General features: G+C 40.6%; 3 protein-coding genes across 12 annotated transcripts; 1 reads left to right on the forward strand and 2 right to left on the reverse strand.

The window, feature by feature from the left end:
* Positions 1–800: 800 nt before the first annotated feature.
* INPP4A (inositol polyphosphate-4-phosphatase type I A) lies at positions 801–128,154 on the reverse strand. Of its 5 annotated transcripts, none has more exons than XM_083362477.1 (27): positions 127,942–128,122; positions 94,645–94,820; positions 88,106–88,174; positions 87,188–87,385; positions 74,568–74,612; positions 73,252–73,370; positions 73,045–73,161; positions 71,916–71,995; positions 71,497–71,608; positions 67,745–67,835; positions 66,284–66,431; positions 55,266–55,396; positions 52,970–53,074; positions 51,500–51,608; positions 48,080–48,097; positions 45,391–45,574; positions 42,062–42,280; positions 39,390–39,654; positions 16,641–16,673; positions 15,777–15,949; positions 14,135–14,258; positions 10,654–10,780; positions 9,556–9,696; positions 8,359–8,456; positions 6,412–6,524; positions 3,583–3,737; positions 801–1,294 (listed from the first exon to the last, which is right to left on the reverse strand). In XM_083362477.1, exons 4-27 carry the CDS (start codon positions 87,291–87,293, stop codon positions 1,114–1,116), a joined length of 2,994 nt encoding a protein of 997 aa, XP_083218603.1. In that variant the 5' UTR covers positions 87,294–87,385; positions 88,106–88,174; positions 94,645–94,820; positions 127,942–128,122; the 3' UTR covers positions 801–1,113. The 5 variants fall into 5 exon arrangements, with proteins under 5 accessions (XP_083218603.1, XP_083218602.1, XP_083218599.1 ...); XM_083362476.1 differs by lacking the exon at positions 801–1,294 and adding an exon at positions 1,363–1,719 and having other exon boundaries at positions 39,516–39,654; XM_083362473.1 differs by lacking the exon at positions 801–1,294 and adding an exon at positions 1,363–1,719.
* A 7,749-nt stretch (positions 128,155–135,903) lies between these two features.
* Positions 135,904–144,387, forward strand: UNC50 (unc-50 inner nuclear membrane RNA binding protein). 3 transcript variants are annotated; one of them, XM_083362001.1, is made up of 7 exons: positions 135,904–136,071; positions 139,688–139,761; positions 140,774–141,057; positions 141,887–142,007; positions 143,122–143,261; positions 143,344–143,445; positions 144,029–144,387. In XM_083362001.1, exons 3-7 carry the CDS (start codon positions 140,778–140,780, stop codon positions 144,163–144,165), a joined length of 780 nt encoding a protein of 259 aa, XP_083218127.1. In that variant the 5' UTR covers positions 135,904–136,071; positions 139,688–139,761; positions 140,774–140,777; the 3' UTR covers positions 144,166–144,387. The 3 variants fall into 3 exon arrangements, with proteins under 3 accessions (XP_083218127.1, XP_083218128.1, XP_083218126.1); XM_083362002.1 differs by having other exon boundaries at positions 135,919–136,076; XM_083362000.1 differs by lacking the exon at positions 135,904–136,071 and having other exon boundaries at positions 139,205–139,761.
* An 8,224-nt stretch (positions 144,388–152,611) lies between these two features.
* Positions 152,612–247,547, reverse strand: MGAT4A (alpha-1,3-mannosyl-glycoprotein 4-beta-N-acetylglucosaminyltransferase A). Of its 4 annotated transcripts, XM_083362479.1 has the most exons (18): positions 247,328–247,500; positions 234,856–235,155; positions 234,671–234,741; positions 230,816–231,118; positions 200,034–200,201; positions 196,653–196,793; positions 191,815–191,948; positions 188,023–188,069; positions 186,822–186,935; positions 185,545–185,620; positions 181,171–181,285; positions 179,747–179,877; positions 176,370–176,477; positions 169,034–169,227; positions 160,276–160,354; positions 158,974–159,040; positions 158,191–158,303; positions 152,612–157,016 (listed from the first exon to the last, which is right to left on the reverse strand). In XM_083362479.1, exons 4-18 carry the CDS (start codon positions 230,907–230,909, stop codon positions 156,981–156,983), a joined length of 1,617 nt encoding a protein of 538 aa, XP_083218605.1. In that variant the 5' UTR covers positions 230,910–231,118; positions 234,671–234,741; positions 234,856–235,155; positions 247,328–247,500; the 3' UTR covers positions 152,612–156,980. The 4 variants fall into 4 exon arrangements, with proteins under 4 accessions (XP_083218605.1, XP_083218606.1, XP_083218607.1 ...); XM_083362480.1 differs by lacking the exon at positions 234,671–234,741; XM_083362481.1 differs by lacking the exons at positions 234,671–234,741; positions 234,856–235,155 and having other exon boundaries at positions 247,328–247,547.
* Between the last annotated feature and the right edge of the window lie 28,210 nt (positions 247,548–275,757).

Below are 275,757 nucleotides of genomic sequence, written 5' to 3' on the forward strand. Positions count from 1 at the left end.
CGGCGTCAACTTCCCTTCGCCCTGTGCGTTCCCACAGAGAGGGACTCCTCAGGGTGCCACCAGTCAGAGAATGTAGATTGGTGGCCCCCAGGGGGAGATCTTTCTCTGTGGGCGCTCCGGAGCTATGGAACCAGTTACCGGTTGAGCTCCGGACGGCGCCGGATCTTCGCTCCTTTCGCCGTGATCTGAAAACATACCTGTTCGAACAAGCTGGCCTGGCCTGAGGGTGGGATTGCTGGGGTTTTTATTATCATTTTATTGGGGGTTTTATTAATGTATTTATTGTTTTTTATGGGCATGTATTTAATAACTTTTTAATTTTTGTAACTTTATGTTTTATTCTTGCCCTGTACACCGCCCTGAGTCCTTCGGGAGAAGGGCGGTATAGAAATATTAATAAATAAATAAATAAATAAATAAATAAATAAATAAATAAAATAAATATACTGACTCTGTATTGTCCGCAGCATACTGCTTTCAAGTTAATTTTTAAAGGGCATCATCTGTTGCTACAGTTTTAACTTATGAGAAAACCAACTCCATGGTTTTAAGTATTTATGACTGTAACACTGTAGAAGTGATGCTTGCAAATCAAAGTAGAAAGATGCCTTAAACAGATGTGTAAATAAATGTTACAAAGCCCCCCCTTTTTCCCTTACCACTTAAAATATGAAAAGCAAGACTGACACTTTTTTAGGATATATAAAACATTAGAATTTTTTTTAAACATAGTTTCTTTTTCTGAATAACAAGAAACATGTGAAACAAAGCTGTATGTAGTTATAAAGAAATGGAGGGGAGGTGGATTTGAATGCCTAACAGAGATGATTACAGAAACTAAACTTTAGATTGATCAAATTACTGAGGTAACAGGCAGCTGTTGGACTTACATTACAAGCACTGGAAGCTCAATGACAGTGTAAACAATACAATTCCTTTTCATAAAAGAATCAGATGTGTATTTTACAAGTTCAGTACAATAGAAACAAAATTGTAAGGCATACTAATCATTATTCTTGGCAACAATGCTATGAGACGTTTTTTGACAAATTGGTACGAGATGGCAATATATATTCTGGCACTTTACTGGATTTTTGCTCGGTTTGTTTTACTTCATTTGCAACGTAATTTAGCCACCAAGTATGCAATGCTCAGAAACAGCCACACAATCAGTAAATTGGGGCTTAGAGCTAATAAAGGAATAGAGTAAAGAAGACTGGGATCTAGCCTGAAATCCCGGATGGGCACCAGGCCACACAAGTTCTTCTGGATGACTACCTCCCGTGTTCCAATACTGTGAAAAGGAAGAGATTTGGGGAGAAAAGAAAAAAAAAAACAGAAAAAAAACACAGACATGCAATATATGTATCAAAAGATAAAAAGAGAATCAAGATGACAAAATAAAAAAGAATAAAATGGGTTGAGGAAGAGGGAAGAAAATAAACTTTGAAGAATTCACAACATAAAGTAGAATGTGTGAGGATAAAGAATAAGGAAATATGCCAATTTTTCAAAATAATAATAAAAGGCACAATTACAGAATAAAGGAGAGAGAAAGAGAATAAAAGAGAGAAAATAAGAAAGAATACTGTAATCTACTGAAAATAAATACATGTATGTCAAACTAGAATGGTTTTCCATGTTCATTTTTCTCATTTGGCTAAGCGATGTTCCATGCGGCTGTGCCATGCTTTCCACATGCTGCAAAGAAAGGGAACTCTGAAAAGCAAACCGAACATGAATAACCATTGTGGTATTTGACCCTTTCAAGAATTCTTCAATGCCAGGTATATTGAATTAATTCAACTATTAATGTAGAGAACCTCTTCCCCCTGAAGTAGAAAGGTAAGTTGTTTCTTAAAATGTATAGCTTTAGCTCAATGGCTTAAGAACTATCATAAACCAGATAGATGTCCTATTTCCCAGCCTAAAATATACTTTAAGAATGGGTGGAGAGCTTACAAGTTTAAAAAAGTAAATCTATCCTCTACTCTGAACCCTGATTCTGACTTTATTCACTTTGTTATTTGAAGTTTTCAGAAATAAAGATGTGTATCAAAAAGGCAGGGGAAAAATTGAAGAATTAGGTCTGTAGAGAAATATCTTAGGCAAGATGAATTACATGAGACATTTATTTTGAGGTTTTCAATGAATGTTTTAGAAAATTAGCATCTGTTTAAATAACAATTTAGTAAAAGATGTTAAATTAACATCCTACAGAAGAAATATTGACTGCTAAACAGCTTCTTTCAGATTCAGATCAACACAAGAGTATTCCCTTGCTTCAATTTTAATTTTTTTATTATCAATGAAATGTCTGTATTGCCAGAAAAAAATGTTTTATTGAAAAATAATGCCAAAATGTAGAACTCCTACTATTAGGTCTACCGTGTGGTTCGCCTCAATTCTATGAAGTTTTATTTCCTAAATTCTCAAAGCACAACAACACAATACATTTTTCTCAGGATGATATGAGTTAAATGTTTGTTGAATGCAACTGGTCCTTGATGTGATCCATATTAGATCACTGTATTAAAATGTAGTGAATGTTATCAGAGGAATAATTAATGAAATGGTAAGAATTAACTTGAAAATAATTTCTCTTATATTAGACATACTATATTCTTATATTGCTGGCTCAATGTGAAACAATGGCAACTGCATTTTGTGGAATTATGTAGTTGCTAGATAGAATTCATGGAATTAGAAAACATTTACTAAAGTAAGATGACATTGCAAGTAGGTTTTAAAAATAATAAACCATTGAAGGTTTAGAAAGGATCAAATAGCAAAAACATATAGAAAGGATAAGAGAATTGAATGTTTGTGAGAACTTGTGAGAAGACACACAGAACATTTACATTCAGCAAAAGTGAATGTTGAAAGCAGAACTCTATACTCATGTTAAACTACAATTAAACAGTAAATCTGGATTTCTTATCCTTTCTTGCTTCATAAAACTGGAGCTTTTCAGCAGTGCTTGAAACAATGTATTGGGTTTTTATTTAAATCTGAAACTGAAATTTGTGAACATGTCAGCTACTTCAGAAAGCAGATTAAACTGATATGACCACGGTGTGTGCCAGCAGGTTGTGATGGAGTTGTTGCTGTACCATGAAACATTCATAATGGAAATTCACTGAAGGGGCAAACTATTGTCTGAGGAGTAAGCATAGGAAACCAATGCAATCTGCAGATGTTTCTCCTTAATTCAGTTGACACTTCTGCATTTTCACTTCTAAGGAAAACAGAAGCCTTGACAATGTTAGTTATGAAGCTTTCACAGCAGTAAAGCAGAAAGATCTACATGCTTAGCAATTTCTTTATATCTCCATTCCAAGGAGACGATTTAAATGATTCCAAAATCTGGATCTCAGAATTTATTTATTTATTTAGCGTATGGCTGGTCACACACAGAATTAAAAGCACTTCATATTTACATGAAGTGGATCTCAGAAGCTCAGCAATGTCAGTTATATTTGTAAAGAAAAAGCTGAATCGTATAGTATTCAATACTCATCTGCAGTTTACAGGGCTCCAGGATTAGAAACAAGTAAGCCCAAGCAATCTAGGTCTTCTTACCTCCTCATGCACTCCAGGGCTTGAGTGAAGACCTGTGGGGCCATTCCATGTTCATGCTGCAGTATGAGACATTGCTCCAGGGTCACCGACATGGCAGTCCTATCCTTGGCACTTTTACAGCTTGTAAACCGAACACCATTTAGTCTGCGACAAACCTGGAAAAAAAATGCTTGATATTAGTTCCACTGTAATGCAGGACAAAAAAAATATACAGAATTACTCTAGAATTACTAGGAGAATCTCATTTCTAACACTGGGATGAGATTAGAATTCAAGAAATGTAGAATTTATAGTCAGTCTTGAATTATTTAGGTATGATTATGTCCATCAAGTTGTTTTTGACTCCTAGCAACCACATCTTTTCTGTGATGAACTATCTCTAGCCTATTCTTTCAAATCTCCCAATAGTGCACTCTTCATTTCTATAACTAAGTCCATCTACCTGTATTCATTCATACATACATTCATATATTCATACTTTCTATTTCTGGAGGGAGAACTTTCCAGATGACATATGTTATAGCAGAAAAGGCATGCCTCCTAGTCCCTGCCAGCTGATATATCTAGGCTGATGTGACCTGTATCATGCCTTGCTGCTGGTTGCCCTGTTCTTCTCTTTGCTTGCATCTTTCCCAGCATTAGAGCCTCTTCCAGAAAGCTGGGTCTTCATAGAAGGTGTTTGAAGTAGAGAATTTGAGCAAGGTGATTTATGTCTCAAGTGAGAACTCTGAGATGATTTGTTCAGTAACCCATTGATTTGTTTTCTTGGCTGCCACAGCATTAGCAGGAATCTTCTCCAAAATCAAAGTTTTAAGGGTAGCAATATTCTACCTATGTTACTTGTTTAAATCCCAACTTTTGCTTTCACAGGGTGACACAGGGAATACCATGGCTTGTATGACTCTGATCGTTGTAGGTATAGGCATATCATGGCATTTGAATATATTTTTAAGCCTTTCAAGACTTCTCTACCAAATCCTAGTCTGTGGCAGATTTCATATCTGCAAAAGCTATTTATCGCTTCAATATCTTCTTCTCCTTCCTCCCTCCTCCTCCTTCTTCCTCATTTTTATCTATTCTCAATAGTTTAGTTAGATACAGATATGCTCTACAGATATTGGAGGACAATTTTCAATAATGTCATAGTTATTGCGGCCGCTCAAACAAAAAAACCGCATCTGTAGAGCCCAGATTACCTACTTCAGCCATGGAATATAGGTTTTCAATGTCAAAATCTACAGAGTGGTGGGTATGCACTATGATGCATGCACCATCCTTTTTCTATATGCATCTATGTCACGCCCAGCTTCTTGTAAATTTTTAACTCCCTTCTGAACCTCACTGGTCAAGCTATAGTATAGCAATTCTCAGTGCCCATCATTGCAATTTCTATGCAGAACAAGGCAACTGGTAACAGCAGCATAGAAATGGGCAGGCTTCTTCTAGGGCAGCCAAGCTGGCAACAGTGTCAATAGTTTAACAGCATTTTCTTTTTAAATTAGGGGCTGCCAATGAAATACTTCTAACAATTCTTGATGGTATCTACAAAAACTACACTATTACAATATAGTATATGGAGAGATATATGGAGAGCCAGTTTGGTTTAGTGGTTAAGGGAGGAGACTGTGAGTTCTAGTTCCGCCATAGCCATGGAAGCCAATTAGGTGACTTTGGGCCAGTCACTCTCTCTCTCAGCCCAACCCACCTCATGGGACTGTTGTTGTGGGGAAAATAGAAGGAGGAAGGTGTGTTAGATATGTTCCCACCTTGAGTTATTTGTAAAAATAATAAAAGTTGAATATAAATAATCAAATAAATAAATGCATTTTTAACATAAAAATTAAGAAGGTAGAAAAGGCCTGGCTTCTGGGATTCTTCCCACTCCTTTATGAACAGTTACCATTGGAGCTTTTGCCTTCATCTCTGTGTAATAAAGTAATGGGTTACATCTGCATATGTATGCATGAGTCTGCCCTTTTCCCCAAAGGTTGTGCATATGCATTTCCTATATACACGAATGTCTAAACATGTTTCTACTTTTCCTATATTTCTTAGCTTGTGTTGTGGTTTGTGTATATGTAATTTGTGTATATGTAGGCAATGCAAAGTACAGAGCAAGCTGCATAAATTCCACAGTGGGTCATATGACCAGGAGGGTCTCAGATGAAGCTGTCATCAGCATTCCAAGGCTTTGCCCAACTGAGTTTCCCATTGGGACAGACTGGGATAATTTTTTCTGCGGGCCCCAACCTTATCTAGTCTATTTTTAGACTTAATCTGTTTTTTACTGGCTTCTTCTTCACATCAAATTTAGTCCTGTTATATTTCCTTTTCAGATAACTCATATATAATCCTGAAGCCCTTTAAATAATCTCCAGAATTCTGATGAGTTGGAAATATTAAAAATGGTCAAAATCTTACAAGATTGTAGCGATTTTTAATTTGATTCTATTTTCTGACGCCCAAACTGAATTTATGTAACAGTACCCAGAACCTAAAATTTTGCTAATCTTGGAAGGAATCATGCCATGACAGAACCAAATTTCAACATTTATTCATTTTTCTGCCTATCTGGTTACTATAAGTTACTGGTTACTTACTACTGCTAAGCTTGTAAGCCGCCCTGAGTCTTCGGAGAAGGGCGGGATATAAATGGAATTAAAATAAAAATAAATAAATAAATAATGCTCTGCATCTTTTTGGTCAAGAAAACAACATGGCACAATGGCAGAGAACATGCAGGTATCTGCAGCTTTCTGCACTGCTGCTTATTCTGAAGACGTAACATTATCATGGGAGATAAGTAACAACATACTAAGTTAATTCTACCTCAGCAGCTTGCCAAAGAATATCAACATTCTTATTTTTTCTTGCATGGACATTCTGTCCAAGGAACCTCAACAGTTCAGGCAGGCACGTTTGACTCCGAGATCGAGGTAGACCTGAAGAAAAAAAAATAAACACAACTTAACAAATACCCAAGAGCATTTTGTTTTCTATACTATCAATCTGCACATATTACCTGGGAATGGATAGGTTAAGGTTAGCAACAGATAGCTATTGTCTTGGCTGCATCTCTCCTATCCAAGCTTCAGTTGACAGCCTGAGATTAACAATTGAGGGGGGGGGGAGAAGAATTGATTGGAAAGATTGGAATATAAAGAGAAAGAAGAGGGGAGAATGGAAGCCCAGCTGAGCTTTGTGAGAAGCTTCAGCCAGCCAAAGTATGCAGAGCTGGGAACAGAGAACCTGTTTCCTAAACAATATGCAAGCACCTAACTGGACATTTACAGATATAGTAAGTGGGGGATGGCTGGGGGTGGGGGTGGAGGAAAATTTACTTTGTATTGTTTCCCTAGGAAAACCTCAGATTTAGCTTTTTCTGCTTCTATAATCACTTAAGCTTCAGTAAAGTATACTCTTGGCAAAAACAAATGGCCAGGAGCCTTTCTTTGCCAAATGACTGAGTGTGATGCTTGAGTTATGTTTTTAGCAAAACCATAGAAATTTAGCAGAACTTAGGAAATCTGAACTAGAATACATAAAATCTATGGATCATACAATATTCTCTACTTAGGAATCCAGAAGCGATTCTTACACGCCACATCAACTGATATGTTGCATCTGATACGGTGAGCTGCATGAAAATTGATGCTTTTTAATAAAATGTGTAGTTGGAAAAAGTACTACTAGATTCCTTCAGATTTCTGGGGACCTTCTATGAGGGTCATGAGCACTATTTTATAATGGTTGCATTCTTTTTTGAGGGAGCAGATAGGAAAAAGAGTTTTGGTAAAAAATAAGCAGCAATAGTGAAAGGGAAGTCTTGTATTCTAAAATGTAAGTTCCTTGCTAAAATCAGAATGAATATCCCTTTTCTTATTCACAACTGCGCATAGAATTGATTTAGTCTCATAAATGTGATGTCACCATCATTGCAGGAAGCAGATTGCCAGCTATTTAAACAAAAACTAGAGTTATACTTCTTATTTCAGTAAGTAGAAAGACTTGAAAAAGATGTTCAAATGCTATGACTGTCAAAGTGACCTACAAAAATCAGAATCATGCAGGCCATGGTATTCTCCATAAAAATGAAAGTTGGACTATGAAAAAGTAGAATAAGAAGAAGTTGATGCTTTTAAAATTTGGTGTTGTTGAAGATTCCTGAGAATATCATGGGCAGCCAAGAAATCAAACTAACAGATCATTGGAAAAAATCAACCCTAGGTTCTCACTCAAGGCATACTTAACTAGGCTCAAATTATCCTACACTAGATATTTTGAGAAGAATTAGAGCTTTCTGAAGAAGGCTCTAACACTGGGAAAGGTGAAGGAAAGAGACAAGAATGACCATCAGCAGTTAGGTAGACACCATTGCTGTGGCAATAAGTGCAGCACTGGACAAATTAAAAGACCAGGTTAGAAAAATAGATTGTGATGGAAAATATCTATGTGGTCACTAAGCAATGAGCTGATGATGCATATCAATCAATCAACTTCAACTGGAATTGTATTTTGGGTACTCTTGGCATCTACATGTGTCTATGGCCACACAAACACTTCAATATCAGGTTGTAAGGACTGTCCCACGGGAAGTTAATACTGTTCCCTTTTACCAAACCCAACTGAATACATTAACTGAGATTAAAGAAACCTCAATGTATTCAAGAGATATAGCTACTGATTTTTCATTGTTTTGTTAGATTCATCATATAAAAGCAGATCTTTGCTTGATTTAAACTGTGTCAAATACAAACATCTGTAATTCACACTTACAGTCTTCAGGCAAAACTTCTTTGAACTGCTCAAAGTAGGAATTCAACCGTACTAAGCTTTCCATGTTAATAATTTCCTGCAAGGAGGTATCGCCAAACCTTTAAAAATTTAAAGGGCCATATTAAAAGAGCTTCCAAAAAAAGATGGGAGAACATCTGCAAGCTTTCAATTTTTATTTTTCATTTCATTTATTAATATTTTAACACTTGCCTTAAACAGAAAACAGACAAGCTAACTCATTTATAGAAGTTTTAAAATAGGTTTTAAAAATTATTGTGATACTAATTTTTAATTACTCTGTTTAGTTATTCTATAGTTTTATGAGAACTTTGCCCTAAAATCCAGTAGTAAAAGTATTTAAGGAGATTAATCAATTTCAAATGCCATAGGCATAGACTCTGCAGGCTTATCAAGAAAAACTTGATTTCTTGTAATAATATAAAGGAACAGGTACTCCATTTAATAGTTTGTTTACTGTTTCCTTAACATAAGGAGCTCAAAATACAGATTCTGATATAATCTTATTAGAGCCATCAAAGCAATACAATGGATTCTTCTATCTTAGGTTTTGCTATAGTTTCTTTGAAGTGGCAAGCACCAGGTATTAAACTCTTCAGTGTTTCTGATTCAAAGGACAAAAGGAGTCTGGACATATATGGGAACACTTTAAAGCATCTGTGACTTTCCTGGAGTTGCATGGTTGCCCTTTACAGCTAAGAAATATTCTTGGCAAAAAGACATCTTATTTGTTCTCCATATAAATAGGCATCCATTTGTTGTTGTTCAGTCACTAAGTCATGCCCGACTCCATGCCATCCCATGGAGTACAGCGCACCAGGCCTCCCTGTCCTCCACTGTCTCTGTGCATGCCCAAATCACATATTGCCTTTTGAATTTGGACTTCTGCATGATCTACTGGATAATATTGTAAATGCCTCAAGGTATCTCACGAGGCCAAGCCTGCAACTAATTTTAAATATAATATCAGCAGACCATAAAGAGTAGAAATCGATGTAACCACTAGAAATATAGCTACTGATTCCAAAAAGGGTTTCATGTCATTCAACTTCTTACTGAGCTACCCTTTAAATAACCACTTGGAAAGTCATTCAGTATATATCTAGGAGGAGGAAACCAATTCATCTGTCTTCTGTTAAACATGGAAAATTAGAAAAGAGAATGTGTAGGTATATGTACTTCTCTGCTAAAGTTTGCTGTTCATTGATTCCCACGTTGAAGAGGACTGGTTGAACTCTCAGCAACATGCCACTCTGGATTTCACGGGGCAAGGCATCGAACAAGGTGCTTGGTAGTGGAATCCTCACATTAAATCCATCCCTTATTTAGACAAGACAGTTGAAGCTAATCAAGCAATAGTAATATTTTCAGAAAGCCCACTTTTAAAAAAATATTTAAGGCATACAGTATGTTGCTATGTCAGAGATTGCTAAAAGTAACTAAAATCAAAACTCTAAGCACTCTAAGCATTTCCATTTTTGGCAGTTTTCAGAAAACAATGAAATACAGTATAATAGGAGATTCTAAAGACCTGGCTTGAATGTCATTATCAGCCCAAGAGTCTTAGCTTAACAAACCATGCTGCACAAGAAAAGCACAATGATATAAACAACCTATTAATTAGCACTTTGCTCATAATGAGTGGATACATTAACTACCACAATATTATAGTTACATGTGCCCAGACAAGGTCAAATCAGGCCAACTTTAAATCTACATGAAAACTCACTTCTATTCCTCCTTTGACTATTATAACATGAATTTCCCAACTCTTTCTGCTTAGTTAGCTAGCTGGCTCAGGAATTCTGGGAGTTGAAGTCCACGAGTCATAAAAGAGCCACAGTTGCCTACCCCTGGGCTAGATCATACTGGCTGGGAAATTCTTGGAGCTGAAGTGTAGATCTCTTAGAATTGCTGAGGTTGAGAAGCGCTGGACTACATATGTTAGTTCTAAAATTTTGTGTGAGAAAATTACATTTCCTCCTCAGGATACTGAAGACACCACATTTGTTCTCTATGTTGTATCTATTACTTCTACAAATCCTTATCTGAGAGCTTAATTCATAATTTAAAAAATGATAATATGGCTTGTATTTTTATCTTACATAAGTAAAACAGATGGTCAATTAGCGTTTACCATGTTGCACAAGAGCAGCACATTAGTATAAACAACCTATTAACTGGCACATGTTCTAAAATGTTTCCTGTTAGGGAATACATTTCCCCAATCTTTCCCTTCCCCAACCTCCCCTCTCCATCCCTACTCCAATTTTTTACCGATTTCCTGTAATGACTGGCAGCATATCAGCAAATGCACTGGAGGTGGCCTGAGTTACTTTAAATGTTACATTTCTCAAGTCCGTTATTCCCACACTCATATCTTCTAGCATAGCCAGTTCTTCTCCTAAATGAAAAAAATGAAGATAATATTAATATGATTACAAAATATACGTTTATATTTATTGCCAAGTATTATAAAATAGTCTTCTTCAAGGCAAGTTGAAGCCCCAGTGATTCTGAAAAAGTTTGTTTAGTTTTCTTGAAAACAGGAGATTTTCTTTTCAATTTCTTAGTTAACTTTTTTTCTCTGGAATTCCCTAAAACAGGAGTCCCCAACACCCAATCTGTGGATTGGCACCGGTCTGCAGCATGCTAGAAAGCGGGTCACGCAAACAAATGAAGCCCCATCCACGGGATGCAGGCAGCACACGGAACCATGCCCCCTCTGGTCCATGAAAAAACCTCTCTTCATGGAACCGGTTCCTGGTGTCCAAAAAGTTGGGGGCCACTTCCCTAAAGTGTCTCTCCAAGCACTAACCTAATTTGAACCGCTTAACTTCTGAACCTGGATAAGGATGAGCTATGGCTGCTGCTCACACTTTAATTGCAATATAACAATCCTACAGTGTAACAGGAACTATCCATGCTTCTGGATCCAAAATCACATCCTCATACTAATATGAACCCTGAGTTGCATCAATAGTGCATCAATATGATAAAGATGTCAGTGCACTGATAGCTAACATGGAGGCATTCCTCTGCAGATCTGCACAGACTTGCAATTTATGCCAACACCATAAGCAGAAATTAAGGCACCTAGAATTGCTCTGGATAGTAAGATCAATGACATATAGCCATGGTGGCAAACCTATGGCACGCATGCCACAGGTGGCATGCAGAGCCATCTCTGTCGGGATGCGCACCATTGCCACAGAAACAGGGACGCAGGGTCAGGCTGCTCCCCTCCTCCTCTCCACACATGAAGAGTCCAGGAACAGCTGTGAGAGCTGGGCGGGATGAGGGAAACCTATAAAAGGAGCAGGTTTTGGCAGGAGAGTGAATGAGCGGCCTTTGGAAGCGACCAGTGGTGGGTTTCAAATCATTTAACAACCTGTGCTGTGCCTCACCTTCCCTCCATCTTGGTCATGCTGGGCTGCTCGGGGGGGGTCAGCTGGGGGGGGCAGGAGGTCCCGGTTGCAGAAATGCTGGAGGTCCCAGCTGGGGTGGCAAAAGGATATGGTAGGGGACTGCAGGAGTCTCGGACTGGGGTGGGTGCAGGAGGGTGGGGGGTCATCAGGTCCTGGCTGGGGGAAGGTGAGGGGGTCTGGCTGGGGGGTGGAGAGCCAGGATACCTCCATGGAGGAAAGCTGCCCCCCCGCCGGCTGAGCCTTTCATCCACACTGCGGTGACATAGGATTGCATAGAAGGGACACCAGGCAGGGGGCTGGGAGGGTGACCAGGAGGGGGGAATCAGAGCCGCCATCTCCCTTCTGCAGTGCAGCCCTATCAGCGTGGGTGCAGACAGCCCCAGGACGGCCGGAAAGGAGCTCTCACCTGGTGTGGGTCCTGTCTACATGGTGGCTCTGACAGGGGGCGGGGGCTGCTGCTGCTTCTCCTGCTGCTCTGAGCCCCTTGGCAGGGCAACCACACAGGGAAGCAGGAGGCGGGGGAGGGGCGATTGGGTGTCTGGAATTGTCTTGGCTGCTCGCTGGCTGCAGCTGGCCCTGCCTCAGCAGCCTGACGAGGCACCGGATCTTGCACACTGGCTGCCCAGCCTCATGGGACAGCGGCGCCTGGGCAACATGTGGGGCTAGGCAGGAAGCGGTGGTGGTGATCCCTGCATCACCAGGCCCGCCTAGCACCAGATCTGAAAGTGAAGCTGTGCCGCCCATACTCACGCTGGTGGGGGAAGATGAGGTGTGGCACACACCCACCCCTCCCTGCTGTCACCCTGCATCATCCAGCATGCACATCCCGGAGGCGCACATGGGACAATGTGAGGCAGCACTGGCAAAGGGTGGGCGCATGCCAGATCCTGCCTTACCCTGCCGCCACCCCCACTAGCGCGAGGATGGACAGCACACTTTCACTTCCGGATCTGCTGCCTGACACCATTGGCCCCTGCACACAGAGGCCAGCGAGCGCATGGGGAGCCATAGCCTGCCGGCTGTCCTGCATCATGACAAACTGGTCACAGAGCCCCATCGGTGTGGGCGGAGACAGCCCCGGGACGGCTGGAAAGAAGCCCTTGCCCGGCTTGGGCCCCATCCGCTTGATGGCTCTGACGGGGGATGTAGCTGCTGCTGCTCTGACCGGTCAACAATGCAGGGAAGAAGGAGGAGGTGGAGGAGCAACCCGTGCGTGAGATCCGCTTCCTTGTCGGGCTGCCAGAGAGCAGTTGAGACGGCTCCAGACCCCCTGCTACCCCTCTACTTCCTCCTGCTTCCCTGCGTGGTTGGCCAGTTGGAGCAGCAGCAGCTGCCACCCCCACCAGAGCCTTCGAGCAGATGGAGCCCAGGCCAGGCAAAGGCTTCCTTCTGGCCATCCTGGGGCTGTCTCCACCCACGCCAATGGGGCTCTGTGGCCAGTTCGCCAGGATGCAGGCACCATCTGCCCCCATGCGCTTGCTGGCCTCTGTGTGCAGGGGCAGATGGTGTCAGGCAGCAGCTGCCCCGGCCCCTGCCTTGCCCCATGGCAATTGGCACCCCCACCCTGCCTTGCCTCGCCTCACCCCGCAGGACGAGCCTCCGGCCCACCACCCCAGGTGCCATAGACCCCCTGGATCTCCCCCAATCCTGCCTAGCCCCCACAGGCATCACTCCCTACAAGCATCATAGAGGTGGCCACGCCCATCACAGCCACGCCCACCCAGTCAGCCATGCTCACCGGGCAATAAATAAGTAGGTTTTAGATTGCAGTTTGGGCACTCGGTCTCTAAAAGATTCGCCATCACTGGTATATAGATTTAATAAATAAATAAATTCAATTTCCAAAATAACTTGCAAGTTTGAACTGACATTTCAACTTTAATGTCTCCATTTTGCCAAGGCTTTCAGGTAGAAAGAGTTGCCATTGTTTGAAATAACAATCCAAATAAAATTAATTTCAACATAGCAAAATATTTAGGTACACTCCAGCAGAATGTTTTACATTCTAAAAAGCAGCCAGTGTTAAAATTTGTTCATCCTGAACAACCCTTCTGAAATTGTTCTTCTGTTGCTTGAGGAACTCAGCAGTACACCTCAAGCTTCTGAATTTGGACCAGGTCCATAATCATCGCATTCATCTTTGATTTTTAGTTGCATTGGATTCTGTTGACCAGTTCAAAATTTAATTACTTCATGGTTTAATTCTAAGCCCACCTAGCACCTTTTTGTACTTGAATAACAAGACCTACATTATCTGCATATACTTAATTAAATGTAACACTTTGAGGAATTAATAACTCTGCATGCTTTCCTCATGCAATGTTCTTTACCGTAAGTACTTAAAAGGCTTTCGAATTGGGCCAGCAGACCAATGGTATACAGCTGCCTCAGGAATCCATTATCGTGCAGGCAATTCCTCAGCTTGATAATGAAACCACAGATCAAGGCTGTAAGCTGCATAAAAGAATATAAAAATAAAATAATTGAAGATACTTGCCAAGATTTCTCAAACTTAGTCAGTACTAAGTGATTCCACTACAATCTGAAGACAGAACTGTAATTGTTTTTCATGCTATCAGTTTTATTGTACTTTTTGTAATGTTCATCCATCAGTGCCTCTTGTAACTGTTGTGGGAGATTCAGAAGTGGGAGATTCAATTCACCTGTGCAACCATTTGAAACTCAGCACAAATCCCTATCCAACCTTTGCAGTTAGCATCATTTTATTAAATTATGTTTTAACGGATGACTGTTAAAAGCTTGTCCATCTAATACTTAATATTACTGAAAATTGTGACTGAATACTATCAACATTTGAACAACTTTGCCAAAATGGTAAATGAATACCAAGAAGTAATAAGGTATTTTATAGGCAGGATGTAACCATTCAGTGCTGAAATCCTAAACTAACAGCTTCCTAAAAGGATGATCCCCCAAGGTAAAGGCTGGGAGGAATTATTAAATTCCAGATGGCTTAGCAACCCTTTAGGTATACAATTCCCAAATGCCCATGCCACCACTTCAAGTTCTGCTTGGAAGCAGATTAGAACTCAGTGCTATTATTTTAAGATTTGTTGGGTAAGCTCTATATATTTGGTGCCAATTAATATGGTGTGTAATCATCTTGCACCAAGGTTTCAGAATAGTTTCAAAAGCAGATCAATATGTGATATCCCTACAGTGATCATATTTTTTGGGAAACAGTAAAGGAGAAATCTGAAAAGGGGGCAAATAGGAAAGAAGTTGGTAAAGATAAAAAATGTTTATGTTTGTAACTTTGCTTTACAAAGGATAATGCAGTAGCAAAAGCAGGAATTTTTTTTTACAAAGATGCGTATTGTAATCTCAAATTAAACACTATATGTAAATTTATTTTTAAAAGATAATTCAATTGCCATATTTTGCACATGAATGTGAAGGACTGTGCATTAAGCGATACCATTTGTACAGTAAAAGTTAAATGAGCAAAATAAGAGATGGCACAGTGGTTAGAATGCAGTATTGCAGGCAAATTCGCCACAGCTTGGACTTTGATCCTAATTGGCTTGAGGTTGACTCAGCCTTCCATCCCTTCTGAGGTAGGTAAAATAAGAACCCAGATTGTTGGGGGCAATGTGCTGAAATTGTAAAATACTCAGAGAGTGCTTGTAAAGTACTATGGAGCAATATATAAGTCTAAGTTATATTGCTACTGCTATAAAGGACAAAACTGAGTTTTTGAAAAACAAATGTAAAGTACAACTTTCTTACTATAAAATTCTGTCCTTTATAATAAATGACACATGGGCACTCTAAATATCCCAAAAGTTTATCCCTGCAGAAGAGAAATCTGTGACTATGTTACCTGGTTCCAAAATTACTAAACTGCCCTAGGTGATGCAATCCCCTTTTGAGCATAATCACTGTTTTCAATGTTAATCCTCCAAGCACAGATCCCAAAGTCCAAAACATACATTCCATGTTCTTGCTTACAGTTTGGCAAAAGACCACATCCCTCCGGTACTGAAGGCTTAAGCAAAGAGCTATGGTGGGAGCACTGTCCTGCATTAAAAGAAAGACCATTGCTTTCTTTGCTTTGTCACTCATCATGGCCACACAGTCTGTGAGTGTTGTTAGCAGAGGATAAAGAGCCTCACTCCATTCACCTACAGGTCAAAAAAGAGAAGAGAGAGCAATGACAAGCAATGCACTTCTGCATGTTTACAGATTTGGTTTTTAAGAAAAAATTAAAACCACTTGAAGGCATCTAAGAATCCCAAGACTGCACATATCTCTGTCACAGGCACAAGACCGAACATGGTCTATCAGCGGCATTCAAACATGATAAACAGACAAACAGACAGATATAATTTAGACTTAAGAGTGATCATGAACTCAAGTTACTATTATCGATAAGTTTATTTTATGAGAAAGAGGGATAGGCCAATTACCCAGTGAGAAGCTGTGGCTGAAACTGGCCCAGAACCTGGCTCTCACCATGTTTGGTTCAACACTTTAACCACCACATCTCTCCCTCTCTCTCTCTCCCTCTCCCTCTCTCCCTTCCTGTCTCTTCTTCCCATCTAAGGGAATCCCATCCCATCTTTATACATTTATAAATGGCTTGTTCAAGGTTCAAATAATCACACAATGATTATTTGTCAAAAGGCTATAATAAGCCATATTCTTTCTTGTTCTCAAAGCAATGTTTAAAATCCCCAAAGACTTTCGTCAATGTAATAGAAAATTTACAATCAGCAAAAAATGTTAGTATTAAATTAAAAGAAACATTCCCCACACCCCACAGGAGTTTTTCAAGTACAAACATGATGAATGGAGGGGGGAAAATAAACATACCTGGATTGGATTCTTCAGGAGTAGGACTGCAATCTGCATAAAAATGGAGGTGTAACATGCATGATTAAGGGGCAGCAACACATTTTAAAGATAAGCAACTGAAATGCTTAGCACAAGCAATCTCAAATATTTGGGAGGGGTATCAATTTAGATAGAAGTGGGCCGTCTATAGTTGTAGGGATGCACAAAAGCCTTCTGCAAAAAAAATCAAGGTAAGAAAAATATATCACAACTGTTCTGTAGGGAAAGACAAAGGAAAAGGAGAAAATTAGCATAGAAAGAAAAAAAAACGGGTTATGAGAAAAACAGCAAATAGGTGACTCAACTCATTGTGCGTCTAGTCTTGTCCACTGTTTGAATAAGCTCACTCATCACTGACATGCAGCCTCCTATAAATTTCTTGCAATTAAAGAAGACACAAGGTTGCTTATTCTGGCTGTAGCCTCTTTCAAGATCCTCTTTTCTGCTTAAAACACACTACACCTGCTGGTAGGAGGACCAAAATGCCTTTGCTACCAATTCACTGAAGCACCTAGAAACTAGGAACAATACAAGTGTATCATATTGGGCCTTATTTAGTAGAGCCTACAGAGTTTGAGCTATCAGCTTCATAGCTTGCATTAGAAACCACTGAATAGAAGAGCAGAATAGCAGAATACCAACTATTTTGGGTGTACCAAATAACCCAAGTCTTAAATAACAGAAGGAAGAAGGGAGGGGGGGAGAGAAACAAAGCTATGTTATTTTATGTCTAATTCCAACCAGTGAATTTTATAATTTTATAGCATCCCTTCAACTAGAACAGAAATAGTGTGGATAAGGCAACATTAAAAACTTAGAAAATGTTTATTATTCAATGAAGGTTTTATAATTCTGCTTCCTTGCTGATTTTTGCAGTTTCATATTATAAACACTTTTTTTAAAAAAAATTCTCCTCTTTGCTGCTCTTTGTATCACACCCTTGTGCAATTTCACATTTAAAAAAAATCATATGGGGTTTAAAACATGATTATGCATTCTCTTCCTAATCTTCTCACTGCCGTGTTTTTAAAATAAATACTGCCTACCATGACTTCGGCTTTTTAAATAATCAAGTTAATAATATCCGGGCTTAGCACATAATGTTACTCTAATATTTTAGTATGTATTTTATTATAGATTAATATACTTATTGGGGGGAAATACTTTCAATCTTTATACACATTAGCATAAATGTGACACTGAATATATCAACCCATTATTTCAATGGTTCTCAGACAGGGCAGTATCAGGAAATATTTGATGTATTTTCAGAAAATGTTTGCTTCATAAAAAAAAAATTCCATGACCCAATACTGTATACATGATATTGCTCCAGTTGGATGGGATTCTTTTCCTAATTACCCATGTGATTCTGATTCTAAGAGATTCTTCTTAGAAATTGCCTTTATTAATCTGATGTCATCAACAGATTATGCCTACATTTTGCACAGCTTCACAATAAAATCAGAATGTGTTTTTAATAGCTATTTGCACATTAATACACTATTTGATAGATAATACATTATTCATTCTTCCACTTTGCTAGTGCTTAATAACATTTTAAAATTTAAAGTAGTAGCTCGAATTCTGAACAAACCATACATGTCCTGTTCTATATTAATAAATTAAAAGAGGCATCTCAGTTATTTCAAATAATAGTGGTATTTTACTATTTTAACTAATAATTTAATGTGAAATCACAAACACAAAAAAACTGTTGTAAGAAAATACAATGAAGAGACAATATAAGACTATAGGGGTTGTAAAAATCATTCTGAAATATCAAGCAAGCACATCGAATACAATACTGTACATTCTCACTCTACATTCTGAAACATTATATATTTATATATATATTACATTTATATATGTTACATGTTATTCTTATTCCAGTATGAACATACCCTGTACTACTTATAGAACATGATCAGCAATTAGGAAAGCAGATTTGCAGATGACCACAGCTTTAGAATAATACTAGTGTTTTTGTAACAAACATATGTGTTATAAGTGGGTGAATCTTTAAATGTGTTTAAAATATGGTTTAATCAGATTTCCTGGATAGATTTGTATGCAAAAGGTTAAATACCTCTGAGCAAACGCTATGTAACAAATATCTAAGTAACAAAAGTTGATATAATTTCTACCAACCTAGTACAAAATTGGAGATGACATATTTCTGCAAATTTAAGTATATAGTGTTTATGTGCATTTGTTTCTCTTTGGATTTTTCCTATTCTCCCCCTTGCAGTACTCTTATAGTTCAGCAATATTCTTAAGTTTCCTTGTATCCATTGTATTTGAAGATCTTCCCATCAATTTTCCAAACATTTTCAAAGTCTGGGGATTCTAGATCAATATCTTGAAACTTTGATCAGGGATCCCTAAACTTTTGAATACAATGATCTGTATATGCATGATACCTATATCTGAAACTGGTATACATACGGTAGTAATGTACTGGCCTAAAATACTTTCCCAAAGAGATGCCCTCTAGTTTTCTTAAATTTCAAGTCCCATAACGCCTTGCAAATAGATCCAAGAGCCATGTTTGATAGGGGAATTACAGAAGTTTCTCTGCACATCCCAAGGAAGCTTCACTTAAAAGAATGAAATTAATTAAAGAAATGCTTAGATGGCAGTTTCTATACTCTGGAACAGGGGTGTCAAACTGCCAGCCCGCACCCACCCCATTGCCAGCAATGGCAAAATAGTCCTGATACGTTGCATGATGTCATGTGACATCGCAAGTTTGACATGTCTGCTCTAGAATGAGTCTTGAGTGAGATTAGAGTCACAACACTCACACACAAATCCAGCCCTGTGGACTGCAAAAATGTTCCTCTTCCAAATGTGAGAAGAAACACACTCATATCCTGTACACCTCCAATGTTTTAAATGTTTTCATGTTATTGTAATTTTTATGATTTGATGGTCAACACATTCTGTGGACAAACTATCTAATGGAACAAAACAATTATTTCATCTTGGTATAGACACAGCCCCTGCATATTTTGAGTTCTATATGGACCTAAAACACATGAGTTGCATGCAGAAGTGTTCTAAGGTAGGGAGAATAAAGAAAGGGAATGCCATTGGTGATAGCAGCAGTAAATAGGAGATAGAAGGAAAAAAAGCATACGGGCTTCCAGTTTTGAGCCCGTAGCACATGACCTCAAGGCTAGTTTCGCCTTGCCAGGACCCCTAGATGGGTCCAAAGTCGGCCCGAAGAGGTGACCATTAAGGAGGGGTGCCCCGTTGATCACAAAGTGGCAGTAATTTCTTCGTTTGATCTGGGGAAAGCCCCCCTAGCCCAACATGCCAGCGTCTAGACCAAGCTACCTGCAGCCAAGAAGTCCAAGAGCACTAAAAAGAACAACGGTGAACAGCATGCTTGGAATTGGTGAGAGTATTTGATCTTCTCTCCCTTATTTTGCAAGTAAATCCCTGGCAAAGATCCTCAAAGCAAAAAACCTCCAGAAGTGAGGGGAGGGGACTACATTCCCATTCCCCCATAGATGGAAGCGGCGAATTAACCTTTAAGGAGGAAAGAAAAATATTGAAATTAAATTTAAAATACTACAATCTGATCAAACTTAGAAACTAAAACAAACTGCTAAGATTATATTCTAAAGTATTTTGATGAAGTTATAAAAAAGAAAAGAAAAATAATAAGAACTTTTTGCCTGAAAGAGTTGGAAAATAAATATTTGCTGACATCTAGTGGACAACTAGAATATAGCACACTAAAGACAATGCCCAGAAACAAAGAAAAATCTGTTCCCATGAACTCTAATAATCTTTAAGAAGATACTTAAAGATTGTATACTGGGCCAGCCATAAGATTGGAAAGTGTTTGAAGGAAAGGAAATATTTTTATGGTGGCATAAACTTATGCATTGTTTAAAAACTTTGATCTATGACTAAGTTTTGAGAGGGAAAATTACAGGAAGCATTTAAAGTGGCTAAATATACTGAATTGCGACTGGTTGACAATTGACAATTGACTCCTGAAAGAAAGATTTTACTGAAACCTTGACAATTGGAAATTACAGTGGATTATAAAAATTATACATAAAGACAAGAACTATATAAAATTGGACTGTTTGGATTTTGAATTTTGACCAGCTTGACAAGGCTAATTACAGAGACTATGGCACTTATGACGGATTAGTCGAAAGGGGGAGACAACATGGATATGACATTTTCATTAAAAATGATGGAAAGCCACACTTAATATCTACTTTTGAAGGATTCAACCGGAAAGATCAAAGACCTTTAGAAGCAACATTTCAAGCAAGACAATTACTTTCCAAGAAGAAATTTATGTAATGCTATGACAGATACAAGTCACAATAGCTCTAAACCATGAGGAGATTAAGCATAACTTTGATAACATAAAGGAATATACTTCTAATTTAAATCTACAATCAAAAAATATTCAAAGAATGATGGTAAAGAATGAACAAACAAATGTTTATGTTTGTTTTATGTTTTATTTAATTTATATACCGCCCTTCTCCCTGGGGACTCAGGGCGGTTCACAGGGCATATAAATAAAAATACCATACTATACAAAAGTTAAAACAAAGATTAAATCAGTGCCCAATTAAAAACAATAATGCAATCTAAAATAACAATTTAAAACCCAGCTCCCCCATCAGGCCAGACCGGCCAATTCAAACAAATGGGTCTTCAGACCACGACGGAAAGTTCGGAGGTCCGATGCCATCCGGAGCTCCACCGGCAGTTGGTTCCACAAAGCCGGGGCACCCACAGAGAAGGCTCTCCCCCTGGGGGCCGCCAGTCGGCATTCCCTGACCGGAGGCACCCTGAGGAGGCCCTCTCTGTGGGAACGCACAGGGCGGAGGGGAGTTGAAGCTGGCAGCAGGTGGTCCCCGAGGTACCCCGGACCCATGCCATGTAGGGACTTAAAGATCATAACTAATACCTTGAACCTCACCCGGAAGACAACTGGTAACCAATGCAGCTCGCGGAGCAAAGGTGTAACATGGGAGTACCGGGAAACTCCCAAGACAACTCTCGCGGCCGCATTCTGTACCAGTTGGAGCCTCCGAGTGCTCTTCAAGGGAAGCCCCATGTAGAGAGCATTACAGTAGTCAAGGCGAGAGGTCACGAGCGCATGAGTGACCGTGCACAGGGCATCCTGGTCCAGATAGGGCCGCAACTGGTGCACCAGGCGAACCTGGGCAAAAGCCCCCCTAGTCACGGCCACTACATGATCTTCTAGGGTAAGCCGTGAATCTAGGAGGACTCCCAAGTTGCGAGCCCTATCCACGGGGGGTAAGAGCTCACCCCCCATAGAAAGAGATGGAACATTTTGAATGTCCCGGGATGCCGGAATGCACAGCCACTCAGTCTTGTCAGGGTTGAGCTGAAGTCTGTTCCTCCCCATCCAGACCCGAACCGCCTCCAGGCAACGGGACATCACAGCGAGGGCATCACTGGGGTGGTTTGGGGTCGAAAAGAAAAGTTGGGTATCATCGGCATATTGATGATACCCAACTCCAAAACCACGAATGATCTCACCCAGCGGTTTCATGTAGATGTTGAACAGGAGAGGCGAGAGAACCGACCCCTGAGGAACTCCACAAACGAGAGACCTCGGGGCCGATCTCTGCCCCCCTGCCAACACCGACTGCGAACGTCCCAGGAGATAGGAGGAGAACCACCGAAGAACCGTGCCTCCCACTCCCAATCCCCTGAGACGCCGCAGCAAGATACCATGGTCGATGGTATCGAAAGCCGCCGAGAGGTCTAATAGGACTAGGACAGAGGAATATCCCCTGTCCCGAGCCCTCCAGAGATCATTCACCAGAGCGACCAATGCCGTCTCCGTGCTGTACCCGTGCCTGAAACCCGATTGGTAGGGGTCCAGATAATCCGCTTCATCCAGGACCAGAGGGAGCTGATGCGCCACCACACTCTCAACAACCTTCGCAAGAAAGCGAAGGTTGGAGACTGGACGAAAGTTGTTCAATACAGCTGGGTCCAAGGCAGGCTTCTTGAGGAGAGGTCTCACCACCGCCTCCTTCAAGACGGTGGGGAAATAACCCTCACTCAAAGAAGCAGATATAACCGCCTGGAGCCAGCCTCGTGTCGTCTCCCTAGCTGCGTAAACCAGCCAGGAAGGGCACGGATCCAACAAACATGTGGAGGAGCTCAGCCTCCCCATAATCCTGTCCACTTCATCAGGGGTCACAGAATCAAACTCTTTCCAGATAACATTGACAAGACCGTCCGTGTCCTGATCGCCTGACTCTGCCCAGCTGGAGTCCAAACCGGTCCGAATCCGAGCGATTTTATCCGACAGATGTTGACTAAATTCCTCGGAACGACCCTGCAAGGGATCCTCCCTCACCTCCTGATTAAGAAGTGAGCGAGTCACCCTAAACAGGGCGGCCGGGCGATTATCTGCGGACGCAATGAGGGTAGAGAAGTAATTACACCTCGCCACCCTCATCGCTGCGAGATAAGACCTAATATAGGTTCTTAACCGCAACCGATCGGGTTCGGATCGGCTCGACCTCCAACAGCTCTCTAGGCCCCGTTTCCGACGCTTCATCTCCCGGAGCTCCGCGGAGAACCATGGAGCTCGCTGGGATCTGCGCCAGGTCAGGGGCCGCAAGGGTACAACCCGGTCAAGTGCCTCAGTGGCTGCCCTTTCCCAGGTTTCCACTAAGGCATCCGCCGAGCTGTGAGCAATGGAGGCAGGTGGGGACCCCAGCGCCGCTTGGAATCTATCAGGATCCATTAAGCGTCTGGGGCGGTACCATCTAATTGGTTCCGTATCCCCACGGCGGGGGGTGGCAAAACGGAAGACCATCCGCAGGAGATGATGATCGGTCCATGACAGGGGCATAATAAATGGAGAGCCCCCACCAAGATCATCCAACCACCGTCTAGATAAAAAATCAGGTCAAGAGTGTGGCCTCCCTCATGAGTTGGTTCAGAAATTACTTGCGTCAGGTCCATGGCCGTCATGGAAGCCATGAACTCCCGAGCTAACTCAGATGAGCCTCCCAGGGATGGTAGATTGAAGTCTCCCAAAACTATAAGTTTGGGAAACTCAACCACCAACCCTGAGAGGATATCAAGCAGCTCGGGCAGGGCTGCCGCTGTACGACTAGGCGAAATGTACGTCAGCAGCAAACCCAACTGCGCCCCAGAACCAAATCTCACAAAGAGAGACTCACACCCGACTATCTGAGAAACGGTGGTCTCCCGCGGACATAAGGTCTCCCTAATAATAACCACCACTCCCCCACCCCTACCTTGAGCTCTTGGCCGGTGCAGCACCCGGAAGCCTGGTGGGCAGAGGTCAACCAAAGGGAGCCCACCCTCTGGGCCCAACCAGGTCTCCGTGATGCAGGCCAGGTCCGCATGCTCACCCTCAACTAAATCCCTAACGAGGGGAGCTTTGTTAACCACGGACCTGGCATTCAGATACACCAGCCGGAGCTCAGGAGGCTGCACATCCTCGCTCCCGGAACCTCGGGGAAGAAGCAGAGGGTCGGAGCGCCTCACCGCTTGCAAGTAGCGGAGATGGCCCTCCCGGTAGCGATACGGCCCCCTGTCTATCCGCCTGCTGCCTTTCCCCGTCGTGGGAATTGGTAATCCCACGACCCGCCCGTGAGCTCCGGAGACAGCGACACCCCGTTCTCCCGCCGCGCGGTCAGACCCAAGTCCGGCCTGAACCATGGTTGATTGGCCACCCCCCAAGGCCAGACAACCCTTATCACCCACCCCCCTCCCTAACCCTATAAAAAATCTAGATAAAAAAATGATCAGAGGCCTTCTGTTAACTTTACATTGACGGCCCCTGCCCCTGCCCGGCCATCTCTCAGGGTCCCAAAACTCGGGCCCGTCATCGAGGTTGAAAGTGTTTAAAGAGGCGGGTCGCACCCAGGAGAGGGGGGCTCCCCTGAGGGCACACAAATCCGTGCTAGTATATTTCCGCATAAGTCTAGCAAGTCCAGGAAAGGCGTCCCATTAGTGGGAGGATCGAAGCATAAAGACAGATATCTTGGTCACCACCCAACTTCACTGCCACTCAGTTGGGTGCCCCCAGAGACAGGCCACCCCCCGCCCTCTCACGACGGGTTGCAACTCTGTTCCTGGAGGTGGGCCAGATATCCTCTGGGTAGGCAACCCCATAGAGCTCTCACCTCCATGGGGTCGCAGATAGAAAAAGTCAAGCCACTCTCCCACTGTGGCCGATACCCAGTTATGTCCCAAAATCCAAGGGGAAAGGTAGGCAGACAAGATGATAAATATATATGTCCATATGTCCGAGACAAAAAGGGCAAGCAGGCCCGGGTAGTGAAGATGGTCCAAATCACAAACATCGCTGCAAAAACAGTCCAAAGGCGGTGGGGGAACCACGTCATCCTAGTACCATTCTGATGATCCGCGGTCATCTTCTCCGCCACTGAATGGACTGAAGACGCCGTCGCCGCCAAGATGACTAGCAGTCGCCCTTTCCACCATCGAAACGGCCCGAGGGCGACAGTGCCGCTAAAGAGCAGCCCAAGGCGAAGTAGGGCAACGTGGAAATCCCATCGCTGGCGAGAGGGCCAAAAGCCGAAAAAGCTCGAAGCCAGCCGCCGGCAAACAGGCACACAGTCCAAGAAACGCTGGTGTAGCCGTAAGCAGTCCAAAAGCAGGCCCCAGAAATGTCTCATCAGCTGTTGGGCCGCTAAAGACGGCCAGAACATACCATCTTCGCCGTCGCCGCCGAACACGTATTGCCGCCGCTGCTGCTGAGCGCAGGCCGCCATCGGCGTCAGGCACGGCCCAGACACCACCGCAACCAGCGCCGGGGACGCCGCCCACGCCATTGCCGCCATTGCCGCCATCACCATCATTGCCGCCATTACCGCCTTCGTCATCGCCCGAAATCGCCGCCGCCCGAGCAAATTCACCGGCGTCCACCCCCACAACCGGGGCCAATCCGGGAACGCCTAGGCGGCCCAAAACGGCCCGAGGGGCAGGAAAAAACGCCGGCGTCAGCCCCGAGCAGCCGCAAACAAACCGGGCAGAAACAGCTGACAAAAAGAAGACAGCCGGCGTCGGCCCAAGCAGCCGCAAATGGTCCGGAAAAGCAGCCGCTGGAAAAGACCGCCGGGAGACAGCAGGAAGCAGGCGACAAACAGCAGGGCCAGCGGGCGGCCCCAAGCAGCCGTAAATAGTCCAAAAAAGGCGGCAGCAGAGAGAACAGCCGGCGGACAACAGGAAGCAGCCGAAAAACAGCAGGGCCAGCAAACGGGCAGCTCAGCAGATGGAGTAAGTCATTGCCAGCTTCGTCGACCTCCTAGTTGTCTCGCTGCCTAATTCCCCAACCCCTCAATCCCCATACTCAAAAAGCCCAAAGGCTCATGAGGGGCTCCCAAGGGACGCCTAACAGCTGGTGCTCGCGGAGCTCAGCCGAGCACGTCCGCCATCTTGGGTGGGGCGGAAGAATCAGATAACAGAATGTGAACTAGAAAAAAATGACTTAATTGGCTAAGTTACAAATGAAGGGAACTATAACTTAATACAAACAAGAAAAACTTCACAAGGTTTGGATACAACAATAAATATGGAAAAGATACTTTATGCATTAGAACGTCAAAATAAACCTGAGAAGAAAGAAGACTTAACAAAATGGACACTGCTAGGAGAATCACTGTTTGGGAGTCAAAAAGCATGCATCTTACATATTATGTATCCTCTACACCTAACAACAACTACAAAAATACAAGAACTGTTTGACAAGTCGAAAATATTAATTTGGAAAACAATTTGGCAAAGGAAGAAAATTAGAAAAGGACTTAAGAGACTTGACTCACCCTACCAGATGGAATATTATACGAATAAACACTTGTTTGAATATGGCTAAATAAACAAATAACTTTGGCTATAAAGGGGCTTTAGAATAAGTGGGATAAGAGATATAATATGGTATTTTTTGATAAGACACAAAATGTAAAAATATTGGGATGATGAACGTGAAGGAAAAGTTTGAACTTTAAAGACAAATTAAGTTTGAAAAGATTTAGGATTAAGGAATGACTGAAATACTTTGGGGAAATTAGGCTTAATAAGAATTTTGAAAAAAGGATATATAGTGATTTAATTAATTTTTACAAATAGAAGTGAAATATAAATTATTAGAAAAGATGTTATAGGTAGATGTTATGATAGATAAGTAGTATAGTATTTCTATAATATATGAAATATGAAAATACTGGGATGATATATTTAAGTGGAAAATTTGGATATTTAGATGTTAATTATTGAGAAAATTATGATTGATAAGAATTGTTTGAATATTATGGAGAAATTGAGTTTAAACAAGATTTATGAAAATAAGACATATGGTGATATATATGTGAATTAATAAGATGACTTTTACAAACATAAGTTGATAAGAAAAAAATGCTATATATGGATGCTATTATTGTTGGTATAAATATAGAAGAAAATGTTTTTATTTAATCATTTATATATGGATAATATTAAATATCAAAAAATATTTTTGTTTAATACTGAAGGAGAATAATACTGGGAGAAGACAGGATAAAGGAAATATATCATCAATTGATATACTAATTGTGGAAATATAAAAATTAATTATTATTGACTGTTATTAACTATTGATTGTAAAAAAAAATCATGAACCAAGACAACATGCTGTACACCAGGCATTAAGGTTGTTATTGTAAAAAAATTAATAAAACTTTTACAAAAAGAAAGAGAGAGAGAGAGAGAGAGAGAGAGAGAGAGAGAGTGAGAGAGAGAGAGAGAGAAAGAAAGAAAGAAAGAAAGAAAGAAAGAAAGAAAGAAAGAAAGAAAGAAAGAAAGAAAGAAAGAAAGAAAGAAAGAAAAGCACAGAAATATGATAGGAAAGGTTGGACAAGTAGATCATTCACAATGTGAGGAAGGGGTTATATAACAAGATGTTGGAAGATGGGAAAGGGCAGTTTGGGTTGTAATGCAGCATGATGATAGTGCTGTGTAGATAGCCATGGGAGACAAGTGAAAAAAAGGTGCAGGAAGATGAGAGGTCAGGGAAAACATAGTCACTTGGGGTCATCTAAAGCAGAAGCCTCCAACCTTTCTGGGTTTGTGGCCCAGAGAGAGCAGCTTCCTGATTGGTGCATGTACGCCTGCGCTAGCAGCCCTGTCCACGCCCATGAGCATGTGCAAATGGGCCGTGGGTGCTAACATGAGTGGGGGGAATGCACCGGCCAGCCATTTCCACAGCTTGCTGGCCAAGAGCCCGTGACCCAGTCCCAGGCCACAACCCATAGGTTGGGGACCCCTGATCTAAAGCATGGTGGGGTTACTGGTGGCACACAGCTAAATGGAGATAGGAAAATGAAGCAGCAATAAGATCACTGGAGGGACAGGTGTCTAGGCCATATGGAAAGGGAAGGGAGAGAGAAGGTGCACCAGCCTTGCCCTACTTGCACTTTAAGACTCTTCTAGAGTCTAGAGTTCTCTCAGCTCAAACCCTGAATCAGCAAGAGGGTCCAGGTTTTTGTTTTGCCATACTACAAAGCTTTGCCCCCAGAATGGTCTAGCTCAATTTCCAAGCCACAATGTATTTGTTCTATGCACAAAAGAAAGATATTATTCCTTTCATGCACGGTTTATATTTCTATGTATATTTTAATGTCTTTTATGTCTTTTACTTCTTTTATGTTGCTTTGGTCATCTTGCTGAAAAGGCATAGCAATACATACATACATACATGTTGTACAGCATGAATACCTCTGGTCTCTGAAACACATTACAGCACTAAAGGTCTTCAACTTAACCAAGTACTTATTAGTTGGCTTGAAACAAGCCATGTTCCCGCATCAGTATCTTACTTCCATCCGCAATAGAGGGAATAAAATACCAGCCTACCTTGTAGATTCTTTGCCCGTAGAAAATATGCCATATAACATCATAATCATATGAAAATATCCTAAAACAGGGCTTTTCAACTGGTGATACGTGTGCCACTGGTGGTACGTCAGCACCCAGCAGGTGGTGTGCGCAGGATGAATTGAAAAGCATTATAAAAAAAGGTATAAAAAGTATAAAAGTGTATCGTGGGGATGTGCTGAAGCAATGATGCACAGGACTGCGGGAGAGCCAGCTGGAGCCACGGTGTTGCCGAAGCTGTGCTGAGCACTCAGGATCCGCACTGGTTCCAGCTGACTGGCACTTCTGGAAGCAGCACGCAACCTGGAGTGCCCATGGAGTGTTTATATTTGGTCCAGAGCTGCCCTGGAGACAGCTAGGGACCAGCCCCTTTCAGCCCACAATCAACGGAAAAACCCAAATCCAACGGGCCAGCCCAGCCACCACACCCCTCCATTTCTTTCTCCATAGCCCCTGGGCACAGACACAGTTGCTGCTCCTCACCATAGCTGGGGCGGAAATTGTAAGTACCTCCATCTGCTTTATCCTGCGAAGTGCTGCTCAACTGGTGCTCCCGCCCGCTGCCATACCAGCAGCCCCAACTAAAGGCTGCATGCTCCAGCCTCATTCTGACAAGGAAGGGGACAGTAGCCAAGGCTACATCAGATCTGCAGCTTGTCAGGGACACTCAAAGGCTACCCAACTTTACTCCAGAATTTCGGGGTTGGAAAGCGGAGGGACAGCGCTGCATTTGTAGGCATGGCAGCACCTGCTGGAAAGCCTCCTGCTCCCACTGCACAGCTACCTCCTTCAGGGCCCGCCAGCATGGCAGTGGGCGGGAGTGCCAGGGAAGCACCGCTTTACAGGACAAAGCGGGCAGACGTACTTAAAAGTCCCACCCCAGCTATGACGAGCAGTGACTGCATCTGGGCCCAGGGGGCGAGAAGGAACTGGAGGGGCATGGTGGCTGGGCTGCCTTCTGGCCCACTGGATTCAGGTTTTCCCTTTGATTGGGGGCGTATGACCTGATCCTCGCCTAAATGCAAATCCCTCTATAAGCAGGGATTGCGAGGTTGAAGGCCTCTATCTTTGTGGCCATGCAGTTCTAAAATTGATGGGCTGCTGCTGGGGAGGAGAATCAAAATAGAGCAAAACAAGTGTAGTCCACCATGGTTTATTGATTGCCAAGTTTTCCTCGGGTTTTCCTATCCCTTCCTGGGCTATTAAAATCACATTGGCAAGGTCTGTACCGAACACCTGGCTGCAAACTAGTCAAAGAAATTTTAGCCTAATCCCTTTTGCAATTCCAGGCCACATTCTGGAGGTAGGATGTCATAACAAGATAGAGCTGCAAAATTCTTTCCTTGGGGAAAGAATTCAGAAGTGCTAGATTTATTTTTCCTGCTAACTACAGTATACCTTGTGGGGGGGGGGTTTACCGCCCCCATCCTTGTGAGAAAAAGATGTGTCTGAAAATTAAAGGATGTATAGATGGAGTTGTGAAACAGGAAAGGGAAGTAAAAAGAAGATCGCAAAGAATGAGCAAAGAATCCAGACAGTTGAAGATAAATCAGCAGAAACCGATCAAAAGATTGAAGAAATAAAAGATGAAAACCAAAGACTGATGCAGACAAATAGAGAACTAGAGGATTCAGTAGCAGTTCTAGAAATGGAAAAGGCATCCTATTTCTTAAGATTCCAGAATATAATGGAAGACGAGGAGGACCTTGCTGACCTGATGATAGAACTGCTGGCTAGTGTGCTGGAAGTGGGGAAGCAGGATATGGAAGGAGAAATAGACCAAATATTTAGACTTAACTCAAGCTATGCAAGAAGAAATAAAGTCCCCAGAGAGATCCATGTCAGATTTGTTAAAAGAACAATAAGATGAAATATTGAGAAGAGTGAGAGATGATCCATTGCAATATAAGGAAAAAGAAATTGTGGTAGTGAAGCAGATACCCAGGAGGATAAGGGATTCACGAAGAGAATATCAATTTTTTACCAAAAAACTAATTAAGAAAGGAGTGACTTTAGATGGCTGATGCCGGAAGGGATACTAATCAATTGAGATACAAAAAGATACAGATTGGATTCTATTTTCAAAGCAAGGGACTTTTTTGACAGATACAGAGCTTTTCTCAAAGAAAGAAACTCAGAACTTCAACCAGAAGGGGAATTTAGAAAACAGGAAGAGACAGCATTAGAAGGAGTGGCCAAACAAAGGGAAGTGGAAGAAACAGAAACCATAAACCAAGAAGAAGGGGCTAAAGGGAAAAAACAGAGACAAACTAGAACAACTAGAGAATAAATCCTAAATATAATTGAAGAAATTGGAAAAGGACAATGGGATACTCTCAATAAATATAAACGGATTAAATTCCCCGTAAAGAGGGAAAAAATCTTTATACAATTACAAATATTTAAAATGGATATAATTTGCCTACAAGAAACACATGTTAAAAGACAATATTATAAATCTCTGGAAACTTTATTTCTCATTACCACAACAAAAGAAAAGAGGAGTAGCTTTATATATCAAAGAAACAATGAATCCTAAACAAATCTACTCGGATGAAGAAAGAAGAATACTAATGGTAGAAATGACCATAAATCAAAAAAAGACATTGATGGTAGCAATTTATGCACCAAATAACAAACAAGAAGAATTCTACCAAAGATTACACAAGAAAACACTGGAAATGGAGTACCAAAATATTTGTTTAGTAGGAGATTTTAATGCAATTGTATATGGAAAGTTAGATTATAGTAGTAGTAAAATAGGGGAAAAAGGAAGGAATGTGTTGCCTAAGGCTTTTTTCAGAATGGCAGAAGAAATGTGTATACAGGATATATGGAAATAAATAAATCCTAAGAAATCCTTATATTTTATTCAGCCACAAATCATGGTCTAGAATTGATATGATATGGATATTCCCTGAATTAAGAAGGGATATACAAGAAATCGAGATAGAAACTAATGTATGGGCGGACCATAATCCGATAAAGATGACCTGGATAGGAACAAAGAAAAAAGTAAGATGGACTTTAAACCAATTCTTATTGAAAGAGAAATAATTTATACAAAAAGCCGTAAAGGAAATGGAATTTTTCTTCAAAGAAAATAAGACACATCTCTCCAAAATGTCTGGGATACAGCTAAAGCATACCGTATATACTTGAGTATAAGCCGACTTGAGTATAAGCCGAGTATAAGTATAAGCTTGGCCCCTTCTTAGCAACATATCTATATTCTGTGCCACGACGAGCCGCTCGTTGACTCTGGCAGCATCCCGGAGCTGGCTCCGCCGCAGTTCGCAGGGTCCGCTCATCAGGCTGCCAGGCTTCCTGGCAGCAATCCCGCAGGGAAGGTCTGCTAGGGAGGCGGCAGTCAAGCGTTGTTTCCCTCCTCGTGTGTGTGTGTGTGTGTGTGTGTGTGTGTGTGTGTGTGAGACCTGCGGGAACGGCTGGTAGAGGTGGCAGCAGTCCGGCGTTTCCCCCCCTCATGCATGCGTGCGTGTGTCAGACCCGTGGGAATGGCTGGTAAGGAAGCGGCGTCCCCCCCTCCTGTGTGTCGGGCCCACGGGGCTTGACACACAGAGAAACGCAAATGCCGGACTGCTGCCACCTTTACTAGCCATTCCTGCGGGTCTCACACACACACACACACACACATGCACGCACGAGGGGGAGAAACAACGCTGGACTGCCGCCACCTCTGCCAGTCCAGCGTTGTTTCTCCCCCTCGTGCGTGCGTGTGTGTGTCAGACCCACGGGAATGGCTGGTAAGGAAGCGGCATTCCGGCATTCCCCCCCTTCCTGTGTGTCAAGCCCACGGGGCTTGACACACAGAAAAACGCAAATGCCGGACTGCCGCCACCTTTACTAGCCATTCCTGCGGGTCTGACACACACACACACACACACACACACGCACGCACGAGGGGGAGAAACAACGCTGGACTGCCGCCACCTCTGCCAGCCCTGCAAGCCTCTGCTTGCAGGGCTGGCAGAGGTGGCGGCAGTCCAGCGTTGTTTCTCCCCCTCGTGCGTGCGTGTGTGTGTCAGACCCACGGGAATGGCTGGTAGGGAAGCGGCATTCCGGCATTCCCCCCCTTCCTGTGTGTCGAGCCCACGGGGCTTGACACACAGAGAAACGCAAATGCCGGACTGCCGCCACCTTTACTAGCCATTCCTGCGGGTCTCACACACACACACACACACACACACACACACACACACACACGAGGGGGAGAAACAACCTCATTTCCATTCAAAGGAATTGGATTTCTGCTGTGCCTTAATTATTTCTGGACTGAAAGCGTGGTGACTTTCATAGTGGGGAGCGCTATCTGTCTCTTCCCCTCCTCATTCCCCCCACTCCTCTGTAGGGCAGCTACAGGTTTCTTTGTTTTCTGTAATTCAGTGACCAAGGCCTTTCGGGGGCAAAAGGCCTCTTTCCGTTGAGGTGGGGGCTGGTTTCTGAAGGAGGCTGCAGCCCCCTGAGAGTTGAAGACCCCCCTCTGCCTGCCTGCCCTCTCTGGGGGCACCCTGGGGGCTTCCCTGGCAAGGAAGCCCGGCTACCCATTCGCGGCCACCCGAGTTGCCCCCCCCAGCTTCGGCAGAGATCAGTCCGGCTGGGGGGGGTGGACGTCGGGCTCGGCTCGTTGCAGCCGGACCGGTGTGTCCCCACGTGGGCCCCGGGCTGCGCCCCCGGCGACTCCGCTCCCTCCCCTCCCCTCCGGGCCGGGCTTCTCTCCGCCTGTCCGCCCGCCGGCGGGCTGGCTGGCTGGGCTGTTGCGCGACTGAGCTCCGCCCGGCGGCGGACTGCAGCGCCGCCGCTGGTCCCGGGCGAGGCAGCGGGCGAGCGAGCGCGCTCCGCAGGGCAGGCTCTCTCTGCCGGGACGCGGGCGGCGGCGGCTGGCTGTGGCTTCGGGGCGGCGCCGCTGGTCCCGGGCGAGGCAGCGGGCGAGCGAGCGCGCTCCGCAGGGCAGGCTCTCTCTGCCGGGACGCGGGCGGCGGCGGCTGGCTGTGGCTTCGGGGCGGCGCCGCTGGTCCCGGGCGAGGCAGCGGGCGAGCGAGCGAGCTCCGCAGGGCAGGCTCTCTCCGCTGGGACGCGGGCAGAGGCGGCTGGCTGTGGCTTCAGGGCGGCGCCGCTGGTCCCGGGCGAGGCAGCGGGCGAGCGAGCGCGCTCCGCAGGGCAGGCTCTCTCCGCCGGGACACGGGCGGCGGCGGCTGGCTGTGGCTTCGGGGCAGCGCTGCTGGTCCCGGGCGAGGCAGCAGGTGAGCGAGCGAGCGCGCTCCGCAGGGCAGGCTCTCTCTGCCGGGACGCGGGTGGCGGCGGCTGGCTGTGGCTTCGGGGCGGCGCTGAGCTGCGCGGCCGCCCTCCCGCCCTGCCTGCCCCCTGGCCGGTGCCTTCGCCCCACAACCCCCCCGACTTGCCCGGAGGAAGCGGAGGCGGCGCCGCGGCGCTGCGGGCCGGGAGGGGGGCGCGGCGGGGGCTGCCCCTCCTGCCGAGGAGCCGAGCCCGGCGGCGTGTGTGTGTGTGTGTCAGACCCGCAAGAATGGCTAGTAAAGGTGGCGGCAGTCCGGCATTTGCGTTTCTCTGTGTGTCAAGCCCCGTGGGCCCGACACACAGGAAGGGGGGAATGCCGGAATGCCGCTTCCCTACCAGCCATTCCCGTGGGTCTGACACACACACGCACGCACGAGGGGGAGAAACAACGCTGGACTGCCGCCACCTCTACCAGCTCTGCAAGCCTTTGCTGCCCCTTCTCTCAGCAGCCTGGCCCGAACGAAGGGACAGTTCTTTTTTTTGTTCACTGGAGTATAAGCCGAAGTGGATTTTTTCAGCCCAAAAAGTGGGCTGAAAAATTCGGCTTATACTCAAGTATATACGGTTTAGAGGAGTAACCATAACCTATATGGCAAAAAAGACTAAAGACAAAAAACAACAATAAATTAAGCTTAAAGAAGAACTTACGAAACTAGAACTAGAACTATAAAGCGACCCACAAAAGAAAACTCTTAAAAAACAAATGGAGATAATAAAACACAAATTAAATCTAATAGAAGCTGAAGAAATGGCTCAACAAATCAAAAGAGAAAAACAAAACTTTTTTGAAAATGACAATAAGCCAGGGAGATGGTTGGCTTATAAACTGAAAAAAGAATGTGAAGAAATTGATAAACAAACTGCAAGATGTGAGAGGCGATCTGCAATGTCAAAATGATGCAATAAAAAAAATAGTTACAGAATTTTATGAAACACTTTATAATACAGAAGAAATTCCTCATGAAAAAATAAGGCAATATTCAGAAAATGCTAAGTTACCAAAAATCTCAGAGAATTTCAAAAATATACTAAATGGGAAAATAAAAGTGATTAAGTAGACAGAAGCTATAAAAAGATAAAAAAAATGAGAAGACACCAGGCCCAGATAGGCTACCAGCAGAATTTTACAAATCTTTACAAGATACATTAATTTTACCAATGCAAGAAGTGTGTAATGAGGTATTACTAAAAGTCAAATTACCAAATACACAGATAGATGTTAATATTACGCTAATACCCAAAGAAGACACAGAGTGACAAACCAATATCTCTAAATGTGGATTATAAAATCTTTACTTCAATAATAGCAGAAAGACTAAAGAGATTCTTGATTGAATTTATACACTCAGACCAAAATGGATTTTTACCAAAGAGACAAATAAAGAACAATTTAAGAATAATTCTAGACCTGGTTATTATATTGGAGGATCCGTTAGAGACAAGTCCTAAATTATTAGCAAAGATTGATGAATTTGGAGAAGTAGCAGGACTGAAAATTAATAGAGAAAAGACTAAAGTTATAGTTAAAAACCTCACAGATTAAAAAAATGAACTATCAGTAAAAACAGACCTTCAAGTAGTTAAGAAAGTTAAATACTTGGGGATATATTTAACAGCAAGATGCACAACAATAAAATAAGATAATTATGTAAAATTATTAAAACAAATAAAACTAGATTTGGAAAAATGGAAAAATCTACAATTATCAATCCTGGGAAGAATAGCGACAGTGAAAATGAACATTTTACCAAAACTAATCTTTTTATTTCAAACAATACCGATAAAAATTGACAAAAAAATTTCAATGAATTAAATACATTGATATTGAAATTTATCTGGCAAGGGAAGAAAGCTAGAATCTGACTGAAAATGTTACAAGAAACAAAAGCAAATGGAGGCTTTGGCCTTCCAGACTGGGTCTTGTACTATCAAGCAGCTGCACTAACATGGTTAAAAGAATGGACAACTCTTAGAAATAAAAAACTATTATACCTAAAAGGGCATGACCTACAACGTGGATGGCATGCTTTCCTATGGTACGGGAAGAACAAAATTCACAAATACTTTCAAAACCACTATGTAAGAAATGCACTGCTTTTGTCATGGGAAAAGGTAAAATTAAGAACTTACATGAAAATACCAGGATAGATTTCGACAATGGAGGCATTTGTACACCCAAACTTTATTATTATTATTATTATTATTATTATTATTATTATTATTATTATTATTATTATTATTATTATTATTATTATTATTATTATTTTATTTGTATACCGCCCTTCTCCCGAAGGACTCAGGGCGGTGAACAGGGCAAACATATAAAAGTACAAAGATACAAAAGTTAAAAAAGAATTAAACACAATGCCCAAGCTAAAACAATAAATAAATATATTAAAAACAACAATAAAATCCCAACCCATCGCCCATCAGGCCAGGCCGGCTTGTTCGAACAAATAAGTCTTGAGATCGCGTCGGAAGGAGCGAAGGTTGGGCGCCACCCGGAGCTCAACCAGCAACCGATTCCATAAATCTGGGGCGCCCACAGAGAAGGACCTCCCCCTGGGGGCCACCAGACGACATTCTCTGACCGGTGGCACCCTGAGGAGGCCCTCTCTGTGGGAACGCACAGGGCGGAGGGAAGTTGATGCCGGCAGCAGGTGATCCCTAAGGTACTCCGGACCCATGCCATGTAGGGCCTTATAATCAATTATAAGAAATTTGTGACTTATAAAGATATTTTGAAAACTGATGGGAAACTACAAACTAAACAAGAATTGGAAGTACAGGGCATTGAGCTATCATGGTGGCCACACCTCCAAATGCGAATGAGATATAAGAAAGATGCAAAAATATATGGTTTTTACAAAGACCAAACAACATTAGACCAGATACTATTGTCATCAGATGACAAATTAAGAAACTGTACAACTTTCTGTTAAATTTAAAGATGGAAGATGAACAAGTTAAAGAAACAATGATAACTTGGGTAAAAAACTTTGGGCACAATGTAGAGCTAGAAAAATGGCAAAACTTATGGGAAAGAAACTACAAAATAACGAGGGCAGCTATTTAGAAAGAAAATATATATAAAATGTTCTATAGATGGCACTTACCACCTGCAAGGTTAGCCAAAATGTTTAAAAATGGGTCTAGCAATTGTTGGAAATGCAGACAAAATCCAGGCATGTTATTATCATCTTTGGTGGACATGCCCTAAAGCAAAGAACTATTGATCAAAAATACATAGGTGGCTAAAAAAAAGATGATAGGAACACATGTAGACTATAAACCAGAATTATTTCTTTTAGGCATATTTCAGAAAATTATGATAAGAAATGTCTATACTTAATACTACAGTATATATATTAAAAGCAGCAAGAGTTATATTTGCTCAATACTGGAAAAATGAAGAAATACCATCTGAAGAAGACATAATTAAGAAAATTTTGGACTGTGTAGAAATGGATAGGCTCACATTGAAAATGAAGGGGAAGCAAGATTCAGAACACTTTCAAACACGGGAAAACTTTTATAAATGGTTAGAAAAATGGAATAAAGGGTAGGAATGGAAATTGTATTACTATTAATGTTAAATACATAAACGCAGATGTGTTGCTTATTAAATACTAAAGACTGTTACTGTAAAAAAAATTAATAACATATATATAAAAAAGGAAAGGGAAGTACATGGACTTATGCACTTCCAGTTGCTGACAGGTGTGCCACTAATATTCTGACTTGACACCTGCATGCTCTCAGGGCTTCATTCTTCATAGGGTGGTATTGTGGATTAACTAAATTTTTCTGGGTTCTGATTTTAAGGTGAGTATCCTGAGCTACGGAGGTCTTTGATCTTCTTAAATACATAATAATAAAATAATGAGAACTAAAAGCTCAAAAGGAAGGCAGATTAGAAAGAACGAGACCTTTGGGGGTCTTCAATTCCCTTCCTGTTAAGTTCCTTAAAAAGGTTTGCTCTTCCTTCCTAACATGAATAAAGGTGGTTTTTCCAGAAAATATGTGAAGAGCTGTAATTAGTGATTTAATATGTTTTCTTTTTTGCTGTGTTTTAACTTACATATAATATATGTTTAATCGAGGATGGCTTGGAAAGGTAAAAGTCACCAATATGGAGGCTGCACCTTGCCCTTCAGATCTCTGTCTCCCCTGCAGATCTCTGGAGAGGAGGAGGAGGCGGCAGGGGAGCTGCATGAGGGAAGGCTGCCCCAACAAGCCAGCATCGTTACCACGCACAATTGGAAATGGGAATTCTCTTTTGAGAAGGGCCAGCCTCCCTTGTGCAGGACCCCGGAGCGCTGCTCCCCTGCCTCGTCCTCTTGCTCTCCAGAGATCTGTCAACACAGAAGTTGGACTTGGAGGAAAGTGCTTCGTGCAAACTTTCTCTTCTACGCTTCCATATGTAGCAGCGTCATCCTCCACCTCCTGCTTTGCTTAAGGGGCACCAGACAGGGAAACACCAACGATGTCTGGGATTGGGAGAAGAACATCTCCTTTAGTGTGCTGTGCTAGTGCACAAACACACACTCTCCAAGCTTGGAGACTTGTATCCACATCTGAGCTAGCAAACTGCCAATCATGCCTAGGCTTGGGGAGAAGGCCCTCTCCTTCCTCTGTGGACAAATGTCCCCAAACGTGGAATGCAGTGGTGCATCTGCACGCGCATGCACTTGGCTGCTAGCAGTTTGGGGAGGTGAGGAGTTTGTGGGACAAGTTGTCTCATCGAGTTAGTCAGTACGACTTGTTCTGTTCTGACCCAGCTGTCTCGAGTCAGCTTTGTCCAGTGAGTGGCATTGAGCAGGCCATGCCCACCTGCTAGGCAATTGGTGGTATTCGAATACTGCCATATCCTAAAAGTGGTACAATCTCTAAAAAGGTTGAAAAGCCCTGTCCTAAAATATCAACCAATTTGAAATCATCACTTGATTTCTTAATTAGGAGGTAAGGTTACTTCTGAAAACATCACTGGGCCTTCCAATTGTTTTTCTATCTTCTGCTGTATGCAGGGCCATCAGACATTTTTATAAATACTGAAACTAGAGTTTGAAATTCTTTATTTTTAAAATTTAAATAAAAACAATTAAATAAGGCATGGAATGGAACTTGGTAGATGAAAAGATAAATGTCTACAAGCATTTTGTTGCCTATTATGTATTTCTGATAAAATAATCTAACTTCTACTCCCAAAGATGCTTTTTCCAAAAAGCAATTGGATTTTCTTTTTTTTCTTTGAAAACATTTCACTTCTCACTTCTGAACTTCTGAACTGAAGAAGCTTCTTGAATGAAAAGCGAAACATTTTTAAAGGGGAAAAAACAAGAAAATCCAATTGCCTTTTAGGTTCCTTGTATACTGAGAAATGCTTACAATACATGGATCAGGATTAACAAAATGTTAAGAAATGCAACAAAGCAGAACAAAATGGCAACAGCAAAAAGCCATGGCTGTCATACGCACTTGTGATTCTGGGAAAATGGCATGCAGAGGATGAAATGGATGAAGATGATGTAGGGGATGATGAAGATGAGATGATTTCATTTAAGGTCTCTGGCTTTATCCAGTATGCACGGGTATCTTGTTTACCTTTCTTGCTAGAGCAGCTGACTTCACACAGGAAAACATCTTCACAGCTATCGCTTTGTAATCGCTCTTTCTGGAGAAGTTTGTCTACCCTCTGGATAATGCATTCAAGACTTTTATCAACATTCACCCAGACTTTTTCCTGGGAAGGAACAAACAGAAAGGGATCTAATGACATATTGGTGTGCCGAATATAATGAAAAAGACTAAAGAAAAAAATATATTGAAATAATATTTGAAAACACTATTTTCACTACTATCAGTAATTCATAGAAAGCACGTACATAGTTTGAAAGGAAATAAAGGTACATACTAACCATTTCCATCTAACTAAGCAACAGGGTAAAATAACATTGTTTTCTTCTGGACAAAACTGCAAAAACTATCGGTTAATTTACTACTTTCCAATTAATAATTGGGCAATAATCATATCTCCAAGACATGTAAGCCGCCTAGAACAACTCCATAGCAAGATAGGCAGCAAATAAACTTAACAATTAAATAAATTTAGCTGCTCCATTTTTACTGGCAACTCAGAAAATAGAAACAGAAGTAGAGAAAAAGAAATGAACACCCAATGTCTGGCATCACAGGTTGCTTTAAGTCACCAGGTCATTTTATTGCAAGAGGTTAATGGCCTCAGCTGCTTTGGTTCCTAGGTTCACTCTATATCAGGCATGTCATGTGACTCTGCAACGTATCATGACTTTTCCCCCATTGCCGGCAATGGGGTGGGCGCAGTTTCGGTGTGACGCATCCAGCCTGCGGGCTGGCAATTTGACATGCCTGCTCTATATGAACCCAGCTACTCTGACTTATTCCACAAACTATACCTAAATCAGATAATGACTTAATGTAATCTGTAGAGATTCTGCTGGAATTAATAAAGGGCCCCAGAGCACCAAAGCACCTTCCAAAAATGATTGCCACAGTTGGGTGCGTAGATTTCTACCATTTTTTTAAACAGGAACATGACGATTGGAACCCAGGCTCTAAAATAGGCTTAACACCATTTATAACTACAGTGATCATAAATCCTTTATTATAAAGGACAGTCCTTTATTTCAGAAAAGGATTTATTTAGATTGATTTACTTTATTTTCTTGGTTTTGTTCTTAAATTTTTCTTTGTAAAGCAAAGCTATAAACATAAATACTGTACTTATTTCTTTTATCCTTGTGAACCTCTTTCAGAGTTCTCTTTCTCAGGTTTTTCCTTCATTTTTTTCCAAGAAAATATGGTCACTGTATTTATAGCACAAAGAAAAAAAAATTGCATAAAATCCATGTTACATTCACTGTGCATCACTGATTAATGCCCACTATGCCTTTTGCTCTTTTAAAACATTTTAAGCATAGTCTCTAACCTAGTGCTTTTCAACCGGTGGTACGGGAGCACGTGGCTGGTGGTACGTGTAGGACCGGTTGAACAGCACTGTAAAAAATTTTTTTAAAAAAGTAAAAAAAAGTGTTTTTTACTAACCTGCTTTCAGCTGCATTCCGTTTCTCCATTCGCTTCTCAGCCTTCAGTGTTTGTGGGACAAAAAAAAAAGTTCCATGAGACTTTCTAACTTCTCGTGAGATCTCGTGAGAAGTTAGAAAGACTCATGGAACTTTTTTTTCTTTTTTACCGATAGTCCCACAAACATGTGGAGAAGGCTGCGAAGGGAATGGAGAAACGGAATGCAGCTGAAAGCAGGTTAGTAAAAAAACGCTTGAGGGAGGCGAGGGCATCTGGGTGGGGGTGGGGGTAGTAACCTTACCCTGCATGGTGGGGAGAGGGTTAACGGGTGGGGGGGCAGGAGGAGATGTGTAAAGCAGGCACCCTGCACAAACAGGCACCCTGCAACCTGAGGGAGGGAGGGAGGGACAATGGAAGGGAAGGAGGGACAATTGAAGGGAGGGAGGGAAGGAGGGTTAAAGAAGGAGGAAAGAAAGGAAGGAAAGAAGGAAGGAAGAGACAATGGGAGAGAGGGAGGAAGGAGGGCACCCACCCCAGTCCCACCCCCCCTCCACCAGAGACCCATGGATTCCCCCCACACAGGCACCCTGCAACCTGAGTGATGAGCTGCCCCGCCCCCCCGGCCATTGACTTCGCTTGTCAAAAAGTTGCAAAAGGTGATCACATGACCCTGGGACACTGTGACCGTCATAAGTATGAATCAGCTGCCAAGCATCCGAATGTAAATCACATGACCCTGGGGATGCTGCAATAGTCATAAGTGTGGAAAATGGTCATGTCACTTTTTTCAGTGCCATAACTTCGAATAGTCACTAAGTGAATTGTTGTAAGTTGAGGACTAGCTGTACTTTATCATTTTTTTCCCTTTTTGGGGGGGGGTGTCAAGTTTTTGACAACTTGCTGGACGACTGGTGGTACTCAGACATTGCCTTATCCTAAAAGTGGTACAATGGGTGAGAAGGTTGAAAAGTCCTGCTCTAACCCACAAAACATGATCAAGTACCTGGCAGTTGTAATTTTACAAAAAGGAATTGTCTGAATTAAGATTCACTGTAGTATAAAAAAGAAATTTTAAGGTAACAGCCTACCCACTCTTCTTCATGCCAGTCCACCTGCAGAGAAGAACGACTATTTCTTCCTGCCCACCTGGCCACCAAAGTATCTTGGTCATTTCTTAGCACCACTTGTTCTCCTTCTGTAGATGTTGGAGATGCCTTTGAAGCTATATAATCTGGTCTTGCAGCATTCAGGGCATGAATTGAATTTGCCAACAGTTTGCAGTCACAGACAGTGACAAGCTGCCGGGTCTAGAAAGGATAAAGATGACACATAATATTTGTAAACAGTGTCTATTTTATAACATCATTATTCTTTGTAACTGTCCAAGCCCAGCATTACTTAAGTACAGTAAACAAACCCAGTAACAATCCAAAATTATGTCATTTTTTAAAAACAATTTAATACAAGGTACACTTTTCTTAACATGTTTATAGAGATTCTCAGTCATCCAGGTTATGGTTGTCCCCAGGTGCTTTTTCAAGAGGCAACTGGACTTTCTTGTTTTTCTTGGAAAATGTTTCGCTTCTCATTCAAGAAGCTTCTTTGGCTCTGATTGGAAGGTGGGGAATGGAAGAATTTATATTCCTTGCAGGCAGCTGGTCATTTGCATTCTTTCAGAGAGTCACTGAGGCCTCATGGAGGTTTATCTGTGTCCTCAAGGTTACCTGAGTGGTGCAAATGGGTGTGGAGCCTTCTTGGAACTGCTGAAAGGACTCTGTTATAGACTGGAAATTGATGGATGTTGCATCCCTCCTGTTCTATTGAGAGAGGACTGCTCAATTTTGGCATAGATGGCCTCTTTGACCCCTCTTTCAAACCAGCGATCCTCTCTGTCCAAAATGTGGACTTTGCTGTCTTCAAAAGAGTGGCCTTTGTCTTTTAAATGCAGATAGACTGCTGCATCTTCTCCTGATGGGTTTGTTCTCCTACGTTGTGCCATGTGTTTATGAAATGGTTGTTTTGTTTCCCCAATGTACAGATCAGCACATGTCTCACTGCATTGTATTGCATATACCACGTTGCTTAGTTTGTGTCTGGGTGTTTTATTCTTGGGGTGGACAAGCTTCTAGCTTAGTGTATTCTTGGATTTAAAGTATGCAGGTATGTTGTGTTGGCCGAAGATCCTCCTGAGCTTTTCAGATATTCCTGCAACGTATGGAATGACAACATTGCTTTGTTTATTGTTCTCTTCTGTTATGGAGCAGCTCCTGCTGAGTCTTTTGGGGGATTTGATGAAGGCCCAGTTGGGATAGTCACATGTTCTGAAGGCTTCCTTGGTGTGTTTTAGTTCTTCTTCTTTCCCATCTTTGCTGGTAAGCAGGTCTTCAGCTCGGTGGTATAGGGTTCTGATAACTCCCATTTTGTGCTCCAGTGGGTGGTAACAATCAAAATGTATATGGGTGTGTGGGTTTTCTGAAAACTTCAGTGTTGTCTTCTGTCTTCCTTAATGTGTACTGCACAGTCCAGGAAGGCTGGACTATTTTCCTTAACATCCTCCCATGTGAATTTGATGTATTTGTCCACCAAGTTGATACATTTGGTGAACATTTCCAATTCCTGTGTTTTGATCTTGACCCAAGTATCATTCACATACCCAGGGGAAGCCACGCCATGCATATATGGACTCTCCAAAATCCACAGAGGGAACACCACTCAGATCAATTGTCAGCATCAACTCTGTCACCTACATTGCAAAACATCTAACCACCTTATTAGCTCGTAACACTACCCATCACATCAACAATTCACAGGACTTTGTCAGAAAGGTTTGAGAACTAAAACTGGATCTGGATGAGACCATGGTTTCCTATGATGTGACTTCCCTCTTCACCTGCATTCCAACAACTGAAGCTGTCATGGTAGTGAAGAAATGATTGCTACAAAACAGCACCTTAGGTAACAGAACCAACATCAGTCCACACCAAATATGTGCCATGCTGGACCTCTGCCTGACCACTTCTATTTTAAATACAATGAAGATTTCTATTGACAGAAATACGGCTGCGCCATGGCTTCACCTGTGTCCCCCATTGTGGCCAATCTCTATATGGAAGAGATAGAAACCAAATCCTTAAACTCCTTCACAGGAATTCCACCCACTCACTGGTATAGGTATGTGGATGATATTTGGGTCAAGATCAAAACACAGGAATTGGAAGCATTCACCAAGCATATCAATTCTGTGGAGAGATACATCACATTCACATGGGAAGGTGTTAAGGAAAATAGTCTAGCCCTCCTGGACTGTGCAATACATACTGTATTAAGGAAGACAGAATCCTTCCATTCCCCACTATCCAGTCAGAGCTGAAGAAGCTTTTTGGATGAGAAGCAAAATGTCTTCAAAGAAAAACAAGAAAGTTCAGCTGACTCTTGAAAAAGCACCTTTGAGACACTTTAACAAATGTGGACATGATTTAACTCTTAAGGCTAAGGACAAAACTTAACAAATAAAAAGGTTATTTTAGGATACTAAAAAACTACTAAGACATTTTTTAAATGTGATTAGTGGTCTAGGTACCATTGATTGAGGCAGACAGGCAATCTTTCCATTAGAGTGCCAATTGAGAGCACAGCTCCCCATAGAATTTATCTTAAAAACATATTCTATGGTGTTTATTTTATAACTATTTCTATAGCATTTCACTGTGAACTTGATTTCAGTTTGCATTCAATGAATTGATTCATACAGCACACTAAGCAATAACTTTTCTTAACTTAGTATGTTGCATAACCTAGACATTGTGGCATATAATCTGCATTTGATAATATGTTGTATGGATCCCACCAATTATGACTTGTTAAAAGAAACTAGATTAAGTGTTATGTGAATGTAGAGAAAGGAAATATAACAGGATTAGCTAATGGTATCCTGAGATGGATACCATTACTTGAAAAAATTATGAGGGCCATAAAGATTTTTTCCCCACAGAGTACTTTAATTAGCAATTTGAAGAATGTTACTAAGTATCACCAAGTTTTATGGTATTAGTTTTTAGATTTTCATAACAGAAATCAAGGTTGGAGAAGGAGAATCTTTTTACTTCAAGTCTAGTGTGCTATAGCAGTAGGATTTAAAGCAGGATGGGATGTCTTAGATCAAGTGTAATAAAATACAATACATATGCTGAGTTCAGAGAGATTTAGGGCTCATTAATGACCATTAAATATAGTCCAACTAAACATAACAAGTTCTTGTATTCCCTTTCAGAATGTTCAGATTTTGGCAGGCCTACTGAGAAGGAAATTCAATAACTGCAACATGTTTTGCTATTCTTACAGTAAAAGAATATTCACTTAATATTAAGTTAAAGAGGGATCTCAGTGGCACATAGGGAAGACTGAACAAATCCCCTACCTTATCTGCCAAAATGGCAAGTGTTCTTTCAAGTCCATTTGCTGATTTATCCTTGGCAGCTCTGGAAAGCCTTTCTGCATAGTAACTAACTTGAGTTTTCAGGGTATTGATCTGTCCAATAATCTCCTTTGCTCGAATAATATCCTGTGGTATGTATACTATAGATTGGGAATTGGTTGCAGTGCTGATGAAAAGGGAAAAAAGAGTAATTTTTAAAAAATAGTGGAAGATATTGGCTTGGGATCTAGTTCTAACTATCAAGCCACCAAGTACAAAGACTGTCAATCTATTATGTTGCAACCATCTTATTCAAACCACCTTGATATGCATATGATGAAACCATTTGAACAAGATGTATATATCAAACATGCCATGTGATTACTCAGAAGCCACACAGGGAAAAGGAAAGTGCCAATCAAACAATGCAGCAATAACACAATTGTTTCTGTTAATCTGTTTTCTTGGCTAAGCATACAGTAATTTATTCATTCAAATGGATAACCAATCCATCTGCCTTCAAAGATTTCCAGATTCAGGTTAGAAATTGCTATTGCTATATTATCCTTTCCACAATCATGTAATTGTTCAAGATGATTAAAGTTTCATATGGCTTTGTTTTTAACCTTCTTGCCAATGTCAGAATCCTGCTTAATAAACCCAGATTTGCACTATTATAGATGGCTAACTAACTCAAATATAACTCAAAATGGATTTATAGTAAAGCAGGGGTCTTTAAACTTGGCCCTTTTAGGACTTGTGGACTTCAACTCCCAGAATTCCTCAGCCAGGCACACCAGGTGAGGAATTCTGGGAATTGAAGTCCACAAGTCATAAAAGGGCCAGGTTTGAAGACCCCTGTAGTAAAGCCTAGCTACTTGACTTCCATTCCATATATCTGGATTTGTTTTTGCAAATCCAGACATATGGTCTACCATCTATTGTTGCTGGAGAGCCATCAGCTTACACACAATGTGCCTGGAAAGGTAAAAATGGAGTTTAATTCCTTTCTCTGGCAGATAGCTCCCTTCCAGGGTCCCACTGCAGATTTCAGGTTGCCAGTTACCTGATTCATTCACAGCAAAACAGATTTATTTAAAATAATTCTTCCATTTGCATAAAACAATGCTTTGGAAACAATGTAAGTTTTCAGAAGCAGCTTCCAATGTAAAATTGAAGCCAAAATACTTTTGATAGTATGGATCTTGTAACAACATCTCTTCCTTTTAACAAACTTTAAAAGTCTATCTTTGAAAGAATCTAGCCAATAGTTTAAAAGCTATTAAGCAAAGCTTTGCACAGCTATCTTGAAAAATACATTTTTAAAGGAAAGGATTTAGACTGTAATAAAAAAGTAAAAAAGAAAAAGTATCTTTTCATTTTAAAAATGACTTTAAAATTTTATAGGAGTTTTTTTTTAATGTGATACAGATTGTTTATTTTAATGACAGATCTAAAAGCTTAGGCTTTTAAATTTTTTATCAACAGTTATAGCAATATGTGCATCTTATTTGAAAAAGAGACATCATGCAGAATCAATCTATGTGCAGTAGCAAACTACATGCAGCATTATTTGTGTTAGACTCATTCTCAAAAGGAGCAAAGCAAATCTTTTGCTGGAATCAAAAGAAATAATTTGATCAGCTTCTCATGACCATTCTCCCAAATGAACAGCTATCATCCTTCACTGACTTTTAACTGGAAAACAAAAATTTATCCATCTCCCCCCAAAGGTAAAAGTTTATTTCTTTTTAAATTTAGGATTAAGTAGATTAAAGCAGTCTAACTTTTGTGATTAAAGACCCAAAGTCATAATCTTACAAACATAACTGTGTAGTTCCATAGATACAAAAGCCATTTATCTAATGTTTGGAAGTATAACTGTCAATTCATGTACATGGATTAAAGTTTTAGTTCACATCTGATCCAAATCTATGTAAACCTCTTGTATAAAAGGTGATCCCTTATCTTAATAGATGCAATAGATCTTTGAAGCCATTTTGTGTGCACAAAATGAACAAATCAGCTTTGGAGAGCATATATTCAGATAAACTGCAATTAGGCTCCTTGCTGCACCCCTAGGACAAATATCGGTAGTAGAAATATCTAATCACCAGAGTCTAAACATATCCTGATACTCAGAGCTTCCTTTAATGTGTAGGCTCATTCGCTAAGGTGGTTAAATGTTTTAGCAACATCACACCACTGAAGGATCTGAAGAATAAGGATAATGGCTTCTAGGCTAGATGAGATAATATGAAGACATTCTGATCCTCAGCACTGCAATTTTTAACAAAATAAGCTTGGTGTCTACTATCTCCTTTTCAAATAAATACTTCTTAAAACTAAGCCCAATCAAATTATTTTCTCTTTTTCCTAAAAAGAAAACTATTCAAACAATATTTGATTATGGTTTTTTAATGATGAGCAGTCATACACTTAATATTTCCAATTCTCTTAAATTGTCTTGTATAATCCAGAGATTGTTTTTAAATGTTAGCTGTTCATTGATAAAACAAATAATGCAGGTGAAAATAACAGATTCATGCCTATGAAATACCTCAATAAACATTTATTTAATGAAGCAAATTAGCAAAGTCAGGATACAAACATAAAACACATTCTGTTGATACACTGTCTGCTTTAGAAAAGGAAGAAAGCTGTGCTACCAACTCAGAAATAGAAAACTCACCAACTTTCCTCAAAACTGCTAAAAAAAAAGAAACCAAAAGAAAATTAGCCTTTAATTTGTTAGCAAATACCAAAAGACAAATGATGTTAGGTGAATGTTAATTGCTTTAAGATTTTGTAATAATGTTGTGTTTGTATCAAGTAGATGAGGAAAACAAAAGTACACAAAATGGTAGATGTCTCCTAGAATGTTATAAGACCCCTCAGAAAAATTTATAGCTGATAGAACACATAGCTATTTTTATGAGACATTCAGCACATACCTTAATGAATTCAAGTCCCTCCCTGACTTGCCTTTTGCCATTCCTTCAGAGATTCTTAATCTCATTCTCCAACCAATAAATGGTAAAGTTACCACCAATGATCTAACTGTGCCTACAGTTTTAAAATCTAATATAAAATGGAGATCCCAGTCCTGTGTTCAATCTATCAAGATGATCTTCCAAAGGTAAAATAGTTTAGTCATCGATATTAAAGGGGTGGTAAGTCCAAGCCAGCTAATTACTACCTAATTACTCTTAAGTATCATCAGTATATCTGAAACATAAAGTGTATCTCTGTTTTATTTGTAATTTTTTTAATAGAAACCTTGATGTTTCAGTAATGCATGGGCAATTTCCAGGACTCAAAAAAAAAGATTATTTTTGTAAGAGATGTCTGTAATATTAAAGCAAAATTTGCACTCTGCAGGAATGTTTCTCATCCCTGGCAGCTTTAAGATGGCTGAACTTCAGCTCCTAGAATTCCTCAGGCTGGCTGGGGAATTCTGGCAGTTGAAGTCCACAGATCTTAAACCTGCCCAAAGGTGAGAAAAACTACTCTGCACCAACGGTGTGTGTTTAGTATTAAAAGCACACACATTCCAATAGTGTATACATTGCAACAAATCAAATAAACAACAGTGTACAATATTACACCTAAATATAATTTCAGAATCCCTATTTCATAAAAATGCATGGTCATTTAAGGGTGATATTTTATATCCCCCTTATTAGCCAAATAACTAGTTTATTTAGTTATATTTTTACGTGTGTGTGTGTGTGTGTGTGTGTGTGTGTGTAAAATACAAGCTTCAGAATAAAAACAACAGAACTAGAATTACACACAAGCCAAAAAAAATGAAAAGAAAAAAAGAACAAATATAAAATTGTCAATATATAAGCTTCACCCTGGTTCAATTCTGATACCTGTATCTCAAACAAATATTCAGAATTATATTTTGTACAATTGCTACAAGCCTATCAATATGATTAAATTTCTTTGGATATAGTCACATTTTACTGTTTGTAAATCCTGCTGTAATGAATCTTACTAATAATTTTGCTATTGTTACTTTGTCTACTTTCATTTTTTAAAAAAACTAATTTTTAGCTTTTTAAATGGAATTCTGGTCATTGACCATAACAAAGAACTAACTGATCTCAGAATAGAATTTCACTGGATATGAAAAATGGTCACACTGCCCACTATGTAACACAGGGATACAAAAATGATATACCGGTATATTACAAGATGTCAAAAAGACAAAATATGCAGACAGATCTGCATAGCTTATCTAAAAAGCTATATTGATTATTTTTAATAGAAGCAATTAATATGGCAACCAAGTTACTTGAAGAATTATCGAATAATAGGTACATTGTGATTTTTCTAAATAAGATCCTTCTAAGGGAAAATTTACCCATTGCCTGGTAGATGACATATTTGTTTCTGTAGCTATTATTAAAAGTGATGCAAGTAACACAGACTAAAAATAAGCAAGTGATTTAAGATATGAAACTAAAATAGTGCAGATAGGAGGTGTCAGCCTAAATTTAATTCTGACTTACTTAGAATATCATTATTTATTGGCCAAGTTTTGTGGGTGGAAAACTATATCTGATTTGGCAGTATTTAAAGCAACAAAACATCAGTCTAGAAGTGTACAACTATTTTGTTCCTGTGAATTCCCTATTTTTAAATTAAGAATATAAAGGCAATATAGCTAAGGCAGGATGACTCTACTCCTGAAAATAATAGAAAATGATATATTCATGATACAATATGGCATTTAAGCCTTTAAGAATCTTCCAGGATATTTTTCTTCAACCTTCTTTAGCAAAGAACTTTAACAGAATCTGCAGGTTATTAATGTTTGACAAGCTTAGTGGTTTCAGTGCTTGCATGTTCTTATAGTTGGTTAAAATCTCTGATATCCAAAAAGATAAAATTAAAAGCTAAATTAATTCCTCTGCTCACTGCAACAGCAGTCCTAGCACTTATTTCAAATCTGTGAAAATATCTAGTATATCCACATGACCTGTTTTGAACCCACTGCTGCATCCTTTAAATTCCTTTACATCTGTAGGAAAATTGCATAAGAGTGTTTTCAAGTTTCAAATAATTTCATATATGAAATTCAGTTATGAAAGCTTCCCAGCTATTAAGGTTATCCACTTGACCTCCTCCTTCTTCTATGGCTTTGACTACTAGAGCCACCACCTCTGGGTAACATCATATGGGAATGCTTTATACAGTACATCTCATAACACCTGGCTACAGGTGTTTTAGACTTCCCTTCGTCTCTTTTCTTATGGACATACACCACTTCAGTTTTATACTATAGTTTCTGTTGAAAGCAGCTCACAGGATTAGAACCATGAAAACAACAGCTTGCACATGGTAACATGAACCTGTTTTTCTTTTTAGTGTTTTTCTTTCTTTTTTAATTGTAAGCCACTCAGAATCATCATCATCATCAAAATTGCAAAAATAAACATGGAATCATCCATCTCAATAGCAAAAAAGGAGAAACGTAAAGCAGGAGAAGGTTTGGTCTGGTCTTGAATAATAGTTTATTTGAAGGCACACAGAAGAAACTATTTAACTTTGCCTTCTTCAAAAATGTTTCTCTTAAAAGAAAAATTCCTAGTCTAGCCTACAGTCTGGTTCTTTCTGGCCAGTCTCTCATTCAAGTACTAAAAAGCCAACCCTCCTTATTTCTAAATTCAGACAAGGTCACCAATGTGCTTCCCCCTCTTGAGGTAGTGTCCCAAAAGATCTTCAAATGGGGTGGTGGTGGTGAAACAACAGAACCAGGAACACAGAGGGACATGGGAGGAAGTACTCTTTCAAAATTTAGCAACTCAGATCAAAGAGTTTTGGACAAAATTTCAAGGGAAGTCCCTAACCCCACCAAGGACCAATGCATAGTTCATAAATTGTTATATGTGATTAAATAGAAAAATCTACTGAAAGCTGAAATACATTGATTAATTTAAAAAGGGAAATCATTCTTCTAAATTCTTCACATAAGGCATCTCTAATTGCTAATTGGTTGAAACTTTCTATGTATGGATAAAAGAGAAAAGAAGGAATGGCATTGGTTTTTTTTTACAAAATTAGAGTCACAAAAAGGGTGTGCTTTCAACATGCCACTTACTGTTTTTTTGCATCTTCAAATTTATGCAGCTTTTTTCGCAGACCTCCAGATTTAAAGCCCTGGCAGTGAGCTGCTGGTGCTCCTATAGTTACAATGTCATAATTCTCATCTAAACATTACAAATGACAGGGAAAAAGATGCAGTGAGAATTCCTGTCATCTTGTCTTAGAATGCAAATATGCAAAGAAACCAACAACCATATTTTAAAGAACCAACAACACTCTATAAAGCTTATAAATTCTTTAGAAATTCTGAGAATTGCACTAAATTATCTTAAATCTAGTACAAAGTGACATTCGTGCATCAGTTATTTCTAGTACAGGAAATCAATTATATCAGGATCCAATAATATATGAACTGTAAGACTGTCCCATTTCTTGCATTTTTGTTATAGGCCACAGGATATCACTGGAAATACACAACCATAAGATGTGAGAACTGATTACTGAGTAGATTCCTAGTCATGTGGACAGTCTCCCTGTGTTTAACAATACCTGCCAAGAATGTAACTATTAGAACATTCTTCATTTGGTCTGAGAATTATGTAAGAGAAATTTATATTATTTCATGAAGACAGTCAACAGCTAAGGATAGACATTCTAAATCAGCCTGTACTTCTCTGTAAGGTGCTCAATGGAGAAGATGACTACGAACATTTCTTTGTAAAGCTGGTCATTTTCTTCCATTGGAAAGTACTTGCAATTTTTAGAGGCCTACTCTGGCAAAAATTTCAATTTTGTTATACTGTAAAAAGATGTGTTAAAATAGCACAGTTTAATCCAGGGATTCTTATCACTTGAATAAGAAGACAATTTATATTTTTCTGGGATATTCCATTTCCCTCCAATGAAAAGCAGAATAATATAATTTGTAAATGGCAGAGGCCACAGAAAGCCACAGTTAGTATCACTGCGGAGGAAAATGCCAAGTAGTATCAATACCTCTCATTTAAAATCCCAAGATTTCCTACCAAGTTCAGGTGCCCATTCCTTGGTGGTTAAAAGTTCGCAACCTTCTTCATTTATCAGTTTACAACACAAGCCACTTGTTCTAACCAGAAAATATCCAACATGCTTCAAACCTCTAAACAAAATATAAAACCTTTTCCAACTCTCTCATTTTCTTTACCCTGCTACCAAGAGAATCAAGAACAAAGGCCACCTAACTTGCATGGGCAAAAGAAGCACAAGACCAGAAAAAAATATGTTTTCTTTTAAAAAAAAGAAACAACAAGTGGGCTCTGCCGCAGCACAAAGCATACTTAGGGATTTAGCCAGTGAAGAACATATTCCATTTCTTGATCCTTCAATTTCAGAAATATACCAGATAGGCTTAATTTTCATTAGGCTCTAAAGACTTTTCTTCCTCTGAAACTTGTATATAGCATGTTGCTAATGAAAAACAAAGATTCACACGTGGAGAACTGAACTTGCTAATATATTTAAAATGTATTAAGAAGCATAACAATACCTGATCCCGCATCATCCTGAACTCTCATTCGCTGTATGTGTAAATTTGTGGGCATGAATTCAAGCTTTTTATCACTCTTCAGACTACTAGCTTTGAATGATGGTCCTGGAGAAATGAATTGGAAAACATCAATTTTTGTATATTCACGTCCCAGAAATATAATTAATGAACAGAAAAGTGACCATAAAGAACAATAATAAAATGATAAATAGATCAGAATTGTAATTCCTTTATTTAATCACAATTCAGAATGAATAGTCATGCTTCCAATTCCGATCCCCACGGGAAACTGTTAGAAGAAGAAGAAGAAGAAGAAGAAGAAGAAGAAGAAGAAGAAGAAGAAGAAGAAGAAGAAGAAGAAGAAGAAGAAGAAGAAGAAGAAGAAGAAGAAGAAGAAGAACTTGGAAGGGACCTTGGAGGTCATCTAGTCCAACCCCCTGCTAAGGCAGGAAACCCTATACCATTTCAGACAAATGGTTGTCCAGTCTTTTCTTAAAAACTTCCAGTGTCGGAGCATTCACCACTTCTGGAGGCAGGTTGTTCCACTGGTTAATTGTTCTAACTGTCAGGAAGTTTCTCCTTAGTTCTAGGTTGCTTCTCTCCTTGACTAGTTTCCATCCGTTGCTTCTTCTCCTGCCTTCAGGTGCTTTGGAGAATAGCTTGGCTCCCTCTTCTTTGTGGCAGCCCCTGAGATATTGGTGGTACTTGTTCAAAACTATTTTTTGTTTAAAAGAAAGTAGACTGGCTTCAGGATGTTGTAGCTAATAACCATTACAGTCTCTCAAATTACATAATTATGTTTCCAATAGAAAAGAAGGTTGAATTATGGAGTCTTTGGTGGTTTCTGAGCTTGGTTGTTTGTTTCATTACCCAAACTAGGTAATATCATTAGTGCTAGTGATTGTGCTTGCAGTCACTGAATTGTTCATTGCAGTCATAGTTCATTCTCTGATGTTTTCCAAGCTTGAAATGCAATAGGAATATGGCCTATGGTTCTTTTCGCATTAAACAAGAGTTTCCAATATACCTTTTTGATGGAAAAATAAATGTAACTGATATGTTCAAAAAAGCAAATAGAGAAAATATACCATTAAGATACTGTTTTAGTGCTGTCTATAGAGCATTTTGGACTACAGACATGCAGAATATTTTTGTAAAACTGATGGTAAAAGCATGAAGATAATTTTAGAATACTTTAAGACTTTTTCAAAAAATATTCAGGACATAATAGCAATGCTACATCTTAAAGGCTTAAATATTTAGAGGATAAATGGAAAGATTTGCCAAATTTCATACTTTCAACTTAGTCCTTTAAAAGAAGTGTGAAAATTTTTGAATGCTGACTAATAAAGGACATACAAAAAAAAAAAACGCTTTTTTGCTGTGAATCCTAATTCTGTAACAGGGCATACCATTTTATTGTCATTTATTTGGAAATGTTAACATTATAAAATGTTGGCTCTGGGATTTTACAGGATTAAAGCTTATGCAAACAAATCATTTCTTTGCCACAATACTCATCCATCCTTGATGTGTTGCTTTTAAGGTTCATTCTGCAAAGCCTTTCCATCTCTTGATTTTCCTTTGTTATTGCTGCTTTACCTTTATTTTAGGATAAATATTTTCATCAACCTGGCAAAAGCTATCAATTTGGAGATGTGCCTTCTCTGCCACAGCCCCTGCCATCTGGAATATTCTCCCTTAAGATAGCAGGATGACCTCAACCCTCTTGGCTTTTTGTAAGGTCATGAATACTTGGTTGTAAGCCCGGGATCTAGGGCCCCGAGTATGGTAAGGTTCTGGCCGTATTTGGCTCTATAGTAATAGTTTTCCTTGGTGCCATATATATTTATTTTGTATTCTTTTAATTCTGTTAAATTGTTTTAAGTCATATGATGCATGTCACCCTATCCTTTAGAGGTAGATAGCTATCAAACTCAAATAAATAAATAAAATTTGAACTAGATCCATTACTATTTTACTTTGTGCTTATATTGCCTTTTATTCATACTGAATGCATAAACTGCCCTTGTATTTATAGAATTATTCTTCTATATCCACTTCCAATCTTCCTGGACAAAGAAAACTAGTATGGATGGCAAGATTCCACATTCCTTCCTATACCCATCCTGCTGAAACCAAATGATATAAGTAAACAGAAAAATTACTATGAATGTATGCAATTGTGTCTGTATGAAGAGTACAGTTAAACAGCAATCTTCTTCTAACAAAAAGGCAACATTATCTACAGCTGGTGATTTTGAAACCATCATAAAAATAGGTCTGAAATATTTACCTTTATACTGATGAAGATTTGTCAAGTTGTCCTGATAGGTCAGAATAATTGTTTGGTACTGAGTGACTATTTGCCGACGAAGACTTTCCCAGCAAGGGGACAGCTCTCCCAGTTCTTCAAGTTCACAAATCCTACCAAAACAGCCAAAGACAAAGAAATACTATTATATCAGTGTTCCGTGCGCCTTTGGAGTCTAGTCATGCCAGCCACATGACCATGGAGACGTCCTCAGACAAGCACTGGCTCTTCGGCTTTGAAACGGAGATGAGCACCAGCCCCTAGAGTCAGAAACGACTAGCACGCATGTGTGGGGGAACCTTTACCTTTACCTTATACTAAATGAAAACCAATATATCTTAATCACCTTTTAAAATTACCTATTCAAGCCTAGCCCTGAATTATTTAAACATTTTATTTTAATTAAATACATTTTGAGCTTTTTTGAAGCATACGTTAAAGCCCCATTATTCTCATAAATATTTTTCATAAATTACTTTGTCCTTACATGGAAAAAGGTCAAATATTAATCACGTTCATATCCTTAACTGTTTGATTATTACATTTTCCAGTATTAAGTGGAACTGATGGATATCAAGTGAAATTTCTGACAAATTCCCATGCCATTAACAGCTTTAGAACAGAATTTAGTCAAGCAAAATTTTCTAAATGTGGAAATACAATGATGGGAGAAGATGCTTCTGCCTTATTTTCATTTCTTGTATAAGGATGGGGGAATTCCTTCTAATATTTGAAAACTGGTTATCTCCATTTGTAAACACTGAATAGCACAAATGCAATAAAACCTTCAGAAGAACTGGCAATATCTCTACCTTCATTAAGGAGATGAAATACATATGTCATGATTCCGATAAATGAGACAGTTCAAACAAAATGCAGGCATTGACAACATAGCTTTTTTTCTAAATATGTGAAGTAGAATTAGGCCTAAAAGCATTTATAGGATTTTCAAATTATGTTTTCACATTTCCAAACATATACTCACAAGCCAAATAAGAAACAATGCAATGTTTTTATAAATGTGTTTAACTTAAAAAGTAGGTAATTTTGTAAGTTTTTTGTAAATGTTGCTTTTTCTGCCAGAGTGTGAATTCCAATGTAAACACAAATAATAGATGCATAGATAATAACATACATATAGTAACATCACAACTATTTAATAGAAAAAGGGTTACACAAAAAATGCAATACATGGTTTCTACTTGTACTTTTATTTATTTATCATATTTATATGGCTGCCATCTCACATATCTCTTTTGTACCATATTGCAAAATTCTGGGGGGAAAAAGGATTTCGATACACGTGTCAAATACAGGTTTGAAAAGCTCAGACTGGGCAGCTTCATATAAAAAGTAAAATCAAATGGATTTTTCCCATCCTTTCTATTCTACAATAGATTAACTATTAAAGTCTCTATAATTCTTATATCCTAATTACATAGTATTCTGTTCGCTTATTTTAAAACACTTCTGTCAAATGTCTATGGAGATTCTCAGTCATCCAGGTCATGGTTGTCCCAAAGGTGCTTTTTCAAGAGGCAACTGGACTTTCTTGTTTTTCTTTGAAGACATTTCATTTCTCATCCAAGAAGCTTCTTCAGCTCTGACTGGATAGTAGGGAATGGAAGGATTTATATTCCTTGCAGACAACTGATCATTTGAATCTTTTAGAGAGTTGTTGAAGCCACTGTGTCTTCAGGGTCACCTGAGTGGTACAAATGGGTGTGGAGCCTTCTTGGAACTGCTGAAAGGACTGTGTTGTAGACTGGAGATAGATGATGTACCCCTCTCCCTCTGTTGAGAGAGGGCTGTTCAATTTGACATAGATGGCTTCTTTGACCCACCTTTTAGAAGTCCATCGGCATTTAAAAGACAAAAGCCACTCTTTTGAAGAAAGCAAAGTCCACATTTTGGAAAGAGACAACCACTGGTTTGAAAAAGGGGTCAATCTATGTCAAAATTAAACAGCCCTCTTTCAACAGAGGGGGAGGCATATGACATCATCTATCTCCAGTCTACAACACAGTCCTTCAGCAGTTGCAAGAAGGCTCCACACCCATTTGCACTAGTCAGGTGACCCTGGGGACCAGATAAATCTCAACAACTCTCTAAAATAATGCAAATGACAAGCTGTCTGCAAGGAATATAAATCCTTCCCTTCCCCACCATCCAGTCAAAGCTGAAGAAGCTTCTTAGATAAGAAGCAAAAAGTCTTCAAAGAAAAACAAGAAAGACCAGTTGCCTCTTGAAAAAGCACCTTTGGAACATTTCTGTCAAATGTATCACCAAATTACTGATACCTCACGTATACATTGCTAGCTATAAGTGTACAGGGCCAAATGGAGAATTGTAGTGCTGACATCATATCACAATTTATAGCTATCTATGGCATAATGTACTAATACAGTCCATTACACCACCAGAAACAAACAATATAATGTTGGATCTATTTCTCAAATTCCTGGCCAGCTTCTTCAAAACACTTTTTTAATTTCCCAGCCCACCTTCCTATTTCTGTTCTTTTACCAGGAAAAATTGGAGGAAACATTAGCAGCCAGCTATGCCTTGTCCCATCCCATCCCCCTGAAACTCCTCTCTCAGAATTAATTCATATACCGCATTTGTACTTCTACCTAGGCAACTTTTTCCCACCAGGCAGGAACAATTAAAAAGAAGACCCCACAGTCATGATTACCATGTCTGGAAGACACTCTAGTGGCAATATGACTTGGGTCAAATAAACACTGGAAATGGTTTGTAAAACCAACAGACTGCTATACAGTATGATTACAATTTCTAAAACTTGGGAATTCAATGGCAATTTTCCTATTGAATTGCTTGCTACTAAGTCTAAATCCAAAGCATTGTGGATTAAAAGTACAAGTTTTGTGTAAACTACTGAAAAATATTACTTTTTACTGAAGTGATTTCAAGTTCAACTATTCTTCTCAACTAATCTCTTCCATTTTCTTTTTGTTTTCTTTCAGAATATATCAATTTGTAAATACCAGATATACCAAATATGGAAGATTTTGCAACATATTTTCCCTACATAATTTTTATTTCCAGAGAAAGCTGTGTTGGTTCACTGCAGTTCCTGGAATTTATATCCATACTTTTAGCATTTGGAAAATTATATCTATACTTCAACTAACTATAGAATAAAAATAAACAGTGCTGAGATTGCTCATATAACATAAACGGGCATGCTTTACCAACAACAGAGGATCAGACTTCCAATTCATTCACAGATCTTATTGGGTGAGCAGAGTTTAGACTTCTCTCAACTCAATCTAATTGAGTCAGTCAATCATTGCTTCCTAGCTCAGTCTAATCAAAGTCCAGGCTGGCTGAGAATTTGGGGAACTGAAGCCACACGTGTCTGAACAAACATTAGATTGGGAAATGCTGAATTAAACAAAATGGCAAGGGTAGAAAAAGTTAAATGAATATACCAAGAAAAATTATTTGTCCAATTTGCAGCAGAAATAATGCACTAAGTATTTGATGGTTAATCACAAATAATAGAAAAATAATGAATGGTATAGCATATGACATCCCAATTTCCTGTAATGCCCACACAGATCCTTCTATGTATGTTCTACGTTGACCTATCTATGTATATCTGCTAATGTTATCCTGAAACTGCTCTATTGGGAAGTTCTAATCTTGGCAAGGCCTAATTTAAAGTCTTCTGATTGAATGCAAATTATTGAACTGAATATTCCCAGACCTCCATTAGAAAGCAAAAGCCTTCTAATGACTACATGAATTACATTGCAATAATGAATGACAGAACCAGATGACATTTACAGACATCACTGTTTGAAATACAAAAAAATAATTTTTCAACTAAGACACATAAGGCCAGGATTCTGAGACAAAAAGGACTTCAGAAAACTGAGTAATTTATCATTAAAAATTTATCTCAAGTCTGAAGTTGCTTTTTATACATGTAGCGGAGTTAGGGTGAGAATGGGGCCAGCTGAGAGGCTTTGCAGGTGCCCTGCCAATTAGGCAGGAAGATGAAGAGCTCCGGCATCTGCCATGGGTCTGGCGGCAGGGCGTGGCTTGGAGGAGGGAAGAAAAAGGAGGAGGAAGCCGATAGAAGGGAGGAAGAGAGAAGGCTTGATGGAGCTTGCCATTCTAAGCCAGCTGATTGGAGAGAGAGTAAAAAGCTGGGGTTTTCACATTTGCTTTTTTTGCTTCGTTACAGGCAAGCCGGACGAAAGGGGGAGGGATAGAAAGAGTGAGAAGTAGTTGTTGGAGCCATTTGCTGGAAGCAGGCCAGGCAGAGAGAGAGAGAGGGTGAGAGTGGCTGGTTGGAGCTGTTTGCTTGAAGCAGGCCAGGCAAAGAGAGAGAGGGGGGGATGGGGAAAGATGAAGTTTTATTGTTTCTTTCTCTTTTGTTGTGGGCAGGCCAGACGAAGCTAGGGAGAGAGGGTAGTTTGGGGAGTTTTAATTCCTTTCCCTTGTTGGAGTAAGTTAGGCAGAGGGAGAGTTAGGGAAGAGTTTGACATACGTCCTTTAGTGGGAGGTAAGGGATTTTTTTCTTCATAGGATCAGCTGGGGGAGATAAAAAGGGATTACATGGAGTGAGGTCAGAGAGGGGCAAGGAGAGCGGACATGGGAGGCCTCTGCCATCACCAGAGATTTGTTGCCATCGTTCTAGGCAAATTGTTGTCATCAAAGATGGATTAACATCGTCCTGGGCAAGTTGCTGTCACCAGAGACTGACTGCCATCGTTCTGGGCAAGTTGTTGCCACCAGAGACTGGCTACCATTGCTTTAGGCAAATTGTTGCCACCAGAGACTGACCGCCATGGTTCTAGGCAAGTTGCCATCACCAGAGGCTGATTAACATTGTTCTGGGCAAGTTGTTGTCATTAGAGATTGATTACCATCTTCCCTGTAAGTTCTTATTGCCTTAGATCAACTATCAACATCCCAAGTGAGCCACTGTCGAGAGAGAGAGCGGCCATCACCGCCCCATGTGTGTGGCTGCTGATCATGACTGAATACCACGTTACATACCCTGTTAGGCAGAGGCTTCCAACGTGAGAGACCTCTTTGGGCTGGTGGCCACTTGGAGGGAAGGTCAGGAGACCCTGGACTTAAGCAGTCCCTACGGAGGTGGCGCTACATGTGGGGGCTCATCCGGGATTTCCTGTCCGGTCTTCCCCTTTGGAGGGGGGGGTCAAGTGGTCTCACGTAGGGTTATGAGGTGAACAAAAGGGACCCAACCACCATTACTAAGTGGTGTGAGGACCAGAATAGTGAGATAAAGTCGAGTATAGTAATTGATGTCCCTGGTGATGTTTGGCCAGAAGAGCAAATTCTACAGACATTGAGGACTCTTGTCGCGGACCAGAGGGTATATGTGGTGGACATAAGGGTGGACCGGGACATTGCCCACTTCTATGTTCTGTTGGAGTGGAAGAAAAATGTTCCGGAGTGCTTTCAGGTTGAGAGCCTTCAATGGACTGAGGATATTAGGGCAGGGGTGACAGTCCCAACTGTTTGGGCCACGTTCTTGTCTAAACCATTGGGCCAGAAAAGGGAGACACGTGCTTCGTTTACTGTAGGGGCACCAGAGGCAGAGTTTGTGCAGGGTAGGGGAAGTCTGATCTCCATACAAAACCTGACTGGCAATTAGTGTGTGGGGGCAGGATATAAGAAACTACGTATTTTCTCAGGGATGCAGCCAGTACCAGAGGGGGAAGAAGAATGTGAAACCTGGATGGAGCAGGCAGTACAAGCAGTTGAAGAATGGGATATACCAGATGCACAAAAAAGCAGAGTGTCAGAGAAAGCTTAAAGGGCCCTGCTGCAGAAGCTATCAGAAGTCTAACATTGAGCTGAGGCATTTTACTATGCGTGACTACCTCTCCCTATTGCATGACAAATTTGGGTCTGCCAAAACAGTTTTCAGCTTACTGTTTCACTTTAATCATATGTATCAAAAGAGAGGTGAAAGGCTGTCTGAGTATATAAGATGATTGAACAAATTATTATATCAGGTTGTGGAAGGTGGGGTGGCTGGATCCAACTGAAGTGGAGCAAGCCTGGATGGAGCAACTTTCCCAGGGTGCTTTAGCCTTGGATCCAGTCTGGAATCAAATAAAGACTGAAGCCAAAGGGAACATTTGGGGGTATCATGAGCTCATAAGGAGAGTTAGGGCGACCGAGGTCGTAGAGGAGGCCAAAGAGATCACAGCTGATTTATCATCAGGATGGTCCCCAGGCACCAGAGTGAGGAAGGGTGGAGAGGATGATGATCGACTGAGAACTACGTATGCAAGCTCAGATATCAAATTTAACTAGGATGATGGCCTCGTGGACAGCAATGGGTTGTCCATCTCCAAATGGAGGTCGGGCCGGGCCAGCCAGTGGGGGGAAGGGCCATTCTACCTCGGCTGATAATTTGGAAAGGTCGGTGATTTGTTACAACTATGGTGGTGTAGGACATTATAGGCGTACTTGTACAAAACTGTATAGAAGTTCAGGATAGTTGGGAAAACTATTGAGGGCCCCAGTGAGGGAGCCAACTGGGTGCCCAGTAATATCAGCTAGCTCCAATGAAAGGGATGACCGAGGGCAGGTTTGGGTGCCAACTCTTGGGAGTGGGCTTCCCCTAAAGTCCCCATTGGTGATAGGGGTGATGGGAGCATCGTCCTTAGCAAGGGACCGCCATATCATAGAACCTTCTGAAGTCAGAGCGACAGGGCCCCAGCAACAGTCTTTGGGGACTCAAGTACGGACTGTTGAACCAGATGCTGTGCTTCTCACTGCCAAAATTCCTAAACAGCTGGTGGGCCGATGGTGTCAGTACAAGTGGAGGGTATTTATACAAGGGCCCTGTCATTAGAAAAATGCCAATTTTATCAACCATCTGTTATATATTTGGGTCATGTTGTTTCTGCAGAAGGGGTATCAACTGACCTTGCTAAGCTTGAGGCTGTTGTTTCCTGGCCTAGGCCTCAAAATGTGGCTGAACTGCAATCGTTTTTGGGGTTCTGCTCATACTATCAGAGGTTTGTTGAAGTGTTCGCAAAGATAGCTCGTCCTCTTAATGATTTGTTAAAGAATGAAGAGGTAGAGGATGCCTCAGGTTGTCTGAATCAGACCATTCAAAATAAGGGACCCAGGAAGTCTCGAGAATCTATTCAGCGGAGTTGACTGAGCAGTGTGAATAAGCCTTTGACCAGCTGAAATGGAGGCTTACAAATGCCCCCATCTTGGCTTATGCAGATCCTAGCCGGCCGTACGAACTGCATGATGCTAGTCGGGATGTTCTTGGGGGGGTACTGTATCAGGAACATGACAGACATCTGAAGCCCATTGCATACGTCAGTAGGGGCCTAACTTTAGCTGAAAAGAACTACCCCACCCATAAGCTGGAATTTTTGGCACTTAAGTTGGCGGTGGTAGATAGATTGAAGGACTATCTATATGGGGCAGAGTTTGAGGTTAAGTCAGACAACAACCCACTTACATATCTGCTCACAACTGCAAAACTCAATGCCACAAGGCATCGGTGGCTAGCTGCCCTTTCCAGATTTAGGTTTAGCCTGAGATACCACCTGGGGGTGAGGAACAAGGATGTAGATGCCCTGTCGAGGAGACCTCACGATCCAGAGGCATATGTTGGAGAATGGGTCCGATTGACCTCTGATGGCATTCAAGTGCTGTATCAGGGGGTTGAGCACCAAGCTCGAGGAGTAATTGGGGTGGAAGCCGTAGGGGTCACTACTGCAGGTGTTCCTAAATTGTACTGTAACCCCATCCAAGTTAGGGTGGAGGGTATGTTTGTTCTGACTAAAAAAGACTTGAAAAGAGACCAGGCAGAAGACCCCCTTTGTGGCCTGTTTGAAAGAGCTTTAAAAAATGGTCAGTGAGAGGTTCTACTCACTGACCCATCAAAGGTAGCTCCGGTGCTGTATAAAGAGTGGGATCGCTTACAGCTTCGGCTATCTCAGTGCATACATTCCAACCAAGGTAGAGACTTTGAAAGCAGTTGAAACAACTGTTGGACATATTGGGCATCCAGAAGTCATGCACCACCCTCTATCACAGGGCTTTTCAACCTTTTCACCGATTGCATCACTTTTAGGATATGGCAATATTCGAGTACCATCTAGCAGGGTGTCAAAAACTTGATGACAAAAAAAAACAATTGCACTGAAATGACTTATGATCATTTTTCACACTTATGGCCACCACCACCGATATTTTCCCTCTTCCATGTATTTATCAAACAAGGAAAAGCCTCCAGAGACAGAAAAGACAAGCTGCTGAGTGAACTAGCTTTAAAAGGTGCATTCCCCTTTAAGAATTAGCTACTGGCTAGAAAGGAAAATTAAGGAGCCAGCAGCCAGCACTTAAGAAAGAAAAAAAAAGTATTAAGTACTGGCTACCGACTAAGGCAGCCTCCCCAAATGGCTCCATTCATAAGTAAAGGAATGCTACAGGCAAAATCCACCCAGGAAAAAAATACTTCAAAATCTCTTGCAGCAAAACGTACAGCTAACAATAGCAGAGCAATAGAATCTAACATGAGACATCAGCCATCAGCCAAATAGAAATTGCCAAACACTCCAACACACTCCCCCCCAAAATTCTTTGGTCCCTCAAAGAGTAAGAAAGATAATTACAGAGAATCTGAGGTATCAGAATTTTGCCTGGCAGTGAGTATTACTTCTTCTGTGCTCTGGCCTAAGCCCTAGGGCATCGTATGTCAGTCTTTTAATTGGGTGTATCACCCTTCTTGGTCTCTGTACTTTGGGCTCGGCGATAATATGAGGGTCATACTCCCATGATTTTCCACCTCCAAGAGTCTCCGGGACTGGAGGCCCATGATCTAACTCTGGCAGTTGTGTAGCAGGTGGAATAACTGGGTCTATCTCTGTAGCCTCCTCTAGCCCTGGGGCCTCTGGAGCTAACAGTACTTCCTCTTGTCCCGACAGCTCCCCAGACTGCTCATCTGCCTCAGATTCTCTAAGGGCTTCCCCCCCATTCCCAAGCTTTAAGTATCGCCTCAGGGGCATTTGGTCTCAGCTGTTCAAGCCTCACCTCAACATCTAATGCAGGGGGGGCTCCAATATCTTCCCATGACCACAACCAGCCCATACAGCTCTCTTCTTCAGAATCCTCCTTTTCTCCTTCCATGGGTGGATCGGGTTGTGCCCAGGTTTCTGGTGTCCTCCCTATTGAGCAAGGTTGAGTTGTTTTTGCAACAACTGGCTGGGGGACTCGTGTTGCCTCATTTAAAGGCAATAAATGGTTTCGATGTCATGCTTTCAATGGCCCTGAGCTCTGGTCAAATCCAATATACTAGCAATCCCTGTAACTTCTTGCTGACAATGTACAGCTGAGAGCCTCATCGATCTGCCAGTTTATGCTTCCCAGGAAGGCCCAGATTCCTCAGTAATAGTTGCTTGCCAGATTGCAAATCCTGAACCCTTCCCTTCCCTCATAGTTCCTTTTATTTCTCTGCTCCTGGACCCCTGCAATGACTGAAGCCTTTTCATATGCCATCTTCAAGTTCTTCCTCAGCCTATCTACATAATTGTGATGTGACCTAAATGAGATCTCATCCATTGAAATGCCAAATGCTATATCTACTGGTAGTCGAGCCTCCCTACCAAACATCAGACTATATGGAGAATACCCAGTGGCATCATTTTTTTGCTGTTATATGCATGTACAGCGGTGGAAATATGCTGTGTCCAATGTTGCTTCTGTTCTGCAGTCAGCATCCCCAGCACGTCAAGAAGGGTACGATTAAACCTCTCAGGCTGTGGGTCTCCTTGTGGATGACAAGAGTACATGGTAGTGCAGTGGTCAGAATGCAGTACTACAAGCTACGTCTGCTGACTGCCAGCTGCCAGCACTTTGATTCTCACCGATAAAGGTTGACTCAGCCTTCCATCCTTTGAGGTCAGTAAAATGAGGAAACAGATTGTTGAGGGCAATATGCTGATTCTGAAAAGCGCTTACAGAGGGCTCTAAAGCACTGTTAAGTGGTATATGAGTCTAAATATTATTGCTATTGCTACTGCTATAAGTGCCAGCCTGTACCTATGCTAACTGAAACAACACATATTTGCCTAAACAACAACAATAGTAGTTGCAGCTGCAAAATCTGGAAGAGTGCAACATACATCCTATTATTTTTTTCATTTATTTCACAATATTTACAACATGCCTATTCCTAGAGGACATTGGTTGGGAGGTGAATAACAAATCAAACATTTTTTAAAGGATATAAAATTCAAATAACAACATTAATGATGACTAGAGAAGCTTTGACTTGGTGAGATTTAATCCAGTCTTGTTTTTCCCATCCACACCCTCACCAACCTCAGGTACCAGTTTTACAACATCTTTGGCTCAGCTTGATGGGTAATATAAAACTGGGTATCAGCTCCATACTGATGACCTGGATCATAACTCTGATCTCTGAATCATAACTGATTTCTCCAGTCAGTCTCATGTATATATTAATTAACGTGGAGAAATAAGAACACTAAAATTCTCAACACTACAGTTTGCAAGGACTCAAAAAGTGATTCCCATGACTATGGATTGTTAGCCACCATTGAGGTAGGAACAAAACAATCACAAAATGGTGCCCTCAGTTTACAACTCTGAAAGCAATCCAAAGGATACCAAGGTCAATGGTATCAATGGTATTAAATACCATTAAAAGATCCAATACTACTCCCAACAAGGTTCCATCAAATGTCATAAACCAGAGCCATCATTGCCTTTTCTATCCTGTAACACTATAGAATAAACAAGTAATTGTGCTTCATTATTTTCTAGCCTACAAATTAATTACAGGCATGGTTAAATATTTATAGACACAATCAGGAAAAGAAATAAAAGAAAGATGTCACCTAATAACTGTAGACATTGTACAAAGCTGAATTGTTTGCCTTAATATTGTATTTCCTTATTAGCACCAACAGTTAAAACTTTATTGCAATGATTTTTACCTTGCAGCATCTTCCTCTAGCAGCAATTTCACAAATTGCCTGGGAATGTGTAAAGAGAGCACACTCTCTCCCATTTGCTCCAAAATCCTCAGATGGTTGCCATCAGTGGTAGGAAAACGATACATCCGACAAATGGCACCTCCAAACACTAAAATATTAAAACACTTAAGTAAGTACTTCATTGCAATTAGGCCATGCAAACTCCATTCCCCTAACACATTAATTTAACAAACTGCTCAGAGAGGCCAGAAACCCTATTAACCTTGAAATGCTAAAACCTACTTAGCACATCCAAGCACATTAAAAACACAGCTTATAAGGTACATCCCTATCAACAAAAAGCAGAAAGGGAAAGTTGAGTTTTGATACAATATGCACACAAGTTGACATTGAAAAGATTATTAAGTACTGTATGACCATACAAATGAATATTTAAACTGCAATATTCAGGTCTTCTCAGTTTTTCAGTTAGCGTAATGCATTTAGTGATGAGACAAAAGGTAGACTTATGAACACTCATTGTTTGAAGAACAGTTCTATTCACTCTGCCATCCATGCACCAGCGTTTGATACCAGAGGCCCAGTATGTTTCAAGTTAAAAAGAAGCCATAACTGAAAGTAAACAGGAAGATTGGACAACTAAAATCAACACCTACGCTGGAGATAGTTGTTACTATGTAAAGAGAACACAGACTTATGTGCATTCACAATATGTGAAAGCCTGTTTAATTACATAATATTTAAGACAGAAACACTGATGATGCTAAGCTTTAAGCACATTAGAGACTACTGATCAGTTTCTTTCAGTTTGCAACTTCTTTTGCACCCTCATGGCCTCCTAAAGTTCAGGGCACTTCTTAGATTCAAAACAGCACAAAGCTTGCAGCCAACCAAAAAACCCCACAGATCTCTTATGCATAGACAGATGTACTGTAGATCAATGCGTATTTTCATCTGGATTGCAATCTAGACCAACAACTTGAACTCTGCTGTCTCCCTCCCCCCTTTTTTTAATCTAAGAGATTTCAGTGAAATCCTGGAAAAATATTATTACTTAGAATAGAAGCCTGCATGCAAACAATGATTTAAATCATTTCTGCATGTAGATGAACTGAATAATCATAATGCAGATGTAGACATATCTAAATGCTTTTATATAGTTAAATTTGTGATGTAGCACACCATTAAAGATTTGAAAATCATAAAATAATGCAGCTTGGAGCTTTTCCTCTTCAGTATTCACTCTGTTTCACTAAGTCAGCTCTGATCAACCCCCCTAACATTGATGATGTTAATATTCACTGATTCTCTTCTTTCCACAAAGCCAAATGGCAGAATCCTTTGTCTGGTCAATCTGAGTACATAAACACTGACATAATATATGGAAGAATAAGCATGACGATGGACTGGAAAAAGCCAAATTAAGATAAAGAATACTCATCCATTCAAGAAGCTATTTACCAGATTTTAATAGTGCATCTCTTCGTAAGGAAGCATATTTGGATCGGATTCCTAAGGACTCTGTCAAACTTTCATCAACTGGTAGCACAGTCTGAAAAAAAAGCAAACAGAAAAATACATGAATTACGAATACAGTGTAATCAAGCACCATCATTTATAAGAGCCCTCGTTAGTGGTTAGAATGAAGTACTGCAGCTACTTCTGTTGACTCCTGACTGCCAGCAGTTTGGCAGTTTGAGTCCCACTGGCTCAAGGTTGACTCAGCCTTCCATCCTTCCGAGGTTGGTAAAATGAGGACCCAGATTGTTGGGGGCAATCTGCTGACTCTGTAAACCACTTAGAGAGGGCTGTAAAGTATTGTGTAGTGGTATATAAGTCTAAGTGCTATTGCTATAAGATTTATATTTAAGTCAGATTCTCAAGCTGAAGATGCAACCTAGTGTAGCAGAAAGTGGAGCTGGGGCAGGGTTGGCGCTGGCTGGGGGATCTTCTGGACCTCTGCTGATTCAGCGTTGAGGTCTGGAGCTCCTGCGGTCTCCACTGGGGCTGGCAACGGGATGCCGCCCGGAAGCAAAAGGGAAGAGGCGGGGAGAAGAGGGGGAGGGATTAAAAAGGAAGAGGTTGGCTGGGGGATTGGGATTTTTTGGTGGGGCAAGCTGGACAGGGGGAGAGTGAGGGAGGAAGTTGGCTGGGTTGATTTTATTCTTTTTGGTTGGGGCAAGCCAGACGGAGGGAGAGCGAGGGAGGAGACTGGCTGGGATTTTTTATTCTTTTCGGTGGGGCAAGCCGGACAGAGAGGAAAGAGGAAAGAGAGAGGCTTCTGTGGGGCAAGCCGGACGGAGAGAGAAGAGGCAAGAGAAAGGTTTCTGTGGGGCAAGCCTGACAGAGAGGGGGGAATAAAGAAGGAGAGGTTTCAGTGGGGAAAGATCAGAGAGAGGAGATAGAATAAGGGTGTCACTGCGTTTTTCTGTTTTCTCAGCAAAGCAAGTTATAGTTTGTACTTTGCAAGCTGTCTTGTTATCATCATTGTAACCATGGTGAGTGTCACATGTTCAGCCAGTTTACTACTGTGTGCGCATGCCTAAAACAAAAGTTACTTTTCTCTTTCCTCTTTTTTGTGCTCTCTGGTGAAATAGACATGTAGCCATGAGTCTTTCTGTGTTTTTACAAGTTTCTTTGTAATTAAAAGGTTAATAGTAGAATATATGTTTCGGGTTTTCTTTGTTTATCATGCATCAAAATGAACCACGGTTCATCGCCCTCTGATAGGGTTTGATTACTCTTCTGAAACGGTAGCAGAGGATGGTTTGTTTATTTTTGATGCTGATAAGAGCGTTTAGTAGTTAGTTCAGCGACTGAAGGAACACTGTGCTCAATTTACTGAAAATGCCGAGACCAACAAAAGACAGAAAGGAGTTTGACGAAGAACAGATTTCATTTGCTTCTGCCACGCGTCTTGGAGAAGATGATTTAAGGTCAGTTACCCCGTCTTCTGATTTGATTAGCTTTCATGCAGCCACCTCAGAAAGTTTTCACACTCAAGAAGCTCATGCTGAATATGAGTGGTTCCGTGCCAGACCAGTGAAACATGGGCAGGATGTAATTTATTATTCTCCTCATACCCCTGAACAAACTCTGCCTGAGAAGGCTGTTCAAAGTTTTTTTGAACGAATTGAGGTTTTTGAACAGAGGCTCTAACAGGCTAAAGCATATTCCTCAATGATTAAGCAGCATGAGAGGGACCCTGCTTTTATTCAAAGCCCAGTCGGCCATATTGCCTTCTTCTTCCAAGCCAAAGCCACACCCACCAGTGGGTGTTATGTTAGACGAAGGGGAACAGAAAGATCAAAGGGCACATAAGGCTACAGTGATGCCTGAATCTAATGCTATAACACCATATGGTGATGAATCTGTTTTACAAGATAGAAATGATTTATTATATGGAATACAGGAGCAATTACAAAAAATGCAATCTGCGTTTACACAGATGTCTATTCATCAATCATTGCTCCAAACTGATGGTGTTAGAATTCCTATTAATACTGCTACTATTCAGGTTCCTGTCCCAGATAGAGCACAGCAGAAGTCAGCCCAAGTGCAGTTACCACTGGGTTCTCAAATACAAAGGCCAGTGCCAACTGCGGGCCAACTTAATGTTGCAGCTCAAGCACCAGCGCCACCTGCTGGCCAGGGCGGAATTGTGGCTCAAATGCAGCCACAGCCAGCACCAGTACCAGTGGCAGTCCCAATGCATCTGCCCCAATTCTTGGCACAGGCGCCACCAGTGCCTCCTGCAGGTCAAGTCCGGATGGCACAACCTGCACAGCCAGGACCTCAAATGCATGTTCCTCAACAGGCATCTTCTATTGTACCACTGGCTGGTGATTCAAAATTGAAGCGATCAGGACAAAATTACAGGGCATGGGTCAGTGAAGTTGGACTTTTAATTCACACAGAAGGTACTCATGGCATGGTATTTAATCCTCCTAACCAGCCATGGACTTCTGATATATGGGACTTGAATAATAAAGCTTGCACAACATTATTGATGTCAATGGACACTGAATTGCAGCTTACGTTTTCACAAGATGCAACTGCTCAACAAATTTGGACTCAATTAGAAGCATGTTATCGGCCTACGTCAATTGAGTCTACATGTTTGCTTTTGTCCGAGTAACATGGCTCTAGATTAAAACCTGGTGAACATATTGGAGAACATTTAACTAAAATGAAAGGAATAAGAAGACAACTGGGTGAAAATGGCTACCCTATTGATGACTTTCAAATGATCAGCATTATTATTAACTCATTGAACTATGAATGGAAAGATGCTATTACCAAGATTAATCAAGTGCCCATTGCTCAACGCACAGTGGATCATGTATGCAGAATTTTAACCGAAGAAGAGGCACTTATGCAAGCCGCGCCACATTTGAGAGGACCACCTGCATCAAGAGCTCCAGCGAGGCGTCCCTTCCATGAAAGAGCCTACGTTCCAAGGATGCCAAGATGTTACATCTGCAATCGTGTGGGACATGCCACCCAGGATTGTCCCCAACGATTTCCAGCGCCCACCACGTACCAGCCCAGAGGAACAGATTCCAGAGGAGGCAGAGGTAGAGGCGGACGACAAGGTCGTGGTCGTGGTCCCAGGCGTGACCCGCAAGCTCCACTTGCCACACTGGCTTTAACCAACAATCCACAACCTCAACCAGAGTATGACAGATGACTTCTTTGGACTTTGGGCAGTGGAGCAGCATTACATGTTACCTATAGAAAAGAGCTTTATACAGAGATGCACAAGCCTGAACCTGAACTTCGTGAGCTTTACTCTTTTTCTAATCATCCTGTTCGGGTGGTGCTACACTAGAAATTCAGAAACTTGACAAATAACAGATTCCTATCACCAGTGTTGCAAAGTGCCCTGCCTAAGATTCCTCAGTTCCTAAGATATATTGTATTTGCCTGAAAGGAAAAAATTTTTAAAAAAATCACCAATAATTTACATCTAACATGAAAAAGTTGTCTTAGATTATTGAAAACACAATAAGGAAAGCAAGTAAGCTTTTTTTCTCATTTTCACTTTTGGAATTGAGATGGTAACCTTACACAAGTTTCTTCCTTTCAGATACATAACACAATATTTTTATCCAACAAAGGGTTGAACTGTTTTAGGAAAAAAATTGACTCTGAGGAATGGGGTGGGAAGAATAAGAAGAGTTAAATACATGGTAGAAAGACAGCCAACTCACCCTTCCATTAATAGTGTCAGGAGACCTGGTCACAGGAGGCCTTTCATCTGTGTTTTCTTCCATCTGCCATCCTATGGCTGTAATGTTCCCGACACGGTCATTTTCAGCAGATCTACAATGTACAAATTACTTGGGATAAATCAATCAGGCTCCATAAGACACAACAGTGCCCCTCTGATTAACAGATACAGTTGTGGAAAATGGTAAAACTGGATTTGCTCTGGGCCTCAAAATTCTGTTGTTTATAAAAACACCATTTCTTGAATGCGATTTTATCCTTGGTTAAAACAAGTCTAATCCAAAACTTCAGACTCATAATTTTGTCAGTGGTAAACCATATTAAAAAGAATATTTAATAGCCTGGCTTTCTTCAATTAGCATACAGATTGTTTTCATATGAAACAAGGCTAAATACTAACCTCAGTGTTAAGTGCAGCCTGTGACATTTCTCCTTAAGTAGATCCTGTACAGTGAATATCACAGAACCCAATAAATACATCTGAAGAAAAAAAAACATTTCAGTAATAAATTATTACCATTTTTAATTTTAGTTTTGAAAGGCTATTTCCTTGGCTTTGATATTTCATGTACAACTGTTAATAATTTGATGGAGGAATCCCTTTCTCTCTCAGTTCTCCCTCAATTCAGAAATCATGCCAAATCATAGAACCTGGTAATAATCATAATTTAGAATCTAAATGATGAGTTCAGGGTCCAAGCATATGACATACCTAATAGGTATGTATTGTTGTATGTAATAGTTATCTATACCAAATAATACTTAACAGGCTTTCATTTTCCATTTTTATAATCAATGCATGACTCCACAATTCAGCTACTTCTTGATTATGTGTTGCTAACCAATGCAAATTATATCAACTCACATTTAACTCACACACACACACACACACACACACACACACATATATATATATATATGATTGAGAGAGGGAAAAACATTTTTTTCTTTTCTTTATGGGGACAACTTATGAAAATGAGAAGAGGAAAGAACCATTAAATGTCCATTACAATTATGTTTCTGAAGTCAGATCCAAAGATTCCCTTCCTTCCTGTCACAGCAAGGAAATCTTTAGTTCCACCTTTAAAAAAGCCCACCAACTACTGTGTATATATACTGTATTTAATTATACAGCATACTACCATTCTTTTTTTTACTCAATAATGATAATAAGCAGGGGCATTTAAGATTCATTAGCAAATTAAGGTTGGAGATATCCTTTCCCACCTGCTAACCCCAAAGAAAATGCCATCCTAGCATTAGAATTAAGAATGAACGTCAACGACAATGCAGCTGGGATGATTTCAATTTAATTCAAATGTATGGTTCTTGATGAAATTTGAATGTATTTTTAAACAAAGGAATAATATATTTAACATAATCTTTAAAACCAGGCTCAGACTATTGTCTTTATAATAGCTAGTAACTATAATAATGCCAGCCTTTAAAGAACCTAGACAGGGCCTCCACAATCAAAAGCATGCATGCTTTGGTTCAAATGTACAGCAACAAGACATTTTTAAACTTACAGTTCCCTGAGATCTATCTTTTACATCATATATGGAAAGTTTAATTTGTGTCATCTGATTAATAAGAGAATCTTGAAAAAAGGCAATGCTGCTTAGAAAGATGGGGTTGTTTGTGCCCTGTAATGGAAACAACAAAAAAATTAGTAAAGTTAAATTGATACCACTTGAATTTAATCAGGTTACTGACAGCAAAACAGTATAACCTACCTCAATAATTTCTGTTTGAGCATGCTTTGTCCAGAATGCCTGAGGTGGTGTAGTTACACTCACTGCTACAAAACAATTTGGCTTCCTATCTAGTGATGGAGTTAACAGTTCACTGCAAGCTGTGGAAAATCAACAGCACTGTTTGTACACACTGAAGGAACTACATTTCACAAATATAATACAAGAAATGAAAATTTTTCACTTGTTAAATACAAAATGAATCATAACTGATCATAATTGATGTCATTGCTATACATGTTATACCACACAACACTAGGCTTTTGCCTGAAATAAAGAGCAAGTGAAAAGAAGACAGAGAAAAATAGAAGATACTGAGTATGAAACAAATAGTGCGAAAAATGCTATTACAATTAAACTTTAATTATAACTTAGAGTTGGGTAACTTTCAAGGATTAATTAGAAAAAGAGAATTGGTGCTGGCTGTATGTTCAGATGCCGTATTTCACACAAAGGTGTAAAAAGGAAGACTGATCAAAAATGGTAGTGTGCAGAAACATATTATTAGGATAACAAGCTACCCAGTTTGCGTTAATTTTGATACATTTATGACATATATTTTACACTGCTCTTGCTAGGTTATTTAATGTTTTAATTTAACAGGCAGTTTTCCTAGAAAGGTGATATATTTATAATATATCACCAAAATTAATCCAAAATGATAAATCACAAAGTGCTAAGGAAGGTGTCATTTGTTGTTGTTGTTAGCTGCGAAGTCGTGTCCGACCCATCGCGACCCCATGGACAACGTTCCTCCAGGCCTTCCTGTCCTCTACCATCTTCTGGAGTCCCTTTAAGCTCAAGCCTACTGCTTCAGTGACTCCATCCAGCCACCTCATTCTCTGTCGTCCCCTTCTTCTATTGCCCTCAATCTTTCCCAGCATTAGGCTCTTCTCCAGTGAGTCCTTCCTTCTCATTAGGTGGCCAAAGTATTTGAGTTTTAGCTTCAGGATCTAGCCTTCTAAAGAGCAGTCAGGGTTGATCTCCTCTAGGACTGACTGGTTTGATCGCCTTGCAGTCCAAGGGACTCGCAGGAGTCTTCTCCAGCACCACAGTTCAAAGGCCTCAATTCTTTGGCCCTCAGCCTTTTTTATAGTCCAACTTTCACTGCCATACATTGCAACTGGGAAGACCATAGCCTTGACTATACGCACTTTTGTTGACAGGGTGATATCTCTGCTTTAAGGTGTCACAGGATCTTATAAAATGTGGTTTGCTATACATAACTATTAAATCTGTACATAAACTAACCCTCATATAAGCAACAAGTATAAAAGTAGTATTTTAAAATTACTTACCTAAACTAAATTCTAAGATTGGCTCATCTGGATCTTGGATGTTTCCTGTAATAAACAAATGTAAGCAAAATTGTATGCTGCTCTTAGCAACCCAAATTCTTATTAGCCCTTATGTTTTTTCAGAAAGACTCAAAATACCAATAGAAGTAAAAGAAATATAATAATAATAATAATAATAATAATAATAATAATAATATAATGATGATGATTTAATTTAATTTAATTTAATTTATTAATATTTCTATACCGCCCTTCTCCCGAAGGACTCAGGGCGGTGAACAGGGCAAGAATAAAAAACCACAGAATTACAAAAGTTAAAAAATGATTAAATACATGCCCACTAAAAACAATTAATACATAGTAAAACCCCAATAAAATACAGTAAAAACCCCACCAATCCCCCATCAGGCCAGGCCGGCTTGTTCGAACAAGTATGTTTTTAGATCGTGGCGAAAGGAGCGAAGATCGGGCGCCGTCCGGAGCTCAACCAGTAACTGATTCCATAGTTCCGGGGCGCCCACAGAGAAGGATCTCCCCCTGGGGGCCACCAATCGACATTCTCTGACCGGTGGCACCCTGAGGAGGCCCTCTCTGTGGGAACGCACAGGGCGGAGGGAAGTTGATGCCGGCAGCAGGTGTTCCCTAAGGTACTCCGGACCCCTGCCATGTAGGGCTTTAAACACCATTACTAGTATGATGATGATGATGATGATGTTGGAAGGGACATTGGAGGTCATCTAGTCCAACCACCTGCTCAGGCAGGAAACCCTATACCATTTCAGACAAATGGCTGTCCAGTCTCTTCTTAAAAACTTCCAGTGTTGGAGCATTCACCACTTCTGGAGGCAGGTTGTTCCACTGGTTAATTGTTCTAACTGTCAGGAAGTCTCCTTAGTTCTAGGTTGCTTATCTCCTTGACTAGTTTCCATCCATTGCTTCTTGTCCTGCTTTCAGGTGCTTTGGAGAATAAATTGATCATGATTCATAATTTATGGAATTAGCTTCTAGAGTCACTTTCAGATTTATCTTATATCTGGTTTTACTATCTTTGTTATTAAATATCCATCAACTAACCCTATTACATTGTATTTGCCATATATTTCAGAATCAGAATAGAGCTGGAAGGGACGTTGGAGGTCTTCTAGTCCAGCCCCCTGGTCAAGCAAGAGACTCTATACCATTTCAGACAAGTGGCTGTCCAGTCTCTTCTTAAAAACCTCCAGTGATGAAGCACCCACAATGTCTAAAGGCAAGCTGTTCCACTGGTTAATTGTCCTTACTGTTAGGAAGTTTTTCCTTAATTCCAAGTTGCTTCTCTCGTTGATTAGTTTCTATCCACTGTTTCTTGTCTTGCCTTCTAGTGCTTTGGAAAATAGACCCCCTCCTCCTTGTGGCAGCCTCTCAAATACTGGAATACTGCTATCAGTATCAGTGCCAACCAGGAACTTGTAAATATACAGCAACAATAAGCCTTGTTTCATAGATAAACTCAAGCAACTACATCGTGCCAAAGAGGAAGCCTATAGGAAAAAAGATAGAATGCTGTACAATCAGGCCACAAATGTATTAACAAGGGAGATCAGAGCAGCAAAAGAAGCTACTCTGAAAAGCTAAGGAATCAGTTCACAACAAATGAACCAGCAAATATGTGGAAAACTCTCAAAAATATCACTGATTACAGCAAACCTCCTCTTCATGCTAAAGGAAATCGACAACTGGCAGACGACCTGAATGTGTTTTACTGTAGGTTTGAGAGGAAACCAGTCACATATCTCCACCATCTTCATCTCAGATACACCAACAACAGCTATACCTCCTACAACTGACCCCATCTCCTTGGATCCACCACCTCTGGTAATAACAAAAAATGATGTGCAAGGTCTATTTCACAGACAAAAGCCTGGAAAAGCACCAGGCCCAGACAAGATAACTCCTTCTTGCTTGAAAGCTTGTGCTGACCAATTGGCCCCCATCTTCACCCGCATCTTTAATGAATCACTAGAGATATGCTATGTTCCTTCTTGCTTCAAATGCTCTACTATCATCCCAGTGCCAAAGAAACCCTCCATCAAAGAACTGAATGACTACAGACTGGTTGCTCTGACATCCATAGTTATGAAAACCTTTGAAAGATTAGTGCTGGCCCACCTGAAAACCATCACGGATCCACTGTTAGACCCCTTGTAATTTGCTTAGCGAGCAAATAGATTGGCAGATAATGCTGTTAATATGGCTCTGCACTACATCCTACAACATCTTGAATCTCCAAAGACCTATGCATTCAATACCATCATTCCAGATAATCTTCTCACTAAACTAAATCAGCTAGCCATTCCTGACCACACCTATAAGTGGATTATACGTTTTTTAACAGATAGGAAGCAGCCAAATGAAGCTAGCAAAATCACACCAGATACCTGTACAATTAGCACAGGGGCTCGCCAGGGCTGTGTGCTCTCTCCACTTCTCTTATCTCTATATACCAATGACTGAATCTCAATTGAAAGCTAGGTGGAAGTTAGATCAAAAGGTTGGCATCACAATTATAGATCAAAATTTAGTAAAACAAATTAGAGACTTAAATTGTGCACATATAAAGAGGATATATAATGCTTTAATTGAATTGGATTCGGAAATGGAATTAGTTAAAGATTGTATGATAAAGTGGGCACAAAATATTCAGGAACCAATTTCGCTGGACACTTGGGAGATAATTTGGGTCAGAAATGTTAAATTTACTCAGGCTCAAAACTTAAGAGAAAATTTTTATAAAATGTTTTATAGATGGCATCTGGATCCCAAGAAGTTGTCTAACATGTATTCTAATTTACAGTCTAAATGTTGGAGATGTGGTAGTTTAGAAGCCACCTATTTTCATATGTAGTGGACTTGTAGAAATATAAAAGCTTTTTGGATTAAAATTTGGTGGAACATTCAAAAGATTTTTAAGAGAAACATAAAGTTTTCTCCGCAATTGTTTTTATTGGGTATTGTTGTAGATTGTGATGTTAAAGAAACCAATTTGATGTTGAATATGATAACAGCAGCACGGTTACTGGTGGGACAATATTGGAAGAAGGATAGTTTGCCTACTATAGAAGAATGGGTGTTTAAAGTTTCGAATCTTGCAGAAATGTCTAAGATTTCTGCTTACTTGAAAGATCATTCACAGGAAAGATATATTTCAGTTTGGAGGAGATGGATAGACTATATTCAGAATAAATATGGGACTAAAAAGTTCCATTTAGCTTATGAGTAGATTTTAGAGGGATATTGTTATTGATCTTAGTGTTGGTGCTTTGTATGTAGTTATGTTAAAGGGGAGTTAAAGCACATTATGAATTTGGTTAATTGTATATTATGCATAATTTTTATTTAGAATATGATTATTATAACTATAATCCTGTATTTAGCTCTGGGAAGTGGGGGGGGAGTGGGAGGGTTTGGGGTGGGGGGGATTTGGGGATATATTGTAAAATCTTGTTTTTGTAAAACTCTTTAAAATATATACCAATGACTGCATCTCAAAAGATCCCTCTGTTGAAGTACTGAATTTTGCAGATGATACAACAGTGATTGGCCTCATTCAAGATGACAAATCAGCATAGAAGCAGGAAGTTGAACAACTAGCCTTGTGGTGCAGCCAGAACAATCTTGAACTGAACACACTCAAAATTGTGAAATGATAGTAGATTAGGAGAAACCCTATAGTTCTAACACCTCTTACAATACTAGACAACACAGTATCAACCTTCAAGTTTCTAGGTTCTATAATATCTCAAGATTTAACATAGACACCTAACATCAAAAATATCATTAAAAAGCACAACAAAGAATGTTCTTCCTGCTCCAACTCAGAAAGCTCAGACTGCCCAAGGAGCTGCTGATACGTTCTACAAGGAATTATTGAGTCTGTCAATTGCACCTTTATAACTGTCTGGTTTAGAACTGGAACCAAACAAGATAGACACAGACTTCAACTGATAGTTAGAACTGCAGGGGAAAAAATTGCTACCAGCCTGCCTTCCATTGAGGACCTGTGTACTGCACGAGCAAGAAATAGGGCTGTGAAAATATCTACAGATCCCTCACATCCTACATAAACTATTTCAACTTCTTCCCTCAAGACGATGCTATAAGGCATTGCACACAAGAACTAGACGTAAGTACAGTTTTTTCCCCCATGCCATCAGTCTGCGTAACAATTAATTCCTACAACACTGTCAAAATACTTAGTAAAGCTGTATTACTATGATACTCATGCTTCCTATTACCTATCCTTATCTGAATATAATTGTTGCTTGTATCTTACAATTTATAGTGTTTTTAGTATCCTAGTATCATTTATGTTGTTTGCTTAGCTAGTACTCTATAATTATCACTAAGTGTTGCATCTTATGACTTATGATGAAGTGTTGCATCTTATGACTTATGATGAATGTATTTTCATGTTGTTTATAATCATGATTATTACTATTACTTGTATGTACACTGAGAGCTTATGCACCAGAGACAAATTCCTTGTGTGTCCAACCACACTTGGCCAATAAAGAACTCTATTCTATTCTATCATGTCCTCCCTAGTCCTTCTTTTCTCTAGACTCACCATACCTAAATTCTGCAATTGTTCTTCATATGTTTTAATCTCCAGGTCTTTAATCATCTTAGTTGCTCTTCTTTGCATTTTTTCCAAAGTCTCAACATCTTGTTGTAATGTGGTGACCAAAACTGGATGAAGTATTCAGGTGTGGCCTTACTAAGCTTTTTACAAAGCTGTAATAATACGTCAGGTGATTTTGATTCTAAGCTTCTGTTTATACAACCAAGGATTGTATTAGCATTTTTGGCTCCTGCCACACACTGCTGGCTCATATTTAGGACTCCAAGGTCCCTCTCACAGTTACTGTTTTTGAGCCAGGTTTTGCCTAATCTGTACTTGTACCTTTTGTTTTTCCTGCCCAGGTGTAAAACCTTCCTTTTTTCCACATTAAATTTCATTTGTTGGATAGGGCCCACTGTTCAAGTCTGTCAAGATCTTTTTGGATCCTGAGCTTGTCTTCTGGGGTGTTGGCTATTCCTGCCAGCTTAGTGTCATCTGTTATTTGGGAAACAAGGCAAAAACTATAAATTCATCATAACTCTCTTATCTCTGCTCTTAATATTCTGAAATTTTGCAGGTTACGTGTCAGAATCCATTTATATCATATTCATAAATGGAATGTTTCAAACATTATCCCATGGATTCTGTCATCTCCCGAAGAGAAGAGGATAGATGTGTATTGAACCGGCAATAGGCATTTCAAAGGAAAGGAGAAGCCTTTTGAACTGGGGAAACAAAAGGGGGAGCTAGCATCTGGTTTTTGTCACGGTAGACAGCAATAAACAAAAGGGTCCTAACTTCCTCTTTCCCAGGAGATGGATGATACGAGAGGAAGGATGGGGGGGACTGACCAAATGGGGATTAAGGGGGGTTAAACCGGGAACTCTTTATAAGGGTTTACATCGTGGAAATATTAAGCCCTGTCTCATTTCCTACAACCGAGCATGTCATAGTAAAGATTTCTTTTGGACTAAAAACCTGACTCCAAGAGTTTTTGTCTTCCTAAGACGTGGTTTGGGGTGGGTCCTGACATTAGACAGGGCTTGCAACGAAAGTCAACCCGGGAAGAAGAACCTTACCGGGGGATTTTGCAAATAAATATGATGTCTGACGATGAAGCAAGAAGGGAAGAAAGCCCCACGGAGAAGGAGCCTTCCCCCCAGCCGAACTCCCAGAAACATTGGGAAACTGAGGCATCATATTCCTCCTGGGAGGAAACGGCGGAGCAGCACGAACAAAAACCCCGGTGGTCGATGGGCGTTGGAAGGAAAAGTGAGTGGGAAAAGGCTTCGAGAGAAGTGACCCTGAGACGGAGCGACCACCAACCGGAATGGAAACAAGAGATGGAGAACTCCCTGCACGCCAGTGAGGAAGAGCGGATTCTGGAAAAAGCTATTGACTTGATGAAAACAACCCTGAGCTCACTAAGGGAGGAGAGAGCTGGAAACCGCAACCGACACAACACCTGGGGTCGCAACTGGAGGGGTAACGGAAGGGATCCAACACCTGAAACCCCAGGGCCGTCCAATGGAACAGGAGCCGCTGACTCAGCGGTACCCACCCCCCCAGACCCACAGATGGGGATCGAGATGAGGAGCGATACACTCTGCGGCGCAGACAACGATCCAGCCAAAGATTCCCACCCCTGGAAGCAAAATTCAAGGGGGAGCCATCACGACTGGGATTTTTCCTAACCCAAGTCCTCAGCTACATGGAAGAGTACGGAAGGGACATCCCCAGTGACAAAACACGCATCCGAATTGTGCAATCTGCCCTGGACGGGACGGCCGCAGACTGGGTGGTGAACCTGCATGACTCCAACGCCCCAGAACTCAACGACTTCAACCGATTCATGTCATCCTTGAGGCGACGATTTGAGGACCCTTTGGCTGACCGGAAGGCCCGGGAGAGAATCAAGACGGTGAGGCAGGGCAGGAGAACAGTGGCCGAATATACCCAAGAATTCCGAGCCATCGCCAGCAAGCTGAACTGGCCAGAAGACATCCTCCTCAGCCATTTCAAAGACGGTCTAAACTACGACCTGTATGACGCTTGCCTGCCTCGGGGAGACCCCTACCATCTCGATGACTGGTATGTCCTGGCAGAGGAAGTGGAAATAGACCTATTGAAAAGACAACGCAGAGGAAAACCATGGGGCCGCCCGCCACTCGAGCAATCACGTGAGGGGGAAAACCCACCGGCCACGGCTAAAAAATCAAAGGGATGTTTCAATTGCGGGAGAGAGGGCCACCGTGCTGCAGAATGTCGTTCGAAAGCCCCTCCACGCAAAACAGAGGCACCATCTTCCAAAAAGCTGGGGAAGTCTCAAGGCAACCCAAAAGAATCTTCCATGAAGGGGACAGAGGCTGTAGAGTCCACAATTTCTGCCAAAACCTGGGATTGGACTCCGGCCTACACTGCAGGGGCGGTGGACACCTCGGAAGACAGCTCAGAGGGAGAACCTTTGGTAAGTGGACCTCTTCCACCCATACTTAAGACAGTAACTATATTAGCTTCCTCTGCACCAAAAGGCAATGAAATAAAAGCTTTGATAGACTCTGGCTGCATCCGCTGCCTCATCAGCCCAACGCTGGTGGAGGAACTGAGCATCCCAGTGAGGAGGCTAAAACAACCAATCTCCTTCAGTCAATTAGACGGGTCTATAGCAGGGGGGGGACCAGCTACCCTAGCCACTCTACCACTCCACATGTCCCTGGGGTCCCATGAGGAAGACATAACATTTATAGTGGCCCCAGGCATGGCATGCCCAATGATTTTAGGACTGGAATGGCTGAAGAAATGGAACCCCGGGATAAACTGGAGGACTGCAGAACTCAACTTCCCAAAAGGGGAACAGGAAAACGTAAAACCCCCAAACACCCCCCCAACCCAGAGGGAGGAAAAAGCAGCAGTGGGGGAAGAGAAGGGGCTAACAGAGATACCGGAGGAATACAGGGACCTGGCTGAGGTTTTCAGTGAGGAAAGAGCAGATGAGCTCCCCCCCCACCGCCCCACAGACTGCACCATAGAATTCAAACCTGGGGCAAAACTCCCAAAACCCAGGATGTATGCCATGAGCCCAAGGGAAATGGCAGAAATGGAAAGATTCATAAAGAAAAACTTAGAAAGAGGATTTATTGAGCCCGCCAAACCCAAAGTAGCCGCCCCGGTTCTGTTCAGGGAGAAGAAGGATGGTTCCTTTCGTTTGGTTGTAGATTACCGGAACCTAAATACAATTAGTGAATGTAATCTATACCCCCTTCCCCTAATGAAGGATATGCTATCCCACCTATCGAAAGGAAAGATTTTTACCAAACTAGACCTGAGGGAAGCATACTACCGTATTAGGATTAAGGAAGGAGACGAATGGAAAACTGCATTCAACTGCCCAATGGGGTGCTATCAATTCAAAGTATTGCCATTTGGACTGCAAGGGGCCCCCGCAGTCTTTATGCAATTAATTAATGACGTACTGAGAGAGCACCTATATAAGGGGGTCCTGGTTTACCTCGATGACATCCTTATCTTCACAGAAACCAAAGAGGAACATATCAAACTAGTCAGAGCAGTCCTGAAGAAATTGCGAGCTGCCCATTTATATGCTAAATTATCGAAGTGTGAATTTCATCAGGAAAAAATCGACTACCTGGGATATCGCATATCCCCAGAGGGCATCGAAATGGACCCAGAGAAGGTCAGGGCAGTACTAGAGTGGGCACCCCCCCGCACACGGAAGCAATTGCAAAGTTTCCTGGGGTTTGCAAATTTCTACCGCCAATTCATCCCTGCATTTGGCCAAATAGCCATGCCCCTCACAAATTTGTTGAAAACGAAGGGGGGGGTCACCCGTGAAACCCAGCCAGCCTCTGAAATGGTCAATGGAATGTCAAGCAGCATTTGAGAGGCTAAAGAGACTCTTTTCTGCGGAACCTGTACTTAAACACCCAGATCCCAACAAACCTTTTGTAATACAGGCAGATGCGAGCGACGTAGCAGTCGGAGCCGTATTACTACAAGAAAATGATGAGGGGGCGTTGCAACCTTGCGCATATACATCCAGGAAACTTACAGAAACTGAACAACGATGGCCAATATGGGAGAAGGAAGCATTCTCATTAAGGTGGTCATTATTAACTTGGCGTCAATTTTTGGAAGGAAATAAAATACCTTTCCAAGTCTGGACTGACCACAAAAATTTAGAAGCACTAAAAACGCCCAGGAAGCTCACTCCTAAGCAAGCCCGCTGGTCCCAACACTTTCACCGATTCAATTTCACACTCAAACACTTACCGGGGGGAAAGAACTTCCTGGCAGATGCATTATCCCGCATGCCCCAATATAACAGCACAAGAGTTACTGACTTTAAACCACTTGTACCGGAACAACAACTGGCAGCACCAGTCACCACCAGGGCACAAGAAAAAATGAAGCCGAAGGTAGATAGCCAAACTGGAATAGAATTCAGGAAATCTTTGGAAAGTGATGAATGGTTCCAGAAAAATAAACATGTGTGCACAATTAAAGATGGACTGCCGTGGGTGGGGGAGAAGCTATATATACCTGCCACACAGAGAATCAATTTCATGCAACTGTGCCATGATACAAAATCAGCAGGACACTTTGGCTTTGTAAAAACCTTACACTTAACTAAAAGGCAATTTTGGTGGCCATCTATGAAAAAGGACATAGAAAGCTATGTGGGTAGCTGTCAAATTTGCGCAATGGCCAAGAGGTTACAAGGGAAATCGCCAGGACTGTTTACAACCAGTGGCGAATCCCTCAGCCCCATGGAAAGAAATAGCCATGGATTTTATTGTGGAACTACCAGAAAGCAACGGAAACACCGTTATCTGGACTGTTACTGATCTGTTCTCTAAGCAAGTCCATTTCATACCTTGCCCAAAAATTCCTACTGCAAAAACATTAGCAAAACTTTTTGTACAACATATTTACAGATTGCATGGAGCACCACAACGCATCATATCTGACAGGGGGGTGCAATTTACCTCAGCATTCTGGAAGGAATTTTTATCTCTGTTAGGAACCACCCAAGGACTGACATCTAGTCATCACCCTCAGGGTAATGGTCAAACGGAAAGGGCTAACTCTGTACTTGAACAATATTTAAGATGTTATGTACATTTTCAGCAGAACAATTGGACAGACCTGCTGCCTTTCGCAGAAGTGGCATATAACAACGCAATTCACTCCAGCACAGGTTACACTCCTTTCCAAGTAGCCACAGGCCAGAGCTTCAACCCCATACCTGATCTAACTCCAAAAGAACCGGTAATTCCAGAACTAAAGGAATGGATTGCTCAGTTACAATACACCTGGCCTATTGTCAGAAAAGCATTAACAGAGGCTAGATTAGCACACAAGACACAGGCAGACAAGAAAAGATCTGATCCCACACCGTTCAAGGTGGGAGAGATGGTATATCTGTCTACAAAATACCTTAAGTCTCTCCAACCCTGTAAAAAACTAGGACCAAAATACATTGGACCTTTTCCAATTAAAAGAATCATAAACCCAGTAACAGTTGAATTAGAACTACCTAAAAATCTTAGACGAATACACCCAATCTTTCACTGCAGTCTAATAAAGAGAGAACAACAATCTCCCTTACGAACAAAAATTCCACCACCACCACCTCCCATCATGGTGGAAGGAGAACAACATTTCGAGGTGAAGGAAATTCTGGATTCCAGGAGACATCATGGAACAACTCAATATCTAGTGGCTTGGAAACACCTCCCCTCCTCAGAAAATGAATGGGTCAGCAAACACCACATTAAAGCACCAAAGCTGCTTAAGAGATTTCATACAGAATATCCAAACAAACCAAGTTAACATTTACACGTTATTTTTTCTTCTCTTTTCTTTTCTCCCCCTACAGATGGACACATCTTTCTTCTAAGGAGAGCGGACTGTCAGAATCCATTTATATCATATTCATAAATGGAATGTTTCAAACATTATCCCATGGATTCTGTCATCTCCCGAAGAGAAGAGGATAGATGTGTATTGAACCGGCAATAGGCATTTCAAAGGAAAGGAGAAGCCTTTTGAACTGGGGAAACAAAAGGGGGAGCTAGCATCTGGTTTTTGTCACGGTAGACAGCAATAAACAAAAGGGTCCTAACTTCCTCTTTCCCAGGAGATGGATGATACGAGAGGAAGGATGGGGGGGACTGACCAAATGGGGATTAAGGGGGGTTAAACCGGGAACTCTTTATAAGGGTTTACATCGTGGAAATATTAAGCCCTGTCTCATTTCCTACAACCGAGCATGTCATAGTAAAGATTTCTTTTGGACTAAAAACCTGACTCCAAGAGTTTTTGTCTTCCTAAGACGTGGTTTGGGGTGGGTCCTGACATTACGTGTCTAGAAATATGTGCCATTTAACAAAAAATAAACCACACAATGGTAAGAAGGAGACACAAACTACTTTTTCATGACCTTTCAATTTTTTTATATCATCATTAATTGGGAAAAAGACCTGTCTATAAGACTTGCATTTAAAAATATTAAAGCAAAATAAAAATAAATTATTCAATTAACTCAATTTTGGGAGGGAGGGGCTGATGTTTTTATTTGCTCTGCAATAACAAAATGGAGAAATAACATAGAACATAGAATAATAGATTTGGAAGGGACATTGGAGGTTTTCTAGATCAACCCCCTGCTCAGGGAGAAAACCCTATACCATTTCAGACAAATGGCTGTCCAGTTTCTTCTTAAAAACTTCCAGTGTTGCAGCATTCACAGCTTCTGGAGGTAGGTTGTTCCACTGATTAATTGTTTTAACTGTCAGGAAATTTCTCCTTAGTTCTAGGTTGCTTCTCTCTTTGGTTAGTTTCCATCCATTGCTTCTTGTCCTGCCTTCATGTGCTTTGGAAAATAACTTGACTCCCTCTTCTTTGTGGCAGTCCCCCCAATACCCCCCAATACTGGAACACTGCTATAATGACACCCCAGTCCTTCTTTTCATTGAACTAGACACACCCAATTCCAGCAACTGTTCTTTATATGTTTTAGCCTCCAGTTCTCTAATAATCTTTGTTGCTCTCTCTGCACTCTTTTTAAAGTTTCAACATCTTTTTTACATTGTGGTGACAAAAACTGGATGCAGTATTCCAAGTGTGGCCTTACCAAGGCATTATACCAAGGTATTAACATTTCATGTGATCTTGATTCTATCCCTCTATTAATACAGTCTAGGACTGTGTTGGCCTTTTGGCAGCTGCAGCACACTGCTGGCTCATAGTTAAATGATTGTCCACTAGGACTCCAAGATCCCTCTCACAGTTGCTACTATTGAGCAAGGTACTATACCTTTGCATTTGGTTTTTCTTGCCTAAATGTAGAACCTTACTTTTTTCACCATTGAATTTCATTGTCAACTTCAGAAACGAACCCGGCAGAAGCCATTTTCTTTTGTTCATAGTTGCCATACAGATGGGGGGAGGGGAATGAGGCTGGATGTATTGCCAGAAACAACATAGAGCGATCCCATGGGAAACAAGGACATTTCCACAGGTGTTGCAGGAAGAAGGGGTGGAGTGACGAGGAGGCTGCCGATTGCCCTAACTGGACAGCGTGATCTATGACATTTGGAAGGAAGGTAATTGTTACAATTAAGTACACTGAATGTAAGAAATATTTAGAGTTGGTTTCACTTTTGAATGTGCTGATATAATATATCCAATACACATGTTCTTTGAGGAAACTTCACGCCCCAGAGTTCTGTTTTGTTTGGGATCATTAGTTGGAACCCTGACATTCATTTTGTTAGATAGGGTCCAATGTTCAAGTCTCTCAAGATCCTTCCGTATCTTAACCTTACCTTCTGGAGCGTTGGCTATTCCTGCCAGCTTGGTGTCGTCTGCATATTTGATGAGTTCCCCTTCTATCCCCTCATCTAAATCATTGATGAAGATATTGAAGAGTATTGGGCCTAAGACAGAATCTTAATAATTAATACTGGAAAAGCAGAGGTGGGGAACAGATAATCACCTGTCAAAGATAAACCTGACATGTCAGAGGCAACATCAACAGTGGAGGCCCGCTGTACAACACGGGATTTTGAACTATGTCGAGGGCTGAGATCTTTCGCTGACATGTTGTCATGAGGAAGCCACTTCTTTAAACTGCTTGAAGCATTCAAAGGGAACAGGGATTTGGTCTTTTTGCAGCCCTTATGATGTTAGCATGCTAAAATTAAAAAAAGAAAAGCCCAGTTGAAATTTGATTTCACACGACAATCATTTTAATACTCATTTTATCAATGAATTAAATAATTAAAGATAACATTAATGCTTTATTGGTGATGTTAACAGTATCCAATTAGTAGCTATTTTTAAGTCAATAAAGAAAGCAAACATGACAAATAAAACATGAACCTCAAAGTTGCTATATCACAAACATAAATACCTTAGTCATATATTGAGCCAACTGAGCTCTGTGACAGGAATCCAAAATAACTTAAAATTGATCTATTTTTGCAACTAAAGGTAAGACTAACCAATCTGAATTTAGGTGCCATGACAAACTGAGACCAATCTAAAATGAAAGTGATCACAGGAGGAAAAAAGGAAAACACACAAAATTATCTTCCTTTCCCAATCATAAGTTGCATTTTATTTTATTGCCAGAACTAAGCTGATTCAAAATTGTGTGTAATGTCTCCATGACTTTGCTTTTCATCTATGAGTCTGTGACAGCTGGAAGAATAACACTTGGAGTAAGATTTCAACTCAAAATGTTAAAGCAAGCAAACAAAATCCTCCACAACAACTGGAGTTCTGAATATTAACGCCTATCAATATTATGTGATTTGATATGGTTCATAAATAAAATTTTCCAGTTTCAGAGCATGCTGTTTCTTATAGTATATGCAACTTTGTACGCCATATTTATGTATGTCATACTTACAGGAGGGCTATTATCCTCTTCGATGTGAGCATAGTATTGCTTTCATTAAAGGCCAATTTATTTTCCCATCTGAAAAAAGTCCATAGTTAGTTATTCAATAAAGCATGCAAAGTGGATATTGATTTTAAAATCCAAATTTCTCTTTGAACTTTTAAAAAATCTTTAACCTATTGGCACCTACTTGCAGGTGTTTTGGTTTCAGATGGATGTGATCAGCAGTCTTATGTTTAGAATTTACCAACTTTACTCTAAATGTATTTTAGAACCGAAAGAAAGCAACTACCGTATATACTTGAGTATAAGCCGAATTTTTCAGCCCACTTTTTGGGCTGAAAAATTCCACTTCGGCTTATACTCCAGTCAACAAAAAAACTTACCGAGGACTTGTGCGCGGCCGAGGCTTTGGTGCTTCCGGGATCGCACGCACCTCTCCCAAGCCACCGCCGTCCGCAGACCTGCCGAAGTTTGGGGAGGTGCGTGCGCACCTCCCCAAACCTCCCCAAACGTCGGCAGGTCTCCGGACCTCCGTGCCCTGCCTGCCTGCTTCTTTCCGCTGCGGAAAGAAGCAGACCTCCGCGCCCTGCCTGCCTGCTTCTTTCCGCTGCGGAAAGAAGCAGACCTCCGCGCCCTGCCTGCCTGCTTCTTTCCGCTGCGGAAAGAAGCAGACCTCCGCGCCCTGCTTGCCTGCTTCTTTCCGCTGCGGAAAGAAGCAGACCTCCGCGCCCTGCTTGCCTGCTTCTTTCTGCTGCGGAAAGAAGCAGACCTCCGTGCCCTGCCTGCCTGCGGCGGAGGCTTGCAGAACGGCGGATCGGCTTATACTCGAGTCAACAACTTTTTTCAGTTTTTGGGGGTGAAATTGGGGGTCTCGGCTTATGCTCGAGTCGGCTTATACTCAAGTATATACGGTAACTACATTATGCAAGTTATGAACTAAAGTTTATGGAAATCATATCCTAACTGAATTAGTTTAAGAGAAAAATATTAATTTTACAAAAGCAATCTGCATAATTGCAATTATGCACTTTTTAGATTGTTGGCAGATGTAGCCAAAATTTAAAAGCTTTAATATTCTGAAAATTCTGAAAAACTTTTTTTAAAATTTCCACATCCAATTTTATTGGAATTAAGGATCTTCACTATAAATGAGAATAGTGAGGGAATATGCCAATGTAAATTTAAGTTCTTTACGCAGACATCCCTTTCAGCCCTCCCGCCTACTTCACTTGGCACCACATTATTACAATTAAGTGACAACCTGCATTTAGGAAACCCAAATCTGTTATAGAAAACTGATTAACTGCAGGCTTCCTCGCCCATTTCAAAGTCTGGATATTATCTATGAAGTTTTATATGTTGTTGCAGTAGGACATATTAGGGACTGCCATGATGAACATGAACTTGTTTATCCTAGCTAGGGAATGAAAGTGGGTGGGAAGGCTGAGAGACCTTCTCTGTAATAGCGCCATCTGTAAGGAACATACTGCATCTGAGGGACATTCGGATCTAACCCTCTTGGCTTTAAGGTACTAAAAACATTTTTGTTTCAGCAGTCTTTGTTCTTTAGTGAGGAATGTGGGCATCATTTTAATTGATGTGGTTATGATTTTGTTGCAAAGGTTTGTGATATTATTTATACAGCCCAGAATCATTTAAATTTGGAAGGTACATAGATATTGTTAAAGAAATTATATACATTAGTTTACAATATATAATGCTGTCCTTTTCAAAAACAACATTTATTCATTGTTGGTAGTGCAAAAATAAACTCTCTTTTCAAATCTATCTTGACTCCTGCTGGTGTCATGGACACAACCATGTAGTTTTCTTGGAAACAATGAGAATTAGTTGCTATTGCCTTCTTGTTTTGACCATCCAGTATAGGACTTCCTAATGGTCCCTTCTATCTCTATCTTAGCTGGATCCAACCTATTTATCTTCTCAAAATTAGCAAAGAGACCAAACAGTATATCTGCAACAGTTGATATGTAGCATTCACTATGAGCACCAACAGATTTAAAACAATGACATCTCTGTTCCACAGGGTCTTCCTTCACTGCCAATTTATGCTATCCACCCATCCTCAAGTTGGATGAAAACTATAGTCATGAAGTTTGCTATTCTAAGGAGCTTGAGGGTTCTGCAAAGTATCTTAGCTGTTCCTAGCACTGCGCTTTTCTGGACAGAAAGCTTCAATGTTGTTCCTGGGATCTATTGGAGCCATTCTCCCATCTTAAGAGTCACAGCTCCAAGTGATCCTACTGCCACTGGGACCACTTTCTCTCTAGTTTCTCTAGGCCCTGATATTTCTGCAGCTTTTTATACTCCTCCTTCCTGATGTTGCTTTCACTTGGCACCACTGCTGTCTCCTGGCCCTTGTCTATTACCATGACGTCTGGCACTGTGTGTGTGTGTGTGTGTGTGTGTGTGTGTGTGTGTGTTGTGTGTTATATATAAAATCATCTATCTAGTTTCAGAAATTAATGCTTGCTTTGGGAATCCATATATATACAATTGATTCTTAAACTCAAGTTAATTTCAGCTATAAAAAGAATCCTTAGGAAAATCAGTACTGCCTGGCCGATTATGTTTTTCTTATTCATCCCTCTTATTCATTCTAGGCGTCAACACATACTGTCTTGGCTACGGCATTTCAAATAAGCTATTGGGGTATTTTTAGATTTTTGGGGAGAGATCGTAGTAAAAAGATACTGTGATTTGAAAACCTTTAATAGAAATAGTCTGGCTTTGTTCATACAAGAAAAATAAACTTCAGAAGTCTGAAGATACTGGTTTATCATTTATTTTCACAAGTCATGTGGTCATATATACAGCCCTTTTGATCCCATTTTATTTTACTTGCTGTGAGAAGAGCTATATGTCTTCTGTTCTAAGTCTGCCTGCTTAGTTTAGATGACAGATTCTATGCGGCTTGGGTAAATTCCATCCAAAGAGATTAGTAAATGCTCTTTATACGATTGTACAGTATTTGTGAACATGACAGAAGAAGTTTGGTTTATAGTTCTTTGTAGATACAGCTACTATGTTCTTTCTCTCTAACACATGATTCTATGGATTTCTTCCAAACTAGAAGATATAAAACGCAACTTAAAATTTGCTTTCATGTTAATTTTTAAGTCTGAATGTAAGATTGGTAACACATGTGTTTTTCATATGTGCTGCATATTTACTGGTGGATTTTTCTGTATTAATTTATTTTTACAACCCTCTTGATAAAGGAACATTATTTCAAAATATTTTTAACTGGCACTTTAGAACCCCTCCCTTCTTTTTTTACCCCAGTTTTAGGGCCAATCTCTCCTTTTTATTCCCCTCTGGGGCACCTTCTGAGCAATGCCAATGAGTGTTGAAATAAACAACATACTCTTTATTCCCAAGCCTATGCTATTTTGGGAACTTTTTAAATATTTGTCTTTTTTTCCTGATCCCCACCATATACCATATATAGGAGTGCTACTGAAGCTTTGCTTAAAACATTGAAAAGCCCTTGTCAAACAAGAATTTTTTCTGACTAATTTGTCCTTTATTTAAAGCTTTACTCAGATAGGGTGCTCCTACATTCATTTTTTAGTGGAAGCAAGCAAGGCTTTTGTGACACACATATTGTCTGACTAGCAAAACTATCTCTTGTATCCACATTATCTCTTGCTCAAATTAGCAAGTTTCACTCACACTTTCTCACATACTCATACACAAACAAAGAAAGATGAAAAAATTCAGTATGTCCCACCCCAAAGCTAAATAATACCCTCAGACGGGGTGGCATATACATATTTCTCCCCTCACCTTTCCACGTCAGTTGTATAATCTTTCAGCTTGTGAAGAGACTCTGTGTCCCAAGCATGCTGGTCTCCTTGGTTAGACAATATATAGCCTTTTAATGCAAGGATATCAATCCCTTACAGTAAAAAGAAACCTTTTCTTCAAAAATACAACTCTCTTCTTTGGAATTATTTTGACTTTTTTGGTTATTTTTCTAGCAAACTAAGATGCCATCCTGGCACACTAATGTTTAGTAATTGGCCCCAAGGGGAATGTTCAGAAAGTAGCATGCATAGGAAGAGCAGAGGTTTCCTTCAGCAAGGACAGAAAAACACTGTCCTGTTTTAAGGGATTCAGCTTGTTAAATCAACCAAGCAACAATTCCCATCATGCCCACCAGCATCAAAATGAGTGGCACAGATTTAGGATAATATTATTCTACATTTCTAAAGATAATCTGAGATATCGAAAAACTCACAGGTTGTAGATAGCTGATTCAAATCTTTTGAAATTTCTAACCTTACTGGGACCACAGTGATAGTTATTTCAAATACTTTTAATTTTTCTGGTAACATTGTGAGTAGACACAAAAGGTCATAGGTGAAATCAAGTTACTCACAATCCTTTCTTCAAGTTAATATAAAACAGACAACAATTTATAAAATAAAACATGAATTTATTCAACATCTGCATGGAAACACTGTTTCGTCAGTTACAGCAAAAGTTGAGTTTCTTTTAAGTCACTGGCTCCTTTGGATTTCATAGCCACATGGACAGTAATGGAAAAAGTGGTTTGCCACTGCCTTCCAGCATGCTCTTTTTGACTTCCTAGTTTAGCCCATAGTCCTGGTCTTTTAAGGTCAATTCCTATCCAAGGACCAAGGACCAATCCTCCTCAGGAGCCAAATCCAGACAAGGTAAATCAACTTAACTAAGCTGAACATGGATCTGAACAGAAGGGGAGGAAAGTGCTGTACAGACTAGGTTTAACTTAGTATTTTAAAAACTGAGTCATAATGTTGAAACTAAAGCAAGTGATATAATTTTAATTGACTGATATAACCTTTTTCTCTAAGTGCTTTTTTATATAAAGAATTAGAATTAAAATATAATTTAGACATGAGGTTTCTATTCTCTTTAATTTTATGTTTTGTTTTGCTTTTTTCCAGGGGAGATGTAATTTTTCTCTTTCTTTTTTCTCCTTGATGGTTTAGTATATGACTGTTTTCCTCTTTTTTCCTCACTATTTATATGTTTGTATATAATACATTAGTTTTCTTCTTTTATAGTCTTTTATGCAATAGTAATATAGTTGTATTTGATTACATAAAGAATGATAAATAATTAATGTTTATAAATAAATATTAGCTGCTAATATTTTTAAAAGTTAAATAAAATTACGCTTTATAAAATGTATCGGACAGATACTTAATAAAAGTACCTAATACAAATTAATATTGCCCATATTACATAATTATATTCACATATCTCTTCATATAATGCTATACTGACTTGTAATATTATCCTGCAGTGACAGATTGTTGTGTTATTAGATCTTTAATTCTTTTAACAATTTTTCTTTTATCTTCCACTAGAGGTCTCCCACTCTGGCTGCAAGTGGGAATTTAACCTTATTTTATTTTTATTTTTTAAATTATATGGCCACCTATTTTAAACAAATAACTGTGCCCAGCAAACAAATAGTACAAATAAAACCCATTTTATATATCAAAATAGAAAACAAAATCATATTAAAATAATCATAATAAAAATTGAAAGGAAGGAGTCAAACTCTTAACAAAGAAGGCATTCAAAATAAATTACAATTGCAACAACATATAATAATATTTTCTTGTTTCATCCTGGTGCTAAAACCCTTCACATAGAAAAATAAATCAGATCCTTGGTCCAAGCTTGATTTAAAATATTCTACTCCTTTCTTCAGTTTATTTCTTGAACCTTTCAGGCAGCATCAATTTTTAACATCCATTTCATTTTGACCACAAGAGGAACAAAACAAACAGGAAAGACTATAGAAAGCTAACAAAGTAGATATTTTAAAATAGGAAGCAATGGATTTTTAAACTTTGCTCTGATGTAAATTCTTTTTTCAGCAACTCTAAACTCTGTTATTCTACCATACAATAGTAGAAAAACATGGAGATCTTTCATATCTCCAACATACATGTAATTTTAAATAAGCATGTTGGGTTTCACCTTGATTCCCTGAATACTTGAAATGATCACTGAAAGGCATATTCACCTATGCTGGCTCAATGCTCATAATTTGCAAATCCCTCAGGAAAACTGATAGGATATAATGGATTTTTTCATTTAGAAACTTTTGATAATCTTCCAAGGATCTTTAGTCTTTCTTTAAAAACTGCTGCAGTAAACAGTACCACTTCAGAGTTTTGACAGCATGATCTTTCATTTTCCAAGGCTTTCAGTACTCTAAAATATTACGTTGCAATAGTTTTTATTAAAACTGCTATATTCTGTACTTAAAAAAATACAGAAACATAACCCACTGCTGTAATAAAAGCTTTCAAAGAGAAAAAAAAACAAAGCCATACAATCTACAAGGCCTTCTTTCTGCTAGAAATGGAAGGGTCAAGAATTTTTTTTGGACATTTGCAACACTAGATTGGAATCCTAGTTTGAATCAAAACCAGTTCAACATGCGTATTATAGATGCTTGGTAGAAAGTGCCTTATCCCTTAGCAATGCCAAGCTATGATAATAAATTAAAAGGTTACCTTTCTGATTTGTCAAGGAAAAGCTGAAAAATCACAGGATAACTAGAGCCAATTTAGCAGAATGAGAATGATAATTGCAGAATGAGAAATGAGCCTTGGTCATGTTGGTTTAATTCATTTTCCACAGATACCACATCAATCTGGCTGTCAATTTTTCTGATGCTTTTACAAAAAATCTGAAATACAAGCAAAGAGACTGTCTGGTCATTGTTTAACTACTTGCAGAATTGGTCTGATCAAAACAAAGTACAAAGCATCTCATTCAATACCTCACTGTTATTATTTAAAAGTATCCCTACTAGTCAATAAATATTTGATCAAATTAATGAATTTTAATGGAAATAAAAAGTTATCTTTAGACCAAGATGGTCTGCAATAGAAAAGGAATTTAAAATTTAATTACAAGTCAGAACTTCTATGTTTCCAAAAATGTTACTTCTGGAAGTCTTAGCAGCAACTTCACTGAACAAGTTTTGTGGCAGGAGTTTTCATAGCCATTCCCTTGGGAGGAACAAGGCATCTTGCAGAACAAGATGGTTATGGCATATGTATTAATTAAAAATATATTGGATAAATAATAATATAAAATTGCTACTGCAATTTTGGGCATATAATCCGTTTCAGTTGCACACTGTATTAGCATCCAGATTTGCCATTTTATTTCTAAAAATTTGGAAGCAAGGAAAGGTGAGAAACCAGGTCTCTCAGAATTTTGAAAAGTTTGGTTCAGTGATTTGCAAGATTTCCATCTCAAATTACATCTAGAAGAGCATACCCAAGGGGAAGTACATACAAAAATATATTGTCCTATTTAAAAAATGTATTTGTGAAGCATACAGATGATGCATGAAAACAAATACACTGGAAAAGAGGGTACAGAAAACTACAGACAAGAGATTTGTGCAAATATTTTCTGCCATATTTGAAAAAAATGGGCCAAATTTGCAGCCCATAATAAAAGAAATTCAGCAGAATCAAATTGATAATAATCAGCAATAAGGCTTTCTAATTCTTCCCCCATTAAAAAAATAATCAAAACTAGCACAGCTGGGAGATTTTCACTACAAAGAAGCAGCTTATTTCCTGTTTGCAAAATATTTGAAACCACACACTTTCAAATGGCAAGGGTATAGACTTAATACAACAGCTGTTTGTAAAATTTATCAACACACACAAAAAAAGATCTTGTGTATGCATGGCCTTAATGATGATTAAAACTACACAAGCACAAAAATCCAATCTAAGTCCGAACTCTCATGAACGTCCCAATTTTATAAACAGGAATATCAGATTTTTATAACTAAAAAGAAATCTGCATTTTGACACATTGTGATTTTTTTATTATATTAAATCAAAATGAAAATTGCCACCTCCAGGGAATTATGTATAAAACAGAGACTTATTTGTTGCACAGAATCAAGATACAATCCTACTGAATATCATTCTTCCCTATCATTTAACTGAAACCTATATTGCTCACAACAAACACAACTTTTTAAACTACAAAGTTTTATCCATCTTCTCTAGAGTATCATGTGGAATATATCTGAACAAATGTCATAGTCTGTTGCCAACACCAAATAGACAGCCAGTTTGATCTAGCAACTTCCTATAGCAACTACTACTGAATTGACTCAATCCTGGATTATAAATTTTTAATCCAGGCTGATTATCTGATTTTAGATAAAATCAGAACTTATTACAGTGGATATAACAACACAGATGATTCTCCCAAAGGCCAAATTCTATGAAACACTGCAGTCACACGTGGTAACTGAAAGTGCTCTGCATTAAAAAAAAAAAAAGCGGAATTGAGTGTGGCTTTTCCCTTCTTAGCCACTTCCTTCTTTCTAAAACTCTCATCAGCTGCATTTCCCTTCTGCAAAGTAACTGAATCCCAAATAAGAGAGGGCCGGGAAAGTGGAGGGATGGCATTTTGCAGGGAAAAGCAGCTATATAAAAAGCACTAAGATTTGTTTTCCTCATTCTTTTCTTTTGTTAAAGCATTGCTCCTAAAAAGTGTTTTGTAATGAAAAAAAAGAAGGCATTGGGTAACAGTATGATATATTTTGTTATTGGAAGATTTCCTGTGCATATTGCTCAAACAAACTGGAGTATAACAAATAAGAAATAAAAAAATATATATTAGCAATACTTTAAATGGTATCAAAACCTGTTTATTCAAATACCTTTTTATTACACTGCAAAATACACAAAAGCAAACATCAATTCAATGTTTATATTGTATTTATGCAACACCTTTCAAATGGCCAAAGTATCACATAGACAATATCTAAATATGATGGCTATAGAAATTGTTATGCTTCTCCATATTTCAGCAGAAAGCTTATTCTATTTTTTCTGAGTCCCTGAGTTGCATGGTGGTCTAACCTTTTGACTTGCCTGGGCTGCATTGGGTGAAGAATAATTGTCTTGAGCCGCATGAAAAATATATATTTAATGTATATAAATAACAAACTTCCTTTATTTTGTATATTTTTATTATCGTGAGGCCGCTTTACTAGCTGTCCAGGCATGGGCCATGGACTGGGCACACTTGCTATAAGATCTGTTTTATATGTCTTTTATATGTCTATTGTTCTACAAAGAAATAATCTTCAATCCATTCCTGCTCAAAACATTCAGATATAGTTGCAATGCTGCAGTATACATTTTCTTTAAAACGGTGCTACTGATAATTATGACAGTATACCTTAGAAAGATTAAATTAATTTCTTAAAATCTTGTATTACTTTAATCGTATAAATTCTGGAGACACTCTTTGTGGATTTTGTTAATGCTGTTTTTGATGAGGTCATTAGCACTTCTTTCATATCTAATGATTATTGATGAAAATAATGTTAAGTACTATTCTATTTTAATATTATTTGATGCCATTACATTTCAACACTTAATTTCAACAACTGGCCACCTAAAAACAGAAATCTATTTATCCCTAATGTTATGAAGAGGAGAAAAAGGAAATCCTTTCATTTTTGCAAGATGAATATGAGCAAATCATTTACTAATCACAAAAAGGAGTCTGAAAGTGCCATAAATTAGGAAATGCAGTTGTAAAAAATCCTCAGCCACAAAACTTGCTCTAACAACAGTATTAATCTACCAAAGAAAAAGTTGGCCCTTGTGGTATTTCAAGCCTTCATACACTTTGGCTGCTTATGTAAAACAATCAACATTTATATACGACTAAACGTTTGTTTATAACCTTCAGTTGGGTGAAATGGTGCATGCTGCCAAAATCAGCCACAGTCACATGATTATCATTTCCAATGCTCCCTGCTAGTTTCCTACATGCAAAGTCAATGGGGAAGATGGCAGGAAGTCAGAAGTCACTGCCACTCCCATTGCGTTTTTGCCCACCCATAGTCATTCCATTAATTAGAGATATTTTTTATTTTTTTTTAAACAGGAAAAATGACCCAAGACCCAGATTGTCCAGTTTGTACTAAAAAAACCAGAAGGGGATTCCCATAAATTTTTGAGCCACCTTCAAGGAACTTTCAGAGCTCAGACTGTAACCCTTTCCTCAGGCTGCAAGTCAAGAACATTCCTAAATTGTAAATACTTGAAGCAAGAGTTTGCATAACTAGGAAGACAAAGCCTAGTTTGTTTTTGTTCTAGTTTTAATCCTGCCTTAGGGATGAAAAATCAGCTGGGTGACTTTGGGCCAGTCACTCCCTTTCAGCCCAACTTACCTCACAGATTTGTTGTTGTGGAGAAAATAAAGGAGGAAGAACTATTGATATGTTTGTCTCCTTGAGTTGTATATAAAAAAGGGTGGAATACAATTCTAAAATTAAAAAAAAATCTATTTTCCAAGTGAAATGGAAAGCTTATCCCTGTTGCACTAGATTTGGAGACACTTAGAAAGCAAACTGTTATCTTGGCACTTCCTGAGCAATTATATTAGGGAGAAGTCCTCTTTTCACCATGGTATCAGGAAAATGAAACCAACTGGTAAGTGCATTTCTGAACCTTCAGATGAGTTATAAATGAGGGTCCCTATTCCTTCAGTATATTCATGCTAGTACAAGGTATAAAAACAGCTATTTTCAAATACTGTAGGTGCCATGTATTTCACAGTATAAACCAATATGATAGCAAAAAGAACATTGGCTTGAAAGAAAAGTTTTAACTTAGAGACCAAGTTTGTGTAGAATAGTGTACCATAATTTGGTTAAACTAGACTATGAGAATGCTTATAGCAGAGTAATCAATATGTTCCAAAAGTGATTGACATTGTTCTTATCAACAGGGAATTTTGTTCATGACCCAACAAAAAGCAACTGAAGTTACTAACCTAGTCTATATACTATTACAAAGTGTTGCATAAAAACATCATGTCAAGGTGATGATTTAAGAGCTGACCAGCTGATGCAATGATGGGAATGAGTCAGCAGGGTCTTTGGCTGTTGTCTCTTTAAGAGCCTGTGTAAAAAAGGGGAGATTCTGCTAGTGTGTTTTCTTTTCTTTTCCCTTTCCTGCTATATTTGTTGTTTGTTGGATTCTGCTCATAGCATAGTGATAATTGTATAGCATTGTAGATAAACCACCAATTGTTACAAACCACTGTTGCTGTGTCTGCCCTTGGTTGTCGCATGCGATAGGACTGTGCACGCTCTGACAGGTTATGGGCCCAGAAAGAAGAGACACCCAATGAGAGCTTGCCCCAGAGCCAGAGGTGTTGTACTTCACAGTTTGTTTGTGGTTAGGAGTTAGAACTGGGAAGGAGCCCGGGATCAGCGTTTCTGAGCGCGGCTTCTAAGTGCGGCTCAGCTGATCGTGGGCTCCTGCCCGGCTCACTTGCATGCAGAAAACAGGCTGCTTGCTAAGTGAAGCCCCAGGATCAGCGGGCTACCTGGCGCTGATCCTGGGGCTTCACTTAGCAAGCAGTATGTTTTCCACAAGCGAGCTGGGCAGGAGCTGTTCACTTGCTAGCTCTTCCCCCTCAAACACACCACTTGCTCGCTCACCCTTCCTCACTCGCCGCTCCACTCACTGTTCCTCTGAACACAGGCCGGTCTGCCCCTTTTATACTTTTTCTTCTCTCCACCCTCCTTTTCTCTTCCGGGTGCACCGGAAGCTCCAATTAGCATGTCGCCACAGATCCTGGGGATTCTGGCAAGCTCTGCAGCTCCAGCTGATCTCCAGGTCTGTGCGGCTCCATTTTGATTCATTCCCTCCCACACTGTAATTAGCTAAGCTGGGCTCGCATACCACCAGCCAGTGGTACGCGTACCACTGGTTGAAAAGCCCTGTATTAGAGAGACTGCAAGCAGCAAGTAATGCTGACAAGGCCCAACTGAGACTGGGAGAGAGCATGTCTATGCATTTGCAGTCCATGAGAAAGACATTCCTAGAGCTAGAAATAAGAGGAATGGCTTTTACTGAAGCACACAAGGTATATGTGGTGCTCAGTCTGTTGGACAAATTCATGGGACATTCTAGTGACTAGTTTAGAGTCTATGCAAGAGAGGGACTTAACCATGAGTTATTTGACTGGCCAGTTGCTGGAGGAGCTAGGTATGCACTAGTTATAGTGGATGATTATACAAGACATGGGTTTTGCTATCTATTAAAAAGCAAGACATGTTCTGAGATAACCTGTCATGTTCAATTGCTAAGGGATGTACATATTGAGATACAAGGAGCTGTACCAGTATTTGAAGACAATGTTGCATGGATAAAAATGGCAATGGGAGAACATATCGAAAGCAAAAGTAAACATGTAGATATAAAGTATTGTAACATCAGGGAGGCTGTAAAGCATTATTCCGCTGACAACAAGGTGATGATTTAAGGTGATGATTTAAGGTGATGATTTAAGAGCTGACCAGCTGATGCAATGATGCATCAGGGTCTTTGGCTGTTGTCTCTTTAAGAGCCTGTGTAAAAAAGGGGAGGCTCTGCTAGTGTGTTTTCTTTTCTTTTCCCTTTCCTGCTGTATTTGCTGTTTGTTGGATTCTGCTTGTAGCATGTGTAAGTATATTGTTCCTAGTGATACTTGTATAGCAGGGGTTCCCACCCCGCAGTCTGTGAAGCGGTACTAGGCCACAGCATGCCAGCAACCAGGCTGCACAATCAAGCAAAACCCCATCCATGGGAGGCAGCTAGTACATAAAACCATGCCTCCTCCGGTCCGTGGAAAAACCTCTCTCCACATAACCAAAAAAGGTTGGGGACCTCTGTTGCATAGCATTGTAGATATTGTAGATAAACCACTATTTATTACAAACTACTGTTTGCTGTGTCTGCTCCTAGGTTGCCACACGCGACAGGACTGTGCGCACTCTGACACATCAACTGACCCAATCCACTATGGGCAGCAATATCAACAGACCAGTTTGGTAATGCTCATACCATGTAGATTCTGACATGGACTATGCGAGCAATAAATGGTAAGAAGCATGAATAAAAACATGAAATGAATAAGAGGATAAATACATTGTGTGTACAGTATATGAATCTAGAAGAAAGGGAAGGACATAATAGGTCTGAGTAAAGTTATGTATATTGATCTTGTGTAGGGGAGATGATAAATACAAGCAAGAAAATTAAGTACATTGAGGCACTTTGGTTATATCAGAGTGAAAGAGAATTGAATTGCAAATCAATATATCAGAAAGAATAAATGGATTGAGCAGAAGGAAAGATCAAGAAATTGTGGTTGGATGGGGGTGATGAAATGCTCAAAACAGGTAAGTGAGAAGCTTAAAAAAATAAAATATATGGCATAATATATAGAAAAGTAAAAGCCACAAAGTCCATAAGGAAAGAACTATATGTAGATGTACAGTGAATTATGTTCAGGTAAACTAGCTTTAGCTGGCTTTTCTCTTTCTCTGATTTTATGTCTTTAATTCTGGTTTAGTATTTCTTATTCCTTTTCTGTACTTTGCATAATGATGTTTATCTCAACTAAGATATATATATGTACATATATAATGCAAATGATATTATTACCCAAGTCTTCATTATATTATTCATTGCATCTCTTTGATTCACTCTTTTAATTAGACTCCAAATCAGTAGCACACTGTAGCCTCAGTTCTGTCTAAATTTCATACATTGCACAAATGCAACTGCAAGATTTTGTTCAAAAATAGAAGATTCAAATAAAACACCTAAGCTCCTGGGATTTCAATGATATGAGTGGTTTTGTAATAGCAATGAAACAGCACATTGATTACCTGAATTCAACATTCCACAGGAAGATTAAAAATCTAATAATACATACAGAACAGATTTTTTTAACAATCTATTCGTCTAGTCATGCCGGCCACCTGACCACGGAGACGTTCTCGGACAAATGCTGGCTCTTCGGCTTTGAAACGGAGATGAGCACCGACCCCTAGAGTTGGAAACGACTAGCACGCATGTGCGGGGGAACCTTTACTTTTACATTTTAATGTTGAAATAGGATTCTTAAATTCTAAATTATTATATTGAGAATTTCTACACATTCTGCATACAATAGACATTAGGATGTGCTTTCATTATTTAATGCAAGTTTCCATTAAACAGCAATGGCCAGGTTACTAGTCCATGTCTTAGGATCCAGAGCTGATTTAAAAAACATTCTTAAAAACCAGACTATTCATCAATAGCTCATCAAAATGAAGAAAGGCATCAAGCAGAATGCCAAAGGACCCAACACTCTTCCACATTTTTATTAATGACTTAGTAACAGAAGAAATTCAATTTGCAGATGACATCAAATTAAGATAGCCAATACAGGTAGTCCTCAACTTACAACCATAATTGAGCCCCAAATTTCTGTTGCTAAGCAAGACCATTGTTAAGGAGTTTTCCCCCATTTTACAACCTTTCTTGCCACAGTTAAATGAATTGTTGCAGTTGATAAGTTAGTAACACATTGTTAAGTGAATCTGGCTTCCCCGTTGAATTTGCTTGTCAGGTCGTCACAAAAGGTGCACTGCAAGCATCATAAATATGAGTCAGTTGCCAAGCGTCCAAATTTTGATCATATGACCATGAGGATCCTGCTATGGCCATAAGTCTGAAAAACAGTCATACATCACTTTTAACTTCAAATGGTCACTAAACGAATTGTTGTAAGTCAAGGACTACCACTACTCTAGAAGACAAAAATAAACAAGTCTAAGTTGAACTGAAAGTAACAGCATAAAATGTATCAACACAAATGCAAAGGCCTTGACTTAAGAAAGTAAATTTTGTACAGGAATAGGGTGGGTGAAAAATGAAAGTAGGAAGCTCTTGGAACAATAACTAATCCCAAATTGAATATGAGTCAGCATGGCTGCTAAAAAGCAAATGCAATTTTAAGCTGCTTCAAGAGAAATCTAATTTACAAGTAATAGGAAGCAACAGATACATTATACACTGCATGGACAGACCTCATTTTTAGTACACTGTTCAGTTCTGGGTATATTTAAAGATAGATTCTGAGAAAACTGGAATAATGCAGAGAAAAACAATCAAGATGTTCAAGGAATTGGAAATTAAGTTTTATGAGAATACATTGAAGAAACTGCGCCTTAGGAAACAAGGAGGAAAATTCTGAAAAAATGAAAGATGATAAAAGCAGATAAAACCTTTTACTGAAGAAGGTAGCATTCTCCATCACTAGACGTATTTAACATAGACTGATTCTTCTACTTAGGATGGCCTGCTTCACTGTCTAGAAAGTTGGATTAGATGGCCTCTTCTGGTTATACAATTCCTCAACTCTGCAATTATTTCTGTCTTTCATATCTTCTACTATTAAAAATTACAGTGATGTTTTTTCTTTCAAGAAAGAAATGGATGAAAAAAGTGTGGTAATATATTATTGATGGTTTAAATGTCACAGAGCAATGATGAAACAATGAATTTCTGTGAATATTAAAACTAATACAATGAAGATATTCAATCTGAGTAATAACTCTGCTTCTCTAAGAATTGGAAAAGACTATATGTTAAAAAAACGCCTACAATAAATACTCAGAAACAATGAAATGATGATTCACAATGATGCATATACATGAGAGGAAACACACACATGGTAGTAGTAGTATATGTTTATATCTGGGATGGGGTGGGGTTTTTTGAGCTTCCAACAGAATTTTCTTCAGTTAATGTCTTAGGATTAGTAAAAAAAATGAATAACTGAATTTACACTGGATATATGGAAAAAGAAGTCTAGAAAGTCAAAGGAAAAGGAGTCAGAAATGGAAAGTGTTGGAAACAAAGGATGATGGAAGAGCAAAAACAAAGCGATTGTATTAGAGGAGTCTGATGGACAATATTATCAAAGGAATAGAAAGAGTGTTTTGGACTTTGGTTGTGGGCTTTTGAGGAGTTGAGACACAGAGAAGACAAAAGTGTAGAAAAGGGAAAATGAGTATTCTAAAGTGTGGAAAGACAAATGCCAGCAAAACTTAACATGAAAATGGAAAGAGAAAAGTCTACTGTTGAAACAATGTGAAGTGTGAAACAACAACTTGAAAAAAATAATAATGGAGAAAAGTAATTTGTTGGAGAAAGGAATATTGGAGCTGCTGATGACATAAGGTACTCAGTTCTTCCATTTGGTCTATCACATTTGCTATTTTGAAATATGATGCCCAGTGATCCAATATTCTGATGCCTGCAATAATATTACTACCACCATTGTCACCAAGGCAGCTTTAACACAATTGTGTGCTTTGTCTGCTATGTTTACCATCTCCAGTAGTGAGTCTTCTACACCACTTGATGGGATGCCATGGTTTCAATACAGTTGTATGCATACAATGGAGCATTGAGTAGACATTGTCATTTGAGCCCAGATTCTCAAAAATGTTTTCCATGTTTCCATGTTCTGGAGCAGAGACATGAAAGAAACCAAAGGGAAGATGTTGCTATCAGTGCAAAAGTTTTCATTTCTCTTTCCAGGCCCCAAAAGCAAGCGATCACAGAAAACTAGCATATGTTTCTCAAACAGAACGAACACATGATGAAGATTTCCAGCCACTGCACTGCCCAGTAACATCCTTATATGAGTTAGCAGAACTGGCCTTGTATTTGATGCTGACAAATCCTTGCTTTTTGGTGCTTGGGGACCTCAACATCAATGTAAAGGCCAGCCTTTGGGGATCAGTTGAAATAGTGCATCTCTGTTATAACTTAAAGTTTTCTGTTATAACTAAAATCTGTTACTGCTCATCAAGCAGGACACACCATAGATTTTTTTAATGTTCTGTGGGAAGAAAACCAGAGATAGTTGTAGAAGAGCAGATGGTGTGGGGGGGCAGAGTTAAATGTGTCATCAGTTTAGAGTCCTTGTGTTGCCACAAGAGATCCAAGTCCAGCCGCCCTTGAATTCTGTTGATTCTTTTCTAGTGCCAATTTAGTGTGTTAGTTGATGTAAGGACCTGCTTCAAAACCTCCTCCCAAAAAAACAGGACTCTTGGAACAATTTCATCCCAAAAGGATCTTTTATTAGAAGTTGACAGCAGGCATAGAAGGCAGGATCTGAGGGGTTAGCAAAAAGCAAATACACCCCAATATTCCATCCAATTAGTTCAAATGGGCCAATCCCCAGGTGTTGAATCTGCTGTGGGAACGGGGTTGATAAGGCGCTGTTCCCAAGGCTGTGAAGTTGTTGTTAGGTCTTCACAGCTAGTCTTCTGCAGAGAGATAAGGCAGATGGCCGGAAGAACACTCCTTTCTCACCCTCAGGTTGTTATCAAGGGGAAACAGTTCAAAGAGCAAGCAGATAGAGGAAGCAGAGAGGATTCATTGTAGTGGCTGAAGCAAAGTGAAGAAAACACCTTGTAGTTCCCATAGTTCCCCCCTCCCCCCAGGAGAATGACAGAACCCACAGGAAAGAATAATGAATAATGAAAGGTTTTTCTGGGTCCAGGTGATTTAGGACTGGCTCTGCTGAAAATAGGGAGTGTGTGAAAGCCCTAATAAGCAGGCATATACATAGAATGAAGGCTACTGCTAAGCTTGTAAGCCGCCCTGAGTCTTCGGAGAAGGGCGGGATATAAATGGAATAAAAAAAAGTGGTTTGACATTCCACAGTCCATTTTAAAGGTTGATTGAGCTGCGGCTTCCCCTCCCCTTTAGTCTTCAACAGATTTGTAATGGGCAGTGTAATTTGAGTGAAAGAGGGGATGAACTGGCAGTAAAAATCTGCAAAGCCAAGGAAGATTTGCAGCTGTCTCTGGGTGCAGGGCAGGGCCCACTCTAACACCCCCTGGACCTTTTCGAGGTCAATCTCTATGCTATTCAAAGAGATATGATGACCCAGGTAATCGTTTCTGTCTTTGTGAAACTCAGTTTGGCATACAAGCAGGCTGCCTGTAACTTATGTACCACTGCTCTGACCAATTTGACATGATCCTCCTTAGTCTCTGTGAATATCAGGATATCATACAAGTAGACAAGCACCCCCTTATAAAGATCTTTCTGGAGCACTTCGTTTATTAGTTGCATGAACACTGTGGGTGCCCCTTGTTGTCCGAATGGCAGAACTCTAAATTGAAAACAGCCTAAGGGACTATTGAACGCTGTTTTCCTCTCATCTCCCTCCTTAATTATGATTTGGTAATAAGCCTCCCTCAAGTCCAGTTTTGAGAAGATCTTTCCTTTGACCAAATGTGCCAACATGTCCTTCATCAAAGGGAGTGGGTAGAGGTTGCTCTCACTCACTGTTGAGGGATCTATAATCCACATGGGGGCTGCAGTTTTTGGTTTTGCTGATTGGATAAACCCCCTCACCAAATTCTTTTCTATGAATTTTTGTAATTCCTCCAACTCCCGAGTGGTCATGGAATACAGTTTTGGTTTAGGTAGTTTCGCCCCTGGCAATATTTCAATAGCACAGTCTGTGGGCCGGGGTGTTTGTGTGAGGGGGGGAATTCGTCTCTTCGCTGAACACTTCAGCTAAATCCCGATACTCTTCTGGCATGCTTTCCAAGTCCCCATCACTCACCGCTGCTCTGCTTTCCGGACCTTTTTCCACCTTTTTCTGAGCTGCTCCCTTTTTGACAAAGTTCCCTTTCGGGAACCTTAACTCTCCAGTCCTCCAATCTACTCTTGGATTTCATTTCATTAGCCACGCCATGCCTAGTATAAGTGAGCATTCCATTTCAGGGGTCACCACGAAGATGAGTCTCTACATGTTTCCCTATAGTGAGCTGGATGGGCTGCATGGCGAGGGTGGCAGGGACCCCCTTCCAATGAACCCATCTGACTGGCCAAACAAAATCAGCTTCTTCAGCCTCCTCATCAGGATTCCTAAATTTCCCACCAGGGTTGGGCTTATGAGGCAGTGAGTGCAGCCGAAGTCTATGAGGGCTCTTAATACGACCTTTTCCAGCATCCCTAAACAGTTCTACAGTTCTGGTGAGGGGCACGATGGGTCCACTTACCAGGGGTTTGTCCTCCAAGCTGTCTTCTGATGACTCTGAGGGCTCCCCGGTCTGGGCTGGAGTTCCTCCTATACACTTTGATGCAGTTAGGACCTTGACAACCTCCACGCTTTTCATGGCCGTTTCCTTCGGCTTGGGTGGGATTTTCCCAGGCTTACCCCCTGCAACTTGGTCAGGTTTCTGCACTGGGGTCTGAGAGACATTCAGCTGCACGGTGTCCTTCCTTTCTGCATTTGAAACAGCCCGATAGTCTCGGAGTGGTGGAAGTTTGCTTTGGTGGCTCCCAGGCTTCCTCCACCGGAGATTGTCCCCAGGGCCTTCCCAGGTGTCGTTGTCTCCAGGCCTGATCAATTTCAGCTTCTTCAGCTAAGTTGTACCAGTCATGGAGCCGGTCAGGATCTCCCCGGGGGATGCAGACATAGTACACATCATCATTTAGTCTGTCTTTAAAATGACCCACAAGGACTTCTTCCAGCCAGTTGAGACGGCTAGCCAGAGCTTGGAATTCCTCCATGTATTCTGCTACAAGACGACGCCCGCCTCACAGTTTTTATACGTTCTCTGGCTTTCCGATCAGCCAAGGAGTCTTCTAATCTCCTCCTATTCACAGCTGCCTCTGGATCTAATGAAATGTCACAGTATGCTTAAGTATGGATTGCTGGGGCGCTAAATATTTCAGTTGAGCCTTTGATAGTAGACTGAAATATTGAACCACCTCAGATCATGGACTACCACATGATCATTGCCCACTCATTGAGCTCACAGATCCTGTTGATCTTTGGCTGCAGAGCACATAGTCAATCTGATTTCTGTGTTGACCGTCTGGTGATGTCCATGTGTAGAGCCGTCTCTTGGGTTGCTGGAAAAGAGTGTTTGCTATGACCATCGTATTCTCTTGACAAAATTTGATCAGACTGTGCCCTCTTCATTTTGTACTCCAAGGCCAAACTTGCCTGTTATTCCAGTTATCTTTTGGTTTCCTACTTTAGCATTCCAACCCCCCATGATGATAAGGACATCAGTTTTGGGTATTAGTTGTATAAGGTGCTGTAGGGCTTCATAGAACCGGTCAATTTCATCCTCTTCAGCACTGGTGGTTGGGGCATAGATTTGAACTACTGTGATATTGAATGGTTTGCGCTGGATTTGAACTGAGATCATTCTGTCATTTTGGGGATTGTATCCCAGTATTGCTTTTCCTACTCTTTTATTGACTATGAAGGCTACTCTATTTCTTCTGAGGGATTCTTGCCCGCAGTAGTATATCTGATGGTCATCTGAATTAAATTCACCCATTCCTGTCCATTTTAGTTCACTGATACCTAAGATGTCGATGTTCAGTCTTGTCATCTCTTGTTTGACCACATCCAGCTTGCCTTGATTCATGGATCTTACATTCCAGGTTCCTATGGAGAAAAATTCTTTTCAGCATCGGACTTTCTTTTCACCACCAGATACATCCACAGCTGAGTGTCCTTTCAGCTTTGGCCCAGTCGCTTCATTCTTTCTGGCGCTACTAGTACTAGCCCTCTGCTCTTCCCCAGTAGCATATTGGACGCCTTCCGACCTGAGGGGCTCATCTTCCAGCGTCATATTGTATTGCCTTTTGGTACTGTCCATAGGGTTTTCATGGCAAAGATACTGGAGTGGGTTGCCATTTCCTTCTCCAGTGGATCACATTTTGTCAGAACTCTCTGCTATGACCTTTCTGTCTTGGGTGGCCCTGCGCGGCATAGCTCATAGCTTCATTGAATTATGCAAGCCCCTTCGCCATGACAAGGCACTAATCTATGAAGGGGAGTGATATGCTAATTACACACTATTGTCTTGTCTTAAAACATAATTCTAAAATCATATATTTTAGAATTATGCATTTGTTCAATGTTCTATTTATTCATGGTTTTGCTGCACTGTTTTCTGTAAAACTAACTTGCATTTCAGTATTAGACTCGTTCATTGGCATGTTGTATAAAATTATATATAAAATGAAGAATCTAAATTCTAAATCCTTGCATGTGAATATATTTATTGTGTAAAATGCTAACCAAGGCACCTTAGTCTTTTTGCAGTGTGAGATGATGTTGTGGGTTCTCATGAAGTATGAGTGCATGGGAACTTGATTTCTTGTAAACTGTTGGCCAATCCATAACAGCAGTGAATTTATCAGAATCTTTCTTATCAGTTCTTCTACTGTAGAACATGATTTAGCTCTTTGGAGATTTCTGATATACATTTTCTACTGAGAATTTCTGTGACATTTAAACCAATGAATGGTATGTTGTACATTTTCACATGCCACTGATGACAGATGGAGACTTTTTCCAGGAAAGCTAAGATTTGGGTTACATACTTTCAAAGATATGCATATCCAGAAAAAAGGACTGAAAATGGCTCATATAATACTCACTAAATCAAACAATTCATACAATGGCTTTACCAAGTCAAATAATTTTCATTACAGAAAGAGAGAGAGGGAGAGAGAGGGGGGGGAGAGAGAGAGAGGGAGAAGCCATACTTTTTCATTATAAAAATGTATTAACTAGGCCCAAACTATGAAAGAATCTTTTACATCAAAACAAAATAACACAAAATAAATGTCTTAACTTAGTATTCATATCTCATTTCATACATAGATTTTGTACACAGTCTGACATAATCTTAACATGTCACTTAAAGATAATTTTCTATAAATATACAATGGGAGTTCTTTTTATTCTATTATTACTCTTTCATCTTATTAAGTCTGTACTTGCAAGTTATCAGATTTTATGTCCAGCATAAGCAATAAACCTTGATTGTGCAGCCATATTTAGGAACCTGGTTGCTGCATAAACTCACTGATGCCCTATGGTCAGATACTTCATTGCAGACAATATAGAAGCTTTACAAATGGAGAAGGCATACCTACTGCAGAACACAGAAATCAAAGCCAGTATTGTAGCTGCTTCACAATTTAAATTCTAGACCAGGTATGTCTAGCATGGCTGACTGGGGAATTCTGGGAGCTGAAGTCCACTAGTCTTAAAACGTTGCCAAAGTTGGATACCCCTACTCTAAGCCCTTTTCTCCCACTTTTCTGAGACCATGGAAACAGGTCTGGCCTAGACTGGGAACACCTGCACAATATTCCCATTCCAATTAAGTCCAACCTGAGAACTGCTGGTTCTCATCAACTTCAGCCCTTAAAAGAGCCTTTTATTCAGAGCTGTTCCTGATAATTAAAAAGAAACTGCAGCTGTCAGAAGCAAGCCAACATTCATGTGCTTTTTCTGCAAAAAATTATTGCAATCTATTTGTGACAAGAGCCAGGCAATCTAGAACAGTTGAACAATAAATTTCAGGACATTCGTTTTACTACAAAGCTTGAAAGGCATATAACAAGAAAAACACCCCTTCAAAAATTCCACAACCTTTTTCTTTTAATGACCATAAGAAACTCTTAATTAATGACATATCTATCATACATCAGGATTTTCTTCTGTGTCTTACAGATGATGACACAAGTACCTACGTATACCCAGGTCTTCCACAACATGTTGCCTAAGGGGGAGTGTTTCATTGCTGTTATTCCTAGCCTGCACTAGCCAACCCAATCTAGGATAATATGATCTATGGATCCTAATCAATAACCTCAGTGACTTAACAGAATGATATCCATGTCTTTATCTTCAAAAGCAGACAGTAGTTTTAAAAGAAAAATATACTGACCTACATTTCTTCAAAAAATAAAAAAAACCAAATTAAATTTGACAATCAAACTTAAATTGACTTTACACCTTTTGGGAGATTTCGCAAAAACTAGGCCAGGTCAAAAGACAAATGCAGCACACCTTACAGAAATGTTACTCTGACTGCAAATGGGATACAGAGTCACTGCATTGCTTCATATATCCAAATTCTACAGATTTTAATAACTATTCAGAAATTCAGCTTAGAATCAGCTGCTTATTTTAACACACAAGAAAGATCACCCTAGCCTGGTAGCTTATTATTTAAATTGCACTAAAAATGAATAATTTTAGAAAATAAAACTATCCAAGAATATACATCTTTAAATGCATACCTATATCCCAGAATTATTAAATCAAAATTTTAAAAGTGTTATACATTGTCCCAAAGTAAAAAAACAAAGCCAAGTAATATGCAAATTCTCACAGAAGCTACCTTTCTGGAGATGAATCCTAAGTGCAAATACTATAGAAGTTACTGGAAAGCTCACAACAAAGGAATAAGAACTATATAGGGTAGAGATTCAATAAAAAATAAAGCATATTCCACTAAAAATGGTTCTCTTTTTATATGTCATTGCTACAAGTTTTAAAACAAAACTATTTATGATTCCGCCTTCTTTTTCAGTCACCTAAACTATTGTCTAGCAACGCATCTTAATATAAAACTATATTTTATGACATTTCTGAGGGGGAGGGGGAATGTTCTGAGCTCTCAACAGGATGAACACAAATGCCTGGGTTTCAAAAGAGAAAATACAGCACATTTTATTTATTTCTGAAATTTTGAGAGCCACATGCTTGCTAGTGTTCTGGGTGGCTTACAAGTGGATTAAAAAAAGTATTTTAAAATCACTCACTAAAAGATTACCTTATCAAGCAAGAAAAATATTATCATTTAAATAGCATAAACATCATCCTTAGTGGAGGTACACCCCAAGGATTGCAGTACTGGGCTTTTCTGATCCTGAGGGAGTGTTGTTCCAAAAACAGGCACCACAATCGATCTTGCCCCCTTTCTTCACATGATATTACATATTTCTGCCTCTAATTTTTTTAGATTTTCTTCAAACTGAAATTAATTAATCGTTATATTTTTGTACTCATTTATATACAGTAAGAAATTGTAGGAATAAAAAGAATCACTATTTGTAGTCTTCCCTCCATAGCATCAATTGTCTCATACTGAATTAATTTAGCCTCAATCCCAAATTTAGGACAAATATTAAAACTAGGTTATACTTATATGGCTCACTAATGACTTAAGCAAATTTCCTCCTTCTCTTTTCATTATTACGGGACAGGTATGAAATAGTAGAATTATGCTTTTCTTGCATAACCTTCATTAAAAAAAATCCAAATTATTTGCTGCAATCAAGAACTATTGTAACAGAAGCCACAAAAGCGCAGAACCTCTCCTTCCCTCAAATTGTTAAGTTTCTACTTGAAGCGTGATGTTGTGGCCTGATTTTAAATGACAAAGACACCTATTTTAGATATAGACAGTTATTGTGCAGTTTATATTTACCTCTCCTTTGTTAACTTAAAATAATGCCATATTTTCTGTTAATAATGCCAGTGTCTATTGTTATTCATATAATCATTATTACAAGTGAATTTCTTCTTGGTGGCACAATCACGTTATTATTATGGTTCATCGCATAGAAAATCAGATGTTTAGACTGAATTTGGCATTTTTATCCACCTAGTGATTCCTTCCCAGGGATCTAAGATAGGCAGGTATTGTTCGTCTGATGGCATTAAAAAGTACTGTTGCAAGATGTAAGCTGTTCCAAGTAAAACTGCTTTTCGCAACTGACTGGTGGTGATTTTGTCAATGTCAATGTTGTTCAGGTTCCAGTTCTTTTTGTTGGTTATATTTAACGCAAACTGTATTCTATTTTTTTTATTGAAAAACAACGAAAATAAAATAAGCCCATGCTGACCACGTGCTGCCACTTTACTATATAGTATACCATCCATACATTTTATTTGTAATTCAGATACTATGAATTCATATATATATATCTAAGATTCCCCCGCACATGCGTGCTAGTCGTTTCCAACTCTAGGGGCCAGTGCTCATCTCCTTTTGAAAGCCGAAGAGCCAGCACTTGTCCGAGGATGTCTCCGTGGTCATGTGGCCGGCATGACTAGATGCCAAAGGCACACGGAACGCTGTTACGTTCCCACCGTAGTGGTCCCTATTTTTCTACTTGCATTTTTTACGTGATTTCGAACTGCTAGGTTGGCAGAAGCTGGGATGAGTAACAGGGGCTCACTCTGTTACGCGGCACTTGGGATTCAACCCGCCAAACTGCTGACCATTTATCGACAAGCTCAGCGTCCTAACCCACTGAGCCACCTTACATATATCTCTAGAGAACATTAATTCTAATTTGTTACCAAAGAAACTTAAAAATATTTGGGCAGAATTTATTTTGAAAGACTTGCAGGGAAAATTATAAGATGCAACTATTTATATTCATTTTTTAAGTCAAATATGCAACATTCAGACACCTGGTGTTTTCAAGAAGTTTTTAATATGCTTAAAGATGGACAAAAATACATCTAGGAGCATAATAAGAAGAAAACCTATGATACAATGAAACCAAAAGCCACCAGCTTTCTAAATTTAGAAGCATGAAGTTTAGTAGTTTTAAAGACACAGGTAGAATTTGTAGAATAGAATAGAATCACATATTCTAGAATAGAATCTTCAGAAGTATTTGCAATTATCTATATAACTGTAACATGGCATCCCAGGTGTTCTTACTCTTACCTTAAGGAAGCTCATCCTATTATTGAGCAATTCCTATGGGTAAGTACTGGGTTTCACATTAAGATTTCACATTAAGAGGAGTAAAGGTGACAAGATGTAGAGACTTAGAAGCCTGGGAACCTATCACAAGTTAATGTAGCCATTACACAGAGGAAAGAAACTAGAAAAGCAATCAGTAGAAGAAAAGGTAACCCAATAAACCAAAACTGTAACAAAAATAGCTTAACTTCTTAAAGACACTCCAAAATAATGTATTTCGTTTTTGGCATTATGTTGAGTAGGTGGTGCCACATAACCTCAAAGCAACAGATGCAGGCTTGCGAACCATGACTACATTCAAAGCAGTGTATCATTCAAATAATGAAAAATTATAATAAAAGGAACAGGAGTATTAGGAAATATAACAAACCAGATTTAGAAGCATACTGTCCAGCAATTTTAATGACATACCTGGAATTTATAGAAGCCATCTTACTTTCTAGAAAGGAGACTTCAGAAGCTTTTGTAACAGGCATTTAAATCATTCTTAGCAGTATATTGCCTATGATCCAAACATCAAGAGAGTCCCAATTTTGTAAACTAGTGCTAATCTGACTTTCTTTGAAATCAATTCAAAAGTGTCTGATAATATTTGACCGGGAGGGAGGGGAAGGGAGGAAGAGAGAGGTTATTTCCAAGCATACAAACTGAGCACAGTCTGTTTTGCAGATCAACATTCAAAAATGCGAAACTCCTCTTACTGATAAAAACCAGCCCTGTCAGCCTTTTATCTCTTTTAACCAAGATCTTTAGCAGAATCTCTTGTCCTGCTAAAACAACAGGACTTTCTGTCCTTGACTTTCATATATATCTGCAAAACTACATTATTTATTTATCTATTCAGATATTTGCTGAACATTGATATTGGCATCCAACAGCTAATTGCTGATCAAGTTAAACTTCTCTAACTAGTTTGATAACTTTAGCTGCCTTTTCTTATAGTCACAAAAATTGGTTGCCAATGATGTAAAGGGCAGGCAGCCATTCATTAATATAGGAGAAGCTAAAGTGCTGTTCCCAAAAAAATCACTAGAGCAGAGGAAAGGATTGAGCCCAATAGCAGACAATGAAGGAAATGAAAGACCAAAGTCACTTTTGCATACAGAACATCCACCAACACTCTTCCTCTATCCAGACAGTATTTCCCTTCACACAACATAGATCAGGAGTGTCAAACTCAATTTCATTGAGGGCCGCATCAACATTATGGTTGCCCTCAAAAGGCCAGATGAGTGTGACTGGGTAGGTGTGGCTGGGTAGTAACAGCCAACTAGGTGGGTGTGGCTGGGTGGGTGTGGCCAGCTCAACGTGGCCGGCTTGACGTCTTTCATGTTGAGGGGCACCTATGTGTGTGGAGGGGGGCAGGCAAGGCAGGGAGGGGGGAATATGGAGGTCTCCAGAGAAGGAAGGCAAGACAAGGGTGAGTGCCAAAAGCTTGTCCACCAGAGGAGCCTCGCCGTCCCTCAGGCCATGTGGAGGACCCCCAGATGGCAGCGCAGGCTGCCCAGAGCCCTGGGCAATGGAGGGCAAGCACCCAGCCTGCCCTTCGAGCTCCCAGGGCACTGAGACCATGCATCCCAACCCTGCTTCCTTGAGGGGATACCCGGCCTCCTCGAGGCTGCTGCTGCTGCTGCTGTGTTTGCTCTCCTTCCCCTCTGGGCTCGCGAGCTTCACAGGCTGAAGAGCTGAGGGACGGAGGGGCTCCTGCTGGATGGGGCTGCTGTCATAGATGTTATATCATCAAATATACACTGAAGGGCAATTTAATTAGGTAAATTGGAAGTTAGCCAGCCATTCATATCTAAACTAAACTTTCTCTTCACTGGTGATCTCTATGTTGGTTGGACCCTAATTCCATAATCCCCATCATCACCATCAATACAGGTTTTTTGGAGCAAGAGCAACTGAAATACTTCTATTCAAGAAAACTAAACTAGAGCACCAAAATAAAGATTAAAGATTTTCAAAAGCTTTCATTGCCCAAAGTCACCTTCATGAGATGGGCAGTAATATACATTTTATAAACAAATGAGGAAGTAGGAGGTACAGTAATGCAAACTGAAAAAAGGGAATAAAAAAAGAGTAGGTTAACAGATATGCATTTCTTACTTACATCCAGATGGGCTTATAGCTGTCTATTCTACTTGCGATTGCATTGAGAGTTGCCAGATACCAGCTGTAAAGCCATCAATGAGTGCTTAGTCAGCACATCATGTTAATTCTTCTGAAATGGCACTAATTGCCAATCTGTTTTCAGATACAATTCCAAATACTAGAAATCATCACTAAAAGCTTTTCATGGATTTAGATCTGGAAGTCAAAGGGATTCAAATTCAACAGAAGTAAAGAGGCATGATGAATAATAGAGAAAATGCTGAGGGTTAGAGATTTACTTATTGTATTTGTATGCTGCATGCTTCCTTGGATTGGTCAATAAAAGCTATGTTTTCTATGCTACTGAGATTTCTCTTTGTGTCTCAACAAGGAAAATAGAATACAAGAAAGTGCCTTGTTTATATGGACCCCTACTTTTTTTTCTTTTCCATTTCACTTTTTTTTTCTGGCAGGTACTTGAACTATTAGATGAAATTTTACTGGTCTAATTTATTGTGTTGTATTATTTATCTGTTCATTTGTGATAATTGCTGTTTTTAAATTTTAAATTCCTAAATTTTGACTCTACAAACTTTAAACTATATTGAATACTGCATACAACTATACATATTTACATATATTTTCTAACAGGTGACTAATGTATGACTCATAGACAGTAGATCCAGAATATTAGGCCAATACTTGCTTCATGTATTATCACTACTGCAGGGATAAAAAGTATGCTGGCAGTTAAGAGTCACCTACAGATGCCTGAAACTCAATGCATCTGCTTCAGGTTGGAAATTTTCTTCTACTTCATGCAGTCTAGCAAACCCACATAATAATGTAAAGGGATGTAGCTAGCAGGAAGCAGAAGAGGAAGAATTCTTGTATAGAGGCTGAATTCCCAATGTAATAAACAGATTTGATCTTGTCACTTACAAGTCATATTTATAAAACGATTGGTATTCTCTTTGGAAACCATTCGTTTTCTCTAAAGATATCTACTCTTTTATAAAGTGGCTATTTTGCAGAGGAGAAAACATGTTTCAAGTTCAAGCAAAGAAGGTGGGTTAAGCATATACCTGAATCAATCTACTACACTCATCTCTTTATCCAAGAATGAAATTATTGTTAATCATTTTCTCCCCAAAGGATATATTTTTCTTCCACTCAAAAAACAAACACCAGCAATGACTCATCTTTTAAAAAATGAAAATGCAAAGTGCCCTTTCATATTACGGTACTATCTCTGTGTATACATGTGGACTTTATTCCCAGGTAGTAATTAGGGAATGTGCATACATGTTATTTGAGTGACTATATGATTGCCTCTTCAAGGCGGGTGTGCACATGTGTTTTATGCTCTCTCCTTGGATTGCATTTTATGTTTGTGGATATGTGGATAGGAGTCATGATGGTGCAGTGGTTAGAATGCAGTACTGTAGGCCAACTCTACATTCCACTGCCAGGAGTTCGAACCTGACCAGCTCAAGGTTGACTCAGCCTTCCATGCTTCTGAGGTTGGTAAAATGAGGACCCAGATTGTTGGGGGCAACATGCTGGCTCTGTAAACCACTTAGAGAGGGCTATAAAGTACTATGAAGCAGTATATAAGTCTAAAAGCTATTTCTATTGCTACGTGTGAATTGGGAAGCACATGATAGGACTGGAGGTATGCGTCCAGGAGGAGATAAGAATGGAGTATTTGCAGCATTCAATACCACACCCAACTACCTCTTCCAGAGAGGATGCATTAGTGGGACTTTTTCCTGGAATGTTTTCCTCTGTAACCTCCTAGACTGATCAAGCCCATTCTCCAACTTGATCTTTCTTTGTCTGACTTCTCCCACTATTCCACATTTTGCTCTGTTTTGTTCAGTTTCCACAAAGTATCTTGCTGACAGCATAATTTAGTTCCAACTTTCTCTTAATGGAAAAATAAAATGGGAAGTAGAAAAGAAAAATATTGTGAATCAGATCAAATGCCATTATAGTTCAGAACTTCAGCATTTGGTATGCATCACCTTACTCTGCTAGTCTTACTGACTACTAGTTCATTTTTAAAAAGCTCAGCAATCACATCAAAATTGGGAAGGCTAATGCAGCAAAACCTGCCACCCTCACAAAAGCCATGGTAGATGGTAGCACTCTTCAAAGGCAATGTCAGATCTTGTCTGTTAGTCATTCAGAGGCTGGCAGGCAAGGTCAAGAGTCAGGCATGATAGGAATGAAGTAACTTGAAAACCAGGTTTTCTTCCATTCCATCTTATTTTGCAGAATACCAAGATAGGGGCATTCTGAGTTTTTCATTTTCAAGTCTCCTCTCAGAGTTGAGTGATCTTTTCACTGAGCTTGCTTGTTCCCTCCTCTCAAGGTGAAGAAATGTAGAGTTGACCTTATCAGAAGTCATCCATTTGAATGAATGGACTAAGAATCCAATCAGTAAGGCAAGTTTTGCTTTTTAGACCTATTTCATTGGATAGTTTAATGACTGTTCATGCATTTCAAGTAATTATATTAATTCATTTCCCCAAAATTGTAGGCAGGGAGTGATATCCTAAGGACTGGTTGGTGAGTTAAGCAAATGAGCTGTTCACAAGATGGAACTGCCAAGAACTTCTGAAACTTTTAAACATTTTAGTAGTTGAGAGGAGGCTTTATATGAAAAAAAAATCTGTTTTCCAGATGTAGCTTAATAGTTATACTGCAGAACTAATTTATGTCACCATGGTAATGTCTCGCAGGAATAGCTCTTCTAGGTTAGTTCATCTTCTGCAAATTCCCCAAGGCCAACATCAAAGCAATTGACCCATCTGATTCATCTCTACTCTTCCAGAACTTGCAGTGAGGACACATACTAAATTTAGGTTTCTGTCATAGCCCTCATTTGTAAAGAAGGTCCAATAGCTATAAAAGCCACCTTTTAAACCATACCTTGAGGCAGCCAGCTCCCTAAATTAAAGGTTCTGTTTTATTCTAACAGTCTTATTAACCACTTCACTTAACAGTCCCAAATTATTCTGGAGAAGTGGGGAATTTATCGAGACCTCATCATTTTATAATTCTCAGCTGTCTCCTTCTCCAGAAGCCCCAAATTCTCTTTCTTCAAGTTCATCTTTCTCCATGAGTTAATAAAGAGACAACCAGAACTACCGTAAGTAGAAAGCTCCTGATACGGCTGAATGCCATATGAAAAAGTACATGAAAACATAATAGGAAATAATAATAGTTATTATTTTCATAACCTTCTAATAACAAAATATATAAACAAGCCAATATATACAGAACTTTCTAATTAGACTGTGCCAATTCAGATGCTAATCAATTATTCTGGAAGTATGGGATTTTTACTTCAGGGCATATCACTTGATACATACAGTAATTATATTTGACATTTAACTACTTGAAGAAATGATTCTCTCTATTATGTTAATTTTATACATTGTTTATTTTAACTTTTGCTTCCTGTTTTAACTAGTTCCTAACTAATCCACAAAAGGACCTAAATTCTTATTTCATGACTCTTAACATTACTCATCAATGACAGAAGGGAAACTATGAAAAGCTTTTAAAAATTACATGTTTATGTAATTTCAAAATCTTTATGAAACAGGTGTTCCTCTGCAGAAACCATTGCTGTTTTTAAGATATTCAATTAAATTCAACATTCCTAAATGCAACACAAGCATCAGAAACTATACAACAAAATTAAAGGCAGAAAAAAATTACAAATCAAGTTCCCATGAGGAAGAAAATGAGTTAAATGGATTTTTAAGGGAAAAAATTAATTAATTCATGGTACAGAGGCCTAGAAAAATCTATTAGTCATATCTACAAAAATTCTGCGAAAACCACCACCACCCCAATTTCAGATTAAATGTAGAATGGAACTTCTTCTACTTCTCTTCTTGAAGAGAAGATTCTTCTACAATCTTGAATCCTTTAAATTTTCCTACAGGGCTAGGGGCAGAAATCCAGCAATATTATGTAAGGTGAAAGAGTAAACCTGGTCCATGTCACATTTGTAAGCTCAGTGAGATGTGTCCGGGAAATGAACTCTTATTTTAGCCAAAAGAATAATTCTCATAATTTCTCAAGCATATGCAACTTATTCAAGAATGACAGAGTTTAAAATAAGCACTAATTCATTTAGTTGATTAATCTTAAAAAGGAAACAATTTATCCAGAATTTTTTGCGTCACACTATGTTTTAAAAATATTTGCTTCAACTTTGGGTTTTTTTATTAATCTAGAAACAAAATAAACTTGGAAGTCACAATGAAATAATTTAAGGACCTTTGTGTCTATATTGCTTAAAATAATGTTTTAGAGACCCCAGAAAAATATTTTTTTGAAATACTATCATCTCCATTACTCCAGACTACTATAATAACCAATGAATATGATTTATTAAATATGCAACAGTACCTTAGCCACCATTCATTTCAAAAACATGGAAGAAATATCTGTGTTTATTAAAAGGAAGTAAAAAATTCATATATTCTACACATGTCAGAAACAACACCTATTAGCTGAGCAAATGTATGTTTTCTGTGCAAGAAGTTCTGAGATTCAAGTCCTGGAATCTCAAAAAAGAACCAGATAATTTTTGCATAAAATAACTGCTTATCTTTGTTGTAATGCAGGCTTTGATGAACTAATGTCTGAGTCAAGAGAAGGAAGTTAGCAAATGCCCTGGCCTAAAGCGTATATTTCACCTCCTACTCAACTCCCATACGCACATACACTTAAGGATGTGGATAACTTGTAGCTGAGAGTCCCCACCCTCTTATGCAAATATTCAGCAGTGGAGGAAGGCTGAGACATACTAAATGATTTGGTTTATTTACTTCCAGTGACATCATGAACATATTTATAAATATTTATAAATATCCTCTGACATGTTGATCAATTTCTGGGCTGAGAACAAACCAAAACTGATGGGAATATTTCCCCCAAAGTATCTTTTTCCCCTCTATTTGAAACCACATTCTAATAAGGGGAAAGTCAAAGGGACATACATGTACATACTTAAAAGAGCTTGACTTGTTATTTTTCCCAAATGACTCACATTTCCAAAGAACAATATATATCATCTCACCAGTGAGTACATTAAATCTGGGGCCTAAATTCATCATACTGTTACTGCTTGCTCTGCTAAAATTGAAAAGATGGTTTGAAGATGGGGTATTATACAATATGAACTTGCCCACCTGATTTTTAAAGATATTTAATAGAGGTGTGGGCACATAAATATGAAATATCTAGGATACTTCAGCAACATCCAAGCTAGAAAACGCCCACTGTTCTTTTCCACTGGAAAGAGTGGGAAGGAAGGAAGGAAGGAGGCATTTACATTTTTGCCTTAACTAAGGGCATTCCAGAAACTATAGAGTCAAATTTATAATCTAGTTATAATTTCTTACAAAACAGCAAATATAATGGCAATAGCAATTAAGTAACAGGCATGGGTATGAAAAGTGGAAGAAGATATCTATGTAGTATTGCAATTCTTGGTTCTGTAACCTTTAACTGAGGGAAATGGTATTATCATAAGCCAAAACTTTTTCAACAAAGGCATCTAAAAATAGCTAACTTACAGAATGCACCCAAAATCTGACCCATGACTCTCGTGGAATTGAAATTTAGCAAATTTTATAAAATATTTTAAGACATGCTGATACAAAATGTCATAAAACATTTCTTGTGATCACCTCTGACGTTTGACTGTGCTATACAGTTCAACATGGACTAGTTTCAAGACAGATACACCTCTGATATCTCTGAATTTTTAAGAACTTTAAACTTTTAAGTACATTAGAAGCTCTGCCACTATTGAAAGCATTGAGGAATCTGGTAAGAAAGTATCTCTGAAATGATGACCCAAAAGGTCACAAGTTGTCTAGCTTGAACTAAAACTGCACAAAAATAAGACAATTATCATAACTTGCTGCAGAATTGCACAATCTTGTTTTCTACTAATCTACCCAGAGAGATCATCACTAAAGTAATAAAAATTTAATGTCTCATAGTTAGACAACATTTACTAAATGCATCAGCCTGATTTCCCAACCAGAAAACAATTTTTCAAAATAATTAGGAAACCACAGAACAGACACTTCATACTTCTGCTGAGATTCAAATAATCTTTTACCTTCTGTTTTGTGAATAGTTCCTGGCCATCAAAATTAACAATTAATTGAAAGTTCATTGTTTAAAACAGGAATAATGTCTTCACTCTACAGTTAGCATTGATTAAACAGACAAGCAGCATCACCAATAGAAGTCAACATCTCTAGAACTATTCAGGGTAATGTGATTGCCCATTCAGACACACAGTGTTCAAACAAACTTCCTTGAAATACACCTTGTTGACTTGTACAAGAATACTAAATTTGGGGGGAGTAATTGCTATGACCCAGTACATACTCATTTGAAAGAAAGGAGTTACAGGTAGTCCTCAATTTACAGCTATTTGTTTAGTGACCATTGAAGTTACAACAACACTGAAAAATGTGACTTATGACCAGTCTTCACACTTAATGAGTAGCAGCATCTCCATGGTCATGTGTTCAAAATTCAGGTGCTTGGAGACCAGCATGTATTTACAATGATTGCCATGTCCTTGGGTCACACAATCACTGTTTCCTCCCAAGAAGCAAAATTAATGGGGGAAATTGAAATTGCTTAATGACTGCGTGATTCACTTAACTGCAGTGATTCATTTAGCAATCATGACAAAAAGGTTGTAAAATCCATCTTGACTATCAACCACCTTGCTTAGCATTCTAGTCCCCGTTTTGGTCAGATGTCAAGGACTACTTGTAAAGAGGTCTAGAATCCAAATCAGAGCATGTTTGTGAACTGAATACCACCATAAATGTTCTCACAAATGTTGCAACAAGTGTTTCACTGCAGAAGTGCCAATGTTACCATAAACAGTGTTTCCAGGATGAACTAGAACATGTGAAAATAAAATATTACTTTAAGAAATAATTTTATCATTTGATTGTTCTTTATTATTAAAACACTTTGTATTATCTTTCACATGACAAATTCTCAATGTAAAATATTATACTTTCCTTGTTTTTAATCTTTTGCTCACAAGAGCAGAAGGAAATGGAAAATAATAGCACTTTGCTATTATAAAGCTACTATATTAGGGAAAAGCAGAGCCAAACTGTTAAACTTCTGGTTAGAAGCTCTTATGCCAAATGTTTTTATCCCACTTCATAACTAAACCAAATTATACATAATTCTTCAGACTCAACAGTTACAACAACAGACACAGTCTGGTTTAATTCAGACAATGAAAAACATATTTCTGTATAGAGAAGCAAATATTCCTTCCCAGTGCTCCAGTTCCCTGTACAAAAAATGGCACAAAACCCTAGTAAGCATCACAACTGTGACATAGTACTAGTTTTCCACATGCATGAATATGTTTGCTTCTGCTCAATGAATGGCAGAAGGCAATAGCAAAGCAAATATATCATGCTCTCTCCTAGAAAGCAATCATATAAATTCATTTACAAAATATATTCTCTGGAAGAGATATTTGCATAGTCTGGGGCAGCAGGTAACATGGCAATACTTCCTCAGTTACTCCAATTAGGATAATTGCCACTTCTTTTGTGCATCATAGGCCTGTCCAGCATAGGCACTAGAATGCATGACTTGGCTGAGGGAAGCTAAGACTTCCTATAAAAACAGACAGGCAAACTTGTATCATGGTAATTGGCATCCTTAAATGCCTTTCACCTATAGTTCTGACAGCTAAAGCACATATATACTACACTTACATATTTCGAGTTATAGGAGTACATTACTGCTAAGTCTACTCAGACCATACAAAAACACACATAAATAAGATATTAAACATATGTTTGTTTTATTTTATTCTGAACGTATATTTGCAATTAGAAGATATTATATTCCTTTTTCCTGATGTATTTCTTTCAGGATCTTCCTCTTCTTTACTTTGTCTTTTACCACTTCGGGTATCAAGGAATCTTTCAGGACCACTACAATTATTTTATAATCCATAAAAAATGGACCTATTTCCATTTTTTTCTAGAAATGGTTTATTTCAAAGAGACCACAGATTATATTCCAGTGCTAATAGTAGCAAAAAGTTAATTTTCTCATCTTTTGGAGTAGTTCTAAATTAATTCAAGACTTTTGTTAGAAATGTTATCTTAATGTTTTCGACATTGATGAGTCAACAGAAAAAACAATGGCAGAGAATTTAACACTTAAGGTAAGAGCAGCAGGCAGGAATTGCTTTATTTGGGATTTCACAAATAGTATTTCTACTGTATAAAGCATCTCCTTGTGAAGCTGATACCAGCTACAAGGGAATAAGATTAATAGTTTTTAAAAGCAGACATATACTACCATGTTTGCATTTTGCACAGAATCCAACTATATTATGTTCACCATAAATAGGAGAAAACACATGATGCATAAATAAACTCTTTACATACTAGGATTAAAGAATGTGAGTAGCAGTCTTGGAACTGGAAAAAAAGACTTTTAGAATAAACACAACTAATTTTATTAGGATTTATTTCTATCAGGGTGAGAGATAAGTAATATAGATTACAATACTTCTGGTTGGGAAAAGACCTGCAATTAAAATGAATATCTTCCTTAGATTGAGACAGCAATTCCAGGAATTATCAAATGACATCCCAGAAAATAATGGTAAAGTACAGTGAAAGAAAAATCATATGTATGTAGGCAAAAAAACATAGCTATTAGTCTGCTATCTATAAGCATAAGGAGCCTATCTGTGCCTAATTTAAAATGGCCTTTTAAAATGGTAGAAAAATGGTGAGCATAATTGTGACTTAAGAAATGTCATGCAGAACTTGCAAAAACACTGTCACTGTTAAATTTAAAGCTAAACTAGGCAAATGATTTAGCACAGACATGTCAAACACAAGGCCCGGGGGCCAGATCCGGCCCACGAAGTGGTTTCATGTGGCCCGCGAAGCCATCCTGGAAACAGTGAGGGAACAGCCCCCACTGCCTTGGCCCTGGCCCAGAGACCCTCCTTCTGCCAGAGACCCTCAGATCTGTCCCGCTCCTGCCCAGGCCCCCATAGGCACCCTTGATGCGAACGATGTAGAGCTGGCCACGCCCACCCAGCAGGCCATATGCACTCTAGCCACGCCCACCCAGTAGGCCACTCCCACCCTGGCCATACCCACCCGGCCCTTTGAGGGCAACCACAATGCTGATGCGGCCCTCAATGAAATTGAGTTTGACACCCCTGATTTAGCAGGTCTCTACTGATTAAGGGGTCTGTATAGTAAAGGACAATCCCAAACAGGGAAGCAGTTACGGTAATTAAAGATCTAAAACAAGCTAATTTTAATGGTTTACATAATAACATGAATAATTTTATTTCTAGCTTCAGGGTCAAATCAGAGGTAAAGAAGATGATGATTACACAGAAACTAATTTTACGATATGATAAAAATGCAAAAGTTTTGGTTTCAAAGATCTATAAGTATACAAATTCCTAGCATTTGTACGACTTTAAAAAAAGATTTGGGAGAATAATATTGGAACCTATTGATGAACTATTTGGAAAAGTTGACTGTATATTTCATCAACACCCGCTAAATCTATATCTTCCAAATTAAGGAATATATCTCAAGATAATTCATAGTTAGTGTTCTCCCTTCTTCTCAGTGAGATTGTTTATTTATTTATTTATTTATTTATTTATTTGTTTTTATATACCGCCCTTCTCCCGAGGGACTCGGGGCAGTGAGATTGTTATAGATCTATAAAAAATATAATTTATGTCTTAGGAAAAACTGTGACAGTTGTTGCTTACTTTCATATATGGTGGCAAAGTTCATTCATTTAAAAAGGATCTATCTATCTATCTATCTATCTATCTATCTATCTATCTATCTATCTGTCTGTCTAGTTTATTCAGAAAGAGATATCCCCTTCCATCATATTGACTCTATTATCACCATATACTGTAATGCTTTGCATATAGAACCATCAAATAAGGAGCTATTATTTCCTGTCAAGCTATACTGTAGCTTATTTATGAAGAATGAAGCAGGATATTTAAACATCCAGAGACTATGGAATATAGCCTTAGCTGAAAATGTAATCAAACAGGAGAGGCTGAGCAGAAATATTAAATATTTTTTCTTCAATACTATCTAGGTTTCTGGTTCATATTAAGCAAGAAGCTGAAAATATCCAACTCTCAGTTTTTTGGATAATCATGAACAAGTGGCATACTGTAGCAGTGAGTAACTTCTTGTATAGTTATGTCATCAATAGTTGTATTATTTTACATAATTACTATTTATGTATGTGTGTTTGTATAGATGTGTCTTTAACAAAATAAAATTTAAAAAGATAAATTGCAAATACCTCAGGAAATCTATCCAAAACTACTGCAGGATGGTTTCATTAAAAGTTTGGCTAACATTGTTTTTAAAGCAATAGTATTTGTATTCTATTTTCCAGCAAAAAAAATAGCATTCTTTTTAATGATACATGGTCAAAGTCCAAGTAAGGCATATTTAGACCCACCAAATCAACTGAAATTGAGCTTTTTATCCCCCACTGATTTCAAGGGGTCTTCTCCATGTATGACAAAAGTTCAGCTGCCTGTTGTTTGCTGCACTATCAATCTGCCCCCATTACTATAACCTCCATCTTGTGGCCAACCCATTGCTAAGGCAGGATAAGTTAAGTGCTTCTGAAGAATGGAAGCATCTTCCTAGCAACTGCAAAGACTTTTCACATGGATAATCTATGGCACTTGGAGGATGGGCCTCCAGCAGTCAGCGAACTGCTGGGTTCCAGATGAACAAGCTGATCTGCTGTAAACCCATCCTCTCCCATCAAACTACTGGGCTCTGTGCCTGCAGTTCCATTTATGCTTGGCTGCCAAAGAAACTAGACACCTCCCTTACACAGCTATTTTCTCTTTTTTCCTTAAATTCAAACACAGCAATATCAATATAATTAAGATCAAATGCAGATCTATTGGGAGATTGATATGTCCATTGACAAACTGAAATACTGCAATCTTAAGAAGCAGAAACATCTGAAACTGATAAATGAAATTAACATCAAGCACCAGACCAAGCAAGATAGGATGAGATATTATAAATCAGCTGGAACTTTGAAGTTACTTAAAGAAAGTCAGATCAAGGGTCAAAAATAAACAATTCAAGAAAGACTTTAGATAACCCCAACCCCCAGCAGACCCCAGTAAGAGAGAAGGAGCTGTTCTGGCAGCAGCGCCTCCTCATTTGAGATTGGCCAGAGGTGAGGACAGCAACACTACGGGTCTTGTTGCTGAGGCATGGTGAAAAGTGTGGGCAATTGTTTTAAATTAGAAACCCAAGCCTAAAATTAAGCCAGTCTTTGTAACAGCTCCTGGGTCACTAGCACTCTACAAGAAACTGAGTAGTTTTAACAAATATATTTTATCATAAAACTTAGGGTTATCTTGGGAAGTTATCAAGCTGATCCCCTTTAAAGATCTCATTATCAATTCACAGGACAAATCAGGAACCTATAATGTAATAATCTAAGTAAAAGGCCGTTCACATGCCAAGAAACCAGATTAATGAAGAAAAAGCCTGGCCCAGGGGCAAGAGCTCCCGGGAGCCCATTCCGCAAAACATAACCCTGGCTGTCCTAGAAAAAAAAACCCCTGAACCTACTAATATACAATCATCTCTTCGTCCTCATTATTTCTGGCCGATGCACGCCCTCCAGTTTGCATCAGACAAATGCAGCGCTCGGATCACACCAACGCCAGAGAAAGACATCAGCATCCCTCCAACCGGTACTACGAGGCAGGCACATCCGTGGTTGTTAAATATGTCCTCCCCACGACGTCGGCGGGCCGAGGCAAAGCATAACCCGTCACGTGCCGGCTTTCCCCCCCCCCCCAGTTGACCAAACAAAACCGAACAATGGAGTAAAAAGCTGCCCCTTCTGAGCACAAGCGGGGCAGCACGGACCCCCCCCCCCTTCCTGTTTATTTGACAGCTCCTCGCCAAAGCAGGCGAGGGAGAGGACGCAGCGCCAAGCCGCCGTTAGCCCTCCTTCCCTCCCTGCCGCTCCCCACCCTCTTTGGCTGGGGCTCTTGCTGCAGAGTTTTCACTCCCCCCCCCCGCCCAGGGAAGCAGCTTTTGCAACCGAGAGCGCGGGAGGCAACCAGTAGCGTTTGCAAGGGCGCCCGTCTTACCTCGCGCCCGCTCGGACTAAGGGAGCCGCAGCTTCCTCAGCAAGCCTTGCGCAACATGCTGGACTGGCTCGTGGCCCTTTGGGTCCGAACAGCTGCGGCTGCAACCTCACCTTCCTATCGGATGTGGCTCTTCTTCGCACCCTAGAGTAGCTTGTGCTACTGCAGCAACCCGGGCTCCCTAACGCGCATATACCCAGGCGACTATGACGCCATAATCCACCCAGGCTCCTCCTCCTCCTCCGTCTCCCGTTCTTCAGCGCTTGCGCCGCCTACCGCTTCTCTGCCCTCAGGGCCGCTCTTCGGCCAGCCCGATCGCTCTCTTGCAATTGGGGGGTCTGACCTTGCGCGCCTCAGCTGCAAAGATCCGGATTTCGTTACTCCTGGTGACCGCCATCTAGTGGTCGCCTGATCTTTTACAGCGCAGCTGCGGTAACGGTCGCCTGTGTGCCTCTCAGCATGTAACATTAAGGCCGATTTGTTTCCCTTTAAGCACATTTTGAATGAATAGTGCGTAAACACAGGAAATGCCTGCTCATATGAATCTGAGCACCGTTACCAAGTTCTTATTTTAGCTGTATATACTGTACTCTTAAAATCAAACTGCCCTTGTTGGAATGGGCTAAAAAGGCAGCATTTCTCGAACTTGGAAAATTTAAGAAATATGGAGTTCAATTCCCAGAATTCAAAAAAGTCCCAGAAATCCTCAGCTAGTAGACATAGTGAGCCAACCAAAACAGAATATTTATTTTCATTACTAATCTCCATAGTTCTCTTCCTCCTCGTCTCCTTCTTTGAAGTCAGAAAATAGTTTTTATTAATCAATTTTCAAACAGACATGCAGTACATGAAACAAAAATAAACAACTCATCAGCAGGCATATACATAGAATGAAGGCTATTGCTAAGCTCATTGATTTGTGCTTTAAATTGTAAGCCGCCCTGAGTCTTCGGAGAAGGGTGGGATATAAATGGGATTTTTAAAAAAAGGAAAAAGCATTGGAAAAGTTTCTCTCTTAACGTGCCTCAGAATAGGCAATAATTATAGCTCTGCTGTGATGAGATTAGGTTCCTTTCACTGAAAAGCTTCAAAATGATTTTACAAATAAACCTGCATTTCAAATTTTGTGAGTCATTCTAGTATTTCCTGTTTCCTTACAAGAGTAAAAATTACTATTCAATGAAAATAAAAATGAAAGAAAAATAAACTTAAAAGACACATGTTGCTACTTTTGTACAATTTATTTTGGATGTAGCTAAATGCAGCCATCTAACAAACATGATGGTTTGTAATCTTCATCTCAGAAATTTCACCCACCCACATATATAGAGTACACAGTGCTTTTCAGAAATTATGTATACAAGTACATAATATACTATCTGACTAGGAAATTGTGCGAGTTGAATTGTGTATCAATTATTTGCTGAAGTAGCAAAATTATGAAAAAAATATATAATTCATATGCTACTTTGGATAAAAACATTTGCAAAAAAGATTCTTAATAACATGCATGAGCACAAAGGAAGCATCCCACCTTAAAATCACTGCATCTTTTTTCAGATTATTAAACTTGTATGATACTCAACTCAATAATATCCATACAGCTACTTCCAAAGCTACTTCCTGATCATCTTTGCACTTACAGTCACTTCAAAATGATTCGTTTTCTGAATAACCTCTTTCAAATGCCTTGCACAAAATTGAAAAAGTCTTAAGATCAGCTTAGTTCCTTTTGGGATATTTTGAAACAGGAAAATAAATCTTTTTTGTTCATATTAATAGCAATCAAGATAATGCATTAAATTGAAAATAATATTCATGCTATCGGTATGCGACAGGAAGTCATAAGTTGTGGTCATGTGATGTCATGATTGAAGACCCAGCTGTTTCACTTTAACAACAGCAGCAGAACAGATGGTATTAAGTCTGGTGTGGTGATGTCATGTTTCAATATACAACTGTGTTGTTTAGCAATTGTGATGACCCAGGGCACACACAGAGGCAATGCAGTCAGCTGGCAATTCAAACCTCCCTTTAATTGCTCCAAATTAAATGTGCTCCCACGTTTCTGGCAAGCCTCAGAACAAAGGAAGACACACACATCTTCAACCACTTCTGGCTGCAAGTAGTTTCACACACAGTCTGATTAGAAATTTACTCAAGGCCATGGAGATAACAAGGAATGACACATACATTCCAAATCTGTCTGTGGAAATACAAGCTTGCCTGAGCAGTTTGAGAAGAGAAGCCAAAATACAATCTGAGGTATTTGAACATCCAAGCAACGTTGTCAGTCAGTCCAATGGTCAGAGTTTCCGGGTTGCCAAGCAGAAATCACAACACAGAACAAAAGATCAGCAACAACTCACAAAAATCCAAGGAATTAGCATTTGTTCCCAAGAAATGCCTCTCCCCACAGCGTCTCCTTAAGTCTCAGTCTTCAGGTGTGCCTTGTGGAAAGGGGCGGGAAGTGCTCTTCCTGAGTAATTGAGCCTGCCTGCATTGTTCCCTCCTTCTCTCCACTCTCCATGCTCTAGGATCACGAGGGGGTGGCCCTTGCTCATCGCCTGAACTCTGTCTCTCCTGCTCATCCATAGTTGGTTGCCTGTAATTTTATAACAGAAATCACATATAAAAAGTGATTAGAGGTTTAGGCAAAAATAACAAAATGGAGTACAGGAAGAATACTCCTGTAGAATATACATTCTACAAAGCAACAATACATTTTGGGGAAAAAATAAAACCAGCTAGTCTTCTCCAGTCTGCTATCCTTAAGATGTGTTGGCACCATACCTTTGGACATTTCCAGCTGAACGCCACAAATGTTAACCATTTTCAAATGAGTTCTAGAGCTTGTTTTCTGAAACTGCAGTGTTTGCAGAAAATGTGTTCCACTTCAATTGCTGGATCAGGATATTCATGAATGTTTGTACATTTACAGTACAAACATGTACAGTAGATACATTTATCTACTTCAGTGGATACCAGCTTATATTATACTGTATGACTTCATACTTGTATATCCTTCCCAGAACTACAGCATATTTCTTAGGAGAATAAGTTGTCTACTTAATTTAACATTTTTGCAGAACACTTGTTAAAACAATAAAAATATATGTACAATAATATTACATATTGAAACATTACTATAGGATGAATCAATCTATACCAGACATGTCAAACACAAGGCCCGGGGGCCGGATCCGGCCCGCGAAGTGGTTTCATGCGGCCCGCGAAGCCATCCTGGAAACAGTGAGGGAACGGCCCCCGCTGCCTTGGCCCTGGCCCAGAGACCCTCCTCCTGCCAGAGACCCTCAGATCTGTCCCACTCCTGCCCAGGCCCCCATAAGCACCCTTGATGCGAACGATGTAGAGCTGGCCACGCCCACCCAGTAGGCCATACACACTCTAGCCATACACACTCATATCAGAAATGGTGTTCAAAATTTATTGAGTTTAATCTTTTTCTTCTTCATCTATGCAGCCTGATAGCCTTCTCAGAAGGGATTACACGTTACCACATTAAGTCAATTGAAAACAAAGGAGGAAGGAGCAGTGTTAGGAAGTAAATATATTATTAGCTGTAAGATGGAAAGGAAAAGCAATGTTTGTATGTCTAACACACAAGAAAACAGCTGTTTCTATTACTGCTAAAACCCTTTCACTCAAAATGTTTCTCTTCTCCTAAATTTTATTTTTATTTTTTTATTTTAATTCCATTTATATCCCGCCCTTCTCCGAAGACTCAGGGCGGCTTACAAGCTTAGCAGTAGCCTTCATTCTATGTATATGCCTGCTTATTAGGGCTTTCATACACCCCCCCAAGCGGCATTATTACAAAGTCAGCTTAATTGCCCCCAACAATCTGGGTCCTCATGAATATTTCACATGAATATCTTAAAATAATTATTTAAAACATTTATACAGCCACCCATCTTCTAATCAACTCTTGACAGCCCACAATCAAAAGTTAAAACACATAAAACCATACTGAAATTATAAAACTAAACACATGAAAAAATAAAATAAACCATAATAGATTATTAAGATTAAGAATCAGTACTTTAAGACTACTTTTCTACTTATACGCTATATTCAAATATAATTTCTGCAAAGTTCAAAGTTTTGCTCAGAATTGTATACATACACTATACTAGGGTATAGATATTGTATTAGAAAAAGGTTGATTCAAATCCAAATTTCTCATTGTTGTCTATAATGTAACAACAATAGCAAATCCGGATTACTAGGAGTCAAATGCTCCCGGAAAGAAACTCCATCTCTGCCATGAAAGCACTTGCTGTCTGATTAAAAAGGCTACTTTTTAATGCCAAAGCCAAAATTTTTATTTTGTGGGATGGTCCTCTAAACTAAAGGAAGCGGGTAGCCTTTCACAGCCAAGTTACCTGTCCAGGATGGCTCGTCTCCTTCGGAAAAGAACACAATATAATGTCTATATGGAGATTCTCAGTCATCCAGATCATGGTTGTCCCAAAGGGTGCTTTTTCAAAAGGCAACTGGACTCTCCAGAAAGCACCTTTGGGACAACGGGATGCAAGAAAGTCTTTTTCTACCCTCTGCCCCATCTCCTCGGCTGCCCCGCCGTCAAGGGGCTTGCTAAGTGAGGCCTCGAGCTCCATCTTCCCGCAGCTTCCACTATCTTGATCACGCAGGGACACTCCAGCAGGCAGGACTTCAGATCCTCGCATATCCCGGAGCACGCCTGTCTATCCTCCTCTTTTCCTTCGTAGTATTTCGGCATCGAGACGAGGCGTTCTGGCTTTTGGCGTTCATCACTCATGGAGTTACCAGGGCTCCACAACTTCTTCAGCTGCAAGAACTGTGCTTCCCGAGAGCTACCATCTTCGCTCACCCTTCACCTATTCCTGGAGTTATAAAAAGTATAGAAAAGGCATCTTGCTTATGTGAGGAATTTCATTTTCAATCGAAAGCTATGCTTAATGTGCTTCTCTTGCTCCCGCAGACAAGACAACCGTCTGTAGACTTTGGTGGAAGAAGTCAGTATTTAGATGTGTTGTTTGATAGGACTTTATTTATACTGTTGAAGGAAAAGTTTTCATCATGGTTCAGTCCAAGTCAGGAATAAACAACATGACGACGGCTTTAGAAAGAAGTTTGCAGTTTATTGAAGAGGAGAGCCAGACAGAAAGATGGCTCTGAAAGAAAAGAGAGAGAGAGAGGGATTTTATACCCTCTGGGGCTCCTGAGGTTGTTTCCTATTCCTGTTTGAAGCTTTGTTTCCTGCGTCATGTATTTTTACCTGAGTCTGAGTGTGCCCCTTTGGTATCTGTAGGTTAATCCTATTATGTCACGGGTCGGCAACCCGCGGCTCTGGAGCTTCATGCGGCTCTTTGAGCCATCTCCTGCGGCTCCCAGCCGCCCGGTGCGAGCGCACCTCTTTGAACGGGCAGTGGTGCGCGCGCACCTCTCCAAATGGAGAGTGGCACCACCCGTTCCGAGAGGTGCACGTGGACCTTTCCGAAGGGCGGAGCTGCACGCGCACCTCTCCAAGCCGCCGCCGTCTTGTCCGGAGACCTGCCGCGTTTACGGCAGCTGCGCAAACGGGATGGCGGCGGTTTGGAGAGTGTGCGCGCACCTGCCCCACCCCTGCGCTCTTCCTTGGCCCACTGCGTCGGGGCTGGGCCATGTCAGCCAGCTGCGCGTTTCCACAGCTGTTCCCCGGCCTGCCGGAAGGCCCCGGTGGCTGCTGGGGCATCGAGAGAGGCGCCGGTGGCTGCTGGGTCGTCCTGGCGGCCGCGCTCTTCCCCGGCTCGCTGGAAGGCCGCAGTAACGTGGGGGCTGCATACAGACGCCGGCAGCTGGTCACAGGGCCCGGTGAGTCCCTCCGTGGCCTCACCGGGTGTCGGGCGTGTCGAGCCCGACACCGGGCAGTCTCCCTGGCAGCGTCGGTCGATCGGAGGATGCAGCCGGTGTGCGGAGGGCAGGCCCCCAAGAGGAGGTGGGCCTGCGCTAGTGGTGTGTGAGGATGGAGGGGGTGGCTCCCGTGGCGAGGAGGGCGCGTCTGTGGAGGGTGAGGGCCTCGCACCGTGGTGCGAAGAGGGGCCCTGCCAAATATCGCGCCCATAGGCCGCAACAGCTGCCGCGGCCCGCCTACAGAGCTGCCGCCTTCGGCAGCCTGCAAACGTGCTGCGGCAGCTCCCCCGAAGAGGAGGAAAGCCGCCGTGGCCCATTTGCAGGCCGCCACCCTCCTCTCTTTGGGAGAGCTGCCGCGGCACGTTTACAGGCTGCCAAAGGCGGCGGCGCCGCTGCCACTGGGAACCGGTTCCATCTCACACACACAGGAAGGTGGCAACCGCGGGCATCCGCGCATGCGCAAGAAAAAACCGTTTTGCGCATGCGCAAGACGTTTTTTGTGCATGCGCGTGCATGGACGCACGCATGCGGCTCCCACTTTTTTGTGTGTGTGATGGAACCGGTTCCCAGTGGCTCTTTTCCTTTATCGGGTTGCCAACCCCTGTATTATGTCCTGTCTTAGAGTTTGGGTGGGGTATCTAGATTTTAGGTCTTCCTAAGGTTATAGCTTCAACCGTCCTGGATGGTTTACATCTGCATTTCTACAAAGCTGGTTTCTGCTTGGGAAAGGGAGACTTGGGGCCATTAAGAAAAACTGGACATGCTTTTCTGCCTCTTATAAGATCCTTTGAGGAAATATATTTTTCTGCCCTTCTAATATTTCCTTCTCTGGGGGCTGACTTCCCACAATACCTTATTATAAGTGTAATGTATTGGGTTTTGTCTTACTAAAGAGTATCACATGGGGTTAATTGCTGGAAGGTTGTTTAAGCAGGGAAGCTGGCTAATGACTCCCAGCTCCTCAGACAACCCGTCTCCAGCACCACCATTGGCTGTTTCTAGGGCAGCAATAGGTTACTTTAAACCTATTGGCCACAACCTAGAGGCCAGGGTATAAATAGCTGCATTCACAACCCTGTTTCTCAGTTTAGTTCCTGTAAGCAAATAAAGACTGATTCTTGCTGAAGTCACTCGCCTTGTCTCATCAATCAAGCAAAGAACCCAGTATCTAAGCTAAAATATAGGGTGTTTGTTATGGTAAATCAGAAATTGTTTATTATAGTGAACACAGTCAACTGTGGTCTATTGTGTAATATATGATTAACTATGGCTTAGTGTGTGGCATAACTATATCTCTACTTTTTTGGTATGAAAAATAGCTCTGTAATTGAAAATCTAGTATCACCCTTACGTTGCATAAATGATATGTCCGCAAAATAGTAAACTAAGCATTGCACGCGTTGACCCTGAATAACAATTACCTTTGAATGGCAAAAAGAGACATAAATAGATGATCAGCAAAGCGATAGGGAGTTGTGTAATTCTTTACCTCCGCAATCTTAATACCCGTTCGATTTTTGCAGCTTGGAACTCTTTACCACCATACAGTAGTACATACTCAGATTACGTTAGATGCTTTCATTATAAAAATGTATGAATAATTATTTCTATCTGTTGCCCAATATTGTTTACTTCAAAACTGAACAGTGAGATGAAGATAAATGCATGTTTTATCTACAAATACAATGGTGAGTCGGTTTAACATTGGAGATTTAAGCATAAAAAACTTATCAGTATCTCTCTATAGCAAGGGTCTTCAAACTCGGCCCTTTTATGACTCATGGACTTCAACTCCCAGAATTCCTCAGCCAGCATGCCTGGCTGGGAAATTCTGGGAGTTGAAGTCCATGAGTCATAAAAGGGCCGAGTTTGAAGACCTCTGCTCTATAGTATTTAGAAATAAATTAAAAATAAACTTGCAACGTAACCCACTATAAAATATTCCTGTTCAATGACTGAACTGAGAGATCCTTCTACACTTTTTAAAAGTCCGTGTACGTCATCAGCCTCCGCTTAAAGACGTATAGTCAGCCTGTTCCTCTTGCGTACGCATGCGCTTTGGCACTTTTAGGCTGGAAGTCACGGAAGTCAGCAACTTAGGAACTGTGAGTGGCGGGTGGCGGCAATCGAGCAGAATTTGCAGGTTGGGGGGGTATTTTCCTCTTGGGAGCGTCTTTAATCCCCCCTCCCGGCGCAGCGACCAGACGAGAAGAGGCGGGGTTGGCAGTCACCGCCCGGGTAAGGTGAAGGCGATTGGAACATTCGGGGGGGGGGTGTTCTGGAACGGTGGGAATCCTAACAGAGCCACGCCCCCTTTTCTCCCTTCTTCGCCCCAAAGCGCCGTCTGCAAGTGGTGCCTCGGCCTTTAGTCCGTGTTTTCCTGCCTTAAAAGGTACCTGCGGCCTTTCCCCACCTTCTCCCTTCTCCCTACTCTTCCTTAGTATAAACCAGGGATAGGCAACCTCGGCTCTTTTATGACTCATGGACTTCAACTCCCAGAATTCCTGAGTCAGCTATGCTGACTCAGGAATTCTGGGAGTTGAAGTCCATGAGTCATAAAAGAGCCGAGGTTGCCTATCCCGGGTATAAACTAAGGAATTTACGATGGCTTGTCAAATAATTTTTATCTAACTGAAATGCCCGAATCCAGGGAATCAAGCAGGCGAATACCATCATATCATAACCTCCAGGGATATTCCGATGGTATTCCCGATTTTGTCCATTGGTTGTTTACTACTTCCTCTGTTCCCTTCAATTTGTCAAGCATCACCACAGACAAAACATTGCTTTAAGAATTCTGGTTTTTTTCCGTTGCAGAATATAGCAGCCTATTTTATTCTATAAGCTTTTCTAAATCTGTCATTGTTTTCCTTTCTAGGATTAATATTCTCTTTATTTCTTCAACAAACTGACCCCTCTTTCTTTATTCTTGAACCCAAAGACACTTGTATCTTTTTTCCTTCGGATATTGAGGAATATTTTTTGCTTCTATTTTCAGAATGCCTCTGTCTCTTCCTATAGGACCTTGGGTTCTCCTTTAATAAGTTAAGTGTAATGTATGTTTTATGTGTTGATTTTATGCTCTGATTGTATCCTGCAGAACAAATATTACTGGTTGGCCTCTGCTCTTTAATTTTCTGAATTTAATCTCTATGTTTTGTAGTTTGTTCCACAGTCTTGCTGGCATTGTCCTGACTGTTGAGATTTACTTAGATTAGCTAATTTTTTTATCTATGTCCATGTAGTTTCCTTGATTTGGGGGTTTCTTTTCTAGGAACTTCTTTCTTTGGCTAATTCCTGTTGTGGATTACTTTTACCTTCATTCTTTCCCTTCAAACTTTAGCAGCAAAGATAATCTTACTTGGAGGAAGATAGTCTTTTTGGAATTTTCTGCTTACATTATTCTGAGGATCAGTGGAACTACTGTGGATTCGTAGGCAACATTCGTGGAAGACACAACCTGCTCTCCTTTATTCCACGTTTAGCCTTCCCTCAGAAAAACAACCTTGTAAACATTCACAGATAGTCCTCGACTTACAACAGTTCATTTAGTGACCATAATTACAACGACACTGAAAAAAAAGAGCTATGACCATTTTTCACATGACTTTGCAGCATCCCCATGATCAAAATTCAAATGGGCAACTGACTCAAATTTATGACAATTGGCGTGTCCCAGGGTCAGGTGATCACCTTTTGTGACCTTCTGACAAGTCAATGGGGAAGCCAGATAAACTTAACAACCATACTTATAATAACTGCAGTGTTTTACTTAACAAATATGGCAAGAAAGGTAGTAAAATGGAGAAATCTCACTTAGCAACAGAAATTTTGACGCTCAAAGTCAAAAATAACAAAAAAACTTCTTTCAACATGTAAAAAACAAGAAAAAAGTTAAGGAAATGATTAGCCCATTAGTGGAGGAAAGTGGCAAGAAGGTGACAAGCAACAGGGAGAAAGCAGAACTACTCAACTCGTTTTTTGCATCCGTATTTACACAAAAGGAAAAAACAGTCCAACCTATCAAAAACAGTGCCGTAAAAAACAGATTAGAAACATAAGTTAAGATAGGCAAGAAAATGGTAAGTAAGCACCTGTCCACCTTAGATGAGTTCAAATCACTAGGACCAGTTGGACTACACCCCAGGGTTCTCAAGGAACTGGCAGGTATGATCTCAGAACCACTGAACTATATCTTTCAAAGATCCTGGAGCACTGGGGAACTACCACAGGACTGGAAAAGATCTGATGTAATTCCCATCTTCAAACAATGAAAAAATGGATCCAGGAAAGTACAGACCTATCAGCTTGACCTCAATACCTGGCAAGATTTTGGAAAAGATAAGCAACGAATCAGCAAACACCTAGAGGCAAACAAAGTCATTACCAAAAGCTAACATTGCTTTGTCAAAAACAGATCATGCCTGACAAATCTCATTGCATTCTTTGACCAGGTGACAAAATTAGTGGACCAGAGGAATGCTGTGGATATAATTTACTTGGACTTCAGTAAGGCATTTGATAAAGTAGACCACAGCCTAATACTTGATAAGATAGAAAAATGTGGGTTAAATAGTATCACCACCAGATGGATTCGTAGCTGGCTGACCGACCGTACTCAGCGTGTGGTCCTCAATGGAACTGCATCTACATGGAGGGAAGTGTGTAGTGGGGTGCCCCAGGGCTCTGTTCTGAGCTCAGTGCTCTTCAACATCTTCATCAACAATTTAGATGAGGGGATAGATGGGGAATTTATCAAATTTGCAGACGACACCAAGCTGGCAGGAATAGCCAACACTCCAGAAGATAGGCTTAAGATACAGAAGGATCTTGACAGACTTGAACATTGGGCACTATCTAACAAAATGAAATTCAATGGTGAAAAAAGTAAGGTTCTACATTTAGGCAAGAAAAACGAAATGCACAGGTATAGTATAGGTGGTACCTTGCTCAATAGTAGCAACTGTGAGACGGATCCTGGAGTCCTTGTGGACAATCACTTAAATATGAGCCAACAGTGTGCCACAGCTGCCAAAAAAGCCAACATCGTTCTAGGCTGCATTAACAGAGGGATAGAATCAAGATCACGTGAAGTGTTAAAACTACTTTACAGTGCCTTGGTAAGGCCATACTTGGAATACTGCATCCAGTTTTGGTCACTATGATGTAAAAAAGATGTTGAGTCTGTAGAACACGGGTGTCAAAGTTGCGACACATGATGTGTCGTGACGTATCACAACTTTTTTCGCATTGCTGGCAATGGGGGCGTGGTTTTGGCGCATCTGGCCTGTGGGCTAGCAGTTTGACACCCCTGCTCTAGAAAGAGTACAGAGAAGAGCAACAAAGATGATCAGAGGACTGGAGGCTAAAACACATAAGGAACGGTTGCTGGAATTGGGTATGTGTAGTTTAATGAAGAGAAGGACAAGTGTTCCAATATCTCAGAGGCTGCCACAAAGAAGAGGGAGTCAAGCTATTCTCCAAAGCACCTGAAGGCAGGACAAGAAGCAACAGATGGAAACTAACCAAAGAGAAAAGCAACTTAACACTAAGGAGAAATTCTCTGACAGAACAATTAATCAGTGGAACAACTGCCTCCAGAAGCTGTGAATGCTCCAACACTGGAAGTTTTTAAGAAGAAATTGGACAGCCATTTGTCTGAAACGGTATAGGATTTCCTGCCTGAGCAGGGGTTTGGACTAGATGACCTCCAAGGTCCCTTCCAATTTTTGTATTATTATTATAATTGTGGTTGTATGTGGATACATACAAATACTACCTGTATTTATTTTCTGCAACTGGCTTTTCATTCCCTTTACAGTATTGATTTACTTTCATTTCTGTTATTCCACAGTTATGTCTGCTGAATGGTTTTCTTGTTCCTAAACCTTCTCTAGCCATTTGAGATTTACTACCTTGGATTGAAAGGTATAAAAGCTCAGTTGTTGCCTGTTTTTGTTAAAAATAGTGTAAGAACATTCGCTTTTTGCTGTCATTTTCTGCAGTCTCCTAGTATACTTCATACATGCAATATAATCCTGCCTAGATCTACTACACAGGAAAGAAAAATAATTTACAGATATATTATTTTTCCATTTGTACAACTCGATGTATCTTATGAATTAATAAAGCTTTGGATCATTTACAGGTGTTTCAAAGACAGTATATATTTTGTTCTAATTTGGCCTGTGTGAGAAGATAATATGTGGTCTGAACTATACAAACCATAAATAGGAGTTTGCAGAAACCTGAGGCTCATGCATGTAGCTGTGGTTTGTTATGGTACCTGAATTAATTTTTGGCTGGTGGGGAGTGGCGATGAGAGGAAAAATCACTACCAGTGATTTACTGTTGCTTTCTCTGCTTGGTCAATATTTTGGAATGGCAAATCCTGCAACGCTTGCTGTATATATCTTGAAATTCTTGCAAATTTCTTGGAAGCAGGCTTTTTTTTTAGCATTATCCCCACCAAAAATTTTAAATAAGCAAAACTTTTTCATACCTATTTATGTACTAAGTCCTTTGTACTGAATCACATTATTGGCAGAGCCAGAGCATCATATAAAACTATGATTTTAGCTAAGGTATTAATATTAACCTCTCTGCTCATTCAAGAATAGTGATGCCAAATGGATGAAGTGGCACATTTCCCCATAATTTTGTGACTTTTTAATTTGGAATCTTGAGAAATATTTTTTCCAATTGTATCTAGTATGTTAACACTTAGAGTATACTTAACGGATAGTGTGAGGATTGACTTTCTACTACTATGTTTAATAACAGGATCTAATACATGCTTATATAAAACAGAGCAAGGATTTACTAGTTTGAAGTGGGAGGAAGTCATTTATAATTTCAACATGGAAGCTGGTGCCTGCTTTGAAGTTTTAGCTCAAATATACCTATTTTCAAAAATTGTGGCTATTTTTTCCCTCTTTAGCAAGATGTTGCCTACCGCATCAATTAATCCCCGAGATCAAGGCAATGGATCTTTAAATACTAGAGCATCAGCAAGACACACAGCTGGGGCAAAGCGCTATAAATATTTGAGGAGACTCCTTCATTTTCGTCACATGGACTTTGAGTTTGCTGTGTGGCAGATGTTGTATCTATTCACTTCACCACAGAAGGTGTACAGAAATTTTCAGTATAGGAAACAAACAAAAGACCAATGGGCCAGAGATGACCCTGCTTTCCTTGTCTTACTGAGTATCTGGCTGTGTGGTGAGTAGCTGAGAATTTATCTACTTGAAATTAGTGTTTCTAGCTTGGTGCTCTTAAGTATTGGTAGCAATGAGACCTCAGTAACAGTAACCAATTTGGTATAGTGGTTAAGGCATCAGACTAAAAGCCAGGAGACAGTCTTAGGCATGAAAGCTGGTTGGGTGATTTTGGGCCAGTCACACACTTTCTGCCCAACTTGCCTCACAGAGTTCTTGTGGGGAAAATAGGAGGAGAAAAGAGTATTGTGTGCGTTTGCAATTTATAAAAATAATAAAGGTGGGATATAAATAAAATAAATATTGGTGTTTTATAGTGCTCAACCAGAGTAAACTATTACAAAATTGATAGCTAGAAGTACCTTGCCTGTACATTCCCAAAGACTTTGAACACCTGCTGATAGAGTCAGATTCATAATATTTGTGAACGAACTTCAAATTTTATTTAAACTCCAGGAACACCAATATTCAGTAATTCTCTGTTGGAAAGCAGCCTAATGCCGAGCTATTTCATCACTAGTCTTAAAAAAACACACTATTATCTATAGCTTATTTCATCAACTTAGAAACATTTAAGTAGAAAAATACTACCAAAGCACTCTAGGTCTGTGTGTCTTAGTTTTCAGACTAGTAGTATTGACAACATAAACACAACATAGAGTATTTGTTTGGAAAGATGATCAATTAATTTTATTGGAGATGGAGGCATATTACTGAATGAGTATTCTCTAAGCAGTATTATGTTTGGGGAGCACATGACTATTCAAAGTTAGAACATCTAGTATACCTTGAATTAATCATATATGTGACCGCTGTTCATCTTCCTTCTTCAGTATCCACTATAGGATTTGGCTTTGTGTTAGGCTTGGGATTTGTTGAAATGATAAAGCTGCTGCTGTGGGTCGTGTTTATAGATTGTGTAGGAGTTGGCCTTCTAATTGCAACTTTAATGTGGTAAGTCTCTTTAAAATAATCTTAAAATTCAGATTTCTGAATTTATATATTGCAAGTTCCAAATAGAATTTAAAATTAATAGCGTACTCACGTATCAGCTCAAGATTTGATTAAAAGGAAAGTGTAGAACATTTTGAACAATGGATCATAAATGATGCTCACATATTGGATTTACTTTCTGGAGAAGATCATACAAAATTAAAATTAATGCTGAGTTCACTTGTTAACATATTACCAGTACTCAGCATTTACGTATGCAGTAGACTTTATGGAAACCATCTGGAGTAGAAAATGACTAGAAAATATGCTTAGGATTTTCTGGCACATAATAGGCACGAGCTGTATTATTGTTTTTTTATTGTTTTAATCCCATTTATATCCCGCCCTTCTCCGAAGACTCAGGGCGGCTTTCAATTTAAAGCACAAATCAATGTGCTTAGCAATAGCCTTCATTCTATGTATATGCCTGCTTATTAGGGCTTTTGCGCCCCCCCCCATGCAGCATTATTACAAAGTCAGCTTATTGCCCCCAACAATCTGGGTCATTTTACCTACCTCGGAAGGATGGAAGGCTGAGTCAACCTTGAGCCTGGTGGGACTCAACCTACACTAATTGCAGGCAGCTGGTGTTACTTAAGGAGGCATTAGCCCACTGCTCCACCAAGGCTGCAGTGATCTCACTCACACCAGCCATCCTCTCAGGATGCCCACCCAGCGCATGAAAGAACACAGGGGAGACCTCTGAAGGAATTATACAGAATAACAGAGTTGGAAGGGACCTTGGAGGTCATCTAGTCCAACCCCCTGCTCAAGCAGGAGACCCTACATCATTTCTGACGAGGAAGGTGGAAAAATAAATTTCCTTATTGAAGTATATATTTGTATTTTTAATCTGCTAAGGAATCAAAATTGTTGCTTTTATAATATTCCTTAAAAGAACTTGCAAGGGTTTTTTTGGATTTCTAGATCAAAAATACATTTGGATTTGAAAGTACTACAAAATACAAAAGTACTACGCACATTGAAAAAGAGTTATTTGAATTATTTCATGCTATATTGAATTAATAATGTATTGCACATTTTAATATATAAGTTTTGAATTTCCCCCCCAAAGGTTTATCTCCAATAAATTTTTGCTAAAGCATCAGAACAGGGACTATGATGTAGAGTGGGGATATGCCTTTGATGTTCATTTGAATGCTTTCTACCCACTTCTTGTCATTCTGCATTTTATCCAGTTGTTTTTCATTCATTGTAAGTATTTTTTTAAATTGAAGCACTTTTATTGTCTTGCTTTCTTTTATGCCATATACTGAGACTGAGTTATCTCTTGCAGATGTAATTTTATCAGCATCATTTCTTGGCTATTTTGTTGGAAATACTTTCTGGCTGGTTGCAATTGGTTATTACATCTATGTGACATTTCTGGGGTACAATGGTAAGTAATGGTAAGGCTTTCAGCAAGAAATTGGTATTGCAGATGAGAAGGAACAGTTTTATTGGCACAAACAAGTGTGCATAAATGTTATATCATGATTTGTCAAACAGCCTTTATTACAGGCCAGTTGCTAAGTGCCCAACATGCAGTTATGTAACTGCCAGGGAGGAAGTGGTCTTCAGAACTGGGTTAGAAGTACCTTGGGGGGGGGGGGCATTGTAACTTTGAATGCTCATTAAGCAACCAGTCATAAGTTAAGGACTATCTGTAATCACAGAGAAACTCCAAAGTCTTTACTTTTGCTCCTTAGCATAAAACCTACATAGTTGTCTTGTAATACTCTCCCCTTGAGTATAATAAATTACTTATGTGAGCCCTCGGAGTGTAAACTCTGCCATTTCCTTCAGTGGTTTTGTTTCAAGAAGATTCATATTTCTAAGAATTAGCAGTTGCTCTGGGGATGTGTTTTTAGCGAAAGTGCACTAGCTTTCTCGCACACAAGAGGGAGTGCTTCCTGCTCTTTCTTATCATTGAGACAAAGATTCACAGTCTTGGTTTCTACTGACGCTCTGCTCCCTTTCAGCACTGCCATTCCTGAAGAACACGGTGGTCCTTCTGTATCCATTTGCACTTCTCATTTTGCTGTACACGGTCTCCTTAGCCATTGGATGGAACTTTACAAAAGCACTTTGCGTTTTCTACACATATAGAGTGAAATAAAGTGGTCTCCAATAAATGACACCTTGTACAATTGTCAAACCTGGTGAAATGAAGATACTTGTGTATATTCCTGTAAATAACTTATTCCCCACTGTAGATCAGTGTATAGAAAATGTTTGGTTTTTTTAAAGTACTGACAGCCTTCTGACAATAAGCCTTCTATATCCCTCCTTTGTGGAAGAGTTGTATATCTCTGTAATAAAGAAGATTTTAATAAATCAAGCTTGCTTTAAAGTAGATTTTTTTCATACACTTTTATAATTATTAATTTAAGTCATTCAATAAGATATTACAAAATTCAAGTTTGGAGAAGTTTCAGTATAGGAACTGGTTTTATTTTATTTTATTTATAAATACCTAGTGTGTTTTAAAGACAGTATTTCTCTGTAGTCAGCTTACTCCAGGAAAGTCAAGAAAAAAACCATCTCATAAATGCATGAGAACTGGAGAAAGATGCACCCCAATTCAGGAGGCAAGATAAAAAATAGGATGGTGGTTTTAAAAAAAATTTCTAAAATATTCTTTGTAAGAAAGAAGTATTAGCAAGACTAAAATTTTTATTCCAGACTCATGGGTGTTTGGTGCTGGTTTAAGGTGCTGGCCTAGAAATTAGGAGAATGAGTTCTAGGTTCCGTAGGGCATGAAAGCCAGCTGGGTGACTTTGGGCCAGTCCTTCTCCCTCAACCCACTCACCACACAGGGTGCTTGTTGTGGGGAAAATAGGAAGCAGCAGTATTAGGTATGTTTGCCACCCATATAAAAAAGTGGGTAAAAACAGTAATGTTTCGTGTGAATCTGTTGCCTTCAAAGAAGCTGTGCTCTATTGCTACCCATTTCAAATAATGGTTCGTTAGCATTAGGTAGTAGCTATAATTTAAGGTGGGAAACAACCAACCCACTTTGTGGTTATGTACTCTGGAAAATACAGGTGAAACTCAAAAAATTAGAATATCGTGCAAAAGTTCATTTATTTCAGTAATGCAACTTAAAAGAGGAAAGTAATATATGATAGACTCATTACATGCAAAGCAAGATAGTTCAAGCCGTGATTTGTCATAATTGTGATGATTATGGTGTACAGCTCATGAAAACCCCAAATCCACAATCTCAGAAAATTAGAATATTGTGAAAAGGTGCAATATTCTAGGCTCAAAGTGTCCCACTCTAATCAGCTAATTAAGCCATAAAAACCTGCAAAGGGTTCCTGAGCCTTTAAATTGTCTCAGTCTGGTTCAGTAGGAATCTCAATCATGGGGAAGACTGCTGACCTGACAGTTGTGCAGAAAACCATCACTGACACCCTCCATAAGGAGGGAAAGCCTCAAAAGGTAATTGCAAACGAAGTTGGATGTTCCCAAAGTGCTGTATCAAAGCACATTAATAGAAAGTTATGTGGAAGGGAAAAGTGTGGAAGAAAAAGGTGCACAAGCAGCAGGGATGACCGCAGCCTGGAGAGGATTGTCAGGAAAAAGCCATTCAAAAGTGTTGGGGACTTTCACAAGGAGTGGAGTGAGGCTGGAGTCAGTGCATCAAGAGCCACCACACAGACGGATCCTGGACATGGGCTTGAAATGTCGTATTCCTCTTGTCAAGCCGCTCCTGAACAACAAACGTCAGAAGCGTCTTACCTGAGCTAAAGAAAAACAGACCTGGTCTGTTGCTCAGTGGTCCAAAGTCCTCTTTTCTGATGAGAGCAACTTTTGCATCTCATTTGGAAACCAAGGACCCAGAGTGTGGAGGAAGAATGGAGAGGCACACACTGCAAGATGCTTGAAGTCCAGTGTGAAGTTTCCAGTCTGTATTGATTTGGGGAGCCATGTCATCTGCTGTGTTGGTCCACTGTGCTTCATTAAATCCAGGGTCAACGCAGCCATCTACCAGGAGATTTTGGAGCACTTCATGCTTCCTTCCGCAGACAAGCTTTATGGGGATGCTGACTTCATTTTCCAGCAGGACCTGGCACCTGCCCACACTGCCAAAAGCACCAAAACCTGGTTCAATGACCGTGGGATTACTGTGCTTGATTGGCCAGCAAACTGGCCTGACCTGAACCCCATAGACAATCTATGGGGCATCGCCAAGAGAAAGATGAGAGACATGAGACCGAACAATGCAGAAGAGCTGAAGGCTGCTATTGAAGCATCCTGGTCTTCCATAACACCTCAGCAGTGCCACAGGCTGATAGCTTCCATGCCACGCCGCATTGAGGCAGTAATTGCTGCAAAAGGGGCCCAAACCAAGTACTGAGTACATATGCATGCTTATACTTTTCAGAGGTCCGATATTGTTGTATGTACACTCCTTGTTTTATTGATTGCATGTAACATTCTAATTTACTGCGATTGTGGATTTGGGGTTTTCATGAGCTGTACGCCATAATCATCGTAATTATGACAAATCACGGCTTGAACTATCTTGCTTTCCATGTAATGAGTCTATCTCATATATTAGTTTCCCCTTTTAAGTTGCATTACTGAAATAAATGAACTTTTGCACAATATTCTAATTTTTTGAGTTTCACATATGTGTGTGTGTGTGTGTGTGTGTGTGTGTGTAGATCTTTGGTCATTCGGGTTTTTCCCCACGTAGAATTGGAGGTATCAGGGCAACATTTCGACGAAATCTCATCCGTCACCCTCAGGCTGGTGGCTTCAGCTTCGTTCTTCTGGGAGAAGTGTGTGGTAGTGGCTGTTTTTTCTTCTTTTTTAAACTGCCAGAGGGGGTGTGGTCTGTGGGTGGAGGTGTGCTCTGATTGGGTGGGGGGTTAGCTGTGTTCTGATTGGGTGGGAGTGTGTTTTGAATGGGGGCTGTGTTCTGATTGGGTGGGGATGTGTTTTATTTTATTAGATTTATATACTGCCCTTTCCCGAAGGACTCAGGGCGGTTCACAGGGTATATAAAACCAAACCAGTACAAAAGTTAAAAACAATTTAAAAAGATTAAATCATCCCTAAAAATAAAAACCCCAGTTAAAAATTCTCAGCCTGGGCCGGAGAGCTCAAAGAGCCAGGTCTTCAGATCCCGGTGAAATGAACGAAGGTCAGGGGCAGTCCTAAGCTCCACGGGCAGCTGGTTCCAGGGGGCAGGTGCACCCACAGAGAAGGCCCTTCCCCTGGGTGTTATCCGCCAGCAGTCTTTTACCGGCGGCACCCTGAGAAGACCCTCCCTGTGTGAGCACAGTGGATGAAGGGAACTTGATGCTGGCAGCAGGTGTTCCCGCAGTTTTGAGTGGATGGGCTGGTCTCAGCTGCCAGCCCCAGACCTGAGCTGGTGAGTTGTGCTGCTTTTGTTTGGCTTCGTGTTTGTGGTAGTGCCATGTTTTTATAGTGGGTGTCAGTTTGCTTATTGTGTGGTTTGGAGGGGTTTAAAGTGGCTGAAGTTGCAGCTGTAGTTAGGTTTCTGTTTTGTGGTTGTGCCTCGTTATTATTGTGGGTTCGGATTTGCTTTTTGAATGGTTGTGTGGTGGTGATGTCATGTGATGTTATCATGAGTTTGGGTCTGGTATCATTCTTGGTGGTTGGGCCTCGTCTGTCAATCAAGGCGGGTTTCCAAATGGCTGGCAGGCGAGAGGTATCATCTCATTTGTTCATGCTGTGGGGGCGTTTTTCTATCTCAATGGCTTCTCTGATTATTCTGTTGTTAAAATGTTCAATTTTGGCGATAGTTTTGGTTTTTTTTAAATCAATTTCATGTCCTGTGGCTTCAAAGTGTTGGACCAGGGATGAAGTTTGTTCTCCCTTTCTGAGTTTTTGTGCTCTTCAATGCGTGCACTTATTCTTCTGTTGGTCTGTCCGATGTATGTGGTGGGGCAGGTGGTGCATGGGATTTCGTATACTCCTTGGTTTTCTAACCCAATTATGTCCTTGGGGTTTCTTAGGATGGTGGATATTTTTCTGTCTGTGTAGAATGCTGTTTTGATGTTGTGTTTTTGGAGGACCTTGCTGATTCTGTCTGTGGTCCCTTTTAAGTATGGGAGGAGGGCTTTGCCATTTTCTTGTTCTCTGTCTTGGGTTTTTGTGGGTGTCTCTCTTTGGATTAAGTTGGTAATCGTGTTTCTTTGGAATCCATTGGCTGTTAGTACATTAGTGAGAGTGTGTAGTTCGGTTTTTAGGTGTTGTTCGTCAGCTAGGTGTTTTGTTCTGGAGATGAGTGTCTTGGCTACGGAGTTGATCTGTGCTGGGTGGTGGTGTGAGAATGCGTTCAGATAGCGGTTTGTGTGTGTTTTTTTATGGTAGATAGTGTGAGACCACAGGGACCACAGACAGAATCAGCAAGGTTGATTTTAACAACAGAATAATCAGAGAAGCCATTGAGATAGAAAAACGCCCGCACAGCATGAACAAACGAGATGATACCTCTCGCCTACCAGCCATTTGGAAACCCGCCTTGATTGACAGACGAGGCCCAACCACCAAGAATGATACCAGACCCAAACTCATGATAACATCACATGACATCACCACCACACAACCATTCAAAAAGCAAATCCGAACCCACAATGATAACGAGGCACAACCACAAAACAGAAACCTAACTACAGCTGCAACATCAGCCACTTTAAACCCCTCCAAACCACACAATAAGCAAACTGACACCCACTATAAAAACATGGCACCACCACAAACACGAAGCCAAACAAAAGCAGCACAACTCACCAGCTCAGGTCTGGGGCTGGCAGCTGAGACCAGCCCATCCACTCAGAACACACCCCCAGCCAATCAGAACACACCCACCATTCAAAACACACTCCCACCCAATCAGAACACACTTGGTCCCCCACCCAAATAGAGCACACCTCCACCCACAGAATACACCCCCTCTGGCAGTTTAAAAAAGAGGAACAAACAGCCACATGCTTCTCCCAGAAGAAGGAAGCTAAAGCCACCAGCCTGATGATGACGGATGGGATTCCGTCGAAACGTTGCGCCTACACCTTTAGTTCTACACGGGGGAAAAACCCGAATAACCAAAGATCCATATATATATATATATATATATATATATATATATATATATATATATATATATATATATATATATATATATATATATATATATATATATATATATATATATATATAACATATAAAAAGCATTTTTGTAGGTTTTATGTACACAAGTGTTTCCAGCGGTATTTATCTAATACAAATACTTCCAGTCCTTCTGCAAAACTTTCCAATTGTTTTTCTAGTTAAAACTCCAGAATGCAGTTTTTAAAAATATTTATTTCAAATAGTACATGGGCAGCTTGTGGCACATAGCGCACTGATGAAAGGCACAATTAACATGACTCAGTTAGATTTTCAAATGTAGCAGCAAAATTAACAATACCGAAATCTAGCTCTAAAAAAAGTTTTACAAGGAATTAACCACATCATGGAGAATGCCAAGGAACCTGGCTGTAGGATGAAGCATTCACAAGCATAAGAACAGAGAGACAACTAGAAAGCTGACAGAGTCAAACAAAGGGCAACTCTAAATGTTTTAAACCAGTACATTGGTTTCTACTGACAGTCAAAATAGCATCTTCAAAACACCATAATTCAAGTAATATACAAGTTGTTCCTTTCCCCAGAAGGAGGAAGTAGACTGAATTTGAGACCTAATAGACAAGAAGGGGCATTAAATAATATTTGTACTTTTGCAGGAAGAATTTCAAGTTTCTTTAGAAAAAAACATTCAAAAGCTCCTTTAAAAACTGGATTTTTTGAGCACCAGAAATATCCAGACACCTTCTATTAATATTTTAAAAATAAAGGTAAAGGTTCCCCAGCACATGCGTGCTAGTTGTTTCTGACTCTAGGGGCCGGTGCTCATCTCCGTTTCAAAGCCAAAGAGCCAGCGCTTGTCCGAGGACGTCTCCGTGGTCATGTGGCCAGCATGACTAGACGCCAAAGGCGCACAGAACGCTGTTACCTTCCCACCGTTATTTTAAAAATAACTATACTTAATTATCAACTGCTAAGATTTAGTATTTCAGTAAAATAAAGAATGCTAGCAACTTGAACATTTAGTTCAGCTGCATTTATATTAAGAAAATACGAATGTCAGTAGAAAATATAAGAAAAGTTATATCAGGAGTTTGCAACTGCTTTGGGATGCTGGGTATATTTAGAAAGCCGAGAATGTATTACAACCCGAGCACAATGGAATCTGGGAATAGCTCTGGCCTACTCACAGCTCGGCAGATGCCTTAGTGGAAGCCTGGAAAAGGACGGCCACTGAGGCTCTTGACCGAGTTGTACCCCTGCGGCCCCTTACCCGGTGCAGATCCCGTCGAGCTCCATGGTTCTCTGCGGAGCTCCGGGAGATGAAGCGTCGGAGACGGGGCCTAGAGAGCGGTTGGAGGTCCAGCCGATCCGAATCCGACCGATTGCGACTAAGAGCCCACATTAGGTCTTATCTCGCTGCGATAAGGGAGGCGAGGTCTAACCACTTCGCCACCCTTATCGCGTCCGCAGATAATCGCCTGGCCGCCCTGTTCAGGGTGAGTCGCTCCCTCCTAAATCAGGAGGTGAGGGAGGATCCCTTGCAGGGTCGTGCCGAGGAGTTTAACCAGCATCTGTCGGACAAAATCACTCGGATTCGGACCGGTCTGGACTCTGACTGGGCAGAGTCTGGCGATCAGGACACGGGCAGTCTTGTCGATACCACCTGGGATGAGTTTGATTCTGTGACTCCGGAGGAAGTGGACAGGATCATGGGGAGGCTGAGTACCACCACATGTTTATTGGACCCGTGCCCTTCCTGGCTGGTCTATGCAGCCCGGGAGAGGACACGCAGCTGGTTCCAGGCAGTTATATCGGCTTCTCTGAGTGAGGGTAGCTTCCCCGCCGTCTTGAAAGAGGCGGTGGTGAGGCCTCTCCTCAAGAAGCCTGCCTTGGACCCAGCTGTATTGAACAACTTTCGTCCTGTCTCCAACCTTCGCTTTCTTGCGAAGGTTGTTGAGAGTGTGGTGGCGCATCAGCTCCCTCTGGTCCTGGATGAAGCGGATTATCTAGACCCGTACCAATCGGGTTTCAGGCCCGGGCACAGCACAGAGACGGCATTGGTCGTGCTGGTGAATGATCTCTGGAGGGCTCGGGACAGGGGATATTCCTCTGTTCTAGTCCTATTAGACCTCTTGGCGGCTTTCGATACCATCGACCATGGTATCTTGCTGCGGCGTCTCAGGGGACTGGGAGTGGGAGGCACAGTCTTACAGTGGTTCTCCTCCTATCTCCAGGGACGTTCGCAGTCGGTGTTGGCAGGAGGGCAGAGGTCGACCGCGAGGTCTCTCATTTGTGGAGTTCCTCAGGGGTCGGTCCTCTCGCCTCTCCTGTTCAACATCTACATGAAACCGCTGGGTGAGATCATTCGTGGTTTTGGAGTTGGGTATCATCAGTACGCTGATGATACCCAACCTTTCCTTTCGACCCCAAACCAGCCCAGTGATGCCCTCAACGTGATGTGCCGTTGCCTGGAGGCAGTTCGGGTCTGGATGGGGAGGAACAGACTTCAACTCAACCCCGACAAGACTGAGTGGCTTTGCATACCTTCATCCCGGGTTTATTCGGACATTCCACCTCTTGCTATGGGGGGTGAACTATTACCCCCCGTAGATAGGGCTCGCAACTTGGGAGTCCTCCTAGATTCACGGCTCACTTTGGAAGACCATATAGGAGCTGTGACTAGGGGGGCTTTCGCCCAGGTTCGCCTGGTGCGCCAGTTGCGGCCCTATCTTAGCCGGGATGATCTATGCACGGTCACTCATGCGCTCGTGGCCTCTCGTCTGGACTACTGCAACCCTCTCTACATGGGGCTGCCCTTGAGGACCACCCAGAAGCTCCAACTGGTACAGAATGCAGCCGCGAGAGTTGTGTTGGGAGTCTCCCGATACTCCCACGTTACACCTCTGCTCCGTGAGCTGCATTGGTTACCAGTTGTCTTCCGGGTGAGATTCAAGGTACTGGTAATGGTGTTCAAAGCCCTCCATGGCATGGGGCCGGAGTACCTCAGGGAACATCTGCTGCCGGCATCAAGCTCCCTGCGCCCTGTGCGTTCCCACAGAGAGGGCCTCCTCAGGGTGCCACCGATCAGAGAATGTCGATTGGTGGCCCCCAGGGGGAGATCCTTCTCTGTGGGCGCTCCGGAGCTGTGGAATCAGCTACCGGTAGAGCTCCGGATGGCGCCTGATCTTCGCTCCTTTCGTCGCGATCTCAAGACGTTTTTGTTTGTACAAGCCGGCCTAGCCTGATGGGGATTGGTGGGGTTTTTTATTTTTTGGATTTTTAATTTTATCTTGGGGTTTTATAATTGTATACCAATTGTTTTAACTTGGGCAATCATTTAATCTCTTTTTAATGTTTGTATTTAGTATTTTACTTTGTCCTGTGAACCGCACTGAGTCCTCAGGGAGAAGGGCGGTATAGAAATATTATTAAATTAAATTAAATTAAATTACTCTCAAAATGGCTAATATGAGGGGGGGAAAACCTATGGCAAAGTACAGATTCTATGTTACCTTCCAGGGACTCTTCTAAACAAAATTCTGGACAGTTGCCACACATTTTATTAGAAAACTTATGAACTATTTTTTGAATTAAAAATAAGCCTAGTACCATGTATTAGATTCTCATTTTAGAAACTCAGAATTTTTTAAAAAAATTCTGGTTGAGCAGATGCTAGAGGATGTGTTCCACAAGTTATTAACTACTCCAAATTATCAGGATATACTTTTTTGTTATGTCACGAACTGAGAATTTTCTACTGAACCAACTTTCCAGCAACTTAGTGACATATAATCCTTGACCTGCAACCACTCGTTTAACAACTCTTTGAAGTTACAATGGCAGTGAAAAAAGTTAGGGTTATAATTGGTCCTCACACTTGCAACCATTGCAGCATCTACACATTCACAGATGAATGTGGCAACTGGCATGTATTTACGATGGTTGCAGCTTCCTGGGGTCAGGTGATTACCATTTGCAACCTTCCCAGCTGGCTTCTGACAAGCAGTCAGTGGAGGAAGACAGATTCACTTTACAACTGCAGTGATTTGCTTAACAACTGTGGCAAAAAAAGTTATAAGATTAGGCATGACCCACTTTACCACTGCCTTTTTAGCAACAGAAATTCTGGTCCCAACTGTGATTTTACATTGAGACTCTATAATACATTCTTTATAGCTGCATTCATGTTCTGATGAACTATTCATGTATGTAGTTATTGAAAAGCAATAAGCTTTTTGAATATTCCATTCAGTGAAATTATTCTAAGCACCAACTCAATGCATATTGGTTTGGTTTTGGGGGTTTTTTGTGTGTGTGTCTGGCCTTCAAGTCAGTATTATACTGACTACTGGTAATTTTCTGGACAATTCTTTGCTATTTTCTTGGCAGGATTTCAGAAGTGGTTTGTTATTGCCTCCTTCCTAGACCAAGAGAGAGGGGGACTGTCCCAAAATCACTCATCTGACTTCATGCATAAGGCAGTGTCTCCTAGTTTCTAGTCTAATGCCTTAATCACTATATTGCCTCTCTCACTGTTATTCTTACAAAACAACAATCTAAATCTTCCACTAGAAAATAAAATAAAGCATTTGAAGTGATTGTTTTAATAATCTCTATTACACCATCAGATTAACTGAATGTACTTAGAATTATGCTAGGACAATACCATTAAGTCAATTCTATTACTATTGCTCAAATGGTGGTTAATTGTACATAACTCTTTTCTTCATCAGGGCATTAATATACATAGAAGTTTATTAGTCAATTTAGATCAATGGCTCCCAACCTTTTCTAAACCCCCACCCCTAGAATGCTTCTGATATATTCTCGCACCCCTTACAAAGGTTTGAAATAACAGCAACAAATTATGCACATACACTATAATTTTGAAAACCCAAGTTTTCGCACCCCCTGGAATATTGTCTTGCACCCTAGGTGGTGTGAGTACCCCCGGTTGGGAACCCCTGATTTAGATATCTTATACAACTGGCCAATTGCTTTGGGAGATGGGTGTTCTTACCTGATTTATCCTAAGCCTGTCAGATCTTTAAAGCTGACAGTATAAAGAGTTGATATTTACTACTTTTCCACATTTCCAATTGGCAACACAAGAACACTTTGCTAGTGTACCTCATCTGTGCAATTCTTTATTACATGGAATGGTTTATACCTAAGACAGCTGTCTATTTATAGAAGTTTCAAGAATTAAAGTTAAGGATTTAAATATAACTAATACTGCATAGTAGAATACTACTGAACACAGGGAATATTGCATCTGACTAAGCATGCCTAAAGTTGCATTGGAGAAGATCACTTTTGATTTCTAGGTTACTGTTAAATCAATTGGCTAGTGATTTTGGAGAGAGAAACTTTCCCCAAAGACCATACATTCAATGGGAGTAAGTGATCTATTGGTCTTTGGAAGAGAACAGCAAATTACATTTAGATCTAAGGTTCAGACTAATTTTTAAATTAAATATAAAAGGTTAATAAACCTGCACAAACTGTAATGGAATAAGCTTCTAGTGATAGAAAATCTCACATTTATGCAGCAGAGACTCATAAATCACTGATCTGCTATGTTAGCTTGAGAGCTAGGACAAGTGATTATATAGCTTTACAACTTGTTTGTAGCAAAATTAAAATACGGAAATGAATATTTTCATACGTATTATTCCCTTTTCCATATAAAGAAAAGGTACATATTTTGAACAGTTTCTCACCTTCTCTGTGCTTTTCCTACCCAACCTTATTTTTGTGTAGGAAAACATTAATCTTGATTATCATTATTAAGTTTATCATAAATATACCATATCCCACGCACCCACCTCGATATGGCATGTCAATATTAAATACACATTCAATTAATGTTCAATATTATAGGCAGCTTACAGGTTATCTAAAAATAAGTTTAACATTTAAGATTTATTGAACATTTAGGAATCAGAGTTCTGCATTAGTTTATTATATGTCCGTAAAATAGGCCACTATTACTATTCCTTTCATTTTAGAATCAATACAGGCCATCCATTAATTTTATGGAAGTAATATTCAAATTTATAACTTAGCTAGTATGTCATATAAGCACTTTTGTATGAATACGTCCCCAACCAACAAAGAATTTCAGCAAAACTATGTCATAAATATAGGATCCCATCTATTTAAAATCAAAGCAATCTCAAGTCTTGAATAATTTGAAACAATTCAAGTATTGTTTTCATACTGTGATCTTTTCTTTCTTTAGAAGTGGTCGGACTCTTCACAGACTCAAATAGAAAATAGTTATCCAATCCCTTCAATTCCTTACAAATAATTTCTATATTTGATAGAAGGCAAGAGAGACACTGATTTTTGGCAAAAATGTACATTTGAGACACAGAAATATCTAAGAATTAATTCACAACACAAGCTATCACTATTAAAGAAGATTTAGTTTACCTGCGTGAGTCACAGAACTAAAAAAAAAGGCTTGGTTTTCACAACTTGGCTGGAGTTAGATAAGAAAAAAAAGTTTTGTTACTATTATTACTTTACTATTGCATGTTTTCTGTGCTACAGAGCACAAAGTGCTTGAATTGCCTCTCTTCAAGGCTACCAAGCAAACATCTTTTTTCTTTGAAATATAAAAGAAGCATTTAGATCACAGAAGCCTTGCTTAAGTCAGTTGGAGTACAATTCTTTTAAGCAGAAGCTGGATCTTAAGAAATAGAAATCACTTCCACATTTAAGGACTGACAAAGTTACAATTATAAAAGCTCTGCTGAGGTTACTGTGTATCTATTCCATTATTCCTAACATAATGCTAAATTAAATCATTCAAAAGCACTGAGCAGAGTTCATTGAAAAGGGGATGCAAAACCAAAAAAAGTTGATTTCAGAAGGCATTGCTATCCAAAGGAGCAACTTGGTTGATTGCATTGAAGAAAATTTTACAAAGATTAAAAAAGAACAACTGTTATCAAAGTACCCCTTTAATGGGTAATGATTCAAACTTTAAATTGCTGCAGACTTCATTCACTCTATTGAAATATAAAATTCCTTAATTCCCAGGCTGTGAAAATCACAGGTAATGTTCTTCAAAGTTCTTGCATGCCATGTTTGTATCTTTGAACACCATATCCTTGATTCTGTGAACCTCTCATGAAGATGGTCTTCCGTGGAAACCCTTCTTATTTTTGTGGGATTTGTGCAGGAGAATCTGGCATGATACAAAAGTGCTTCATTGGCAAATTCAGTTTAACTCTTCTAACCATGGCAATATATTACAAAATATGATCATTAACCAAGTAAAATGTAGAGTTAACTCAAAAAGTAAGGTAATACATTAAAAAACTTAAGTTATTATTGGCATAAAAATATGTATTTTCAAATTATTTAATAAATTAAATACCCTAAAATTTTTGAATATATATCCCTGATAATCTATAAAAGAGGGTTTTCAATAACAAAATAAATGGAGTTTCAAAAAGTACCCTCTTCATAAAATGTATTTTAACACCTTTTTCTCATTTCCAAGGAATGTAACAATATATACACTTTTTTTGTAATTGCCCATCACCATTGGATACACCAAGGAGAATTTATCCCTAGCCAACCAAAGTCATGTTCAAATTATTAATCAAGATAAAGAATGCCAGGTGAATATCAGTTTCTACACTGTAATCAATCCTTTTTGCAGAGTCTATATTCTCAATTACAGTAGAATTCACGGGAGGTAGTGTTTCAGTGAGAAAACTGAGTTGAAATAAGGTGCATACTCAATATCTTCCTTCTGCAGTTTGGATGATTTTGCAAAAGTATTCAAAATATTATCTTCTTACTTCTTCAATATTGATCAGTTGGGAGTTTTTTAATATGAATCTGTAATGCAGAATTGAAAAATGTCTGATAGTCCCCAATAAATAGCCAAACACTTAAGCAAACATAGATCATATACTTTTCAGTGTAGTGTAATCAAGTTATTGTAATATTTAACAAATGTTTGGGAGCATAACAAAATCACTTTTTTGAATGTGCTTTTGCATGTATTTTGGTACAAGAATGCCTGCTAACCTGAGATGGGATGAACTCCTAGATCAAAATTTACAGTATCTGTTATCAGAAGACATGATGAAAGAAATTGCTGAGAGATATTGTTCAATACATCTCTATGGCCATTACTACTGAAAGATTAAGGAGAAACAGAAACTGCCTCTTTTCTATTATAAGGTATGAAATAGTTACTTGTTATAATACTACTAACCAAAATTTCTCAGTTAATCTAAGCCAGTTTTTCCCAACATGACATTTTAGATGTATAGAACTTAAATGACAGTGCACCAGATTTGGCAAGTCTGATCTAAGTCATTAGGACCCCTGCAAACTGACAAACTTGACATGCATGGTTACTGTAAAAGGTTTTCTGAACTGTCTATTACAATGGACTAGCTCAATGATTCCATGAGCAGAATATACTGATAGAACACACTCTGACACTTGATAACAGAAGAAATGAATTTCTTTCCTCTGCTATTCTTAGAAATCAGATCTCAGGAACTGGAGAAAATTCTGAATAGCATGGGCGGTATTGTAGCTAGGAAAATTGAAAAAAGGGACATTCAACAAATAGGACATCTTTGGATCTAATTCAACTCATACCACTAGAGCAGGGGTGTCAAACTGCCAGCCTGCAGGCCGGACGTGTCATCCGGAAGCCGTACCCACCCCATTGCCGGCAATGGCAAAACTTTCCCGATACATTGCGCAACGTCATGTGATGTCACGAGTTTGACATCTGCATTAGAGTCTCCAGTCTGTTGCAGGAAGTCAAGAATATACAAGTGCTGTAAACTGCAAAAAATCAAACTATGCTGAATTTTGCAGCAATACCATTAATATTCCTCTTTACTGCACAGCAGCTACACTTTTATAAAGGAGAAATATTCAGAATAGCCACAAAGATTTAAGATATCATGATATTTAATATAAGAAACTTAAGAATTTAAATGTTTGAAGGCAAATGTTCTAATTATTAAGCATCCTGTTTAACTCTTACCTCATTTATAATTGCCCAGACAGATGAATTTTGTATGACCAGCAGCCGGATAGCTGTAATTGGATTTAAATTGCGACTGACTATTCCTTCTGCTCTGCCATTTTCAAATTTGCCTTTAAAAGCAAAAATTATTCTAAATAATTATACACTCAGCAAATACAAATCACCTACATCTAATCCTATTCATTTTGCACAAACAGATTATAAAACCTGGATTTTATGGACAATATGAAAAAGTCAAAGTTTTCATCTGCCATCTTATCTATTCTATCAAATGAAAATAGTATGGTCACTTCATTTAACTGGAAAATGAACAATTTCAAAAAAAGGCCTGCAGAGAACATGAAGAGTGCAAATAGCATTTGATTCAAATTCTTTAATGCTGCTGTATATTTTTGCAAAGCCAGATGGCTGCTTTGAGGAGACATTACATATGTACTCCCATGCACTCCAAGGAACCAGTTTGGAATAAATTCTGAAACACACCACCACCATAAAAACGCTTAAGTGATGCAGACTTCAGAATCCATAAATAGATGGTTGCATTTTTTTTTCTAGATCTCAGTTCCAATGTGTCACAGCACACCTTCTTCTTTTGTGATAATGCCAACACCATATCGGCTGCTCAAATACCTTATCTAACATTAGTTCATGAAATTCTGTCACCTGAACTTGATTAGTATGCTGCTAGATCAATAGTAATGCAAAATGAGCCATAACCTGAATTACCTAAATTTTGTATTTAAATGTCTATAAAACAGAACTGTAGTGTTATTTAGTTACCTATTCTGAAATAACCATCTTCTAACCGTTTCTCTTTGGTTTCTTTGCTTAATAACAGCTCTTTATTCTGAAAAATGAGATATAAAATATTATCATCCCATTGATAAAGGATTTAATTAATTATTTAACAAATAACATGCTAATGAATTCACAATTCTTCCCCTCATCCCCACTTCATAATAAGCTGGAAGCCAACAAGACTGGACTGGCCCCTCCCAGGAGAGGCCATGGTTGGTTGATACCAGAAAATGAAACAATATTCCTAAAAGATAATGATATGCTGCATCCTTTTATTTACATATATATAACTTATTTTAACACAAAATACGTAATGTGATTTTGCCTTGTCTCTCACTTATCTCTGGAATGTTCAGTAATGGCCTTTATGTATTGATCACCTTATATTCCTCTTTGAAACCTAGCTCAACTCCTATAAAATGTTGCTGTAGTCCAATACTAAATATATTTACTGATAAATAAACCCCAAGACAACACAAAATTGAAGTTTTAGAAGTTAAGAAATTTAGATAATTTAAATATTATTTTTAATCATCTGTAAGGCATGCAGTCCAATACACCTTTCCTCTTTGTTTCTACCATTACTCAGCATTCTGAAGAAAGATGGAAAGATTTGTGCTTTAGATTGTAAGCCGCCCTGAGTCTTCGGAGAAGGGCGGGATATAAATGGGATTAAAAAAAAAACCTATCGTCTATCAGCTGTTGCTGAATTACAAAACTTCCCACCCGGCCTGTGGTGAAAGAGATACAGGAAGATTTAGTTTAACAACTAAAGTCAGGTTTATTGGTGATGCTCTATTAATATTTAAACATCCTGTTCTGTGGGAGGGGGGGGGAATGCCTTCAGCTCATGAAGTCCAGGCTTATTTTTTAAGAGTGGGATAAAAAGAAATGTTGGTGATTCCAGACTTAGTTATTGCAGGAAGTGATTATCTGTAAATTCTCAGCCTTGAGCACACAAGGCAAACAGCCAGTGTAATCCCTAATATCAATAAAAGAGTGTTCCTGCTTACTCTCTTGTAATCCCTCCCTTCTACAGTGAATGTAATACAAACATTAATTATGTTCTTGCTAATTATCCAGTGTTGCGGTAAGCATTCAGCTTGGGAGTAGGAGAAAAGGAAAGCTGATATAAAATCCTAAGGACAGTCGTGGTCACGTGATTTTTCCAACTTAGTGACTGCGCTATTTAGCAATCGAGTTCTGGTCCCAATTGTGGTTGCTAAATACTTGTATTTGTTCTTACATTCATAGAAAGGAAAAAGGAATAGAGTTTTATCATACCTTAAGAGGTAATATGTCCACAGTTGTATTGATCAATATATCCCCTGGATGTTCTGGATTGCCACTATGGAACAGGAATCTATATCATGGAAAACAATAAAGAAAAACAAATTGAGAAAACAATCACAAGTAACCCATATATCTCAAATTCTATCTATGGAAGAGTTTACTTTCAGGTAATATGCAAAGAATTGTTATCAAGGATCAAGAACAAAACATAATGTTCAAAACTGATGTTGCAAACAATTCATTATGGATAGTTTCAAATAGGTGTGACTCAAATGCCCTTAAGTAATACCTAAACAAGATAACTAGCAGAATTTCAGTTATATCTATACAAGTTCAGAAGATTTTTTGTTCTATTTTTTTTGCTGAGAATCTAGTTAAAGACCATATTGAATTGTAAGTCGCCCAGAGTAATTGACAGAAAAGGACAGCTATACAAATTACACAGTTTCACAATTTGCAAATCCTCCTTCATTCATATTAGTGTATTTAATATTTGCTTAAAGCAGCCACTTTATTATATTATTCCAACCAAATTACTGTGCTACTCTAGAAAGTTTTCTACCAGTATTAACAGTTACTGTTTTTCAAGTGATTGCAATATTGCAGAAGATACTGCTCCTCTTAGTACTACTTGGCAAGCATCTAGCAACCCCCAGGACCTACAGTTATTTGAAAAAGGAAGTACATTTCATGTAAATGTTTCTTTTTTAAATATGTGGGCATATCAATATTTCATCTTTAAAGATAATGGTGATGTAGTTGAACAAAATATATACATGAAGAATTGATATGTATTTACTTATTTACAGTGGAAAAAGTAAGTGCCGTATATACTTGAGTATAAGCCGAATTTTTCAGCCCACTTTTTGGGCTGAAAAATTCCACTTCGGCTTATACTCCAGTCAACAAAAAAAAACTTACCGAGGACTTGTGCGCGGCCGAGGCTTTGGTGCTTCCGGGATTGCGCGCACCTCTCCCAAGCAGCCGCCGTCCGGAGACCTGCCGAAGTTTGGGGAGGTTTGGGGAGGTGCGCGCGCACCTCTCCAAACCTCCCCAAACGTCGGCAGGTCTCCGGATCTCCGTGCCTTGCCTGCCTGCTTCTTTCCGCTGCGGAAAGAAGCAGGCAGGCAGGTCACGGAGATCCGGAGACCTGCTGACGTTTGGGGAGGTTTGGGCACCTCCCCAAACCTCCCCAAACGTCGGCAGGTCTCCGGATCTCCGTGCCTTGCCTGCCTGCTTCTTTCCGCAGCGGAAAGAAGCAGGCAGGCAAGGCACGGAGATCCCGAGACCTGCCGACGTTTGGGGAGGTTTGGGGAGGAGATCCGGAGACCTGCTGACGTTTGGGGAGGTTTGGGCACCTCCCCAAACGTCGGCAGGTCTCCGGATCTCCGTGCCTTGCCTGCCTGGGCAGGCAAGGCACGGAGATCCGGAGACCTGCCGACGTTTGGGGAGGTTTGGGGAGGTGCCCAAACCTCCCCAAACGTCAGCAGGTCTCCGGATCTCCGTGACCTGCCTGCCTGCTTCTTTCCGCAGCGGAAAGAAGCAGGCAGGCAAGGCACGGAGATCCGGAGACCTGCCGACGTTTGGGGAAGTTTGGGGAGGTGCCCAAACCTCCCCAAACGTCAGCAGGTCTCCGGATCTCCTCCCCAAACCTCCCCAAATGTCGGCAGGTCTCCGGATCTCCGTGCCTTGCCTGCCTGCTTCTTTCCGCTGCGGAACGAAGCAGCCTGAACGAAGCAGGCTGCTTCTTTCCACTGCGGAAAGAAGCAGCCTTCTTTCCGCAGCGGAAAGAAGCAGCCTGCCTGCTTCTTTCCGCTGCGGAACGAAGCAGCCTGAATGAAGCAGGCTGCTTCTTTCCACTGCGGAAAGAAGCAGCCTTCTTTCCGCTGCGGAACGAAGCAGCCTGAACGAAGCAGGCTGCTTCTTTCCGCTGCGGAAAGAAGCAGCCTTCTTTCCGCAGCGGAAAGAAGCAGCCTGCCTGCTTCTTTCCGCTGGGGAACGAAGCAGCCTGCCTGCTTCTTTCCGCTGGGGAACGAAGCAGCCTGCCTGCTTCTTTCCGCTGCGGAACGAAGCAGCCTGCCTGCTTCTTTCCGCTGCGGAACGAAGCAGCCTGAACGAAGCAGGCTGCTTCTTTCCACTGCGGAAAGAAGCAGCCTTCTTTCCGCAGCGGAAAGAAGCAGCCTGCCTGCTTCTTTCCGCTGCGGAACGAAGCAGCCTGAACGAAGCAGGCTGCTTCTTTCCGCTGCGGAAAGAAGCAGCCTGCCTGCTTCTTTCCGCTGCGGAACGAAGCAGCCTGAATGAAGCAGGCTGCTTCTTTCCGCTGCGGAACGAAGCAGCCTGCCTGCTTCTTTCCGCTGCGGAACGAAGCAGGCGGCGGCGGAGGCTTGCAGAACGGCGGATCGGCTTATACTCAAGTCACCAACTTTTTCCAGTTTTTGGGGGTGAAATTGGGGGTCTCGGCTTATACTCGAGTCGGCTTATACTCAAGTATATACGGTATGCCCTTAGCTCTAATACATGGTATTGCCTCCTTTGGTGGTAGCATCCTCAAGTACACAGCTTATAACTGTCTATCCATCTCTGATATCAACTGGGAAGATCTTTTTTTCTCACTACTCCATGCTGATTTTTTCAGCTGTGCAATGTTCTTGTACCCAGCAAGAAACTGTTGATTAATTAAAAGAGAAAAATGAAGCTCTTGTTCACTGAGTGTCAGAGAAGAATAGCATAGATGATGTGGTTCACCACTGTTCAGTCACAATAATTCTAAACGTAATTTTGAAGTTTTTCTGGATTATTATTACTGAGCCAATTACTTTCACTACTCCATCAAGTGTTTAGTGTAGGCTAAAGAATTATCTTTTTTTAAAAACTGCACTATATTTTGGAAACCCATTCTGAAGGTCTATATAATTTTATGTAAACAATAAAAATAACAGACTAAATTACAGAATTTCTCTGATGGTTTGATCCAATACATTTGAAATTAAAATAAATGCTACGCCATCTTTTCATACTAACAACTAAAAACAAAATGTCAGTCAAATCATTTCCAAACAACAGAAAAATTATGGTAGTCATGTTTCATATGATATTTTCAGAATTATACATCCTTGTTCCTCATCAAACTGAACATGACATCATGTAAGCATAATTGTAAAAATGTCATGTGAATGCATACATATTAAATCAGTGAGGGATTCTACACAATGGATTTTAAAGAGTCACTTCAGTTCATTACTTTTAAATGCTTTATATATACCATTATGTGTAAAAAGGTATTTCATATATATTTAATAGAATAAATATTTCCAGAGCTATGTATAAATACTACATAACAATGCAAAATTCACTTAAAAGTCACAGAGCAATTAATACATAAATAGCTTCATTTTATATCCAGTTTAATATTTCAATATATTTTCTAGCATAAATATGAGGGCAATTCAGAAACAAACATCCGTTTGAATATCAATGACAGACACTTGCAGATACAGAACTTTTTTATATACATGTTAGAAAACTACATTACATTACTTTTTAACATAATTGCCATTCAAATGGTGTCACTTGTCATAACGTCTTACAAGGATTGAAATTCCTTAGTAGTAGTCGCTCGGCGGCAAAACTGGGCTATTTGGGGGGCGGTGTGATCAAAAACATCCCAACGGAACTGCTTCAAAAGTTCTTGGGTGTGTCTAGTAGTGTCCGGGAGAGCATTATCGTGAAGCAACACCACACTGGAAGTGGTGCCATAGAAAATCCCACCAAATGTGAAGATGCCAAAGGAGTACTGCTAGTGAAGTTCATGGAGCGTGGTTCAACCATCAGTTCAGAAGTATACTGTGAAACGTTACAAAAACTCAGACGAGCCATCCATAACAAGCGACGGGGCATGCTAACTTCCAGTGTGGTGTTGGTTCACAATAATGCTCGCCCGCACACCGCTAGACGCACCCAAGAACTTTTGAAGCAGTTCTGTTGGAATGTTTTTGATCATCCCCCCCATAACCCAGATTTGCTGCCAAGCGACTACTATTAAGGAATTTTAAACCTTGTAAGATGTCATGACAAGTGCCTAAATTTGAATGACAATTATGTCAAAAAGTAATGTAATGTTGTAGTGTATAATAAAAGTTCTGTATCTGCAAGTGTCTGTTATTGATAACCAAACCAAGGTTAATTTCCAAATTGCCCTCATACTTCATTGCAAGAATATAAATTGCATGACAATAAGCTTTAATTGCAAACTGTATTTTTAAATGTTGTTGTTGTTAGCTGCGAAGTCGTGTCCGACCCATCGCGACCCTATGGACAACATTCCTCCAGGCCTTCCTGTCTTCTACCATCTTCTGGAGTCCATTTAAGCTCACACCTACTGCTTCAGTGACTCCATCCAGCCACCTCATTCTCTGTCGTCCCCTTCTTCTATTGCCCTCGATCTTTCCCAGCATTAGGCTCTTCTCCAGTGAGTCCTTCCTTCTCATTAGGTGGCCAAAGTATTTGAGTTTTAGCTTCAGGATCTGGCCTTCTAAAGAGCAGTCAGGATTGATCTCTTCTACGACTGACCGGTTTGATCGTCTTGCAGTCCAAGGGACTCGCAGGAGTCTTCTCCAGCACCATAGTTCAAAGGCCTCAATTCTTTGGCGCTCAGCCTTTCTTATGGTCCAACTTTCACTGCCATACATTGCAACTGGGAAGACCATAGCCTTGACTATACGTACTTTTGTTGACAGGGTGATGTCTCTGCTTTTTAGTGTGCTGTCTAGATTTGCCATGGCTTTCCTCCCCAGGAGCAAGCGTCTTTTAATTTCTTGGCTACAGTCCCCATCTGCAGTGATCTTGGAGCCCAGGAAAATAAAATCTGTCACTACCTCCATTTCTTCCCCATCTATTTGCCAAGAATTGAGAGGGCCAGATGCCATGATCTTGGTTTTCTTAATGTTAAGTTTCAACCCAAGTTTTGCACTCTCCTTCTTCACCCGCAACAAGAGGCTCTTTAGTTCTTCTTCACTTTCTGCCATTAGAGTGGTATCATCTGCGTATCTTAGGTTGTTGATATTTCTTCCGGCAATCTTAATTCCAACTTTTGATTCATCTAGCCCTGCCTTTCTCATGATGTGCTCTGCATATAAGTTAAATAGGCAGGGCGACAGTATACAGCCTTGCCGGACTCCTTTCCCAATTTTGAACCAATCAGTGGTTCCGTGTCCAGTTCTCACTGTTGCTTCTTGACCCGCATATAGGTTTCTCAAGAGACAAATAAGATGGTCTGGTACTCCCATCTCTTTAAGAACTTGCCACAGTTTGTTATGATCCACACAATCAAAGGCTTTAGCATAGTCAATGAAGCAGAAGTAGATGTTTTTCTGGAACTCCCTAGCTTTCTCCATGATCCAGCGTATGTTGGCAATTTGATCTCTAGTTCCTCTGCCTCTTCGAAATCCTGCCTGTACTTCTGGTAGTTCTCGATCCACATACTGCTGAAGTCTAGCTTGTAGGATTTTAAGCATGACTTTACTAGCATGAGAAATGAGTGCAATGGTGCGATAGTTTGAACATTCTTTGGCACTGCCTTTCTTTGGAATTGGAATGTAAACTGATCTTTTCCAATCCTGTGGCCACTGTTGAGTTTTCCAAATTTGCTGGCAAATTGAGTGTAGCACTTTTACTGCACTGTCTTTTAAGATTTTGAATAGCTCAGCTGGAATACTGTCACCTCCACTAGCTTTGTTGTTGCTCAGCTTTTCTAAGGCCCACTTCACCTCACATTCTAGGATGTCTGGCTCGAGGTCAGTGACCACCTCATTGTGATTATCTGGGACATTAAGCTCATTCTTGTATAGTTCTTCTGTGTAATTTTGCCACCTCTTCTTAATCTCTTCTGCCTCTGTTAGGTCCCTGCCATTTTGGTCCTTTATCATGCCCATTTTTGCATGAAACGTTCCCTTCATCTCTCCAATTTTCTTGAAAAGATCTCTGGTCCTCCCTATTCTATTGTTTTCTTCTATTTCTTTGCATTGTTCATTTAAGAAGGCATTCTTATCTCTTCTAGCTATTCTCTGGAATTCTGCATTCAATTGGGCATATCTATGTTTTTCTCCCTTGCCTTTCGCTTCCCTCCTTTCCTCAGCTATTTGCAAAGCTTCCTCAGACAGCCATTTTGCTTTCTTGCATTTCTTTTTCTTTGGGATGGTTTTGGTTGCTACCTGTTGTACAATGTCGCGAACCTCTGTCCATAGTTCTTCAGGCACTCTGTCTATCAGATCTAATTCCTTAAATCTATTTGTCACCTCTACTGTATATTCAACAGGGATATGATTTAATTCATACCTGAGTGGCCAAGTGCTTTTCCCTACTTTCTTCAGTTTAAGCCTAAACTTTGCAAGGAGAAGCTCATGGTCTGAGCCACAGTCAGCTCCTGGTCTTGTTTTTACCGACTGTATAGAGCTTCTCCATCTTTGGCTGCAGAGCATATAGTCAATCTGATTTCTGTGTTGACCGTCTGGTGATGTCCATGTGTAGAGCCGTCTCTTGGGTTGTTGGAAAAGAGTGTTTGCTATGACCATCTTATTCTCTTGACAAAATTCTATCAGCCTGTGCCCTGCTTCATTTTGTACTCCAAGGCCAAACTTGCCTGTTATTCCAGTTATCTTTTGGCTTCCTACTTTAGCATTCCAATCCCCCATGATGATAAGGACATCATTTTTTGGTGTTACTTCTATAAGGTGCTGTAGGGCTTCATAGAACCGGTCAATTTCATCCTCTTCAGCACTGGTGGTTGGGGCATAGACTTGGACTACTGTGATATTGAATGGTTTGCCTTGGATTCGAATTGAGATCATTCTGTCATTTTGAGGATTGTATCCCAGTATTGATTTTCCTACTCTTTTATTGACTATGAAGGCTACTCCATTTCTTCTGAGGGATTCTTGCCCGCAGTAGTATACCTGATGGTCATCTGAATTAAATTCACCCATTCCTGTCCATTTTAGTTCGCTGATACCTAAGATGTCGATGTTCAGTCTTGTCATCTCTTGTTTGACCACATCCAGCTTTCCTTGATTCATGGATCTTACATTCCAGGTTCCTATGGAGAAAAACTCTTTACAGCATCGGACTTTCCTTTCACCACCAGACATATCCACAGCTGAGCGTCCTTTCGGCTTTGGCCCAGTCGCTTCATTCTTTCTGGCGCTACTAGTACTAGCCCTCTGCTCTTCCCCAGTAGCATATTGGACGCCTTCCGACCTGAGGGGCTCATCTTCCAGCGTCATATCGTTTTGCCTTTTGGTACTGTCCATAGGGTTTTCATGGCAAAGATACTGGAGTGGGTTGCCATTTCCTTCTCCAGTGGATCACGTTTTGTCAGAACTCTCAGCTATGACCTGTCCGTCTTGGGTGGCCCTGCACGGCATAGCTCATAGCTTCATTGAATTACGCAAGCCCCTTCGCCACGACAAGGCAGTAATCCATGAAGGGGTATTTTTAAATATATACAACTAAATATTGAGCTACCATCATTTCAAACTAAATATGAAAGCACACCCAGTTATAGATTAAACAAGACTGGTTAAAATTAGCATTCTCACTCCCTTTTTTTCATGGTAGTTCCCTAACTCTGTGAAAATGCAATACAGAAGTATCTTGCTGTGGCAGTGGAGGATGAGAAAGATGAAAACTTCCTAAAATTAAGCAGATATGTTAATATTTTCTATTATTTCTATGCAGATATCTTTTCAATGCAGATACTTCCATTCAGGGAAGATGCTCACTGATTTTAGGGATTCCTGCTTCTCCTTACATTCCTGCAGTAAGGTAGTCCTTGATTTACAACCACAATTGAGCCCCAAATTTCTGTTGCTAAGTGAGACATATGTTAAGCAGATTTTGCCCTCTTTTGCGATCTTTCTTCCATAGTTGTTAAGTGAATCACTGCAGTTGTTAATTTGGTAACACGGTTGTTAAGTGAACCTGGTTTCCCCGTTGATTGTTCTTGTCAGAAGGTCCGAAAAGATGATCACATGACTCTGGGACACTACAACCATCATAAATATGAGTCAGTTGCCAAGCATCTAAATTTTGATCATGTGACTATGGGAATGCCACAACGGTCATAAGGGTGAAAAACTGTCATAAGTCACTTTTTTTAGTGCTGTTGTAACATCAAATGGTCACTAAATGGATTACCACCGAAAAGAAAATCTCTGAAGAAAATTTTCCAAATAGTAATCTATTCATTCTTGGTACTTTAAGAAACTACAGGTAGTCCTTGACTTACAGCTATTCATTTAGTGACCATTCAAAGTTAAAGCAGCACTGAAAAAAGTTTTCCTACTTATGACCACTACAGCCTTCCCATGGCCATGTGATCACAATTTGAACGGTTGACAACTGGCATGTATTGACGACAGTTACACTGTCCCAGGGTCAAGTGATCACTATTTGTAACCTTCCCAGCCAACCTCCAACAAGCAAAGTCAATGGGGGAAGACAGATTTGCTTAACGGCTGCATGATTGACTTACCAATTGCAGTGACTCACTTAACAACTGTGGCAAAAAAGGCCATAACAGAATAATCAGATGAAGCACAACTCAATTAACTGCCCTGCTTAGCTATGGAAATTTGGGTCTCAGCTGTGGTCAAGGACTACTTGTAGTGTTTTCACTGTTTAATTTACCACCAGAAGATATTAACATCTTCAGCTCAGGAGACCTTTCATTTTAAAATGAAAACAAAACAGTTACCTTTCTACATTAACTGGCTTGTCAAATTTAAACAAGATATAATCTCCAGCAACTGGTGTGATAGCCCAAAAAAAGTCTTCACCCATGTAGGCTTTTTCAAGAGCATGCCCTTGATAGACCTTTAATGTTGTAGAAACCTCTGCTGGTGGATTCACATGAATTTTATGCAATAATGGTTTCAGGAAGTCTTTATCCTACAAAAAAATGACAAAGATATAATGCTAAGTGTGAACAACAACAACAAAGTATAGATGTATAGGACAGTAAATATATTTCCTGTAGTTTTCAAGGTTAGTACATTTCTCTTGATAAAGATCATTTGTGACAATTTTCCAAGACACATTCCACTTAGATAAAATTGTAGTGAAAAGTTCCCCTAAGTACCACATCTGGAAATATTTTGTCCCACAACATATAGGAAAATGTAGTCCTCCTAAGTCCTGTTTATAAATTTCCCATTTTAAAGCTTTGTTTACCTTATGTTTGCTTTTAAACTATTTTTATTTTCAATCTATGGAATATTGCAGTCAGCAATAACAGTTCTGGATGGTTTTATTTGTTGCATGAGAAACAACCTCCTATACCTGCAGGTAATCCTAGACTTACAAACATTCATTTAGGAATTCTTCAGTTGAAATTCCAATGGCACTGAAAAAAGTGATTTCAAACCAATTCTCGCACTTACAATCATCGCACCACCCTGAGGGTCACAGGATCGAAATGCAGGCGCATGGCAACAGGGATGCATTTACAAAGGCTGCAGCGTCCCGGGGTGAGGTGACTACCATTTGCAATCTTTCCAGCTGACTTCCAAAAAGCAAAGTTAGTAGGGGAAGCTGAATTAATTTAATGCCATGGTTCACTTAATAACTTCATTAAAAACCACGGCAAAAAGAATTATAAAATCAGGTGCGACTTACACAGCAACCTCATTGCTTAGGAATGGAAATTCTGGCTCCAGTTGTGGTTGTAAGTCAAGGACTGCCTGTACTATTGTGAAAACAATCAAGAGATGGCAAGAAAATAAGTAAAAGAAGGAAGTGACACAGAATAAATTCAAAACTGTCAGCTCTTTCAAAGCCACCAAAGCAGCCCAACATTTCTGAATATTTAATAACCCAAATCAAGAAACCACACACAGGAGAAGATGGGAGACACAAGACAGCTGTCACATAACCTCACCAGATGACGTTGCTTCTGCACCAAAAGGCAAAGTGAAGCTTGACTATATTAGTTTCTACCAATTTGAAAATATGCTGCACTGAGTTGAAGTCACTTAGGAATATTGCAATATCAACCTTGGTAAAGTTTAAACAGTGTTCATTTCTGATGATAAATGTGTATTTATTTTCCTCAAAAGTTCAGGCTCAATGTAAAGAAATATGGCAATGCTTAGAAAACTACTAATTCAAGTTGATGATAACTTACCCACAAGTAGATCTCAGTGTTGCCTTGAACCATGAGGTGGCCGGCATATAAATGTAATAATAATAATAATTGTAGGAGATTTTTAATGCAAGATTTGACCACAATGATTCCAGTGGTGGCGAACCTATGGCACACGTGCCACAGGTGGCACGCAGAGCCCTCTCTGTGGGCATACGTGCCGTCACCCCAGTCCTAGGCCTCCACCGCCATGTAAAAAAAAATGGAATTGCTTGATTGAACTTTTATCGGCAAAGGAAGTGATGCGTCGGAGCTAAAAAAAAGGTGCCGTGTGGGGTTGGGGGAGCAGCGACAGCAGGGCGCTCCATGCGAGGGGTGGGGCGGGCCCTGTGCATGGGGTGGAGAAGCAAAGCAGCAGCACTAGCATGGTGGTAGACCAGTTGCTTCCCTCCCCCTGCCAGACACCTGCCGAAGCTGTCCAGGATAGGTTGCCGCCCCCGCCCAGATGCCCCCACCTCCCCCAAGCGTTTTTTTTACTAACCTACCTTTCAGCTGCATTCCATTTCTCCATTCGCTTCTCAGCCTTTGCCACGTGTTTGTGGAACAAAAAAAAGTTCCATGTGACTTTCTAACTTCTTGCGAGATCTCAAGAAGTTACTCTGATGGAACCTTTTTTTTTTACCGATAGTCCCACAAACGTGGCGCAGGCTGAGAAGCGAAAGGAGAAACAGAATGCAGCTGAAAGCCAGGTTAGTAAAAAAAATTGCTTGCGGGAGGTGAGGACATCTAGGCAGGGGCAGGCCCGGCAAACTTACCCTGCATGGTGGCAGGAGGATGAGGCGCATGCCCTTCCCATGCCATGCCAGTCCCTGCAGCCCCGGGGTGGCCATGCTAGGTGGTGGTAGGCAGGGCGTTGAAGTGGGGGCCGGCAAGCCGACCAAAGCAGCAAGTGGACTCAGAGGCTCGGGGAGGGAGAGGGCTGAAGTGAGGCAGGTAAGGAAAGAAATCCTTGCTCTCCCCAGAAACTGCCTTTCTTTCCTTACCTGACTCCCAGCCCCGTGCTGCTTCTCCTTCGCGATCTGCCCCCGCCGTGTGCAAGAAAACAAAAGAAGTTTTATTTGGGGGGGAAAAGGTCAATCAATTCCAACTTCTCGTGAAAGATCACAAAGTTGGAAATGATTGATTGACCTTTCCCCCCAAAAAACTTCTTTTGTTTCCCTGCACATGGTGGGGGCAGATCGCGAAGAAGTGGCATGGGGCTGGGAGTCAGGTAGGGAAAGAAGGGCAATTTCTAGGGGGAGCAAGGATTTCTTTTCTTACCTGCCCCACTTGTTCCAAGGCCACTTTCCGCTCAGACACATTCTTCTTTTGCTAATGGCCTGACCGCCCACTTCAGCGCCCTCCCTCCTCGAGCTCCACCTGCTGCTTTGGTGGCTCTGTAGGCAGAGCTGCAAAGTTCTCTTCTCTGACAGAGAAGCTCTGCCTACAGAGCCACCAAAGCAGCAGGTGCCGGGGCCGGGCTGGGGAGGGCCCAAATTTGGCCCCCCAGGTCTGTCCCAGAAATGTCAAGGGACCGACCCCCACTGCCCCAGCCCTGGCCCACCCCAACCTGGCTGGATGCCCTCCTGGTGCACGCACACGAAATGGTGAGTGCTCAAGGGCTGGTGGTTTGTAGCAGCAGTTGCAGCTCATTTGCCTCACCCTGCCTCACCCCACCCCTCCCAGCCTTGCCCGTCACACCCAGCCTTTCCCCACTTTGCCGGGCCTCTCCTTGTCTGGTTTTGCTGCACTGTCTTTCCTCCCTTGGGCCTTGGCCTTCTGTAAGCCTAGTGCCCCAAGGCATGCCCAGCCTGTGGGATGAAAAATGGGGAGATGGGAGCACGCAGTGACACAAGCTGAGCATTGGCTGGCTCCCATTTGCCCTCTCCAATGGAACTGCTGCCGGCCGGCAACATGTGGTGGCTGGAGAGAAAGGGTGAGAAGGAGGAGAAAACAGAAAGGGTTTCTCTCTCTCTCTCTCTCTCTCTCTCTCTCTCTCTCTGTGTGTGTGTGTGTGAAAGAGAGAGAGAGTCAGGAGGAGAGGAAGAGGAAGCCGAGGTGTTACAAAAAAGGGGAGCCTCCCCCTTTCTTTTTTTTTAACCTCCTCCCACTCTGTCCAGGTGCAGCTGTAGGAAAAGGGCGAGAAGGGGAAGAAAGCAGCTGGAGTTTCTGTGTGTGAGGGGGAGAGACAAAGAGAGCAGGGAAGCGAAAAGTGTGGGGAAAGGAAAGCGTAAGCAAACTTACAAAAAAGGGGATCCATCAGCAGTTCCATGCTGCCTTTCTTTATCCGGTGTGAATGATGCATCCCCCTCTCCAGTGGAGAGGGCAATGCTCAGCTTGTGCCTCCATCTCCCTGCCTTTCATCCCACAGGCCAGGCGGCAGGCAGGCTGGGCCCCTTCTTTCGATCCCCCTCCAGGGCGGCCCTGAGGAACTAAAACTGACCACATTCTGGATGGCCGACATGATGTTTAGATCAGCGTCACCCCTGCCACCGGCACCTCCATGGCCCACCGCCTGGCATCACAGCCTGTGAGCACTTCTCTTTCCCCACCCCTGCCTGGGAAAGCCACCAGCAGCAAAGAGAAGCAAGATGACAAGACTAGATGCCAGGCAGTTTGCAGAAGGCCAGCGAGAAGGTGAGGCCATCTGGGGGGGGGGGCGGTCAGGTTAGTCACGTTGCGATTCTCAGAAAAGTGAGAGGCCCGAAAGAAATATATGGAATTATCTGCAAAGGACTTCTGGCTTGGAGATGGCTTGGAGCCATGTGTTGCATCAGGGAGTGGTGTGCAGGCAGGCAAGAGAACAAACTCGCAGATGGTCTATTCTTTGTGGTCTATTCTTGCCACCTCCCCTTCCCAAAATCACAGAACTCTTTGGATTGAATGGGAAGTTAAGAGTCAACTCCTCCCCAATTATTTTGTCAGAGGCATAGAAAGTTTCTTGTTCCTACTTCCTCTCATCTGCTCTTTTATAATTTAATCCAGCCTAACCCAAACTAATGTCTTTTGGGTGTCATGGACCACAGTTCCCATAATCCTATGGCTGTGCTGGCTACAAATGGAATGCCTTATTTTCTCTGCAGTATGTGCCTAGGAGGCACTAGGTCTGTGGGATTTAGATGTATTTAAACATTTGTTTCTTCTGCCTAATTTATTAAATCAACATCTAATTCAAAATTAAATGTTTCTGAGAAATCCAGGGTGGTTTACAAAAAACCTCTCAAAGACAGCTACTGTAAAGCATCACCAGCACTGCTTCAAACAATATTAAAAGTGTGTATTTTAAGAAAGAAAAATAGTAGTAGTAATTTACTTAGTGCTGTTTGACCATAAAATGTGGTGTTGTTCTACATATGCCTGGTTGAACAGTGTTTGCAGTTGCCTCTAAATGGGTGAGGGATGCACTGTTCATATTTTCCTTGGAAGAAAGTTCTATAATTGGGGTGCTGTCTCTGAGAAGGCTCTGCTCATGGACACTGTTCTATAAACCAAACCAGGGGGACCATCTGGTCTAAATGAATAGTAAACATAGATGATTTAGGGGGCTGGAGGCTAAAATATATGACAAATGTTTGTGGGAATTGGGTGTGTCTAGCTTAGTGAAAAGGACTAGGGGTGGTGACATGATAGCAATGTTCTAATATTTGATGGATGCCACACAGAGAAGGGGTCAACCTATTTTCCAAAGCATCAGAAGGCAATAATAGATGGAAACTAATCAAGAAGAAAACCAGCCTAGAATCAAGGACTTGTGAAAGCAACTAACCAGTGAAAAAGCTTGCCTTCAGAAGTTGTGGACGCTCCATCACTGGAGGCTTTTAAGTAGAGACTGGATATTCCATTGTCTGGAATATATGTCCCCTGCTTGAACAGGGACTTGGACAAAAGATCTCAAAGGTCTCTTTCTACTCTCTTACTCTTTGAGAGAAACACTGCCAACCTCTTCCCCTCCCCTCATCTCTTCCTGGGCACAGAGGGAAAAAGGGAAGGAAGGAAGGAGGGGAGGGAAACAGGAAGAAAGAAAGAGAAGGAAAGAAGGAAGGAGATGGGAATGGGAGGGAGGGAGGGAAGGAAGGAGATTGGAATAAGAGGGAGGGAGGGTCTAAGGGAAGTCCTTAGCACTTGGCCACCAGCAGCCCTGTTGCCCTTTTGCCATCCCCTGGTGGTCTCTCATCCTATTGCTGAGGATGCTTTGGTTACAAAGCCAGGTCTCCTTGCATGGAGAGGGAATGGGCCTTCCTCTGACCCATGCACTTTGCCCTCCTGCACCCACCATGAGCAACCTGGCCAAGGAGAGTGAGCACAGAAGCAGTAGCCTTGAGGAGGAGGTAAACACAGCTGGGCACCCCCTCAGGGATGTGCAGCTAGGGTAGGCAGGGCTGTGGGGTCCTAGTGCCATGGGAACTCAAGGGCAGGGCTGGGTGCTTGATCTCCGCTGCCCAGGGCTCCAGGCAGTCCGTGCCACCATCCAGGGGCCTGTATGGCCTGAGGCTCAGTAAGGCTCCTCCAGTGGACCATGCCCTGGCGCTCGCCCTGGTCCCACCCACCCCTCTGCCGGAGACCCTCAGATCTGCCCCAGTCCTGCCCAGGCCCACACGTGCCTCTGACACGAGTGATGTCAAGCTGGCCATGCCCACCCAGTAGGCCATACCCACCCTGCAGGGCACACCCATCCAGCACCTGATGATAAATGTGGGGTTTGGGTTGCAGTTTGGGCCCTTGAGAGCCGTGGTAGCACAGTGGTTGGAATGCAGTACTGCAGGCTATTTCTGCTGATTGCCGACTGCCAGCAGTTCGATCCTGACCTGCTCAAAGTTGACTCAGCTTTCCATCCTTCTGAGGTCAGTAAAATGAGAGTTCAAGATTGTTGGGAGCAATGTGCTGACTCTGTAAACTGCTTAAAGAGGGCTGTAAAGCACTATGAAGTGGTATATAAGTAAGTGCTATTGCTATTGCTATTCAAATCTCATAAATATCCTTCAGAGGTATTTTGCCTCCACTGTTGGAGAGCCACCAATCCAATGTCCAAAATTTAACTTCACAGGCTTTTGTATTGCAAAATGCTTTAACAGCCTCAGTTTACATATCCTAAATGGTGTTGCCCCTAGAGACAGACCTGGGAAACTTACATTTTGGTCTGGTCTCAAATGATACACTCCTTGCTTGAGGACTTGTGAACTTCCTAAAAGACCATACAACAGTAAGTGCTTCTGACTGTGATCATCTACCAATGACACTGTCTCTTCATTTAGATAAGAGAACTGACTGATATTCCCTGTCTATTGGACCCATTGCATGTGGTGCAATGCTCAGGATGTAAAAGATGGTCATTGAAAATGAGTATAGCATTAAAAGAGCTTCTGAACTCTTCTCATCTAAAAATGGTACATCTTGAAATAATATCATCTCCCAATCCTGACCCCATACCTAAGCACTATGTGTCTCTGATTCAGATTTGGAAACAGATTCTAGTTAACACCCACTTTAACAGAACTATCAATTGATCAGTATAAATTAAATCACTGACTTGACCAGGACTTCCAGAAAGAGGGGAAGGGAAGGGAAGGGGAAGGGAAGGGAAGTAAAGGGAGATCTTGTGGTGACTTTTAGGGATTTCTAGATGCAGTCATATGATCATGATCTGGTTGCCTGGCAACCAATTAGCACTTATAGCCATGCCTCCCAACTGATTTGTGACAAACAGACAATGGACAATGAAGAAGTAAAGTCATAGTCATTTGATGTCTCACTTAATGACAAAATTATACTCAGATTTTGTGGCAATTGTATTTAAATACAGCATATAGTTAAGAAACATATATTTAAAAATATGTATTTCTTAATTAAGATTGATTAATAAACATGTTTCCAAAAATTGGTGTATGTGTATGTGCCTTTGATACGTACTCACCGTGAGTTTTTGAATCTTTCCTTCTAAGGAAGAGTGTAGACCCACATGCTGAAAAAGTGAAGGCCTGAACCGTATTCTGAGATTTGATTTCTGGCGATCACAATGTTTCTTTAACAAAATGGTGGAAAATCTTATTTAGCATAAGACACATCATCATCATACATGGCTTAAAAACTAGCCATCTGGACCATTTATTGCATTCTTACCTTGTTTTTATTTAGCAGTCATGATTTCATTCAGAATAAAATAACATATTCCCACCACTATAAATATTCAGTCATCGGAACTTTAGTAACTGATTATATAGGAAGTGGTGAATAGTTTATCATTCATCTCTCACAGCTGCTAGGATTTCTAAATTCTGAGAAAAATATATTTTCCAATTGCAACTTTTACTTCTGCACTCTGCTATGTCAATCTGCTATTTGAAATGCACTTAATTAAAATAAAAATGTCATGCCTAATATAATAATATATAATATATTAGGCATCATTCTTACTATGATTTGGTCTGAAAACTAAAATTCAACAAAAATTAATATTTCTGATTTTAGTATAAACTCCTTTGCCTATTGTTGTCTTCTTTCAATATTCTGGTATATCTCATATGGATATACATATACATATATATGTGAGATATATATATATATATATATATATATATATATATATATATATATATATATATATACACATATATATGTGATATATATATATATATATACACATATATATGTGATATATATATATATATATATATATATATATATATATATATACATATATATGTGATATATATATATATATATATATATATATATATATATATATATATATATATATATGATATATATGGAACACTTAAACAACACAATGTACTGTATTTAATAGTAGGATGTCTTATTTTCTGTTCCCTTTATTTTTTTGAGCAATATGTGTGTGTGTGTGTGTGTGTGTGTGTGTGTGTGTACACACACACACACACATATATATATATACATATATATATATACATATATATATACATATATACACACACACATATATACTGTCGTAAGTTGTGACTATAGCCTGCGGATAGCCTTGGGATAGGCTGAAACAGGAAAGAAGATTTAACTAGCAAGTACAGCCAACATTTCCACACATGAACTTTCCAGCCATTCAAAAACCACTCCTGGTTTCCAAGGCCTCAAGACATTACCTATGTTTGACAGCTGAGCATATCTATTTTGGGTTCAAAAGCGACCCAAAGAAAGGACAATGGCAAATCACTTCTGTACTATGACTACGAAAATCTAGCTTGAATTTAATAGAAGTTCCTAGCAGTTGAGTTCAATGTAAGGGAAATTTTATTCCTTATCTGTGCATGCCCCACATTGCAGAAGCAACTCTTTTGCTCTTTGCAGTGGAAAAGATCTGAGGGATTTATAAGTAACCTTTCTCCCTTTGAAGGGGATTCATGCTTTACCTCTCCTTCTAGCTTCTGAGTCTGAACTGCTCCCTGGATCATTTAAAAGGAATTCTGGCTTGATTGTGCAGAAATGGCATTGAGAAGACTTCTGCTCCATGCCCCTACCACCTTGCTACTGCTGCTGGCAGGACAGCACTTTCCTACAAAAGCGCAGGCAAGGGAAGGAACAAGGGAAGCAGAGCATCCCCAAGGACTGGGAAAGAGAGCTAGGTAGTGAAGAACTGTCTGTCCTTCCCTGCTCTTCACTTCAACAGCAGCAGCACTAGCAGCTAACCACAGTTCCACACAAGGTCAATTTGATCTATCAGCCTTGTTAAAGACACAACAAGAGGAGCACTATGAGGAAGTGGTTTTCCAAGCAACATTTTCTCCTGTCCTTGAAAGACAGATGGAAGAAGAGTACCTTGCCTGGAGTGTAGGGAAAAGTCTACACTATTTTCAAGAGAATCATCCAGCCCATGCAAAGCATGGTTATTATTGCAATTATAAAAATTGTGCCAGTCTCTGGGTAAGAACAGAAATTCTTTGCTGACTAATTTTTCTGTTACATCAGGGGTGTGGAACGATGGCCCTTTTATGACTTGTGGACTTCAACTCCCAGGAATTCTGGGAGTTGAAGTCCACAAGTCATAAAAAGGCCATTGTTCCCCACCTGAGTTACATAAAACCTGGCCTAGGCAAAATATTATCTTAATTAAAGGTAAAGGTTCCCCCGCACATGCATGCTAGTCGTTTCCGACTCTTGGGGCCGGTGCTCATCTCCGTTTCAAAGCCAAAGAGCCAGCGCTTGTCCGAGGACGTCTCCGTGGTCATGTGGCCGGCATGACTAGACGCCAAAGGCGCACGGAACGCTGTTACGTTCCCACCGCAGTGGTCCCTATTTTTCTACTTGCATTTTTACGTGCTTTCGAACTGCTAGGTTGGCAGAAGCTGGGACGAGTAACAGGCGCTCACTCTGCTACACGGCACTCGGGATTCGACCCGCCAAACTGCCGACCTTCTGATCGACAAGCTCAGCGTCCTAACCCACTGAGCCACCGCGTCCCTTATTATATTAATTAGGCACCCTCAATACAGGGTAAATACTTCAACTGTTGCAGCTTTCAATCTATAGGCCAGGATACATGGTGGTAGTAAGGAGTCCACATTTGGAAAAAGGGGGATGGAATACCTGTACACAAATGCATGTTTATTCCTAAGTTGATTCAGGGAGATACCCTCCCTCCCCTCCCCCCAGCCATGGGTATACAAACTTCAGACAGGATATTCTCTGCTGACTATTTGCAGAAGGCATGCCATCTTCTGGGGCACAGCTGGAGAAGTTAAAATATTTTTAGGATATAATGCAGTCTTTATAGTACTTGGCCTCTGTAGTGTGTGTATAGTAGGGCCGTAGGGCCGTGCAAAGCTTTCTAAAGGGGTGTTTTGTAAAATACAGCATGCTAGCATAAGTAAAGCATCCCTCTTTACTCTAGGTCTTCTGCAAAGTTTGGTGTGATTGCTTTAAAATGTTCATGGTTGTGACTACAGATACTTGCAGACAGAGCTGTCTTGTTTTTCTGGCAGTCTCAGAGAATTGCCGTCTGTGTATGCACATGCATGCAGCCAAAGAGTTTTTGAAATTACGTTGCCAAACCTTCTAGAAAATGTACTTCTTTAACATTTCAAGAAAGGTACCTCAGTTATATTAATCATGCTTTTCAAAATCCCCATCTGAAAGCTTTGCACAGCTTCAAATAATTTCTTTCTGGTAATGTCTGGCCCATTAATCATTTCTTCTTAAACATATCTTAATACGTTGTTTAGCTACAAGAGCTTTAAAACTATGACTAAGTTTATTGATTTTCTTACAATCATATCACATAGGTAGCCTTTTCAGAAATATTAAACTCTCAAAACAACTTACTGCATCTTTCTCTGGATTGCACACTTTCACCCAAAGAATGTGATCCAAAAGCCAGTCAATTGGTTTCTCTTTATAAAACATAAGTATGAACTCTACAATGAGTGTAATATCTGGAGACTGGAACATTTTACCTGTAAATAATAACGTGTATCAACAATAATTGAACACTTTATTTAAATGCCATGTTTCATTAAAGAGTATGAACCCGAAACTCTGATGTTTAGAATCTGAACCAGCAAATTACTGCAAAATGTTCTTTTTAAATAATGTAGCACTATCTGATAAACTAAATTTGCACTAGGATAATTTAGGGTAATAGGTTCATTTTGGTAAAAAGATAGGCTGAAGACACAAGGGCATGGAACTGCTGCCTAGATGAACTCACTTTCAGACATAAAATTAAAACTAATATATGTTAAGTTTTATTTCTCTGTACCTTCTCATTTATTAACAATTAATGCTCTAAACTTTCCTTTTAGAGATAAAATTTCTCAAAAACTGGTATCCATCATCTGTATTTCCTGTTTTATTCTACACTTTTCTTGCAGAACTAAAAATTGTTATATGTCATGTTTTGCAGTCCGTGTATGTGCAAGGTTTCTTGGGCGAAGATGGTCCTCCTCAATTCATAAGAACTGTTGCATTCATTTCAGCAGATGTCAAGGCATAGGCACCTACAACAATCACATTTTTTCTCAAATGCCAAATGCAGCATCATACCATTTTGACAAAAGTTCTGCCAACACATTGGTGCAACACTACTTTTGTCATTACTCCTTCTCCGCCCTCTACTGAATGGGAGATTAGGCATTTGTTTTCAATGGTCAATTTAAAAGAGGCTGTTAGTTGCACATATTATGCCAAATGGTAGAAATTATAATGCTCATACTAGTGAAGAATTAGAAAACTCATGCTCTTTTTTAAAGAAACCCAGTATCTTCAAATACTTGTGTATCAGTTTAATATTAATATACAATGAAAGTAGAATCTCTCTTCAAATAAGGTTTCAGGAGCAAATATAATTGAATTGCTGGCCTTGATAAAGGCAGAAATAAGACATAAAGAAAGCTTTTAAAACATTGCTTTTCATTTGTCTTAATCTATAGATGAACTTGCTTAGATGACTGAAGTCCATTTCCGTCTTATACTTCAATTGTAAACATTTTATTTAAAAACTGCTGATATAATTATAACATTATTCCGTTTTCTACCACATGGGTTTTGTTACAAGTTATATACTATCTACCCATAATCTAGTAAGGAATGATATGGGAAATTTTACAACTAATACTTTCATATTAGGAAAGGAACTTGAAAGCTGTTTTTTTGTCTGGGAGAGGGTTGTTAAACTAGTTACCCAGATTTCACAGTGCTTTTCTATCCTTCTCCTTTTTAAAAATTATGTAAGGGCCTTTTTTTCTTACCAATGAATCCCAGCTGAGAGAATTCTAGAATCATCCAGTCTTCTGATGACAACTGAAGTGCAAAATTTTTTATTGTGCTGAAATAATTCTGCTTGACAACGATGTCATCCTCAAGCTAAGGGAGTCAAGCACAAGCAAGCAAGCAAAATAGAAGAAATGAAATGAGGAATGAAGTTGTATAGGGGCGGCACTAAACTAATCAGATTTCGGATTCAAACATAGATATAAATCTAGCCATCATTAGGTCTTTTCCTACAGATGATTTGAAATGTTCTCTGCCCATCCCTGAATCAGCAGAAACCAACGGTGATAAGAAATTTGCTATCCCTACTGCTAATCCTTAGTCTGTCTCTGTGGCTTCTGCTTCAAACCAGTATAATCATCTGAATTTCTCCCAAGGAAAATGCAGACAAGGATTGCCCTCGGAGAATATAATAATAAGGGGAAAATACTACTTTAACACTAGAACAGTTATGTCTGTCTCACTCATAGGCTGTGTGTATAATGAAGGCAATATCATGTGATCCATCAGAGGAAAGAGCATAAAGATAGTCCTCGATTTACAACAGTTTATTTAGTGACCATTTGAAGTTATAATGTTGCTGAAAAAGGGACTTATGACTGTTTTTCACACTTACAGCATTGCATCATTCCTGTAGACACATAATTAAATTCAGATGCTTGGCAACTGGTTCATACTTATGACAGTTGCAGTGTCCCGGGATCATGTAATGCCCTTTTATGACCTTCTCACCAGCAAAGTTCATGGGGAAACCAGATTCACTTAACAACTGGGTTACTAAATTAACAGCTGCAGTGATTCATTTAACAGTTATGACAAGAGAAGTTGTAAGATGGAGCAAAATCCAGTTAACAAATGTTTTACTTAGCAACACAAATTTTGGGTTCAATTGTGGTCATAAGTCAAGGACTACCTGGATTTGTGCCAAAGTTGGGTACAAGAAAGGAGAGGCCTGTTCTTCGGTATGTACTTTCTCTATTATTTATTATCTTGATTTATTGCTGGCCATCCAAAATCCATGATTCTGGGCAGTTAACAGCATTAAAAACACCATATAATAAAAGAACAATTATACATACATATCTGGCAACCGGGGTAAACAACTAAAAGAGCCAACAAACAAATCAATGCAACCATATTGCAGGCTTTGCCACACATTTGGTTTCTCAGGCTCATTGCTACAAAAGCCTTAGCCTTACATTTAAAAAGAAATAGTAGCCTTGATCTTTTTTTTATTTTATTGTATTAATTTAGGCTGCAATGCTATATGGACTTTGAAAGAAGAAAATGAATTCTGCTGTGTTAAATGAGACTTAATTTTAAGGAGGTACGCTTTTAATCCGTGCATTAAATCAGAAAGAAAAAAGAGCAGGGTGTGCCAAGTATCTGTCTTGGCATCTTGTCTTTAATAATAGATCTGTGGTTATTACTCAATCTTGGGTTGGCATCTTATAAGAATGGTTGGCCTACCTCTCTCTTCATGGTAAACAAATACCTTCCTTCCTTCCCTGGTCCCATTCTGAAACATTCTCAAAATCTGTTTTACAAAGTTGGGGAATACTCTTGAGCAAAATTTGGGAAGAATGGAATGTGGGCTAGTGGAAAAAGAGAGAAGCACAAAGTGCCCTGCACGAAGAGACTTCTGGTCAGACAAGACAGGATTTGTACTGGTAGCCAGTGATCAAAAAGATCATAATGTAATTTTAACTTTGAACTATTATGACATAATTACTTCAAATTAGTATACTTCCAAATTAAAGAGTGTAAGAAACCCTTGTAGATCTTTAGAGTAGGCATCTCTAGACATTTTGAAAACTTTTTATTGCTTTCACATTAAATAGGCACAGAATTATGGTATAATTTATTCCCTGCCCTCCCTCCCCAATTATAAAAACAAAATACAGAATAAAAAAGAAAGAATTTAAAAAATATTGTTAGTCTTTGGGAATACTGAAATTGTGGGTGTGGATGTGGGTGGATGTGTGCGGGTCTAAGAGATTGTTGAGAACATAACAATTAATCATCCACATTTAATATATTTCTTAAAAATGACATTTATGCTGGTAGAAGTAATCTATCAAGAAAAAAACTAATGAATATTTATCTAATAAATGATAAATTTGTATTATTAAATTTAAATTTTGTTTCTGAATTACTTTTTGTGTCAATGCAGTTTCCCGCACTTTAGAATCTGTTATCAGTCTAAGTACTGTATATTATGCTTTCATTTTTCAATATTTCAGAATGATCATTAACAACTAAAACTGATTTTTTTTAAATAGCACTTTTTAAAATGTCGAAAACAGTAATCCACTACATGGTTCACTTTAAAAGATTGTTGTGATGTTTACAATTTCATCAAAAATCTTTAACCAAGAACTTTGGCTAACTAAGCATAGTAACAAAATAATAAATATATGTTTATCTCCAACGCAATTCAGGAAAAATTGAGGTGGATGTCATGTAATTTTAACGCAGATGACGCTATTTAGGATTTTTTTTCCTATACCATTGTTTGATAAGTTGATGAAATTGTTTTAAAAGAATATTTATATAGCGCATTCCACTGAGATTCATCTAATTCAATAGCCAAATATTGTTTTAACAATACAGTATTTAAGGTTTTTAAAGGGGTGTGTGTGTGTCTAGCCAAAGGCTTGGGCATCTACCACAGGTTTTTTAACAAGTGGAACTGCAAATTAATCAACTCCAGCCCTTGTAGTAAACCAGGCACATCAAACTCACGACGTCATGTGACGTCACAAGACATATCATGACTTTTTTCCCATTGCCGGCAATGGGGAGGGTGCGTTTTTGTCGTGATCCATCCGGCCCGCGAGCCAGCAGTTTGACATGCCTGTAGTAAACTTACCAAAGAAACTATGACCAAGATAGACTTCTAAATCTCAAACCCCAAAACAGCAAAATATTTTCCAGTGATACTCAGATAAATATATACATCAAACTCTCAGACAACTTTGATAACACAATAAATTTTGTAATCTATCTCAAAAGCAAAACAAAAAATCTTGTGCATGTCATCCTCCTATTTTCTAAAAGCCAAAATAACAGGCTGTTAATGATAAAGGCAACACCCTAAATTATCCCAAGTAACAGTTCTCAATTCACAAAAGATAAATAAGTAGTGCCAAACACACACAAGCAATTCCTCTCCAAAAATGCACATATTGCAAGGGCTGGATCACTTCATACCCTACTTTCCATCTTCACTCTGCTGTTCTTATATACATAAAAGATTTAAAGATGGAATAACCAAAGGCCACTTCCTTTGGGACTGTCCATGATCATTAACTACGAAGGCTTGTGCCTTTTAATATTTAGGCACCTATATAGAAAATCTAAATTGTTGCCTGTCATTTGTGTTTTCCTGTCTCTCTTCTTTTGCCTATTTTTGTCCCTTTCTGCCAATTAACTTCTTTTTTAAATATTTGCTGATGTTTAATAAAGGTTATTCTTGTTAGCAGAATTGAATGATATGTGTTTTTGCTCTCCTCTCAATAGAGAGGTTGACTGGGAGTCTGATGGGTGAAAACTAAGCTGGAAATGACCCACAGAAATTTCCACATACATTTCCACCCAACCATAAACATCATGTAGAATCCTACTCAGAACCCAGTCATAACTTTAAGAGAAAATGAGAGAGAGAGAGAGAGAGAGAGAGAGAGAGAGAGAGAGGGAGGGAGGGAGGGAGGGAGGGAGGGAGGGAGGGAGGGAGGGAGGGAGAGAGGGAGGGAGGGAGGGAGGGACAGAGAAGCTGTGAAGATCATTGATTACTGCCATCTCATTCAGGAAAAGTTCTTGTACAGCTACTCCAGTGTCACTCACTCAGGTGTGCACTGATGTCACATGTACAAAATTTTGAATAAAGATGAGCACATTGGTCAGAAAATGAATATTTTATTACTGTTGTACTTGCAAATGGTTGCTAACCAAGGTAGTTACTAAACAAAGGGTGTTTACATGCCAGGGCCAGCTTTACACAGTTATGCAACACTGGATTCAAAGGCAAATCAGAGCATGCAAAAAGAGGTGCTCATTGTACTTTAACTAAACCAACCTGTATCTTTTTCCAGGGGAAAATTAGTTTTGCTTAATTAGTTGCTTTGAGGCTAAAAATCTAAACATGTGTAACTCTCTTTAACTATGGCCTTATTACACACTCATGCCTGGTAGACAACAAATAATCGGTATGATAAATAAACTATTAGGTCTAAAGGGCCATTTGATAAATAGCTGTGTTATGAAATACTCAGTATGGCATGTTCACTGTTATACATTTTAAAAATATTTTGAATATTCATTGTTACATTCAAAATATAAAAACAATTTACCTGAATGTAGTATACACCCTTTTTCTGTGCATACATCATAAGAAAACAGTAATCCAGATTTTGCTTTGTCCTCCATCTAAAATTAAATATTTAATGTTATTGTTTTTGCATGCAAGCAGACAGACTGAACATAAGCTTGAAAATTTTATGCTTGAAACATAAACATGGTTTTTAATTATTATTTTTGTAATGAATGAACACAAGTAATCTCTCTGTCTCCCACACCCCCAAATCTCACCATCCACCACTTCATTGGAACGTCTGAAGAGGCCCATTATAGGTAGTCTATCAGTGGACAAAAGCTCCTTTTGAATGTCCTTTCTTTATGCAGTTTTCTACATTTTTTGCTTGGGAAAATCTGCTCTGCTGCACTGGGGGACTTTCCACACAATGGCATCTGTGAAAAGTTGTTTCCTAACCTCCTTCCTCTAACATAGGAATCTTTGTTGGTCTTTAGTTTCCTTTGTCAGTGGAATGGCAACTTTGGATGATGTCCTTCAAAAGTTGTTCAGATCCTGTTCAAGGTTTTCCTGTGTGATATTTACTTTGGCTTGATATGTATCTAATATCATAAAAAGCACTCCCATGTCCTAACTGGTAGCACCTTGGTTCTGCCCCAAGTCCTAGCAGACATTACTGAAGAAACATGTACTTCTAGTGCTAGGATTGCAGACACAATAGCCATTATAGAAGGTTTTTCTAGCCATTATTTAATCCAAACTATACTTCAGTTTATCTGCTTAGTCACCAAATACCACAGTAGCACCTCAAAAAAGGTCCAAATCCAATGACATAAACACAGTGCCAAGCTAAGCATTTGCAGATCAAAAGAAGGCTACTAAAAGATAAGATTTAACTAAAAGATAAGATTTAGATTGGAAAAAACCCTTCTGAATTATTTTTCCTCAAGACTCATGTCTGAGGTCATGTTTAAAAATAAATATTCCTGAAGAATAGTGTAATAGTAAGAGTAGTAAGAATAATGTAAACTGTCTTTCCTCAACTTTTGTATATGGGCAGTTTCACATTCTATCACCAGCATGGCCAAAGGGCGAGGACTGTGAAAAGTATAGTTCCTCTGCATATCCAAAGGGCACTAAATTAGGAAAGACTGCTGGATACAAAACATGCAATAGAGTTGGCAGCCTGATTCTGGGCCTAGTTTACCCTGTATTCTCAAACACAATATGTAAGTTAACAGTATCCTAGACTATCTGCTTTAAGATCTACTGTGATGACCAAAGCAGTTTCTCACCTGCAAGAAAAAAAGTCCTTACCTGACTCTTTCTTTTGAATCTCCAAATGTCTCTTTTAGATTTTTCATGTCAGGATAGTAAAAGGCAGGAGGAGCTATTATTTCCACTAAACCAGAATGAATTTCTGAAGAAAACCTGGGGTCAGAAAAGTTTTGTTATTTTCTATTCATGGAAGCTGTACTTCAGATATCTGTGATGAACATTGGACTTGGGTTCAACTTTTTATTCAGCTGTGAAACAAAATGTAGGGCACCAAGCAAGTTAATAAATTGGAGGCCTACTGCTGATTTCAACCTACATGTAAAACTATTGTTTTGTCACCTGGAGCCACACTAAATTGTGTTTCATGAAGAGGCTTCCATGTTCACCAAACCTTTGATAGTTTCTGAGGTTGAAAATTTTACATCTACAAAATCAGTGCAGCATATTGTCTCAAATCACTTGCAATTATCAGTGGAATAGTCTATAGAGGTAAATATGTATTTTACAAAACCAACCAAACAATATTAACTTCTTAAGCACCTAGGCAGTCTTTTTTATATTTTACCACTAATATAAAAACTTTAATGTAGGTATGCAATCTTTATTTCATGTGTGTCAACGCTGCTAACATTGAATGTCCTTGCTAGACAAGAGATGAAGAAGCAGCTATATGTTAAACTTATGTATTGCTTTAAGAGATACGGTTAAGGCTGGGAGGAGGGAGAAGGAAGATTGTACCTCAAGACCATATGAAATTAAAGAAGATAAGAACTTAGCTGGTTTGGAAGGGAAACTGATTCTTTAAATTAATTGGAGAATATGATTAATGACAAAATTAGAAAGGTGGAGAATTGTGTTTAATATATTGTGCAAGGGGACGGAGATTTCAGATTCCAGCTTCCTTCGAGCAAGCATTTGCCGGTGTATTAGGCTAAATAAGGACTTTTAAGGTAAACAATGTCTCAGAGTCACTTGAAAAGCCCATACGTCGGAAACTTGACAATGTGGATGTATACAATTCAAGACTGCCTGGATCTTACATTGTAATACTATTTGCTGTTTTAGAAGAAAAGTTATCTCAATATTCCATTATATAACTATATAACTGTAATGTATATTTTATATTGATGTAATATATACACAAACTTATTTAGAAATGTCAGTTTTGGATTCTAAGCTGTGTACTAAAAAGTAGATAATCCAAAATATTTCACTGGTAACTTGTATAAATTAAACTTACTCTTTTTCAAGGTTTGCCACAACACCATTTACATAGTCAAGTTCTGTCTAGAAAAAAAAGGAAAACAACACCTTTATATATAGTATGGTTAATTGGTTTGACAATTGCATAGTTTGTATGCTTATTTTTGTTCTTCAAGTAGGCTAACATGATAGTAACCACCCAAATGTATTCATTCATTAACAAATGCCATACAAAAGGATTGTTTTCTTGTCACAGATAACGGCCAGCAAAACATTCACCTCAATTCAACTTTAGCGTTTTTACTTTTACTCTCATTCGTATGTTTGATTGGGAAAAGCAGCAATTTAAATATAGGTCCTTTATTCTTTATAAATGCACAGTAGGCACGTATATTTTGGGCACTGTACCTGAATCTGAACCCAGAAAAGCACTGGAAAAAGAGCAGGACCTCTCCACATGTACAATCTCTGAAGCTTGAAGTTCTGAATTGTCCTTCCCCATGATATCTGCTTACTTTGATTATGAGATGGCTTATCTCTGGTTCTATACTGAAACTGAAGCAAACTGAAGGAGGGGAGAATGGGAATTGTAATGGTGGGGCTCATAGGTGAACTATGTTGTTCTTGCCTAATTATGCTCCCCAATTCCTACACACAAGCAAAGCATCCACTGCATTCTAACTATGTTAAGAATCGAGGTAGCCCAATTAAAATCCTTCTAGTTAGCTTTATAATTTCTCTGGAAAAAAAATTAGCACAGCATGATTTCTTTGGTATGCATAAGTAGCATATCATTGTCTCATCCAATCCCAGTGTCTAGGTTCTGGATAACTATTCCTTTCTCCACCATCATATACACCCAGAAGTTCTACACTGCAATCAGGAATCATGGCTGGAATTTCTGTGAAAAGTACCAGACCACCATTTCTCAATCTTGGCAACTTTATGATACATGAACTTCAACTTCCAAAATTCCACAGCCAGCAAAGTTGGCTATAGTAGTATATACTATAATATACACTATAGTACCAGACTGTAAAATGCCATTAAGTTATCCTTTCAGCATCTCAGCTAGCTTAGACTTTTAAAAAGAAACGGAAGATAGCTTTTCCTTTTCACAAGATTGGCTAACATGCATGGAGCTTATGCTGAAAATATAAACAGGGGAAATTATGGTTATTTCTTTTTCTATTGCATGGAGTGGAGCAATGAAGTTTTGTACTCTATGGAGCCAGCAGTGGATGGAGTAAGTTACTTTTTCAGAACCATCTTTTGAACCTCAGGATAATTTCAGGGAGAACTGTTTGGTGATTGTATTTCCTGCTTCTTCTCAATGTTTCAAGGGTAGCAGAAGTAAAAATGCTACAAAAATCAACTTTGGATTCATTTGTAAGAGTTCAGGGAAACAAAAAAATTATGCCAAATGGATATGATCTTAATTATATGTATCCTATAAAACTTTTATCTACTCCAAATGAAATATATCTCTCCATATACAGAAAATGGCTTAATTAAAAAAAGAGTTTTGGAAACCAATAATCCAATGTATTTGTTCTAAGGCACTGTTTCTCAACCTTAGTAACTTCTGAAGTCCATAGTTCTTAAAGTATGAACTTCAATGCTGGGAGTTGAAGACCATACATTTTAATGTTGCCAAGATTGAGAAACACTGTTCTAAGGAAGGGCTTTTCAACCTTTTCACCCATTGTACCACTTTTAGGATATGGCAACATCCAAGTACCACCAGTCACCTAGCTCCAGCCATCTCTCACTTAGGTTTGGGCGGTGCTGCCACTGGTTCAGCTCATTCCCCTCCCCCACTACCACTTTTCTAGGATGGTCATGTACCACCTGCCAGGTGACAATGTACCACAGGTGGTACCCGTACCACTGGTTGAAAAGCCCTGTTCTAACGAATTCATAAACATTAAATGTTTCAGTCCACAACTCATTTGATATAATTTTGGTTTTTTGGACCAGCCAGGAAAGTTTGAATCCTCTAGCAACAACTCTATAAGCTTCCACAAAACACATGAGCTGATCCAGAAAGAAGCAGACGGGAATGAATTTTCCTACCCCTTCTCTCCCAGCCAAAACCCAAAGCTCATCAAAATATTGTTTCAGAAACATAAAGGACAAAAGGAAAAGTACTTTAGGAGTAGACACAGGATTGCTGGCCTCTTAATCTTACATATGTAGGACTCTAACCTTTTTAATACATAGTTCAGAAGCTGACTGCACAAGCTATATAACTCCTGAATTAAGTTCAATGCTGCTTTAGGCTCAATGTCATTAATACCTTCCAATATTAAACAAACAGAAATTATTATAAGGGCCCAGCTTTGTTTCTCCTGATCTGACTGCCTTTAGCAAACAGAACATATTTTCCCTTAACAGTAAACACTCAACAGTACTCATTTGGTGCAATTCAAGTCCTTTCACAAAGAAGCACGTGTATATTTTTTTTAATGAGCAATTTCCCTTATGACAGTTATGATTCTCTACCTTGCCAACTCATTCCACACCAAAAAGCATTAAATTTGTGCAGTTTGTCTAGAATTCATCTGGCCACCATTAAAAGCCTTCCTGTATACCTCAGAACCAGATCTGAGGTTGTTTTCATTTTTGAATGAACTTCCACAAATTGTATGCCTCAAAGAGCAGCACATAATAAAGTTTTGATACTAATGGCCCATTATCTCATTTCTTTCAACCACATCTCCTCTGCAACATATAGCTGCAAAGAAAAACATTGGGGTTTTTTGGACACCATGCAAAAGACAGTTCTTAGGGTATGATCTGAGCACTCTTATCTGTGAAACAAGGACCTTTAAACTAACTGGATTGCTTTACTTTCTCTAGTCTAAACTGATGAGTGTTTAGTATCATGCTACTGATGATTATGTTGTATCCATTGTATATAAAATGGAAACAAGAGGTTTTTATATCTGGTTCAGATAATCCAAGATCTATAGGTAAAATCTTAATCTGCCTTCTATCCTCCTCGACCCCATGTTCCATCTAAGAGATAAACCTTAGAACAAACAGAAAATATATTTTTTTAATTTTAAAAAAATGTTTAAGATTTACAGGAAGCTTTACATGTGAAGCTTTGAGGTGAGGTATCACCAGTATGCTGATGATACTCAGCTTTACATCTCCACTCGGTGCTATGATGCTATGGAGGTTCTCTCTTGGTGCCTGGAAGTTATGGGAATCATAATCATAATCACTTCAGATAAACAGGCAAGGCCAAGTGGCTTTGTGTTTTTGGACTTCTGGTTTGGGGGACCTTCTATCTTTGGCTCTGGATGGGGTGGCACAGTGCAGACAGACCTGGTGCACAATCTGGAGGTCCCCCTGGGTTCACAGTTTCTGCTCAAAGAAGTAGTAGACATTGGTAGTTACCTTTAAATACTTCCATGGGCTACTTATGGGACCATCCCTCACCAACTGTTTCTACCCATCCCTCCAAGTCTGGCAGGAGGGGCATGCTAAGGAGTGTCAGCTTACTAGAGCCCAGGAAGAAGTTCTTTTATGCTCTGGCAATCATCCTGTAGACTCCATTCCCCCTGAGATTAAGTTAGGCCCTGACCTTGCTGGCCTTTATCAAGACCTTAAAAACCTGGTCTTGTGCTTGAATGTGGGACCTCCAAAGCGTGACAGAGCCCATCTCTTGCTTTTGTTGACAGTTATTTTATGATGCCCAGCTGCTACAATATGCATTTTATTTTAATTATTGTTTTTTATCTATTTTATTGTAAACCTCCCAGAGTAATATATGTGAAATGGACAGCTATATAAATCAAATAATCAATGTTTGAATTACCTCTCCTATGAATACAATCATAACACAATCCAATTTCTCCTCGGGTGACAGCTTATCAATCAGCGAGTGAAGAGTTTCAGTAAGGTAAGATTTTACTTTTCTCTTGACAGTTGGAATCCCCATTACTATAGAAACTAAAAACAAACAGACAAATCAGTTTCCTTGAACATAAGAGAAATGGCTTATTGTGCAGTTTTTAAATATACTCATAAAAAGTTACTGATTTTTGGGTTAGTTTGCTTTGTTTTCTGTTCTCTTAATATGTAGTGTGAAGCATTTCCAGCAGGTATTCTGAAAACAGGATGCATAAAAAAGCATTTAAAAATGATACTTTCAAGAAAGCAGTTAACACCTCAAAGCTTGGCCAGAGAAAATAATATTCTTCACAAGCTTGAAGCTGGAATTTTACTGCTAGGTCCTCAAATTTTAAATCTGAGAATAAAAAAAAAGCATTTATGAGAATTACAGTCTCTGCAGACGTCTCCTTTGCTACTGCTACCATGCCCCATCTGACTTCTTCAGAAATCTTAGGTTTAAATTATAAAAAAAAAATAAAACAGTTGGTCTGACAAAAAAATATAGTCAGAAGAATATGAGGTAACAGTGGGGAGCATCATTGGTGTTTATGTGAGAGCATGAAATATCCTCATAAATTTATACCTTTTTTGCAACTAGCCTTGCCCTCCATGTCCATGACAACCATTTTCTAAGAGTACTTAATGTTCTCATAATTTTCCAAAGATGGGCAATGGCCCAAAAAGGTAGGGATAGAGGTGGAGATACATGTTTTGAGTTGTAAACCTTTAGCCAAATGTGGCCCCAGAACTCCACCAAAAATTCTCACTTTTTTACCAATTTTAATGCGTTAAAAGGACAGGAAAATTAAATTAAACCAAGATCATTTTGTCCCAATGTCCATTTTCTGTATGTCCTTCAAGACCAAGTACAATTCTCACACTAGAAAATGTTGGTCACTTCTGTTTTAAACAATCCATTGTGAATTAAACAATTAAAAAATAATTAGCATCACAATCCCATTTAGTCCTCATATCATCTAATTAAAAGTTATGCTTCCTCCCACAGTTCATAATTCAAGGAGAGCAGCATGCTTTGAAATAACAATTAGATTTTCTCCCTTACAATCTGTTCCTATCTATGTGGTCACTAGCAGTCAATAATAATTTGATGGCACATAATCAGTCAATCAAGCTTTCACACTTATCAGCGCATGCTGAAATTTGCAGTGAGTGGCCTGCTTAGTACCAACACTCCATGTGAAATTGTCTGCATGGCAAATGTAGACAATTTTACAGAATGTGCAAGAGATTGAACAGAAGTTGGTGGCCTGAAAGTACCCAGGATTTGTTGATTTTTCTTTCTATGCTTTTCTTCCTAGAAAGTGCATTTAAATGTTTAAATGCAAGCCTAAATCTAAAAATCTATAAGATTCCATAAAATAAAAACATATTTTAATATAAAACACTTACATCCAAGTTTCACTGAATGTGACAATAATTTTTGTAACATTAAGAATCTACTAGAGAAATATTTTAAAATTAAGTTGTTATCCAGCAAGCATATGAGAAACAGATATCCTTAGCCTATCTTTAAAACAGTTTGCATGCATACACATAGATTGCTACGAATCTTAATGCATGGCCTTATGTCTTTCATGCCTAACATGCATTAGAACAAAGAAAACTTGCTGCCTCAAAAGAGTGTAAAGCCCGCAAAATGCAATTTTTCATTAAAGCTGATTGCTCTATAAAAATAAGCCATCCAAAATTAGATAAGAAAAACATTACACCCAGTGTACTAAATCAGTAATATAAGCATAGCAACCCAGTATCATACCGATGAAACAAGGTTGCACAAAATGGGCACCACTCCAGGTTCCCTCTCTGAAACAATGTTACTTAACAGGACCTAGAAAATGGGCCTTCTCTATTCTGCCCCTGCCCTTTAGAATGAGTTTGCCCAGATGGTTCAAATTGCCACAAGCTGTGAACACCTGGCTTTTCATCTATGTATGGCCCAAGAAGGTGGATAAGCTTATTTATGATGCTTGTATATGTTTTCATAGCCATCTCAATTGTGTGTTGATTATATCTTTGGTTTTTGGCCGTGTGTTTTTGGTTGGTTTTTGTATTTATTTTTGCTGTACATGTATTTACTGCTGATGTATAATAGTTTTTACAACACCCAGAATTGTGAGTTGTAGAGGGATGGCCTTATAAATCTTTTAAATACTGGTAGTCCTCATTTAGTGACTACCATTGGGATCAGCAACTCAGTGGTTAAACAAATCAGTCACTATGTGAAATTGCAACTATGCTTATGATCTTAGTCCAGCCAGGTCACTAAACAAGGATTACGTGTAAGTCTATAAACATTATACATGGGAAAATACTGCCTTGCAAACATCCAAAATTCTAATCAAGCAACCATATTTTTTCTCAGGCACATTATATGTTTAGGATTATAATTTTTGAACAGAAAATGTACATTTACTATGATATCTGAAATCTAATGATGAGAGGAAAAATTATTTGATCCCCTTCTGATTTTGTATGTTTGCCCACTGACAAAGAAATGATCAGTCTATAATTTTAATGGTAGCTTTATTTTAACAGTGCATGTTAAAATATGTTTGTAGTTGGCCACCCAGTTTTGCACACATCTCAGGAGGGATTTCATCTTACTCCTCTTTGCAGATCCACTCCAAGTCATTAAGGTTTCAAGGCTGATGTTTGGCAGCTTCCTCCACAGATTTTCTACAGGTTTAAGGTCTGGAGACTGGCTAGGTCACTCCAGGACCTTAGTGTGCTTCTTCTCTGTTGCCTTGTTTGTGTGTTTTGGGTCATTGTCATGACCCATTTTCAATGCCCTGGCTGAGGGAAGGGGGGTCTCAGCCAAGATTTGACAGTACATGGTCCCGTCCATCGTCCCTTTGATGAGGTGAAGTTGTCCTGTCCCCTTAGCAGAAAACACCACAAGCCATAATGTTTCCACCTCCATGTTTGATGGTGGGGATGGTGTTCTTGGGGGTCATAGGCAGCATTCCTTCTCCTCCAAACACGGTGAGTTGAGTTGATGCTAAAGAGCTCAGTTTTGGTCTCATCTGACTACTGTCATGGTTCCGATAAATGAAATCCATCAAAAGAACTTCAAGGCAAGAATTCTTCCTTAAAGAACATTTTATTAGGATACACTGTACTGGTACTACATAGTTGAACCCAAAACTAAATTTCCTTCCCCCAGATACAAAGTAACAAGATGTAATTCCCACCCCCTGGAAGCAGATATAAATCACATTCTCCAATTAGACTGAAGCGTGGGCTCCCTCTCCAGCTCCTCAGTCCACCAAAAGGTTTGTGTCTTTGAGTTCCCATTGAGTTGCATTATTATTGTGGCTAGCTGAGCTCAAGCATTCACCCCATCCCCCCTTCTACATCCAATTCCTAAACAGCAGAAAAAGCATGCTGAAAGCAGAGTAAAAATGGTTGCAATTTCTCTTAGTTTTCAGAGCGGGAACAACCAGTGTCACAGCATTGACAACCACAACACTTTCACCCAGTTCTCCTCTGAATTATTCAGATGTTCATTGGCAAACTTCAGACGGGCCTGTACATGTGCTTCCTTCAGCAGGGGGACTTTTTGGGCACTGCAGGATTTCAGTCTTCATGGCATTGTTTTCTTGGTGATTATGGTCCCAGCTGCCTTGAGATCTTTGACAAGATCCTCCCATGTAGTTCTGGGCTGATTCCTCACTATTCTCATGTTCACTGAAACTCCACGAGGTGAGATCTTGCATGGAGCCCCAGGCCAAGGGAGACTGAATAATCACACCGTTGTCACCTTCACACCAAGCTGCTTGGCAGTAGTCTTGTAGCCCATTCCAGCCTTGTGTAGGTCTACAATCTTGTCCATGACATCCTTGGACAGCTCTTTGGTCTTGGCCATGGTGGAGAGTTTGGAATCTGATTGATTGATTGCTTCTGTGGGGAGGTGTCTTTTATACAGGTAGCAAGCTGAGATTAGGAGCACTCCTAATTTCAGCTCATTACCTGTATAAAAGACAACTGGGAGCCAAAAATCTTGCTGATCGATAGGGAATCAAATACTTATTTCATTCATTAAAATGCAATTCATTCATTGAAATGCATTTTTCTGGATTTTGTTGTTGTTATTCTGTCTCTCACTGTTAAAATAAATCTACCATTAAAGTTCAGACTGATCATTTCTTTGTCAGTGGACAAATGTACAAAATCAGCAGGGGATGAAATAATGTTTTCCCTCACTGTAATACGCATGTTTTCCTACAATATGTTCAGTGCCCATTCTAATTACTCAGGAGTCATTTGTTCATATTATTTAAGCAAAGACAAATCAATAACTGAATAAGAAGGTGATCAGGATAAATATGACATTTTATTAAAGCTACTGACTGTTGAAACAGTTGTGAAAAATCAAAAAGATAAACTAATCCAATTATTTATTTTACTTTTAAAGTTTTATGAAAGCTGTGCAGCATCCATATTTGCTAAATTATGATCTCAAAATTTCATGCATTGTTATTTTTTTAATTAAGGCAAATGCATGCTGTTTCAAATCCATTGTTTTTCTTATACCTTAGCATCAAAACAGTAGGATCTGTATGAAACAATAAGCAAAAAGGTTGAAAACAAGCTTTAATTCCATTTGAATTCTATGAGATATACAAGAAAAGAAAACTTCACTTTGTTTCTCAGAAGACACACTGAATCTATCTACAATAGATTTTTAAGTACACCTTTAAGTGCATCACACTATCAATCATATTGATTTTGCTAGTTTACCTCCTGTTCGTCCAAGGCCAACATGTACAGAGGGTCGAAGGCTTCCTTCATTTTTCAACAAATGAGGCAAGTGGTAATATATATTTGGCACTTGAAGAGATCTTCTGCTTGTCAGTTCATTTAATAACTTCAATGTTTCATCTAAAAGCAAACACAAGGGGTATATTTGCATAAGATCATGGGTATATTCACTTCTAGCACCTCTTTGAAAAAGTTGCATGTTTTCCTAGGCTCAGGTAATTTAATTTTAATTTTTAATTTATTGAGATTTTTATACCGCCCTTCTCCCAAAGGGACTCAGGGCGGTTCACAGGGCATAAATATAAATAACAATACAAACATTAAAAAACAATTAAATCAAAGCCCAAGTTAAAACAAGAATAATAAAACAAGCCTATAAAAAACCCATGTACCCCCATCAGGCCAGACCCGCTAGTTCAAATAAATGGGTCTTCAACCCGCGACGGAAGGATCGGAGGTCTGATGCCATCCGGAGCTCGACCGGCAGTTGGTTCCATAACGCCGGAGCACCCACAGAGAAGGCCCTCCCCTTGGGGGCCACCAGTCGACATTCCTTGACAGGAGGCACCCTGAGGAGGCCCTCTCTGTGGGCGCGCACAGGGCGGAGGGGAGTCGACGCTGGCAGCAGGTGGTCCTCGAGGTATCGTGGACCCATGCCATGTAGGGACTTAAAGATCATAACCAAAACCTTGAACCTTACCTGGAAGACAACTGGTAACCAATGCAGCTCACGGAGCAAAGGTGTAACATGGGAGTACCGGGAAACTCCCAAGACAACTCTCGCGGCCGCATTCTGTACCAGTTGGAGCCTCCGAGTAGTCTTCAAGGGAAGTCCCATGTAGAGAGCGTTACAGTAGTCTAGGCGAGAGGTCACGAGCGCATGAGTGACCGTACATAAGGCCTCCCGGTCCAGATAGGGCCGCAACTGGCGCACCAGGCGAACCTGGGCAAAAGCCCCCCTAGCCCCCCCTAGTAATACTAACAAGTCCCAGGAAAATATGCATTTAAGTTAGGGAGGTTGCAATAAGATCTTTGTATACTCTTCAAACCCCTTTATTTTTATTTTTTTTAATTCAAGTGAATATCTTCCTGGGATATCAAACAAGTGGTCTCCCCACCAGCCCTGGGCAGTGCCTCTGTCTCACACAGCTGTCCTGCTGACACATACAATCGGCCTCTGCACCGCCGCTGCTGGCACCGCAATCTGCCCAGCCTCCCTTCACCTGCTTTACGCAGCTCCTCCTGGGGGCCCCGCGCCCACCATTAACCCTCCCACCACCATGCAGGGTAAGGTTGCCGGAGCCCCCCCACACCCAGATGCCCTCGCCTCTCCTAAGCATTTTTTTTACTAACCTGCCTTTCAGCTGCATTCCATTTCTCCACTTGCTTCTCAGCCTTCGCTACGTGTTTGTGGGACTATCGGTAAAAATGAAAAAAATGTTCCCTGAGACTTTCTAACTTCTTGCGAGATTTCACGAGAAGTTCGAAGGTCTCATGGAACTTTTTTTTTGTCCCACAAACACGTGGCTAAGGCTGAGAAGTGAATGGAGAAATAGAATGCAGCTGACAGCAGCTTAGTAAAAAAAAAAACACTTGGGGGAGGCGAGGGCACCTGAGCGGGGATGGGGGCAGCAACCTTATCCTGTGCAGCTTCAGCAGGTGTCTGGCAGGGGGAGGGAAACAACAGGCCCTGCCCCACCCCTCGCATGGAGTGCCCTGCTCCTACCGTTCCCCCCATCCCCACACAGCACCTTTTTTCCAGCTCCAACATGTCACTTCCTTTGCTGCTGTGTGGGACTGAAAATAATGTTCAATCAAGCAATTCCAACTTTGCAAGATCTTTTTTTTCCCTGTGAGAAGTTGAAATTGATTGATCGAACCTTTTTTTTTTTTTTGCACATGGTGGCGGAGGCCGACTGGGGTGACGGCGCACGTGCCCATAGAGAGGGCTCTGCGTGCCACATTTGGCACATGTGCCATAGGTTCGCCGCTACAGATATACAAATAATAATAAAAAACTTCTAATTAGATAGTCCAATGGTGCAAAAGAAATGGAAACAACCTCTCATACATCGTATTTGTCAACGCTGCTAACATCGAATGTTATTGCTTGACAAGAGATGAAGAAGTAGCCATTTCATATGTTAAACTTGTGAATTGCTTTAAGAGATTGAGTTTAAGGTTGGGAGGGGGGAAGAGGAGGAATGTACCTTCAAAACCATCTCTAACTAAAGAAGATAAGAACTTAGCTGGTTTGGAAGGGAAACTGATTCTTTAAATTAATTGCAGAATATGATTAATGACAAAATTAGAAAGGTGGAGAATTGTGTTTTAATATATTGTGCAAGGGACGGAGATTTCAGATTCCAGCTTCCTTCGAGCAAGCATTTGCCAGTGTATTAGGCTGAATAAAGGACTTTTAAGATAAACAATGCCTCAGAGTCACTTTAAAAGCCCATACGTCGGAAACCTGATAGTATTATTCAATCAGTTTAAGAATGGAAGCAACATTTCCATTTAGAGTGGCCAGATATTTGGGTTCTGTCAAAGTCGCCATATTTTTGAAAGTTTGCCCTTGATCCTCCTCCAATCTTTGGGGGATTCTATTGTCTTTCTTCTCTGCTTCTATCCCCTCCTGGAGCCTGGGCTGCAAAACCAAATCAACCAAACAAGCCAACCACTGGATAGTTGCAAGGGTTTGACATTTTTATATCACTTTTCTATCATACAGTGGTCTCTGGTTTTCTGGAGGTCATACCTCCCAAGATCGTCTATGTGGAAAGGCAAAAACAAATGGCTAAGATCTAAGTTAAGCCTATGAGCAATACTACCTTCTTTCAATGCATCCAATGCAACCTAAGAGGTTTACTAGCAGAATAACTGCTGTTGCTCTGATTCATCAAGTAAATAAGTCACAGATCTCCCTTGGTTATGTATAGATGCAGGGGTAAGCAGAGAGCATAATTAAAGGGAGGTGTGTGTGTGTGTGTGTGTGTGTGTGTTTGTGTGTGTGAGAATGTGAATGTGAGAAGAGTCTGAATAGGTGAATACACGCCTAACATTAATCTTTACTAAATCTCTTGGCAGAACAAACAACTCTCAAAAGAGGCTATCCATGTCCATGCAAAGTAAAAATAAATCTCAAATTATATTGCAACTTGAGAATTCCTGGTACAGAGAAAAAAGTGAAAGACAATAGTATAAAGAGAAGTAATAAATAAAAGTAGTATTTTATGTTCAATTGCATATGAAAGCAAGAAATAATAATGTAAGAGGGCTTTTGTATTCTATGACATGGAAAGCAGGAGAGACCTAGTGAGACTAGCAAGCCCAATAATCTTCAAATTCACCATTCTATACCTGAAACACTGCTCAATGCATCCTTGCTTCCATTTGTTTCTGCTACTGCCCGTCTGAACTGCTCCAAGATGGTATTTAATTCAGAAGAACGTTGCAGGGTTCTGTGCTCAGCTATGCGGAGGCGTTCCTTCAAAGCGTGAAACTCTCTTTGATAAGCAATCAGCTTTTCTAGAAATAAAACTTAGGGTTAGTTTCTGTCAAAAATAAAATAACACAAATCAAAATCCAAATTTGTCTGTTTTTGCACAATTGATTGCCATTCATTGTTACAGAATGAACTTTTGCAATGCTTATTCTTCAGAGGTTTTTTTTTTAATTGAAGGAAGTGTTACAAGGTTCTAAAACTTAATATAAAGTTTTGAAACAATTTTGATGCTTGAGTCTAAATCTTATCAATAAAAGACATACATATATTTTACCAAAAGAAATGTTATCAATTATTACCTTGCCTAAAATGTTAAATATATTTTTTAGGAAATGGAAAGTCATCAACCTTTTTATTTTACAGATAACACAGTTATTTTTTGTGTAATATATTTTGGGAAATTACTATTAAGACAATAAAATAGGGTTTAAAAGTGTAAAGATAGCTTAGTGGTTGTGCTCATATTAATATTTATTCAAGCATTTGTTATGCAACCTATTTTGATTTCATCAGTTTAGCTGTTGTTATTTTTCCTATGCAAAGACATTTTAGAATTCAAAATCTCCTAAACATTGTTCAGTGCCTTTTAAGCATGGCCATGATTACTGTCTTTGGAATGTCCAATACTGGATAAGCTTTCCAGAGTTCCCTCCAAATGAATAATATAAGATACAGAGATTCAAATAGAAAAAGCCTTCTAATTAGATAACTATAAAATATAAATATAAAATTGTCACTACTCAGCCTAGGTGTCATTATTGCCTCATTCCTCTTGTAACAAGAATGGGGAAATAGCTACTTTGTTTAATAATGCTGAAGTGCTCAGCAAAGAGAAACAAGTTAAACATCCATGGAACAGGACAAAACAATAATTACTGCTGGTCAGGAACTTTATTGCTCTATCTATCTTTTCTCTTCCACCTCAAACAAGGTGGAAGTTAAGTGACACAACATAAGAGCTCATGGAAGGCTCTGAAATAATGAGAACAAAAGGGGTGAGGAACCAATTTCAGAGGCTCTAAATAATATAAATAATGCTTCCCTTTTCAACACAAATCATTTTAATATGCACAAAGAAGACTCATACTTGCTAAAAACAACCATAGGTAATTAAAATATAATACTTTAATATAAAGGAACTGGATAGTGATTTGTAAATATATAACATCTAGCACTTAAACCAGTTGTCTTCAAACCTGGCCCTTTTATGACTTGTGGACTTCAACTCCCAGAATTCCTCAGCCAGCATGCCTGGCTGAGGAATTCTAGGAGTTGAAGTCCACAAGTCATAAAAGGGCCAAGTTTGAAGAGCCCTGACTTAAATAATCGCCTCTAATCTTTTAAAAAGTAAAAGACAAAAAGGAAGGACAGCTTGCTGAAGAACATCCAGACAGTAGTTATGAAAACATCATATGGAGTAAAGATAATTGTATTCAATAAATCCCAAATATTGTTGCAGAAACCCTAGTTGATATGTCATAAATTAGAATTGCACAAGACGTTTTTCATCTACTATTGTATCAGTAAGTTTTCATTGCACATACTTCTATATTTATTTATTAAATCAACACACACACACAAATACCATTGTTATTCTGGGAATTGGAAGACTCCTTTGTGAAGATAAAAATCTGTGTACATAGCAACAATTTTGGGATGCTGTCTATTATGCACAACAATGTTACAATCATTTTTCTTTTTCAAATTGTCCTGGGTTTGTCATTAGGAACACTAGGAACAATATATATCGTTTGTAACTCTGTACTGTATCAAAGTAATCTACTGCTAACTGAAACTCTAGAAATTCTGAGCAAGTATACATCTTCTTTCCTCCAAGCATAATTATGAAAATAAAATCCACCTATGGAACAACATTTTGATTCAAACTGTGGACAATACAGTTAGTCCTTTTTTAATAACCAATCTCTTAAGCAGTCACTTTACAGTGGACCTCAAATACAAACTGCCCTTGAACTTATGGCTGCTGCCGCCCCCACACACAACCCAGTCATGTGATTGCATTTCGGGCATGAAAATAATCATAAAATTGAGTCAGATCATATTGTAACCCACTTAATGAGTACAATGACTTATGACCAAAATTTTGGGCTCAGTTGTGATTGTTAAGTGAGTACTATCACTTATTTAATAGAGAATATAGATAGATCATATACCTTGGGATTTTTTCCCCCTATGAACATTCTGTATTTTTCTTCTTTTAGATATATGTATTTTTGGAGGAACATTAAAACACATAGGATCTTTGAGAAAAGCAGTAAATAACAGCAAAGAGGTTAGCCTAGTCAAAAACCTTTAAATTGCTTTAGCACTTCAGGAACTATCAGAACAGTTATTGTGCTTGTGCATCTTCTGTACAGGAATTGCTTTGAAGGTAGACCTAGTTAGCTATTTTAATACATTATTTTTCAAAGTCTTTATGTTAATGGTATAGGTTTGATCATATCTGGTCTTAATGCATACCATTTAGTCCCCTAATGCACAAATGTTGCTACAAGGTAATCAGTTAACTGCTTTACTTCCTCTTTTACAGCTTTGGGTGGTTCTTGCTCTTCTGATGGCCTCAACCACTAACATTCAAATTAACTGCTCACTTGCATATTTTAATTATACAGGCAGTATTATACTGTCTAAACACAGTAGGTTTTCATTGTGAAACCATTCCAGTCTGCTTTCACAGACTGTCAGCTGCATGCCAGGCAGACAGCAGACGTTTGCAATCAACATGAAAACTGAGCATGCAGCAAAAGACAGACTCCCTCCAACTGCTCCCCTTACTTTAGAGAGAGAAAAGATTTTGGTCCTTTTAAAACAGACATCTCAAACACAAGGCCCGGGGGCCGGATCCGGCCCGCGAAGTGGTTTCATGTGGCCCGTGAAGCCATCCTGGAAACAGTGAGGGAACGGCCCCCGCTGCCTTGGCCCTGGCCCAGAGACCCTCCTTCTGCCAGAGACCCTCAGATCTGTCCCACTCCTGCCCAGGCCCCCATAGGCACCCTTGATGCGAACGATGTAGAGCTGGCCATGCCCACCCAGTAGGCCATAAACACTCTAGCCACGCCCACCCAGTAGGCCACGCCCACCCTGGCCATACCCACCCGGCCCCGAGGGCAACCGCAATGCTGATGCGGCCCTCAATGAAATTGAGTTTGACACCCCTGTTTTAAAAGAAATTAGCTGAGGTTACCTTCCAGTACAGAGTCTATTTAAAAATGAAAAGTTACAACTGTTTTCTTAAACCTCTGGTTTAAGATTATAATGTGCAAAAATCTGGAAAATCCAGGGAAGCAGACCAGAAACATTGCTGGCAGTGGAAGTTTAGTTAGCAATATTGTGAAAGATTGCTTTTAATTTTGAAAGAGATATATCATTTAAATGTTATTGTCTCTGAAATCCATTGACTCAGTCAATGTGTCTTTTTATGCAGCTTGGACCCTTTTTGCACCAGACTCTCTTAATAGGGGCATGCCATCTTACCTTGTGGTTCACTTAGAGCAGACATGTCAAACTCGCGACATCACATGATGTCGCGCAACGTATCAGAGCCTTTTCATCATTGCCGGCAATGGGGTGGGCACAGCTTCTGGATGACGCATCCAGCCCGTGGGCCAGCAGTTTGACACCCCTGACTGTATTTCCTTTGCTTTGTTCTATCGTCTTTGAAGTATCTTACTTGGAGTGTGAAAGGAATGTGCCCCTGGCCATCTGCCTTATTTCCAGTCAGATGGGAAGAAGCCGCAGAGAAACCTGACAGCCTTGAGAATGACACCTTACCACTTATTTCCCACAACAACTTAACACCTATGGATTGGTTAAATTCAAACCAGCTAATTGGACATTTGGGGTGGGGTTTGAAAGGGTCCTTTTCATGTAATGTTTCACATGGGAAATCCTCAGATACTGCCTTACTCTCTTGCTATCAATACCTTCCAATAAAAGTTCCTGTTGAGACAATGCAAGTTTCAAGAGTTCTGCTTTCTTGGGAGAATTAATTGAGGCAGGTCCTTATAATTTCTCTCTTTTGAAATTCATCTATTGCTCCACAGAGATTTCCCTATCCTTGGGCTTCAAAACTGTAAGTCTAAATACGTAAATTATTTCCTCTTCCCTCTCCCATGTCAGGATAGAAAGGGTGTAGAGGCCTTATTTGTCTCACAGAACATAGTAAGTATGGCAACAGGTACTGTAAGGCATGCTCCTGGAAGATAGGTAGTAGCAGCAGAACTACCAAGCCATTACACCAAGATAGGATGCAGTGTGTGTAAACTCTCTTTTAAATTTTTTACTCTATGTTTTTTAATTTTTATTGTTGTGAGCTACCCTGAGTCCTCAGGGAGAAGGGCGGCATATAAATTTAATAAAATGAAATGAATGAATGAATTCTGAGGATTCAGAGAGCTTCTGGGAGAGAAGATACTTGAAACCACCATCACTTCACCCCACAGCCTTGGTCATGTTGCTGTAATTTCAATTCACTAATGCAAAAAATCTCATTTTAGGCACTTCAATTCTAAAATTAATCAAAACTGAAGCCTGACAAGGACTGTGAACTTGAATGAAGTAGGAAATACAGTTTTTTTTTAATTAAAGGAGAAAAAGAGCAGGAAGCATAGATTGAACATGTAATAGTTACATTTTTTGTATCCATTGTGTGACTTGTAAAAAAAGTTAAATGTATTTTAATTGGCTTGACATTTCATATCAAACTGTATTAATTCTTCTTGCACTTTCATTTAGTTTCATTTCACAATACTTTCTACAATAGACACTTAAACACATACACTGAGTAGCCAAGCATTCTTTGGTTTTATATTCTCAAGAAATGTCAACATAATCCAAGGTTTTCTCGTAAGGACCAGCTTATACTAAAGAAGGGCTGTTGCACCAAACTGAGAGCTTGATTTGTTGCTCACTCATGCCTGACAATGGAAACTGTACCAAGATTTCCTGAAGCTTAAGATTCTGGCGTATATCCAGAACTGACAGAGAAATGTATTCACATTAGCAATATTCCTGTTCCAATGGAACATTTCAGATATACATGGTAAAGTTATTTCAATGGTATTTGGGGAAACTAGTGGCCTCATAGGACACTTCAGCCATCTCACTGCTATTAGTACTAATGTGGAATGCTAGGTGTGTGTACATAACAATCAATCATTCCTTGTAAACACATCAGATCACACCAAAATAGAGATATTTATACTTATGGTTTATACTATCATCCAGCCATCACTGTGGGGATATAAAAGCTTTCAACACTGGTGATGTTTCACTATAGTTATGGCTGCATGATGCTATAAATCACTTATGTGGATAAGTCACTCTTTCCGTGTGGCCCTGGCAATGATATTACAGACTACGGTATTCTGTGATTTTGTACTATTTCATGGAAATAACTACATTAACTTTTACTTTGATTAATTGATTGATTGATTTTATTATGCTTAAAACATTACAAAAGCTATCAGTCACTAAGACCCCTCTCCATAGAGGGAACTCTATGTTAGGGGAACTCTACATGGCTTAGATACTTCCTGGATGCAAAATTACATTAATTACTGTTGTTAATCTTGTATGACCATTTTCTTTCTGTATTAAAACCTTATATCAGACCTTGCCTCCATTTTGCCAGTCTCTGTTCAACCCATAATTCAGGGCTGGGCAACCTAGAACTCTCAGAATCCTCTCTGTACAGTTGCAATAACACTAGAACCATCTGATTCTCCAAATATAGTGTCACAATTGCCAAAGAATTATAATATTTTTCAAAACATTCTGGGGCAAAACCCACAAAAATCATAGAGCATAAATCCTAAAAGTTATGACAAAAAATTCCACTCTCGTACCATGACTACCTCACCAAATTTGGCCTCTAAACATTAAATAAATCCCAAGCTTCCAAAAATATATCCACCTTTCACTTAGACAGAGATCCAGTTCAGCCAGGGTGTATTTTGGGAGAGCTTGGAGTTTTAGATGGTGAAAAGACTACTTTAAACATCAATAATATTTCCACCCCCCTCTCGTTTATTCGTGCGTGTGCACGCATATATACATCCCTTTGAGTCGAACGCCTGACATGTCTTGGCAGTTAACTGTTTTGAAAGTGATTTGCCATTGCCTTCTTCCTAAGTCACCCAGCTGGTTTTGTGCTTCTCTTGGTTTCTAACCCCTTGTCCTTAACTCCTGCACCAAAGTGATTATCATCTAAATCAGTGTTTCTCAACCTTGGCCACTTTAAGATGGGTGGACTTCAACTTTATTTTTGTTCTATTATTATAGTTTCTATTAATTATTCAGGTATTTTACTGATTCTTATTCATACTGTATTAACTACCTGGAGTGGTGCAGCAAGATTAGGAGGTGGGATGTAAATACATACACAAGCCAAAGACAATATAAATAGAGCTTTTGAGGAAACAAAAGTACTGATCAAGATTCATATTATTTTTCAAGTCTAAACTAAGAAGTACGGTAGGTTGCTCAAGCAGTGAAGATTAAAAAGTCACCCAAAGCCTCTTAATCTTTTAGGATGTTAAAAAAAGACTTCCGTTTCTTCTTTCCCTCAAGGAAACACAAGATGGATTTTTTTAAAAAAGCCCTGCCTGTTTAACCAGTAGTTTATCACTATGGCTGCTCAATGAATTAATCTATCAACTAAACTACTTTCCCACTTCAAGAAAAGATATAAAGAGCATATCTCATATTTCCACTGAAACACACTGCTCATGGATTACAGACATTTAAAATGCCTGTAAAATTATGGGTGAGTTCTAATGTGAGGTCAGCACTTAGTGCCAATTTACATCTAAAACAATACACACAATTTCTCCAAATTAAATTACAATTTCAAAAAAAAATCCAAACATTGCAAAATTCCACAGGAAAGCCCTTTAAATAAAACTTTAATAATTTTATAATTCTGGCTGAGGTAGATGGTCTGATGAGGTGGGAAAGATTGACTTCCCCTTCTGACATACGTTAACTTTTGTGACAAACCTTCCCTCTATTAAACAGGAAACTGCTTGTTCACATATCTATGTTCTCTAGTGATCAATTCAATACAATGGCAATACTCAATAGAAGGTAAAAGGTTTATTTTTAAAACCAAGCATCTGTAATTTTTTACATACATACCACGAATACATATAATCATGTACTTCATGGAGAAAAATTATGTCACTGGTAAGAGTTGACACAACGTGATGGCACATAATCAGTATATATGCGCTATTCGGTCTCAGTACAAGAAGCACTTTAGTTATTGATTTGATTTCTATAACCAGTGATCTCAACAAGTTAACTTTAGAAATTTTACAGGAAAAAAAACAGTAAAGAAAAATTATTAACTTACCAAGAGTTGTTAGAAGAAGAACCTGAAGAATATAAGATGAAATCAAAAGAGCAATTGAGTGCAGAGGGATTTAGTTTAGTATGTACAATTAAAGTTTTAAAGTAGCGTAGATGTTTAGAACTGAGCAGCACAAGACAGAATTTGAACAAATGATGAACATGTAATTGTTAAAAATGTATAAATATTTATTGAAATTGGAAAAAGAAGAAAACAAATGAGAGACTATATGACAAAATGAACTAAGAACTTTGGACACAATATACTGATGGAACAGAGGGAAAATATGTGGTTAAAAGAGTGGAAATTTACATGATGCTATACAGGTAGTCCTCAGTTATAATTGTAATGGAGACTGCCCATCATGGTCGTAACCCATGACTGTCATATAAATAGGTCACTCACATGATCAACCTGATTTTACAACTTTTTTTGTAGCAGTCATTAAGCAAAGCAGCTACCGCAGTTGTAAACCAAACACTTTGAACTAGTTTTGACAAAAAATGGAAGTAAATGACAGACTTTGTCAAACTTGTCAGAAAATATGGTCACTGCAAATGGCCACAAAGCAGAGAAGCTGCTGAATGCCAATGTGGTCATGTGATTAAGGGGGGAGTCCCCCTGTTATAGAACTTTACATACCAAGATGAACTGGGGCTTCCTAGGACAATTCCAGCTTCACATTACAGTGCTGAACCAAGCCTGGTTGGATGGATAAAGTCCTGAGGAGACTTCAACTTCACACTGCAGTGCTAGACTAGGCTGGGCCAGCTAAGGTTTCCCTGGATGGCAGTATGTCAGGGACTTCATGTAGCCACACAACCATGGTGTGCAAAGAAAACCCTGAACTACAGCACAACAGGCAGCTTCAGAGCTGAGTGGTTTTAATATTTAATATTTTAATGAAGTGTAATTCAAATTTAATATTAACATTTCAAATCATAGTTAACACTGTGTCATGGTTCCAACAAATGTAATACTTCAAAGAACTTCAAGGCATTGTTTACCTTAAAGAATCTTTTAATTGAGTAACATAGCTTCCGCAGATACATGGTCAAAGCCAAAAACTGAATTCTCCTCCCCTAAACACATCCTATCAAAACACAATTCCCTCCCTTAATTAACAGTCATAAATCACATTCTCTAATTAGTTTAAAATGCAAACTTTCCCTCCCTTCTTCAACCCACCAATTCTAACTCTAAAAGTAACATACAAGTTTAAAAAAAAGGCTGCATCTCCCTATGTTGTCAAACAAGAACATCCGATGTTAGTAGCATTGACATCTGGCCCCCCTTACAAAAAGGACAGACCCTGTAGCGTAATTAAAAGCACATGTTAGGGACTATCTCTCGGTTTGTTAGGATGTTTCTTATAAAACTTTTTGATGATTCTGTCGGCTTTCACATCCCTTCCATTGTACTAGGTACTGCAATTTCCCTTTAAAAATTCTAGAATCAAGAATACACTTTACTTCATAGTGGGTTTGACCCGCTACTACAAGGGGCCCGGGTGCCTTCTTAGGGGAAGGTCTTAAAGTGGAATCTCGAAAAGGTTTCAACAAGCTGCAGTGAAAGATGGGGTGAATTCTTCTTAAAAGCCTAGGGAACTTCAATTCTACCTGTGTACCCGACTTAGGGATTATGAACTTGGCAGGTAGTGAGAAAGGTGGGACATATCGGCTCACCATCAGGTTGTTTTCTCCTTCGCCATCGCTGTTGAAAGAGGGTAGAGTGGGGGCGGATCCAGCCTGAGTCCCTGCTGTTGTGATTCAGGGCCAGCCTGTGGGTCCGGCAGCCGGCTCGGATGTCTCGGATGACTCAGATGAGGGGGAGGAGGTGGGTGTTGAAGACGAACTTGCTGATGATGGCTTGGAGGCTTCGCAGAGCCCCCAGCCAGGGCCCTCTTCTCAGCTGCGCGAGCCCGAGAGTGCGGATGATGATGACCCACAGCTGGCCCTGTTCAAGGACGCCCGACGCAGGAGGCAGTCAAGCAGGAACAAGCAGAGAAAGGCTGTGGGACTCCTCGGAAGGAGGCACAGGGAGGCCACGCCCTGAACTCTAAATAAAAGGAGTGTTTGGGGAAGGGCTGGTTGCTGAAAGCAACTGTTCCGTTTGAGGATTCAAGTTCCAGTGTTTTGTTTCTTGTTCTGTTGTTTGTGTAATAAATCTTGGCAGACGCTTTCCAGCCTCAGACGCTCTCCAGTCTCTACTGTTTATACAGGGGTTTGCCTTTCTGCAAGGCCGGTAGCAGGCTGGTTCAGAACACCTGCATCCTCCTGTGTAGGGAACTTGGGCAACAGGTTCCTGTGTGATCCGGTTGGCTTTCTCTCTCATTGGCTGCTGTGCAGGTTTCTTTCTCGCTGCTGGTCCCGGTCTACTCTGCTGTTGGGGGTAGGAGACTGGGCAGTTTGCTGCTCAATGTCCCTGCTGTCCGCATCGGAAACACTTGATTGGCAGGCCTGGGTCTTCCAGCAGTCGCAGCAGTTGGAGGTTTTCAGGGGTGATGGTTGCCGTTTGGGTTGCTCTGGCTTCGGCTCAGCTTCAGGTGGGGGAGGCTTCTTATATAGCGGGGAAGCTGAACATCTAGTCTTATCGCCCCCTGGTACCATGCTTGCAGCTAATCAGGTACTGCTCAATAGATGCAGGCCTGAGAGAGATGATCATCTAAACCTTCTTTAAAGTGGTGGACTAGGGACTGTTCAGGCCACCTCTCTATGCGACCAGCTATCTTGCGAAACTCTCTTACGTACTCCAGAGCAGGCCTGCTGGCTTGTTTTATCTTATGGATTTGTTCTTCTGCTTTGAGGGCAATGGATGGGTCCTCAAATCTTTCTCTCAGTCCTAGGAGGAAGAGGTGGGGGTCCTCCAATTCGGGGGCTTGTTCATTATATAAATTGTTCAGCCATTCGGATGCCTCGCCCTCTAAGCTGGACGCAATCACATCGACCGTAGTGCCTGGATCTGGGTAGAGATAGGCCCAGCAGTTCAAATGAGAGCGCACTTGGTTGAGGAAAAAAATCAGCTTCTCTGGGTCCCCATCAAAGGTTGCTCTGAAAGGTGGAGCAATCACTGGCTGCTGGGGGGCCCCATTGTGGCTGTTGCATCCCCAGTTGCTGTTGGCCCCATTCTGGCTGCCACTGCATGCCCAGGGGTTGCACGTTCGGGGGCTGCGACCAGCCTCCTTGCTGCGGTCGTCCTCCCACCAGCTACTCATCTCCTGCACCACCCCAAGCTGTTGCAAGGCCTCTATTAGCTGCAGCAAGCTCAGAGGTTGCTGTCTGTCCACCTGTGGGGGCTGCCAAACTCCCCATTGCTGCAGGGGCCTCAGACTGGGATTTTCTCTCTGTGTGGGGCTGGAGGCCCTGGCAGGGGATTTCAGGGGCTGGAAAGCTGTCTGATCTGCAAAGGAGGGGCTGGAGGTTTCTCTCGGCAGGAGTTGATTTCTGCTTCTCTGCTCTAGCCTCTCTACTCTTTCTACTATCCAGCTACAAGCTGCTTTCCACTCACCCAAGTCCTCAGTGGCAGACGTCCTGGTGGCTCTCCCCCAGTCTGGTTTTGAAGCCTTTGAGGGTGGTAAGACAGTCTCAAGGTTTCTGGAGTCTCTGCTGGGCTGGGCCCAACCTAACATCCAGATCAGCTCTCCTAGATGGGAATCCTGCAAAAGCTCTTCCTCCCCCGGCTTGCTGTCTGTTCCTCCCCCCCTGAGGTAGCAGCTGCTGCTGGGTTGCTGGCTTCAAGCAGTTTCTCTTTTTCCATGATGAAATCTTCTCCTGAATCTAAGCCAGCTTCCCTCAAGTCTAGAGAGAGTGGCTGGGGTTCAGGACCCCTAGATAGTTTGAAAAGTTTTAGATTTTGGCTTAATGTCATGGTTCCAACAAATGCAATACTTCAAGGCATTGTTTACCTTAAAGAATCTTTTAATCGAGTAGCATAGCTTTGGCAGATACATGGTTGAAGCCAAAATCTGAATTCTCCTCCCCTAAACACATTGTATCAAAGCACAATTCCCTCCCTTAATTAACAGTCATAAATCACATTCTCCAATTAGTTTAAAATGCAAACTTTCCCTCCCTTCTTCAACCTGCCAATTCTTCTCTTCTCTTATTACAAACAGTCTTGAGATACATTCTCCGTACTCCCCCCCCCAGAGTCTACTAATTCTAACTCTAAAAGTAACATACAAGTTAAAGAAAAAGGCTGCATCTCCCTATGTTGTCAAGCAAGAACATCCAATGTTAGCAGCATTGACGCACTGATAAGATCTTTTCCCTTTTTCTATCTTTAAAGACTGGCTATCTAAAATTAGTGTCCATATAATAATTGCTAGTCAATAGTGTATAAATATCACTGTATCAATGTACTAAGTATGACTTACAATAATATAATGTCACAAATTAAAAATTCTACTTTCCCCAGTAATTATCTTATGTCTGTCTTTTAAAAAACTGTTAGCTAGTTAAAAAACAGGAAAAATGGAATTACTATGTTTTAGTTACTCATCTAATATCAAACTGCAGCTAATATAAATTGTTTTGCTTCTTATAAAATTGAAGACCAGACCATAAGTTTCTCTAATATTGTTTTTAAACAATAAGAAAAATTAAGTCCATATTCGTGGTTGAAAGATTTGTTGTTCACAAAGGCTCAGTATTAAGAATTATTCCCTAGTAAGTAAAAAGTGATTTTACATTTTTAAAGAAGTTCAGCCAACTTTTATCCACCAGGCTTTCATGTTCAGAACGTAGCTATATTTAACTTGGTGCTAGGACCAATGATTTTTGGAAGGGCTATGCCAGCTGTAGCAATAACATACAGTGAGAATAATAGGAATAATAATTGAGTGTGGACTACAATTAGTTTCTATCTACATACTTTGCTGCTTCTGCAGTGGGAAAAGTTCAGATTAAAGTCAATAAGAAGAGTTGCATCTATTTAGAATAATGATAAACACATTTATATCATGAAATATTTTTAAAAAATATTTGACCACCTTCACAGATAAAATAAACCACCATATCACCATATGCAGATATATGAGACTTCAAGAATAAATTATCTTGCTTTTCTGAGACAAATGTATTTTTCATGCTACAGGAGAGGAATTGCAATAAAATATGTCAGGGGCAAAAAAAATCTTTTTAAGCTGATGTCTTTTAACTCCAAGGACCATACAATACCTTGGATCATAAGCAACAAAAAGCTGGAGAACATCTTCAAAAAAGAAAAAAAATGGAACCAGAAAACTACACACCGATCAGCCTGACATCAATACCTGGGAAGATTCTGAAAAAGATAATCAACGAATCTGCAAACACTTAGAGGCAAACAAAGTCATAACCAAAAGCGAACATGGGTTTGTTGAAAACAGATCATGCCAAACAAATCTTATTGCATTCTTTGACACGTGACAAAATTAGTGGACCGGAGAAAGTATCTGATAAACTAAATAACAACCTCTACTTGATAAGTTAAAAAAATGTGGGTTAGAAAGCATCGCCATCAGATGGATTCATAACTGGCTGACCAACCATACTCAACATGTAGTCCTTCATAGAACTGCATCTACCTGGAGAGAATTATGCAGTGGGGTACCCCAAGGCTCTGTCTGAGGCCCAGTACTCTTCAATATCTTCATCAATGATTTAGATGATGGGATAGATGGGGAATTCATCAGATTTGCAGACGACACCAAACTGGCAGGAATAGCCAACACTTCAGAAGATAGGCTTAAGATCAGAATGATCTTGACAGACTTGGACACTGGGCTCTATCTAACGAAATGAAATTCAATGGTGGAAAAAAGTAGGGTTCTACATTTAGGAAAGAAAAACCAAATGCACAAGTAGAGAATATGTGGCACCTTGGTCAACAGTAGAAATATGAGCCAGCAGTATGCTGCAGCTGCCAAAAAAGCCAACACAGTGCTAGGCTGCATTAGCAGAGGGATACAATCAAGATCACATAAGTGTTAACACTGCTTTATAATGCCTTGATAAGACCACACATGGAATACTGCATCTAGTTTTGGTTGACACAATATAAAAAAGATGTTGAGACTCTAAAATGAGTACAGAGAAGAGCAACAAAGATGATGAGGGGACTGAATGCTAAAATGGAATTAAAATAAAACATATGAAGAATGGTTGCAGGAATTGAGTATGTCTAGTTTAATGAAAAGAAAGACTAGGGGTGACATGATAAGCAGTGTTCCAAGAAGAGGGGGTCAACCAAAGCATCTGAAGGCAGTACAAGAAGCAATGAATGGAAACTAATCAAGGGGAGAAGCAAACTAGAACTAAGGAGAAATTTTCCTGACAGCTAGAACAATTAGTCAGTGGAACAACCTGCCTCCAGAAGTTGTGAATGCTCCAACACAAGACGTTTTTAAGAAGAGATTAGATAACCATTTGTCTGAAATGGTATAGCGTTTCCTTCCAATCCAGCAGGGGGGTTGTAAGACCTCCAAGATCCCTTTGAACTCTGTTATTCTATTATTCTTTTAAAAAGAGTGGGAACAATTTTTATGTGCTGCTTAAAAGTTTCACAAGAACAAATTATTGATGCAATGAAGTTATTCTTACTTCTAAGATTTTACTTCTGAAAAGCAATTATTTAATGTACACTAAAGTTTTTATCTACCATCACTTCATTAGTTTTACCAAATAAATCATCAACAGTCTATTTGGATTAAAGGATTCAATTATATTAGCACAATTGTTTAAGGCAGGGGTCCCCAACACCTGGTCCATGGATCAGTACTGGGCTGCGGCATGCCAACAACTGGGCCACACAAACAAGTAAAGTCCCATCTGTGAGATGCAGGCAGCACACAAAACTACACACCCTCTGGTCCACAGAAAAACCTCTCTCCATGAATCCACTCCTTGATGCCCAAAAGGTTGGGGACCTCTGGCTTAAGGGAACACAATTCAAGAAGACAACAGGTGTTTAAGTTATTGATGTAATTGGCACAGTATTAAATTGGCACAGTGTAAAAAATAATTTCAGTCACAGTTTTTGTTGGTAAATAATTTAGTATTGGGAAATCTCAAGCACTAACTTGGCACTTATAGTACATACATCATATTAATGGAATTCCAAAAGGTAACATAACTTTCAATAAACATTGCCACTACTACGCTAAAACAGTTAAGCATGTTTTCACAAAAATATTTTCATTTTCTCCTAAAGAAAATTTAATGCAGATTTTGGTAATTTCAAACAAAAATTTATATTACAAAATTTAATGAAATGCAAACTGGAAATATGTTCTTTTACAGGAAATAATAATCAGATAACTTCAATTAAACACATTATCTGAAGAAAGTTCTTTGAAGACTCTAATTTTGGAGAAAAGAGGACATTATGAATGTGATTCATTGGCCACAAGATCATCTTTTCCTCCTGTAAATATCAAGCTTTATTCCACAGGTCCTTCTTTGTCAGTAAACTTTCTTCTGTGCTCAGAAAAAGTCATACCATGCACAATGAATACTGTATCTTAGCAGCAGGTATGATCTTAAAACTCAACTTTCAGAAAGCATGTTTATATTCTGAGAGGAATCCCAGTTCATATATCTGGAAAATATATTCAGAAATCAATTCCTGATTTTAAAAATTTCTATGGTTTTTTTCAATTCTGAGAATATCTTTACAATGCAACTAACAATTAATAGAGGTGGATTCACTGTTCTGAATCTGGAGCTATATCATCACCAGTGCTTTTTTTGTAAAAGAAAAAGGTGCCGGAACTCACACATGTCATACAACCCGCCTTGCCTACCCTACAAGGTTCCATTCAAAAAAGGTGCCGGAACTCCGTTCTGAGCGTTCTATGACAAAAAAAAGCCCTGATATCACTTATCTATTGTCAAGTATCAAATACTGGAAACCAGCACACTTGTGCACCTTTATAGATAAGAAACTGAACTCCAACAAATCAACACAGCAGCTATGGTACCTAGAGTTTTTTCTAATTTTGTTGGATTCCTATAATGTTTGTGCTTCATACTCTTGCTTCCTAAGCAGTGGGGTTTGGAGGAAAGAGAGGCAGCAGTTGGAAACCCCCAGTTGATATTAATTTGATATGGGCAACTTTGGAATATATAGAACCTTCACTGGAACAACAATATTAGGATCAAAATGCACTGGAACTTTACTATCTCTGGAAGCAACTACATCAGTTAGAAAATTATTGTAATGGAAGATCTAATAAAATATTTGACCCTTTTTTCTCTGCTAAATTGACTTTAAAAGAAAAAATAGTTGCATTATGTCTCTTAACTGATAGAGTTAAATTTCTTTGTTGCTTTTTAAAAAAAACAAGTAAATTAGTGTATGTATATAGCTACAGAAATACAGTTAATCCTTGACTTAAACAACCAGTCAAAGTTCAGAAGAGACCCTCCTTAGTTTTTTTGGGCTGTAAAGGAGATGGGGAAGAGGGAGGAATGTATTTCAGACTTGTATGATTCTATAAATGCAGCTTTACAATAAAGTAGAATTAGCTCCTCTGGTCATGTTTCCTATCTGGTCTGTCCCACAAGGCCAATAGGTAAGAGAGGATATTTTTTTCTGTAAAAGAGTATGTGGGATAGTTTTTCAGACAGACTCTCCACAGAATGTGGGGTGTTCAGCAGTAGGGATGGTTGGGAGAAAAGCCCAAGAACTTCACTTGAGGAAGCTCCAAGGGCCAACTTACCACATTCCAGATCAGGTCAGGAAATAGACTCCATACACTTGACTGGAACCATTATTTACTGATATAGACTATAATAACAGAATCCTAAAATCTGACTCAATCAATTTGATCTATGACCAAAATAGAGTCCATTTTCTCCCTCTAATACTGTATCAGTAAGGGTTGGGCTGCTTTCTCATGCTTTCCTCATATTTTTGTTATATAACCATTTCTGCATAGTTTCTCCAAAGTAATCTCCGTGGCAGTCCAAAGCAGCAACAAAGAAAAGACATGGGGAAGTTTATTATTTATGTATTTATTATTTCCTATTTTTGAACTGCCTGTCTCCCTCAGAGATGGCAAAATCTATCCCCAAACCCCTTTTAAGCTACTATGGTAATAATCATTTTCCAAAATACAACTGCTGCTCAGTAAGCATATGGCAAATACGTCCAACAACTCTTGCACTTAGAAACAGTGACTTCTGCATTGCAGCACACACACTACTCCTCCTGGGCGTGCATGTGACATCACAATGCTGATAAAAACAGTTGAGGATTGAGTCTGCTGCAGACACAATTGGCTTGCCCCCCCCCCCTTTCCTGTAGAAACCACTGCTTAGAAAGCAAGTATGAAACACAAATACCATAGTTTCACAAATAGGATTCCAACAAAATCAATAAAAACTCTAGGCTCCAGTTGCTACTGTGTAGATTTATTGGGAGTTCAATTTCTTGTCTATAGAAGTGCACAGGTGTGAATAATTCTTCGTGCATCACCTGCTATGTTTTTTTTGTCATAAAACAATCCTTTCTGCTTTCAGGAATAGGGAATCAGATACATGTTCTACCATTCCAATATTCCATTAGTATAACTTGCAGTCTGATTTAACCAGAGAATCCAATCTAGTCAGTTTCATAATATTACAGTTTAAGAATGCCTGTAGAAAATTGGCAAGTGTGATTTCCCCTTCTTATGTAAGTAGTCTAAACTTTCCTTGCCACATCCCACATGTAAATCAGATAATACTACACAATGAAATATTCAGTACTCTACAATATATGGAAGCTGCGGTTACAAAAGGCTTATCGTAACAGCAATCAAGGACATCCATGGCTTTTGAAGTATGTCATCAGGAGGTTACAGCATGCACTGTGTGTTCTCTGAATGTGGCAGTCCTCATACTAGTAGGACATAATAGGTTTCTCTCACGTCTCAAGAGAACAATGGCTGCAAAACTGAGACTTGTACAGATAGTCCTCAACTTATGACCACAATTGAGCCCAAAATTTCTATTGCTAAGTGAGACATTTGTTAAGTCAATATATTGCCCCATTTTATGACCTTTGTTGCCACAGTTGTTAAGCGAATCACTGCAGTTGTTGGGTTAATAACAGGGTTGTTAAGTGAATCTGGTTTCCCCATTTGCTTGTAAGAAGGTCATGATCATATGACTCCAGGACCATCATAAATATGAGTCAGTTGCCAAGGGTCCAAATTTTGATCATATGACCAGGAGATGCTGCAATGGTTGTGTCATGGGTCCAATAGATGAAACCCATTAAAGAACTTGGTGGAGCAGTGGGCTAATGCCTCCTTAAGTAACACCAGCTGCCTGCAATTAGTGCAGGTGCTTCTTAGATTGTAAGTCGCCCTGAGTCTTCGGAGAAGGGCGGAATATAAATGGGATTAAAAAATAAATAAATCCCAGCCTCAGTCATCTTCGGAGCCACCACGAAACGGATGAACTCCAATGTTCACCTATTTCTAAGTGTATAGGTTTGGTTAGATGGGTGACTAAAGTTTCTCCCATTGAAGAGCCATCTGCAAGGCTTCCAAACTTTCCTTTCTCTGCCGGTGCAATGGCTTGCGCTCCCTCCATTGAGGCAGCAGCCATGGCTGGGGTACTAGTTACAGGTGCTTCTTCCTTCTCCATGCTGAGATCTTTTCCGAGTCTTTGTCAGCCTGTCCCTTGAGTTCAGGAAAGTGACTGGAGCTCAGGACCCCAAAGTGATTAAGGTAGAAGAGAGTTTTGGGTTAATGTCATGGTTCCGATAGATGAAACCCATTAAAGAACTTCAAGGCAAGAATTCTTCCTTAAAGAACATTTTATTCAGGAAACAAAGTATCGGCACTACATAGTTGAACCCAAAACTAAATTCCCTTTCCCCAGATACAAAGTAACAAGTTGCAATTCCCACCCCCATGAAACAGTCGTAAATCACATTCTCCAATTAGCGTGGGCTCCCTCTCCAGCTCCTCAGCCCACCAAAATGTTATCAGTTTATGGCCTTGAGTTCCCACGAAGCTGCATTATTATTATGGCTAGCTGAGCAAAAGCATTCACCCCATCCCCCCTTCTACGTCTGATTTCCAAACAAGAGAAAAGCAAGCTGAAAGCAAAGTAAAAATGGCTGCAATTTCCCTCAGTTGTCAGAGTGCGAACATCCATTGTCACAGCATTGACAGGTCGTAAGTGTGAAAAATGGTCATAAGTTATTTTTTTCAGTGCCATTGTAACTTCAAACAGTCATTAAACCAATGGTTGTAAATTGAGGACTACCTGTACTATGGCAGAAAGCTGTTGTCTCAGCTCTTTTATGGGGTAGTTGTGTTGTTTGCTATCAGTTGCATAACAGAAACAATCAAATCTATTGAATGCACTATTGTTCTTGGACAGCTAATATTTGTTTACTTGTACTCAAGTATACATTAAAATAAGAATCTGTGGAATATATGTAACAAATACTGATCTGTAGAATTAAAATGTTATGTAGGAAGGCCATTAACTGAAAATAACACACAGGTTGTTTTTCTATGTTCAAAGATTTAGCCTGTTTTGCTCCTTATGTATCCATCCAGCTTATGCTCACACAAGAATATGAAGTTTTCAATGAGTTTCTTAAGGAAAATTGAAGGTTTCAAATGAGATAATTAATCTCTTCAAACTACATCCTCTCATCTATCTAGGAAAGGTTTTAAAAAGAGAGCACATTTCAGAATGCTATTCTACTTAAATGGTAAGAAGAACATTTTATAGTGGCTCCACTCTCAAATTAATAATCATAGGCTCAGGCTAAATCAGACATGTCAAACACAAGGCCCGGGGGCCGGATCCGGCCCGCGAAGTGGTTTCATGTGGCCCACGAAGCCATCCTGGAAACAGTGAGGGAACGGCCCCCACTGCCTTGGCCCTGGCCCAGAGACCCTCAGATCTGTCCCACTCCTGCCCAGACCCCCATAGGCACCCTTGATGTGAACGATGTAGAGCTGGCCACGCCCACCCAGTAGGCCATACACACTCTAGCCACGCCCACCCACCCAGTAGGCCACGCCCACCCAGGCCACACCCACCCGGCCCCCTGAGGGCAACTGCAATGCTGATGTGGCCCTCAATGAAATTGAGTTTGACACCCCTGGGCTAAATCATAGCAAGTCAGAACTGCTGCTCAGCCATAAACATCTTGACCTCCCTGGATGGGGTCACTCTTCTGTAAAGGAACAAGTCCATAACAGTGTTATCAATGTAGCCTTTATGCAGCTTCAGATGGTGTGCCAGTTATAACTTACAGAGGAATCGGGAACTTTACTGCAATGAATGTATTTGGAATCACCATTGAAGACAATCCAGAAGCTACTGCTGGAATAAAAGGCTGTTGGCAGACAAAACCCACCACTGCAAAGTAAGACCTATTTTACAGTCTGGAATAGACTTCTGGGCCCAATTCAAAGTACCAGTTATAATCCATAAAATTCTATATTGTACTGCACTGGGCTACCTTATGGGTAGCCTTGCTTTTTAAAAAAAATTCTATCTATCCTATTACATCATCTAGATACATGCTTAATATTGCACCCCCTTATGAGCAAGAGGGATATGGTTCAGAAGGCTGGAAGAACTTCAGCAGGTTTCAGAAAGGTAATCATTTCAAAAAGGCACAGCATACTAAATTGCATAGAGAATAGAAGAATATAGCTCTTAGAATATTGGAAATATTAATCATATTAAGTCAGTGATAGTATAATATTCTACCTATAATTCTGTGTGAAATATTTATCAACATATTGGCTATATATATTTTTCATTTACCTGAATAAAAGTTTGCTTTGCCAGTAAATATATATAGAACTTGCCTCTTCACTATAAATTGGCTGGTTGGTTTTTATTTGGTATGCATGTCATCCCATAATAGCTGATCAGTATAGTAGAGCAGGAGACCCAAATCCCTGAGCCATGGCCACTACCAGGCCTTCAGCCATTTGGAACTGGGCTGCAGAAGTAAGCAGGCAAGCATGCATGTGTGCACATCCCCACTTGCATGAACAGCGGGCAAGTTCATGTGCACGCTCCATTTGTGTGAGCGGCAGGAGAATGTGCCAACCACTTACATGGAATGATCTCCTCTCCCCCCCATCCCTGACAAGTCTACAAAGCCAGAAAGGTTAGGGAACTTCGTAGTAGAGCACCAATGTGTAAAATGTATATTTGCTTACCTGCATGATGAAAATAAACCATGTATTTTGAAATATAAAAACATACTATAATATATTATGTAGTTATTCTGTCAAAAAATATTTCAAGATAAAACAAATTCTCTCTTTCTGCCTGCTGAAGCATAAGAAAGTTCTGCTAGATATCAAGGACATAATTCTTGAACAATTCCTGTCTGTATCTATGTGATTTGTTTTGTCTGCATTGCCTTTAGACTAATATATATTTGCCTTTTGTCTCTTGAGAAACCTGTATGCGGGTCAAGAAGCAACAGTGAGAACTGGATACGGAACCACTGATTAGTTCAAACTTGGGAACGGCAAGGCTGTGTACTGTCAACCTGCCTGTTTAACTTATATGCAGAGCACATCATGAGAAAGGGAGGGCTAGATGAATCAAAAGTTGGAATTAAGATTGCTGGGAGAATATCAACAACCTAAGATATGCAGATACCACTCTAATGGCAGAAAGGGAAGAGGAACTAAAAAGCCTCTTGTTGCGAGTGAAGAAGGAGAGTGCAAAAGTTGGGTTGAAACTAAACATTAAGAAAACCAAGATCATGGCATCCGGCCCTCTCAATTCCTGGCAAATAGATGGGGAAGAAATGGAGGTAGTGACAGATTTTATTTTCCTGGGCTCCAAGATCACCGCAGACGGGGACTGCAGCCAAGAAATTAAAAGATACTTGCTCCTGGGGAGAAAAGCCATGGCAAATCTAGACAGCACACTAAAAAGCAGAGACATCACCCTGCCAACAAAAGTGTGTATAGTTAAAGCTATGGTTTTCCCAGTTGCAATGTATGGCTGTGAAAGTTGGACCATAAGAAAGGCTGAGCACCAAAGAATTGAAGCCTTTGAACTATGGTGCTGGAGAAGACTCCTGTGAGTCCCTTGGACTGCAAGGCGATCAAACTGATCAGTCCTAGAGGAGATCAACCCTGACTGCTCTTTAGAAGGCCAGATCCTGAAGTTGAAACTCAAATACTTTGGCCACGTAATGAGAAGGAAGGACTCACTGGAGAAGAGCCTAATGCTGGAAAAGATTGAGGGCAAGAGAAGAAGGGGACGACAGAGAATGAGGTGGCTGGAGGGATGATAGAGGACAGGAAGGCCTGGAGGAACGTTGTCCATGGGGTCACGATGGGTCAGACACGACTTCGCAACTAACAACAACATATTTGCCTTTAGACTAATAGATATATGCAAAATAAAAAGTAGAGCTCAAACTTCTATCACTGTAAATACATAAAAGTTTTAGAAAGTTAAAAATATATTTTAACTGAGCTCTTTTCAGTACATTTATGTACATGACATTGGTGCTTTTCAAGACAAAGTGCTCATACAGACCTGGTGTAGTACAGCATCATGGCTGAGGAGCAAGATTTGGATCAGAAGACTCAGGTGGAAGTTGAAGAGAACTCTATACAGGTAGTCTTTGACTCACAATGATTCATTTAGTGACCATTTAAAGATACAACATCACTGGAAAAAGTGACATGACTGTTTTTCATACTTACAGCTGTTGCAGCATCCCCATGGTCACATGATCAAAATTTGGACGCTTGGCAATTGGCATGTATTTATGATGGTTGTAATATCTCAGGGTCATGTGATCATCTTTTGGGACCTTCTGACAAGCAAAGTCAGTGGGGAAACAATATTCATAATTCATAACCCTATTACTAGCTCAACAACTGCACTGATTCACTTAACAACTGTGGAAGAAAAGGTTATAAAATGAGGCAAAACTCATGCAACAACTGTCCAGTTTAGCAACAGAAATTATGAACTCAGTTGTGGTTGTAAATAGAGAACTACCTGTACAATCCACTGAGTTCTCTAACAAAAGTAGAAGATGCATGCAATTAATCTTCACATTCACCATGGTTTTGCCCCATTCATATTCACCGTGCTTTTAGCATATTTAAAACATCTGTTAATTTAAAAGGAAATAAAGAGGAGGTTGCCATATTGATAAGCCCTAATTTCTAATATTTTATTGCAAGAATCTCTATGGAAACCAAGTAGGGTCCTTAAATTTTATTAGAGATGCTGAACTGTCTTCAAGTGTCCTTATAAGCAAAAAAAAAAAAACCCCGAATAAAAGTACAGGTAACCTTTGGGTTACAATAGCAATTGGGAGCATGCAGCAATGGCAAAAACTTCAAGGACTGATCATAAGTATCACTTGTGCAGTGCTATTATAACTTTGGTCATTGAAGAAGTGGTCATAACCCAAGGACTATCTGCAAAGAGGAAAAGGATGGCACATTTTGAACCCATATCTTCTAGGGACCCAGTTTTGTGAAAAGGAAAGCATCTCTCCCAGCTACTCCTGAGAGAGTGATACAATATGTTCCTAATTTGAATGCTCTGCTTGAAGCAGTGTGATATACATTTCCTCCCTCTCTCTCTCTATTATTCAGATACACATAGTGTGGGAAGGCTGGCTTAATCTACAATTTACTGTACAATAAAAATCAGTGACCCCTATTTCTTTCACAGTTCTATTCACATCCAACAAAGTTTAAGAAAAAAAGCTATTTCACTTTCAAGCATTCAACATACCACTTTCAGAAGAAATAGCATTCCTCTACAGTAGGAAACACAGGGAAAATGAATGAAAGATGCAATCCTATATAGATTTGTTTAGAAATAACCTTGAACTCAGTAGGGCTTGCTTGCACAAGGTTAGATGGTAAGCCATAATGAATAATTTTGAAACAAGACTCCTGAAACCATGTCACCAATGGCAACTAGCCTTCCCTTGATATATCTTTATGAATTTTCAACTAACTGAAAAATAGAGAGATTTTTTTCTTGCTTTATACTACAGTGTAAGGAAAGTAAAGATATTTGACATCTCTTACATTGGTCAAAATAGATTTTCTACTTTCTAGAAATTGTAATGTTAAAAAGAAATAAAGTAAGAGTGATAACCATTAATAAAAAGGCACAGTTTACAATCTCCTGATTTTTCTGTTTTTGTATGCATCCATCCATCCATCCATTTAAATTTAGATATTTAACATATATAATTAACATGTCAAATATGCAATGAAGTATTTACTTTGCTTTTTAATCTGGCTAAATTCTGGAATTGCAAAAACTTGGAAGAAACAAAATCATTTCCAAAAAAATGTTACAATGAAAAAGACAAGAAGTATCCCATTTTTATACCTTAGAAGTGAACCATGTTGTACAAGCTAGGAATGGTACACTCTATTATTGGAAAGCCAGTATTAAATATATTTAATTCTTGATGGTTAACTATATCAAGGGGAATTTGCTTCTTCCTTTATTCTTAAAGTATCCTGTTTATGCTATTGGTTTTGTTATGTTTATATATTTTAATGCAGTCAATGGAGGGGAAATACACATTACTTATTGTAATAGTCAACCTTCATTGTAACAAGGAACATATATTTTCTCTTTATTAGCACTTAAGCCAACAATCAAGAATGAATTACTTATTCCTTATTTGTACTAAAGCAATTCCCTCCAAGACATTGTTGCCCCTAAGTTCTTGTGATGGTTTATATTTATTTGCAAATACTGTACTGATATCACAAAATGCAAAATCCCCACAGGTGAATTACACAAATCTTATTTATCTCCGAAGATATGCATGGCAACAGTTAATAATACAATGCATTAGGACCACATTTAAGAACACCAATTTGAACATATTAGCTTACTGTAATGGTTACTCTTATAAACTCTTCTATAAATAAGATTCTGGAAGAATTGATTCAGGCAACAGCACATATAATTGTCATAAAAAATATGAAACCTTTCTTTATGAATTGGTCAATATTGATAATTTTAAAAACACAATTTTCTTTACAAGAATATTGTCTATCATTTTTGTAGCTACTAGCTCATGTTAAAGAAAAGAAAATAGATCATAAAAATATTCTCCTACATTCATTGTAGTTCAGGATGGAATTAAGTATTACAATCTTATGTGGATTTTTAAAAAATTGTATACAGCTATGGTGTAGAATAAGAACTAAAACAGTAATTGGTATATTTCCATTAATGCTTATCAGAAAGTATTGAGCATAATTCATATAGTAATACTTCCTTACAATTTTATATAGTCTTTGCCTATTTTGCCAAACATTGATTGGAACCATGTGGGGCAGTGGTTAGAATGCAGTATTACAGACTAACTCTTTTCCACAACCAGGAGTTCAATCCTGACTCAGTCATGATTGACTCAGCCTTCCATCCTTCTGAGGTTAGTAAAGTGTTGGGGATAAAATTACATCATTGTAAACTGCTCAGACAGTGCTGTAAAGCAGGGCTTTTCAACCTTCTCACCCATTGTACTACTTTTAGGATTAGGCACTCTCCGAGTACCACCAGTCACCCAGCAAGGTGTCAAAAACGTGACCAAAAAGAAAAGAGAAAAAAATGATAAAGTACAGGTAGTCCTCAACTTACAACAATTCACTTAGTGACTGTTTGAAGTTACGATGGCACTGAAAAAGTGACTTATGATCATTTTTCACACTTATGACTGTTGCAACATCCCCAGGGTCATGTGATTTACATTTGGATGCTTGGCAACTGATTCATACTTATGACGGTCACAGTGTCCCAGAGTCATGTGATCACCTTTTGCAACTTTTTGACAAGCGAAGTCAATGGCCGGGGGGGGGGGCAGCTCATCACTCAGGTTGCAGGGTGCCTGTATGGGGGGAATCTATGGGTCTCTGGTGGAGGTGGGTGGGACTGGGGTGGGTGCCCTCCTTCCCTCTCTCTCTCTCTCTCCCATTGTCCCTTCCTTCCTTCTTTCCTTCCTTTCTTACCTCCTTCTTTGTTCCTTCCTCCTTCCCTTCCTCCCTTCCATTGTCCCTCCCTCCCTCAGGTTGCAGGGTGCCTGTGTGTGTGTGAATGGGAATCCCTGGGTCTCTGGTGGAGGTGGGTGGGACTGGGGTGGGTGCCCTCCTTCCCTCTCTCTCTCTCTCTCCCATTGTCCCTTCCTTCCTTCTTTCCTTCCTTTCTTACCTCCTTCTTTGTTCCTTCCTCCTTCCCTTCCTCCCTTCCATTGTCCCTCCCTCCCTCAGGTTGCAGGGTGCCTGTGTGTGTGTGAATGGGAATCCCTGGGTCTGTGGTGGAGTGGGGTGGGACTGGGGTAGGTGCCCTCCTTCCCTCCCTCTCTCCCATTGTCCTTCTTTCCTTCCTTTCTTACCTCCTTTGTCCCTTCCTTCCTTCCCTCCCTCCCATTGTCCAGTGCTACGCCACACAGACCCCAGCCTGGAGAAAATCACGGGACTGGAGAAAATCACGGCCCTCCCTGTGTGCGCACAGAGGCAGAGGAGAGTGCCACCTTTAGGACATGACAATATTCAAATACCACCAGTGGCTTAGCAAGGTGTCAAAAACTTTATTGACCAAACAAAAACAGGAAAAAAGTGAACCAATTTACCACACTTTTAATGGGAAACTTGTGGCTGCTTCTCTGCCATTAATCTTTGCAGTCGTGGCTGGAGAGTGCTTACTGACAGAATTAAGTTAGGCTCCAGCTGAAGGCAATTCCTTTCCTTAGTTTTTATACATGTTGAGGAAGAAAATGCCTTCTCACACAAGTATGTGGAACCAAATGGCAGTAATGCTGTGATAGCCTTTCCTCCAACTTCCGGGTATAGTTTTGCAGCCTGGCTCCAGAACTCAGTCAGTGTTTTTTCATTGAAAAGTTCCTTCAAACTGCGGTTTGATATCAATTCCAGAAGTGCCTGTTGCTCTGGAGAGGAAAGGTCAGAGTTCTGAACATCGGCCATGGTGAAGGGTGATACAACTCAGCAGTGCTTTTTTTGTAAAAGAAAAAGGTGCTGGAACTCACACACGTCATACAACCTGCCTTGCCTACCCTACAAGGTTCCATTCAAAAAAGGTGCTGGAATACAACGCAAACTCTGTGTGCAATTTTTCTAAACGATTTTTGATGGCTGTTTCAATGCCCTCAGTGTCAACAATAGAATTTAGTTCAATAAACTCTGACACATTGGGAAATGAGGCAATATTCTTTTTTTCTACTTGTCCTATCCACAGGGAGATTTTTTTGTGGAAGGCACAAACTTTGTCTTCCATAACAAACACGTTATGACTGTGGCCCTGCAGCGACCGATTACGTTTATTTAGCCTTTTAAATATGTCAGCCAAATAGGCAAGGCAGGATACCCAAAAGACATTTTGAAACTTTTCTGCTAGGGGTGATGAAACATTTGTCAGGAACAGGTGCATTTCATCTCATAGTTTGAATAATCTTGATAATGTTTTACCTCTTGACAACCAAATGTACTTCTATAAGAAAGAGAAGAGTCATGTGCTCAGAACCCAAATCCTTGCATAATTGCCGGAATAAACTTCCATTCAATGGCCAGCTTTTGATGAAATTTATTATTTTTGCAGCATCTGCCAAAGTCTCATGTAACACTGGGCTCATCCATTTAGCAGCAAGTGCATATCTATGCAAGATGCAATGATTTGAAACAATGGAGCTGTTTCTTGCCTTAGCTTGTGCTACCACCCCCGAAGCTATTCCTGTAAGAGCTGCTGCACCATCAGAACAAATTCCTACACACCAAGTCTATAATATTCCATATTCAGTGAAAAAATTGTCAATTATTGTGAACATTTCTTCCCCAGTTGTTCTGCCCAATAGTGCACGGCAAAATAATACGTGTTTTAATATATCGTCCGAATCAGGAACACGCACAAAGACAATTAATTGCGTCTCACCAGTGACGTTAGTGTTTTCATCCAATTGAAATGCAAATTTTTCTGCTGCTGTGATTTTTTTCCACCACTTGTTAGATAACATCTTTGGCCATATCTTGCATTTGTCTTTGGACGGTGTTATCAGAACATGGAATATGACGAATAGCAGCAATCATTTTTCCATCAAAGAGAATTGAGGAAATTGCAATGGCAGAGGGAATCACGACTTCTTCCACGATTGTGTGAGGCTTATTTTGTTTAGCTGCTATCAAGGACATTTGGTAATGTAGTGTATCCCTCACAGGAATGACAGCTGTCATAGGCCGCTCCACGTGGCCGCACTGACAGCTGTCAGAAGGCCGCCAGCCCCAACACGCATGCGTACCCCGTTTGACACTGACAGCTGTCAAAAGCCGTGCATGCGCAATAACAGCCGCGAGCTGTCAAAACGGCAGCAGCCGCGAGCTGTCAAAGTAGCAGCAGCCGTGAGCTGTCAAAATCGCGCAGGCACAGATCCACCAAGCCAACTGACAGCCGCTAGCTGTCAAACGCCGGCTAGGTTTACCCGGGTTCCCAGCTGAAGCATCAGCCAGCTGACGGGGTTCCCCGGCTCAGCGGCGCATGCGCTATCACTGGGGAAATGTCAAAGGCTGCCAGCTGATTATTGGGCACGGCCCCCTCGGCGGGAAAACTCCCGTCCCTGATTTGTTAACCCGTTTGACAGTTGCCTATATAAAGGCTCGTTGTACTGTTTTACCCTATCCGGGCTGAGTTAAATAAATGTTTGAGCTGAAGCCTTCGTCTCCCTCTTCATTGCTCGAGATAATCCACCTGGCGACGAGGATGGGATCGCGGTACAACTGAGCTGAAGTCACGGCCAAGAAGGAAAGCCATCCCAGCCGCTCGATATCGCTGAAGTCACGAGCTAAGTCACTGGCTGAAGGCAGGTCAACCTTCTAGTGCCACGGTACCACTTACCCAACATGGCAAATCTCGGGCATGTTAGAGAATTCGACGTCCGCCACCCTGAAGGCTGGGAGTCGCATTGGGGACAAGTCGAGGGGTACCAGACATTTTGCTTCCAGACATTTTTTGGAGATGGTAGTGGACCTTGAAAATAGCACGGCGTTTTATAAATTCATCTCTCTTCTTCACAAAAAATGCTACTGGCTTTTCAGTGTGCTTTTTATGTTTTGTCATAACCCTTTCAGCATATTCTGATTTGATATTGTTTTTTAGCCAAAATGTTTGTCTGAAAGTACTTTTTTAACTATCCTGAATTTCTCACTTTAGTTTTGGTTATTCTGAGTATTTGAATGCCAATTCTTTTGTTCTGTTTAATGACTGCAATAAAGTTAAGATAATGATAACGATAATGCAACCCAGAAGGGTGCAGTATGTTGAGAAATATTGAGAAGAATAACACTTTGATTCAACTGATCAAGGAGAGTATTTATAGCTAAGGGGTCCTTGCTGCTCTCTGAACTTGGTTGTTTTCTTGCAGAATTTCATTACCCAAATTATGAAACATCAGCAGTGCTAGTAGGGAATGGGGTTTGCTGTTAATTTCTAGTTTTGTAGTGGGTTGCCCTGTTAGTATAGGGAGGAGTGATTTTAAAGGTTTTTTGTTTCTTTGCAACAAAGCTCAGAGAGCGCTATGCTTTGATTCAAATTGGCAGAAATTTGCTATGAAAAGTAAAGTAATTAAAATTTGGGAGCCAAGGATCTTGATGTGTAACATATTACAACTGACAGGAAGAAATAAGAAATCAAATAGATCGAAATTAAAAGAGATTATAACTGCTTGAAAACTAGCTAATCAAGGAAATTACAATTAAGCAGATTCAAACAAGAGAGACAATGCATGTAGTGAAGATGTCAGGGTAGATCTCACTAGAAAGGGAATTCTAATGGAAAACATCCTTAGAAGTCCACTTTTCTCTCCATTATCAGATGTGTATAGTGGCAGAGGAGTTTGCTGCAAAGATGAAGTCTCCAGAAGTCTCCCTTCTGCCTTGCTCTGTCCACCTGGAGACCTCCCCTCCAAGAAGAACATCTGTAATGTCAAAGCCCTTCCCTTCCCTCCCTCCCCTCTCTCCTTCCCTTCCTTCCCTCCCATCTCTCTCTCTCTCCCATCTCTCCCTCCCTCCCCTCCCCTCCTCTCTCCCTTCCCTCCCTTCCTTCTCTAGGAGCTTGAAAGCAAGCTGAAACCAAGTGAAGGAGATTGCAGAAGCACGAGATCGGCGTTTCTCAGCATGCACCCATTCGCACTCCTAGCAATCTCCCTCACTTTCCACTTGCGTAGGTCAGGGCCAGTCGTACGGAGTCGCCAGAGCTCCTGGCGGGTCGGTGCAATGCCATGCGCCCAGGAGACCACATACAGGGCCACTGATCAGCTGATGACTCCGTATGGCCGGCCCCGACCTCCAACAGGCTCCAGTCGGCGCCAGCTGTACAGAGTTGACAACAGTGGGGGGGAGGGAGTCAGGCGGGTGCATTTTTCCCTCCACACCCACGTTCTGATGGCTTCACCTGCCCTGGCGCGCATCAGGTAAAAAAAGTGGGCCTCGATTCCCACCTGCAGCTGCAGGATGAGTCCTCGGGGAGGGCGCGCGCCATCTGGCCACTTTGCTTTCCCCTCCGTACAGCTGGGCACATCGGGAAGAGGAGAAGGGGAAAACCCTCAAGCCCCGGGAGGAAGGCAATGTGAGGGCTGTGAGGGGTATTGCAAGCTCGTGGGGGGGGGAGGAAAAGAAGATGGACACCCTGCTGAGGGAGTGGAGGTCTCTGTCCCCTTCAGGCTCGCACTTGCTTCTGGGGGAAGGATGTCACGGTTGCTACATAATGAGACCCAGGGGAGGGCGGGGCCTCGCTCTGTGCTTGCGCTCTTAACATGCCCTGGTAGGTTCCTGCAGGCTGCCGGCAAGCAGCATGTTTTCCAGTAGCAGGTGAGCTGGGAAGGAGCGGGGGGGAGATGGGGGGGAGGAAGGTGACGCCGAGTACCACCAGCCAGGTGCTTGCGTACCACCAGTGGTACATGTACTACTGGTTGAAAAGCCCTGCTGTAAAGCACTGTGAAGCAGTCTAAGTGTTATTGCTATATATCTAGAGAAAACTCTAAGCTATAGATCTGCAAGGAGACTATTTCCTTCTAAATTTAAACTTTAGATTTTATTTTTTTAGATGCAAACAAGCACTGTACCTTTACTGTTTTCTGCTGATCCTGATCTTTAAGTAGCCTTGTTCTCTGAAAAAAATGTCATTATACTGCTTCTTGTAGTCTAAACATCTAAGAGGAAGTTTTCAAATGTATTTATATTGGTTTTCCTTTTTCCCCTCTCTTTTCATAAAAGATATTACTTACCTTTTCCATTCTGCCACGCTGTGTACCATGATAAACTGAGAAAAGATGTGATGAAAATCAATGCAGTGGCCACAGTTCCATTTCGGAGCCTCATCTCATTTCAACATCACACTGTTTAGATTTGACCAAGATTCCACATTCAAATTTTGTGGCTTAAAGACCAAATATTCCAATGAATGCTGTTTAGCCAGTAGTAGACAGATGCACAGTCATTCCTAATCATTGTAAAGCTGGTAAAGACATTGTATTACTGAAGGTTTTGTTGTTGTAGAAGGAAGTTGTCATTCTTTAATCTGTTATGTTCTGTGAACAAACAATAGTAATTTCAGAATGAGACTGTACATGAGATATCAACAGTAAATCAAATGCAGTATATTACTTTTAAGAGACAAAACTCTGAATAATTACCTATTCAGATTCTTGGTCCTGCCAAAAATTTACTCAATTGCTCATATCAGTATGTTGCCAGGCCCAAAATAAGTGCCAGTAGTATCCATTAAAGTGATAATCCTCACTATAGTCTTCTCCTCACACAATGCTTCAGATATTGCCTCAAGTGATCATGTAGACAGAGGACATTGAGTCTCAGTCCCTTTTACCACACTAGTGCTCTCACTGGCTTTATGTTCAGAGGCAGCATCTGATTGGGCCAGCTTGCTATTAGCATAACAAAAGAGGGTTTTTTTGTTAACTGCATGATGCACAGCTGCACCTTAACAGGCAAGCTAGTATAGTTCTTGCCATAGCAGGCATGTTCTCCTGGTCACTACTGTAACAGGCAAGCTAGTATAGTTCTTGCCATAGCAGACGTGTTCTCCTGGTCACTACTGTATTATTTCCATGCCTGCTATGGCAAGAACTATACTAGCTTGCCTGTTAAGGTGCAGCTGTGCATCATGCAGTTAACAAAAAAACCCTCTTTTGTTATGCTAATAGCAAGCTGGCCCAATCAGATGCTGCCTCTGAACATAAAGCCAGTGAGAGCACTAGTGTGGTAAAAGGAACCGGAGGCAACATCTGATTGGACCAGCTTACTGACAAGATTTTTTTTTAAAGGCTGGTTTGGTTTTTTTAACATATGCAATGAATAGCCAGGGCATCAACTGAACAGCTGCAGGAATACTTAATTGGGGAATCTCCCCAGAACGTATGTCCCATGATCTAATCTTAGCATCACTTGGATATCCTCAAACATGGTATTTTCTCTTATCCTCAAGACTGCCTTTCCCCCCTTTTTCTAAGGGTCTGAATTATTTCCAAATTGTAAGTTTTATATTTTAATATAGCAAAGTAAATAAAACACTTTGAACACTTGCATTTTACTTAGAAAGGGATTGTATCTAAATCTGTAGATTTCATTATTTTGTAAACATTCACACTTTTGCAGTCTAAGTCATTGTTTAAACATTCATTTAAGTATGACTGTGATGCTTTAGCATTTTGTCAGATATTCAGAATGAAGCTTGTTATGTAAACACAATGTTGAGACCTCCTAATAAATTAATAATTTCAATTTTAAATACGATTATGGGGAAACAATCATGAAAAACATTTAGAAAATAAAATGAACATGAGAATCCAGTACAAGTAAAACAACTAACATCTTTTCTGTCTCTGTGCATTAAAGTGGTAATGGAGTGCTTTAATAAACACAAATGTGCATGCCTTCCTGATGACACTGTTCCCCACCTATTGCTTAAGGCTCCTATATTACACTATTCTGCATTTTTTTTGGGGGGGGGGACATTCTCTACTCCCTACCCAAGTAAATGATTCATTTGAAGAATCCTTGAAATACTCAGGTGGCTTCCATTCCTTCCCAGAGGACAGTCCTTCTATAGGTGTGATCCAATCAGTTTAAGCCTTTCCACCAGCTTTGCAAGCTCTCACTTTCATTTCTACCTTTCATGAAATCAGATTGCCATATGCTGTTATGTGTTGAAATAAAAGCCTTCATCAGGATCGAGTCCAAGCCGGGAATAAACAAAATGGAGATTGCTTAGGAAAGAAGGTTCAGTTTATTTAGTTGCCAAAAATTTCAGCGACAGCAGCATGTTTCTGGAGTGGCTGACAAAATGGAGCTGAGAGTGGGTGGGTTTTTAATACCTTTTTTTTGGGGGGGGTTGGATTTGTTCCTGTTTGAGGTTGTTTCTGTTCCTGTACAATGAACTTTGACCTGAGCTTCAGTGTGCCCTTTTTGTATTCTAATGGTGTTGGGTCCTAAAGGCCATATCTTTAGATTTTGGGTGGGGGATGCAGATTTTAGGGGTCTTTGTCTTTCTAATTCCATCAGCTCCAAGGTTCCTGGACCCAGTCTTCCTGAATGAATCACCAAATCTGCATTTCTAAAAGCCGGTTTCTGCTTTGGATAGAGAGACTTGGGAGGTGGGGTGTTTCTGCCTAAGATTTTCTATTATTTCTTTGGGAAAATATAATATTCTGCCTTTTTAATATTCCCCAAAATGTTTCCTTCTCTAGGAAGGTGGGTGGGTGCTGACTTCCTACATATGGAAGAGGAGTCTTCATTCAGCCAATCAAAATCTTTTAAACCAGTTCAAAAGACTGAGAAGGGCCATGAACTTTCATTTCCCAGCATCCAGCCTGGTTTCTCTGATTACAAATGGTTTATGTTGTGCTTATAGCAGACACACAGCAGGTTCAGAGAGCTGAGAGGGAAAGGATAAAAACCCCTAGCTTTCATTTTATTTCAGTGGATGAGAAATCAGTTGTGCTTTAAAGTCTTCCATATACCAAGGGTAGAAAGGGAGGACACAGAATTCCATGGGTAGGCCAGTTTTGGAAAAATCACAGTGGCGAGTTTCCGGTGACATCAGCTAAAAACAGACTCAGGGAAAGAAGGTCTCTGTCCTCCCTGGGTCCGAATTCTACCAGCTCGTGGGTCCAAATGGACTGAATGCTGCTCCTTGCTCCTTCTTCTTTATTTTCCCTGCAAAGGGTGGGACTGGATAGATAATCCCATCTAGTGGTGAAACCTGGACATTTCACCCACCCTCCCTGAACAGTTTTATCTCACACTGGAATTTGGCTGTTCGCCCAGACATTGTCCTGAAGGTCTTTGGCATCTTTGTTTTTGAAAGAAAGAAAAAAGGACTCCCTTTGGTCTTTTTGGCCTGCTGGTTTTGAAGATTACTGTTTAAACAAGTCTGTCCTTGAAGCGATTTGATTCTCTTGGACTATAAGTACACAGAGATTTGGAATTGCTACTACCTGCCTCTGAATATAACATTTTGGATTATAACTTGGACACTTCTACCTATTTTTATTGCATTTGATCAATTTATATCACTTACTTTTACTATATTTTTAACTAAAAATTTTTGTTTTTTTTATTCTTACCTCTTTTTATCATTAGCCTTTCGTGGGCCTTTTTTTTTCTTTCCTTATTTTTATTTTTGGGGCATCTCCTCTTTTTGCTCCACTATTTTTCAACATACTTCTTTTTTGGCTTCCTCTATTCTCATTTTTATTATTATCACTATTTTTATTTTTGCTCTTTTTTTCTTTTTCTTTTATTTTCTTTTTTCCTTTTTGCCCATCTGCTACCTTTTTGGGATATTTTTTTTTGGTTCCCTTTACTTTTTACTACCTCTACTAGTTTTGATGGTTCATCTCTCCTAACTATTAGGAGCTCCCTGGATTACAAAACCATTGGGCAGAGATACCACATGATCTGAAGGAAAAGATGAGTATTTCTAATTTATCCAAACTTGGAAAAAAAGGCTCTTCTTGCTCCTTCCTCAACTTCTGCAAGCCCAGTCTACCAGAAATCAATAACCACAATGTTACAACAGGAGAAGACCGATACCCAACAGAAGGGTACTCAAGCTCTCTTACAAGCAATTTTGGATGCCAACGCTGCCCAGTCTGCCACAGCAACTAAAAACCACGAAGAGTTGAAAAGTGACCTAGACAAAATGAACCAAAAAATTAACAACATAGATTCTCAAATGGCAGACTTTAAAAATATGATTGCAGAAAACCAGCAAAGAATTCAAAAAATGGAACATAAGTCAACGGACCAGAAAGATGAAAACCAAAAACTCATCCAAATAAATGGAGAACTGGAAGATTCTTTGATGACCATAGAAATGGAGCGGACGTTGTATTTCTTAAGATTCCAAAACATACAAGAAGACAAGGAAGAGGATCTCTTAGAATTGATGACAGAGTTGCTGGCAGACGTTCTAGGCTCGGGGAAGTCACAAATAGAAGGAGAGGTCAATCAGGTCTATCGTGTCAGCTCAAACTATGCCAGAAGAAATAAGGTGCCCAGGGAAGTCCACGTCAGATTTTTAAAAAGAGCCACAAGAGATGAAATCCTGAGAAAAGTAAGAGATAAGCTGTTGAAATACAAAGAAAAAGAAATTGTGGTTCTTAAGCAAATTCCTAGAAGTATAAGAGACGCTCGAAGAGACTACCAATTTTAAACTAAGAAACTTGTTGAAAAAGGAGTGAATTTTAGATGGCTGATTCCAGAAGGGATTTTACTCTATTGCGATACAGACTGGATACATCACTTAAAGATACTTTCAGAACCATACCGTAAGAAACGCACTTCTCTTAGAATGGGAAAAAATAAAGGAAAAAACTTATATTAAGATACCTGAATGGCTTTCAACAATGGAAACTTTTGCTTACCCAAACTTAATTAATTATGATAAACTTGTAACATATAAGGACTTATTGGATAATGAAGGAAGATTGAAATCTAGGCAAGACCTATATCAACAAGGTATTGATTTAGCATGGTGGCCATACTTACAAATTCAAACAAGATATGAAAAAGACTTGAAAACAACGGGGCTCTACAATGAACAGACAAAACTCAATCGTATATTGTTAAAACAGATGAGAAGCTGATTAAAAAACTTTACAGATTTCTGCTTAATCTAAAGATGTAAGAAGAACAAGTTAAAGAAACAATGATAATTTGGGCAAAAAATGTTGGTCTCACTATAGAACTTGAAGAATGGGAAAAGTTATGGGATAGAAATATTAGATTAACTAAAGCTGTATCATATAAAGAAAATTTGTATTAAATGTTTTATAGATGGCACATGACACCAGTGAGACTAGCGAAAATGTTTAAAAATACTTCAAACGTTTGAAATGCAGCCAAAGATCAGGTACCTTTTATCCTCTCTGGTGGACGTGTTTTAAAGCTAAAAGGTTCTGGCTTAAGATACATTTATGGTTGGAGATGGTTAAAAAACAAATAGAATTTAAACCAGAATTGTTTTTGTTAGGAATGATAGATCCCAATTATGATAAAGAGACAGCAGCGAGAATTATGTATGCCCAATATTGGAAAAATGAGAGTTTACCAACTGAAGAAATTCTAATTAAGAAAATATTAGACTGTGCAGAAATGGATAATTAACTTTAGAGATTAAAGAAAAAGAGCATTTAGTCTACTATAGAACCTGGAATAAATTTTATCAATGGCTAGACAAACGAATTAGAGAGAAAGGAATGTGATACTTATTCTTGACCTTATTCTACTAAGAAAAATATTATAGATTGAAAATTTAACATTGTTTACTATAATTTGCTCTATATATTACTGTTATCAATCATTGTTCTTACTACTTCTATTGATATATATCAACCCAGACAATATGCTATTTGCTAAATATTGAATGTAATTGGGGTAACCCCAACCCCTCCCCCAACTTTCCCGCTATCCCAATCCCACACCCTATCCCTTCATTTTCCTCCCCACCCTTTTAAAAACCAATAAAATTTACATAAAAAAAGAAAAAATAAAAATCACAGAGGCATCTGCCCATTGGTCAACACCAAAAAAAAAAAAGCTCACACACATGTGCTCATGTGCTAATATAGAAAAGGGCTAGGGAATGTTTGGAAACATTCCTAAAGGAAAGAAGAATTTCAGAAAACTAAATTGGAGAAAAAGGGATACAAAAACTCTAGATATATTGATACATTCCATGAATAAAATCTGTGTCTATGTGTATGAGCAGTTACTCATTCAAATATCTGTTTTCTGTTATGAATCTCCTCAGCAGTTCTAAGGCAACTGCAATTCATCCATATTGGCTTTACTTTGAAGGTGTTTATTATTGTAATTATAAAAAAAATGTTCTGCTGATTCTGCTATGTGACTGTACACAGGCATAGTAAAACATGCCATTTTTGCCAAACAAAAATAGTATTTGTCAACAGTAGCAAAGAAATGCCACATGAAAATAATAAATAATCTGCAAAGAGTGTAAGTTTCAGTATATCAAAAACTGACAATAAAATATAAGTAAAATTCAAATCAGCTCCAGGGAAAACAAACTATCAAGATTATTAAACAATTAAATGTATAAGACCAATAGTGACAGCAAATCTAGTACTGGTTGAGGCATAACTATTACTCTTATGGTTGGCAAAATAAAGGATGAGCAGGTTTTTCCCCCCAACTAGATTTTATTCTCACTGTTCAATTAGGAGATTTATAGTAATTATGTTTTTATTATTTTGTTTTTAAACTTCTCTATTTTATTTGTCCCTCAAATATAATTAGATGTGACCATACAGCAGGCATGCAGGGAGTTGTTAAACAAACACTATTTTTAATATATCTGTTTTAAAACACTGATTATTAAATTTTATGAAAAGGCATATTCTTTCAAGAACTGCAATGCCATCTGTTCAATAATGTATGCCTTTTAACAAAACTTGTTAGTCAGAAAAGGTGCTACCAGAATCCTGATGTGTTTCAACCACCATAGATTAACACAACTGTCCTCCTACCTACAAGGTCAATAGTGCTGAAGTTTGTCTTTCATGTATTTAAGCTTTTCTCCCACTTCCTGCAAAAAAAAACCAACAAAAAATAAAACACTGGACTAGTATTATTAAATAACATATTCTTTTCTTTTGAGAGCAGGCATCAGAATTTCATTTTTTAATGTGTGCCAGTGAGTTCACCCCCTTCATGGATTACTGCCTTGTCGTGGTGAAGGGGCTTGCGTAATTCAATGAAGCTATGAGCTATGCCGTGCAGGGCCACCCAAGACGAAAAGGTCATAGCAGAGAGTTCTGACAAAACGTGATCTACTGGAGAAGGAAATGGCAAACCACTCCAGTATCTTTGCCATGAAAACCCCATGGACAGTACCAAAAGGCAAAACGATATGATGCTGGAAGATGAGCCCCTCAGGTCGGAAGGCGTCCAATATGCTACTGGGGAAGAGCAGAGGGCTAGTACTAGTAGCGCCAGAAAGAATGAAGCGACTGGGCCAAAGCCGAAAGGACGCTCAGCTGTGGATATGTCTGGTGGTGAAAGGAAAGTCCGATGCTGTAAAGATTTTTTCTCCATAGGAACCTGGAATGTAAGATCCATGAATCAAGGAAAGCTGGACGTGGTCAAACAAGAGATGACAAGACTAAACATCGACATCTTAGGTATCAGCGAACTAAAATGGACAGGAATGGGTGAATTTAATTCAGATGACCATCAGGTATACTACTGCGGGCAAGAATCCCTCAGAAGAAATGGAGTAGCCTTCACAGTCAATAAAAAAGTAGGAAAAGCAATACTGGGATACAATCCTCAAAATGACAGAATGATCTCAGTTCGAATCCAAGGCAAACCATTCAATATCACAGTAGTCCAAGTCTATGCCCCAACCACCGGTGCTGAAGAGGATGAAATTGACCGGTTCTATGAAGCCCTACAGCACCTTATAGAACTAACACCCAAAAATGATGTCCTTATCATCATGGGGGATTGGAATTCTAAAGTAGGAAGCCAAAGGATAACTGACAGGCAGGTTTGGCCTTGGAGTACAAAATGAAGCAGGGCACAGGCTGATAGAATTTTGTCAAGAGAATACGATGGTCATAGCAAACACTCTTTTCCAGCAACCCAAGAGACGGCTCTACACATGGACATCACCAGACGGTCAACACAGAAATCAGATTGACTATATGCTCTGCAGCCAAAGATGGAGAAGCTCTATACAGTGAGTAAAAACTAGACCAGGAGCTGACTGTGGCTCAGACCATGAGCTTCTTTTTTTTTTATTTAAAAAGTTTTACAATACATTTTGACTTTAATCCCCCCCTCCCCCACCCCTATCCCTCTCCCCCACTCCCCCCCCCCCGACTTCCCAGAGCTAAATACAGGGCATAAAATTAAAAAACAAACATAAACACCCCTATATTATCAACAATAAACTATAAATTCTATCTCTCTCTAGCTCATATAAAATGAGTACAAACAATATTAATATTACAAATAAAGTAGAAAAGAAAAAGAGGAAAACAGAAAAAGATCTTTACTCAAAATAAATTGAGAAAAGAAAAAAAAAACTTTCACCTGCTGTTTGCATTCTCCCACCTTTCTCTAATTTCCAAACAAATTCTCAGTTACGCACCAAAAGCGCTTATCTCTATTAATCTTAATAATCTCCAACCAAACTAAACTATAGTCAAAAATAGTTCTTGCATATATCACGCCAAATGTCTCACAGTTCCAAATCATCCTTAAGTTCAAATAAAAGTTCAAATAAAAAGAGTATATATAAAAAAAAAATTAGGCAATCTCTAAGACAACTTGTTGTTAATTAGGAGTTTACATACCCACTCTTAGTTCAACACATACTTTAAGTCCATAACCCTAATATACTTTTCTAGCAAGCAAATAACATCAATCTTAAATTGTATAAAATATTAAAAAAAAAGAAAAAAAAACTTTCTTTCTCCTCTATAATAATTTTACTCCATTGACATTCTAATCTAAAAATTTAATCAGCAATCTTAACGCCCCAAAACTTTTGGAGCACCTCTGTCATGACCCCCAAAACTTCTTTAGACCGCTCTCCTCCTACATCTTCATTGTAAGCACACTTTGAAGATTCCATAACTTTCCGCTGGTCTTGCTCTTGCTCTCGTCTCGCTCTTCTTAGGGCGGCACGCGTCATCTTCTGGCCTCCTGCAGCAACCGATGAGACTGTAGCTTGATCCCCTCCAACACCATTGTCCACTGTCTGTCTATCTGCAACATCTTGAAACTTTCCCACACCGTATCCTTTTGCAGCTTCCAAAAATGATAGGGGGGTTGCTTTTAACACATTACTATAAAAATCACGTGCCTGAGCCACAGTAACCAAACGATGTCTTTTACCTTCGTGCGTTGTCACCAACCCAACTGGAATCTCCCATCTGAACTTAATATCACGTTTCTTAAGTTCCTGTACTAGAAATGCGAAATCTTTCCTTCTCCTTAAGATCTTCGGAGAAATCTCTTTTAAAACCAAAACTTCTTGCTCAGCCACTACCAAATTAGTATCATAAGCAGCTTGAATGACTTCATCTCTAATTACTCTCTTTGTAAAATAGACCACCACATCTCTGGGTAACTTCCTCTGTCTTGCAATCCATGAATTTACACGAAAAACTTTGTCCATATTTCCCTCAATTTCAGATGCTGACTGGCCCAGTACCCCTTCCAGAGCCTCAGAAATCAGCTGCTTTAGATCTTCTTTACCATTCTCCTTTAAACCCCTAATTCTAATAGCATTCTGCATCTGATTATACTGAACAAGGCTCAATTCTTCGTCCATTTTATCCCTTATATTTTCATTTTCTAATACCTTTGCTTCTAATATAGAGTTCTTTTGACTGAGATCCTCCACTTTTATATCCAGCTGTAGCACACATTCAGCTACGGATTCAACCATAGACAAAATGTCCACCCTCATTGCTCTCAGCTTCTCTTCCATCTTCTTCTCCAATTTCTCCATTTTCTCCTCCATTTTCTTCTCCAATTTCTCCTCCAGCTTTTTCAACTTTTCATCCATCATATCAGACATCAGTTGTGCGTGCTTTCCAAGAGCATCTTGTAAATCCTTAAGCGTCAATACCGGGGGAGATGCAGGAGGAAGCAAAGCTTGCAATGAGGTCTCTTGCACCAGGGAAGACCCCGCATTCCGAAGAGCTTTAGAAGTTTTAGCCGCCATCTTCCCCCACTTTCACTTATTACGCACTTTCACTTTAAAGCTATAAAATCCATTGAGCTAGAGCACGGGTCGGCAACCAGTCGCCTGGTGCGCGCGCAGCTCTCCAAACCTTCAAGGCGGCGCTTGGCCCAAAGAAGCGGGAACTGGAGGGGCCACGATTTCCCCTCCAGAGGAAGAAGGCGCTGGATGCGGCCGGCTCCGCGGGGAAGGGGGAGCAGCGGCGGGGGCGACGGAAAAGCTGCAGAAACGGTAGGAGAGATGCTGACTGGCGGCGGCCTCTGAGGAGGCGGAGGGGGAGGAGGGAGGGAAGGGTGACCCGGCCGGGGGGGGGGTGAGCCAGAAGGAAAAGGGAAACTCATCCCGCAGAGCGGTTGCGAAAAGAGGGAGGAGATAAGCCAGCCCGGTACCTGGATCCGCTTCCTGTGTCTCCTCCGCTCTGCCATGATGTCCCCGTTTTGGTCTCCTGGTGAAGTGGGGCTGAGCCGGAAAAGGGGGATGGGGAGACCGAGGGAGGGAGGAAGGAAGAGAGAGAGAGAGACGGAGCCAGCGGGCTCACGAGGGGCAGCAACCTTGCGAGAGGCCGCGCGCAAGCCATTAGGACGCGCACGAGCCCTTGGGGAGGCAGGGCGGGAGCGCGGTCCGGCCGCTGGGCTTCCTTTCCCTCTTGTCCGCATCGCTGCAAGGAATTGCGTTGTTTGGGGACGGCGACACTCGCCCATTCACACGCTGGTCATTTGCTGCGGGGCTCCCGCTTGGAAGGGAAGGGAAGATTTGTGAGGGGAAGATGCCCTATCAGGGTGGACATAAGGATCCTCCTCCTGAAAAATGTTACCCCAAGTATTCGAGCCAGTCTGTCCCAATAACCTGGGAAGCCTTTCCAAATCCCAGGCTGGTTGTAGTCAGGGTGACCTTCGCGCATCTGGAAGGCACCGAGAGAGCGTTTTTTGTTGAATTGGAGCCATGGGCTAGTCGTGGTTAAGGCACTTGTAGGCGAAGCAAATCACAAAAGCCCCCAAATCCTTCTAAATGCAGCCCACGGGCAAGCTTCCCAAGTTGTTTTAATTTAGTTTGCATGTGGCAATAGAAATAAGCTTTTTTCCTCCTCAGCGGATCGGTGCGGTGAAGAGGCTGGGCTTCCTTCGGGGGGCCTTTCATTCCTGTACAAGGGGGAAGGGGAACTCTCTGTGCTTTTGTGTGTGTGTGTGTGTGGCCCATCTGCAAAGCTGCCGAGGAAGAAGCGGGATACTGGTTGGGTGGGGGAGCGGCAAAAGCGGGGGGGGGGAGAGAGAGAGAAACGGCTCCGCCTTTGGTTCCCCCTCCTAAAGCACAGGGGCGCTAGAGAAAGTTTGGAGTTGGGTAAGGAAGCGCAAAATTCAGGAAGGAAAGCGGGGCGGCGGGCGAACGGGAGACCTGCCGACGTTTGGGGAGGTTTGGGGAGGTGCGCGCCGGGGAAAAGGCTGGGAGAGGAGGGGGTCCGGGCTGGGGGGGAGGGATGGGGTGGGGGAGAAGGAGGCTTCCCGGGCTGGGGGGGGAAGCAGAAGCGAGGGATCAGGACTCCTCCCGCTTGGCTGCTGCCGCCGCCGCTCCTACGGCCACAGCCGCCTGCTCTCTCGGCTGGTTGCTTTCTGCTTCTCTCCCCTGCCCTGCCCCCCCGCCTGCCCTCCTTCCTGCCTTCCTCCCCTCCGCCTCGCCTTCCCCGCTCCCGCGTTTTCCCTCTCCCCGCCTCGGATTCGGGGTGATTCCCCGGGAGAGGGCGATGGGATTCCAGCAAGCTTTCAAGCCTTCTCGGCGGTCTCCGGCACGGCTCAGGAAGCGTTTCTGCGCCGCCCGGCCGGAGCCTTTGCCTCCTTCCCTCCCCCAAGCGAGGCGTCCTTTTTCAAGTTGCAAAACCAAGCGGGGTGAAGCGGGCTGTCGGGAAAGACATTCAGGAGGGTCACCCTGGAGAGGAGAGGGAGCGGGAGAAGGAGGAGGAGGAGGTGATCGACTCGCCCGACCCAGTCCGGGCCGGCCAGCCCCGTAACATCCGAGCTCGCACCGTGGGCGGAGAGGCAGGAAGCCAAGAGGAAGAAGACCGCCAGGAAGCTGCCTCTGCAGCCGCCGCCGCCTCCTCCTCCTCCGTCGCCGCCGCCTCTGTCTCTGCCGCTGCTAGGAAGGCTGCCGGTGCTGCGGCCGCCTCTGCCACTGCCTCCTCCGCCACCAGGGCCCGACCGGAGGTGTTGCCGCTGGAGGAGGAGGAGGCGGCAATGTCTTTCCCGACAGCCCGCTTCACCCCGCTTGGTTTTGCAACTTGAAAAAGGACGCCTCGCTTGGGGGAGGGAAGGAGGCAAAGGCTCCGGCCGGGCGGCGCAGAAACGCTTCCTGAGCCGTGCCGGAGACCGCCGAGAAGGCTTGAAAGCTTGCTGGAATCCCATCGCCCTCTCCCGGGGAATCACCCAGAATCCGAGGCGGGGAGAGGGAAAACGCGGGAGCGGGGAAGGCGAGGCGGAGGGGAGGAAGGCAGGAAGGAGGGCAGGCGGGGGGGCAGGGCAGGGGAGAGAAGCAGAAAGCAACCAGCCGAGAGAGCAGGTGGCGGCGGCCGTAGGAGTGGTGGCGGCGGCGGCAGCAGCCAAGCGGGAGGAGTCCTGATCCCTCGCTTCTGCTTCCCCCCCCAGCCCGGGAAGCCTCCTTCTCCCCCACCCCATCCCTCCCCCCCAGCCCGGACCCCCTCCTCTCCCAGCCTTTTCCCCGGCGCGCACCTCCCCAAACCTCCCCAAACGTCGGCAGGTCTCCCGTTCGCCCGCCGCCCCGCTTTCCTTCCTGAATTTTGCGCTTCCTTACCCAACTCCAAACTCTGCCGGCAGAGGCTCGATCTGCCGTTCTGCAAGCCTCCGCCGCTGGTTAATACCCTGTATTCAGCTCTGGGAAGTGGGAAGGAGGGGGAGTTTGGGGGGAGGGGGAGCTCCACGGTGCAAAAATAAAGCCCTGCCGCTCTTTGCGTTGCTTGCCCGACTGGCTGTCACGGGACCGCACGGATCGCCTCACTCCCACTGGCAGCTGATTCCTTCGAGTTTGGTCTCGAGCGATTTTGCATTTTCTCCAGTGCTGAAAGCCACTCGGGGAACTTGAGTTACCGGCTCCCCGATCGCTCCACCCTCCTCTTCGTTCCCTCTTCCCCTTCCGAAGGTTCCTCTCGCCGTCCGTGACTAAAGTCCCACTCCCACCCCCCGCGGCAGGTTGGATCCACCCCAACTATCTTGAGTACCTACAGCCCCGCGCTGCCCTCCCCTGAAATATCACATTGGCATAAATATTCAGACCCTTTGCAACATATGAAATTCTCTTGATTGTTGCCAACATGTTTCTACACCTTGATTGGAGTTGATCTATGGTAAATTAAATTGATTGGACATGATTTAGAAAGGCACACACCTCTCTATAAGAAGGCCTCACAGCCGACAATGCATACTGTAGCAGAGCAAAAGCCATGAGGTCAAAGGAACTGCCTGCAGAGCTCAGAGACAGGATTATTGCAAGGCACAGATCTGGGGAAGGCTACAATAAAATTTATGCTGCACTGAAGGTTCCTAAGGGCATAGTGGCCTCCATAATTCTCAAATGGAAGAAGTTGGGCACGACCAGGCTTCTTCCAAGAGCTGGTTGCCTGGTCAAACTGAGCAATCGGGGAGAAGGGCCTTAGGCAGAGAGGTGACCAAGAACCCAATGGTCACTCTGATTGAGCTCCAGAGATCCTGTGAGGAGATGGGACAGAATTCCAGAAGGACAACCATCACTGCAGCCCTCCACCAATCTGGGCTTTATGACAAGAATGGCTAAATGGAAGCCTCTCCTCAGTGAAAAATACATGAAAGCCCACTTGAAGTTTGCAAAAAAGCACCTGAAGGACTCTCAGACTATGAGGAACAACATTTTCTGGTCTGATGAAACCAATATTGAACTGTTTGGCTTCAATTCTAAACCTTATGTCTGAAGGAAACCAGGCACCGCTCATCATCTGCCCAATACCATCCCAACAGTGAAGCATGGTGACAGCAGCATCATGCTCTGGGATTGTTTTTCAGCATAGGAACTGGGAGACTGGTCAGGGTTGAGGGAAAGCTGAATGGAACAAAGTGCAGGGATATCCTCAATGAAAACCTGTTCCACAGTGCTTGGGACTTCAGACTGGGCCGAAGGTTCACTTTCCAACATGACAATGATCCTAAGCACACAGCCAAGACAACACAGGAGCCCATCCAGAGCCCTGACTTGAACCCTATTGAACATCTCTGGAGGAACCTGAAAATTGCTGTCCATGACGGTCACCATCCAACCTGACTGACCTTGAGATGATTTGCAAGGAAGAATGGCAGAAAATCCCCCAATCCAGGTGTGCAAAGCTTGTCACATCATATCCAAAAACACTTGAACCTGTCATTGCTGCCAAAGGTGCTTTAATAAAGTACTGAGTGAGGGTTCTAAACACTTATGCCAATGTGATATTTCAGTTTTTTTCTTTTTAATAAATGTACAGACATTTCTAAAATTCTGTTTACATTTAATTTACACTTATTATAGAGTACAATGAATTTCAACTACAGAATCAGACTGCAGCATGACAAAAGTGAAGGGGATCTGAATACTTTCTGAATGCACTGTACGTAAAGTGTATCTGTGTGTATATAAATAAAAATATATGATATATAAAAGGGAATAAAGGAACAAGTGACATTGTGCACTTCACAATATCATACAACTGACCTAGTTTTGAAATTTTTGTGACATCGCTATATGCCTAGGAATACTGGCCTTGAATACTGACAATGATCATATTGTCATTCAAATTGTTTATGCTGCTCTCTACCTCTTTGTTACTATTATTAAAATAATACCTGAATAATGTTATGGCCTAATTTAATAAGTTACATACTCCTACAAATAAAATTAATATAATATAGGCACTAGAAACTATTAGTAAGGTAAAGGTAAAGGTTCCCCCGCACATGCGTGCTAGTTGTTTCTGACTCTAGGGGCTGGTGCTCATCTCCGTTTCAAAGCCGAAGAGCCAGCGTTTGTCCGAGGACGACTCCATGGTCATGTGGCCGGCATGACTAGACGCCAAAGGCGCACGGAACGCTGTTACCTTCCCACCGTAGTGGTCCCTATTTTTCTACTTGCATTTTTACGTGCTTTCAAACTGCTAGGTTGGAAGAAGCTGGGACGAGTAACAGGCGCTCACTCTGTTACGCAGCACTCGGGATTCGACCCACCAAACTGCCGAGACCTTCTGATCGACAAGCTCAGCATCCTAACCCACTGAGCCACCACGTCCCTTTAGAAACTATTACACAGACATAATTATAAAAAAGTGCCAGTGTGGTCAATTAGGACTGGGCAACTACAAAATTTACTGGGTAACTTTGAGCTAATTGCCCAGGATAACTGAAAAAACAAAATATATAAATGCAACAAATAAATAGGCAGCTTTGTCACAGAGCTGCAAAAACATTAGGACAACTAACATTTTCAGACAGTGTAATCAAGCAAAGTAATGGATACCTTAAGTATTGTTTTAAATAAATCCTTTTAGCTACTTTTAGGTGAAAATGCAGAGCAAAAATAATCTAAATCCTGTGTACATAATTCACAAGTATTTTTCATTAAATAGTTTTACTGTTTATACCGATCTGAACTTTTGCTCTTGCACTTACAGAAAGTGACTCTCCACCACACCTATTTCTTCACATTTTTCCGTACCCAAGAACTTAATATAGCCGCTTTTTTGCGCCCGCGAGCGGAATTCCACCTCGGTTTTCCATACTTCACACAGATTTTATACAGATCCACAGCAACACCCTCTCCTAAACCTGCTTGTGTGGAAAGGGAAGGGGGTGACATCCCACAGGCAAGACTGCCATTTCCCAGGCTACACAACCACAAAAATAATCTCCTTTTGGAGGGGAAGTCCCACATGTCGCACAGTCGGACATACAGCAGACTCGGCGCCAGTCCGCCCTTCCTCTGAAGCACAGCAGCCGGAGAACAGCAGTCCCACGGCACGCGAGTTTTCCGCGCGCCCTCACTGGCAAGCAGACACGCAGCTCCCCCCCCCCCATAACCTCCGACCGTCCTCCCACTGCTTACTTCCCGCGTCTTCTCTTTCCTACCTGTATCTATCCGAACGCGTGAAAGAAGAAAAAAAAGAACCCGAACTGCCACATTTGTTGCATTTACTCCAAAGCCGATCCGCGGACGTTTCCCCGGCGAGCCCGAAGAGACTGCAGCGGCCAGGAGTACCACCCGGCCTATAGCACCCCCCCTTCCCCTCTGTCCCTCATATTTGCTACCCGCCCCGGTTGCATCCATCACCCGATGCTGTCATTCGGAGCAGATGCCCTGCAAGCTTCTCTCCAACCTCCGCCAAGTCATTCCAAGGCCTCCATAGCCAGCAACGCTCCCTCAGGTGAAAGCAAGCCCCCCCCCACACACACACACCACCACCACCACCACCACAGCCCGGAGCAGAAACAGCTACGCTCACCTTGGCCCGCAGAATCGCCGCTCCTGCACCGGGACTCCAGCGTGCGCAGTTGCAACGGAAACCTCGCTCGCAATGAACGTCGCCGTTAACCGAGAAACTACCTTCTGGATGCCGTGCAGGAGAAAAACCCCTCCCAGGGCAATAGTTGACTTCAGGCACCACGAGCCTCCCCGGCTAGGCTGGGAGTACCCGCCTCCCTTCACTTACTCGCGCTGCCGTTGGCCAAGACAAGCCGCAAAAGTCACCAATTAACAATCTTTGCTTGAATGGTCTTTTGCAACTGATGGCCTAAGAAGATGTCAGTCCCCAACCCAGGCCTTATATACAAGTCTCGCGAGCTTTCTTTTCGGTGGAGGTGCGGAGTTGTGGAAAAGAGTGGTTTTGCAAGTGGTGTTTGCTGCGTTCGCTTGCTCTTACTCTCACGTAAGAGTGCGTAAGACGGTACCGTTTCCTCGCTTTTAATTCCACCCCAGTATATACGCAAAAGGATATTTGGGGAACAGACCACAGCGCTAGCAAACATAACTACTAGTAATAGTTCATCTTAACATCCTTGATCTTATCTGAAATGCGGGTTGCTTTTCCTTTTTCAGCTTGTTTTTACACAATACTCTGTTCTGACCGCTCTGTTGAAAAAAATTGTAATCTTACCGAAGAAAGAAAAAAAAATGACACTTCCTTTCACGTTCTCTGGGCCAACTAGCAGGCAATTAGTTCTACTAAATTCATCATTTGAAAGATCTGTTTGAATCTAAAATAATGGTTTGGAATAAAATTGAACAAAAACCATACGAAGGTTTTGTCTTAGAACAAAAAAAAACCTAAGCTCCTTGGAAAAGGCTGTAATGCTGGAAGGACAGAAGAGATGAGCAGCAGCAACTTGGATGGATTCAGTTAGGATGGGGATGAGTACAACACTGGAAGACCTAAAATGCCATCCTGGGCAATATATGGTTGCTAGAGGTAGAAAACAATGACACATCATCTAAAACTTCTCTTTAGCCAGATTATAGCTTCTATATTACCTGAAGGCATACATAGTTATTCTTTTAACCACTTTTTAGAGGGTTTTTTTTTAAAGTTCTGTGTGTACAGAAGCCAAAGGAGAACCGTGCAGATTAGTAAAAGACATCACTGAGCCTTTTCCTATTGAAGTGCTGCCCATGTCTCCTTGAGTGACCACAAAACAATATTGACATAAAATCTGTTGTTCCCTTTGCTACCTTTTTCCCCTCCTTTACATTTATTTGAAGCCACTGCAGAGTGGTGTTTATCTTGACAGGTTTTTCTACTTCTCGCTTTCTCCTTTGCTCTTATCTCCTGCACTTCGCTGTTAGCAGAAATGACATGGAACAGTACGGTACAAATTGTGTGACGGATTTCACAGTTCTCTACATCAATATATCTTTTCCTCCCAAACAGCTATTGACTATCTTTCCAAATTAAAATAGTGTGAAAGAAACATATAGGAGGGCATCAAAACAGAAATAGTTACAGAGAGTAGGGAAGGGGAACAGGCAATGACTCTGCAATCAGGTAATATATATATATTATATATATATACCTGGTAAGCTATACACCTTAATTTTAAAGGATTGGAAAATTCATCATTCCTCATTATTTTCTAGGGACTGCAATAAGGAAAGGTAGAACAGCTAGATAGATGGTGCCCTTAGTCTACCAATATCATTTCTGAACACTGGTAAAATGGAATTGTACAAACAACCACTTTTCTTCCCCAAATAAAATAGGGGAGGTCTGCTTTTATCTCCTCTACTTTGTTGAAATCATGGTGAAAATATTGTTTCAAAAATAGGGAAATATGATAAAGCAATTTTCAAAGAAAATCTGGAAGCAAAAGTAAGGAGAAAATGGCTGAAGAGATGATGACAGAGGAGCCATGCTGGTCACACTCGTGACAAGTCACCTGAATTCACCTTCAATATAGTGGGTGACAAACCGATAGGGATTTTACATAGATTGAACCTGTGATGGGGCATGGTAAATCTAATGGAAGAAAACTCATTTCTGCAGCCTTAATGATGACTTAAAGCTGGTTTGTTGCTCACCTAGGGCAGCAGTCCCCAACTTTTATGGTTTGGAGGCCTGACTGGGGGGGGAAAACTGGGTTGTGCAAGCAGTGGGTTGGTACGTGCATGTGCGCCACTCACAGGGCCCATTTCCAAACCGGTCACAGCCTGGAAGGGGGCCATGGCCCGGGGGTTGGGGGTTGGACACCCCCGCACTAAGGGATGAGACTAAACAACATCCTATAACCAAGAGGGAAGATGGAGGCTGGGCAGCCATGCTGGTGCTGCTGTATGGTAGAAATAGGGACAGTAAATATCTAGACTTCCTTGTGAAATATTGTGAAAGAGAAAGACTGTTTATACCTTATTGAGAAGCATCCTGTTTCAAGATTCAGAACTGTTTGTCTGGCCAGCCCTGGATTTTTTCCTAAAATATTTTCTTAGTTGCAAAGTCGCATGGTTGAACGGAGAGACGGACACTTGAGCTGGGTAATATTTCTTTATTGAGTCAGAAATGAAGCTGGAGCAAAGGGGTTACCTGGCGTCTCTTTATACCTGCCCAGATGAATGGTGAGCAATAGATTTAAACCTGGGCTTCCCGCCAGTGCAGGTGGCCAATGGATTTAAACCCCGGCTTCCCGCCAGAGCTGACCATGCCCTGGGGCTGTCAACGACTCGCTCTATTCAGGCTTTCCCGCCAAAGCGGTTATAGCCTGGAGCTGTCCAGCCCCCTGCTGTGCTGACATTTCCGTGTATGCTTTAAAGGCATACACTACACCCCTTCCCCCATAGTGAGGAATTACCCTCTGTCATTCTGTCTCTATAACTATATACACTTATTTACACTATACACAAAATTTACATACACACGAGTTTACATTTGTTATTCCTTGGTTGCTCCTCCACCCCCCTAAGAACGCACATAGTCCGCGAGGTAGCTTGGAGCCTTGTGCTGCCTGCTTGATCTTCTTGGGACTGGTTCTCCTGGTGGTGTGGTGCTGTGACTAGACTCTCTTCCTTGTCGTGATTGTTGTTGTGGGTTGTGTGTGTGTGTGTGTGTGTGTGTTGCGGTGCCTGGGTTTTGTGTTCTGCTGGGTTCTATTGTTTGCCTGGCTTTGCTGTCAGTCTCCTGTCTGGGGTGGGGTTGCCACTGTGCCCCTCTGGTGGCCCTCCTGGGTGTTTGTGCTTGTGTTGGCTCTTCCTGCTCAGTCCCCAGTGTGTCCTCAACAACCCTCTCAGGAGCCCTTTTCCTCAGCTGATTATTATTATTATTATTATTATTATTATTATTATTATTATTATTATTATTATTATTATTATTATTATTATTAATTTATTTGTATACCGCCCTTCTCCCGAAGGACTCAGGGCGGTGAACAGGGCAATACATATTGAAAAACAAGATACAAAAATTAAAAACGATTAAACAAATGCCCATGAATAAGTTAAAACACATTAAAAAATAGATTAAAACAGATTAATAAAACCCAACCCCATCCCATCAGGCCAGGCCAGCTTGTTCGAAAAGGTAGGTTTTGAGATCGCGCCGGAAGGAGCGGAGGTCAGGCGCCATCCGGAGCTCGACCAGAAGATGGTTCCATAAATCCGGCGCGCCCACAGAGAACGCCCTCCCCCTGGGGGCCACCAGTCGACATTCTTTGACCGGTGGCACCCTGAGGAGGCCCTCTCTGTGGGAGCGTACTAGGCGGAGGGAAGTTGACGCCGGTGCTCCCCAAAGTATTCCGGACCCATGCCATGTAGGGCTTTGTAGGTCATTACCAACACCTTGAATCTCACCCGGAAGCCAACTGGAAGCCAATGCAGCTCACGGAGCAGAGGTGTAACATGGGAGTGTCGGGAAACTCCCAACACAACTCTCGCGGCTGCATTCTGTACCAGCTGGAGCCTCCGAGTGGTCTTCAAGGGTAGCCCCATGTAGAGAGCGTTGCAGTAGTCCAGACGAGATGTCACGAGGGCGTGAGTGACCGTACGTAAGGCATCCCGGTCTAGATAGGGCCGCAACTGGCGCACCAGGCGAACCTGGGCGAAGGCCCCCCTAGTCACCTGATCCAGGTGCCTTTTCCAAAGGAGTCCCCCCTCCACCCTTACTCTGTAGGAAAGGGGTCCTGTCTGCTCTAATATCTCCCCTGGAACCCATGGGTGACCTGTGCTGTAATTCCTAGCCCAGATGGGGTCTCCTGTGTTGAAACTTGTTTTGATGTTGGGGGTCCCGGCGTCTGCTGCTACCCTGTCTGGGTGAAGCCTGTCCAGTGTTGTTATGAGGCATCTGCCCCATCTGAGTTCCGCTGGGCTTTTGCCTGTGGCGGTGCAGGGAGTTGCATGTTGGTGTAGGAGGAATGTGGCCAGTCTTTGCTTCCAATTACCCTGTACTATGCGCTTGAATGCATCCTTTGTTGTCCGCACGAATTGTTCTGCCAATCCATTACTGGCAGGGTGGAAAGGAGCTGAAGTGGCGTGTCTAATCCCCAAGGTCCTCAGGAACACTTGGAAATCCGAGGAGGTAAATTGTGTTCCATTATCTGACACGATCACATCAGGCAGACCATGTGTAGCAAACATTCCCCTCAATGCTTGAATGGTTCCTGCTGAGGTCATGTTGCCTACAGGTACCACCTCCAGCCATTTAGAATGGCTGTCTACTGCTACCAGAAATGTGTGTCCTTGGAATGGGCCTGCATAGTCTATATGCACCCTTGACCATGGTGAGTGTGTTTCCTCCCACTTGTGAACTGGTGCATGTGGTTGTTCTGGCCGTGTCCTCTGGCATGTGTAACATCCCGCTATTAGTTCTTCTATCTCCTTGTCCAACCCTGGCCACCACAGGTAGCTCCTTGCCAGGGCCTTCATCCTTACTATTCCTGGGTGGCCCTCGTGTAATGACTGGAGGACTCTTTCTCTGAGCCTTGTGGGGATGATTACTCTACTTCCCCACAAGAGACATCCCTTGTGTGTGGATAGTTGATGCCTTCTGGAGAAGTAAGCAATGAACTCTTGCCCTGGTGATTTGTCCTGCCATCCACTGCTCACCCATGATTGTACCCTGCTCAGAACCTTGTCCTTGGGGGTCTCTGTGGCTATGTCCCTTGCATTGAGGGGGCATTCTGGCAGTTCCTGTATTGCCAGTATTTGGACAGCCGGTGCTGGGTCCGGCTCAGTGTCCCTTAGGGGAAGTCTGCTGAGGCCATCGGCGTGCCCCATCTCTTTGCCCGGCCTGTGTACCAATTTGCATGAGTATGCAGACAGGAATATGGACCAGCGTAACATCCGGGGTGACAGGATCTGTGGTGTCTGCTTCTCTGTTGTAAATAACCCCAATAATGGCTTATGGTCTGTATAAATTAGAAATTCCCTACCATAAAGGTAGTCATGAAATTTCTTTACCCCTGCAACCACTGCCAGTGCCTCCTTGTCTATCTGGGCATAGTTCCGCTCGGCAGCTGACAGAGTCCTGGAGTAGTAGGCGATGGGGGCCTGAGTTCCATCCTCCTTTAAATGGCTGAGAACTGCCCCAATCCCATAAGGGGATGCATCGCATGCAAGGCAGATTGGCTGTTCCTCCCTGAAATGGGTGACTGTGGCATTGCCTGCTAACAGGTTCTTCAGTGTTTTGAATGTGGTAGCGTGTTTGTCAGTCCAGTCCCAGGATGCTTGCTTGTCAAGCAACCTGTGTAGGGGTTCTGCAATTGTAGCCTTGTGTGGCAGGAATGCGTGATAAAAATTGAGGAGGCCCAGGAATGCCTGCAACTCAGACTTGGTTTTGGGAGTAGGGGCTTCTTTGATTGCCCTGACTTTGGATGCAGATGGGTGGATGCCTTGAGCATCAATCCTGAACCCCAGGAACTCTGTCTCAGTTACCCCAATCTTGCATTTCTCCCTTTTGAGCTTTAACCCTGCACCCCTGAACCTCTCAAGTACTGCCCTCAATCGGGCTGCCAGTACGTCCTCGGAATTGGCTGCGATCAGGACATCATTGAAATAAGGGCAAACCCTTGGTATTCCCTTGAGGGTCCTTTCCATCACCTCCTGGAATATTCCAGGAGCCACGCTGACCCCAAACTGCAACCGGTCTACCCGGAACACCCCTTTGTGTATGATGATTGTTTGTGCTCTAGCAGCCCCTGGGTCTACCGGCAGCTGCTGATAAGCTTGGGCAAGATCCAGTTTAGCGAACACCGACCCGCCTTGCAGGGATGCCAGAATGCTGTTTACCGCAGGAACCGGGTATGAATGAGCGCTCAGAGCCCGGTTAATTGTCCCCTTATAGTCGGCGCAAATTCTAATTTTGCCATTTGCCTTGAGCGGCGTTACGATGGGGGTTTCCCATTCCGCTCCATCGACTGGCGTTAGCACCCCCTGGTCTACCAGCTTATCCAATTCCCGCTCTATCTTGTGTTTTAGTGCAAACGAAACTCTCCTAGCCTTCATTCTTATGGGCTGCACCTGGGGGTCTAACTTAAATGAGATTGGGGGACCTGTGTACCTTCCTAGCTGCCCGTCGAACACATCCGCAAAATCCTTGCAGACAGCTTCAAGGGAAAGGCAGCTCCGCGTCTGGTGAATCCCTGTGATTCCAATGGCCAGCACGTTGAACCACCCTAACCCCACAAGGCTGGTCCGCTGGCCTTTGACGACCAGTACACTTAATTTGCCCTCGAACCCTTTGTACTGAACCCTCACCAATGCCTCCCCCCGGATGTTAATTGGTGAATTTTGGAAGTCGGAGAGGGTCAGTCTGGATGGCCTCAAGGGAACCCGTTGGCCACTCCGCTTGCAAATCTCCTTAAACGTTCTGGCGGAGATGATGGACACAGCTGACCCTGAGTCCAGCTCCATCGTGCAGGGGACCCCTTGCAGCTTCACCCTCAATTTTATTTCCGGGGTTAGCGCCGCAGGGGCCCCTGTTAGATAGACGTTCGGCCGTCCTGCCGTGTGGCTCACCGTCTGTCCCGGCAACCGCTCCCCGGTACCTGTAGCAAACTGGAATTCTGCCTCCACCTTGTGCAGGCTATCCTGCTGTTTGCTCCTGCAGACCGCCGCGATGTGCCCGGTCTTCCCGCACGCCCGACACTTGGCCGACTTGAAACGGCAGGTAGACCGGGGATGCTGTCCTCCGCAGCTGGCACAATGGGTAGACCGGGAGCTGTTCGTGCCGCAGCCAGAACACTGGGTAGACCGGGGTTCTCCGCAGCCGCTGTGCTGGGTAGACCGGGGGCCTCAACTGCAGTGCTGGGTAGACCAGGGCCGATTCACGCTGTGACCGTGGAGTTGGGTAGACCGGGGGCCGTTCGCTCCGCACCTGCACTCCTGGTATATTGCGTCCGCCGCGGGTGGTGTCGGCTTCTTCACGTTGTCTCGGTTGGAGTTGATGGGTCGCTGTTGTTGGTGGATGGCGTCCACTTCCAGCTCTTCCCCGTCCGCATCGCCGCAACCGCTCAGCTGGTGGACGGATCCGCCTTCCCTCACGTCAGACTCCTTGGCTGCGTCCCAGGCTAGGAATTCCTCTTGGACATCCCTCAGGGTCAGTTTCTGCTTTGCAAAAATTTTCTGGCACAGCTTCCTGTCCCTCAACCCGCAGATGATCCGATCCCGCAGTCGGATCTCTAAATTCTCAAAATTACAGAGGCAAGCTGCCTGCCTCAGGGCGGCCATGTATTGCTTGGCAGACTCACCCGGCCGCTGGTCCCGCTTCTCGAAACGATACCGCCAGGCGATCTCGGATGTCTCGGGCTTGAAGTGCTCGGTCAGCTTTGCCAGCAACTCGTTGTACCCGACGGAGTGGATGTAGTTGGGTGCGCAGAGACCGACCGCCAGCTGGTACATTTCCATCCCGCAGCTGCAGAGTAGCGCCGCCGCTCTCTGCCGGTCATCTTTCACCCCGTTTGCCCGTAGGTAGCACTCGAGCTGCCCCACGAAGGCTTCCCACTCCTCTGGGCGGTTGCTATTGAAAAGGGGGTACTGACCCAGTTGTGCCATTCCGCCGTCTCGGTCGTCCTGCGTCTTGGTCCGGGGCTGCCGATTGGATTCCGTCCACGGCTAGCGTTGTCCGGTGCAGGATCCCATCCTCGTCGCCAGTGCAAAGTCGCGTGGTTGAACGGAGAGATGGACACTTGAGCTGGGTAGTATTTCTTTATTGAGTCAGAAATGAAGCTGGAGCAAAGGGGTTACCTGGCGTCTCTTATACCTGCCCAGATGAATGATGACCAATAGATTTAAACCTGGGCTTCCCGCCAGTGCAGGTGGCCAATGGATTTAAACCCTGGCTTCCTGCCAGAGCTGACCATGCCCTGGGGCTGTCAACGACTCGCTCTATTCAGGCTTTCCCGCCAAAGCGGTTATAGCCTGGAGCTGTCCAGCCCCCTGCTGTGCTGACATTTCCATGTATGTTTTAAAGGCATACACTACATTAGTATATTTGATTTCAGTAGGAGTTATTTTAAAGTGGACTGTAATTAGATTTACAATCTTACAGAGGCCTAGAAACTAGGAAATCATTCAAGTCCCATCTTGGGCATGAAAAACCGGCTGGGTGACTTTGAACTAGTTACAGGTAGTCTCTTTCAGCCCACCTCACCCCACCAAGTTACTGTTGTGGGGAAAATAAGAGGAGGAAGGAGTACTAGGGATGATAGTCTAAAATAGCCTAGCAAAATCTTCTGTACTTTGCACACTTGTTATATTTCTGATTTTCCTTCCCCTTACTTTGTTCTATTTAATTATTAATGAACTCTCATTCAGTAAATAACAAGAAATAGTGTAATTGTGTTTCATGCCAGTTCTAAATGTCACTAAATGAAGAGGCTTTGTTTCTTAAATCTAAATTCCTAGACCGCACCATAACAGCTTTATTGTAAATAAAGTTGAAAACTTTTAGTTACACATAACTTTCTGTAGCCAATCTTTTTAAACATTGTTACTGGAAAGTATCCCTTCTGTATTTTCCAACATCTCTGGGAAATCTAGGTACATTCTGGACAAACATTGTACAAAATTCATTTTAATTGCCCAAGAGCCATGGAAACCAAGATAAAATTATCACACACTTGCCTGTTTCCCACTGGCCTTCTAGATGTGTGCTACAGGTAGTTCCTGACTTACAACAGTTTGTTTGGTGACTATTCAAAGTTACAACAGCACTGGAACAAGTGACATATGACGGGTTTTCACACTTACAACCACTGCAGTATCCCCATAGTCACATGATCAAAATTTAGGCGCTTGGCAACTGACATATATTTATGACAGTTGGACTGTCCCAGAGTCATGTGATCACTATTTTTAATCTTCCCAGGTAGCTTCAGATAAGCCAAGTCAATGGAGGAAGCCAGATCCACTTAATGACTGCAACAAAAAAATTGGGTTCAGTTGTGGTCATACATCAAGGACTGTCTATATCCAAGTTAGAGCATTTTAAATGAAGGCAGCATTCTTAGGTGCTTTATGAAACTATTTATAGGCCATCATCCCCAAGCTTAATGGCAACTGTATTACATCTTAGCCTTTGGAGTGGTGTGCCTTGCAGACTGAAAAGTTGTTTAGTTGCAAAAATCTGTATGAAAGCCAGTTGGAAGAACTGTTTTACATCAATGCTGTAAGTGCATTTAGTAATAATTGATAATGTACCTTGAAGTCAGTATGGATTCTCAGCAACCAGATAGATTTTCTCCCTAATTATCAGTTCTAATGTGATCCTTCAGGTTTTCTAATATGTGAATTTAGAAATTAAGTGGCAGCTTATTCTGTGATACTAGTTAATTTGCTTAGTCTTTTTGCTTCAATTTTATTGACTGTGGACATATTAAATTTGGTTATTCCAAACTTTCAATCATTTAAACTACCGGTACAAGGACTCCTGTCTCCAAATCTAATGTACAGCAAGGAAAAACTGATTGCTAATTGCATTAAAAAGTTATGCAATTTATCATATAATCTGAACAGCTTGTAAATATATAGAACCAACACAGAATTTTCTCTGTGGGTTTGCAACATTGTGTTTCCTTACAAAATGATGTATTTCACCACTGGTCCCAAAAAACTTTGGTTCCATTCCAGACAATTTAGTCATGAAACTGCTATTTCAATACTCATATTTCATTGGTAGGATGTAACATATCTCAGTGGATGTCTTTGAAACACTTTGGGCTGATCATCTCAGGCTGAACTGGCAACAATGCTAAGAGCATTGTTACATTGGGTGATTTGATCTTCTGCACTGTAATGTCCTACCAGGAAGGGATGTTCTTATCAGCAGTATGTCTGGGAAAGAAAGATAATAGTTAGATCCAGTTACTCTGTGCTGATAATTTTTGGCGGGGGTGGGGTGGATGGAGAGACATATTGGAAAGGCCTCCCTGGAGTACTAGGTAGACAATTGTAGAATAGAGACCTTATCTTCCACAAGAAGATTTGGCAGAAATCTAACTGATCAATAAAAAAGTATGCATGAAGGTATGAGTCTAGATACATGATACAAAATTTAATTAGCTGGTACCTATTTGGGTTGTTCTGCAACAAGGCATATAATTATTCACAACAGTACACAATATAAAGTTATGTATATTGTAACTATAATAAAATGCACTGCTTTGTATGTAACAATTTTAATTTTAATTTAAGTTACCTTTGACTTCTGGAGATTGCTTGGACAAGTTTCTGCTTGGACAAGTTTTCTAGGCAGGATTTAGAAAGTGGTTTGCTATTGCCTCTTTCATAAGTTTGAGAGAGGAGGACTAGCCCAGGATCACCCATCTGGCTTAGTGCTTAAGAACTAGCATTCATGGTCTCCCAGTTTCTAACCTAGTGCCACTATACAAACATGGCTCTCAAATATTTTAGTGAATGAATGGGGAAAAATGGAAATTTTTAAACAAACTTAAGTCAGGCTGGGAAACATTTAGAAAGATACAGAGACAGAAGACTCAAATAACAAAACTTAGTTTGAAGATAAGCAAACAAGACAAGACTATCACCAAGGTCAAAGGATGTCAATGAACTGGAGGGTAATTAAAGGAATGTCAACACAATGTTGTCTCAAGATAACATGAGAAAAAATGTTGAAACAAAAATAAACTCATAGAAACAATAAAAATTTCCCACAAAAAACAGATTAAAGTCAAAATGATCAGTTTATGCAAGGAAATCATGTAGGATCTCCTATAAAGACTCAAACTAGGTTCCAGAAAATTTGCTGATCAACTTATGAATGAGCAGAAGACACATATAGACATGAATACTATGCAGAGACCAGTGGTTAAGGAATCAAACTAGAAACCAGGAGACTATGAGTTTGTCCCAATTTAGCCATGAAAGCTGGCTGGGTGACCTTGGGTGTCACTCTGTCTCCGCCCACCTCACTTCACAAGGTTGTTGTGGAAAAAAATAGGAGGAGGGAGTATTGGATATGTTTGCTGCCTTGAGTTATCTATCAAAATAAAAAGGCAAGATAAAAATCTAATAAATACATAGATAAATATATATGCAGAGGAAGATTCTGCCAGGAAGATTTAGGAGGCAACGAATCAGAGAACTGGATGCCTTTTTTCTTCAAATAGAGTGGGTGATGACAGCTCCTCCCATCCTATTTCACATTCACCTTGGGTTATTTTCCAGAAGCAAATAGTGATATGCATATAATAGATTGAATTAATCAATATACAAATGGAAACTAAGATTAGTGAGGTTTATAAGAAACAGCTTATGCTTTATACTTTGTACCATCTGTCACTCTTAGTTTCAGTATGTGTTTTATATATTTAAAACATTAAATGGGAAAGTAAACATTCTCTTTTAGCTTTAAACAATCATATGCAAAACTTATAATGTGGGAGGAAACATAAATATAGAGTTGCTTAAATTATAGACAGCAGTTTAAGAGAATTTCCCACAGAAAAGCAGTAAAGTACCATATAAGATAAAAGTCTGAGTAGACACAAAATAATATCCTGAACTCAGAGGAACTCTGCAGGAGAAGATTGCATAAAATCATCCAATTTCCTTGGCATTTATAGAAAATACCAGTATCAGAAATAATAAATATAAGCAACAAGGAAGCATTATATAACAGAAACTGAAAAGAAATTAATGGTAGTTGTTGCCTAATGTTTCCTATTATCCTATAGCAGTTACCACCAAATTATCAGTAATTACTGATTTACTAAAACAGGAGTGTCAAACTCACAACATCATGTGACATGTCACGATGTATCACAACTTTTTTCCATTGCTGGCAATGGGGTGGGCACGATTTCAGCATGACACATCGGGGCCACGGGCTGGCAGTTTGACACCCTTGTAGTAAAATAATGTACAAAGAAAGACAATCCATTGTAGTATGGAAAGAACATATAAGAATAGCTATTTATTTAAGTCATTCTTTATCTCACTATTTTTAATGTCTTTGGGGTATGTTTTACAATATACATATTAATAGGAAGACAGGAAAAAAGGAAGAGAGGAATTTTGGAATATATACTAAACCAGGTTGAGATGGAGATGCATATTCCCAATCTGTGATACAGTCATCATTCATCAGTTTGTGAATGTAAGGTGGCATCACAAAATGTTTGTCTATTTCTGACTAAATCAACCAAGGAATGCATGCTTAACCATAATGATTCACTGTTATGTTCATTCTAAACCTTTCAATATGCCATGTATCTCAGAAGAAAATAATATGTGGTGAATTTTTTTATTTTTTTATTTTAGAAAAAATCAAATCGGAAATTGTGTTTGAAGTTGTGCTACTCAGGGGTCACATTCAATTGTCAAGTGCTTCCTTTTGTACCATCCTGCTAGAATGTGCTCAATCCCAGAACGGGGTTGATGAAAGTTGTTCCCCTTTTTCCTATCAGCAAAATATTAGAAACCAGAGAGGTCATCATGAGCAAACAAATGGGATATATGTATATGTGTTTAGGCAGATGTTTTAATATGCAATATATATGATTCAGTTCAGTATAATTTCCAGAATATGAAAACAAAACCCTCATTCTGTGGTGATGCGATTCTGTTTTAACTCCAGTTTTTTAAAAATTTGAATTCTTTCTATTTAAATATACGGTATATGCAAATAACAACTTGCAACTTTCAATTGTCATCTTTTAACATCTTTTTGTAATGGAAAGACATTATATTTAGATGCTAGTTTGAAGGCAAAAGAAAGGCCTGTTCACTGATAGCTTGATCATCGTCACTTGGATGTTAAGATGCCAGTTAGCTTTTATGAAAGCTACTGGTGTTTGATGGCAGAACATTTAGAAGGAAATAGGTCTGTTTAAAGATAGACCAATGATTTTTTTTCTTGTTCTCAGGCAAGTCCAAATATGGTTCCTGAGTGAAAAGGATAGAATTTCTAATCTTTATGCTCTAAAATGTTCACATGCTTGTTTGGTAGCCAGAGGATATACTGTAGAATATTATTTCTTTATTGACTGATATTCATCCTCTTTTCCAGGAGCTGAAGGTGGCTTGCATGTTTTAATTTTATTCCCAAGACAACACTTATGCTCAAGGAACCTGAACTTGAATTTCCCCAATCCAGCTACAATATTTTAACCACCATATCATACTAGGTCTGTGAAATAAAGGAAAAATCAAATAACAGCAAATATATATGGTGCCAGTGATATATATGATCCCAAAAAGTATCCACCTAACTTACTGAAGCAAGGCTTATTTATAGCACTGCTTCTAAGAAGACAAAATAGTCTAGTGTTTTTCTTGTTGACCTCCCTTAATTCATTTGTAGGTGTTCTGGGAAGATTGCCAATGTATGCAAGGAAATATAAAATCCAAATAAACTATTTGATAGTAGGCAAATAAGACCAGTGCTTTTTTTTGTAAAAAAAAAAAAAGGTGCCGGAACTCACACATGTCATACAACCTGACTTGCCTAACCTACAAGGTTCCATCCAAAAAAGATGCCGGAACTCCGTTCTGAGCGTTCTATGAGAAAAAAAAGCCCTGAATAAGACTATAAAATAAAGATGCTTTAGAGTACAGGCATACATAAATAATTTTATAGTGGTGAATATATGAGAATTTAAACTGTTTACTTAAAATATTTGAAGTTCATATTATAGTAATCACATAAATTTACACACATGAGCTTGTATTTTAATGTTAAGCCTGCATTCCTATGTACACTTGTATTGATGGTGGCTCACTAAATGCTGTGCTATTGTTTCTCAATAGACATGCTAAGGCTGAAAGTTATTTTGTGGATATAAATTTTGCTTTTATACACAAGCCCCAGATTTATTTATAATTCTACACATATATACAAAGAAGCAAGTCTGAGTGAACGTCTGAATTAGAAATCAGGGTCCAGCACATATCAAACGGATATATCTTGCATTGATAGAAATTGATTCAGAAACAGAACTTGTTAAAGATTGTATGATAAAGTGGGCTCAGAATATTCAAGAAGTTATCACAATGGACACTTGGGAAAAGATCTGGGTGAGAAACGTAAAATTTACACAAGCTCAAAATTTAAGAGAGAACTTTTACAAAATGTTTTATAGGTGGCATTTAAATCCTAAAAAGCTTGCAAGTATGTATCCGAACTACCAACCTAAATGTTGGAGATGCGGTGGTGAAGACGCAACGTACTTTCATATATGGTGGACCTGTAAAAAGGTTAAAGCTTTTTGGATTAAAATCTGGTGGAATATGCAGAAGATATTTAAGCAAAGGTTAAAGTTTTGTCCGCAGTTGTTCTTATTGGGCATAATTACAGATACTACTGTTGTAGATACCAAGTTGATGCTGAACTTAATTACGGCAGCAAGACTTTTAGTAGGTCAATATTGGAAGAAGGAGGAACTGCCGACTATAGAAGAATGGACTTTAAAAGTTTCTGACCTGGCGGAAATGGCAAAGATTTCGGCTTATTTGAAAGACCATTCGCAACAACGTTATATTATGGAGTGGAAAAAGTGGATTGATTATATCCAGAACAAATATGGGACCAAAAAGTTTCATTTAGCATTTGTATAAGTTTTTTTATATGATATTAGTATTGTTTGTAGTCATTTCACATGAGCTAGAGTGCGATAGACTTAATAGTTTATTGTTGTTAGCATATGGTTGTTTATGATTGTTTTTTGTTTTTATACCTTGTATTTAGCTCTGGGAAGTCGGGGGGGGGAGGGGAGAAGGGGGAGGAGGGATAGGGAGGGATAGGGAGGGGTGGGCGGAGGAAGGGGGGGAGGGATTGTTAAAGATAAAATGTATTGTAAAACTTTTCAATTAAAAAAAAGAAAGAAATTGACCAGCATTCTCTGTAATCTCTCTTGTGCACTTTGTGTACATTGAGATGGAATGGTAGTCTCATGTTCTGAACACTGGCTGGTTAACAATAGCTAAGATCACTTGAATGGTGTATGTTTTTAAATTTAACATCAAAGCATTATTTAGCATCAGAACACTTCCCTCTCTAATGTTTGACATTTGCTTTGTCAAATCCTAGTCTCAGAATCTTTTTTCTGGAAACTCAATGTTCTGTAGTATCGGCTAATCTGAGATTCTATTAGGCAAGGCTGGGTAAGACTTTGATATGTGAAAATAAACTATGAATACAATTTTTATATTGTCTACAAAAGTATTCTAGCACTAAATGTCAGGTTCAACCCATGCAGTATTTTTAGAGAAATAATGTTTTCTAAACATAATAAAGAGAATAAATCTGTATAAAAAGAATCTTCTACATAGGCCACAGAAACAAAACCTAGATTCTTCTACTCCTTCAGCAAGTGAACACTAGATCTTCAGCTCATCTGGATTACACAAGATTCCATATAGAACTGCATATACATTCACAGAAAGCACTTTTATACTTTTGGCTATATATTTGAAACATGTATATGAACAAAATCTTAATGGCATGTGATTTAGGCACAAAATAATATTACTATAAATAGCAAATAAAAAGTACTATAGTAATAGTTAATGGGTCTACATATTGTGTAAAGGCATGTTTTGTTTAACCACAGTTTTTTAATTACCCACAATTGGTCGAATTGATACTGCTTGCCAAGCCAAAGCCCAATCCTATTATGGCTTAGTACAAGTCCCTGCATACTGTGGAATAATAGTAGCCCAGTATTTTGACTACTTTTTTCATACCAGGGCTCTGATAGGATGACAAGCTATTTCTTAGTGAAGAGTCTTGCATTTCCAGCTTTGTCTCTTTCTTTGTTTCTCCAACAGAAGCTGTGAATAGGGAAGGTGACACTATGTTCTGAGGCAAATCTGACTGTTGCCTTACCATTTCCTAAATACAAGTACAAAGAGACAATTAGTAAAGTTTTAAATAATTAATTTGGAAAGAGAATATGAGTGTAGTTAACAAACAACACATAGGTAAACAACAGAGGTGGGTCTCCTGCTCATATTTGAAATTATCTTGTTACCTATTACAGTTGCTGCACTCTTCACATGTAATGGACCTGTGGAATTTATTATCATAAGACTTGATAATTGGAATTTAATTCATGGAAGACAGATTTATCAACAGCTATTATAACCCTGCTAGATCAGGTAAAAGGAGTTGCTTATTCCTTTCCAAATTTATGATTTGGAGCCTTTTCAGTCAAGTTTCAGACCTAATTATATTACTGAGATGACAATGAATATGCACTGATAATCTTTGGTGGGACTGGGGTGGGAGTTATACATCCATTGCAGCTCTCCTTTATCTCTCAGCAGCTTTTGATACCATCAACATAGTACAGCTCTGAGGATTGGGAGTGGGAGGTGTACTGTTACAGTGGTTCTTCTCCTTTCTCCAGGGCCAATTCCAGTTGGTTACAGTAGAAGGTCTAGTTCTGGATCCCTGCTGTGTGGAATGCTTCAGGGGTCTACTTTTCCCCCATCCATATTAAACATCTTTATGAAGCCACTGGGTAAGGTCATCCAACAACATACCGTATTTTCCGGCGTATAAGATGACTTTTTAACCCCTGAAAATCTTCTCAAAAGTTGGGGGGGTCGTCTTATATGCCGGGTCGTCTTATATGCCGGAAAAAAAACAAATCAGTCAAGTGTCCCCGTTCTTGCAAAGCCGGGCCGCCCCGCGCAACTGAGCTAACTCCGGCACGGCTCCGGGACACGGCTGGGCGGGAGTGTCGGGCGGCTCTCCCCACGCGAAGGCGGCGCTGCCCGTTGGCTCTTGGCCCGAGGGGAGGGCCTCGCGCCTGCCGGACTCACCTGTCACCAGCACTGCTCTCCCCCCCCGAGGGGATGCGCTTCCGCCGGGCGGTGCTGTCGGAGACGAGCCAGCCTGGTGGCCGGGATCGGAGCTGCGCGCTGGACTAAGAGGCCGTTTTGTGAGGCGAAAGGGTGGCGGGAGGGGGGAAGGAGGAGGAAGAGGAGGAGTCCCCAGACATGGCAGCTCTTCCCGCCACCCGTGGAGCGAGGTCGGTGTCCTCATCAGCCGCCTTTGCCTTGGCCAGAGGGATGCAGGGTGGGCACTTTAAGAGGCAGGCAGGCGCGGCGTCCCAGGCGGGGCGTGGGCACGGCAGTCGCTCTCCCGGTTTGGCAAGTTTCCCGGTGGGTTACCAAAGAGCAGCCTCTGCCGGCACTTACTCCAATGCACTGCAACTAGGAGTGCGAGCCGCCAAGGACGGGAGAAGCAGCCGCTTGGGCGCATCAGCACAACCGAGATGAGCCAGCAGGCAGCCGGGATCGGAGCAGCGCACCGGACTAAGAGGCCGTTTCGTGAGGCGAGAGGGCGGCGGGAGGGGGGAAGGAGCGCTGCAACTAGGAGTGCGAGCCGCCGAGGACAAGAGAAGCAAAGCCAGCAGGCAGCCGCCGTGAGCGCGGCGCTGAGGGGCAGCGGCAAAATGGCCAGCAGCCCCACGCGCAGCAGCAGCCGCCGGCTCAGCAACAGGTCCAAGCGCAGGAGCCGCACCGCCAGGCTGCCCAGGAAAAGCAGCCACACCGAGAGGCTGCAAGCCCAGTCCAGCTCCATGAGGGGCAGGGCGGGAAGCCGGCCGGGAAGAGGGACCGGGAGCCCGGGCCGAGCACGCCTCGGCTGACAGTGAGAGGGAAGCACACGAGTTTTAAAAAAGAGGCTGCGGGCAGAGCTGCCCCGCCCTGCGCCCAATGGGAGAAGTTCAAGGCCTGGGGGGGGGAAGCAGAAGGGATGCCGGCCATGGCGGGGTGGCGGCTGCCCTCCGGCGCGGCCTGCCGCCTGGGAAACGCTGCGCCTCGGGGGCCGGCAGAAGCGCGGGAGGGCCGGCAGGGCCAGTCGGGCCTTCGCCTCCTCTGCGACGGGCAGGGCATGTAAGTATTTTCCGGCGTATAAGACAAAACCTTCAAAATCTTAAAAGTAGGGGGTCGTCTTATATGCCGGGTCGTCTCATACACCGGAAAATATGGTAAGTGAGGACACTGATGATATCCAGTTATCCAAGTACCTAAATGATTCTGTCAATATATTTTTCAGTGTTTGGAGGCTGTTTGGGTCAACCTTAATAAGCCCACCTGGCTACATCCCTGCCCTCATTTTTTAATATCTAACTTTAAATAGAGTTACATCCCCCCACACAGTGTTGGTACACAATTTGGGGATTTCTTGGACTCACAGGCCCTGCCATGGCCCAGAGGCCTTTTCAGAAATGCACTTTGGATGCCAATTTCTAGATCATGCCTTAGTGATCCCACATTTGAACTATTATAATAAGTGATGGAATGTAGTCTGGATTTCTAGGATGGAGGGAGCACATTGCAGAAGAATAAGAGGCAACTCAGTTCACATCATTTGTGTGAGAGAAAGAGGGTAAAAACAGCCCCTCTCTAATAGTTATGTGGAAAATAACTATATTAAGTAGTCCTGGCAGAACTCAGGACATGTGTCTTCTGTTCTGTAGCATCTATCCTGGGGAACAATATCCCCTCCCTTTGCAAAGATCTGGAGAGCTCTCACCTTATTAGTTTTATATAAAGTGCAAAGATCTGACTTTTCCCTCAAACCTTGAAGACTGGTTCTTAGGTAAATCTGTTGGCTAACTTCTTGTTACTGATCTGTAAGAGGAAAAGGACTTATTTTGGACCTTGGTGCCTTACTGTGTATATTGATGTAATGTAGATTTTATCATTATTTTGCATTGCTGTTGGTTTTGGTTTTACTCAAGATGGGCAGCCACATAAATTGTATAGACTAAACAAGTATAGAAGAATAATGCAAAAAGAAGAAGTTGTACTATTCATGCTAGGATGGAGAAATTGTGGTCATGAAATGCAGTGTTTAATAGCCTAAGGAGTATAATTTGTAGCAAAGGATACAAGTTGTTCATTTCAAATACAGTATGTAAGTACTTTGTGTACTTAAATGATTTATTTAGAGTTTGGGAGGACAAAATTCTCAACCTATTTGGCATTGTTGAATAGTTTATATGTAAATGAAATACACCCATACATACACATACTTATACATGCACTAAAAGAGGTTCCTGCTAAGAGTTAATTGTAAAGTATAGATGCAAAACAGCATTTGAGGGAGTAAATATACTTTCAGTGCATACTATCAAAGGTTGTCAATGCTGTTTATTATTTTAACACTTTTTAAGATTTTTGGACATCTAAAAAGAAAAAAAACACTAATTTAGTATACTTTTGTCTGTATGGTAAAGCAAGAAGAGGATCATGAATGAATGATTAATGAATCTGAATAGAAGTTAGAGTCACTAAGTATGAAAGACGTATTTTAATCATATAGAGCAGAGGTCCCCAGCCTTTTGGGCACCAGGGACTGGTTCTGGGGAGAGGTTTTTCCACGGACTGGAGGGGGTGTGGTTTTGTGTGCTGCCTGCACCCATGGATGGAGCTTTGCTTGTTTGCATGGACCGGTTGCTGGCATGCTGCGGACCGGTCCCATTCCACTGACTGGGGTTGGGGATCCCTGATATAGAGAGAATGATCAAGGATTGAATTACAAAAATATTTGAAGAAAAAGCAAATGGATTTAGAACAATGGGAAAACAATGAAATCATGGTTGGGTTGATCCCAAAATAGAGGTCAGAAAATAAATCAGTATATTTATATTTATTATTTTTACAAATAACTCAAGGCAGAAAACATACAACATATCTTCCTCCTCCTATTTTCCCCACAACAACCCTGGGAGGTGAGTAAGGCTCAGAGGGAGTGAGTGGCCCAAGCTGACTTTCATGGCTAAGGTGGGACTTGAACTCACAGCCTCTTGTTTTCTAGTCTAATGCCTTAACTACTAGACCAAACTGACTCTATATAAAGATCATAGAAGCAAGGATGGTTTGCAAAGGTAAAAAAGTATGTAGGGATACGAAGAATTGTGGTATGAAACATAATTTTAGATATAATTCCATTTCTTTTTATCTTCCAGCTTTAATATCTTTGGCTTGCTATTTCTTGCTACTTTTTGGCACATCTAAATGAGAATAGTTTGGTGAGATATACAAGGAAACACTATAAAAAGGGACACTATTTTTGTTAGAAAGTGCTAGTATTAATAAAGAAAGGAATTGGAGCCTTTGTGGGAATTTGGAATTTAAAGGGCAGATCATAGTGAGGATATCTTATACATTATGAGATTTTACATTCCGACTGCAAAGGTGGCATGATTTACATGGTTTTGATTCCTGATTTAAAGTGGGCATTTTTTCCACAATGACATACATATGCATGTACAATTGAGCAATTTTATACTGACAATTATCAGTATAAACAACTCATTCTAAAATGTTCAGCTTATGCTGTCTTGGTTATAATACCAACATTCAGAAGTGACACACTTGAGATTCCAACTTAACATTGGTGCCTAATTTGAATGTTTATTTAAGTGTTCAACAGATACACACTTGCAGAATGAAAGAAGTTGTCCCAAAGGTGCTTTTTCAAGAGGCAACTGGATTTTCTTGTTTTTTCTTTGAAGACATTTCCCTTCTCATCCAAGAAGCTTGTTCAGTTTTTTTCAAAGAAAGTTTTGTTCAAAGAAAAAACAAGAAAGTTCAGTTGCCTCTTGAACAAGCACCTTTGGGACAACCATGACATGGATGACTGAGAATCTCCATAGACAATGAAAGAAATAAAATATCTAATAAAGATCATTTTAATATTCACAAAGCTACACTGATACAGAAGGAGTGGCAATATATGTAAAAGTGTCTCAAGTGAAAGACAGACTGGCTTATTCCTAATCACAATAAGGCAGACACATTTGGAAAAATTCAAGGTTTGGGATAGGTTGGAATACATATTCAACTGGAATAGAAAGTAGCAGGCCATCAAAAGGAGGATTCTCACTCAGCATCAGCTTTGTATGATGTCATAAAGGTTTGTTTTCCTGCATGTACCTGGGATATACTGCATTTATCTGGAATAAGTGCAGGAATGGTTTATATTAAACTATTATAACTAAAGAGTTATATTAAACTATTATAACTAAAGAGTTTGGCTTATAAGGAAATTCAAATTCCTAACCAACCTGACCAAACTGTAAGGCAGGGGTCCCCAACCCTGGTCCACCATGCCCCCTCCAGTCTGTGGAAAAACATCTCCCAATGGGACCGGTCCCTGGTGCCCAAAAGGTTGGGGGCCGCTGCTGTAAGGAATATAAATTGATACACCATTTCCCCATAATTCCCCATATTTTTATGTGCTAACTTTACACAGTTCAAATAGTCCCCATCAATGAAAGATAGTAAACATGATATTCTAAATATGTAGCAAATCTAACCACAATGATTACTTTAAAGAAATAATCACTTTCAGAAAAGTATCACCTCCAATCATTTAAACTTGCAGAGATCTATGCAGATTGACAGTTTAATGCAGTAAGAGAGGAAGCTGTATGTTACTAGGCAAGATGTGTATCAGGTCTTTTAAATGGTGATCGGGAACTTAAGCAATCTGAAAATTCTTTGAAAGAAGAGCTATTCCAGAGGCACAGATTATTAAAGCAGCAGAAGCAGCATCTTGTTTTTAGCTTCAAACCTTTTTGCAAGACGCTCCTGACTGTTTCTGCAAGCAAAGCAGCTCTATGTACAGTATATAAGCATGCAGAATTTTTGATTTTGAAGCAGCAATGTGAACCTGAAAAAAGGCATGGCTATTTTAAAGCTTCAAACAGAAGTATAAATGTAAAAGGGAAAAAAAAGCTACAACTACTATAATAAAGAAGTGGCTTCCAACCTTCATCACTCAAGCATAAACTAACAAACTAACTTTTGACATGCATTTAAAATTACAAATAAAAAACTTTTTCTATTCTTTTTCTTTTCTGGTTTCCAAGCGGGGAGTGTGCTTTACCAGTGTATAGCCATCTGGTCCATTTTACTGCTAGTTTAGGAATTAAGAACTGTGTTAGAGCATTTAGCATTTAAAGGGTTAAAAACTGTATCCTTAAAAGAACTGTATGTTAGAACGTTTAGCATTTGAAGGGTTAAACGGTGTTTCCTTAAGAGATGGCCTCTGGGAAATGTAGTCTAGTTGTTAGTCCTGTATCTTATCTAGTCAGTGGGAGGAGCTTCAAAGTTTATTACAGAACATCCTGGCTACGTGCCAGGTTGTAAAAGCCTTTCTTTTAATCAAGCATTGAGTACACATCAATTGGCATCTGTAACAATGCCTAGCTGAGATGGAGAAACTATTCCTTTTTTACACTACGAAAATGGACAGATATGATTATGGCTGGATGAATCTACTGCAAAGTAAGTCTCTGCTTAGAATTCCTGGACAATAAATATTTGTTTTAAAACCTTTTCATGGAGTTTATGTTATCTGGATTGGGACTATAATGCATCTCAGTGCATGTTTCCAGAATAGTAAAAAAGGAGTAAAATATTCTTCATCTGCTTGGCTGAAGTAAAAAAAATAAAGCTAGTAGATTATACCCTCGCTAAGAGTAAACAGGATTTAATTCTCCTCCAAAAAAAGAAAGAAGCATTTCTAATGTTGCTTCTGGCAGTCTCTGGCAGTCTATTGTAATGGAGATGTTTCAATTCTTATTTCTCATGCCTCACACCAGAAAGCCAATGCCTCCGGCTGCCTGCCTATCATAAAGAGACTATTAACTCTATCTGCCTGACTAAAGCTGTATCTTTACTCAAAGTGAAGGAATATTGTGTGTTTTTCTCTTCTCTAACTTCTAAAAGACTCTACTTCCTCTATTCTGAGAAACTCAGCATTTCAAAGTGAAAAAAAAGAATTGTATTTGTATCACCTCTGCCTGCCCAGGTAAAACAGCTCAGCAGCGTGTCAAAGCAAGCTCACATCTCAGGCACCTCCCATCACTCTAAAACATCTTCTTGTCATAGCCATTTGTCCGAGTCTCCAAAGCAGAGAGCCTGGCCACTCAAGCTGTACAAGCACAAGTTGACGCCATGGTAGCTGCAGCAGGTTTACATGTAGCAAAGGAAGAGCAGCTGCTAAAGGAAAAAATGGCAAACTGGAAGACAAACAAAAGGAAGAAATGGCAAAAATGGCCATGCATCAGGCCAGACAGAAGGAAGAAATTGCCAAACTGGGGCCTAACAAAAGGAAGAAATGGCCATGGTGCAGGCCAGATATGAGGAAGGAATGGCCAGGGCTCAGGCCAGGCTTGAGTTTCTATGGCGTCAACAGGAGACAGAAGAGAAAGTGGCAAGAAGAGCAGAAGCTTCAGAAGGCAGTCCAAGGTACTAACTTCATGCCCAATTTTGAGAGGCCAGAGGGTGGAGTCTCAATCATGTTAAGGCCTATGTGAATGACCAGAACGCACTACATCAATAACAGGAGGAGGTGATGTGGTCAGCCACAGATCTCCCAAGGTCAAGTGACCACGGTGGTGAATCTCGACCATCAGATGTGACAGCCAGTCAGGATGCTGACAATGCACCACCTGAATGATGAGAACCCCCCCCCCCTCAGATCTGGAGAATCTCAACCACCAGATGTGCCAACCAGTCAGGAAGCTGACAACGTACCATCTGACTCACAAGACCTTCCCCTCAGATCTGTGAAATTCACCCCAACAAACCAAGATGCAAGGGGTGAGTGAATTAGCCCATCTACAACAAGAAAGACTCTTCAGCAGGTAGACATACAAGAAGTCATGATTCCTGAGCTCAATGCAAAGGCAAAGGAATTCCGGCCAAATCTTCAAGGCGATTCAAAGATGGATCGGCAGCGAGGAGAACAACCCCCGGCTGGGTCATGGGAAGATGCCATCACCAAGGAGTCCAAAGTCTGCTACGAGTGCTGTGACTCTACAGAACATGCGGCCAAAGCTTGTGCAACTAAGGTGAAAGGCCACCTATGCAAGAGTGACAAGCACCCAGGAGCCTTGCATTCAGACTCTGAGCAGCTACCATGAGCAACTTCTCCTCTAACCAAAGAGCTTCAGCATGGCTCCAAAGAGCACCCAGAGGTGCCCACCAAGGTCCACCACACGTCAGTATGTGGTGACTCATCGTTCCCTCGTTCATGCACCCAAGTCTGTTTAGCTAAAGGCTACCAAGATGGATGCCCAGAAGAAGCTATGAAGATGTACCGTAGTTTCCGGCGTATAAGACTACTTTTTAACCCATGAAAATCTTCTCAAAAGTCAGGGGTCGTCTTATACACTGGGTGCTGAAAATTTAGGGACAGGGCTGGCTGGAAAACCTGGAGCGGATCTTCCATTTAGTCTGCGCAGGGAAAGCGGGACCAATTGGAGAAGAAGCTGCAGTCTGTGATTTTTTACAGGCTGGGGTCTGGGCGTCTTTCCTTCTAAAGTTGAAGAGCAGCTGTAGTATATCCCAACTTGAAAGGCAGGTGGGGAAGGCAGCAGCCAGAGCAGCGGCTTAGCTCTAAGGACACATTTGACTCAGGAACTGGGCAGGCGGGCTGGAAAACTAGGAGCGGATCTCCCATTTGGTCTTTTTTTAAAAAAATCCCATTTATATCCTGCCCTTCTCCGAAGACTCAGGGTGGCTTACAATTTAAAGCACAAATCAATGTGCTTAGCAATAGCCTTCATTCTGTGTATATGCCTGTTTATTAGGGCTTTCACCCCCCCCAAGCAGCATTATTACAAAGTCAGCTTATTGCCTCCAACAATCTGGGTCCTCATTTTACCTACCTTGGAAGGATGGAAAGCTGAGTAAACCTTGAGCCTGGTGGGATGCGAACCTGCACTAATTGCAGGCAGCTGGTTTTACTTAAGGCTCTGCGCAGGGAAAGCTTTAGAGTGAATTAGGAAAAGTAAAAAAGTGAATTAGGAAAATAGGAAACGGTTGCTGGAATTGGGTATGTGTAGTTTAACGAAGAGAAGGGTGAGGGGTGACATGATAGCAGGGATCCAATATCTCAGGGGCTGCCACAAAGAAGAGGGAGCCAAGCTATTCTCCAAAGCACCTGAAAGCAGGACAAGAAGCAATGGATGGAAACTAGTCAAGGAGAGAAGCAACCTAGAACTAAGGAGAAACTTCCTGACAGTTAGAACAATTAACCAGTGGAGCAACCTACCTCCAGAAGTGGTGAATGCTCCAACACTGGAAGTTTTTAAGAAGAGACTGGACAGCCATTTGTCTGAAATGGTATAGGGTTTCCTGCCTTAGCAGGGGGTTGGACTAGATGACCTCCAAGGTCCCCTCCAACAACTACTTCTTCTTCTTCTTCTTCTTCTTCTTCTTCTTCTTCTTCTTCTTCTTCTTCTTCTTCTTCTTCTTCTTCTTCTTCTTCTTATTATTATTATTATTATTATTATTATTATTATTATTATTATTATTATTATTATTATTATTATTATTATTATTGTTTAATCCACTTGCACTGTTTTATGTTTACATGTTTGATGACAAACAGCCTTATGTTTATAAGTGACAGTTTTCCTACTAAGTACCTGCATGTCATAAGCATTTGAATTAAAATTACCATATTAAAATCAAATCTGATGTTTTTTAATTTTTATTTGGTGTGCGTTGGAAGAGGGGTAGTCTTATACGGCGAGTATAGCCCAAACCCTATAATTTAACAGGAAATGTAGGGGGTCGTCTTATACGCCCAGTTGTTTTATACGCCCAGTCGTTTTATACACCGGAAAATACGGTATGTATCAATAAATACACAAAGCTATTGCTCATTAGCTAGGTGAGCATTCTTCAACCTCTTTGATGTCCCAAGTGAAAAAATGTATTTCACGATATCAACATGCACTGTGCCACAGAGCACAGCAGGAAGGAAAGTCACTGGAATCCAAATCCAGTTGTTAGATGGGAGTTCACAGTTCCTATTGCCACCATTACTAGAACAGAACGTCTTACGCATCTAGTCGTTTGATGGAAGTCCATGGTTCCTACCACCGCCATTGCTAGAATTGGACTCCTTACCAGATGATTGCAGTCAAAGTCCAACACCAGAGGTAGCAAGAACCAGACCTCACCTGTCGCACCTGATGGATCACTTCCCTGCCCTGGATAAGATGATCCAGAGTGGAGTCATAGAGCTTGCCCCACCACTGAGGAAAGATGAAGAATGCTGGTATCTATCATTCTCTGGAGTGTACCACCCACAAAAACCAGGTCAGATGAGAGTAGTCTTCGATGCCAGTGCGCAGTTCCAAGGCATCTCTTTGAACAAAGTCCTTCTCATAGGGCCTCACCTCACCAACAGTCTGCTTTGGAGGGCTCCTCCACTTCAGAAAGGAAGCTGTAGCGATCATGGCTAACATCCAGCAGATTTTTTATTCGTTCTACATCAGAGAAGATCATTGCAATTACCTCTGCTTCCTGTGGTTCAGCGATGACCAGCACAGCCACCAGATAACAGAATACAGAATGCAAGTGCACGTTTTTGGGAATGGCTCTTCCTCTGCAATCGTTAACTATGGCCTGCAACACACCACCCGTATAGGTGAAGCCAAATACGGTGCAGATGCCAGACACTTCATAGAATGAAATTTCTATGTGGACAATGGCCTAAAATCCGTACCCACTCCATCAGAAGCCATAGATCTATTAACAAGGACACATCAGATGTTAGCAGCAGCCAAACTTAGGCTGCACAAAATTGCATCCAACAGCGAAGAAGTGTTGGAAACCTTCAATCCTGAAGACCACGCTAAGGGTCTACAGGACTTCAACTTTGGCACAGACGATCCTCTTATCCAACGCAGTCTTGGTCTGTGTTGGGACTTGAAGAAAAATGTCTTCACCTTTGGAACTCTAGCAAAGAACACTGCCTTCACAAGAAGAGGAGTCCTGTCAACAGTGAATAGCCTGTTCAACCCTCTAGAGTTTGCTGCACCCGTAATAGTCCAAAGGAGGCTTCTTCTGCACACATTCTCCCAAGACACCACAGACTGAAACAAGCCGCTTCCACTAGAACAGAAGCAAGACTGGGAGATGTGGCATGGATCCCTAAGTTGTCTCCAAAGTGCCCATGTACAGAGCAAGCATGTTCCCATTTCACTTGCCACCACAATGAAGAAAGAGCTGCACGTGTTCTCAGGTGCTTTAACAAAGGCAATAGCAGCTGTAGGATACATCAGAGTCTATGGTGGGGAGAGCTACAACATTGGTTTTGTCATGGGAAAGGTGAAACTAGCAACACAAGGCCACACCACACCAAGGTTAGAACTCTGTGGTGCCATACTGGCCGTAAAAATCACAAACCTGACAACAAAAATGATAGACCTTGAGCTACAATCCACCACCTTCTACACAAATAGCAAGGTGGTGTTGGGCTACATCTACAACCAAAGCAAACACTTCTATGTCTATGTAAGCAATAAAGTAGAAAGAATCAGAAGATCTTCAAATCCTGAACAGTGGCAATATGTGCCAACAGATCAGAATCCAGCGGACCAGGCTATGCAGTCCATTCCTGCTTTACAGTTGGCAGACTCAATCTGGCTAAAGGGTCCTGAGTTCTTGGCTCATCCAGATAACCAGACATCAGAAAAACCAGAACATTACAAGCTTCTAGATGCAGATAAAGAGAACAATGTTCGACCTCAGGTACCCAGCAGATCGCTCAAACAGAACGAGGAAACGGTTGTCCAGACCATCTACTTTTCAACAATGGTCGAGGAAACAGAGAAACTGCCCTCTAACCGTTTCCTAGAACCAGCCCACTTCAAATGCTCCTCCAAATGGAGACTCCGTATATTTGGCATACTAGTGATCATCCTGCTCACATGTCTTACCATCCTGGTCCTGTTGCTGAAGAAGACCGAACTTGAAAGATTGATCCTCGAACTATGCATATTGTGTCTACCTCATAATTACATTGTTTGATGTTATGCCTTTGTTTATCTCAGTTATAGCTATGCATGTTTGTATTTACCTCATAATTGCATTGTTTGATGCTATGTTTTTTGCTTATTCTAGTTAATGGTTAGTTAATAGTGGAAATTGTATATTTCCAAGCGGGGAGTG

The sequence above is a fragment of the Vipera ursinii genome, assembly GCF_947247035.1.
Source record: "Vipera ursinii genome assembly, chromosome: 4".
Taxonomy (NCBI): Eukaryota; Metazoa; Chordata; class Lepidosauria; order Squamata; family Viperidae; genus Vipera; species Vipera ursinii.

Coding starts and splice junctions, on each gene's coding strand:
- UNC50 (XM_083362001.1), top strand. CDS start 140,778: ATGTTGCCTACCGCATCAATTAATCCCCGAGATCAAGGCAATGGATCT. Junction 141,058..141,886: donor ACTGAGTATCTGGCTGTGTG/GTGAGTAGCTGA, acceptor TTCCTTCTTCAG/TATCCACTATAGGATTTGGC. Junction 143,262..143,343: donor CCAGTTGTTTTTCATTCATT/GTAAGTATTTTT, acceptor TATCTCTTGCAG/ATGTAATTTTATCAGCATCA.
- MGAT4A (XM_083362481.1), bottom strand. CDS start 230,909: ATGAGGCTCCGAAATGGAACTGTGGCCACTGCATTGATTTTCATCACA. Junction 179,878..181,170: donor CTCTCAGCTGGGATTCATTG/GTAAGAAAAAAA, acceptor TATTATTTACAG/GTAAAATGTTCCAGTCTCCA. Junction 159,041..160,275: donor TGGACATATTACCTCTTAAG/GTATGATAAAAC, acceptor CTCATTTTTCAG/AATAAAGAGCTGTTATTAAG.
- INPP4A (XM_083362477.1), bottom strand. CDS start 87,293: ATGTCAGCGAAAGATCTCAGCCCTCGACATAGTTCAAAATCCCGTGTT. Junction 71,996..73,044: donor AAGATAGATCTCAGGGAACT/GTAAGTTTAAAA, acceptor TTTTTTCTTCAG/ATGTATTTATTGGGTTCTGT. Junction 1,295..3,582: donor GCCCTGGAGTGCATGAGGAG/GTAAGAAGACCT, acceptor TCCTTTTCACAG/TATTGGAACACGGGAGGTAG.